This window comes from Lepus europaeus, chromosome 3, assembly GCF_033115175.1.
Source record: "Lepus europaeus isolate LE1 chromosome 3, mLepTim1.pri, whole genome shotgun sequence".
Classification (NCBI taxonomy): Eukaryota; Metazoa; Chordata; class Mammalia; order Lagomorpha; family Leporidae; genus Lepus; species Lepus europaeus.
In genome coordinates, this window is record NC_084829.1 from 114131495 (window position 1) to 114419852 (window position 288358).

The 288358-nt window shown below is 38.8% G+C and overlaps 3 protein-coding genes and 1 pseudogene across 3 annotated transcripts in view; 2 read left to right on the forward strand and 2 right to left on the reverse strand.

Moving 5' to 3' along the window:
• Positions 1–25217: 25217 nt before the first annotated feature.
• Positions 25218–163423, reverse strand: FRK (fyn related Src family tyrosine kinase). The gene is made up of 8 exons (XM_062186641.1): positions 162924–163423; positions 94882–95003; positions 53019–53182; positions 51672–51840; positions 48162–48320; positions 33987–34168; positions 28304–28469; positions 25218–27905 (listed from the first exon to the last, which is right to left on the reverse strand). Exons 1-8 carry the CDS (start codon positions 163292–163294, stop codon positions 27694–27696), a joined length of 1545 nt encoding a protein of 514 aa, XP_062042625.1. The 5' UTR covers positions 163295–163423; the 3' UTR covers positions 25218–27693.
• Positions 163424–164982: 1559 nt separating this feature from the next.
• Positions 164983–165308, forward strand: LOC133757056 (mitochondrial import inner membrane translocase subunit TIM14-like; annotated as a pseudogene).
• A 36924-nt stretch (positions 165309–202232) lies between these two features.
• NT5DC1 (5'-nucleotidase domain containing 1) overlaps positions 202233–288358 on the forward strand; it is a 145023-nt gene continuing 58897 nt past the window's right edge. Inside the window, exons 1-6 of the mRNA XM_062186642.1 lie at positions 202233–202407; positions 208483–208574; positions 210074–210145; positions 213548–213654; positions 219107–219186; positions 220566–220650. Of these exons, the coding sequence (XP_062042626.1) occupies positions 202315–202407; positions 208483–208574; positions 210074–210145; positions 213548–213654; positions 219107–219186; positions 220566–220650 (529 nt within the window). The 5' untranslated portion in view covers positions 202233–202314. The remainder of the gene's footprint in view (positions 202408–208482; positions 208575–210073; positions 210146–213547; positions 213655–219106; positions 219187–220565; positions 220651–288358) is intronic.
• COL10A1 (collagen type X alpha 1 chain) lies at positions 221708–262668 on the reverse strand. Its single transcript, XM_062187669.1, has 3 exons — positions 262443–262668; positions 228625–228793; positions 221708–224609 (listed from the first exon to the last, which is right to left on the reverse strand). The coding sequence occupies exons 2-3, from the start codon at positions 228776–228778 to the stop codon at positions 222721–222723; spliced, it is 2043 nt and encodes a 680-aa protein (XP_062043653.1). The 5' UTR covers positions 228779–228793; positions 262443–262668; the 3' UTR covers positions 221708–222720.

The window sequence follows — 288358 nt, forward strand, 5'->3', positions numbered from 1 at the left end:
GGTTACCAGATTTTTTCAAATGTGAGCTATCAGAATCCTTATCAAATAACTTTTTCAAGTTTACTCACTTCAAGATGCAGCTTCCCCCCAGCTGCTTAGGCCCACAGGTGAGGACCCATCTCTTCTCCCTGAATGCCACAATGCTTCTCTTCCCTTGCCAACCATGAGACAGTGGGAGAGGTAATCACCATGGAAAAAGAAAAGCTGTGATCTCTCTGTGTCAAGAAACTCAGGGGTCATGGTCTTCACTCTTCTTTTCTTCTTGCAATACAGTCCTTAAAAACGACACAGTGCTAGTTGAAATTCTGAAGCATGCTCTCTCTTATTTTCTACCGCACTGCCCAGGGTTCATGTAGCCCACTTGACCATGAACATACAAGCCTCTCTCTTTGCAATATAGAAACATCTTCCTTACCCTAGGCGCAAGGCTGCTGGTGTACCTTTCTTGTCATGTATCCTCCCACCCCTCTTCTAGCTTTGTGCCTTCCCAGAGACAAATCTTTTCATATTCCTCACAATACACTCTGCTCATCTCTTTGCTCTTGCCCTCCCTATCCTTGAATTATTATTTTGTTTCTCTGCTTCCCTTCCTTTAAGATTGAGTTCAGGGGCCAGCACTGTGTTGCAGCAGATTAACACCCTGGCCTGAAGTGCCGGCATCCCATATGGCTGCTTGTTCAAGACCCTGCTGCTCCACTTCTGATCTAGCTCTCTGCTATGGCCTGGAATAGCAGTAGAAGACAGCCCAAATCCTTGGGCTCCTGCACCATCACGGGAGACCTGGAAGAAGCTTCTGGCTCCTGGCTTCGGATCGGTGCAGCTCCCACCATTGTAGCCATCTGGGGAGTGAACCAACGGATGGAAGATTTCTCTCTCTCTCTCTCTCTCTACCTCTCCTTCTCTGTGTAACTCTGACTTTCAAATAAATAAATAAATCTTGAAAAAAAAGACCAAAGTCGTAGATATAGGGACCACAGTTTGAATAAGTGGGATTGATAGCCAAGGAGCCAGTAGGCATCAGGGGAAAACATTAGAGCGATACTGGTTAAAGTGACTTAAGATTCTTGCCATAGTAGAATATCACTGGGAGGATGGTGGAGGATTCACAACCGGCTAAGATATTGAGGATGATAAGATACCAAGCAAGAGGAGAGTTCTTTATAAAAACTGCATTTTATACGAAAGTAACAGGCCTTGGATACAGTTTAGATGCTAATTAAAGTTTGACCAAGCAGAGAATCAGTCACTCCAAAGTCACTAGTATAACCTCATCTGAGGTTTGTTCAGTACTCCCCAAACGTCCTATGTCATACCTAAAACTGTGATTACCTATGCCTCTCACCCTGATTCTAAAAGCTTAAGCTATGTCTTATTTCACATCAAAATCTCCCTGTCTGTTATAAATCTCTTACAAATACTTGTTGAAAGAGCAAACTTACATTATTTAATCCTGTAGCTGTTATTCATTTGTTCCAGTCTGATCGCTTAGAACTAGACCAAGATTCTTTTTGACATGACTCATTTATATATTTGAGGACACATATCATCACATGTCATGTCATTAACACATTCATTCATGTGTTCTTTGATCAGCAAAAATTTAATTAATATCTTCTACATCTTGATATGGTGGTTGATGCTATAGAAAAGGATAGATTAGATGTAAACCCTGTCACTGAGAAAAATATAATTTCAGAGAGGTTTTTTTTTTTCACTCTTATCTTCTCCATAGTAACTTTCAACCTCCCAACTCATGAGTCCATATTTAAAAATTTTTTAAACTAATTTGTTTATTTGAGAGATACAGAGAGCTCTCATCCTCTGTCTCACTCCCTAACGCCTGTGGTAGCCTGGGCTGGACTGAACCTAAGCTGGGGCGGAAGAAATTCAGTTGCTTGAGCCATCATAACTGCCTCCCGTGTCCACATTACCAGAAGCAAGAAGTAATCAGGGGGCCAGCGCTGTGGCGCAGCGAGTTAACGCCATGGCCTGAAGTGCCGACATCCCATATGGGCACCGGTTCTAGACTCAGTTGTTCCACTTTCTATCCAGCTCTCTGCTATGGCCTGGGAAAGCAGTAGAAAAAGGCCCAAGTCCTTGGGCCCCTGACCCACAGGGGAGACCCAGAAGAAGGTCCTGGCTCCTGGCTTCGGATTGGTGCAGTTCTGGCTATTGTGGTCAATTGGGGAGTGAACCATCAGATGGAAGAGCGCACTCTCTCTTTCTCTCTCTCTCTCTTCCTCTCCTCTTTCTGTGTAACTCTGACTTGCAAATATATAAACCTTAAAAAAAAAAATCAGTAATAAAACCAGGCACTCTGACATAGTACATGCATCTTAACTGCTCAGTCAAGCACCTATCTCTAAAAAAATGGTTTTTAATTTGTAATACTTTCACATGATGAAAACAAAATTAAATTAAATTAAGCATATTGGAAAATCTTGCTCCTGCTCCTTTCCCAGTCTACTCCATTCCAGCTCTGCCTGATATTGGTAACTACATTTTTTAAGTCATTTTTGTTATTTGGGGACTGCTTTATATAAATAAAAGCAAATACAATTACATTTTCTCTTTTCCCTCACTCCAAATGAGATGACATATTGCATGTGTTATTCTTTATCATCATTCTTTTACTTAACAATATATCTTGAAAACCTTTCCCAGTTAGTACACAGAGAGCTTTCTCAATTTTTCTTAATTGTAGAATATTTCATTATGAGAATGTGTCATGGTTTATTTGCTTAGTACTTCAATAATGGACTCTTGCCCCACCCCAGTTTTAGACATTTCACATATCAAGTAATAGGCTTTCTTGAACTGGAGGCCATCATCCCCAGATTCATTTAAACCTGGGTTGCACTAGCTTTAAAGTCACACTGTCACCCTGCTGGCATTTTTAAATATGTAAGCTCTATATAGGTAAAATGCTAACATTATCTGCATGAAATAGTACTAAGTTGGTCTTCATTCAGTATTTTAAATTATTTATTTTAGCATAAAGAGATAATTTTGCATTTATCATTATGAAACTTCATTTTGTTTGTTTCAATTCATCACTCTCACATTCCAACATGACCTCTTGAATCTTGGCTATTATCAATCACATTAGTTACTCCTCACAGACCGGCAGCATGCACAAATTTGATAAGTGTGTTTTCTATTTTTATCCAAGCAATCAATCTTCTTGCTCTAGCAAAATAAATGTCTTTCCCAGGGATGAGATCTTCTTCCTCATTCTTCCAACTTACCCTTCTTCCTGGACCTTGACTTCATCCCTTCCAAGTTTTCTGGTCCTGCTTATCACAACCAACTTCACTGTTTCCTTTCTATTCTTATTATTCATATCTCCCAGAATATTTTTCCTCCCTTCTCATTCTGAAGAAATTCCAGGAGTGGGCATTTGAAACAGCAGTTAAGATGCCATGGGGGGGGGGGCAGGGCTGTGTCATAGCTGGTGGGGCTGCCCCCTGCAGTGCCGGCATCCCATGTAGGTGCCAGCCGGTTCAAGTCCTGGCACAGATCCAGCCGTTGCAACCAATTGGGAAGTGAGCCACCGGATGGAGGACCTCTCTGTTTCTCTCTCTCTGGCTCTGCCTCTCTGTAGCTCAGCCTTTGAAATAAAATAATTAACCTTAAAAAAAAAAAAAGATGCCATGTGAGATACCCACCTTTTGTATTGGAGAGCCTGGCTCCTCAGGAGCACCTGGGAGGCAGCAGGTGATGGCTCAAGTACCTGTGTCCCTGCCACCTATGTGGGAGACCTGGATGGAGTTCTAGGCTCCTAACTTCAGCCCGGGGTTGGAGGCATTTCCGGAGTGAACCAGCAAATTGAAGATACTCTCTCTTTCTTTCTTTTTGTTTTTGTTTTTGACAGGCAGAGTGGACAGTGAGAGAGAGAGACAGAGAGAAAGGTCTTCCTTTGCCGTTGGTTCACCCTCCAATGGCCGCCGTGGCTGGCGCACTGTGGCCGGGGTACCGTGCTGATCCGAAGGCAGGAGCCAGGTGCTTCTCCTGGTCTCCCATGGGGTGCAGGGCCCAAGCACTTGGGCCATCCTCCACTGCACTCCCTGGCCACAGCAGAGAGCTAGCCTGGAAGAGGGGCAACCAGGATAGAATCCGGCGCCCTGACCGGGACTAGAACCTGGTGTGCCGGCGCCGCTAGGGGGAGGATTAGCCTGTTGAGCCACGGCACCGGCGTGATTCTCTCTCTTTCTTTCTCTCTCTCTCTCTCTCTGTCTCTCCCTCTTTTGAATAAAAAAAAAATTATAACTATTTTAAGGAGGTTATCTTGAGGGTAAACACTTCTTTTGATGTGCAAAGTTTATTTTGTTTACAAAAATGAACTTTTTTTTTTTTTTTGACAGGAAGAGTGGATAGTGAGAGAGAGAGACAGAGAGAAAGGTCTTCCTTTTTGCCGTTGGTTCACCCTGCAATGGCCGCTGCGGCCAGCGCATCGCGCTGATCCGAAGCCAGGAGCCAGGTGCTTCTCCTGGTCTCCCATAGGGTGCAGGGCCCAAAGACTTGGGCCATCCTCCACTGCACTCCTGGGGCCACAGCAGAGAGCTGGCCTGGAAGAGGGGCAACCGGGATAGAATCCGGCGCCCCAACCAGGACTAGAACCCGGTGTGCCGGCGCTGCAAGGCGGAGGATTAGCCTGTTAAGCCATGGTGCCGGCCAAAAATGAACTCTTGAGGCAGGCATCTGGCCTAGCAGTTTTCAGTTAAAATGTCCACATCCCACATGGGGTGCCTGTGTTCAATTCCTGCTCCAGTTCCTGATTCCCTTTTGCTGCTAATGAAGATCCTGGGAGGCAGTGATAGTGGCTCAAGTGATTGGGTTCCTGCTGCCCACTTTTGAGTTCTAGGCTCCTGACTTTGACCCCAGACAAGCCATTGCAAGCATTTCTTGAGTGAACCAATGAATGAGCACGTCCTCTCTTTCTGTCTGTCTCTGTCTTTCTCTCTCTGTGTCTCCCTCTCAAATAAATATTTTAAATGCAGTCTCTCTTTTTTTCCTTAAGATTTTGGAAACAGTTACAGAGAGAGAGAGAGAGAGAGAGAGAGAGAAAAGAGAGAGAGAGAGATCTTCCATCTGCTGGTTCACTCCCCAAATGGCCACAATGGCTGGGGCTGAGCCAGACCAAACTCAAGAACCAGGAGCTTCTTCTGGATCTTCCATGTGGGTGCAGAGGCCCAAGTATTTGGGCCATCTTCCACTGTTTTCCCAAGCCATTAGCAAGGAGCTGGATTGGAAGAGGAGCAGCTAGGACATGAACTGGTGCCCATACGGGATGCCAGCATCAAAGGCAGAGGCTTTACCAGCTATGTCACAATGCCAGCCCCAAATACAGTCTCTTTACTTACCTAACTGGAATAATGGAATAAATATCCTTGACTTCACTAAAATCTCCTTTAATTGAGGTTGGGGTTCCTTTGTCTAAGAATTTACCAGTTCCAGTAAGTTTTGCTGTGTTCTTTATGTCATTAAGGGAGAAAGCACTGACATGTATATGGCCCAGCCAGGAGGTGGTTCTTATTGTCAGAAGGCCCTAGAAAGACCACTAAAGCAGACATAGGAATGAAAAAAAGGCACTAACATTGTTCCATATATTAACATGAACTTTTGTTGTCATTGTGAGATAGGCAATCTTGAAAAGTAGAGAATGTCTGGGAAGAAGTTTATCTGTCTTCTTATTGATTTAATATAAAGTATTGAAATGACAGCGCTTACTTGCAAGCATGTTAAGGATAACCACATTTGTTTTGCTTTATTTTGTTTGAATTTCAGTTAACCATGAACATTTGTGTTAGGGCTCTCCAGAAAAATGAAACAATAGAAGATTGATAGATATACAGATAATATTAATTATATTATATGGAGTGAGTTCGTGGAATTATGAGGCTGAAATGTTCTAAGACCTGCAGTCAGTAGATCAAAGAGCCGGAGAGTCAATGTTATAGATGCAGCAGGTGTGTGAAACGAGAATGAGGACAACTGAGTACGGAACTCATGGTCTAAATATTGACAGGCTCTAGACCTAGGAAGAGTTGAATTTTCAGGTAAAGTCCAAGGGCAGGAAAAGATAAAGTAGTCAGGTGTGAGAAGTTCTCTTACTCAGCCTATTTGTTCTAGTCAAGTCTTCAGTTTATTGGATCAGGCCAACCCACATTAGGGAGGGTAATCTGCTTTCCCAATCTATCAGTTTAAAGGTTAATCTCATCCAAAACACCCTCACAGACTCACCCAGTATAACATTTGACCAAACATCTGGGCACTCTGTGGCCAAGTCAACAAACATTAATAATCACAGCTTTTAAACTGATTTTCATTTAAAAAATATGGATTTTTAAATGGCTCCTCTTGACATAATTTAAATTATATGACAACACTGAAGACTAATTCCAATGTAGTAACAAAAAGACGCCAGAGAATCACCCCCCGCCCTCATGTTGTCATAACCCTGCACTCACTAGGTTTTCCTGGCTTGCTTCTTCATGTACTTGAATTTGGGCTCTGCTGATTCAAACCATTTGTCTGTAAGAACTGATGTTGATTATCAAGAGGTATGGGGAGCAGAAGAGAAGGAGTGTGTGTGTTTCTACATTTATTACTTTAGACAATGAGGAAATCTAAGATGTATAAACACAACTTATATAATGGGGAGACCTCCAAGGAGAACTGACGTCAGGGAGCACGTATCCACCCCAGAGAGTTCTAAAGGACATGCAATACCAAGATCTTTTCTTGCTGTCCTTGACCATCCCAGGATCTGAGGAGTGACAAGAGTTTTCAGTTTTCCTGAAACTTCTGAGCTATTATTCCAGATTGAAGTAGCAGACTCAGAACATGTAATGTTGGAGAAAGGGGACTAGGTCTCGAGGCCACATCCTGGAGTTTAGGCATTGACTGAAGCAGAAGTGATTCTGAAAGTGACTAAATACCCTAGGAGATCCATTACTAATGCACTTTTTTAAAACATTGATTTCTCAATCCTTAATTTCAGACAAATATTGGCTATTTTGTACTGCTAGGAGGCGTAAGTGAAGGTGAAGCACTGAACCAGAGAAGAGCTTTAGGCCAAAGGGAAAGAAATTCAAACTCCATTACAAAAGTGGTGAGATCCAAGTACTGAATAAATCAATGAGTGGTTTCTATCTACCTAGATGCCTGGTTCCTCTAATACTTCCTCCCACTCACTAGTCACAGTAACTTCTCAGGAGAATTTATATAAGTCTCATTGTGAACTCTGGTAGACTCTAAACACTTTTGGGGAAAAAAAAAGCTAATCACATTCTTCTACTTCACATGCTTCTTAAAACATGATTTTCACATAATAATAGCTCAATAAATATATACTGGTGGAGAAAATTTTTTCTGTCAAAGGCAATTTGGATATTTATAGTGTCATCCATGGACCATACAAAATTATCAACTTAAAAATTAGCCTGGGAGCCAACACTCTGGTGGAGCAGGTAAAGCCACAGTCTGCAGTGCCTGCATTCTATATGGATGCCAGTTCAAGTCCCGGCTGCTCCACTCAAGATCTAGCTCTCTGCTACGGACTAGGAAAGCAGTGGAAGATGGCCCAAGTCCTTAGGCCCCTGAACCCATAGGGAAGACCCGGAAGAGGCTCCTGGCTCATGGCTCCAAGCTTCAGATTAGGACAGCTCCGGCCACTGCCAACATCTGGGGAGGGAAACAGAACATGGAAGACTTCTCTCTCAGCCAGCGCCGCGGCTCACTAGGCTAATCCTCCGCCTGCGGCACCGGCACCTGGGGTTCTAGTCCCAGTAGGGGCACCGGATTCTGTCCCGGTTGCCCCTCTTCCAGGCAAGCTCTCTGCTGTGGCCCAGGAAGGCAGTGGAGGATGGCTCAAGTGCTTGGGCCCTGCACCCCATGGGAGACCAGGATAAGCACCTGGCTCCTGCCATCGGATCAGCGTGGTGCATCGGCCATTGGAGGGTGAACCAATGGCAAAGGAAGACCTTTCTCTCTGTCTCTCTCTCTCACTGTCCACTCTGCCTGTTTAAAAAAAAAAAAAAAAAGACTTCTCTCTCTTTCTGCCTCTATCTCTCTGTAACTCTGCCTTTCAAATAAATAAATAGATCTAAAAAAAAAAAAATTTAACCTGTAGTAGCCAGCACTGTTGTGTAGTGGGTAAAGCCACTGCCTGCAGCACCAGCATTCCATTTGGGCATCTGTTGCTGTCCGTCTGCTCCAGTTCGGATCCAGCTCCCTGCTAACATGGGAAACCACCAAAAGATGGCCCAAGTGCTTAGGGCCCTGCACCAATTTGGGAGACCCAGAAGAAGCTCCAGGCTCCTGGCTTCGGACTGGCCCAGCTCCGAACCTTGGGGTCATTTGGGAAGTGAACCAGTGGATAGAAGATCTCTCTCTCTCTCAGCCTTTCAAATAAATAAATAAATCTTTAAAAAATTTGACTTGCTATAGATTTGTTGAATTTTGAGTTCCATCAGCAGTTGCCTTGGCAGGACCAGAACAAATGATTTTGTGACCCTTATATGTCCCATGGCCAGACATTCCCCACCCCTGTTAAAGCTTAAGTATATACTAAATTAATGCATTTAATTTCCTAAAATATCTTCCTCATAGTTAAATACAAAATTCAAGTTAGCTAGGGAGCTTCTGAATAAAGAAAATGAAATTGTGTTAGTAACATAAATTTTTAAAAAATGAAAACAACCTGCCCTGCTGTTATTTAGTCAGCATGATGAAGGTGGAAAGAGGAGGTCAATTCTCATATTTACAAATGTGCCCTCAGTCACAGGTGCATAATCCCTCTATAAACATATTGATCAAGTCTTTCAATATTAATGGACTCCTGAGTTAGTGTTTTTCCTCCACAATTAACATGTTCACCAAATTAATACTTAAAAGTAATGGTATACGTGATATTTCTAATTTTTCTATGTACAAAGGTGTGGAGAAATTAGAAATTAATGACAGAATACTCATATAATTAAAATTGATGATAAAAGACAAGATGAATAATCAGAAGGCAAAGCATCCTTAGGGTATTCCAATTTTTTGTCAAAGTTGTGACACTGGTGGTTTTTGAAAAGGAAAATAAGGTGATTAGGATCCGGCACTGTGGCTTAGTGGGCTAAGTCTCTGCCTGGGGTGTCAGCATCCCATTTGGGTGCTGGTTTGTGCCCCAGCTGCTCCTCTTTCGATCCAGCTCTCTGCTATGGCTTGGGAAAGCAACAGAAGTTGGCCCAAATGCTTGGGCTCCTGCATCCACATGGGAGATCCAGAAGATGCTCCTGGCTTCTGGCTTCAAATTGGCCCAGTTCCAGCTGTTGCAGCCATTTGGGGAGCCAACCAGTGGATGGAAGACCTTTCTCTCTGTCTCTCCCCCTCTCTGTCTATAACTCTCTCTCTCAAATAAATAAATAAAAATCTTAAAAACAAAACAAAACAAAAAAAACATGATGAACTGATTTGCTAGGAAGAACTAGTCTGGCAGCTTCTTCTGTTTTCCACTCTGAGGCAGGGGGACAACGAGAGAATGCTGCTGGAATCCAATGATCTTGGAGGCCAGCAATGGGTTTATATGACAGCATGGCTGGTGAGGATGAAGTCAATTGCACATATAAGGAGTGGGACAATTGACAAGAATTCATGCCTAACAGAGGGAATGAAAGGAAAAACAAACCTGAATGTAGTATCAAAGTTGCTGTCCAAATGACCCAGATAATGAGGGTTCCAATGATAGAAATAAAACTGATAGAATTAGAAATAAACTTGTTTCTGGATCTACTAAGTCATAGATGAACCATGACATAGCTCCTTTGTGTCACATAAGCTTTCTCCTTCATACATTGGAGAAAGTAACATTTGTTTTTAAGATTTGAATGAGGACCAACTAAGATAATACAAAACACTTAGAATAGTGACTGGCATGTTGTAAGCATTAAGTCTCTGGCAATATACATAAATGTAGTCATCCTTCAGCATCTGTCAGGGGGTTGGGTTCCAACACCCTCTCCTCTTCCCAATACCAAAATCTACAGATAATCATCAAGTCCCCATGTCTCCATGAAGAGAGACAGAGAAATATCCCAAAACCACTGTTTCATTCGCCAAATGACTGCAATGGCCAGGGCTAGGCCAAGGCCAAAGCCAGGAGCCAAGAGCTTCATCTATGTAACCCATGTGGTGGCAGGGCCCCAAAAATGCGACACATCTTCTGCTGCTTTTCTCAGGCCATTAAACAGGAAACTGGTTTGGAAGTGGAGCAGCTGGTACACAAACCAGCACTCATATGGGATGCCAGCATTGCAGGCTTCATCTGCTACACCACAATGCCTGCTCCACTAACGAATATTCTTAATGATCAATTTTTCTACCCCACATTTTGATTGAAAAAAATTTCTCTTTCCTTTTAAGGCTTACAGTATTCATTTCACTTTATTGGAACACAGTTTTACCTTTGAGTTTTTCTACTGGTAAAAAAAAATTAATGTAATAAAAGGAAGAAAAATCAATTTGATTGTAGTCACCATTTTGTAAAGATTTATTTATTTGAAACATGGAGTTACAGAGAGAGAGAGAGAGAGAGAGAGAGAGAGAGAGAGAGATCTTCCTCCTATTGGTTCACTCCCCAAATGTCAACAACAGCCTGAGCTAGGCTGGTCTGAAGCAGGAACCAGGAGCCTCTTCCAGGTCTCCCACGTGGGTGCAGGGACCCAAGTACTTGGGCCATCCTCCATTGCTTTCCAAGGTACATTAGCAGGGAGCTGGATCGGAAAGTGGGGAAGCTGAGACTTTAACTGATGCCCATATGGGATCCTGGTGTCACAGGCAGTGGCCTTATCTGCTATGCCACAGAGCCAGCCCCAGTCACCATGTTTTGAAGCAAATTACTCTCACTACCTTTAAAACAAACTAAGAAGAGGTGAAATGGATAGATATAAAACTGTACTGACTTCTCAGGGAAGTCAAAAAATCAGGAGAGTGCAAAATCACAAAAAAGCAGAACAAGGAAAAGAGTGAGGTCAATTTTAAACCTGTCAATTTCAAGGAGATAGTTCTCTTCTTGGAGACACTGTAGACTACCCACCAAATCATTTTAAAGCAATTGTTGCTATAAAGCAACATTCCTATACAGGGTATAACTCTGATACAGAGTTAATTAGAATGTTGCAAACTTTTGGAGATCCACAGTCCACAATAGGGTCCAAGTTTCCTGGCAACAGAAGGTCTCAGAAGGCACTTTTTAAGCTGTAACCTACTGATCTGATGCTTCAGAGGACAGAGATTTTAGTGGCAGTGGAGGTGGCCACTGGTAGCCACTGGTGGCTACAGAAATTCTGTAATTGACAAAATCCTCACATGGGAACTGAGTGAAATACTTGTTTAGGTATCAAGAGGATTTGCAGTTTCATACGATTGTCAACAGTAGCCTGTCATAGCTCTCCAAACACAAAAGATAATAACCCAAAGCTTGAAATACTACATTTTTTGCAAGCACATTTAAATCTAGTTCCTGAGATCATTTCATATATGCATTATATGAAACATCTCAGAAATTTGCTGGCATTAAAAAATCTTATAATTTTTCACAAAGATAGTTCTCTGTCTTCCAGATATGGGGAAATTGAGACTGATTTAAAATAATCATCCAACTCTTGGGATTTGCTTTAAGGAAGAGCTCAGCAACGCAGTAGTGAGAGTAGACAATTAGAGAATCTTTTAGAACTTTCAAGATTACATAACTAGAAGTCCTTTAGCTCCATTTTACCTTTATGTCCTCATTATATTGCCTTTTGTGCTATGGAAACCATAGGATTCAGGCAGCAATGCTTGGTCTGTATAAGGTTAAATTCTAAATCATCTTTAGAATGTGGGGCGTAGATTTGGCTTGCTTTTTTTGTCCCCTTCTCCCAAGGGCTCAGACAACACCTGGCACATAATAAACACTCAATAAATAGTGCCTGAATAAAAATGAACGAGTGGTCACTTTAGCTTGATCTATGACATTTATCTTCAGAATGGAGAGAAGAACTAACTAGTGAATCATCCTGGGACGTGGAATGAAAATTTAGCCTTAGGGTAATTGAATAAGATTATAACAATAAATTTGTTAGACTTGAAAATTTCCTTTATGGTCACAAAGTTCCTCTTACATAACCAACCTGTAATTTAGAATATTCTCAGTCTACTATTTGATAGAGCAATTCCTGTTCTGACATTCAAGTCTCCTCAAAATATTAACCCACAAGCTCTACAAAATATACTAAGCATAGATCATGAATTTTCATTCTTAGCATGGATGCAAACTATGACTAACCAAAGTTCTTCTTTCATCTAGTTTAGGTAAGTGAGATGTTCCATCTTCATCTTAAAGTCAGTCTGTAGTGATGCCAACCCCAGGTAATTTCTTCTTCGATTTCACATTAAGAGAGGGAATGGAGATAAAGCATCCTTGTAAAATTCAGCCCCAGGGGAGAATGGATTTAATACATTTGTTTTTCTTTATCCTGGAAGCAGGTAGTCTAATGAGTGATTCAGGGACTCTATTCCATGCTACTCTGTATAAAAGTTTTAAGGAAATATTCAGCAGAACTGGAGTTGCACATAGATGATGAATGGATAAGGTCTTCTGACCTGGCTTTCAGGCTGCATTCTTTATATTCATTCATGGCACTAGTCCCATGGATATCCAAACCAGAAGCAGAAAGTTATCCCACTTGGCCACTAGGCACCAGGTAACCTGAGTTTAAGCAAACCACATCACTTTAAGTAATTCCTTAGGAAAATATTTATATTGCTTTCTACTGAGAAAATTGAGAAGCTGTAATTTTAGTTGTAGAGGTTTGCCTCTCTCCCCTATTTTATTTATTAATGCAAATAACATGTACTGGTTGTCTACCTTGTGCCAGGAATTTAGCTAAGAGTTGCTCATATGTGAAGTGTGGTCCATTCCTTCAAGGTCAGGGCAACCATGTTAAATTGTAAGGGGCTTCTGTTTGTGAATATGAACTGGAGTCAACTGAGATCGTTTAGAACCTTTGTGTGCTAGGCATTTCCATATTCATTATTCCATGTGACAGCCATATTTTAGAAACTTTTTAAAATGAAACTCAAAGTGATTAACTAGTGGGAGCTCCCAGAGTAATGGAACAGGCCTCCTACCTCATACATCAAGTTCTCTCTACCAAATCTCACCCTATGTACATTTACTACCCTGGAACCAGTTCATCTACATTGATCTTTCCATTCCATAATATATACCAAACTTGAGGGAAAATGTGAGGCAAACAAACATACTTAATGAAGACAAAAAATCCAAAAATTCGCTAAAAATACTAAATTTTAAAAATAGAAATAAAGTACAGGGGCTGACGTTGTGGTGCAGCAGGTTAACGCCATGGCCTGAAGTGCCGGCATCCCATATGGGCGCTGGTTCGAGACCCAGCTGCTCCACTTCTAATCCAGACCTCTGCTATGGTCTGGGAAATCAGTAGAAGATGGCTGAAGTCCTTAGGCCCCTGCACCCATGGGGGAGAGCCAGAAGAAGCTCCTGGTTCCCAGCTTCGGATGGGCACACCTCCGGCCATTGCGGCTAATTGAAGAGTGAACCATTGGATGGAAGATCTCTCTCTCTCTCTCTCTCTCTCTCTCTCTCTCTCCCTCTCTGCCTCTCCTCTCTGTGTAACTCTGACTTTCAAATAAATAAATAATTTTTTTTAAAAAAAGGAAAGAAAGTACAGAGACCAAGTATAGTGATTTGAGAAATATGGCAAATTAAGGTAGGTACAAATAGATTAAACATAAAACTTTTAAAATTTTCGTAAGACAAAGCGATCCCTAAGAATTAATAAAATCTCTTGGCAGACTAAAGGGATCAAAGACTTAAGGTGAGGGGCCAGTGCTGTGGTGTAGTGGGTAAAGCTGCTGTCTGCAGTGCTGTCATCCCATATGGGCACTGGTTTGTAACTGGCTGCTCCTCTTCTGATCCAGCTCTCTGCTGTGGCCTGGGAAAGCAGAGGAGGATGGTCCAAGTCCCTGGACTCTGCACCCACATGGGAGACCCAGAAGAAGTTTTTGGCTTCAGATCAGCCCAGCTCTGGCTGTTGCAGCCATCTGGGGAGTGATCTAGTGGATGGAGGGTCTCTCTCTCTCTCTCTCTCTCTCTCTCTCTCTCTCTCTCTCTCTTTCTCTGCCTCTCTGTAACTCTGCCTTTCAAATAAATAAATAAATCTTTTTTAAAAAATGTATAAGATGTAAAAGATTATTTGATGTCCTTAGAGATAAGTCGCATGCTGAAAACTCTAAAAGGATTTTCATTAGGCAGAAGCATTCTGAACCTGAAACTCGGGCTACAAGCCTATATGTATGCACCAATATTTTCTCAAGCTAGAATCAGGTCCTTGACTTGGCATATAATTCCCTTCAAAATCTAGTGTCAATACTCTCTTCCAACTTGGATCAACACTCCAATATGATTTCAAAGTGTCCTGTACCTCATGTCTGGGTTGTAGTATTTTCTACACTACATTTTAGTCATTGGCTTCTTATCTGTATTCCTCACAGGTGACAGTCTTGGGAAACAGAGACTGAATGATTATAGCCGACATGTATGGAGTGCACAGCCCTGTGCCAGACACTTCTCAAAGAGGTTTTTTTTTTTTTTTTCATTTAATTCTCAAAACAAGTCTGTGACTTTGAAAAAAAAAAATATTCCTGATAAGAAAACAGGTAGATTAAGTAACAAACCTAAAGCTAAAAATTTTCAGTTGAAATTTAGAATTCAAATCCACTATGGATAATTCCAGACCCTTACTACTTAACCATACTGACATCCTCTATTATTCATATTTTTATTCTTAAATCCTAAACCCAGTCCCTAACACAGAGCAGATGCTCAATAAGGTTGGATTAGAGATTGAATGAATGCCCAAAGCAGTTCCACTACTTGCACTCAACCATTTCTTTGCACCTCAACTTTTACAGCAGATTTATTGCCCTAACATTAACTTAGATTGCTTTCCTTAACTACACCCTGACTAACTTGTGAAAGGAGATAGCTCAGAAATACTTCAGCAAGGGGCTATCAGTGCAGAACTATATTCTCCACATATAACCCACTGCAAAGTATTTGAGAGTTGACTATATTTGATAACGCATGCTTAGATCTAAATATCTCAAGATTGTCATGAAATATTCATGACTTTATACACATGAATCCCTCATTGTGATTTATAAATACTAACAATAGCATTTTACCAAGAGCCAAAAAAAAAAAAAAAAAGCTTATAAAATTAAGTGATTTTATTTGGCAAAGATTTGTCAGTAAATCTCTGGCTAAGACTAAAATAGATAAATTTTGTAGTCTCAAGTAAAGAACTGGTTTTCTCTCACTAGCATACCATCTCTCTACATGGCTACAGTTTTCCTTCTTCCTAGTTCCCATTCTTTTTCTTTTCTCTGTGATCTCATTCCTATTCTCCACTAAATATAGGAAGCATGAAGTAAGGCAAATAGGGCTCTAGTGAGAGTCAAAAAGCAGGATACTCCTAATTCCACAGAAAACATTCCCACTTTCCCTTTTTGCTCACCTCTTCTTTCTCCGCAACTGCTTAGCAGTGGTAAAAACGTTACTGAAAGCTTGCTCTAAAGGTAAATCAAGAGCTTGATCCAAAGGCAAAATTTTCTCTTAGTGGAGCAGTCTGAAACACTAACATATCATATATTCTCATACATTTTACTCCCAGAAAAAACAGCAACAAATATAAAGTCAAACAGCCATTGATATTTTTTCCAGCATTAACCAGGTAGTACTTTCCTTTTTTAAAATCTTCTCACTATGATGACAACTGGGCATGTCAATGTCAGAAAATGAAAGAGAAAATATAATTCCATCTCATATGCAGGAAAAGTACATGAGTCTCTCCAGGCCTTTTTATCATGAGAAATTTGTTTATCAGGATACAATGAACCTGAAGGACATAATTCTTCTTTATTCAGCAGTTTGATTCATAGTCATAATATTGAACAGCTAACAAACAGTAGATCAACTGGTTTTCAGATCCACCAAACAGTGCTAATGTGATTTAGATAGACTTAATCTGTTAGCACAAAATCAATATTTGACATTTAAAAATATTTAAATTTTACACTGAAAATACATTAATAATTTACTGAAGAAAATTTTAAAAATTATTCTAAGGCTTCAAGTTAAGTAGAGTTAACACCACAAGCAAAATATAATTTTCACTATTTCCTGAGCTAAAATTCTAAAGCACGGTGAGAAGAAAGCTGTATAATTTTTCAATGGTATAATAATAACTCCCTATGGTTAAAAAATTGAACTATGATTAATTGTCAGATTTGTGAGTTAGTATGGAAAATGTTTTACTTTTTCATTATAACAGTCCAAACACCTGTAATTTTTAAAAGTAATTTCATAGCGATCTATTCATAATTCTTTATTGAATGAGTGAATAAGCAAGGAAGGAGCAAAGATACACAAAAGGCTTTTTAGTGCATTTTAAATATAATTAGGCGTGCCAGCAGATAATCTGTATGCTTCGCAAGAACATATGTAAAAACAGGAGTGAAATATTAGAATCTATAAATCAAAACAGTAGCACTTATGAGAGCAATATGCTATTCACTCCATTTTGGTGAGCACTCAAAATTGTTTTGATTATTAAAGTTTGATGCGACATGAACTATGTAATTTTGCATTTCTCTAAACAGAAACCAGTATTGTAATCTGTAACCTATTTTTTCATTGCAGCCCTTCGTATAGGCACTTTCAGTATCTCTTTTCTACACAGACTGAATGTTGTATGAGCATGTTGGATTACTTTAATGTTGTTTCCTTTTTTCTGTGTATCATAAGCTCTTTGGCAGTAATCTGGGCCCCCATCTGCTGGTCAGCTTGAGAACTCCTGAAATTAATTTTTCTTCTTTGATTTTTGGCATTACTTTATGTTGGCAACCATTCTCATTTGCATAACATTGCACATCTCACATATTTTACAATATTTGTACACTCACAAAATGAAATATGGAATTTTATCTTTGTTATTCTCTAAATTAAGTATTACAGGTTTCTCTCTAAAAAAAAGGGAAAAGACAATGAACTTGAGAAGACATTATTTTCACCAACATCTATTCTTCAAGATCTGCAAATAATTCTGCAAAGATTTAAAGAAGCCATGCAGCAGTTTCATTTGATGGAAAATAAGTCTCAAATGACTAAATATCCTTTGTTTTTTTTTTTTGTTTGTTTGTTTGTTTGTTTTTGACAGGCAGAGTGGACAGTGAGAGAGACAGTGAGAAAGGTCTTCCTTTTCCGTTGGTTCTCCCCACAATGGCCTCTGCAGCTGGCGCGCGGCTGCCAGCGCACCACGCTGATCCGAAGCCAGGAGCCAGATGCTTCTCCTGGTCTCCTATGCGGGTGCAGGGCCCAAGCACTTGGGCCATCCTCCACTGCACTCCCGGGCCACAGCAGAGAGCTGGCCTGGAAGAGGGGCAACCAGGACAGAATCCGGCGCCCCGACCTGGACTAGAACCTGGGGTGCCGGCGCCACAAGGCGGAGGATTAGCCTATTGAGCCGCGGCACCGGCCGTTGCTTTTTACTTATTTATTTTTTGCTCCTGAGTTTAATTCCAAAAGTAAGGAAGCACTTCTCATAGTCTGACTAAATGATCTCCAAGGTCGCTATAACTACTAAAGTTCTCTGAAAATAGATTGGTATAGATAAGGCCCAAATAATATTTAACTGCAAAATTACTTTTGTCTGACTCAGGTCCTAAAACTTATGATTTGAACCAAGGATATTTTAAAGCCAAATAATAATATTACTGCATTATTCATAAGCTGATTTACTAAAGAAACCTTTCTCCAAAGACTGTGACCATATATTTTCTTAAAATAGCCATGCCTCTATTTGTTTTTATCTTCCTTTTTCCCCCCTTTTATTCTTTTTTATAATTATATTCTTTGCAGTGGCTCAAATGTCTTCCCAAGATTTTAAAACTCAAGTTTCTTATCACCTCCCTGACACTATTTTAGCATACTCTTAAATTGATTTCATAATTTATCTGCAATGAGTCAAACTGTTTCATTTTGCACAGTTAGATCTAACACTCATATTCAAGAAAAACAAATAGGTATTTTACTAGGAATTGCATGAACTTTTCTCTTTTTTTCTGCTTCTGTGATCTAGACAAAACATATATTTCTAAAGAACAGCAACCTACCTGCTCACAGAATATTAGCAAAGTATACCAATTTGGAGAAACAGGTTAAAAAATTCACTACAAAATTTCCCTAAAACAAAGAAAATGATTATTCCTGGAATAAGAGGTGTATCAGTTCAACATATAATTTTACTATATTCTAAGCTTAAATTCCCCTAAGGAAAAGACACTTAGTTTAAATAAGAACTATATTATGGAATCTATACAAATTCAATGAGAAAGACAGCAGATGGTTATTCTTTCAGATTTATTTGCCACAAAACATTCCTACATGATAGTATGTGCTTCATTCCAACTGAAATAACTTCTGACAAACATTCTTCAAGGATTCAAACAAAATCTAGTCCCTCCTATCTTTATCTTTGTAATATTTATTTGTTTTCACGTACCTGGAAGGCAGAATGACAAACACAGAGAGAGAGAGAGAGATCTACCATACACTGCTACACTCCCTAAATGTTCACAACAGCCAGGGCTGGACCACGTTAATACCAGGAGCCACAAACTCTATTATGGTCTTCCTCATAGGTGGCAAGGACCCACGTACTTGTACGATCATCCTCTGTCTCCAAGGATGCATTAATAGGAACCTGGGTCAGAAGCAAAGCAGCCGGGATTCAAACCCTCAGTGTGTATAGGATACAGGCAACCCAAGTATCAGCTTAATCTTTTGTGCCACAATACATGCCCCCTCCAATTTTAAGAAACACATACACACACACACCCCTCTGAATTCCATGTTTACAGTTAGTTGCTATATATGTCTCCACCCCCATTCACAGCAGCTTATTTAGAAAAACTGTCCACGCAGTAGGCATTGCTCCTAATCCCTTGTCTCTCATGTGTATCTCTCTGCACTGCAACTTGTCTTTTAAGCCCACTTCTCGGTTGAAAATGTTTTTCCCAAGGACCTCCATGTTACCAAAGGCTAATGGAAACTTTCCACCTCTCTTGATTTCTTCATTAACATGCAACACAATTGGCCACTGCTTAATGCTTTGTGTCTGTGATAAAAAAAAAAAAAGAAAAGAAAAGAAAAACAACAACAACAACAAAAAAAAAAAAAACACAACTCTCCTGATTCCTTTTTCTTGCTGCTTCTCTTAAACCCAATTGCCCAATCCTGAAGAACTGATGCTGGGCCCTCTTTGTTCCTCATTCTACACCCTCTCCATGAGTGGTCCTCTCCCTTCCATGTAAATTTGAACTCTCCTATTTGCCAGTGCCTCCTTATTTCTCAATTGGTTTCATACCTCACTTCTGTATTCCAGGTCCATATATTCAGCTCCTTAATCTTCATCACAGCTGGATATTTCACAACATCTTAAACTAATCACTTTTTGTTGTTCCATACAAGTTTTAGTCATGCTTGAAAGACACACAGGGTCATCCTTGATACCTAATTGCTCCCATCCTTCACAGCCAAACAGTTGTGTAGTGCTGTTGGCACCACCTCCAAATGTCTCACATGCTTTCATTGTTTTCTGTATCTCGTGTCATCCATTAATCTGACCAACTATAGTATGATCTCTTACCCAATTTATTCAAATTATTTCCCCATAGCCATTTTTGTCCTTATCTAAGCCATACATTAGTGGAAATAATTTTTAAGGATTTTGTTTATTTGAGAGACAGTTATAGACAGAGAAAGGGAGAAAGAGAGAGTGAGAGAGCGCACTTGCATATGTTGGTTCACTTCCCAAATGGCTGTATTGGCTACAGCTGGGCCAATCCAAAGCCAGGAGCCAGGAGATTCTTCCAGGTCTTCCTCATGGGTGTAGGGGCTCAAGCACTTGGACCATCTTCCACTGCTTTCCCAGGCCATAAGCAGAGAGCTGGATCAGAAGAGGAGCAGCCACCAGGAAACAAACTGGCACCCATAAGGAATGCTGCACCACAGGTGGAGGCTTAGCCTACTACACCATAGTGCTGTCCCTGAAAATAACATTTTTAAAATTCAAATTAGCTTGTGTTACCAATTTAAATGTTTTCAACATTTCAATGTTTCAACAGTGGAATTATTTATAATTATAACCACAACTATGCAACCCTCCATGACTGAATAAGACTTGCGTGGTCCGCCCTAACTCATGCCCTTTCCTCCTCACTCCTACACTCTTATCAAACTAGATTTCTTTCGTTTTTTCAACTGTATCACACCATTTGTCTTTGCAGGGTGTATGTCTTCACCATGACTACCTTTTCATTCTTCAGACTATAGATAAACATCACCTGCTTCATTTATCCCCAAGCCCCAGTTAGTAGTATTTGTTATTCACTCTTCTGGCAACCCCACCTTTCTCATCCATAATATTCAGTACATCCATAATTAAGTACTTCCTAATGTTAGTTTTCCTACGTAGTAGGATAGTGTTTTAAGGTATTCATTGATGTGTTTCTCAAGTATTTTCTGCTGTGCTTTGTCCTCCTACATCAGGCTAGTAAAGCATGAGGCATTCATTATCTAAAAGGAGGGTTATTACAGTCAAGAATAGGAAAACATGAGTCAAATTTTTGTCTTTAGAGTTTTAGGATCCAAAGCTTCTGAAATGCAGTCATCACTTTTTTGGTCTACTCCACTCAAACTCACACCCTAAAAGTCTAAAGAGTCCAAGGGCCCAGGGAGGAATGGAGTCAAGGTGACACACAGGTTGGTAGAGCCTGTTCTGAGACACAAGGAGGGACAATGAATGGACTCCCAGTCTGAAAGCAGGAGATTCCAGATCTTCCTTCTGAAGCAGTGCCTTCTGAAGGAGAACTCCCTTACACAAGGTCTGATGTAAGGGAGAACTGCTGCTGGCTGTGGGAGCATTTAGCATTATTTCATCTGGGAACATCTAGAAATACATGAGAAACAGCTGAGCACAAGATCTCAGCAGATGGTCACATAGACAGGAAATACATACCAGGGCCAATGTCTTAACACATCATAAGTTTGTAGGACTTGGTGAAAGAGCCCATAAACAACTGAGACTTCTTCCAATACATGGTAGGATGAAGTTCTTAAATAGACAATCTATCAATCAGTAACGGTGCATTTTGATCTCTAGATATAGACCGCAAGTAACAGATACTTCTGTAGCATAACACTTCTGCTTTCCTATAGTAGAGTCCCTGGGGTCTGCAGTCCAAGGCTGGCTTGGACGCTTTCCTCTCAGGGACCCAGGTCCTACTTGGAAGTGATTTCCATCTTTAAGTTTTCTTCTCAATCTGAGTGCTAGGTCTGACACATAACAAAGAGGGAAAGACAAAAAAATGACCATGCAGGCTCTCTGCCCCTTCCCATGGAATTCTCCTAGAAGTCCTGCTCACTTTCTTTCATGTTGCTTTGGCAATCTTGAGCTGCTAACCAGGCTGCTGGGAATGTGATCTTTCAGCTGGTTCTTCCACTGAGGAGGAGTGGGAAAATGGATACTGGGTAGCAGCTTACATATAATGTTAAGTCATAGGGGGAAATCAGTTGTAACTGCCAACATTAGATACATCAGAGATATCTTGCCTATTGCCAGAGCAACCAAGAGAAAAATGCTGGTATATTTTCCATCAGTCTCAGTCTCTCAGGAAGGTAACAGGATGCAGTTGACCTGCAGTGAGTATGTGGTATAGACAAGCTCATATTCCCTGGATTCACAGGCTTACCTCCTATATCATACAAGTGAAACTTTTTTATTGTAATCAGCAGAGAATTTTAGTTACTTTGAAATATATAAAAATTATGTTGTGGACCCTCAAGCACTTGACTTCTGAAATAGTCAACTTTTAAAAGGCATGTTAAAAATAATCAATTTGATGTAATTACTATAAATAAATGAATTCAATCAAAATAAAGATATAACAGTTCAGGTAAAATATATTTTCAAGAAAATCTTTGCCTTAATATTTTAAAGTATCCAAATTTAGAAATATTAAGTAATCCCTGTTAAATATAAGAGTGGGAATAAGAGAGGGGGGAGATGTACAGTCCAGAACATGCTCAATTGGACTTGCCCCAAATGGTAGACTTAGAAATGTGCCAGGGGATTCCAATTCGATCCCATCAAGGTGGCATGTATCAATGCCATCTCACTAGTCCAAGTGATCAATTTATGCTCACAATTGATCACACTGATAGGTCTAAGAGTCAAAGGGATCACATAAACAAGACTAGTGTCTGCTAATACTAACTGATAGAATTAAAAAGGAGAGAATGATCCAACATGGGAAGCAGGATACACAGCAGACTCATAGAATGGCAGATGTCCTAAACAGCATGCTGGCCTCAGAATCAGCCCTTAAGGCATTAGGATCTGGCTAAAAAGCCCATGAGAGTATTTCAGGCATAGAAAGCCAAAACACTGTGGCAAAAAAAAACAAAAAACAAAAAACAAAAAACAACAACAGCTAAATGAAAGATCTCTGTGAGTGAGATCCCAGTAGAAAGAACAGGCCATCAAAGAAGGAGGTACCTTTCTCTGAAGGGAGGAGAAAATTTCCACTTTGGCTATGACCTTTTCTAAATAAGATCAGAGTTGGTGAACTCAAGAGGCTTCCATAGCCATGGCAACTCATGACAAGAGCCTAGGATGATTACTGACACCATAAACAAGAGTGTCAATTGTTAAATCAACAACAGGAGTCACTGTGCACTGACTCCCCATGTAGGATATCTATCCTTAATGTGTTGTACTATGTGAATTAATGGTATAACTAGTACTCAAAGAGTACTTTACACTTTGTATTTCTGTGTAAACTGTTGAAATCTTTACTTAGTATATACTAAATTGATCTTCTGTATATAAAGATAATTGAAAATGAATCTTGATGTGAATGGGATGGGAGAGGGAGCGGGAGATGGGATGGTTGTGGGTGGGAGGGAGATTATGGGGGAAAAAGCCACTGTAATCCAGAAGCTGTACTTTGGAAATTTATATTTATTAAATAAAAGTTTTTAAAAAAAGAAATATTAAGAGAAAATTTAAAGAGTTTTTTTTTTTTTGAATCAAGGTAAGTAACAGCAATAACCTATGATACAATTAAAGGAAGTATTTTAATTCTCTGTCTCTCTCTCTCTCACTATCTCTATCTCTACCTGTCAAAAAAAATAAAAAATAAAAGAGCCCAGGCTCTATTTATAAAAAAAAGGAAGTATTTAAAAAGCTTTCTTGCTATCTATCTATCTATCTATCTATATGTATATATAGATATAATTAATCATATGTCATATACATTCAGATGTAGTTACACAATTACATATAAAAGATTTCAATATAGAAATATGTATGTTTTTAAAAAGACAAAAATTTGTAGTACCTGTAAATATAGTAATTTGGCTAATCAGTTTTATTTCCCATTTTCTGATTCCATAATTAAATGTAAATTTTGAAAACTGGTTGAAAGCTACAGTGTCATTTTACCCTGAAATTTTGTAGACCATATAAATGAAACAACTTGGTTGATACTGAGAAGTTTTGTCATTCACAAACATTATAATCAGAGCCTCTATTGTGATATATCAGAAAAATATTACAAAACAATATTTAACCTCTTGCAAGCAGTGCAGTGTTAGTTGTTTTCAACTGTTTTTTCCTAACATTTGGTTTCATGAATCTACCACATGATTATAAACCTAGGTAGACACTTAAGGCATGTTTGAGATTGGTTATATTTTTTGCAAGAGCTGATTATTTTCCAGGAGAAGAAAAAAGATGTTACTTTGAAGTCTGTTGTTTTAGGTAGCTAATGGATAAATTAACTAGATAGTCAAGAAGAGTAATGTAAATGATTGTTCATCTTTTTCCATATAGCTTAATCTTATAACCCCTATATAGATAATGTTATTTGAATTCAGACTGAATCTAAACTTGTTAAAGGCTCTGATATACATAGTTTACATACTATTTTTATTTTGTAGTTTCTTTATGAATTTAATAAATAATTTGAAACTCTACTAACATCATTTCCTTACTATAAAAAAGAAAAATCTGAAGAATTGTCAAGGTAGTCAGTGAAAAGATGATACTATAAAAATTAAAATATTGTTGGAGTCGTGGATTTAAAGTAGTTGTGGATTTTTTCACCAAAATCTTCAGCTTTTTTCTTTTATTGTGGGAGGGGGTAAATATAAGAACCTGAACATTTCTAGATGAGACCACTGGCAATTCCAATACTCAGCTGCATCAACTTTATTTAATTTTTTAAAAGTGACCTTTTCAATCAGAAATCATGATATTGTAATTTGAATAAAGTATCCAAATACTCACCATTCTAGCATATGTAACATGTTTTACAAAGGGACCTATATTGCCGCCACAAAAACACTACCAGCAAGGCCTTTTAGCTAGAAATCCGTGCTCAACTGGACCATGAAAAACGTGGTGGCAGGTATGGCATATGCTTGATAAGCCTTGGAACACCAGCTGGGCCCTGCTTCCTCCAGGAAGCGCCAGCTGAGTGAGAGTAAGGCATCCGTCCAAGGGCAATGGTTTACTTTAGGCCACCAGAGAGTTGAAAGAGTTTGGGACCCTCATGGTTCACTGGCTCCATGTGGTCACCACGCAGAACATGTTGGGAGTAGAAGTTGTAAGTGGACCCAGCTTGATATTTCCCCACAGAATTGTGCTCTGACATCTGTTGAGGCCGTACATTCCCACAGCCCAGCTTGCAGATTTCTGCTCACTTTGACTATACCTTCGTTTTTGAAGACAAAATATTCAGGATACACCACTATTAGGAATCCACCCTGTGCTATTTTGACCTTAGGTAATTTAAATCTGGTTCTTTCGTTCCCTTCTCAAAAGGGGCTTAATGGAATTTTGGCATTTTCCTATTACAAAAATTCTTAACAATTTTTGCAAAAGAGATTTGAAACAGCACATGAAATGATGTATTCACATCTTTCGCCACCACCTCCAAATAACTGAATTACATAAATAAAACATTACATAAAAAGTGCTTTGCCACAATTTATGGGAGGTAAATTTAACAAGAGCTGGCTCATATAAGGAAAATTCAACTTATCTTTTCTTGATCCTTTTATTCTATACAGAGAGAGAAATTTATGTCAGCTTTAAAAAAATCTATTACTGCTTCTTGTAACTGTATCCATTATTTTTCTCTATGATCCATCAGGTAAAAACAAGAATAATAAATGGCTTTGACAGAGCCTTGAACATAAATGTCCCCAAGAATCAAATGCAGTATGTTAAACAGGTTTCAAGTGGTATTAAAACAGAAAAAGATAACCTTCATTTTATATTTCAAAAATCAGCTCTTACTAAAAAATTTATTATTATTAGCTACTACAAAAGACAGACTAGACAGTAGTTGAATTTTCACAACGAAATGGAAATATTTCTATTCATTTCTATATATGCCTAAATAGGACTGAGCCTGAAGAAATGAACTCCAAAAAAGGAACAATTTTCTTTTAATTTTTACTAATTGGCTATTTATAACTTGATATTTGATTGCACTAGCCTAAATGACTTTAAATAAATAATTGAAGTTGGCTTATACTCAGTCATCTGATTAAAAACATTAGTATTAAGTTTATCTCACAAATATTTTCTACTTATAAAGGAATCAATTGTTCTATGAGTTCTATATCTTTAGCTTCATATGACCAATCTTAGTATAAGTTCACCCAAAAAGCCAGAATGTATATGCACGCACCTACATGTCACATATAAGTGACAAAGGAGAGATGAGATCATGCATGTGAATATACATGAATCCTAATAGTTAATTCATCAAGGGGGATTTTCTCCTTAATGGATACATATTCAGTGTTTAATCTCTAATTTTATTCAGATAAACTAAATCTCCTAACTTGTCTCTGAGGAAAGTGACCAGCATGGGTGGCAGACTTCCTAAGACAAAGAGTATATAGCATGCATATTAAATCTATTATTGGTCCTAGAATGACCCATGTTTGCCTGAGCAGAGAAATGAGAGTGATTTATATGCAAGCTAGCAAAAGAGATGTCCCACTTTCTCCTGCCAAATGTGGAACAGAGAACAAGGGTCCCCAGTTACCACTGAGAGCCATTTGTGAGGATAAGCATGAGACCAGTGCTGATGGCAGAGGTGAGAACTGGAAAGGACTTGGGTCTTCAATCATATCATCAAACTACTAATGGTATTGTACATGGACCCATTTCTATTTCCTGTCTCCCAGTTAAGAGTTCACAAATTTATGTATTGCTAAATCCAGTTGTTAGGGTTCCTATAATTTTTTAGATATGCTTTTCCCTTTTGAGGAAAATTGAGAGATAAACTCAAAATTTTCCTATTTTCTTATGTTTTTTTTCATATATGTTTCTGCAGATCAGAAAAGTGTTTGAATCTTTATTGATTTTGACATCACCTTGGAGAAGCCTTGCTGTTCACGTAGTGAAGCAGAGAATTTGAAGCACCCATTGCTTAAGAAGATGGCAATATTGCTACAAAGGTGATGCAGATTGAAGATATGAGAAACTCTCCTGTCCCACCAGACAAAAAGCTATAATTTCATAAACATATTCAGACATTATTTGCAGCCTCTAGACCTGAAATAGATCTTAACCTGAGTTTTATTCCATTTGTAAATCTAGCTTATGAACCAGAAGTATTTATTTTTTTAAAAAAAAAAGGTACTCAAAAGTTCTACACCATCATAATCCTACTTCTCTCCTCTCATTTTCCTAAACTACCTTGATACCTTACTGTGTGGGCTATAAATATTTCTCACTTACTTCTGTACCAAACAACTCATCAGCTTTGCAACCTAATTCTTAACATTAAGAGATTAAAGCTAATGTAGATGATTCTCAGATGACACATACTGAGGTATAGAAAAATTCCATCATTTCCTTCTACAAAATGAGAGAGATTTTAATTCTTTTTCTCAACAGCTGCTTCATTTTTTTACTCAAAGGAAAAATATGTGCAATTACTTCAAGTACAATCAAGTCATTTAACATGACTTTGCCATCATTGCAGTTACAGGATATTTTAAAAGAGAGAAAGAAAACCTCAAAGCACAGGTCCTGCTGTGCAGCAAAGCAATCAAATTCCTTCATAATAACAGCCTGATGGGATTCAGCAATCCGAGGAATAATGAATAACCACTCTAATCAGTAAACAGGAAAATGTAACAACAGTCACTGAGTAAAAATCGACTATCATCTGTTGATTCACTTGACCAGCATTTCAAACAATAAATAGAAGTGGAAGTAGCTCTTAAAAAGAAAAATAACTTTGTTTAGTGTGTTTGATTGATTGACTAGGCAGTGATAAAATCATATATTAGACTGTCCAGTAGTGTTGTTCACTCAATAAAATGCACACATAACCTTTTTTAGGTTACACAGCCAAAATTTACCCTATCACTTGAATATGTCAAGATAAATGATTGTGTATTTGGTTGATAAGATTGTATTCCTTGAATTGATTATTCCATTTTTTACTACTTCATTATTTGATGTTCTTCAATGTTCAACTTATGAAGTTATTTGTATCTGAATATGAAGAGTCTGTTTCAAAATAGTCCTCAAGCTTCCAATGCAATGTCTCAAATGTTGGTCGTTCCTTTGGCTCTGCATTCCAGCACTCCAACATGATGTTGTAGAATTGCTCTGGACAGTTAGATGGTTGTGGGAGTCTATAGTTTTGACTCAACAACTGGATTACCTGAGCACCTGTCATGCCTAAAAAAAATACAGAATTGAATCAAAAATAAGAAAAAAAGTTAAAGATCAAAGTCTTAAATTCATAGATTCCTATGAGTACTCTAGATTATAAAGCACATCAATTTCTTTGGCAGAGCTATGAGGTCTAATACCACCTTTCCAGGTTGCAGAGATTAAACTAAACCCTGAAGCAAGTAATGTCTATAAGACTGCAATTCAAGAGCAAAGGAGAAGGAAGCAATAAACCACCTCATTAATGCAAATTATCATCATCAAATTTTATCTTTCAGGTTCCCACAGGTACATGCTATGGTCAGCCTCATAACTCTGCCCTGTAAGTCTGGACAAAGCAGTTAAAGTCACACCTAAATAAGTGACCTGCAGCAGAAAGGCCCACTTCAGAATTAATTACTCACCACTATAAGGCATTTTGCCATAAGTAATGATTTCATAAAGAAGTATTCCAAATGACCACACATCGGACTTAATGCTGAATTTATTAGAACGAATCGCTTCAGGTGCAGTCCACTTCACCGGCAGCTTTATTTCATGTTTAGATTCATAGATATCTTCATTATCTACCTGTTAGTACATTAAGGAATCAAACCAAGATAATGTGATTTTTTTTTTTTTGCTATTCTCATTTATTCACAACTACTGCACATTAAAATTTAGTTCAATTGATAATTACAATAGTAAAATCTGAATCTGGCATACAATACCAAATTGATAAAATATTTGAGAGCCTACTGTGTGCTAAGAATAGCACTCACAGGGTCACTCTACAACATATGGCAGAGTTCTCACATGATAATCCTGGATTCATATCTAGTCTTTCCACAAATAAAAGAATGGAAGCAGAGTCTGCTTTTTGATTTACTGCTGGTATTGAAGAGCCTCTGACTTTGATAATTACCATGTAACCACTTGCTAATACTGAAAAGTAGAATCTAAATGATTTAAATTAATATATCAACTCACTGGGGTTCTAATTAATTTCAAAACGATGATGAATTCATGAAGATCAAAAGGGAATCATACTTGTGTTTCATGCCCCATATCCATATTTTTAGGGTATAATGTGGATTTCAAAATTAAATTCAGAGAAAAACCTCATATGTGTCTCTCTATCAGTATCTTTTGGAAAGATATTACAAAATGGGCTGGAGAGAATGAAACAGCCTATACTTGCTTTGAGATTCCATCAGCATGCATATCAGTTTGGCATAAAGTGAGCCAAGGTGGATAGGGTAACTATAAAAAGTGTAGTGCTTTTATAAAGAAAATAAAGGAAGACAAAGGATGGTACTAAGTGAAAACAGATCACTAATTCAACCATAAACAGTTACATTATAATACGGTTGTTTATGATTTCCTGTTTTCTTCTTTGTGGAAGAAATAAGAATTTTCTTAAAGAGATATGGGAGGAGACTATGGCAGCCCATGTCCTAGTGATGTTGCCTGAGAGAGGACCTTGTGGACCACAAGCATTTTGAGTCCACCCTGGAGCAATAGTGAGGGACAGGGTGCCTACCTAAACCTATTCTGTGAGAACACATTGCCTGCTTCTCATTCCTCTCCTCTCCTATAAGGGCTCCAGGCAAATAGCAGGGAGGAAGTGTCATTTTAAAAGATGAGTATATGTTGCCTTGGCTTACTTACAGGTGAATAGAGGACTTTATCTGAGGGATAAATCAGTGGTCCCCATTGACTTTGAGTCTGGCACGGAGGTTTGGCAGGGGGCAGGAAGCCCACTTAAGCCTGTAAGGCACTTACCTCCCTCCATATCACTGATACATGTACTAAAACTGCCAAAGCAGAACACTGAAGGCATCTGAACCTGAGAGAACAGCTCTCTCCGAGGACAGAGCAGCCTCATGGGGTTGAGAGTGGATTCCCTACTCCCTGTGACGGTAGGAGCCCTGTACTCTATGGCTTTAGGAGTTCTGCCGCTGCACAATTGGGTGTGGAGTGTAGCTGGGTCTCTGGGTGATCTCTGTCTGGGTCCAGAGGTTCAGAGTTCCCTAACTGCTGAGGTGGGTTGCTGCAGAGGATTCAGTGCTCACACTGAAAACCACACAAATATTTTAAGTGTTTCTTGTGAAGGTATGGGTGGGATGTGTAGCCACTGTGGGCTGGCCCTGGGCATCGATCACCTTGGCAAAGAGGAGGTGAGGCAATGATTCCAAATTTAGCATACCCTCCCCTTTACTGGCAATAAAGATTTACCATATACAACATAAATATCAACTCAAACTCTAGAACCACCCCGAGCACTGACCGGAGCTCCCTGGCCCCACCGGCACATGCCTCCGAAGATGCACCGAAGGAGCATTCTACTGATTCACAGAACCAAAGATAAAAGTCATCAGAGGAGAAAAACAAGTAGTTCCACAAATATCTAAAAATAACAGTACAAACATGAGAAACATGAACAAGGAAGACAATATGCCTATCCCAAAGGAACACAACAACTCTTCAATATTAGAATGTGAAGATGAAGAGACTGGTGACATGCATCAGGTCATTTCAGGGAATGCCTGAAAAGGAACTTGAAAAACCTATCAAAATATTACTCAAAACCAGTAAGAAGCAAATTCATGACTAAAATAAATTCCTACATGACATGGAAAAAAATTTTCCCATGAGATGGAGATATTGAAGAGAAATTGAATTGAAATATTAGAAATTAGGGATTCAATGTATCAAATAAAAAATACATTGGGAATCAACAAATTTGGTGAGGCAGAAAAAAGAATATCTGAGCTTGAAGATAAACCTTTGGAAATATCTCAGTGAGACAAAGGAAAAATTCAAAACAGCACTCAAGTTTTATGTGTTAATATCAAACAATCTAACATATATGTCTTAGGAGTCCTGAAAGGTTTAGAAAAAAAGAACATATTAGAAGACATATTCAGTGAAATAATATCAGAAAATATCCCTAATTTGAAGAAGAAAGGCACATCCAAATATGAAACTCACAGGACTCAGACTTGATTAGAAAAGATCTTCACCATGAAACAGTGTTGTCAAGCTTTTAACAGTAAGGCATAAAGAAAAGATTCTAAAATGTGCACAAGAGTAATGCCATATTACCTTCAGAGGATCTCCATTTAGATTGATAGCTAATTTCTCATCAGAAACCCTACAGGCTAGGAGAGAATGGCAAGATATATTCCAAATCTTAAGAGAAAAAACTGTCAACCCAGATACTATACCCTGAAAAGCTTTCATTTATGAATGAAGGTGAAATAAAGACCTCCAAAACAAATGGAAATTGAATTTGTCATGACTCATTCAGCCTTACAAATGATGCTTGAGGATGTGCTATATCCAGAAACACAGAAAGATAGTCATGAAAGAATGTGAAGGCAAAAAATCTACTAATAAAAATACAAAGGAAATCCAAAGTGAACAATAGCAATATTTATGGACAAATGGCAGGGCCAAGTTGTTACTTATCAATAGTAACCTTGAATGTAAATGGCCTAAATTCTCCAATTAAAATTTATGGTCTATAAATGAAAGATCTCTGTGAGTGAGATCCCAGTGGAAAGAACAGGCCATCAAAGAAGGAGATACCTTCCTCTGAAGAGAGGAGAGAACTTCCACTTTGACTATGACCTTGTTCTAAATAAGATCAGAGTCAGCAAACTCAAAAGGCTTCCATAGCCATGGCAACTCATGACAAGAGCCTAGGATGATTACTGACGCCATAAACAAGAGTGTCAATTTGTTAAGCCAACAACAGGAGTCACTGTGCATTGACTCCTCATATACAATCTCTGTCCTTAATGTGTTGTACATTGTGAATTAATGCTATAATTAGTACTCAAACAGTATTTTATACTTTGTGTTTCTGTGTGGGTGCAAACTGTTGAAATCTTTACTTAATATATGCTAAATTGATCTTCCGTATATAAAGATAATTGAAAATGAATCTTGATGTAAATGGAATGGGAAAGGGAGCAGGAGAGGGGAGGGTTGCAGGTGGGAAGGAAGTTATGGGGGGAAAAAGCCATTGTAATCCATAAGCTGTACTTTGGAAATTTATATTCATTAAATAAAAGTTAAAAATAATAAAATAAAATTTATGGTCTGGATGAATGGATTAATTTTTTTATTTGCTTCCTACAAAAAACATCCTCACAAACAAATATATACACAGACTGAAAGTACAAGGATAAAAAAACATATTCCATGCTAACAGAAAGCAAAAAAGAGCAGGAATGGTCATCCTAATACCAGACAAAATAGACTTTGACACAAAAACTGTTAAGAGAAAAAAGGGCTTTATGTAATGATTGAGGAATCAGTTTAACAGGACTATGTGAATAGTAAATGTATATGCACCCAATGCCTGCATTGGCACCTTTTTATTTAAAAGTAATGTTAATGGATCTAAAGGGAAATATAGATTCCAGTACAATAATAGTGGGTAATGTCAACACTCCACTTTCATCAATGGTCAGATTAACTAGACAGAAAATCAAAAAAGAAACAAAAGATCTAATCTACACCATGGACCATATGGACCTAACTGATATCTACAGAACATTTTATCCCACAGGTGCAGAATACACATTCTTTTCATCAGTGGGTGGAACTTTGTCTAAAATAGATCATCTTCTAGGCCAAAAAGCAAGTTTTAATAAATTCAAAAAAACTGAAATCATACCAGGTATCTTTTTTGACCATAGTGGATTAAAGCTGGAAATTAACAATTTAAGAAACTCCAGAAAATATACAAACACATGGAGACTGAACAACACACTACTGAACAAACAGTGGGTCACAGAATAAATCAAAAGAGAAATTTAAAAAATTCCAGGAAATGAATGAAGATGACAATACAAAATATCAAAAACAAAAAACAGTATTAAAAGGGGTAAGTTTATAGCAATTAGTGCCTACATTATTTAATTGAAAAGGTATCAAAAAAATGAGCTATCAGTGCATCTCATGGACCTAGAAAAACAATAATAAATCAAACTCAAAGTTAGTAGGAATAAAGAAGTCATTAAAATTAGAGAGGAAACAAAGAAAACCGAGACTAAAAAAAAAAAATACAAAAGGTCAGTGACATGAAGAGCTATTTTTTGAAAAAATAAACAAAATTTATACAGCATTGGTCCTACTAACCAAAACAAATGAAGAAGACCCAAATTAATAAAATCAGAATGAAGAAAGAGATGTAACAATGGACAACACAGAAATAAAAGGAACCATCAGGAATTACTATAGACAGCTATATGCCAACAAATTGGAGAATCTAGAAAAAATGGATAGATTACTGGACACATACAATCTACCAAAATCGAGTCATGAAAACCCATAAAACCTAAATAGACCAATAATCATCACAGAGATTTAATTAGTAATATAGACCCTCCCAACAAGGAAAAACTCAGAACTGAATGACTTAACTGCTGAATTCTACCAAACGTTTAAAGAAGAACTAATTCCAAATTCTTCTCAAGCTATTAAAAACATTTGAAAGGGTGGAAATCTTCCCAAGCTCCTTTTCTGAGGCCAGCATTACCTTAATTCCAAAGCCAGAAAAAGAAGCAACAAAGAAAGAGACCTATAGATCAATACCCCTGGTGAACACAGATTTTAAAATCCTCAACAAAATACTAGCCAATTGAATACAACATCAAAAAGACCATTCACCCTTACCAAGTGGGGATTTCCCCTGGTATCCAGGGATGGTTCAATACACGTTTATCAATAAATGTAATACATCACATTAACAAACTGAGAAATAAAAACCTTGTGATTATCTCCATAGATGCAAAAAAGCATTTGATAAAATACAACATTCTTTCATGATAAAAACCTTAAGCAAACTGGGTATAGAAGGAACATTACTCAACACAATCAATGCAATAAATGACAAACCATAGCCAGCCTCATATTGAATGGGGAAGAAATAAGGATAGCTGTTTGTCTGTAAGATCCTGGGCTACCAAACTAGTCTATACAACCCAGAACTTGAAGAAACATTGTTTTAAAAAGCAACAGTAAATCCATTGGTATACTAATTTTTTGGTTTCTTATCTATTATAAAACTAAGTAAAACAAAATTAAATCTACCTTAAAAACTCTTGCAAGTCCAAAATCTGCTACTTTGTAGATATTATGTTCACCAACAAGGACATTTCTGGCAGCCAGGTCTCGATGGATATAGTTCTGGGATTCCAGGTAGGCCATTCCAGAAGCAACCTGTGCTGCCATGTCTACCTGTTGATGCAGATGAATTTTTGACCCAGCATCATCTAAGCAATAAGAGAAAATAAGAGATTTGATTTGGAAAACATATGAACTATTCAAATGAACTCTAAGAATTTTGATATGAATAAGTTTTTAGTGAAACTAAGTGCCATGGCAATAACCTGCTGAGAAAAAAAATGTAATGAATACAACTTATTCACTTCCATGAACAAACATTACACAGAGAAAGAAGTGAGCATGAGCCAAACACAGCTACAATTATCTGAAAGAGTCTGAATATTCCCATATTTCAATAAATTACCTCTTCATGGAAATTGTTGCTTGGCTAATTCTGGATTTCTTGCAATAATTGAACAGTTTGTTTTAGACACTGAGCTTATAAAATAATCCTAATTTGCAAGGCTGAACCAAGTAAAATTCTTATTCTTTCAGTATATTGTTCTTTAAAACTAGCTCACCAACAAAAAAAATCTATTAATTGTTGTAAAATGTACACATTGAATTTATATCCTCAAACTTGATACATTCTTCTTTTGTTTTCTTAGTCTATTATGCTTAGAACAGACCACTCATCCATCCAGGCATACACATACCTTTACTAGACAGAGTTTTTTCTACTGCCAATCTACATAACTCAGTATAGGAAAGTTATGTGGTGGGATCAGTTTTACCATTAGTATAGGGTGTCAGGAACTATTTTGTTGGAATATAAGTTATCTCTGGATAGCACTTAGCATCCATACTATTAGCCCATGTCTTAAGATGGAGTACTGAAAACTCTCATATAAATCTAAATAATTATTACCTCAGTCTGAAAAAGCCATATATTATTATGCAAAGCCCATTGGACTTATGGTCAATACTCTTAGACACGAGTTTTGACTTGAGAGGTACATTAATTAAGAAGCCTTCTTTGAAACTAGATTGCCAGACATTAGATCACGGTTGTATATAATATTTCTTTGTGATCTTAGGCAAGTTGCTTTATATACTATGCCTCAGTTTTCTCATCTGACAGTGAAAATAGTTAAGTACTTTATGGTATTAGTGAATTAAATGAATTAATATATGTATTAATTAACAACAAATTAGAATGCTAGGAACTAACAGAATCATAACAAACCTCAACATGTAAGGTGGGCAGAGGAAGATAAATCTACAGCAAATCTGAGACAAATCAATCATAGAAAAAGAGAGGACCAGCAGAGTGTTATAAATAAGCCAAAGGTTTTAAGAAATAGGAAGTCACCATCATAATCAGATTCCACAAATAAGTTCAGTAACATGTGGACTACAGGGTACTTATTAAATATAATAATTAGCAGACTCGGCAGGGGGGAGGGGGACGGTGAAATAACAGGAATTTAGGACCTAGTGAATGTGTGGTGCTAAAGAACTGAGACTGTGAAAAAAAGAGATGGTGGGGGGAGAGAACTCACAGAATTCACATGAGTACTATCCAGAGACGCTACAATTCGATAACCTTGGCAACCCAGTGGGAGACTGCAGGAGAATTTGAGCCTACACTGAGGGCAGCACAGATTCCCTGTGTGGTCCTTGGGAAAGAGCTTCTGATCGATGGCCCCGGTGGGTATATCATTCACCTGCTAACTACTTCCAATTCCGCTCAGCTGTGAGGAATGACTTCCCTTTTGAATCAAAAAAAGAAAGAAAGAGAGATTTACCATGCCTAACCTGGGAGTGTCACCTTTGGCACACCCTTAACCCTGAGGAACCAAACAGAGCTCTCAGGCCACAACCATCTCAAGCCTCTAAGGCTCCATCAAAAGCAGGTAGTCCACTTAATACAGTCATAGTATAACAAGAAAAAACACCACAGTGAGGGAAGAAGAATCCAAAGATATCTCCCCAATTCCAAGCAACAAATGCAAAAACCGAGGAAACAAAACAAGGAAGACATTATGACACACCTAAATGAACAAGAAACCCCAAGCCAAGATTATGAAGATGATGAGATGGAAGAAATGCAAGACATGGATTTCAAAAAATTTATGATAAGAACAATTAGAAGTCTGCAAAAACAAATGCTTGAGGTGTGGAATTCCTTACTGGACAGGATAGAAAATCTCCTTCGAGAAAATGAAATCTTCAGGAGGAATCAAAATGAAACGCAGAAACTAGAAGAACAGGAAAGTGTGACAGTGAAATCAAAATGAAATGAAGAACTCAATAGATCAAATGACAAACACATTAGAGAACCTTAAAAACAGAGTCAGTGAAACAGAAGAGATAATATTGGACTTAGAAGACAGAGCACAGGAAAGTATACAGTCAAACCAAAGAAAAGAAGAAGAAATTAGAAATCTAAAAAATATTGTTGGGAATCTACAGGATACTATGGAAAAACCCAACATTCATATTCTAGAGGTTCCTGAAGGCATGGAGAGAGAGAAAGGATTAGAAGGCCTTTTTAGTGAGATACTTGCAGAGAACTTCCCAGGGTAGAGAAGGACAGCGACATCCTAGTACAGGAAGCTCATAGAACCCCTAGTAAACATGACCAAAAGAGATCCTCACCACGACACATAGTAATCAAACTCATCACAGTGAAACATAAAGAAAAGATTCTAAAATGTGCAAGAGAGAAACGTCAGATTACTCTCAGAGGATCTCTAATTAGACTCACAGCAGACTTCTCATCAGAAACACTACAAGCTAGGAGGGAATGGCGAGACATAGCTCAGGTACTGAGAGAGAAAAACTGCCAGCCCAGAATATTATATACTGCAAAGCTCTCATCTGTGAATGAAGGTGAAATAAAGACTTTTCATAGCAAACAGAAATTTAAAGAATTTGCCACCACTCGTCCAGCCCTGCAAAAGATGCGTAAAGATGTGTTACACACAGAAACACAGAAACACGGTCACCAATAGGAAAGAAGGTAAAGGAAGGAAACCTCACAGCAAAAGATCACAGGAAGCTCAAAGCATATATTAGAAAATATCTTTGGCAAATGGCAGGGCAAAGTTACTACTTATCGATAGTCACATTGAACGTTAACGGCCTGAACTGTCCAGTTAAAAGACACCAATTGGCTGATTGGGTTAAGGAACAAAACCCATCTATTTGCTGCTTACAAGAAACACATCTTTCCAACAAAGATGCACACAGACTGAAAGTAAAAGGCTGGAAAAAGATATACCATGCCAACAGAAATGAAAAAAGAGCAGGCGTGGCCATCTTAATATCGGACAACATAAACTTTACCACAAAAACTGTTAAGAGAGACAAAGAGGGGCACTATAAAATGATTAAGGGATCAATTCAGCAGGAAGATATAACAATTATCAATGTATATGAACCAAATTACAGGGCACCAGTTTATTTAAAAGATCTGTTAAGGGACTTAAGGGAGACTTAGACTCCATTACAATAGTACTGGGGGACTTCAATACTCCACTCTCAAAAATAGACAGATCAACAGGACAGAAGATCAACAAGGAGACAGTAGATTTAAATGACACTATAGCCCAAATGGATCACACAGATATCTAAAGAACTTTTCATCCTACACATAAAGCATTTACATTCTTCTCAGCAGTACATGGAACCTTCTCTAGGATTGACCACATACTAGGCCATAAAGCAAGTCTCAGCAAATTCAAAAGAATTAGAATCATACCATGCAGCTTCCCAGAACATAAAGGAAAGAAGTTGGAAATTAGCAACTCAGGAAGCCCTAGAGCATATGCAAACACGTGGAGATTGAACAACATGCTCCTGAATGCACAATGGGTCATAGAAGAAATTAAAAGAGAAATCAAAAATTTTCTGGAAGTAAATGAGGATAACAGCACAATATACCAAAACTTATGGGAGAGGGCAAAAGCAGTATTGAGAGGAAAGTTTATAGCAATAGGTGCCTACATCAAGAAATTGGAAAGGCACCAAATAGATGAGCTTTCAAGTCATCACAAGGATCTAGAAAATCTGCAGCAAACCAAACCCAAACCCAGTAGGAGAAGAGAAATAATTAAAATCAAAGAAGAAATCAACAGGATTGAATCCAAAAAAAATTACAAAAAAATCAGCCAAACGAGGAGCTGGTTTTTTGAAAAAATAAACAAAATTGACACCCCATTGGCCCAACTAACTAAAAAAAGAAGAGAAAAGACCCAAATCAATAGGATCAGAGATGAAAAGGGAAACGTAACAACAGACACCACAGAAATAAAAAGAATCATCAGAAATTACTACAAGGACTTGTATGCCAGCAAATAGGGAAATCTATCAGAAATGGACAGATTCGTGGACACATACAACCTACCTACATTGAGCCAGGAAGACATAGAAAACCTAAACAGACCAATAACTGACACAGAAATTGAAACAGTAATAAAGGCCCTCCCAACAAAGAAAAGCCCAGGGCCAGATGGATTCACTGCTGAGTTCTACCAGACATTTAAAGAAGAACTAACTCCAATTCTTCTCAAACTATTCAAAGCAATCGAAAAAGAGGGAATCCTCCCAAATTCTTTCTATGAAGCCAGCATCACCTTAATTCCTAAGCCGAAAAAAGATGCAGCATTGAAAGAGAATTACAGACCAATATCCCTGATGAACATAGATGCAAAAATCCTCAATAAAATTCTGGCCAATAGAATGCAACAACACATCAGAAAGATCATCCACCCAGACCAAGTGGGATTTATCCCTGGTATGCAGGGATGGTTCAATGTTTGCAAAACAATCAATGTGATACACCACATTTACAACTGCAGAAGAAAAACCATATGATTCTCTCAATAGACGCAGAGAAAGCATTTGATAAAATACAACACCCTTTCATGATGAAAACTCTAAGCAAGCTGGGTATGGAAGGAACATTCCTCAATACAATCAAAGCAATATATGAAAAACCCACGGCCAGAAACCTATTAAATGGGGAAAAGTTGGAAGCATTCCCACTGAGATCTGGTACCAGACAGGGATGCCCACTCTCACCACTGCTATTCAATATAGTTCTGGAAGTTTTGGCCAGAGCTATTAGGCAAGAAAAAGAAATTAAAGGGATACAAATTGGGAAGGAAGAACTCAAACCATCCCTCTTTGCAGATGATATGATTCTTTATTTAGGGGACCCAAAGAACTCTACTAAGAGACTTTTGGAACTCATCGAAGAGTTTGGCAAAGTAGCAGGATATAAAATCAATGCACAAAAATCAACAGCCTTTGTATACACAGGCAATGCCACAGCTGAGGAAGAACTTCTAAAATCAATCCCATTCACAATAGCTACAAAAACAATCAAATACCTTGGAATAAACTTAACCAAAGACGTTAAAGATCTCTACGATGAAAACTACAAAACCTTACAGAAAGAAATAGAAGAGGATATCAAAAAATGGAGAAATCTTCCATGCTCATGGATTGGAAGAATCAATATCATCAAAATGTCCATTCTCCCAAAAGCAATTTATACATTCAATGCAATACCAATCAAGATACCAAAGACATTCTTCTCAGATCTGGAAAAAAATGATGCTGAAATCATATGGAGAAACAGAAGACCTCGAATAGCCAAAGCAATCTTGTACAACAAAAACAAAGCTGGAGGCATCACAATACCAGATTTTAGGACATACTACAGGGCAGTTGTTATCAAAACAGCAAGGTACTGGTACAGAAACAGATGGATAGACCAATGGAACAGAATAGAAACACCAGAAATCAATCCAAACATCTACAGCCAACTTATATTTGACCAAAGATCCAAATCTAATCCCTGGAATAAGGACAGCCTATTCAATAAATGGTGCTGGGAAAATTGGATTTCCACGTGCAGAAGCTTGAAGCAAGACCCATACCTATCACCTTACACAAAAATTCACTCAACATGGATTAAAGACTTAAATCTACGACCTGAAACCATCAGATTATTAGAGAGCATTGGAGAAACCCTGCAAGATATAGGCACAAGCAAAGACTTCTTGGACAATACTCCAGCAGCACAGGCAGTCAAAACCAAAATTAACTATTGGGATTGCATCAAATTGAGAAGTTTCTGTACTTCAAAAGAAACAGTCAGGAAAGTGAAGAGGCAACCGAAAGAATGGGAAAAAATATTTGCAAACTATACTACAGATAAAGGGTTGATAACCAGAATATACAAAGAAATCAAGAAACTCCACAACAACAAAACAAACAACCCACTTAAGAGATGGGCCAAGGACCTCAATAGACATTTTTCGAAAGAGGAAATCCAAATGGCCAACAGGCACATGAAAAAATGTTCAAGATCACTAGCAATCAGAGAAATGCAAATCAAAACCACAATGAGGTTCCATCTCACCCCGGTGAGAATGGCTCACATTCAGAAATCTACCAACAGCAGATGCTGGTGAGGATGTGTGGAAAAAGGGACACTAACCCACTGTTGGTGGGAATGCAGACTGGTTAAGCCACTATGGAAGTCAGTCTGGAGATTCCTCAGAAACCTGAACATAACGCTACCATACAACCCAGCCATCCCACTCCTTGGAATTTACCCAAAGGAAATTAAATTGGCAAATAAAAAAGTCATCTGCACATTAATGTTTATTGCAGCTCAATTCACAGTAGCTAAGACCTGGAACCAACCCAAATGCCCATCAACAGTAGACTGGATAAAGAAATTATGGGACATGTACTCCATAGAATACTATACAGCAGTAAGAAACAACGAAACCCGGTCATTTGCAACAAGATGGAGCAATCTGGAAAACATCATGCTGAGTGAATTAAGCCAGTCCCAAAGAGACAAATATCATTTGTTTTCCCTGATTGGTGACAACTGAGCACCAAAGGGGAAACCTGTTAAGTGAAACGGACACTATAAGAAACAATGACCTGATCAGCTCTTGTCCTGACTCTAGATGTACAATGTAATACTTTATCCTTTTTAGTATTTGTTGTTGTTGATGTTGTTCTAGTACTATTGGTTGAACTCTGTAATTAACACAGAATTATTCTTAGGTGTTTACATTTTAACTGAAAAGTGATCCCTGTTAAATTTAAGAGTGGGAATAAGAGAGGGAGGAGATGTACAATTTGGGACATGCTCAATCGGACTTGCCGCAAATGGTGGAGTTAGAAATGTGCCAGGGGATTCCAATACAATCCCATCAAGGTGGCATGTACCAATGCCATCTCACTAGTCCAAGTGATCAATTTCAGTTCACAATCGATGGCCCTGATAAGTCAAAGAATCATAGGGATCACACAAACAGGACAAGTGTCTGCTAATACTGATAGAATCAAAAAGGGAGAGAAGGATCCAACATGGGAAGCGGGATACACAGCAGACTCATAGAATGGCAGATGTCCTAAACAACACTCTGGCCTCAGAATCAGCCCTTAAGGCATTCGGATCTGGCTGAAGAGCCCATGAGAGTATTGTAGGCATGGAAAGCCAAGATACCATGGGGAAAAAAAAAAAAAGACCTAAATGAAAGATCTCTGCGAGTGAGATCCCAGTGGAAAGAACGGGGCCATCAAAGGAGGAGGTACCTTTCTCCGAAGGGAGGAGAGAACTTCCACTTTGACTATGACCCTATCGGAATAAGATCAAAGTCAGCGAACTCTAAAGGCTTCCATAGTCCTGACAACCCATGACTAGAGTCTAGGGAGATTACTGACGCCATGAACAGGAGTGTCAAATTGTTAAGTCAGCAACAGGAGTCACTGTGTACTTACACCCCATGTGGGATCTGTCCTTAATGTGTTGTCTAATGTGCAGTGATGCTATAACTAGTACTGAAACAGTATTTTTGTACTTTGTGTTTCTGTGTGGGTACAAACTGATGAGGTCTTTACTAATTATATACTGAATTCCGGCACACCGGGTTCTAGTCCCGGTCGGGGCGCCGATCCTGTCCCGGTTGCCCCTCTTCCAGGCCAGCTCTCTGCTGTGGCCAGGGAGTGCAGTGGAGGATGGCCCAAGTGTTTGGGCCCTGCACCCCATGGGAGACCAGGATAAGCACCTGGCTCCTGCCATCGGAACAGTGCGGTGCGCCGGCCGCAGTGTGCTACCGCGGCGGCCATTGGAGGGTGAACCAACGGCAAAAGGAAGACCTTTCTCTCTGTCTCCCTCTACTGTCCACTCTGCCTGTCCAAAAAAAAAAAAAGATAATTGGAAATGAAAAAAAAACATGGTGTTAAATTGGAAATTGCATAGAAAATTAATTAATTTTTAAAAAATATTATGTAGGATCTCTGTCTTTAATGTGCTGTACACTCTTATTTAATGCTATAACTAGTACTCCAACAGTAGTTTTTTCATTTTGTGTTGCTATATGGGACAAACTGTTGAAATCTTTACCTAATATATACTTAACTGATCTTCTGTATATAAAGAGAATTGAAAATGAATCATGATGTGATTGGAAGGGGAGAGGGAGCGGGCAAGGGGAGGGTTGCGGGCGGGAGGGAAGTTATGGGAGGGGGGAAGCCATTGTAACCCATAAGCTGTACTTTGGAAATTTATATTCATTAAATAAAAATTTAATAAATAAAAAAAGGAAAAAAAAGAAACTAATACATGTTGATGTTAAGAAAATAGTATCAGTGTTCTGTGTACAACGTAAAAGCATGTACTATGGAGCCAAACTTTCTCAAAAAAGATGTTTAACTTCTCGATTCCTCAATTTCTTTTTCTACAAAATAGGTAGTACCTCATACACTGAACTAAGTAACATTGGTAAAGGAATTAGAGAAATGTCTTTCATATAGCAAGTCTAATAACAGTATTTTTTAATGAACAAAATTAAACATATATGTTCCTCTGCCACTACTATCCCATATGATTAATTTATATTAAATCACCTAATTGGACACCCAGAACAAATATTTAAAGGAATATTTATTATTCTCTCCATTTCTAAGAGGAACAAGTAATAACCTATAGTGTGAATACTCAAATCCAAATATACTTGAAGCTGAAATCTCATACTCCCACAAAGTATTCCATGCTGCCTCTTTAAAATATACCATATACATGACTCTTGAGCATTCAAAAGTTAAAGAATATTGGGGAAACTTCTATTCATGCAAACAGCAAATCATTATGTAGTTATATTCAGTTAAAAGTTATTCCAGTAAAAGTATTCTCATATATTTCAGTCAACCTAAGTAAAGTATCCATGAGAATGATAAACAACATGCTAATGCTTGATTTATAAAAGTAGAAAACGTCGGGGCCAGTGCTGTGGCTTAGCAGGTAAAGCCGCCACCTGCAGTGACGGCATCCTACATGGGCGCTGGTTCAATTCCCGGCTGTTCCACTTCCAATCCAGCCCTCTTCTGTGCCCTGGGAAAGCAGTAGAAGATGGCCCAGGTCCTTCGGCCTCTGCACCCATGTGGGAATACCTGGAGGAAACTCCTGGGACATGGCTTGTGAACCAGCAGATAGAAGACATCTCTCTCTCTCTCTCTCTCTCTCTCTCTCTGCTTCTCCTTCTCTCTCTGTAACTCTGACTTTCAAACAAATACATCTTTAAAAAAAGTAAAAAATGTTTGCTACACCTTAAAGAGTACCTAAATGCTTGACATTTGTTAGATGTTCAATAAGCATCTATAGGGGTAAGAGTGAAGCCCAACTAAACTGAAAGAAAATGCACATATTTATCTTCTGTAAATTTCAATAAGAAATATCTGTCATCATTTATTCTCAATGCTAAGGTTTTTTGACTGGCTTCTCTGATTTTGGAGAAAATTATAACAACAAAAAATAGAATCCAGTCAAACTTATGGAATACAAAGGTTGACATATAGTAAATTAGGTAGGTATTTCTAATATCAAATACAGCACCTAATCCTATTACAGTGGATATAAAAAGGTTTTCATGAGTCGACATGATACTGAAGAAATCAAGTAATGCATGTATCTTATTAGGAAGAGAATAGTGTCCTAAGAAACCTCAGCACATACTTCAAATACAACCTCTATATATCAAAACTGGTATAGAGATTCACAAACCTGTCAAAATTTATATTTGCAGCAAGAAAATATTTTTAATTACTTCCTATTACTCAAGTCTTTCAATTTAATAACATTTATCATGATTGGTTGTGTAAGAGTGGCAGATTCATTTTAAGGCCACTTTATTGAATTTACATCCTCTGGGAAGGGATTTTTGACAGGAAGCATTTCCTTGTTACATCATCTGGGCTGTTAAATATCCTTACAAATGAAGGCCTCGATGTACTTGACCCTGATAGCCTAACCCAGAAGATGATAAAATTTGTACTCAGTCCTGGGTAAACCTTATCAACAAGCCACAGGAATCCTCAATGCCTGAGGAATCTGTTGTGTACTAACTGGGTCTTTTCAAGCTGATGTCAAGAGTTAAAAAACATGTTTGACTCCAAGATTCAATCATATTAAGGTCAAGATGATCCCAGTTTATTTATTCAATCAGTCAACACATAATTAGTACACATCTTTAGTGCCACACACTATTCTAGCACTAAAATGAAGAAGAATCTCTGCCCTCATGGAGTTATATTTAGGAGATATTAGTAATAAGCTAAGTAAATAAGGAATGTACTATATTGGTTAACAGCTAAGGAGAGTAAACAAAAAGCAGAAAAGAGGAAAACAAAGATTCAGTAGAAGACTAAAATTTTATAATTAATGTAGTGAGGTGACCAGTGAAGGATTCACCAAGATGGAAACACCAAAGACTTTAAGGTAATGAAAAGTGAGCATGTGGATAAGAAACTAGAATAATCACAGTAGAGGAAATAGAAATGCAAAAACTTTAAGACAAAGCATTCCTAGAGGTAAGAAGAATAGCAAAGAAGTCCTGTGCAGCTGACAGAGTGACCTGGGGTAAGCTGTATGGGAGCTGAAGTCAGAGAGCTAATGGACAGGTAAATGATCATGGAGGACTGAGTTAAGAAGAGATAAGCAGTGACAAGCACAGAAGATTTTCATCTGAGGAAGGACAAACTCTGATTTGCATTTTAACTGGATCTCCCAGCCATCATGTTAAAAGGATGCTAAAGAGGACAATAAACAAAAGAGGTGGGCCAATGAGGAGCTTATTGCTGAATCCAAGACACAGATATAATGGCTTGGATGTAAGAACATTGGGAAGAGGCAAAAATCCTGGATATATTTTGAAGGCAAGTCATTAGATTTGCTGATTGGTGAGAATATGGGATATGAGAAGCAGAAATGACTACAAAATATTAGGCCTGAAAGTTGACACTGTCAAAGAAGGAGAGACTGCAAGAGTAGCAGTGCTGGGGAGAAGACAAGGAGATCAGTTTTCGATAAGTCATTTTGAGATTTTGAATGGACATGATTAGAATTTAGGACTGTTTACAAACATTTTTTTACAGAACCGTACTTCCTTAACCCTTTTACTTGATTTGGCCAAATGAAGAAGGCACACGAGTTACCCCTGTCATATCTTTTTTTTTTTTTTTTTTTAATTTTTGACAGGCAGAGTGGACAGTGAGAGAGGGACAGAGAGAAAGGTCTTCCTTTTGCCGTTGGTTCACCCTCCAATGGCCGCCGCAGTAGTGCGCTGCGGCCGGCACACCACGCTGATCCCATGGCAGGAGCCAGGTGCTTATCCTGGCCTCCCATGGGGTGCAGAGCCCAAGCACTTGGGCCATCCTCCACTGCACTCCCTGGCCACAGCAGAGAGCTGGCCTGGAAGACGGGCAACCGGGACAGGATCGGTGCCCTGACCGGGACTAGAACCCGGTGTGCCGGCGCCGCAAGGCGGAGGATTAGCCTGTTGAGCCACGGCGCCGGCCACCCCTGTCATATCTAATCAGAAGCTTTTTTTTTTTTTTTTTTTTACAGGCAGAGTGGACAGTGAGAGAGAGAGAGAGACAGAGAGAAAGGTCTTCCTTTACCGTTGGTTCACTCTCCAATGGCCGCTGCGGCTGGCGCGCTGTGGCCGGCGCACCACGCTGATCTGAAGGCAGGAGCCAGGTGCTTCTCCTGGTCTCCCATGGGGTGCAGGGCCCAAGCACTTGGGCCATCCTCCACTGCACTCCCAGGCCATAGCAGAGAGCTGGCCTGGAAGAGGGGCAACCGGGACAGAATCCGGCGCCCCGACCGGGACTAGAACCCAGTGTGTCAGTGCCGCTAGGCAGAGGATTAGCCTGTTGAGCCACGGCGCCGGCCTCAGAAGCTTTAAGAGCCAGAGTTGGATTAGTGTCATCCCCCTTCCCTGCAGGGTGATCAAAAGAATCAAGCCACCATCCAATGCATTTTGCACACATAACATGAGGAAGAATAAAATACATGTGTTAAGTCCCTGAGATTTGGGGAACATTTGCTATAGCATACCTTCATTATCTGAGACTGATACAACGTTCAAATGTAGACATTAAAAGGGCAGTTGGATATATTATTTTGAGGTAAAGGGGAGATAAAAGTCAAGGAATCATCAGTCATAAACAACTTTTTTAAAAAGAGACTGAACAAGATGAGTAAAGGAACTATCCAATATGGCTGCAAGACATCCCCGCTTCCTCAATACTTACCTGCAGGTCATCATAATGTCATCACAATGAAATTATCATGCAGTCACTTCTACTCCCATCATACATCTAACGCCATGACATTTCCAGTATTTCCAAAAACAGGCATGGAAATAGATGGTACTCAAGCCACACTCCAAATTCTACCTCCTTCTCAATATTCAAATAGGCTCCACTGCAGATATCACCCATTATGCCTCTGGGTGGTATCGACCTAAGCTTGTTGAGGGTGAGGGTTCCTTTGCTGAGGGCTTTTTCAATGTTGGAGGTTTTTACTAGGTAAGGGGCTTTTCTTTGGGAACTGTTTACACTTTGTTCATCTCTCTCTCTCTCTCTCTCTCTCTCTCTCTCTCTCTCACTGGCCTGACTTATTTATTGAGTTCGTACTTTTGTTTTGCTCTACATAAATCCAACTCCCCTGTATACCTTTATATCTCCACCTTTGAATTCCTTCATGCATGGAGGAAGCCTGTAATAAGCCCTGACAGGAGCCCCACACCCCACAACAAGATGGCCTAGGATCACTCTTGTATTTTGTCCTAGGAATAGGCAAAAGGGATCCGTGGTTGACATTTGCCTTCTTTTGGTGGGTAACATATTCAACTGCTATTAAATCAGAAGTCTTTATGCAAAAGAGTAAGAATATTTTTGTTTTTAACAGCATTTAACAGGCCTTATTGTGTTCTTTGTTCTTATCTTGCTTTGCAACTTATTATCAGCTTCACTAGTCACCCCAAAATCAGAGAATACTCTTATCTTTCTGAAATCTTTGTTCCATTATTCTTACCTCCTCTTACCTCTATACATTTTTTTTAATCTCACTCTAACACTTCAAGAAATTATAGAAAAAATCTCTTTCTCAAGCATGAATTATTCTCTCAGTACTTGATCTCAACTTCTTTGAACATCTCATTTTAATACTTATTATATTATTTATTAAATTATTCATTTGTAATAAACATCAAAATTTCACTATGCCCTTAAGACTTCTCTGACTACAGGAAGCTGATATAAGAATAATGCAATAGTCTATATCTGCTTTTTTAGTCTGAAAATTCTAATGTTGCCTGGCAGTGGAAGTATTTTAAACACAAATAAATACAATACTGTCAAACACTAGCCAAGAAAAAAGAAAAACAAAAGCCTAAGATGCTTCTAGCTCTCTTTCCCCAAAAGTATTCCATGTCCCCAAATTCTGTGAAACAGAAAATATTAGCCCATGACTGATAATGTTTAGTTAGTGTAGGAAAGAAAGCACAAAACATCAAATCTTCAATTTCCTACATTATATTTAAGTACTCTGATTCTACTGTGAACAATTTGCTCTTCCACTACATAAACATTTTTCCTGCCTTTGATGACACAGAATATATCCTGTTAAATAGTAGTTGAGCCACTCAGTGTTAAGACATTCATTCTCACAGTACACATAGTAAATGTCCTTTGGGTTATAGAAGATTTGCTAAATTGACATTTATAGACTAGTCAAACTAAATTCTTCTTTTTTTCCCTTTTATTAAGTATTTAGCTTACTTTGGAGATATTCTTGCAGACTTCCATGTCTCATCAACTCTGTAATAATATAAATTGGATCTTCTAAAGTGCAAACAGCATAAAGCTGAATAAGCTTTGGATGTCTTAGGCTCTTCATTATCTGTGCCTCCCTCAGGAAGTCATTTGGATCCATTGAACCTGAAACAAGAAGGGGAAATCACTTTATGTTATTGAGGCATTCCTACCCTCACAGCGGCCTGGTGGGAATCACCAAGATTGCTTCCTGCCTCTCAGTAAAGTAAAAGCACAAATCTTCAGAGTTATCAAAGAAGGGAATCAGTTCAACCAGGGCAACCTAATTACTAGATGTGCTGTTGTATCAGGGGTGTACGGTTTATGTGTTATGACCTATAGGTGAAGAAAGGTTGATTCAGGCCTATATGAAAAATGATGAAAAGAGGAGAGACTGACATCCTAATTGATTAAACAAGGCAAGGACCTTAAGAACACAAAGGGAAGACATTCTGTTAACATGAACATGGGAAGACACCAAATGTTTAATTACTGCAGCCAAAGTTTTTGTTCTAGGATTCCAGGAAGACTGACAGCTACCCTGTCCTTGGTGCCCACGGTGGGAACAGCTGGAAAACAACCCTAAAACAATGACATTCTATCATATTTATGTCCTTAATTCTATAGGAACATAGAATGCAAGCCAAGTAGAAAACATTCAAAAGCAGTTCCCAAAAGTTATTTGTCTACCAGTTTTATATGTTCAACTTGAAAGTGATATTCAATATTTTCTCCTGAATAATCTGTTTTTACCATCAGAGCATTAATAGCTTAGTCAAATGATAAGTGAGACAGTATTGGGGCCTACTTGGAGGACTCATCCACAGTTAAATTGTATTTAAGTAGCTCAACTCTGAATCAGTATGCAGAGTGCCAACTGGTAAATATCAAATGGAGTTTAAGGAATGGAAGAATACGTGACGTTTACATTTCATCAGTAACTTGAAAATCTCTTATTTCCTTTAGGATGTGATATTTCAGAAACAATATTTGAAATTATCATTTCACATCTTAGTATTCACTACAGATAATGCAAATATCATCCCCATCGATGCTCAGAGAGATCATCTCATCCATCATCCTCTCCATGTTGAACATCTCACAACTGATATTTGAACCTGGCATGGATAAGGTTTGACATTCTAAAGTCAGTGTGACTTGTTTATTAATGTGAAGTTAAAAAGAGTATATGTGACCTTCATATCATTGTATACAAAACATTCAAGCAGTGTAGTTCAGAATCCAGGACTGGTCAAACTCTGGATTCTGGACAAATCTCAGCTTTGCCACCAGTTCCCTGTGTGACCATGAGTAAGTTTCTAAATCTCTCTGAATTTTAGTTTCTTCATGTGTAAAATGTGACTAATAACCCTACTTACCTCATAACTTCATTATCAGGATAATAACAATACTTCACACATATGCATTCATTGTCTACTGACCATCATTTGTATTGTTATTAATATACATACTCAGTAAAAACAAATAGACCAATTAAATGTTTTTTGTTTTTTCCCCTAGAGGCCAAGGAGGGGAAGGGGCAGGGATTTAAAGAAGGCAAATAGGCCGTTCTTTCTTGCATCTCATTTATCTGAACTATCTCAACTCCATCTCTTCCACTGATTTACTCCACATAATCAAAGAGGACTAAAATTTTGAATCATAGTAGCAATATGGAGCTGATAAGACGCACCTAAACATAACAGATTTTGTTCTTGGTTATTACACAAAGTTTGGCCTAAGGTCAGATATGATATAGTGTGATTTCCACACACACTCCCACCCATCCACCTAAAGGAATCTGGTTCAGTATTGATTATGATCATCAGTCAGACAATTCATATATACTATGTATCTCTACATTAATGCTTTGGGTGTCCATCCCCTTCATAAAATGCAAGATACTCAGATCATTTCCAGATCAGACTATCCACAGAAGCTGAAATCTCTGTATGTCAGGAACCTCTGCAGATGAGAGCTGCTCGGAGCACTCTTTCACGGCTACACTGGTTACAGCTGACCAGCTGCAGAGCAAAGGGGACCCGATCTCAACTCAGCTAGTAATGCAATATTAAATATTAATTTTTGCCTGTCAAAACTACTGTGGGAGTTGATTTCAGGTTCATCTTTATTGCATAGTAGTCTGCGATGCAATAAATAGCTGCTAAGATTGATTAATGGCCCCAGTGAAGTGAAGACATTTAACCAATCACCAGAGCAGTTTGCTGCTATTACACTGTAAATCAATAATAATTATTCCTGTAAGAAAACTACTATGGCTTTTTTATATATAAGAAATCTGATTTTTTTGTTGTTGTTGCTCTCTGTTGACCTCAAGAAGGCATTCATTAGAGTGCAAGGCTAGGAAAAAAGATAACTGTCTCTTTTTGAAAAAGAATGATTAGATTGGACAATAAAGTCTAGTCTCGATTGTTGATAAGATTAATATTTAAAAGCATATACGCATGGTGATTGGGAAAATCGCAGGTGCTAGAATAGATTGTCCTCACCTGGAATACTCATATGGCACCCAGCCACTTAAAAGTCCATCTCTGTTGTTTCATCTGGCAGATATAAATGCCAGGACCCAACTCTTGAGCTAGCGAATTTGCACTTCAGTGGGCCATCTGTCAGCAGCCCCATGGAAGCTAGCATTTATTAAAAACTCACTTTATATACACTGATGCAATTTGTCCTCCTAAAATCCTATAAAGTAGGAACTATTATAATTTCCACTTCCAGATGAGGACATTCAGAAAGGTTAATAAGCTGACCAAAAATAAGGAGAACAGAGTCAAGATTGAATTTAGGTTTATCTTACACCAAACTTTATGTTCTTAAATGGTATACTAGATGATCCCAACATAATCTGTCCAATCTTTAGTGCTTCAGTAACTGATTTCAAAACCCCTCTGACCCAGAATGAATATCTAATTGTTTTATTGATTATTTGGTTAAATACAAACAAATTGAAAAGCACTTTTCCTAACAACTTCCTACCCATTTGAAAATATAATACAAGTAAATTGAAAGGAAAAAAATACAATTTTTAATTTCATACTTAACCACAGTTTTCAGTTTACTTCTTAACCATACACAATTGTATTTATGAAAACAGTTGTTCCCTGAATAGCACCAAGGTTCAATACAATTTTTAAAAAACTATTGCAAAAAAGTTTTTAAGTTAAGATGAGGCACAACAGGGGAGAAGGGCATTGGAAAATTGAATTTTTACTCTGGAGAAAAAATCTTCTGCCAGAATTTTATTGGGGACAATTTAAGGGAGAGTTGATCTGGGGCACATGCTCTTCACATTTTTAAGCATGTTCACAAGTTATGGTCACCTGTACTACTGAGAACCATGACAACACCTACTTGCCAGCACCATCAGCCATTCCCTGACCACTTGGGTATTAACAGTTGCAGTCTGAGCTCATAAAGATCAACATATGCCATTTAAACTTGCATACATCGCACCTGGTTTTAATGTTTTCACTGCTACTGGAGTGGTGTTGTTCCATAGGCCTTCCCACACTTCACCAAACTGACCGGATCCCAGTCGCTTCAGAAGCTGTATTGAGTTGCGGTCTATCTCCCATTGGTCCACAGTTTTATACGACAAATCAAAAGGAGTAGGAACTTGTACCTGTTTCATAGAAAAATGAAAATACTTGTAAGGAAAAGGTAGTTTTAACATTATTTTTGTTGAAAATAATAGTCTGGGTACTCTTTAAAGGAAATAATGTTTTCAAAAGCAAAATATAGTAAATTGCATTCTAATTACTTTAGATTGGAAAACAGTTACATGGGAATCTATACTGTTTTTTTTAAGATTTATTTATTTATTTGAAAGACAGAGTTACAGAGAGAGGCAGAGCCAGAGAGAGAGAGAGAGAGAGAGAGAGAGGTCTTCCATCCGATGGTTCACTCCCCAAATGACCGCATATCCAGAGCTGAGCTGATCTGAAGCCAGGAGCCAGGAGCGTCTTCCGGGTCTCCCACACAGGTGCAGGGACCCAAGGTTTTGGGCCATCTTGTACTGCTTTCCCAAGCCATAGCAGAGAGCTGGATCGGAGTGGAGCAGCCAGGACTAGAACCGGCAACCACATGGGATACTGGCACTGCAAGCCAGGGCTTTAACCTGCTGCGCCATAGCACCGGCCACTATACTGCTGACTCTTCAAGCTGATCTTCCCCTCCACATCATAAGTTAGGCACCTAAACATCCATCTGTCCTAACTGGCACCCAACACCATCCTCACACAGGTCTCAAATTATTTCTCTCTGTTCTGGTCTTGCTAATTTCTCCCAATTTCTCCCAAATTCAAAGTCTAACTGAAATTCCACCTGACTCACAAAACTCTCCAAAACCCTTTATTTATTTTGTATAATTTTATTGCCTTTTTGCAAACTCATTTCTTCCCAATTCTTTATCTGTTCACTCACTTAATAAATAAATATAATATTAAATATCAAATAGATGCCTTTCTCTAAACAAATCAGGCAAGGCCCCTACCTTCCTAGAGCTCATGGTCTACTCTACTATCTGTAGTACTGTCTGCAAAAATTACAAAACTCTGGCATTATAAAATCATCCAGAAATAATTAGTAAATGAATGAGTATGTCTGTTCCAACAAAACCTAATCACAAAAACAAGCATCAAACAGTATTGGCTCACGGGTGATATTTTGCTTATCCCTGCCTTATGTAATCAAATGACAATTTTTTTTTTCCTGAACTTACAACACATGAAAAATACGTGAACATCTGAAGGGGAAAGGTTAACTTCAAAGATAAATGGACACAGCTTGATGGCATCTCACCTTTAAGCATGGTTTTCCCAGCCTGACACAGAGGCCATCACTTGTCCTGGTATAATGGTTTACAAACTCATTCAGTGTTGAAAAGGTTACTCTCTTGCTAAGAAAAAAGCCTCCTTCATCCAGTCTTCTGATTCTGTAGTGTTTCACAACTCCTTCATCTAAAACTGGAAATCAAAATAAATTCCATTAATAACTTCTTGTCAAATCTAAGCAGACTGATTTATGTTGTGGTGATATTTTCAATACATGGAATCAAATCTTCACGAAATTCTGTGTATTTCTCAATTCTGTCTCATAAAAGACCTAAGAAAGTTTACAAGATATTTAGTAAAAACACACACTCATACACACAAAGAATTGGGAAATTATTCTGAAGAAAATATAAAGAAAGGCAAGGCCCCTCAATATCCACCCATTCCATCCTGCACCCAATATTGTCCTTGCACAGGTTTAGTGCTATCAGCACAGACACACACACACACACACAAAATCAATGCTCTGAGGCATAATCTACTTGCTTAAAATAAGCCAAAAATGACTCTATCATTCTAGCAATTCAAGCAATGAAACCATATCATTTTCCGGAACCACAGTGTCAATAGTATAGTGTCACAGAGAACTGGAGACATTTCTTCCATGGAATCCTATAATGGTGACACTGAAATAGAGTAAATAGTGTCTTCTTCCAATAATATGAGGAATTCCACAAGGCAGTTCCTGATAACCACCCTTCAGTGCAGGTGGTAACAGAACAAAGAACAGCAGTACCCTACTTAGCACAGCTCATTAGAAGCAGTTTCACAGGGCCCAAATGATGCAGTCCATGCATGCAATTTTCCAGTGACACTGCTTAATCCAAGGGTAAATCCTGTAGCTTCTGTAGGAATAAATATACTGCATCATTTTAGGTGGTCTGGCTTCCAGTGGATATTTTGTTACTATTGCCAACCACCAACCGCTGTTCCTTCTGTTAACAGTGCCTCATCTTCTTTGCTTCTCTAAAACAGGACACTGGCGTGCAATCTGAGCTGAGGAAGACACACTCAGAGCAATCAGGGCCAAAGAGCTTCAATTCCAGGACTTGTGGTAGGAAGGCAGGAGGAATTCTGCTGTTGTCCTTTTCATTTTCTTTTTACTGCTGGGAGTTTAAATGCAGGATCCTTGTGCCAGACAGTGTGCAAGCTTTCCTGAGAACAGCCCAGTGGAAAGCACTGTGATAAGATTAGCCCCTGGGGCCAGCCAAGCCTGATTTTTCATCTACAAGAGTCAATTAATTACCGTTTTGCTTAAACTAGTTTGAATCAGATTTTCTGCTCTTGAATTCAAAACATTGACTTATGCAATTCACACCTATTTTTCCACTTATTGGTAAGTATTGAGCAGCAATTACCACAAATACAGCTATTCTGAGTTCCTTTTAAATACAGAGTCTTATGTTTCAATACTCAGTCAAGCTCAGCAAAAATGTTCTCATGAAATGAGGGAAGACTGACTAGAAGACCTCCCCATCCCAGCACAGAGGCTTCCTGAGGGCCTGCCAAGGGTTAGGACAAGATTATCCTCATGAAGTAATTGGCATACACCAGGATAGCTAAAAGAAAGCAGACAGACAAATATCAAGTGTTGACAAGGAAGTAACTTCTCATGCACTATACAGATTTACAAATAACTCACAACCACAAATAACAACATGACTAAGTCTCACAAAAATATGGTTCCACTACTAAAAAAGTGTAAAAGTCAGATAGTAATGTGTATGTTAGTGATATTCTATTTCATTATGGGGTTCTGGCTGTGAGTACAGTCACTCTGTGTACATTCATCAAATTAAACTCATGTGAATTTTATACTTTTATTGTGTGTATCACACATCAATTTCAAAGAATATTTTTTAAAAATAGCTTCTGTCCTAATTCATGGACAAATGGAAGATCAAGTCCCCAGACTGCAACATAATGGTAAACGTTGAATTTTTCTGTCTAGAAAGTTGTTGAGGTAAAGTCTTCTTCATTTTTATCTTGGATATAAAATTGTCAATAATCATATAACATCAACTTAAAAATTAAATATTCTGGTATGCATTTGTGAGAATAACTGGGTGAGTTGACTTGTGTTGCAGAAGTATTTGTTACAAGCCAAAAAAATCCAGAGAAATATTAAACAAAAATGAAGACTTCAGTTGTAAAATGCTGAATTTCAAAATAATTCTAAACTGCATCAAAAACAATAATGTAACCAATATAGCAGACAAGTACAACTAAGAATTTAATCACACACCTTTCATTTTCTTCCCAATCCTTTTTAATTTATATTCAGTAAGGATAATGCTCCTCCACCCCTAGATGAAAGATTCAGCAAAGCTTTTCTGCTGACTTTTGGATACTAGACAGTCCTACTTTACAATCAATTCAAACTTAGAATTGAGACATTAACCAAAATGCTCTGCTACTTAATTAAATGTCAAATCTTCTCTCCTTCCACCACCCAGGTCTGCTTCCAGATGAAAGGCAGCAGTGGAAAAGGTGGTGAGAGGGCCTCCTCTGTGTTTCTCTGCCTAGAGCTACTCTGTCCCATTCCCCTTGCCATCTGGGTTCTGGGCATCCAGGGTAGGAGCAGAGATGGGTAAATGATGATGGGAAGGTCATACTTGGATGGCAACAGTATCAGGCTGCTTTGCATTCTCAGCCTGTTGGCCAGCATTCAAGCTAACTCCTCTCTTGGACATGCACGCAGATACCTTGGAGCTTTCCCATTGCTGCAGGACCTCTCACTGAAGTTCCTAAATACAGGTGTTTCCTAAACTGCCTGCACCCTGTCGCCTCTTAGCATCTGTTTTTTGGCAGTTCACGCTCCACACTTTACCTGGAGGTTTCCCCTTATCCTCTGGCAGAAGCGCCCAAGGGCAGAACCCAAAATCCCTCCTGGCCCTCCATCTACAGAACATTTGCTCACATAGTGGCCTACTTATGGTCCTGAGATAAAATTCACATATCCCCTACCCTGATAATGAATGACTGGGAGAAGTACCAAGCACCTCTATCCTATTCCACAAGCAACCTCAAACTTGTTCACCTGTTGGGCACCTCTGTCCTGTCCTCCCAACTGCAGAGGGGAGCTAGCAAGCTCTTGCACTGAATTTCCTAAGCTCTCAGTCACAAGGTTTGGGGTCCCACTCGTTACTCCAGGAAGAAAGAAAGGGCTCACTGTGTGCTAACAGCTTTCTCTAAAAGCATCATGTCCTCACCCAATCCTTCCTCCTTGCCATTCCCTGTATTTTTTACAGTCAGTAAGAAACTGAGAAATCCAAAAAAACCATAGTCCATGTTTCTTTGAGAACTCTGTGTATGAGAACCTGGCTTTGAAATTTCACTTCTATTGTACCTTGATATCCTGTCAAAAATTCTAGCATTCTACAACCATGTTCAGTGGCTCAAGCACTATGCTAAATATTATTCCATATTATATCATTTTATCCATATAACAGTAATATTTTTGTTACTTATAAAAGCAAGTTGTTGATTCTGTCAGTATGCAAACTTGGGGCTTTGTGACTGTAAGGTTCTCTATACCAGGCCGGCGCCGCGGCTCACTAGGCTAATCCTCCGCCTTGCGGCGCCGGCACACCGGGTTCTAGTCCCAGTCGGGGCACCGTTCCTGTCCCGGTTGCCCCTCTTCCAGGCCAGCTCTCTGCTGTGGCCAGGGAGTGCAGTGGAGGATGGCCCAAGTCCTTGGGCCCTGCACCCCATGGGAGACCAGGAGAAGCACCTGGCTCCTGCCATCGGATCAGCGCGGTGCGCCGGCCGCAGCGCGCCTACCTCGGCGGCCATTGGAGGGTAAACCAACGGCAAAGGAAGACCTTTCTCTCTGTCTCTTTCTCACTGTCCACTCTGCCTGTCAAAAAAAAAAAAAAAAAAAAAAGATTCTCTATACCAGCAGGCTTCAGATAGTAGATTTAGTTGTTCAATAAATCTAATTGTCCAGCTCATGATAATAAAATTGCATCACCTACTTATGGAAAAAGTTCTACTTTCAGCTCTTTATATTAAAGCAAAGATGATGAAATTATATTTAGCTCACCCAAAAAGAATATCAGTTTCTTCAATTACAATTTAAGTATCTGGAATGCATCCTTCTACTTGCATCTGTCAAATTGCCATTCCACTGACTATGGCTCTTGGGGCAATGTTAATTGCCCTGCATAATAATCACCAAATAGAAGACTTTTATTAGGATATAGAACTTAGCTCATAATAGATTCCTGTATATGGATTAAAAAGCTAATATAAAATCAAAGAAAGCTGTAAACAAAAATGTTAGCCTTAATTCATTTCTACATAAAGTAAAAAAAGAAATAATAGAAATAAAAGGGTGGCCAAATATGAAGTATAGCTGCAACTCATATAATTATTGGCCTCAAAATCCAAGCCTTGCCATTTATCAAAAAGAAAAGTGTATAAATTATAGCTGAGATGTCCAGGAAGTCAATAGGTCTATAATTAGAAATGATGAGAAGCAATAAAGAAATTCCCTTTTTAAAACAAGACAGACCAGCTCTGGTTCCAAATTGAAGTAGACTATGTGCAAATTAAGGGCAAAGTTATGAATTCCTTTTTAATGCAACACAAAAGACCTAATGATTTTGAAGCTAGGACTGAAGAATTAAAGTACTGTTTGTGATTTTTTAAATAAGGATGAAGAGCATAATGATTGATATGGCTTTAGAAATTGCTATTGATTATAAATAAAGCCTAAATAAATGTTTGCCACATCTTTGTAGATAGAGGTTTATACTCTAAGCAGTTTAAACCAATAGTTGGCAATATATCTACAGTTTTCAAGCACAATAAGAGTAATTTTGCTTAACAGAAAACACAATAGACTGGAAGTTGGGAGACCCAAGTTACAATTTAACTAATACAAGGAATTTCAAAAAGTTCATGGAAAATAGAATTTTTAAGAAACAAGTTTAGGGTGGGTACTGTGGCACACCACTTGTGACAGCAACATCCCACATCAGCAGGCCAGTTCAAATCCTAACTACTCCATTTCTAATCTGGCTTCCTGCCAATATGCCTGGAAACCAGCAATGATGACTCAAGTTCTTGGGTCCCTGCTACCACATGTGAGCTGGGCTCCTGGTGTCAGCCTGGTACAGCCTTGGCTGTTGAGGGTATTTGGTGAATGAACCAGTGGAAGGAAGATCTATTTCTAGCTCTGCATTTCAAGTAGATGAAAAATAAACAAATAATAAAAAAAGCTGTTTATTTTCATACAAAAATCTTTGAAATCCATACAGGGGTTTTTTTTTAATAATATACACTTTCCACAAATTCTTTGAAAACTCATCATGTAAAACCAAATATCAATCTTATTGGACCCTGATTTCTTTGTGATTAAAATAAAATAGCAGGTTTCAAAAAATCTCAAGGAGTAGGCTGCAGCGCTTAGCATGCCATTTGGTATGTCACATCCCATATTGAGTGCTGGGTTTGAATCCCTGCTCCACTTCTGATTACAGCTTTCTACTAATAATGAGCAACGTAGGAGGGAGCAGGTGATGGGTCAAGTACTTGGGTCCCTGCCACCCATATGAGAGACTCAGACGGAGCTCTAGCTTTGGTCTACCCCCAACTGAGCTGTTGCAGACATTTTAGGAGTGAACTATTAGATGGAAGATCTCTGTCTTTGTCTTTCTGCCTTTCAAATAAAATAAAATAAATTTAAGAGTACAAATTCTAAATGTTTCCACATTAGTGTTCAAACATGTCTGATGCCTGCTACATCCTTTTTTATTCTTTCTTTGAATCCTTATCTCTTTCTGTAGTCCTTGCACAAAACGTAATTCTCACTGCTGAACCTCACTTGAATCTTTGCCTACGGATCTTCTATTAGCTAGCCCTTACCTTCACATCTCATTTTAGCTCCTCACAGCCAGCCCTCTCTTCCCACTCCCACTCCTCCTTTCCATCCCACAACCTTGTTTCATTGTGATGATATTTATCACAGTAGAAGTGTTTCGGTGAAGGCAGGGGTTCAGCTGTCATAATCTAATACATAATCACAGCTTGGCACAGAATGAAAATCAACACATCGGCTAAACAAATGAACTATGGTACTAACTCCTGTGTTTGAAGTGAAATACAAGTTTCTGATATGTCTGCTTCAAAATTAAGTAGGTAATTACACAAATAACTTCAAGACGTCCTTGGAAACTTATTTTAAAAGGAAAGAAAACAGTCTCAGGATATAAACACTACTCAAGGATAGTCAGCCAAGTCAATATTTAACCTCTTTATTTTTGAAACATAATGCAGAAATAATTATTCCATCTCCAACTGGCATCATGGGCATTTATAATTGGTTCATTCAAGTTTTCAATCTGAACAAAACTGAAAGACACACGTAATTGAAAAGTTAGGCCACAGAAGCTACCTCAAGGAAACTCAATACATTACTGTCGGGAAGAAGGCATTTAAATATTAAATATATTTATAAATAATCAAATATACAATATCTATCTGCTTTTTAAGGAACCACAAACTTCTAAACTGTTATTTCTGATGAAGACTGAATTCACAGGTCTCAGAACTATTGAGAAATGAACTTTCTATTTCTTTTCTGATTTGTTGCAGTCTTTATTATTGAACCATACCTATTCCAAATTGTACAGACTACAAGTGAATGATAATATGTATGCCACTCTTACTGCAAATTACTGTAAGTTCAGACTTGTTAAACATTTTAAAAGTTCAACCACAAAAGAAAAAAAGTAAGTATAAAATATAATGGAATCATCTACCAACTAAGTCAGTAGCATCATGATTGAATTGGGCTAAAGAGTAGGGGTCCTGAGTTTACATATTTACTGTAATCTATGCTGTTTGATGGAGGGGAAAATTCTTCACCAATCAACCAACTAATCTAACAGAATTTGTCCAAGAATTAAGACATACTATAGAGAGTAAATAAGCATATACGAGTATGATAAAGGTTTATTAAATGTTGAAAGAATGTAGCTATTTCTGCACATTAACTTCTTTCTTTCTTTTTTACCTAGAAACATTTTATTTAAGGTATACAAACCCGCTGGCACACCGGGTTCTAGTCCCGGTCGGGGCGCCAGATTCTATTCTGGTTGCCCCTCTTCCAGGCCAGCTCTCTGCTATGGCCCGGGAAGGCAGTGGAGGATGGCCCAAGTGCTTGGGCCCTGCACCCCATGGGAGACCAGGAGAAGCACCTGGCTCCTGCCTTTGGATCAGCATGGTGCACCGGCCGCATCGGCCATTGGAGGGTGAACCAATGGCAAAAAGGAAGACCTTTCTCTCTCTCTCTCTCTCTCTCTCTCACTGTCCACTCTGCCTGTCAAAAAAAAAAAAAGGTATACAAACCACACACATTTTATAAATACAAATTGAGGGATATAGTAATTCTTGCCACCCTACCCTTCCTCCTGCCCACCCTCTCACCCTTCTTCCTCTTCCCTCTCCTGTTCCCATTCTTATTTTTACAAAGACCTATTTTCAGTTAACTTTATACTCATTAAATTAATCCTACACTAAGTAAAGAGTTCAACAAATAGTACAAAGTAAAAAAAAAAGAGAGAGAAAAAACAAACAGAAAAAAAAAAAAAAAAACATTCCTCAGCTTCTATATGCACTCTGCTACAGTCACCTGATTATTTAGTTTCACATCCAGAAAGACTGACTCTAGGGGCATACGCGTGATCTAGATAGGGTGTAATCATTTCAGTTCTATTTTCCAGGCCCAAAAGCACTTTTATGTAGTTGATGACAGATATAGAAGCCCAGCTTTTTTCTAATGGTGAGGTCTTATTTTACATCACCTCAGGGAGTAGAAGAAGGTTTGTCTGCCTCTATATAAAAGAGGAAGATTTTATCATATAAAGTACTTTCAAAGAACTCTGACCCAACTCTATCACAGCAGTTAACATATTATTCAGAGGATATTAAATAATTATGAAATATAAGATATTCTAAAATTAGATTTTTAAAAGACAGAGCCTCCAGAAACTAACTCTGGAATACAAGATAAAGTTCAAAGCTGTGTTTGCAAGACACTCAATCAGCTCAGTGAAAAATATCAGCATAATAAGTAGTTTGATATTTTATAGATGAACAAATGGTGGAGCAGGTTTTCATTTTTCAGCAGTTCTTCTGGCATCAGTTAGGCAAGCCTTACTCCTTATTGAGTAAAACAATACAACTTCTTTGATTGAGCAAAAGATTGAAAATCCAGAATGCACTGCCCTAATCTAATTCTACCAGTGATTTGTTCTTTGACCTTAGGCAAGGAATTTCATTTCAGTATCCTTATCTAGAAAATGAGAATAATGATCTTATCTATATATCCCCAGAGGGACAGTTTGAGTGTCATTGTTCAGAAGGGATAATAGATAAGGTGCAATGTGTGAGTACTGTATTAGGATATCAGTATTATCAAATAGCAGTGTCAACAAAAAGAGAGGCATTGGAAAGTAACATTTTCCACTCTAATAATAACAATAACCGCTAAAAAACAATGGCTTCCAAACATTAAGTGAAGAAAGTGCTATTAATTCCATGTGAGAAAGCTCCTGTACTTTTAAACTGTTGCTTATCTGAGGTTTGTTTGAACTTTTCAAAATTGCTACAAAGACAACCATAATGACCCTCCCTATACCATTGCCTCAACTATCACACAAAGAAGGGTTCTACATCAATAAGTAAATAACATTGAGTTTTCATGGTGTATCCCTTATTAAAATGGAATTCAAGACACACATTCATTTTATACAGAATTCTGTTCTACATCAAATACAGTAGCTTTGAAAGGAGAACGCCCATATGTATTAAAATATTAAGGTGGCATCATGTAGAAGAGTTGTTCTCTTTTTCAGGGAAAAAACAAATCCACTAAAACCAAAGAGAACAAATTGAACTCACTCTCTCTATATATATACAATTCAACTAGTGGGCCTTGAAAAGCACATAGCTCCCAGTAAGGAATATTCACTGTGCTGTTGGCATTGGTCAGTAATTTAAATGAATAGAAATTCATTATAAAAATGTCTACATTAGTGACCAAAAATAGATTATTGAAAATGCTTTTTAAGAATACATTTGATAACTGCCATTCATGTTTTTCTGGGGTCTTTCACAGTAGTCACCAGTCTAAGACCCTAGCTGAGGTTACTTTTTTTTTTATTTCTTTGTTTGACAGGCAGAGTGACAGACAGAGAAAGAGAATGAGAATGAGAATGAGAGAGAGAGAGAGAGAGAGAGAGAGAGAGGTCTTCATCACTGCTTCACTCCCCAAATGGCCATAACAGCCGGGGCTCATCCTAGTTGAAGTCAGAGCCCAGAGTTCCATTCAGGTCTCCCATAAAGGGGCAGGGACCAAGCACTTCGATTACCATCTGCTGCCCTCCCATGTACATTTGAAGGGAGCTGGATCAGAAGAGGAACAGTTAGGGCCCCAACCAGAGCTTTTATATGGGATGCAACATCCCAAGTAGCAGCTTAACCCACTGTACCACAATGTCAACACCCATGAGGTTACTTTATAACCAAAGGTAGCATAATCAGTAACCTTTACAGGTAAAATTTGACTATATTGGGGGCTAGCACTGTGGCATAGTGGGTAAATTGCACTAGCATCCCATGTGGGCACAGCTGGAGTCCTGGACACTCCATTTCCTATCCAACTCCCTGCTAAGGTGCCTGAGAAAGCACTGAAGGATGGCCCAAGCACTTGGACCCCTGCACCCATGTGGGAGACCTGGAAGAAGCTCCTGGTTCCAACCTGGCCCAGCCCTGGCCATTGCAGCCTTTTGGGGAGTCAACCAATGGATTGAACACCCCTTAATCTCTGTCTCTCCCTCTCTCTTTTTAACTCTGCCTTTCAAATAAATAAATCTTTTTTAAAAAAAAAAAAGTGACCATCTTTTCCATATTATGTAGCATAGAAATCATGAGACTGAATCATATACCTATTCAAATGCTTCTCACTTTTTTTAAGATTTATTTTTTATTTATTTGAACGGCAGAGTTATAGAGAGAGGAGAAGAGAGAGATCTTCTACCTGCTGGTTCACTCCTCAAATGGCCACAGCTGCCAGGGCTGGGCCATGACAAAGTCAAGAGCCTGGAGCTTCTTCTGGGTCTCTCATGTGGATGCAGGGACCCAAGCATTTGGGCCACCTTCCACCGCTTTCCCAGGTGCATTAGCAGGGAGCTGGATTGGAAGTGGCGCAGCTGCGTCTGGAACCGGTGCCCTAATGGGTGCTGGCATTGCAGGCAGAGACTTAACCAGCTACCCAACCTCCATCAATGATGGCTCCTAGATTTTCAGTACAGAATGTCAATTGTATTATTTATATATCTACTATCTAAAGCACATGAGTACTTCTTTTATTAAGGTATAATTATAACATTCAATATTTTGTTATTTAATTCAAATCTGCCTACCCAAACTGCATATGATGAAACTTTTTGTAGCATCTGATATTGCAGAGAAATGCCCCACAAAAGCAACTTGTCCCCAATCCTCTCAGGACTCTTAACTCCTCACTTGGTATTATAGCTGCAATAAATCACCAGGAATTACCATACTTGGATTATATTAACTCCATTTCCTAAAGAAAATCTTTTACTGGTTGCAATATAATGTGACATAAGAACCAGTGCTTCTACTTTTCAAAACCTACCCCAAGGTAATAATTCAAATATTTGCATGTATTTATTTAGTTAAATCCCTTCCTGGTTCCAGAAGGGTTCAAAGGCTTGCATAAATTACAAGATGCCTCAAAATGAAACAAAATTAAAATAAGTGGATGCAGGAAATGGGGCAAAAGGCAAAGGAAAGAATGATGACTACAGAAATGAGGCTTTCATAAGTAAACTTCACCAAGGTGTCTTCAAATGACAACACTCATTTGTGAAATGCGGGTCTGAGATTTGACTCTGCCTTTCTAGCACCTCATAGTAGAGAGGAAAACACACTAAGTTTCTGAATTTCCTGAAGAAAATGTCAGCAAATTAGTACTCACACACACACACACACACACCTATGCTGGTATTAAAATGAAAGAGAAATTTCTGCTATAGGTCCATAAAGAAAGCACAGAAAATATAATGAGCAATATCACCACTAGCACTGGCATCATTCTGAATAGCAAATACACCAATGCACTGCAAAGGCCTCATTCAAATAATGCCCATTATTGTAGGCCAATTTTCAACATGAAATTCAATAAAAGCATCTATATGGAAAATGAAAATAACAATGTTAACCACCCAAAAGTGGGAAAGCAATACACATTAGGATGTTCACTGCAGCCTTTTAATATGATTAAATGAAAAAGTGCAGTAAATCTGAAAATTGAAAGTTAATTGTAAAAATTCTATACTTGTCAAAATTATCTAGCAACAATAAAAATATATAATGTATTAAGTGAAATAAATGAGAAACACAATTAAGGGAATGTCATAATTGCAAACATGAGGATATATCTGGCAGCTCACATCTCCTCAAGTCCCTTACTGAACTAATCCTGCTGATGTCCTTGTGGAATCCATAATCACATATGGGAAAAGATGATTAAATTTGCCAACATGAAAATAAATTCAGTCAATTGGAAAATTTGTGGATGTTTTGCTCCCTCTGCATTATAAGCCAATCATAATACATACTTCCTTTAAAATAAGAACATATACTTAATGCTTCCAGCTTTTTAAGAGAAGTAATACAAAAATTAACCACCTAAAGACAAGGTCTACACATTTTGCTCAAGACAGGCTAATGTGATACTTGATATTCTTTGTATAAAGAACTCATGAACTCATTTCTCTGAACGTAATACTTAAAATCATAATGCACCTCCCCTTTTGTAAGCAAGTGAGAAGCACAGTGTGCTTCCCTTTTTGCTTTATCTGTCAGAGAACCCCTGGCTAAACTGATTTCTAAACTGTGATAATTATCTCCCATTAGAAGCTAATTGAGATATATTTCTCTTTTTTCCCATTGATTTTGTCTTTTGTTATGATTAACTAGAGTTTATGCTATGTTCAGCATTATAAAGCAACTTAAAGCAATTCTGCAGAGTAAGTAAATGCATGCCCAGATGAAATGATAAATCCCAGCTCATATCTATTAAATACAGAAAAGAATTATTAATGAAGTGAACTGCCCAACAGTGCAACTGGCGCACCCTCAGGATTTCTGTTCATGAGACTTTAGAGCCACGATGATGAAAGATTCCTCAGAACGGACAGTATGAGGCGAGACACGCTCTGTAATTTCTGCTATTCTATTAATGAGAAGACATGGAGAAAAGAGATTATATGTAAACTGTACAAACTGTTTAAAATTATTTATATATTTATTTTGTTTTTTAAAAAGATTTATTTATTTGAAAGGCAAAGTTACAAAGAGAGAAAGAGAGATCTTCCATCCACTGATTCATTCCCCAAATGGCAGCCAAAACCAGGGCTGGGCTAGGCCAAAGCCAGGAGCCAGAACTTCTTCTGGGTCTCCTACGTGGGTGCAGGGGCCCAAGCACCTGGGTCATCTTCTACTGCTTTCCCAGGCTCATTAGCAGGGAGCTGGATCAGAAGTGGAGCAGCCCAGTTTTAAGCCAGTGTCCATGCGATGCCGGTGCTGCAGGCAGTGGCTTTACCCACTTCACCACAACATAGGCCCTCCTGTTTTGCTCTTACTGATAAGATAAACAAAGCCTAGGTGTTCAATGTAAACAGTTGTTTCCAGGACTGAACTCCCACTCTAGCCATCTAGAGTATCCTGTGAGAGCAAGAACAACAGCAACCTTTAAACACATATTTCCTGTTTCCTGCTTGAGGAGAAATGGTAATGATTTATTCACTTCTCTGTAAGATGTTATATGTCTCAAAGCTTTCTGACTGCCATCCTCCCCATAAAACTCCCCCAAAGCTCCCAGAAAGCCTTCTCCATGCTGAAGGAGAAACTGGGCCTGGATTCGTCTTCTTTCCCACACAGTTTCAGTAATTAGTAAACATGTTAAATAAAGTGAATGGGAAGTCATGGAGAAATGTAACAGACAGTAACTAAAATAACTTGAAAGCAATTTTTATCTCTTTCAAAGATCAAAAGGAGTGTTTGGGGGGATTGCTAATTTATTTTCACAGGAGAATAATGTCTCTCAATTTTTTCACCTTGTTTTTACAAAACAACTATTGGTAATTTGCTGATTATTAATTCTCATTTCCAAAAGCAGACAGTTCTCAGTCTTGAATGAGACTCACGATATAAGATGTTCCTGCTGTTCATTTCAGACACATACTAGATGAAGATTATTATAGTGATTAACTTTATGTATCAATTTGAGTGGGCTAGAGGAAGCCCACATGACAAGTAAAAATATTAGTTCTGGTTGTGTCTGTGAAGGCTACCGACAGAGACTAGCGCTGGAATCAATAACCTGATAAAGAAGATCTGCCCTCATCAATGTGTGCCGGCATCATAAAATACATTGAGGGCCTCAATCGAACACACAGGCAGGGGCAGGGTGAAATCACGCTCTCCCCTTGAGCTGGGACATCTATACTCTCCTGCCCTGGGACACCGGAGCACCTGGTTCTCAGGTCTTCACTGCCAGCGATCATATTACTGGCTCCCCTGGTTCTCTTGCCTTCAGATTCAGATTCTGGCTGAAGAATTCTAGCAACATCCATTTTCCCGCATCTCTGTCTTGCAGACGATGTGTGACTTCTCAGCTCAAAATTATGTGAGCAAGACAATTCCCATAACAAATGTCTTTACACACACACACACACACACAGCATACGGTTTTGTCTCTGTGGAGAATCCTGACTAATTCAATTATATGGGGTAAGCTCTGTCCATTTAGATATAGTTTCGATTGTCATAGTGTTTGTGCATAGTTGACATCATAACAAGGTAAGCATTTCACATAAAGAAAAACTATTCCTTAGTGACAGTCTGCACTTCTCAGCTTGGCCTGCCATCTTGCCCATTCAGGGTGAACCAGGTAACAACTGTGAATTACTCCGCACAATCCATCTCTAGTCAGAAAAACAGTTCAGAGAACACACTGCCGTACAAGGAGGGCAAACACAGCTCCACCTTTCTGTGTAAACGGTAACACTCTTTAGGCATAATAGTAAAGTGTATTGGATTTTTTTATTGAGCACTTACGTTAAGCAAGCACTTTGCTAAGTGCTTTTTTACATAATATTTCATGTAGTCCTCATAACAACCCTGTCAGTTATGACTACTACATTTTGCAGAGGGTGAAACTGAAGTTTATGGAGAGATTAAGTAATTTGCCAGCACGCAGCACAGGTAAATGTTAGTTTTATGGTTCAAAACCACGCAGTGAGACTCTGAAGCATACACTCTTAATCTCTACATTATCTCCCTCTTTTGACAACCAGCAAGTATTTGTAGGCAGCTATCATAAGGCATTGATCACAGCTCCAAGAGCAAGTAAACTTAGAAGGAGTTTTTAATGATGTGATGACGACAATTCTGTGGGTATGATCTAGTTCTGCACACCTGTTAAAGGTAAATAACAAGCATTCCATCCTTGAAGCTTTTATTCCATCTAATACCATGATTCCCACTTGGTCCTATTACTGCTCAGGCTTCTCCCATCCACTTGTACCTTCATGTTGGTTCTAACCTGGGACATTATAATTTCTCGCAATACAGTCTTGGTATAACTGCAACTTTCTTTTTCCAATACTTTAGAGTATAGGTAATAATTCTTCAGTCTCTCTCTGCAATGCCACTCTCATTTATCTGCCTGTACCTCAAATGAAACTAGTCAAAAATTGTTAAACTAATTTTTCTTATTTTAATGTTTATTTTTTCATCTACTTGAAAGGCAGTGAGAAAGAGAGAGAGAGAGAGAGAGAGAGAGAGAGAGAGAGAGAGAGAGAGAGAGGTCTTCCATCCATCTGCTGGATCACTTCCCAAATACCCGCAACAGCAAGGGTTGAGCCAGGTCAAAGCCAGAAGTCCAGAAGGGCATTCATGTTTCCCACATGAGTGGCAGGACCCCAGGTACTTAAGCCATCATCTGCTGGCTTCCAGGATCCATTAGCAGGAAGTTGGACCAAAAGTGGAGTAGCCCGTACTCGACCCTGGCACTCTGATATGGCATGTGGGAGTCCCAAGCAGCAGCTTAACCCACTGTGCCACAATGCCCACTCTCTCAGTCAAAAATTGAATTCACATTATCTTACTCCCCAGGTTTCCACCAAGCTTGAATTCTCTTGCAGTAAATGGCACTGCCATCCTGAAACCCAGACATTGAAGCTAGAGATTTGGAGGCCGCCCTTGACTCCTCTTTCTCCTGACTTCTTACCTCTGATTAGGCACTCTGTTTTATCAATCTGTCCTTCCCGCTGTCACTGCATTGCTGAATGCCCCCACAATTTCTCTGTCTTTTGTTGTTTCGGGAAGCACATGTGTTGCCTTTCCTGCCTCCAACATCACTATTCATCCTCCATCAATCTAGAACATAAATCTGAACTTGTTACGCTCGTTAAAACTCTTCCATGGGCCAGCACCGCGGCTCACTAGGCTAATCCTCCGCCTGCGGCACCGGCACCTGGGGTTCTAGTCCTGGTCGGGGCGCTGGATTCTGTCCCAGTTGCTCCTCTTCCAGGCCAGCTCTCTGCTGTGGCCCGGGAGTGCAGTGGAGGATGGCCCAAGTCCTTGGGCCCTGCACCCGCATGGGAGACCAGGAGAAGCACCTGGCTCCTGGCTTCGGATCAGCGCGGTGCACCGGCTGCAGTGGCCATTGGAGGGTGAACCAACAGCAAAAAGGAAGACCTTTCTCTCTGTCTCTCTCTCTCACTGTCCACTCTGCCTGTCAAAAAAAATAAAAAAACAACCTCTTGCAGTGTAGCCTGGTTGCCTACAATTCAGATCCACTGAGTTTCTGCTGTACCCTATCCTCAAGGTTTAAATGCTTATTTGTTTAAATGCTATTCTGTTTCCTATATCTGTGTATTTGCACAAATTGTTAATGCCAGCCAGATTGCCTTCATATATTACAAACAAACTCATTTTTCCAGGTCCGCCTCAAGTATCTCCTCCTTTTTCAGCCTCCTAGCCAAAGCAAGCAGAGCAGCTCCCCTTTTTCTTAGTAATTCACTTTATGTCTATTTCTACTACTGAACTCACATGACAGTACTATTCCTGTACCTCTGTACAGTATTCCTATACAATGTACCTCTCCTATAACTTTGAGTCCTTTGATTGTGAAGACGGCATCATAATTTTACAATTATCCTAGTATCCAGCACAAAACTGTCTTGTCATTGTCATTCTCATCATCACTAATATTATTGAGTTCTTATTGCATATCAAACACAATGCCAAGAACTTGACACATATTATCTCAGTGAATTCTACATCAGCCCTGATGTGGGAAAATGAAGTTAATATGGCTAAAATAATTTGTTCAAGGTCACTCCACTATTAAATGACAGAGCTGACTGAAATCCAGATAATCTGATGTCTCAAGATCTGTTACTCACTGACTCAATAAGAGCTTTCATCTCATGTTTGATGAATAAGTAGATGCAGAAATGAATGCATGAATAATGATCCAAACAGGACATGGCCTAACATATGAGCTTTGATGTTTATTCCTCCTATGTTTCCCTATAATGCCAATTAAATGATTTTATACTACTTTCCTTGCTTTCATCCAAAGAGTCAGGGGGATAACAAATCTCAGCTAGCTACTGAATTAGACTTCAAATCACGTGACACTCCCAATCTTCCTCTGAAGTTTCTAAAGTCCAATAAACACATTGGCCTACTTTTTGAAATTTATTTGTTCTGATATATTAATTCAGTGATAATTTAAAGGTCTTCCTTGGAAGTTCACAGAGCATTTTTCTATCACAGTTCAAGAAAGCTTAGATAATACACCCTTAAGGACATGTAGATGGAATGCCCTTTAATGGCTGTAATGAGTTCATTCCCAGCTGTTTCTTTGAGAAGCAGCGTGGTGCAGAAAAGCATTGCCTTCACTCACAAAAGCCTTAACAGGGCTCATGCCATGAGTCTAGCTTGGTGCCCATGTCATAAAAAGGACCATGAAGCTATGATAATTGCTCTGTGGGATGGAAGGGAGATAATATTGAGTTTGTTTGTTTGTTTTTTCTCTCTGAAATTTGTGGTGCAGTTTCAGCATTAGGTTTCATTTGTTTCAGTAATTTAGGTCACACAAAAAAATGAGAATTTGGCAAATGACTGGAGCTACTCTGAGGGATAGGAGGAGGATCCAGTAGGATCTCTGTCCTTAATGTGCTGTACATTGTGATTTAATGCTATGACTAGTACTCCAACAGTATTTTTCACTTTGTGCTGCTATGTGGGTGCAAACTGTTGAAATCTTTACTTAATATATATTAAACTGATCTTCTGTATATAAAGAGAATTGAAAATGAATCTTGATGTGAATGGAAGGGGAGAGGGAGTGGGAAAGGGGAGGGTTGCGGGTGGGAGGGAAGTTATGGGGGGGGAAGCCATTGCAATTCATAAGCTGTACTTTGAAAATTTATATTCATTAAATAAAAGTTTTTAAAAAAACCTCAATGTCAATGCACACTACTGGATGTGTAACATCTGCATTTATCTGGATGCACCTTTGTCACAATAATGACTCTCTAGAACTTGCAGGTTTCCTCTAAATGTTTACATTTTTGTCTCAGCTTTTTTCTGTCATAAAATGGAGAACATAATTTCTCTCTACCACTTTGGAATGTTATGATTATTCTCATTTATTTCTGTAAAAGTCTCTGCTAGAATATCAGAATCAGAGAACTTACAACGGAGAAATCTCCTATTCAAAACACTGTTCATAAGTGAAGGAGCTGAAAACCACATAAGGTAAGTTACTCGCTCATCTAAGAGAGCAACCAAGATAATCTTAGCTGAAAATTCTTTTAGATCTCTTTCAAATTCCCAATGGAAGGAATCAATCCTTATTTCTACTCCAACAGATGATTATTATATATAGAAAAAGAATGTTTTTTCCTTGATTTTTGGTGATTTCCTTTATTTTTGTAAAAATCAGAGTAATACAAAAATAAATAGGCATGTTTCCTAAGTGAGGGTGTCTTTTCTCTGTAGCTGGCATCTCTCCTTCATTCCCAAATAGATATATGTTTTGTGAGGCAGAGACTGCCTTGTTTGCCATTGTAACCCAGCCCTCTAATTACCTACTGGCACATAATAGGTATTAAGAACATAATTGAGGTAGCCAGTGCTGTGGCATAGTGGGTAAAGCCACTGCCTGCAGTACTAGCATCCCATTTGGGCATCGGTTCAAGTCCCGACTGCTCCACTTCTGATTCAGCTCCCTGATAATGGCCTGGGCAAGCAGGTAAGGATGGCCCAAGTCCTTGGGCCCCTGCCCCCAAGTGGGAGACCTGGAAGAAGCTCCTGCCTCGGGCTTTGGATTGACACAGCTCCGGCCATTGTGGCCATCTGGGGAGTGTATAAGCAGAAAGAAGACTTCTCTCTCTCTCTCTCTCTCTCTCTTTCTCTGCCTCTGCTTCTCTGTAACTCTGCCTTTCAAATAAATTAAAAAATCTTTTTAAAAAGAATATAATTGATAAATCAAGGAATGTATGAATCACAAGAAAGATTTTTTTAACTTTTATTTAATGAATGTAAATTTCGCATGTACAGCTTATGGATTACAGTGGCTTCCCCCTCCCATAATTTCCCTCTCACCCACAACCCTCCCCTCTCCTGCTCCCTCTCCCCTTCCATTCACATCAAGATTCATTTGCAATTCTCTTTATATACAGAAGATCAATTTAGTATAAAGATTTCAACAGTTTGCACCCACATAGAAACACAAAGTGAAAAATACTGTTTGAGTACTAGTTATAGCATTAAATCACAATGTACAGCACATTAAGGACAGAGATCCCACATGAGGAGCAAGTGCACAGTGACTCCTGTTGTTGACCCAACAAATTGACACTCTAGTTTATGGTGCCAGTAACCACCCTAGGCTGTCGTCATGAGTTGCCAAGGCTATGGAAGCCTTCCAAGTTCGCCGACTCTGATCATATTTAGACAAGGTCATAAAAGACAGGGTGAGGATAGTAACCAATGATCCTAAGAGTGGCCTTAACCAGGTCTGAACAATTATACAGCATTAAGTGGGGAAGAGGACCATCAGTACACACAGGTTGGGAGTAGAGCCATTGGTGGTAGAGTAGAGGTTATGATTACAAAGGAATGAGGCCCAAGTGCACTAGACAGGGTCTAGAACAAAGGACAGAGTCATTATTAGAGGAGCTAAGAAAGGTGCTGTCTAAGCTACAATTAAGTTTTCTGATTGAGAGGTAAATAGAACCTGACAGAAGGGGCTTGATAATAATCTGGTGGGCTTTAGGCCTTGTAAGTTAAGAGGCCCAGACCTATCTATCTCTTCACATGGGGTACATCCTAAGGGAGGTGTGAACCTCCTAGGGGAAGGCACTCTGTTGACTTTCATTACTTGGCTGGCCTGGGAGGAGAGCTGGCCAGGTCAAGGCAGGGGGCATCTCTAACAAGAAATTTACAGTTCTGCCTGCAATGTTGCTGACCCTACTTGGCCATACCCTCAGCTGCAGTGGTCACTTTGGAAGTTGGGCTGAGTGAAGGGCTTTTCAGCTTAGAGCCAATAAGATCTGTGGCTCTGACCTGGGCATCCTTCGACTCCAGGGCAGGTCCATTTCCAGTGATCCAACTCTTGGCAGAGCTGCCAGGGCTCTTCACAAGTTGACTTCTGCTGAAGTCCAGGCTTACCACATTGAAAGCCACTGCAGTGGACTAGCCTGTTGGGTCTCCTTGAGGGCAGATCACTGTACGGAACAGCCCTTAATAGGCCTGCCACCCATTGCTTCTGATGCCTAGCTTTCTTTTCCTCCTGGTTTTTGTTAAAGCAGACCAGAGGATGCAAGTCAAGGGAGTGCCCAAGTCCCATCTCTAATCTTTGGTGGCCTGAACTACAAGTCTATAGTCACAGGCATGTTCTGTAGTAGTTTTTCTAAGGTAGACAATGCCCATGAGGAAAATTATATTCTCACTTAAAAACTTTCTTTCCTTTTGGTCTGAAAGGGAGGTTTTTTCTACTTACTGTTTACTTCACTGATGGTGAAGTAAATCTAGCTATGAGATTATTATTTAAGCTCTTATTTTGGCTATGCTATTACAGAAAAATGTTAGCCATCTACAAGAAAGATTTTCAAGGACTAGATACTCTATTCAGAATTTTATATAATGTATGTATTTATATATACGTATATATTGTACACATACAGAAGATGCTGTTTACTATAGTTAACATTAAAAAGTATGATTCTTGGTTTTCCTTCTTTTATACCTTTGCTTCTTTTTATTTTGCTTTCCACAAAACGTTTTTAGAAAAATCTGCAGATGGTAAGAAGACAACTCTGCCAAGAAAAGGATACTATTGAAACAATAGGGAAATAAATTTAGTCTCTATCATGCATAGACTTTTAAGACAACAGAATACTTTCTCAGATTGTAGCCCCAGTGCCAAAACTTCTAATAAATTAATGCAAAGCATGTTTCTAAAATGCATTACAAATGACTTCATGATTGATGGGACACTGATAAATAGTTATAAATTAGCTCCTATGCATATATCAATTTAAATACATAGTTTAAATTTATAGCCACTAACTTATTAAATTCGTTTGTATTCATTTGATTAATTTTTTGCATCATTAACACATTTTTGTATAAGTAGCATCAAACAGAAACTAGATGCTTAAATCATTAAGAAAATTTAAATCTTGGTAAAATTTTTGACATTAACAAAGTAAAACCCTGTCAGTTGGATGGGTTTTAATTTTTAGAAGAAGTTACCAGAATATTTTTTAATTATATGCTTTCAACTAAAGTCAAATATTCTTCCTCTTCCTATAAATTAATAGATCATGAAAACTAAAAACAAAAGAAAAACATCCTATATTTTGTTTACATAATGGCATGTAATTCCCTAACATGACACAAGAGGGCAAACATGTTTGAATGAAAGCTGTCAAATGATTCACACTTTAAAGAGCAGGAAGCAGAAAGTAGATGCAGAGGTGGTAACTTGGTTTTATAATAAAGGGCACATTTAGTATTCGCTTTGTAGACGATATCCTTGTTAGCACAAACTCCATATGAAATACATTATTTAGGCTTAATTTAACAGTGCTTTTTCAATAACACATTTTTGTCACTTAGAGAAACAAAAACAAATCTCTTACATACCTTGCTTGATTGAGATTCAGGAAGTTTGTGGCACAAACATTTATTTAGTTGTTATTCCTGAAATTTAAACTGAGTTGCTTAAGGCCAACAGAAAGAAAGTGGAAGGTCCGTAGGTCATTGGATTTCATTTCCAGAGCCAAAATATCTTATTTTTCTATTCAATCCAAAGCTCTGCATCACACCTTCAGGAATGTTCTTTCTATTTCTCTTTGCCTCCCTCTTTCTTCCACAGCTCAAAACTGTTAATCTTTCTCCCTTTTGCTAGCCTAAGATACATTAACTATTATATGTCAGTTGGACCCGAAAACCAGATGAACATATTGATCTCAGTTCTGACACTGTCTTGTTATCTAAACATATAACCCATATTGAATTTATTATGACCACATTTATAATATAAGCAGAAAAGTGTTTTATGAAAAAAACATGCATGAATTTAAAAAAAGTTTGCACCAAAATAAACTTACATTTTAATTCCATTTTCCCCACTTTTTAACGTACCCTCATACAAGTGGTAAAGAATGAACAATTTACAGACCACCAGTTTATTTGTTACAGGGTTCAAAAGTGCATCACAGAAAATAATTCTCCATTTTCAATCTAAGGAACATCATCTTATTTTTCAAAGTAAGTAATGTTCTTCAAAATGTACATTTTCTGAGCAGAAAGATAAATTTGGTACGCATTATTTTACATTTACTTTCACTCACTACTAGGTATAGTATTGATTGCTGTCTCATCTATCCTGTAACAACCAGTCTGACCAATACTTCCAGAAAGTTAGCTCTTCTCTTTTATAGGTTCTTTTTTTTTATTTTCTCTTTTTTTTAACTTGTATTTAATGAATGTAAATTTCCAAAGTACAGCTTATGGATCACAATGGCTTTCCCCCCACACAATTTCCCACCCACCCGCAACCCTCCCCTTTCCCACTCCCTCTCCCCTTCCATTCACATCAAGATTCATTTTCAATTCTCTTTATATACAAAAGATCAGTTTAGTATATATCAAGTAAAGATTTCAACAGTTTGCACCCACATAGCAGCACAAAGTGAAAAATACTGTTGGAGTACAAGTCATAGTATTAAATCACAATGCACAGCACATTAAGGACAGATCCCACATGAGGAGTAAGTGCACAGTGACTCCTGTTGTTGACTTTACAAATTGACACTCTTGTTTATGGCATCAGCAATCTCCCTATGCTCAAGTCATGAGTTTCCAAGGCTATGGAAACCTTTTGATTTCACCAACTCTGATCATATTTAGACAAGGTCATAGTCAAAGTGGAAATTCTCTCCTCCCTTCAGAGAAAGGTACCTCCTTCCTTGATGACCTGTTCTTTCCACTGGGATCTCACTCACAGCGATCGTTCATTTAGGTCATTTTTTTTTTTTTTTTTGACAGAGTGTCTTGGCTTTCCATGCCTGAAATACTCTCATGGGCTTTTTAGCCAGATCCTAATGCCTTAAGGGCTGATTCTGAGGCCAGCATGCTGTTTAGGACATCCACCATTCTAAGAGTCTGCTGTGTATCCCACTTCCCATGTTGGATCATTCTCTACCTTTTTTGTTCTATCAGTTAGTATTTTCAGACACTTGTCTTGATTATGTGATCTCTTTGATACTTAGTCATATCATTATGATCAATTGTGAACAGAAATTGATCACTTGGACTAGTGAGATGGCATTGGTACATGCCACCTTGATGGAATTGAATTGGAATCCCCTGGTATGTTTCCAACTCTGCCGTTTAGGGCAAGTCAGCTTGAGCATGTCCCAAATTGTACATCCCTTCCCTCTCTCATTCCCACTCTTAGATTTAACAGGGATCACTTTTCAATTAAGGTTCAACACTTAAGAATAACTGTGTATTAATTACAGAATTAAACCCATAGTATTAAATAGAACAGACAAAAAAATTACTAAGAGGGATAACGTATTAAGTTGTTCATCAACAGTCAGGGCAATGCCCAAATGGTGGAGTTAGAAATGTGCCAGGGGATTCCAATACAATCCCATCAAGGTGGCATGTACCAATGCCATCTTACTAGTCCAAGTGATCATTTTCAGTTCACAATTGATCACACTGATAGGTCTAAGAGTCAAAGGGATCACATAAACAAGACGAGTGTCTGCTAATACTAACTGATAGAACCAGTCAAGTCACTGTTTCTCATAGTGCCCATTTCACTTCAACAGGTTTCCCCTTTGGTGCTCAGTTAGTTGTTGTCGATCAGGGAAAACATATATTTGTCCCTTTGGGACTGGCTTATTTACACAGCATGATGTGTTCCAGATTTCTCCATTTTGTTGCAAATGAGCAGATTTCATTGTTTTTGACTGCTGTTTAGTATTCTATAGAGTACATGTCCCATAATTTCTTTATCCAGTCTATTGTTGATGGGCATTTGGGTTGATTCCAGGTCTTAGCTATTGTGAATTGAGCTGCAATAAACATTAAGGTGCAGACAGCTTTTTTATTTGCCAATTTAATTTCCTTTGGGTAAATTCCAAGGAGTGCTATGGCTGGGTTGTATGGTAGGGTTATATTCAGGTTTCTGAGGAATCTCCAGACAGACTTCCATAGTGGCTTAACCAGCTTGCATTCCCACCAACAGTGGGTTAGTGTCCCTTTTTCCCCACATCCTCACCAGCATCTGTTGTTGGTAGATTTCTGAATGTGAGCCATTCTCACTGGGGTGAGGTGAAACCTCATTGTGGTTTTGATTTGCATTTCCCTGATGGCTAGTTGTCTTGAACATTTTTTCATGTGTCTGTTGGCCATTTGGATTTCCTCTTTTGAAAAGTGTCTATTGAGGTCCTTGGACCATCTCTTAAGTGGGTTGTTTGTTTTGTTGTTGTGGAGTTTCTTGATCTCTTTGTAGATTCTGGTTATTAACGCTTTATCTGTTGCATAGTTTGCAAATATTTTTCCCATTCTGTCGGTTGTCTCTTCACTCTCTTGACTGTTTCTTTTGCAGTACAGAAACTTCTCAATTTGATGCAATCCCAATAGTTAATTTTGGCTTTGACTGCCTGCGCCTCCAGGGTCTTTTCCAAGAAGTCTTTGCCGGGGCCAATATCTTGCAGGGTTTCTCCAATGTTCTCTAATAATTTGATGGTGTCAGGTCGTAGATTTAGGTGTTTAATCCACGTTGAGTGAATTTTTGTGTAAGGTGTAAGGTAGGGGTCTTGCTTCATGCTTCGGCACGTGGAAATCCAGTTTTCCCAGCACCATTTATTGAATAAACTGTCCTTTCTCCAGGAATTGGTTTTAGATCCTTGATCAAACATAAGCTGGCTGTAGATGTTTGGGTTGATTTCTGGTGTTTCTATTCTGTTCCATTGGTCTATCCATCTGTTTCTGTACCAGTACCATGCAGTTTTGATTACAACTGCCCTGTAGTATGTCCTAAAATCTGGTATTGTGCTGCTTCCGGCTTTGTTTTTGTTGTACAAGATTGCTTTAGCTATTCGAGGTCTCGTGCATCTCCATATGAATTTCAGCATCATTTTTTCCAGATCTGAGAAGAATGTCTTTGATATCTTGATTGGTATCACATTGAATCTATAAATTGCTTTTGGGAGAATAGACATTTTGATGATGTTGATTCTTCCAATCCATGAGCATGGAAGATTTCTCCATTTTTTGGTATCCTCTTCTTCTTTCTGTAAGGTTTTGTAATTCTCATTTTAGAGATGTTTAACATCCTTGGTTAAGTTTATTCCAAGGTATTTGATTGTTTTTGTAGCTATTGTGAATGGGATTGATCTTAGCAATTCTTTCTCAGCTGTGGCATTGCCTGTGTATACAAAGGCTGTTGATTTTTGTGCATTGATTTTATATCCTGCCACTTTTACAAACTCTTCTATGAGTTCCAAAAGTCTCTTAGTAGAGTTCTTTGGATCCCCTAAATAAAGAATCATATCATCTGCAAAGAGGGATAGTTTGAGTTCTTCCTTCCTGATTTGTATCCCTTTAATTTCTTTTTCTTGCCTAATAGCTCTGGCAAACCTTCCAGAACTATATTAAATAGCAGTGGTGAGAGTGGGCATCCCTGTCTGGTACCAGATCTCAGTGGAAATGCTTCCAACTTTTCCCCATTCAATAGGATGTTGGCTGTGGGTTTTTCATAAATTGCTTTGATTGTATTGAGGAATGTTCCTTCTATACCCAGTTTGCTTAGAGTTTTCATCATGAAAGGGTGTTGAATTTTATCGAATGCTTTCTCTGCATTGCATCTATTGAGATAATCATATGGTTTTTCTTCAGCAGTCTGTTAATGTGGTGTATCACATTGATTGTTTTACAAACATTGAACCATCCCTGCATACCAGGGATAAATCCCACTTGGTCTGGGTGGATGATCTTTCTGATGTGTTGTTGCATTCTATTGGCCAGAATTTTATTGAGGATTTTTGCATCTATGTTCATCAGGGATATTGGTCTGTAATTCTCTTTCAATGCTGCATCTTTCTCTGGCTTAGGGATTAAGGTGATGCTGGCTTCATAGAAAGAATTTGGGAGGATTCCCTCTTTTTCGATTGTTCTGAATAGTTTGAGAAGAAATGGAGTTAGTTCTTCTTTAAATGTCTGGTAGAATTCAGCAGTGAATCCATCTGGCCCTGGGCTTTTCTTTGTTGGGAGGGCCTTTATTACTGTTTCAATTTCTGTCTCCGTTATGGGTCTATTTAGATTTTTTATGTCTTCATGGTTCAATTTAGGTAGATTGCATGTGTCCAGGAATCTATCCATTTCTGATAGAGTTCCCTGTTTGCTAGCATGCAAGTCCTTGTAGTAATTTCTGATGATTCTTTTTATTTCTGTGGTGTCTGTTGTTACACTTTTTTTTCATCTCTGATTTTATTGATTTGGGTCTTTTCTCTTCTTTTTTTAGTTAGTTGGGCCAATGGGGTGTCAATTTTGTTTATTTTTTCAAAAAACCAGCTCCTCGTTTGGCTTATTTTTTGTAATGTTTTTTTGGATTCAATCCTGTTGATTTCTTCCCCTATTTTTAATTATTTATCTTCTCCTACTAGATTTGGGTCTGGTTTGCTGCAGTTTTTCTAGGTCCTTGAGATGTGCTGAAAGCTCATTTATTTGGTGCCTTTCCGATTTCTTGATGTAGGCACCTATTGCTATAAACTTTCCTCTCAATACTGCTTTTGCCCTCTCCCATAAGTTTTGATATGTTATGTTGTTATCCTTGTTTACTTCCAGAAAGTTTTTGATTTCTCCTTTGATTTCTTCTATGACCCAGTGTTCATTCAGGAGCATGTTGTTCAGTCTCCATGCGTTTGCATACTCTCTAGGGTTTCCTGAGTTGCTGATATCCACCTTCATTCCACTGTGGTCTGAGAAGCTGCATGGTATGATTCTAATTCTTTTCAATTTGCTGAGACTTGCTTTATGGCCTAGTATATGGTCAATCCTAGAGAAGGTTCTATGCACTGCTGAGAAGAATGTACAGTCTTTAGATGTAGGATTGAAAGTTCTGTAGATATCTCTTAGATCCATTTGGGCAATAGTGTTGATTAAATCTGCTGTTTCCTTGTTGATCTTCTGTCTGGATGATCTATTTCTGAGAGTGGAGTATTGAAGTCCCCCAGTACTATTGTATTGGAATCTAAGTCTCCCTTTAAGTCCCTTAACAGATCTTTTAAATAAACGGGTGCCCTGTAATTAGGTGCATATTCATTTATAATAGCTACATCTTCCTGTTAAATTGAACCCTTAGTCATTATATAGTGCCCCTCTTTGTCTCTCCTAACAGTTTTTGTGGTAAAGTTTATTTTGTCTAATATTAATATGGCTGCACCAGCTTTTTTTTTTTCATTTCCGTTGGCATGGAATATCTTTTACCAACCTTTCACTTTCAGTCTGCATGCATCTTTGTTAGAAAGATATGTTTCTTGTAGGCAGCAAATAGATTGGTTTTGTTCCTTAATCCATTCAGCCAGTCTGTACCTTTTAACTGGAGAGTTAAGTCCATTAATGTTCAATGTGACTATTGATAAGTAGTGACTTTGCCCTGCCATTTTCCCAAAGATATTTTCTAGTATATGCTTTGAGCTTCCCATGCTCTTTTACTGGTAGATTTTCTTCCTTTACCTTCTTTCATATTGATGGCCGTGTTTCTGTGTTTCTGTGTGTAACACATCTTTAAGCAACTTTTGCAGGGCCAGGCGAGTGGCGGCAAACTTTTTCAATTTCTGTTTGCTATGAAAGGTCTTTATTTCACCTTCTGTCACAAATGAGAGCTTTGCAGGATATAATATTCTGGGCTGGCAATTTTTCTCTTAGCACCGGGACTATGTCTCGCCATTCCCTCCTAACTTGTAGGGTTTCTGATGAGAAGTCTGCTGTGAGTCTAATTGGAGATCCTCTGAGAGTAATCTGACATTTCTCGCTTGCACATTTTAGGATTTTTTCTTTATGTTTCACTGTGATGAGTTTAATTACGATGTGTCGTGGTAAGGATCTCTTTTGGTCATATTTTACTAGGGGTTCTATGAGCTTCCACTAGTATGTCTCTGTCCTTCTCCAAACCCGGAAAGTTCTTTGCTAGTATCTCACTAAAAAGGCCTTCTAATCCTTTCTCTCTCTCCATGTCTTCAGGAACTCCTATAACTCGAATGTTGGGTTTTTTAATAGTATCCTGTAGATTCCCAACAATATTTTTTAGATTTCTAATTTCCTCTTCTTTTCTTTGGTTTGACTGTATACTTTCCTGTGCTCTGTCTACTAAGTCCAATATTCTCTCTTCTGTTTCACTGACTCTGTTTTTTAGACTCTCTAATGTGTTTGTCATTTGATCTATTGAGTTATTGATTTCATTTTGATTTCGCTTCACTATCACACTTTCCTGTTCTACCAGTTTCTGCGTTTCATTTTGATTCCTCCTTAAGATTTCATTTTCATGGAGAGATTTTCTATCCTGTCCAATAAGGATTTCTGTAGTTCAAGAATTTGCTTTAGAAAACTTCTAAATGTTCTTATCATTAATTTTTTGAAATCCATATCTTGCATTTCTTCTATCTCATCATCTTCACAGTCTTGGCTTGGGGTGTTTTGTTTATTTGGAGGCGTCATAGTGTCTTCGTTGATCTTGTTCCCTTGGTTTTTGTATTTGTTGCTTGGCATTGTAAATTCTTCTTCCCTCACTGTGGTATTTTCTTTTTTTTTTTTTTAATACTATGTCTGTGTGAAGTGGACTGTCTGCTGTTGGAGGAGCCTTGGAGACTTGAGATGGGTGTGGCCAGAGAGCTCTGCTTAGTTCTTCAGGGTTAAGGATGTGCCAAAGGTGACACTCCCCGGTTAGGTGTGGTAAATCTCTTTTTATTTATTTTTTTATTTTTTATTCAGGAGGGAAGTAATACCGCACAGCTGAGCAGAATTGATGGTATTTAGCTTCTGATCTCTGGCTTCTATGTGTATATCATTCATCTGTTTTTTCCCACAGACCACCCAAAGTATCTGTGCTACCCTCAGCGTGGGCTCAATTTCTCCTGCAGTCTCCCACCGGGTTGCCTAGGTTATTGAATTGTAGTCTCTGGAGAGTACTCACGTGACTTCCTTGAGTTCTCTCACCCACCATCTCTCCCCCCCCCCCCCACCTCAGTTCATTAGCTCTACCCTTTCACTAAATCCTAACCTCCTGGTATTTCACCCACCCAGAGTCAGGTTTTTCTGTTTGACTGAGGGCAGGCGCAGGTCTGTTACGCTCAGCTCTGAGTTCGTGCACAGCCCTGAGGTCACGCACATCTCTGACGTAATGCACAGCTCTGAGGTCGCACAGAGTCCTGAAGTCATGCACAGAGCTGAGGTCGCACACCTTTTACATATATCCAGAATGGCGCCTGCTCTTTGTCTCTTGCTCACCTTTGCAAGGTTGGCGGAGAGAGAAACTCGTCTGTACCAGTCCCCCCCCTCCTTTTTTTCCCCTTCTCTTCTCTCCTGTAGTCAGTCTGGTGAACTTTCCCCACTGGGGCCTCAAGGCCAGTTCACTCTAGGCTCTGTCCGCCATTTCCCCTGGCAATGCCTCAGGTTACTGAGCTCACCTCCCCTTCCAGCGCCGATGTGTGGACTCGGAGCTGTGGGTGTCCCTGCTCTCCCCGCTGGTCGTCTGTGCCACATCCACTAGATCCAGAAGAGTTTCCTCTGCATTTTTTCCCCCGAGCCTTTCCCTGTAATTACTGTAATTCCTCTTTTATCAACCTATCTTTTCCCGGACTATTAGTGTGCGTCCTCACTATTCCGCCATCTTGGCTCCGCCCCTCTTTTCTAGGTTCTTAAAGTACTTTGCATGTAACTTGATTACTACATAAGTTACAGGGTAAACTGTTCGGTTGCTTTCACAATTATCCATCTAGTAAAAAAATGAAAGTTCTATGATGAAAGAGTGAATGGATGAATAAAGAAATGGCTAAAAATAGTTCAGACTGTTCTTCCCAATATTTTTGAAAATTCTTTTTCAAGACAAGTTGAGGCAATGAGAAAAAAATCAGTAGCATCATATTAATACAATTCAACCATCATAAATTAACATTTATCAAAAATAAAGAAATTTCTACATGCAAGATATCTTGTAGTCTTGAGTACCTTGCTCAAAGAAATAACAGCAAAGATCAGAAAGAGAGAAGTGCAAGGCTTAATCATGAAATAGCTGATGCACATCTTGAAGGAAGCACAGTACTATTTAAGGTAATATGTAAGAATAAGCTGGAATGGATGTTAGTGAGGCTACGAGAGGCTGAAATATCAAGGTAAATAAGAATATGTATAGTTTGTATGGGAGAGCTCTAGAAGGCTTTTGACTCTTCTAAATACAAAACAATGAGATACAATAACGAAATACAACACATAATCACCTACTCTATCAAAAAGCAAAGAGCTAGAAAAGACATTTGGAGAAATTTGAATACATACACTATAATAGATACTATTGTTGTTTGGGTATGAAATTCCTGGGTTTAACAATGGTATTGTGAAGGACCATTGCTGTGGCATGGCAGGTAAAGCTGCCGCCTACAACGTAGACATCCCATATAAGTGCCAGTTCAAGTCCCAGCTGTTCTACTTCTGATCCAGCTCTCTTCTAATGGCCTGGGGAAAACAGTGGGAAGATGGCACAAGTACTTGGGTCTCTGCAACCCACGTGGGAGTCCCAGATGAAGCTCCTTGTTCCTGACTTTGGCTTGGCTCAGCACGATCATTGCAGCCATGTGGGGACTGAACTAGAGGTTTGATCATCTCTCTCTGTCCCTCTCTCTGTGTAATTCTGATTTTAAAACAAATATTTAAGCAAAAATAATGGTATTATGGCACTGTAGGCAACTGCTCTTTTCATAGACATATATATTAATAGTAAAGTTTTTAGACTTGAAGTGAACATGGTATCTGCAACTTGTTCATAGATTCATACATAATACACGAATGCTGGAGGCATAGAGAAAGTAAATGTCAAAAACTGGTAACAGTGAATTTAGGTGAAAGTATGAAGTTATCAACTGTATCAATAAAGTTAGGCAAACAATGTATACCTTTCAACTTTAGCAATAAATTAGGGGAAAAGAAATCCCTCATTTATATGAGTTATGCTATTTAATGGTGTGGCTGAAGTGAATCGTCAGCAAGGTTGACAGTACCTGTGCCAAAGGTGCAGCCGTCTGAAGACCTGGAAAGAAACCAGCTCCTTTAGGGGTCCTGCCTCTTCTTGCCTCCAGGGCAAGGAACTACTGAGGGGCTGGCCATTTGGAATTAATGTTTCTCCAAATCCAATCAACACGAATCCCCAGAAACCATTTAAACAAGGAAAACACACACAATTAATTTTCTTAGCATAGAGCTGTGAAAATAAATACAAGAAACTGTATTCTAAAATAATTTTTGCATGTCATGGCAAAACCTTTGCTAATATTTATTTAATTTCCTACTTAAAATTACTCTTTCATTGGATCTTCTCCGAAGGGCGTGAATACACTTGTTATCTAAATACAGATAATAATAATAATAATAGTGTGAAGGATTCTAGAGCCAACTCAGTTTTCACTCTTTTATGATTAGTTTATTTATTTTCCTAGATACAGAGATTTTATTTATCTTTAATACAAAGTATTTGAAAACATATTCTATGTATGAACCTTTTCATTTACTTTGCTTGGGACACTGAGTCTTTTCAATCTATAACCATTTTTTAAAATCTCAGAAAATTTTTTCTTCTACATATTTAACTATAGTTTGCATGTAATACCTTTTTTAAAGGATTATTTATTTATTTGAAAATCAGAGTTATATATATAGATAGAGAGGTCTTGCATCTTCTGATTTACTCCCCAGATGGCCCCAGTGGCCAGTGCTGGGCCAGGCCAAAGCCAGGACCCAGAAGCTTCATCTGAGTCTCCCATGTGGGTGGCAGGGGCCCAAGGATTTGGGCCATCTTCCACTGCTTTCTGAGGTGCATTAACAGGGAGCTGGATTGGAATTGGAGTGGCTGGGACATGCACTGGCACCCATATGAGATGCCAGCTTCACAGACAGCAGCTTTACCTACTACGCCACAACGCTGGCCCCAAGATTTGTTATTTTTAATCTCCCAGTCTGTGATATTTTACTATAGCAACCAAACTAAGACAGTAAAACCCAGTGGTTAGTGTTTGCTTAACCAGAAGGATGCATAAAAACTCAATTGCTAGAGAGCAGTGCTCTTGTTTTTTCTTTCTTGTTAGATCAACGTTACTTGCCAGTTTGCAGCACACTGTCATCACCTATCATCTTCTACTCTTACCACATTTGCTGTGCTGGACACTGCTATCCCATCTGGATGTGAAAAAGGGAGGGTTACACACAGCTATCTAAGGAAGGCCCAGATTACTAAATCAGTTCCACTTAAGAGGGACAGAGGTTGCCAGGTCTCCTGGTAACTGTAGGTCTCACCTCGCTGTGGCAAGGGCACACACTGAGCACAGCAGGAAGCTTTGTCCCCTCTTCTTGACTAGCAGAGATCTGATGTGAAGATCAAAGTCTGCTCCAGCCACTTACAATATCTCAGTTCACTGACATTCTCAGGGAAGCTAAGAAAATGTCTTTCAAGATTCTAACAAACCATTGATTAGGAGGTTCAGTTTATAGAGCTGTTATGATTCCATTTCTCTCGTTATGTTTTTGAACTGAATAGAAACTAGAGGACACTGACTTCTGTGATCGCAGCCTGGACAATATCTTAATCTGAAAATAAAACTTGAGGCAAAATGTAAATGATCAATTTAGTTTGGCAGCAAACAAAATGAAAAAACAAAGGAGTGAAATATACTATGAATTACAAAAAGATAGCAAGTTTACAGACTCCCACATGACTTATCAACTTTCTACTTATTTATTTAACATCTGAAATTGATTATTATAAATTGATATGCAAAAGGCAATGATATGTATCATTTTGTTGTGCTTTCCTTCACATAGCTCAAAATAAAAGAAAAATGTTTTAAATAAGCAAAAGAAGACAGATGAGTTGATATCAGAGGTTCACATGTAAGTGAAAAGGAAAAAAAAAATCAGAAGATAAACCCAATAAAGACTACTATGGAAGTGGGAGCTTAATCTAGCAGTTAAGATACTGATTAAGATGCCCGTGTTCCACATTAAAGTGTCTGGGTTCAATACCCAGCTCCAGCTCCTTACTCTAGCTTAAACTTCCTGTTAATGTAGACCCTGGGAGGCAGCAGTGATGGCCAAGTAATTGGGACTCTCCCAACAACGTGGGACCACAATTCTATTTCTGTATGGGATATTAAGGACAATGAGGAGTGACTCAGCAGATGGGAGCTCACTCTTTCTATTTCTCAAATAAGTAATATAAAATAAACTAAAAATAGCAAACTTTTTAAAAAGAAGACAGCGCTCTGTCTTCTAGAAATGCTAATCATGGAATTTCAAAAATATAATTTTCATGAACCAGTGCCCTAGAAAAAAAGGTGCCTTGACTATACATCCGGGTATATATACATACACAAACTCAGATATACATACTATATAATACAATGTTAATTTAATGTCACAGAGTATTTAAAACATCTGAAATAGAACTCCTTAGTAGCAATGTTAAGAAAAGGCATCAAGTACAATAATTCACAAAAAGTCACTCGCTATTATAGGCAATGATATTTGCAATTAAGCTGAACACAACTAAATTATGACTTTAATTAAAAGGCATTTTCTAAGATGGCACCAACGTGTTTAAAATTTAATACATTTTATATGAGATATTGGAGTTATTAACATAAAATTTTCTTTCTGCAGCATGTGCACTTTTTAAAAAGCAAAACATCTTTAACCAATATCAAAATGCTCCTAGAATCTACAGAAGTTTCATTACATAATAAATTCAAGGAGCAGTTTCTTCCAGTCATTTAATAAATGCCCCTCCTTGAGATATATAATTGTATTTACATTCTTGGTTAATAGTAATAGAATTACTGACAAACTTTAGTGGCCACAACGTCCATATTAATTTTAAATGAAATACTGACGGATCAGGGACTGATAATGAAACACAGAGCCTTTCACCATTGAGCCAGAGTCCCATCAGAACGAATCAGTAGATATTGAAAGTTTGGAAGCACTAATGGTAGCTGAGTGGTCTGTGTGAAGAGAGTTTGGGTATGCACCCTGTGCCCAGCAGAGACATAGTAGCACGCCAACAGGAGAGCTCCTTTTCCAATTTTGTCTCTATTCCACAAAAGTCCTACTACCTGGGGGGAATAAAAACCTGACCTGCCAACGTGTGAAACTGTCTCCCTAAAGTAAGTCTGAAAAACAGCAAAGAGGAGGCTTATTTGTGATCTTAGGGGCCTCAGTGTCAGAGATTTCAGAAAGCAACAACGGCTCGCTTATCACTGCTTCATATAGACCACAGTATAAAGAGGTGAGTACTTGAGTGCCTACTGTCTACAAAATTAGAAATGATGTATGGAACAAAAGCAATAAAATGCTTCTGCTCAGGAAGTTTGTAATCTAATATAAAAAGCACATTTTACCTACATGAAAGTATTGTACACAAATAAATGATTCTTTGAATACTAAAGTTCAACATGAAGTATACATACAAGGTCAACATGAGAGGATAAGGCCAACAAGAGGATACTCCCCTCCCCTGAGGAAGCTGCTATTGTTTTCATTACTTTAAATTGCCTTCAGGATAAATTTATAAGGTATGCAGAAATATTTACAGTTATGTCTGTGGTATTATTAGGTTAATCGCCCATATCATTCAGAAAGTTGCTTTAGATAATTATGACCACTTCCAAGTATCAAAGCTGCCACGAACAAACATAATTTCTCCAACTAAGCGATATCACATAAATATGACACGAAGTAACAGTCTTTCTATAGACAAAGTTCTACCAATGATGCCATACTTTGAACAATGGTAACCAATTATTTTGAAGGGTAAGACATTTATTGGGTTGTAAAACTTATAGTACATTTATTTTAAAATTAAATTTTATCACTAAGGAGGCATATCTTATATTCTCAACAAAGAACCTCACAGTAATCACAAATTATTATTATAAAAGTCACGTATGGGGCCTGCGTTGTGGCACAGTGGATTGATACCCTGGCCTGAAGCGCCAGCATCCCATATGGGCACTGGTTTGAGCCCTGGCTGCGCCATTTACAATCCAGCTCTCTGTTGTGGCCTGGGAAAGCAGTGGAAGATGGCTCAAGTCCTTGGGCCCCTGCACCCATATGGGAGACCCAGAGGAAGCTCCTAGCTTCAGATTGGCCCAGCTCTGGCCGTTGTGGCCAGTTGGGGAGTGAACCATCGGATGGAAGAACTCTCTCTCTCTCTCTCTCTCTCTCTCTCTCTCTGTGTGTGTGTGTGTGTGTAACTCTGACTTTCAAATAAATAAATAAATCTTTTTTTAAAAAAAGTCATGTATACCCCCATGGGATCTACATGTTCACTGTAAATGAAATTTTAATTTTTTATTTATTTTATTTGAAAAGCAAAGAAAGAGAAAGACAGAGATCTCCCATCTACTGGCTCACCTCTCAAAAGTTGGCAACAGCCAGGAAGAGCTAGGCTAAGGCCAGGAGACTGGAACCCAATCCAAGTTGGGTTCCACATGGATAGAAGGGACCCAAGTACTTGAGCCATCATCTACTGCCTCCTAGTATCATTAGTAGGAAACTGGAATCGGAATCAGAGCTGGGATTCAAACACAGGCACTCCAACATGGGATGTAGGCTTCCCAAGAATCAACTTAACTGTTGCACCAAATGCCCACCCTCACTGTAAAGAAATTTTATCATAGAAAGTACTCTGCTAAAAATCAATAGAAACAATCATAAAAGAAACCACAGCTACCTGTGTGCCTACCTACAGACATTCCTGAGGTTATTTCTCCTTATACCCTTTTCTCTCTCTTTGTAAATCATTTCCTCCTATGTATCTCCTTTGACTAAAGCCACCACTGTGTCCTAATCACTCAAGTCAGAGATCTGATAGCCATCCTAAATTCTTCATTCTCCCTTACTTTACCTCATTTCTAATCAGCCACTAATTCCTGTAGATTCTGTCATCTAAATATTTCTCATCTCCAGCCCCTTCTATTTCACTGTAACTCTTCCTTACCTGGGCTATCACCTGTGACAACAGGCAGGGCTGTGCATAAAACAACCCAGAAGCACTTTCTAGACTGCATGGTCTGTCCCAGCCTCATCCTCCATCCTCAGCAAGGGCAGTACCTGAACTCCACTTCCTCTTCTGAGCAGCAGGACCTGTAATTTCCCACAGCACCTGCTGCTCATAGGTTCTGAGCTATCCCAAAAAACCCTGCAAATAGTTGGTATCTAAAATAAGACTTCTAACACAAAGGCCATCTTTATGCGTAATCCTAAAGCCACTCCCACACTTGCCCCATTAAAAAAGAAATGAGAGCAACAGAGGGGCCCTGTGATTTCTGGGGACTCCCTACGCTGGGGTGGAGACCTTGTACAGCCAGCTGAGCTCTCTTTGAAAAACGGTAAGAACTCTGCTTACCTTGCATTCATAATTTCTGGCAACAGCAAGGAAGCTACATCATTTGCTCCTCTCATTTCTCCCCCAATTGTCACCTAAAATGTCTCACCCATTTGTAAGGCATGCTAAATGTCAACCACTTTTGCCTAAATCTTTCTTCTGTAGCATAAGGTCTAAATTCCTCAGTATTATATACATACAAGGTCCTGAATATTCCAGCTCCAACTTCCCACACTCATTCTCAGTCAATCCTCCCCACTTCCATCTCTGCACATACATAGACTACATACACACATACTTTCATTATTACCCACCTTTCCCACCACTCCACAAAACACCACATATATCCAGATCTCATTGCACTTGGCTTTTCCCACACCACCACTTTGTAACACAAATTCATGGGCAACACAAATCCTTCCTCATTGGTGAAGACTTCCTGGACTTCCCCTTGGAAATTTGGCCTGTACCCATTTTTGTCTCACAATGGGACACTTATATTCAAATCCCCTGACTAGCCTGAGTTCAGGCACTTGGCCTTACTGGGTTGTCTGCCTTTTACCTTGCAGAGGACCTGGAACACAGTTGCCTTTCCAAGTGTTTGTTGAAGAAATAAACAAATACATAAGTGATGACAACTCCTAGGTGAATCCTGAATAAGCTACTCTGCCTTATGTGTTTCATGTAGTCATTGTTCAACTATCTTCAATCTATTATTACTTACTCTTAACAATTTTTGCTGGGACTTGTGTTGTAGTGAAGTGGGTTAAACCACCACCTGGGACACCAGCATCCCACATTGGCACCAATTCGTGTCCTGGCTGTTCCACTTCCAATCCAGCTCCCTGCTAATGCAGCTGGGAAAGCAGTGGAAAGTGGCCCAAGTTCTTGGGCTTCTGCACCCATGTCGGAACACAGATAGAGTTCCAAGCTCCTGGTGTTGGTCTGACCCAGCCCTGGCTCTTACAGCCATCTCAGGAGTGAATCAGCAGATGGAAGATTTCTCTGTCTCTCCCTCTCACTTTAATTCTGCCTTACAAACAAATACATAAATCTTTTTTTAAAAAAAGCTTTGTTGAGGATAAATTGGGAAGTCCCCTATTACCCTATAGGTTTTTATATGTAGAGTGACCTAAAGTAAAATTACAATATGTGATGCAAAATCTCCTCTGAAAAATTAACCTGAAGTTCAGTTTTACTTCCAAAGTACATTTTCATTAAAGTGTACTTTATACAATAAAATATACTAACAGAACATCCAATACCAAATGAATGCTAATAAAAATAGTAATTTCCTTTAAAGTAATTGATGAGGTAAAGAAATAGAGGACAACATTGTAGTGCACTGGTTTAAGCCACTGCCTGCAATGCTGGCACCCCAGTTGGAATGCCAGCTGCTCTGCTTCTGATCTAGCTCCCTCTAACATGCCAGGGAAGGCAGCAGATTATGGTTCAGAAACTTGGGCCTCTGCCATCCATGTGGTGACCCGGATGGAACTCCTGGTTCCTGGTTTTCGGTTGGCTCAGCCCCCAACCATTGCTGTCATTTGGGAATGAACCAGCAGATGGAAAATCTCCCTCTCTAACTTTCAAATAAATAAATAAATCTTTAAAAAAAAGTAGTCAAACCATTTGACAGACAGTCAGAATTTCACAGTTTTCATCAGAAAAATTCACTATCAATGACAGATAACAGTAGGGCAACTAAAACTACCTGTCATGCATCTAATGAAGACAGATTCTCTGGTTACCACATGTAATATGTAATATCCAAAAGTGCCACTGTAATTCACAACTAATTAGTGTCTTGCCATTATGAGACATGTCAGGGCCCTAACTCTCTTTTCTGATCCACTCAGACCTCGCCAGAGCCAAAAGCAACCCAAGGATCACAACAACCCAATTAGTGGCCGCTGCAACCTTGGGCTACTCCCCCTCAGATCCCTCCCCAGCACAAATAAATCATGCTTTGTCATGATGTTCTTCTCCAACAGCTGCAGCCATGGTTGCCAAAGGAATAAAGACAATATTTCTAAGGAGACTTCTCATGGGAAAGACAGAGATAGAAAAGGATAGTATTTGCTTTCCTTTTACAGCACAGCAGTCAGCAAAATTGAAGACCATCAATTCTGACTGATTAGGGAGACAACTGCACTAAGACATAAATCCATGAGTGGTATATCTGAAGATCCTTAATGACAATCAAGTCAGCAATTGGATTGTTTGTTTGTTTTAATGTAGATAAATCAAGGACCTTTTTCTTTCCATTTTTCTTCTGTATAGCCTTCTCTCTGGCTAATAAGAAAATTCTCCTTTCAGTAGCATATAATGGGATGCATTTGCTTTGTCCCCCAGTGAATATACAGCAATCAGATAATTTGTTTGAAAGACTCTAAATTGTTCGACTTCATTGAAAAAGAGTCTATAATGATATGCTGTTCTCCAAGCAAGATCTACAAAGCTTCCTAAATCCATAAGCAAGCTCTAGAGTATTCACAGCACATAGCAGCCAATATCCTGGTGATTTTGTTTTAAGCCTGTAAAGCTGTTTTGTTCCATAATATTCTACTTAGAGAGTGTTTTGAGCAGTCACTGTAGCCTGAGCATTATTCAAAGATATGACTCAGGTAATTTTACTTTTAGTTTGCTTTCATCACAGAAATATTGCTCTTCTATATTTTTAAAATTAATATAAAACACTTAATCCAGCTTTTGGCTAAATAACTACCACCTAATTCATTATATAAATATTGGCTGAGGCAAATAAACAAATATGGATGCATTTAAACAAGAAATTCTCTCAGAGCTCTTATTATTAAGCATAGAAATTTCGAAAAGATTCAATTTTCTTCCTCTGAAAATAATATTCTTATGAAAATCTTTAAATATTTATTTATAAGGCTATCCACTGTATAACACTTTATTACAGCAAAATAACTGACAATAATGAAAATGTATAAAATACAAAATAAGTCAACTGTATGATGACACACCCATTCAGCGGAAAGTTATGTGGCTTTTAAAAATAACAGTGTAGAAGAACATTCAAAGAGATGCAAAAAGTTCACAGGATACTGCAAGACAAAATTTTTTTTTAAAAAAAAGCTGGTATCCATATTACACATATAGGCACACACACACACCACATATAACACATATTGGTATATACATAGCTGAATACATATTTCATTATTTATAAGATTATCTCAATTTTTTAATGTGTTTGGTGTGACTATGTGCATATTTTTAATAAATATACTTACAGGTGAAACAAAGAAATCCTGACAGGAAATGTATTTCAATATTTAAAATCACATTTTTAGGGGCTGGCATTGTAGTGTAGTGTGTAAAGCTGCCGCCTGAATGCTGGCAACCCATATGGGCCCTGGCTGTTCCACTTCTGATCCAGCTCCCTGCTAATGTGCCAGGGAGAGCAGCAGAGGACAGCCCAAGTGCTTGGATCCCTGCCCAAAGATGGGAGACCTGGAGGAAGCTCCTGGATCCAGCCTGGCCCAACACCAGCCATTGAGGTCATTTGGGGAGTGAACCAGCAGATAGAGGAGTTCTCTTTGTCTCTATCTGTCCCTTTCTCAAAAATAATACCACATTTCAAATAAAAATAAAATAAACCTTAAAAAAAGCATTTTCAGAAAGTGATATCCTAGACACCATTGCCCTTAATTCTTTTCAACTCCAATCCAACCTTCCTGATATTTCAGACCACCAAGTATGCAAAAGAAAAATGTATGTTAAATCCACACAGCATGGCTAGAATTCAGGTTAGGTCAAATTTCCCATTATGGATTATGCATTTCACATAGTGGTTAAGACACTGACACTTGGGACACCCTCTTGGGACTCCATATCCCATATCAGATGCCTGGGTTCAGGTCTCGGCTCTGCATCCAATTCCAACTTCCTGGCAATATATACCCTGCAAGGCAGCAAGTGATGGCTCAAGTACTTGAGTCCCTGCCACCCTGTAGATGATCAAGATAGAGTTCCAGGCTCTTGCCTTTGGCCTGGTCTATCCCTGGCCATTGTGGGACTCTAAGATGTGAAGCAGCATATGGAAGATCTCTCATCTGTCTCTCTCTCTCTCTCTCTCTCTCTCTCTCTCTCTCTCTCTGCGTCTCTATGCTCGTCAAATAAATAAATAAACTGTAAAAAGCTCTCAGTCCAGGTGGGCTCAGGACCTGCTTCAGTGTGATACCATACAAGCTGCCCAGACATCTGGCTTAGTTAGCCAGGCAGTTATAAAGAGGTACACAGGCATCATGTTAAGTAAACATTTATTGCAGGACAACAGGAACAAAGAGAAGTAGTCTCTTCCCCCATAGGGTTCACAACCAGTTGGAAAAACAGAATACATGCTCAAAGGGGATGGAATCACAAATGACAGGTGTAGACAATACAGAGACCAGAATAGGGCAAGAAGAGAGTCTCACACTTATAGATGGACTTCCCTAGTGTTTAAGAAAGACTGTTTTGTAATGCTGCAATATATACTCCTAATATCAGAGATTTCTGAAAGCAAAGGCATACATGTGAGCACCTGTAACTCTTTCTTTTTATTGTTACTTTTTAATTTATTAATATATAAAGAACAGATTTTATGAATTTCATAGAATTTCCAAGAATACAATGATACTTCCCCCCACCGCCTTCCTTTCCTTTCTTCTAATATTTTTGCAATAACATACTTTCAATTTATTTTATAATCAGAGGCTCAACACTCATCTAAACAAAGAGCTTTACAAGTAAAAGGTAGATCGACACTGTTCCACAGGGATATAGACAAGGGTAACAGACAACAATCAAATTACAAGATATCAGTTTAGTTCAACATACATTAAGAATTTTTTGTACTCTATCTGTTGGCTACAACCTATCATAGGAAACATATGATATTTGTCTTTGGGGGTCTGGCTTATTCACTCAGCATATTGGTCTCCAGTTGCATCCAATTTGTTGTAAAAGACAGCACCTGTAACTCTTAAAGATGTTTCTCAGGTCCCCTGTGCTTCTTTTTTTCTAGGACAATGTACATATGTACTTGACCTTTAGCTGAAAAAACATTTGACCAAAGTGTACAAGTCACAGGGTTAACTAAATGCACTAGCATGTTGTATTTCAACAAACTTCCTATTTACCAAAGACAAGTGAAATGCAAAAGAAAAAATAATTGTATTGTTGCAAGATCAATCCTGACAAAAGCATAGTTTTGTTTCGTGCTTCTAATTGCCCTACAAAGATCCTAGATAATACAAAAGTAAGAAAATATAGCCATATCCATATGTTTTTCATTTCATACCTAGAATGCATATAATTTAAACTGTTTATAGAGATTGCTAGTCAGAGATAGACAATTTTTGGCTAATTTTTATATTACTTCTGAGTAGTTCATTACATCTAATTTCAGTGCTATTGTCAAGAAATAAGGCAAATTTAAAATTAGCATACCCATGTTCACCTAGCAAGTTCATGACTACAAACTCTCAGCCACTTGAAACACATGAAACAATGGCCATACCTGAAAGGGAGAATTCTCCTTTCTGACTTTCACTTTCTCTGATTAGAAAGGCACCCGTCTTATTTTCTGAATATTTTAGTTGTTTCTCTGCATCTGCTCTTTTGATTGCTCCAAAAAACCACCTAAAAAGAAAGATATGTAAACTTTAATTAACCAATCAACAGTCATTTTTTAAGAAGAAAGGAGCTTGGCAAGAAAGTATTCTAACATCAGAGAGTTTTAATAACTTTTAATGAAACATCTTAAGATGCAAATAAGCTTTTGACATTAGAGATGATTTGTCAGGAGTCTGAAACCCACACCAGGATTCATAAAAGTAAGGTACAAGGCAGGAATCTGGCTGTTGCCCACTATCCATCCCTGCTCACCTCTGCATTCTATTTCAGAGATCTGTCCCTTCTTCATCAAAATCAAAGCCCAGGACAAGCCTGCTATATTCCAGTCTCTAAAACTTCTCATCATTACCATCACATTGTCTGCTGCCTCACCTAATACTTTCTAGGCATTAGCAAGCAAATATTCCAATCAAATAATTCATGCATTCCATATTAAAGTGTGAATTCTTAAAATCTAGTTCTCCAGACATTAATTTCTTCTGCTGCCTCCAACACTGAGCAAGCACCATACTATGCTATGACTTTGCTTGTTTGGAAGGGATTTTTTTTTCTTTATCTTTTGGACAGGCAGTTAGACAGTGAGAGAGAGAGACAGAGAGAAAGGTTTTCCTTCTGTTGGTTCACCCCCCAAATGGCTGCTACAGCCAGCGCGCTGCACCAATCCAAAGCCAGGAGCCAGGTGCTTCCTCCTGGTCTCCCATGCGGGTGCAGGGCTCAAAGACTTGGGCCATCCTCCACTGCCTTCCCGGGCCACAGCAGAGAGCTGGACTGGAAGAGGAGCAACTGGGACAGAATCCAGTGCCCCAACCAGGACTAGAATTTGGGGTGCAGGCGCCACAGGCAGAGGATTAGCCTAGTGAGCCACGGTGCCAGCCAGAAGGGATTTATTCATATAAAAAAACTATAACCCATAAAGAGATTACATCAAAATAATAGTTTTGCCCAGGAAATATTTTTATAGTACCACCTCTACCTCTTGTCTTCATCCTACTAACCTTACCATTCCAGAAATGAACACACATTTTGTGAACGTGATCAACATCAACCTAGAATTACGAATTATCAATATCACAGCTAGTTTAAAATATGTATCAAGCAGGAACCAATGTGATCTAATAAGCAACAGCTTAGAACTTCTTTTCACAAGTGATCCCTCACTCTAAGGCCATAAAAATAATCATTATCATTACAGGACTTAGGTGAAACATTGAGTTTTCAAGTATCATCTTTAAAACTATAAACATCTTGGGGTTGGCACTGTAGTATATTGGGTTAAGCCACCAACTAAAGCACCAGCATCCCATAAGGATGCCAGTTTGAGTCCTGGCTGGTTCAGTTCTGATCCAGCTCCCTGCTAATGTGTGTGGGAAAGCAGCAGAATATGGTCCAAGTATTTGGGCCCCTGCATTCACATGGGAGACCTGGAAGAAACTCCTGGTTTCAGCCTGGCCAGCCCAGCCATTGAAGTCATTTGCAGATGGAAGACCTCTCTTTCTCTGTCTGTCCCTGTCTCTCTTTCTCCATAATTCTGCCTTTCAAATAAATAAAATAAATCATATATATATATATATGTATATATAAACACCTCAAGAGAGAAAAATATGGGCTTGAGGGAAGAAATACAGTCTAGGAGAGGAAATACACGTTATCAAAAGTTAGCCTAGGCCAGCACCGTGGCTTAACAGGCTAATCCTCCGCCTTGCGGCGCTGGCACACCAGATTCTAGTCCCGGTTGGGGTGCCGGATTCTATCCTGGTTGCCTCTATCCTCGCTGCCATTGCTGAAAGCCATGTGGCCACATGGCCCCAGCACTGTTGTCAAGCTCCACCCCCATCCTAATGGGATTTGCTGCTCCTGCTTCCCTACCCACCCTCAGGCAAAGTTTTAAAAAGGGCCTGTTCCTGAACACGTGGCTCTCTTGGCTCTTCTCTCCTGCTCTCTTGGCTCCTCTTGTCTCTCTTCTCTCTGCTCTATCTTCTCTCCTCACTAGCTCCTGTCCTCTGTCTCTCTCTCTCTCTTATACTCTCTTTCTCTCTCTTATCCTTCTTCATCCCTCCCCTCCAGTCTGCTGGCTTTTCCTCGAATAAACTCTTTCCCTTACTCCGGTGTTCGATGTGCTTTGTGACAGCTAACAGAAATATATAACACCAGCCCCTATAGTTTTTTTTTTTTACACTGTTGCAATGGTTTTTCCAGGCAAATCACACCAGTCCTGAATCTATTCTAATGATGAAATGGATATAAATATTTAAAGGAATATATCACCTCACTGAGTACCTGGAATTTTAGTTGGCTGAGCTCCTACCAGGAAGTGAAAATATAAAGAAAAAATTGTTTTCTGAACATAGAAGCATTAAAATGCCATCCTTCATACTCAAAGATGATGCAACTGCTATAGATTGCAATCTCCAGAGCAGGTGCTGCTGTAGACACTAATGGGTAAACAACAGCTCATTCCACCCTTTGCACATGTGAAAACTGTTCCTTAATGTGAAATCTGAGTTCTTGGCAATACTGTCATTGTCACCAGTTCTGCCTTTTAAGTATCCCTACTGCTCCCATTCTGGAACAGCATCGACAACCCAGGCCTATTTGTCCACCACAGCCATTTCCTTTCTCTTTCTCTCTCTCTCTCTCTCTCTCTCTTTTTTAAAGATTTCATTTACTTATTTGAGAGGTAGAGCTACAGAGAGGGAGAGACAGAGAGAGAGATGGTCTTCCATCCCCTGATTCACTCCCCAATGTTTGCAAAAGCCAGGAGCCAGGAGCTTCTACTGGGTCTCCTATGTGGGGTCAGGTGCCCAAGCACTTAGGCCATTCTTCCACTGCTTTCCCAGGCCACAAGCAGAGAGGATTGGAAGTAGAACAGCCAGGACACCAATCGGAGCCCATATGGGATGCCGGTTCCGCAGGGCAGAGACTTAGCCTACCACACCAACGTGCCAACATCGACCACAGCCATTTTCAAACCTGTCTTCGAATTCTTGTGTGTAGTACTGTGAATGCCAAGAAGGGACCCAGACATTCAGCTGGTATAAAGCTTCATGTGAGTAACATACTGCTCAGAGATCCTCAAAGTACAGTCCCTAGAGCAGCAGCATCAAAAAAACTTCATAGAAACAGAAATTCTTGGGTCTCTCTTGATTCCTGAAGTAGAATCTCTGGAGGGGGTGGCCCAGCAATCTGAATTGTGATAAGCCCTGAGGTGAATCTGATGCACGCTGAAGTTTCAGAAATTAGAAATTTATATAAGAGAGCTGAGAATAAGTTAGCATTAACCAGTAAAATGATCCCAACACAAAGCACACACACATTTTATTATATTTAGAGAGGGGAGGGTTGCGGGTGGGGGGGAAGTTATGGGAGGGGGAAGCCATTGTAATCCATAAGCTGTACACTGGAAATTTATATTCATTAAATAAATGTTAAAAAAAAAGATAAATTTATTTTGTTCCAAAAAATTTTAAATCCACACAATGTTTTTCATAATGTACATGTTCTTGGAATTTTCTGAAAATCGTCAAATGCATAGATTTTAAAACATTTTTTGCCTCAAAATAGACTTACCTTTTGATAACTCTATTTTTCCATGAACCTTCTGAAGTACCCTGGTGTCTATGCTGTGATCTAGCAAATCTAGTGCTAGGTATTTATCCAAGGGAAACAAAAACCTATGCCCATAAGAAATTTGAGTGACTATTCATGAAAGCACCATTCACAATAGCCAAAAACTAGATGTAAATGTCCATTAACAGGAAAAGGATAAAATAATCCATGCTATATTCATACAAGGGGTTACTACTGAGGAGAAAATTTCTGATACACTCAAAACATGAATGAAGTTCACAAACATTATGAGTGAAAGAAGCCAGAGACAAAAGTCTGCATGCAGGACTGCACTTATATGAAGATCTAGAACAGGCAAAACAACTGTTCAGTAGTGACGGCAACCAGGGCATGTTTCTGGGAGGAAGCATGGGAGTGGGCTGGGAAGGTTCACAAGAGAGCTGCCTAGGGGGCTGGACATGCTCCACACCTTGATGGGTGTGGGGTACTCAGGTATACCCACTTGTCAGCACTCACTGAATCTTGGGCTAAAAACTATATACCTTACTACATAGAAATTTATGTTTCAATAAAAAAAATTCAAGTCACGAAAGACATGTCCATTCTTTTTGTGTTACTATTGGAAGAACTTCACAGGAACAGAAGTCAACACACTCCATCTTTATTTTTTAAATATTTATTTACTGAAAAGTCAGAGTTAGAGGGAAGGAGAGACAGAGGCAGATAGAGAGGGGCGAGAAGAAAGAAAGAGAGAGATAAAAAAAAAAAAAAAAAACGTTTATTGCTTTGTCATACCATGCTACAAAAGACATCTTGGTTTAAAGTAACCTTGGTTAAAAGTAACCAAGAAGAAGAAGAAACCAACCCAGGGTAATCTGAGAAAAGAAATGCTTCAATTAGATGAAAACAGAACAAAAAAATCTAATGCCTGTTTGGGATGAAAGAATATGTGACAAGTCTAAAATCTGCTTTGCAAATATTTATCATGTGTCTACTGTGTACAAATCCTCTGGTACTAGCACAGAACATTCAGGTGAAAAAAGGTAAATTTGAGACGAATAAGAATATTATAGTTCTACTTATATTTTAATTAAAAGCCAACAAGCCAAAAATTCTATGTGCTCACTTCTCTAGAGGTTAGTGAGAGATGATCAGACTGATGACAAAGCTTTTTTCCTTTTTACTCTGAATTTTTCTCTATAATTTGGATGTTTACAATAATATATGGTTGTAAATCACTTTAAAATTTAAGTATGAAACAAAAAAAACAAACAAGAAATATGCTATAAAAATGTACATGTTGTTTGGAAACTTTTTAAGTTAGAATTACCAGACATGAGAAAAATCCCAAAGCAATAGAAGACAAGTTATTATGGGTGAGCAGTGAAACAGATGGAACAAGACCCAAGGCTTTCAAATCCGTGTGACTGAAGGGCTATGGGCCCCACAGTACATTAGCAGGTAGAGTAGAAAAAGTTAAGAGCTATAGCACCTCCTTGGGGTTTATTTAACCTCTCTGTGCCTCAATTTCCTCATTTGCTTTTTGGTTTCCTCACTTGTGAGAATAATAATAACTAGTCTGCAGCTTTGTTTCAAGTTTAAGGAAAATAACATTTGTAAAGAGCTTGATGTTTGGGTACATTCATGCTCAATAAACAGTGTCTATTTTAAGAGAACGAACTGAAGGAAAAAAATAAATTTGATTTTAGACATGATGGATTAGAAGTCACAATGAGTGAAGATCTGTACATGATCTTATTTCTCTTTATTTGGATTGAAAATTTTGTCTCAAGTGACTTTCTGTTCTCCCTGCCATTCTTGATTAGGATGTGCTGCCACCAGGTGGCAGTAGGCCATTCTTCTAATCCAAAAGGCTAACAAAAGCTGTCGTATGTTTAACTGGAGGGCAAAGTGTGCCTTTTACAAAAACAACAGAATTAATGCAATGTTACTGGATTTCAACATTTCAGTACTTTAAATATCAATAAGCTTTAGAGAAATCATTATGTAAATACATGTGGTACCTCCATTAACATTTTGTCTCTTCATCTTACTAGAGCTGTATTTTCCCTCAATAACTGGCACAAAGAACAACCCTAGGTCATTCATAATTCCAGTATGATGCAGATAATTTCCTCCTACACTTTTTAAATGGGCTTGATTTATTGTACAACCATTTCTTTAAGTTATTTTTATTTATTTGAAAGGCATGCAGCTTCCCTATCTTGTTAGGTAGGAAGTTAGAAATTAGCCCAGTACACCTGCCAAAGCCTAGCATTTTGCATTTCAAAGTCAGCCCAGACCCTGATAACCTTCCTGATGGCCCTGGCCTTTCCCCCCAAGGAAAGTTCCTAAGAGAATCTCTCCTCAGGACAAATGAGTTACTTGACCTGACAACATGGGGCAATAAAACCCTCACAGTCACCCTAGGAGAAACCCTTCTGCCCAGCTCTGCCAGGTGCCAGAAAACCTGGGGAGGAATTTGCTAATTTACTCTCCACAAACCCTTTTTTCCTGGAAGAGAAGGGGGAGGGAGTAAAGAGACTCCTTTAAAAACTGGGAGTCTAAACAAAGACTGCATGCTTAGCTCTCTGCTGAGCTGCCCACCTGGCCTGCCCAGGTGTATTCTATCCATTCAGCTAAGTAACCTTGCCTTTCCCCAGTCGGAGTGACTGGACATTCTGAGTCTTCTGTTCTGACAGATGCCCTATCCCCAGTAAAACCTTATTTGTTCTTTGTTTCACACCTGAATTCTTTTTTTTGTTTGTTTGTTTGTTTTTGACAAGGCAGAGTGGACAGTGAGAAAGAGAGACAGAGAGAAAGGTCTTCCTTTGCCGTTGGTTCACCCCCCAGTGGCTGCTGAGGCCAGCGTGCTGCAGCCGGTGCACTGCGCTGATCTGAAGCCAGGAGCCAGGTGCTTCTCCTGGTCTCCCTTGCGGGTGCAGGGCCCAAGGACTTGGGCCATCCTCCACTGCCTTCCCGGGCCACAGCAGAGAGCTGGCCTGGAAGAGGGGCAACCGGGATAGAATCCGGCACCCCAACCAGGACTAGAACCTGGGGTGCCAGCGCCGCAGGCGGAGGATTAGCCTATTGAGCCGCGGTGCCGGCCCTGAATTCTTTCTTGCATGAAGAACCCCACGGCTTTTCTCCAGTGACATCATCTTCTTGCTGGTTCACCACCCAAATGCCTGCAACAGCAGGTTGTCGCCAAACTGAACCCAGGACCTGAGAACTCAAACCTGCTCTCCCATGTGGGTGTCGGGGACCCAAGTATTTGACATCACCTACTGCCTCCCAGGATATGCACTGGTAGAAAGCTGGAAAGAGGAGCTGAGTTCAAGCCCAGACTCCACTGGAACACAGGCACTCTTACACGGTATGCAGGAATTCCCAGAAAGTTCTTAAACTCTATGGCTCTCCTTCTATACCTTTTAAAGCGAAGGGCCCATGCCTAGTAACCGCAGGCTAGGGCTTACAAAAGTCAATATATTTTTTAGTGTCTCCCTAAAAACGAAAGCAGTTGGCCTTCAACTATTGTAGACAGATTATGAAAAAAAGAAGCTCTAAAAATCAGTTCTCCAAATAAACTTGGATCCTCCCAGAAAGTGCAGAAAGAGCATGGATCGATTAACTTGGCATAATTACCTGAGGAGGAAGCAACATGAGAAGGCTCTCCCACGAGAGAGCTAGACTGGGGATGTCATTACTGTTGTCATCATACTTACACGTGCTACAATGGAAAACCAAATACCACCCTTGCCAGTGCGGCTTGAGAGGCATCAGAGGCATTCACATTTGCAAAATACCTCTAGTTTTCAGGGGACACTCATAACTACATTTAGACATTTATTCTGTCTAAATGAAAGGCTTGGACTCCTGGCTGCCTTGTCTATTGTTGTCCTTTATTGTTGTCCTATATGGCTTACCTACATCCATCCATTGCCAGGAAACCCTCTGGGAAGTTCCTTTCTGCTCAGGTAATCGGGTCTCTCCCCTTCTACACATTCTTCTCAGGCTCAGTAGCTCCGTGGCTCATAGTGAGTTAGCCCTGCCTCTCTTTTGCCACTTACTTGCCACGATAATGAGGACAGAGGGGAAACGATGCTCACCTGTGGTTTGTTACTCTTTCCTTCCTTTCCATTTCACCCACCATTGCCTTTGTCTAACTCATCACCACCACTTGGATAATGTGGGTATTGTACTATCTCTTCTCTTTAATATTGTTATCTTATGTTGATTGATCATGTATATGGAGCCAGACACTGTTGCCACAAGTTTTGCATGCATTTTCTCAGCCTCTCTCCTTCATTCCCATCACCCTAAATTTATTATCTAGAAATATGAAATGGTGTATCTCACCAATACATATTCATAAATATGTTATTGGTTTGGTTTTGCTTATGGCATAAAACTCTTATTATTTTGGAATTTCAGACCCTCTACTATCTAGTCATTAGACATTTCTTCAACATTTACTCCTTCAGATCAACTTTGTGTTCCAACTAAACTCACACTCCTATTGTTACCTGCAGTGCATTACTTAAACTTGTCTACTCAGAATTCCTACAGTACTCATTGAATACCCTCTGCTTTGACATGTACCATACTAAAGCTGGTGCCACAATTTAAATTTTTGCATTGATTTTAGATTATTTTTGTGTTCATGTTTTGTGTTTATGCATACTTCCTCAGCACAAGGGCTGACTTTGATAACTCCATGTATCTCAGGTACAAAGCACCAGCTGTGCGCCCTTTGGAGCCATTAAATAAATACCTGTTGGTGAAAAAAATTAATACATTGTATTTTGATGTAGGCATTTTTTTATGGCCTTTGTTTTATAAGGAACACCGGAACCTTAGATAATGCCTGTATTTTCATGTAAGCTTTTATTTGTGCTTGCCACAAACTTGCAGTGTAAAGTGCTTAGGGGAGAGGCCTTATCTGCTATGGACCAGTTACAGCAAGTTTCCAATGTTAATTAGCCTTAGAAGACAGATTTCAATCTGACCTGCCTCTCTCTCCCCCAATGAACATTTGCATATGAATGTAAGGATAAAAAAAATGAGACTGACTCTTCTGTCCTTCAAAATACAAGCATGTCAGAACCCCACACGTGTAAAAATCATGTGATAAAGTGACAATATCACTTTACCATCTGAGGTAGGACTTGTAGTCACTTAGGAATCAGGAAGCGCCTTGCATGGGTCATTTGATAAAGCTTTTCTGTTGCTGTTGTTCACCTTTATACTCCTCATAAAGGGGGAATTTTGAAGGAACTTCTTTAGAGAGGAAGTAAGGTGAATGAAACTTGTGCTTCCTCACTGGGCAAGGTGTCAGTTTGTTAAAGAATCTGGTTACAACCTGAACCTAAAAGAATCTCATTATAAGCTAAACTCATTTCTCTGAGTCTAGTAATCAAAAGTATACAAGTCCTCACACAAAAGTTTACAAAAAATACCACAGAGTTCAGATAGACATTTAATCTCAAGGCACTGTTTCATTTTCACACTATTCCAATTTGTGTAAAAGTAAGTGGAAGCTAATATTGCTTTCTCTTTTAAAATAGAAACAAAAAAGTAGACATATAAAATCACACTTCCAATCATCAAACATGAAATAAAAATGCAGAATTTAAACCACCTGCTGTGTTTTTGTATAATATTTGTAATAAATAAGAATATGATTTATAGTTGATAGCATTAATCATTAAATAGTTTCTATCTTTTTTACATTTCAATAAAGTAAATGAAATTGATCTTATAATGCCTGGGAAAATACCTTACCTCACAAAAAAACACAGATGTTCATTCATATTGTTTATATAAATAAGCTTTGGGTGACAGTATTAGTAAGGAGTCTATGGGGCATTAATTTTTGAAATGACAATTCTACCTAGTTTCCTACCCAAACTTCCAAAATATACTTATCTTCTCTCATGAACTATTTCCTTACTCAACAAAGAAAGAAAAACTAAAGGAATTTCTTAATTCACTTAATTTTTAAAAATATTAATTCCCTGTGTCATGAATGATATTATCTCTTTTTTTAATAAAGATTCATTTATTTGAAAGTCAGAGTTACACAGAGAGAGGAGAGGCAGAGAGAGAGAGAGGTCTTCCGTCCAATGGTTCACTCCCCAGATGGCCTCAATGGCCAGAGCTGCGCCAATCCGAAGTCAGGAGCCAGGAGCTTCTTCCAGGTCTTTCATGCGGGTGCAGGGGCCAAGGAGTTGGACCATCTTCCACTGCTTTCCCAGGCCATAGCAGAGAGCTGGACTGGAAGAGGAGCAGCCGGGACTAGAACCGGCGCCCATATGCGATGTTGGCACTTCAGGCCAGGGCATTAACCTGCTGCGCCACAGCGCCGGCCCCATGAACGATATTATCTCATCCCATACTAATTAAAGCACTGAAGGTGTCTTTTAATTTGACAAAATAATTTATTCTTTATTTTTGGAATGTTATGGAATAAACAAGACCAAGTGTTGAGTTTAGTCAGCTAGCATTCATTCCATGTGCCCACTAGAAATGAGTTAATAATGTCACACTTTGGACTTGGAGACACCCTTTACATTGCCTGGATCCAGATTTCTCTTACAAATTCAAAAAGGCAGCATCAGTCCTCTTTTTCACCTATTCCAAAGGTGATATTCAAAACATTTTATGACTAATATGATGTATGTAAGCACTGTTAGAATATACACCAACAAAAGCAAGGGCTGGGTCTAAGTTTCAGCTGCAGTACCTATCATTTCGACACTCAGCAATGAGCTATGTCATCACTTAGCATCATTAAATGTTTTATCCCAAATAAAATATGGTAAACATCTTGAAGGCATCCTAGAAAGTAATCATTATATAGCTTTTTACATCCTTTATGGGCTGAAAAGTGTCAGTAACATTATTTTTATACTAACTATATGGACAAAAGATGATAAAACAAAAGTATATTATTTTTGTTTGAAAATATTGAATATCAAAAGAGATAAAAGACCACTTTCATTGAGTAATAAATCAAAAAGAAAGTGATGAAACAACCAAACAAAAGATCATTGAATTGCCAAAGGTATATAGTTACATAAATAAACCATAAGCTATAGAAAAGATAGAAGACTTTTTTTAAAAAAAGAAAATATTTACGGGACCGGCACTGTGGTATAGCAGGTAAAGCCGCCACGTGCAGTGCCAGCATCCCATATGGGTGCCGGTACTAGTCCTGGCTTCTCCACTTCCTATCTAGCTCTCTGCTATGGTCTGGGAAAGCAGTGGAAGATGGCCAAGTCCTTGGGCCCCTGCACCTGCATGGGAAACCCGGAGGAAGCTCCTGGCTCCTGGCTTCAGATCGATGCAGCTCTGGCCATTGCGGCCATCTAGGAAGTGAACCAGCAGTTGGAAGACCTCTCTCTCTCTCTCTCTCTCTCTCTTTCTCTCTCTCTCCCTCTCCCTCTCCTTCTCTCTCTGTGTAACTCTTTCAAGTAAAATAAATAAATCTTTTAAAAAAAGAAAATATTTTTACACTTTGAATAGGACTCAAAAGAGTCCCTCCTCCCTAAAAAATAAAAAGGACAAGGGCATGTGTATTGCAGGTGAAGAAGTCAACAAAGTATCTGTGAAAAAACTGTTCTGGTGGACAACACTGGGCAGAAAGGGGATTAAATACAAGACTTTGATGTCACAGGTAATCTCAAATGAGAATTACTAACTTCATGAAAAATTTAGGTCATCAGCAAAATTTGAAAAATATGTTAGGAGGAGAAGATTGTCCAGATAATATTTAAGAGAATAGCAAATTTGAAGTTTGAGCTTACCAGTTAAATGGCATGAAAATGTGTCTTTTACTTTAAAAATTTATATAATGTACAAGTTCAAAAGATGGAGATATTAAAGGTGGAAACAAAGAATTCTTCTATAGGGAAAGACAAGGGAAATTGATCAGAACTTTACACCCAGAAAGAAACTTTCATGATGCCATATGGGCAAATTAATGAGTATATGTACTTTTCTGGGAAAACAATCTTTTTTTCATTAAATTCTTAAACAGGCCTGTGACAGAGTTAACTATCTCTCTTTTTTTAAGATTTTATTTATTTATTTGAGAGTAGAGTTACAGACAGTGAGAGGGAGAGATGGAGAGAAACATCTTCTTTCTGTTGATTCATTCCCCAAATAGCCAGAAAGGCTGGAGCTCCGCCGATTCGAAGCCAGGAGCCGGTGCTTCTTCCTGGTCTCCAATGTAGGTGCAGGGGCCCAAGCACTTGGGCCATCTTCTACTGCTTTCTCAGGCCACAGCAGAGAGCTGGACTGGAAGAGGAGCAACCGGGACTAGAACTTGTGCCCATCTGGGAAGCCAGCTCTGCAGGTGGAAGATTAACTTCTGGCGCTGGCCCCAGAAGTTACTATCTCTTTTCACAAAGCTAAGTGTTTTTTGTTTTTTTTTTTTTCCAGATTCACACAAATGTTGGTGACAAAACCATCACTACAATCTACCACATCAATCATTCATTCAACAATTAGTTATTGAACATTTACTACGTGCCATTCACAATTCTAGACTCCAGACCATCTAGAAAGCAGTACTGTAAATGGAACAAGTAAAAGGTTCTGCCTTTTGGTGCTCGCACCACTAATGGAGAAAGATATGATAAAGTAAAAGAATAAATTATACAGTATATTCAAAGTAGTAAGAATAAAGAAGGAAACAAAGCAAGGAGGAGGGAAGAGAGCATTTTAAAAATTACTCTTAGTAGCCAGCAGTACACTGCAGGTGAAAGTGTTTTCTGTGTGTTCCACAGCAAAGAGAATAAACAGAATAGAATCTTTGAGAGGATTAGAAGAATAAGGATCATAATCCATTCTATGATTGAAGCCAACATCTAGATTTCCAGGCTGCAGTTGGCCAAGATCTATTAATGTTGGTCTCTAATTAAGAAATAAATAGGGGCCAGCACTGTGGCATAGTGGGTAAAGCCACCGCCTGCAGTGCCAGCATCCCATATGGGCACCGGTTAAAGTCTTGACTTTCCACTTCCAATCCAGCTCTCTGCTATGGCCTGGGAAAGCAGTGGAAGATGGCCCAAATACTTGGGCCCTTGCACCCACATGGGAGACCCGGAGGAGGCTCCTGGCTCCTGGCTTCAGATTGGTGCAGCTCCAGCTGTTTCAGCCAATTAGGGAGTGAACCAGTGGATGGAAGAGCTCTCTCTCTCTCTCTCTCTCTGCCTGTCCTTCTCTCTCTGTGTAACTCTGACTTTCAAACAAATAAATAAATCTTTAAAAAAAAAAAAAAAAGAAAGAAATAATGCCCTTCAGCCTCAGTGGTTTCTATCACTGATGTGTACAGAAATGCAAAGCACCAGAAGCTACAAGTATTTTCCAGGGAGCATCATGGGAGCTATGGCTCTTTTACAAAAAAAAAAAAAAAAAAGGAAGCACTGGGCCAGCCCTGTGGTGTACTGGGCTAAGTCTAAGCCTGTGACACTGGCAGCCCACAGAGGTACCAGTTAGTGTCCTGGCTGCTCCTCTTCCAATACAGCTCTGTGCTGTGGCCTAGAAAGCAGCAGAAGATGGCCCAAGTGCTTGGACCCCTGTACCCGCATGGGAGACTCCAAACAAGCTCCTGGCTTGTGACTTCGAATAGGCTCAGCTCCTGCTGTTGCACCCATTTGGGGAGTGAACCAGCAGATAGAAGATCTCTCTCTCTGTCCCTCCCTCTCTCTTGTCTATACTTCAGCCTCTCAAATAAATAAATCTTTTTTTTAAAGGGCGGCATCTGCTTAATGATAAGAATAACATTTTATGAAAAACAATTACATACACAATAGAAATAATATTTTCTATTATAATGAGATATAAGTAAAGACTTTTCATAATTTCTTAAATTCATATAAAAATCAAAATGTTTAAATGAAATTATCTTTCTCTGTCAAACATCGAATGCAAAGCAAAAATCTCTATCATCTACACTTAATCCATAAATAACATAGAGATTCACACATATATGCAGGTGTGGGTATGGATGTAGCTGTAGCCATCACAGGTTTACAGATGTTCTTGGGTTCTACTATTCTTTGGTTATTTCAATTAAGCAGGTGCCCCCAAGGTAGCCAGAGAGCAAAACATAGAGTCCATTAAAGGTCCGAATGGTAAACAGAGTCTCTCTTTCTTTCTCTAAATAATTTGTACCTGAGTGCCAGATACTCATTAAACGTGACTATTATTAATACTTACAAATAATAATGTCAGCATTAATAATTGAAAGTTGTTTATAACTAACCCATGTAAGTGCCACCCACTAGACTTTGAAATGGTAAAAACTGAACATATCCACAAAGCATCTTACTCTTGTCAAAAGGAAAGTTGGAAGCAGTGCCAAAAAGCACACCTTTTGTTTTTGGTATCAACAAGCTATTTGTCAGGAAACAAAAGGAAGGCCCTACCAGTGCTGTAGGACTTCTCTAAAATCTAAAAATTAGTTTTCTGCTTGTTTTTGCTTAGACTAAGAGGAAGTGGCAGTTGCACAGTCTATTACACCCTCATTCCTCAGCTGGTATGGGGAAAGGCAATCAGAGTAGTGGTCCCACTTCCCCATCCCTCAATACTTCTACCTAATGAGTAACTCCTTCTAGGGACTCAGGTTTCAAATTCCAGCTTGTTGGAGTGGGCATTTGGCAAAGAAATTAAGTCTTCACTGGGAATGCTGACATCCCATATCTTTTGGAGGGGCAAGAATCGAGTCTTAGCTCCTCTCCTGGCTACAGCTTCCTGTTGATGCACACCCTTGGAGGCAGCCAATAATGGCTCAAGTACTTGGGTCCCTGTCAACCACATGGGAGACCCACATGAGAGACCTGGCCCAGTCCATGATATTGACAGCATGTGGGAAATAAAGCAACAGATAGAAGATCTCTTTTGTATCTGTCTCTGTCTCCGTATGCCTTTAAAATAAATAAAAATTTAAACAACAACAAAAATCAGTTTCTGAACACTGTCCCAGGAAGTGTGTGTTTAAGGCATACAGGAGGAAAGGAGCTCAGGAGGCTGTAGGTTCCCAAGAGCAGCAGGGACTTCTGCCACATTTTCAAAAGCACAGTCATGTTTTTGAAAGGAAGAAACTCTGTCTCAGTTCTGCTTCTGGGTCCTGAATCATTCTGCTATAACGCAACCCAAACCTTTGTTCTCTCTGGTCTACTTTGCTCCATATTCTCCCACACTGGACTCCACTCCCTTATATTCAACCCATCCAAAACATTATAAATTCAATTCAAATATCATACAAGGTTTGTGAAGAACAAAGCCTTAAGTATAATTCAGAGTAGAAAGCAAGTTTAAATTTGTATCAGAAATCTCTGTTCATAGAAATTTAATATCCTTTCCCTTGAAGAGGGAATTTCCCAAAACCTTTTCCTCTTAGGTTCTGCCAGGTTGCTAAGGCACCTCACCTCTTCCTCTTCCTTGTCAAGCTTTTACAACAAAATTTCTCCATGCTCTTGTATGCATAGGCATAAGGTTCTATATCCAATCTTCACTCCAAACTTGATTCTATGTCTCCCTCTATTTACTCTAACACTCATTAAAATGGTCTGCTCAGTAAAGGCCTATCTACTCCAGGACGTGATTCGAGAGCTTTGAAAATGGGATATTTTTTTAGCACATCAACTCCTTAAGCAAAACACTTCTCACACCATTATCCATAGCATGGGATAGCAACAGAATTATGCACATTCTTGGTGTCTAGAACAATCCCACGTCCTGGGCTAAAGGTAAAGGGCTGAGTTACTTCTAGCTGTATTCTTTTATCACTCCACTTCATTACTATGACTAAGTACCTAAGACAAGCCACTTATGAAGTAAGTTTACTTTGGTCCACAGTTTTAGAGGTTCACAGTCTAAGATCCGGCAGCCCCATTGGTTGGCATCTATCTGGTGAGGTTGGAGGTGGCAATTGCAGAATGCATGCAGAGAAAGGATCATATAGTGAACCAGGAAGCAGACAGACAGGAGGCACAATTTGTCATCTAAGTCTAAGTAATCACTTCTTATAAAACCATCATAGTTGCCTCATGGGACCCCATACCAACAACTTTACCCAAAAAAATTTTCTTCTCAAAGGCCCCACCTTCAGACACCATAACTGGATTAGATTTCTACGATCCCATTAACCATTAGCAAAATTCCTAGAGGATCAAGACTTTAACACAAGGGCCTTTTGGAGACTTCCAAACTAATACCCAAATCATAGCAATTTTAAATAATGCAGTTTGTTAAATTTATGAGTGTCTTTAACTAGGCTAAAATGTTTACTGTTTTACAGAATTCTGCATAAATGGATATACTGTAATGACCCATTACGCAAATATTATTTTCAAACAGTATATATACTATTTACATACAAATATGAGTTTTGAAGAACTGAAATATGCCCTGTGTCAATGATTGCCTCACTATTTAGCAAATTTCTATTGAATAAGAATTCATTCCATAAAAACTTTCCCAGGTGCTAGAACTCCATGCTAACTTCTTTGGGACTAACTGGAAACAAACAAACAAAAAAAAACACTCAATGAAAAATATAGAGTATAGTAAACTCTTGACTTCTGAGTTGTGACACAGAAAAGAAATTTTAGAATATTGATTTGAAAAGACCTGATCTTGGTCACAGTACATAAACATCCTAGAACAGGGAGCTAAGGTAGGCCCAAAGAGCAGACTTCTGAAAATGTGAGTGATGATAGATTTATCATACAACAGTTTCCCTCTCATCTAACTCATCATTTAGAATTATAGCTCAAAGGGTATGAGGTAGGAAAATCTTTCTTTTTAGACCAACTGAGTCTCTGATTCTTTCCTTCTTCCTATTATATTTATTAAGATCCATGAGAGTAGAAACTCTATCTTTTAGCTTATTTCTGCAATTCCCAGAGCTTAGCATAACACCTCATATTAAGTGCAGGAAAACTATAAAAAGTTTATAGAAAAATGGAATTAAAACACAAACTTATTCTGGTACCAAAAATATTGAAATACATGCATTGTTTTTCCACAATGCACATTTTTCATGATCTTTTTGAAGATTCTTTTTTCCAGCTTTTTTATGTTAATGTGATATTAATACAATAAGAACAGATTCAGTGTAGGTCATAGATACAATTTTAAGAATACAATAGTCCCACTTAAAACTATTGGTTGAACTCTGTAATTAATACACAATTATTCTTAGGTGTTTAATTAATGCTATAACTAGTACTCAAATAGTATTTTACACTTTGTGTTTCTGTGTGGGTGCAAACTGTTGAAATCTTTACTTAATAAATGCTAAATTGATCTTCTGTATATAAAGATAATTGAAAATTAATTTTGATGTGAATGGAAGAGGAGAGGGGGTGGGAGAGGGGAGTGTTGTGGGTGGGAGGGAAGTTATGGGGGGGGGAAGCTATTGTAATCCATAAGCTGTACTTTGGAAATTTATGTTCATTAAATAAAATTTTAAAAAAAAGAATACAATAGTCCCTTCCTCCCTCCCTCACCTTCTTTCTTTAATCTTTCTTTTTTAGTTTTTGAGATAACATATTTTTAATTTACATTATAGTCAAAGGTTTAATGCTCCGACAAAAAGTTCAACATGTAAACAGCAAAAAGACCCTAATTCATAGGAAATATAGGAAAGGGCTTTATGCCCTCAACACTGTAGAATGAATACATGAGTGAATGAACAAATGATTATTTGAGGATATGAGTTACACAGTTAAAAGTTAAAGATGGGCAAATAATTTTTAAAAGTAGGACAAGAATATATAGAGAAACACCTGAAGTTTTGTTAAGAACAGCAAAAGAATAAGCACCAGCCATGAGTAACTTCACAGCCAATCAAAGGATCACAGTCTTACATGGGAGGTGATAATAATGACAATCATTAAAAGAATAATATTCAGGCCAGCGCCGCGGCTCACTAGGCTAATCCTCCACCTGTGGCGCTGGCATCCCGAGGTCTAGTCCCGGTTGTTCCTCTTCCAGTCCAGCTCTCTGCTGTGGCCCAGGAGTGCAGTGGAGGATGGCCCATGTCCTTGGGCCCTGCACCCTCATGGGTGACCAGGAGGAAGCACCTGGCTCCTGGCTTTGGATGGGTGCAGAGAGCCGGCTGCAACCCACCGGCCGTACAGGCCACTTGGGGGGTGAACCAATGGAAAAAGGAAGACCTTTCTCTCTCTCTCTCTCTCTCTCTCTCTCTCTCTCTCTCTCTCTCTCTCATTGTCTAACTCTGCCTGTCAAAAAAAAAAAAAGATGAATAATATTCAGATCTCATTTTATAATTCATAATGCACTCGCCTATATTATGGCCTTCATTCTCGTGGCAAATGTTGGGGTATAAATAAATCTTTAAAAAAACTAAGAAAATGATATTACAAAATCATTGTCATATAGTCAAAGAAAATGAAGTAAAAGAATATAGGAAAAAATGGACAGTTTATAAATATTGTATTATAATGTTTGTTAGCTTCTCTAAATAATTTGAACTGATTTTTATTCTAGATAAATATCTTTTTCTAATAATACTTTTTAAGATACATTTATTTATTTGTAAGGCAGAGTTACAGAGAAGGGGAGGCAGAAGGAAAGAAACCTTCTATCTGCTGGTTCACCCAGCAAATGGCTGCAACAGCTGGGGTTGGGCCAGACCGAAGCCAGAAGCCTGGAATTTCTTCCAGGTCTCCCACGAAAGTGGCAGGGACTCAAGCACTTGGACCATCTTCCACTGCTTTCCAGGCACATTAGCATGGAGCTGGATTGGAAGTGGAGTAGCAGGGACTTAAACTGGTGCCTGTATGGGATGCTGGTATTGCTGGTATTGCCACCGTGCCACAAAGCCAGCCTCTCTAACAACATTTTTTAGACATGGCTTTGCATTCTTTTGTTAGAGTCCTTAAAGAGAACTATTCTACATTTCATATGCTGTAGACCCACTACCTCTACCTGTTTCAAGAAATATTTTTATAAACACAAAATCTCATTGACAAGACATAACTTTCCCATCTCCTTAAGATTCCATACATAACCACTCATAATAACCACTTTTAAACTCTCATGATAGAAAATTTTAAACACATTTCAAAGTTAAGAGAATAATATGCTATCCAATTTGAATCAATACTAAGCTTCAGCAATTATCATTTTCCTAATCTTATCTCATACTTTATTTTTAATAGACTGAGTATAAATGGTTTCCAAAACTTGGTTGGAAAATTGGAGTTAAAAAAAAAGAAACCCTAATAAAACTTAAGTGGCTTCATACTATTTAAAAAAAATGTTTATGATCAATTAGGTTTTAAAATCAGATCCTTTGTGTTCTTTAGAAATTAAGAAGAATTATAAATGTTTTAATTAATGAGAGATATTTAAAGGAAAAATACATAAATAGATAAATGTTATTGAGGCCTACTATGGATTGGAGAAATTAAAAAGAAGACAGATCCTTTCTGTCTTACAGGTTAACATCGTATTTATAAAAACACACAAATAGACTAGTATAAAAAGAATAAAAGCATCACCAAATACAACTACAAGCTATCTAACTATGCCATACATCATTCTGATGTCAGATAATTGGAGAAATATATTTTAAGAGAAATGTATCATGTAAAAAGGCTTTATAATTGACATGTATGATCAATATGTCAATGGTGCAGATAAAAATTTCACATATAATGACTGATAAGGCAGAGACTTATGAGAAAAAAGGGTCTCTGTCGTACAATTACCTAAAGTATATAACTATACTCCCATCTTCAACTTCAAGTTCTATTTTTAGAATTTTCACAGGTAAGGAACAAGGATTTTCTGCCTTATGAGTCCTTTGTTCTGCATGTAGTCTTCCATCCTGTTGTATGAAATTAATTGAGAGTAAATTTACAGTAATGGTGATATCATTTTTTAAAAAATCTCTCTATAAAAGAAATGATCATAAAATCTAACAAAATATTTTCTGAGCATTCCCTATTATAAATCTTGCTACTGCTTTTTCAAAACTGTACCAGATACTACTCTTAAAATGATAGAAAAAGGGAACAAATCAAACCTGGAAGACATGGAAGGAAAGAGCTAATAAAGACAATGATGGAAAATAAATGAAAACAAACAATAGAAAGAATACACAGGGAAAAAATTGATTCAAACCCAAGAAATACACACACACCACACACACATACACACATAACAACCATAGGGATTTATTTCAGGTTGATTTACATTTACATTTGAAAATCATCAGTATAGTTGACCATATTAATAAACTAAAAAGAAACACTATAAAAGCATCTCACTGTAGAAATTGAAAAACTCAATTTCTATTCATAGTTAAAAACAAAAACACGAAGCCAAGTTGAGACAGAAGAAAACTGCCTCCATCTGAAAGACAGCAACAGCAAAAATCTCTCACATATCCTCATACTTGGTTGTGAACTCAGGACAAAACAGAAACACATGTAGCTATGTACCTTAAAGGAGACAAAGTTTGCACTTAGACTCTGTAGAACCAGGAGAAGCTAGAACAACATACTATATTCAACCAAAAGTGTGCAGCGTGGCAAAAAACTGGAAAGTGAGACCCACATTCATGAACAAAAGCAGTCAGTGGAAAGTAACTCCCAGTAGGCCCAGATGTTGAATTTAAGAATGGACAAAAGACTTGAGCAAAGACTTCAAAAAGATGGTCCACAAGCACAGGGAAAAAGGCTCAACACAATTAGTTATCAAGGACATGCAAATTAAATGACATATCATACCCAGTAGAATGTTTAAAATAATTTTTAAAAACTAACAATACCAAATATTAGAAGAATGTGTGGCACATGGTCACTCGGACTTACCTCCAATGGTGGAACTAGAAATGTGCCGGGGGATTTCAAATCAATCTTACCAAGGAGGCAGGTACCAATGCCAGCGCACTTGGTAAAGTGATAAGTATAAATACACAACCGATCAAAAAGATAGGGTATGTGTCAAAGAGATTTCACAAATAAGACCAGTGTAAGCAAATAATGAAGGATAGAATTAAAAGGGAGAGAATGATCCTGCGGGGGAAGCAGGACACACAGCAGACTCATAGAATGGCAAATACCCAAAACAGTACTGCTGCCTCAGAATCAACCCTTGGGACATTCGGATCTGGCTAAAAGGTCCATGAGAGTCTCACAGGCATGGAAAGCCATGACACGGTGGCAAAAAAACAATCTAAATGAAAGATCCTGGTGAACAAGACCCCAGCAGAAGGAACAGGCCATCAAGGAGAGAGGCGCCTTTCTCTGAAGGGAGGAAGGAACCTCCACTGTGACACGGCCTTGACTAAACAAGTTCAGAGTCGGTGAACTCAAGGGGCTTCCATAGCCTAGACAGCTTATAGCAAGAGTCTCGGGTGATTGCTGATGTCATAAATAAGAGTGCCAATTGTTAAATCAACAACGGGAGTCACTAGGGACATGCTCCCCACGTAGGATCTCTGTCCTTGTATGTGTTTTACTATGAAACTTAAAAACACTACTAGTCAGGCCGGTGCCGTGGCTCAATAGGCTAATCCACCGCCTTGCGGCACCAGCACACGGGGTTCTAGTCCTGGTTGGGGCACCGATCCTGTCCCGGTTGCCCCTCTTCCAGGCCAGCTCTCTGCTGTGGCCAGGGAGTGCAGTGGAGGATGGCCCAAGTCCTTGGGCCCTGCACCCCATGGGAGACCAGGAGAAGCACCTGGCTCCTGCCATCGGATCAGCGCAGTGTGCCGGCCGCAACACGCCTACCGCGGCAGCCATTGGAGGGTGAACCAATGGCAAAAGGAAAACCTTTCTCTCTGTCTCTCTCTCTCACTGTCCACTCTGCCTGTCAACGGCAAAAGGAAGACCTTTCTCTCTGTCTCTCTCTCTCACTGTCCACTCTGCCTGTCAAAAAAAAAAAAAAAAAAAAAAAAAAAAAAAAAAAACCTAGAACCAAAAAAAAAAAAAAAAAACAAAAAAAAAACAAAAACACTACTAGTTGAACAATACCCTATACCTTGTGCGGTTGTGTGAGTGCAGCCTGTTGAAATCCTTGCTTAGTATATACTAAGTTGATCTTCAGTATATGAAGGTAATTGAAAATGAAACTTGATGAAGGGCGGGATGGGAGAGGGTGTGGGAGAGGGGAGGGCCACGGGAGGGAGGGAGGTTGGGTGGGAAGCCACAACAATACAAAAATTGCACTTTGTAAATTCACATTTATTAAATAAAAAAATAATAACTATATAACAAACAAAAAAAGAAAAAAAAAGAACTTAATACTTTACCCTTTTAGTATTTTTTATGTTCTACTTAAAACTATTGGTTGAACTCTGTAATTAATACACAATTATTCTTAGGTGTTTAATTAATGCTATAACTAGTACTCAAATAGTATTTTACACTTTGTGTTTCTGTGTGGATGCAAACTATTGAAATCTTTACTTAATATATGCTAAATTGATCTTCTGTATATAAAGATAATTGAAAATTAATTTTGATGTGAATGGAAGAGGAGAGGGGGTGGGAGAGGGGAGTGTTGTGGGTGGGAGGGAAGTTATGGGGGGGGGGAAGCTATTGTAATCCATAAGCTGTACTTTGGAAATTTATGTTCATTAAATAAAATTTTTTTTAAAATTTAAAAAAAAGAAAAAGAATGTGAAGCACCTCTCATGCATGGTTGTAAACTGTTAAGGACTACAAATCCTTTGCAGAAATATCTGGCAATATCTCATAAAGTGAAACATACATTCACCCTATGACAACAATTCCATTCTTAGGTATTTACTTAAGAAAAATGAAAAAAATATGTGTTTTTATAGACTTGACAAAAATGCTGATAGCTAACTGCTTATAACTGACAAAAATGTCAAAGGGCCCACATGTTCATTAACAAGAAAGTAAAAAAACAAATTGTGATAGTCATATGATAAACTAGTACTCAGTACTAAAAATCAAGAACCAATTATGGTTACAACAATATGGTTAACTCTCAAACTATATATGGAGATGACATAAGAAGTGAATATATACTTGTATTTATATTAAATGCCATGACAGGCAAAGCTAAGCCATGGCGACAGAAATCACAACTGTGTTTGTACAGGAGTAGGGGGTAGTGGGTGTGCCTGGAAAGATATGCCACAATTTTCTAAGGTCATGGAAATGTTCTACATCTTAGTTGTTGTATTGTTTATATGGGTGTACATATTTATCCAACTTTGCTGAAATGTAAGCTTGTGATCTGTGTATTTTACTGTGTGTAAACTATACTTCACAAAATCAATTTTTATAAACTATGTTATATAGTTTTTGTTAAAATGAGTCATTTATTTATTTGAAAGTAATAGTTACAGAGCCACAGAGAGAGACATCTTCCACTAGCTGGTTCACTCCCCAGATAGCCACAACAGCCAGGAGCTGGGCTGTGCCAAAGTTAGGAGCCAGGAGCTTCATCTGGGTCTCCCATGTGCTTGACAGGGGCCTAAGGACTTGGGCCATATTCCGCTATTTTTCCCATGCCATTAGCAGGGAGCTGGATTGGAAATAGAGCAGCCAAGACTCAAACCAGCACCCAAAGTAATGGCTTTACCCTCTATACCACAACAATGGCCCCATGTTACTGTTTTTATAAACCTAACTGTTTATCTTGAAGTTAGACTTCTAAATAACCAGATTGGCTTTTTTCAAAAAAAAAAAAAAATGTTGAAAAGTTTGACCTCTGAAATCTTTTCAGAAAGTTTATACCTCTGTTGAAGTGGGCTCCTGAGAATGCCTACCGTCTACCCTATTGGACTGACCTATGTGAATATACCTGCTCTGGCTCCTGCTTCCTTAAGGTCCTGTTCTCAGCTGAAGGGAGAGTATATGGAAAGCAGAGTCGCCTAAGGATTGTATTTGTTTCACTAGTAAGATATTTACCTCTTTTTTTTTTTTTAAAGGCTAGAGGGGTCTTTATATCCAAGAGCAGCAATAATTTCATACTCCACAAGGAAAAGAAAAATTGGACATACTGAGGTCCCAGAACATTTGTCAAATAATGCCACATAGGATGCCTCTGTTTCTTCTGCTTCTTTGCTTACAGAGGTGTAGACATAGTCACAATTTTCAGAGGACTAGCTGGGACTCAAAACTTGGAGTCAAGAAAGGGTCTAATCTGGAATATATGTTATGAAAAACTCTAATTGCTGGGGAATTTAGAAAAGTAATCTAAAGACCAAGGAGTAATTGAAAATGTACTGTTTAGTTTTCCTTTTATTAGAAAAATCACTTGCTGGCGCTGTGGCTCACTTGGCTAATCCTCCACCTGCAGCACCGGCATCCTATATGGGCACCGGGTTCTAGTCCTAGTTGCTCATCTTCCAGTCTAGCTCTCTGCTGTGGCTCGGGAAGGCAGTGGAGGATGGCCCAAGTGCTTGGGCCCCTGCAACCGCATGGGAGACCAGGAGAGAGCACCTGGCTCCTGGCTTCGGATCGGTATAGCACCCACCATAGCGGCCATTTGGGGGGTTAACCAACGGAATGAAGACCCGTCTCTCTCTCTCACTGTCTGTGTCAAATAAATTTTTTTGAAAAATCACTAAAACTTTACCTTAAAATCCATATGTGGAACTTATTCTGTAACTGTAAAATAGTCTATTGAATTTCAGTTCTAAAAAGAAATTCTTATCATTAATGTTGAGGTTAACATAAACTAGGTGCCTGGATCATATATATATTTTCAAAGTATACAAGTCCTTTCTAGAAACAATAAGGCTTGAGGCCACATAATTATAATTTTTATCTTTTAAAAGACTGGACTTAGTAGAATACCCAAACCCCTAATGTATGTGGTTTTATCTTTCCTCGTTGTAGTGTATTTTCTTACAATACCCTTATCTACTACTAATCTTTGTGCGTTATAATCCTCTGTAATAACATGAGTCATCTACTATTGGTTCCACAATAAAGGATGATAAATAGTGTTAAGAGAACAAGCTGCAATTTTCTGTTTATAATTGAATCCAAAGTTCACCATTTATTTCCTATAAATGGGTTTCAAATGTTAGCTAACCTCTGGCCTCAGTTTCCTCATCTGTAAAATGTGGGCTAAACATTAGAACATTCCTCACAGGTATACTGCAAATAATATAGAATTAAATGAGAAAATACACAATACTTTTATCTCTTCATTCTGGTTATCGACCAGTAACTAAAAAGCACAGAGAATAGGGGACCTACCTTGCCATGCTCTTCCTTCCTTTATGACAGTACCAAAAAAGAGGCACATTGTGTTTTTTTATAAAGAGCCATCAAAAATAGTTTTTAAAAGAATGACTTCGCTAAACAGACTGTGCATAATTCTCTCATCTATTTATTCATTTACATAATTTTCAACTGTGGAATCAAAATAATTGATTTTGGGGCCAGCTCTGTGGTGCAGCAGGTTAAAGCCCTGGCCTGAAGCGCCAGCATCCCATATGGGCACTGGTTCTAGTCCCAGCTGCTCCTCTTCTGATCCAGCTCTCTGCTGTGTCCTGGGATAGCAGTGGAAAATGGCCCAAGTCTTTGGGCCCCTGCATCCAGAAGAAGCTCCTGGCTTGCATCTCCTGGCTTTGGATCGGCGCAGCTCCAGCCGTTGTGGCCATCTGGGGAGTGAACCAGCAGATGGAAGACCTCTCTCTCTGTCTCTACCTCTCTCTCTGTAACTGTCTTTCAAATAAATAAAATAAATCTTAAAAAAATTAATTTCAGTTGATACCCATGCAACAAATAATTCTTTAATAAAATTGCACCAATGTAAAAAAAAAGAAAAGGAGAAATCTGCAGGAGATAGGGCTAGATAAAGGTTTCTTAGACTTGATTACAAATGTATGATTCAAAATTAGTAAAACATGATAAACTAAACCTCAACAAAATTAAAAAATTTTTGATGCTCTTTGAAAGATTCTAAGAGGATAAAAAAGACAATGTACAGATTTGCAAACTGAGTACCTTACAAAGGACTAAGAATTCTCAACATTCAACAGCAGAAAAAAACTGAAAGAAAATGGGCAAAAGACATAAAGATACATTTCACAGAGCAAGATATACAGAGGGCAAGTACATATATGAAAAGATGTTCTAAAGTATTAATGAATCATTAGGAAAAAGCAAATCATATCAAAACAATCATTATCACTTATGAGGAAAGCTAAAATAAAAAATAACATAATATTAAATGTTGGTGAATATGTTGAGAAACTGGATTACTCATATATGGCTAGTAAAATATAAAATGATACAGCCAGTCTGAATAACAGATTGGCATAATTTTTATTTAAACATATACTTAGGCCCAACAATTGTACTCTTGGACATTCATCATAGAGAGATGCAAACTTATGTTCACACTAAAACCTATATAAGAATGTGCATGGCAAAGACGCATGTGTATTGAAAATGAAAGGATAGGAAAAGATAGTCCATGCTAACAGAAACCAAAAAAGAGCTGGTGTAGCCATCCTAATGTCAGGCAAAATAAACTTTAACACAAAAACAGTTAAAAGAGGCAAATAAGGGCACTATGTAATGATTAATGGATAAATTCAACAGGAAAATGTGATAAACATATATGCACCTAATCACAGGGCACCTGGCTATATAAAACAAATATAAAGGGAGACATAGTCTCAAACATAATAGTAACGAAGGACTTCAATACCCCACTTTCAGCAATGGACAGATCAACCAGAAAGAAACTCAGCAAGGAAACAGCAAAGTTAATTGACACTGTAGACCAAATGGACTTAATGGATATCTACAGAACTTTTCATCCTACAGTTTCAGAATATACATTCTTCTCTCTGGTGCATGGAACTTTCTCTAGGATAGGCCACATGCTAGGCCATACAGCAAGTCTCAGCAAATTCAAAAACATCAGGAAATGGAAGAGGCACCAAATAAATGAGCTGTCAATGCATCTCAAGGATCCAGAAAAACATCAAGCCAAACCCAAAATTAGTAGAAGAAAAGAAATAATTAAAATTGAAGAGGAAATAAACAAAATTGAAACAAAAAAAAAGATAAATAAAATGAAAGGCTGGCTTTTTGAAAAAAATAAACAAAATTGAAACACCATTGGCCCAACTAACCAAAAAAAAAAAAAAAAAAAAGAGGAAAAAGATCCAAATCAATAAAATTAGAAATTAAAAAGGAAATGTAATACTAGATACCACAGAAATTAAAAAGAATTATCAGAAATTACTATAAAGAGCTGTATGCCAATAAACTGGGAAACTTAGAAGAAATGGATAGATTCCTGGACACATACAACATACCTAAATTGAGCCATGAAGACACAGAAAATCTAAAAGAACCAATAACTAAGATGGAAATTAAATCAGTAATACTTTCCAAAGAAAGAAAAGCCCAGGAATAGACAGCTTCACTGCTGAATTCTACCAGACATTTAAAGAACTTACTCAATTCTTCTCAAGCTATTCAAAGAGAGAATCTCTCTAAACTCCTTCTATGAAGCCAGCGTCATCTTCATTCCTAAACCTGAAACAGATACAACCAAGAAAGAGAACTACAGACCAATTTCTCTAAAATGAACATAGATGCAAAATTCTCAACAAAATAGAGCCAACTGAATCCAATAACACATCAGAAAGATCATTTACCCAGACCAAGTGGGATTTACCCCTCGTATTCAGGGATGGCTCAACATTCACTAATCAATCAATGTGATACATTACATTAACAACCTGAAGAACAAAATCTATATGATTATCTCAATAGATGCAAAGAAAACCTTTGATAAAATACAACACCCTTTCATGATGAAAACCTTAAGCAAATTAGGTATAGAAGGAACATTCCTCAACACAATCAAGGCAATTTATGACAAATCCATGGGCAGCATTTTATTGAATGAGAAAAAGTTGAAAGCACTCCCACTGAGTTCTGGTACCAGAGTGAGATGCTCACTCTCACCAATGCTATTTATTATAGCCCTGGAAGTTTTAGCCAGATCCATTAGGCAAGAAAAAGAAATCAAGGGTATACAAATTGGAAAAGAAGAAGTCTAACAATGCCTATTTGCAAATAACATGATTCTATATATAGGGGATCCAAAAGACCCCACTAAGATGGTATTAGAACTCATAAGAATTTGGTAAAGTGGCAAGATATAAAATCAATACACAAAAATCTACAGCCTTTGTATACACAGAAAATGCCATGGCTGAAAAAGAACTTTTAAGATCAATCCCATTCACAATAGCTGGAAAAAAAATTAAATATCTTGGAGTAAATTTAACCAAGGATATCAAAGATTTCTATTATGAGAATTATAAAACTTTAAAGACAGAGATAGAAGAAGGCACAAAAAAATGAAAAAATCTTCATTTTCATGGATTGGAAGAATCAATATCATCAACAAAATGTCCATACTATCATAAGCAATTTACAGATTATATGTGATACCAATCAAAATCCAAGGATATTCTTCTTAGATATAGAAAAAACAATGCTGAAATTTATATGGAAATACAGGAGACCCGAATAGCTAAAGCAATCTTATACAACAAAAACAAAGCCTGAGGCATCACAATACCAGATCTCAAGACATATTACAGGGAAGTTATAAACAAAATAGCCTGGTCCTGATACACACACACAAAAAAAACAGATGGATAGACCAATGGAACAGAATAGAAACTACAGGAATCTACTCATGCATCTACAAACAACCAATCTTTAACAAAGGAGATAAAATCAATCCCTGGAGCAATGACAAATGGTGCTGGGAAAACTGGATCTCTGCATGCAGAAGTATGAACAAGACCCCTACATTACACCTTACACAAAAATCCATTCAAAATGGATTAAAGATCTAAACATACAACCTGACATCATGAAATTATTAGAAAACATTGGGGAAACCCTGCAAGACATTGGCATAGGCAAAGACTTCTTGGAAAAGACCCAGAGGCACAGGTAATCAAAGCCAAAATAGACAAATGGGGTTACATCAAATTTAAAAGCTTATGCACTGCAAAAGAAACATTCAGCAAAGTGAAGAGGCAACCAACAGAATGGGAGAAATTATTTACAAACTATGCAACTGATAAAGGGTTATAACCACAATATATAAAGAGATCAAGAAACTCAACAACAAAACAAACAACCCAGTTAAGAAATAGGCAAAGATTTAAAAAGCCATTTTTCAAGAGAGGAAAGTAAAATAGCCAACAGACATATGAAAAAATGTTCAGGATCACTAGCCATCAGGGAAATGCGAATCAAAACCACAATGAGTTTTCACCTTACCCCTGTTAGAATAGCTATCATACAGCAATCAACAAGCAACAAATGCTGGTGAGGATGTGGATAAAAAGGTACCCTTATTCACTGTTGGTGGGAATGCAAATTGGTACAGCCATTGTGGAAGACAGTATGGCAATACCTCAAAAATCTGAATATAGACCTACCATATGACCCAACCATCCACTCCTGGGAATTTACCCAAGGAAATGAAATCAGGATATGAAAGAGTTATCTGTACTCCCATGTATATTGCAGCTCAATTTATAATATCTAAAATATGGAATCAACCCAAATGTCTGTCAATTTTAGACTAGCTGAAATTATGGGATACATACACCATAGAACACAACATAATGGTAAAAAAAAAAATGAAAAATCCTGTCATTTGTAACAAAATGGATGTAACTGGAAAACATTATACTTAGTCAAATAAGCCAGTTCCAAAAGGACAAATACCGTTTATTCTCCCATATCTATGGTAACTAACAGAGTCTCTAAAACGTAATCTATGGAAGTGAAATTGACACTTTGAGATGCGATGACTTTGAACAGCCTTGTCTCAACTGTTGAGGAACAGGTTTTTTTTTTCCACACTATTTCTTGAACTCTTCACTTAGTAAAGAGTTAATCCTATGTACATAAAGTTCATCAAAAATATATCTAAGGAAAAAATAAGAATGCGAATAGGAGAGGGAGGAGGAAGGAGGATGGGAGTGCAGGTGGGAGGGCAGCTAGTGTGGAAAGAATCACTATGTTCCTAAGGTTGTATTTATGAAACATGAAATTCATATACCTTAAATAAAATATTTCCAGGATTTTTTTTAGAAAAAAAAAGGTCAAAACAATGTTCATATTATCTTCTTTCTTGATATCAAAACTGGAAACAATTCAGATGTACTTCAATAAGTATGGTTAAATGACCTGTGTCAACCCATACCACAGAATACTATGCAACAATAAAAAAAGAACAAAACTATTGATACATGCAAAAACCTGGATGAATTATACAAACTGAAATTATACTGTGTTAAAAAACTAGTCCCCAAACATATGATTCCATTTATGTAATATTCTTGAGATAAAATTGAAGGAATAGTTATCAGAGGTTGACAGAGGTCAGGGCTGGGGGCTAGAGGTAGGGAAAGAGGAGGGAGACATAAGAACCAGAAGCTGGGCAGTGATGGTTATAATGTGCAAGATGAGGATCTATGTGCTAAGTAAACAGTCTGAATCTTGATCGTAACACTATTAGTACCCTGGTTGTGATGCTGTGGGATAATTTTGAAAGATATCACCATGAAGAAAAACAAGATAAAGGTACAGCAAATCTTTCATTTATTTCTATCATCTGTACATGAATTTACAATTATCTCCAAATAGAAAGTTTAATTAAATAAAACCACTGTGGGGCCAGCATGAGGTACAGTAAGTTAACTCAGGGCTTAAGATGTTGGCATCCCACATTGGAGTGCCAATTTGAGTCCTAGCTGCTCCACTTCTAATCCAGTCTGCTGTTAATGTGCCTGAGAAAGTAAGAGGTGGTGGCCAAAGTAGTTGAGCCTCTGCCACCCATGTGGGAAACTCAGATGGAGTTTCTGATACCTGGCTTCATACCGTCCCAGCTCTGTCTGTAGCAGATATTTGGGGAATGAATCAGTGGATAGACTACTTCTCTCTCTCTCTCTCTCTCTCTCTCTCTCTCTCTCTCTCTCTCTCCATGTGTGTGTGTATGTCTCCTCTCTCTGTAACTCAAATAAATAAATAAATCTTTTTTTAAAAATGTCTTAAAACCCACTGTGTACAAATTACACTTCTTAAAAATCAGCAGGGAAGCACTTTTGTAACTTGTTTACATTTTAATGTGCTTGCTTGCTTGAGAAATTAAAGTGCTAGAAGAAGCTGAGGTTTATCTTATCTACACTATATGTAGTAACAGCAATTTCAAATTACTACTGCAAAAAAAAAATCCAAAATGTTGATAGTATCATGTATTCAAAAGTATGAAAACATGAGCAGTTATTGAGTTCCTGCTGCCCTCAAGGAATAGAATCCGAATAGCAAGCAAAAATAACATATATTGATAAAGTAGAAAAAGAAAGAGAAGAACAAAGAAGAGATAAACACTTAGTTCCAAAGAGATGGTAGAAAAAAATCCCCAGTGCACCAATCCCTGTAGTCCAGTTTTCCAGTACAATGTTTAATTGCAATGATATAGTGAATAAGACAGGCTGATTAGTAAAGGATTCTAAGTGACTGAAGAAGACATGAGCCCAGAGTAATTCTTGTGCTCAGAAATTTTTGTTGTTGCTGCTGTTGTTAGCCCCCACATCCATGGCCAGAGCATAATGGGGATGATCAGAGGCCAAAGTAGATTAAACAACAACTACATGTATATATATGAGAAATCTACTCATAAGCACAACTCTGCAAACAGGCTAAAAAACAATTGGATAGTACATTTGAAGTAGTTGAACTTTATGTAAAGTGAATTATAGCCCAACAAATTTATTTTTACAAAACAAAAACAAAATACAAACATCCCTGTATAAGCACATGTGTACAAACATGCACACAAACAAATACACATGTACAGACTATTCTGTTGTTTTTACTGATGAAAAAAAGTCAGGAAACTGGAAAGGCATTCCCTCAAAGAACCAAGTTATTTGGATTTCAAGTTAGATAGACCCATCTGCTTTGACCATAAGCATGATCAAGAAAGAAAAGATCTGAGAAGCCAGTAAGTGACTTATTAGAGGGATAATCCTATAAATGATTTAAGAAAGGAAGTGCAACTATCAGTGAGTGATGATGTGACTTAGGACCCAGACAAATGGTCAACTGAATATCAAAACTAGACAGACTAAAGATTAGAGAAAGAATGTGTCAAAATGCACAAGAAATAGAATATAGCATAGGAAAGAAATGCTAAGAAGGTCATAATAACATCACATTTGAGTTCCACAAAAGTTAATACACTCCTCTAGAACTGGGCCTTAAGAAGGATCAGAGGACCATCTTGTTACATGGGATATAAAAGACACGTTAGATGTGTTGGAAAACTCTTAGATGCACTGAAGATAATAATTATCTACTTTACAAAGTGATTCCAATAATATACCTAAATCATCTGGCCATGGTCAAACACTGCTATTTTTAAAAAATGAAACAATTTTTTCATAACATACTAGAAAAACAAAACAAAAAACAGTCCCAAGCAAAGTGCCTCCACAGAAAGGAGATAAGGGCATAATTTTCTTAATGTGTCACATAGAATAACAGATGATAAAACTTATGATAATGAATATAAATGGCCCACATGCCCCCATGGAGTCACAGAAATTAAGTGGCTGAAAAAAATCCAATCTAAAACCATATTTCTTATCAGAGTACCAAAGGTAGTAAGATACAGTATTGATCAAAAAAATGTTAAATATTTACCAATTTAACAACAACAAACTGGAAAGAACAATATAATTTTAGAAAAAGTGGCTGGTTTGGAGATTTTCAAAAAAGCATCCAAGTAAAAAAGGTCATTATATTGAAAACAGCCATAATTAATCACTAAAATATTATTATGTATAAAATAAAGTAGGACTCTATTTATTGAAATTAAAATGAAAAACAGGAGATTTTAATTCAGCAATCAGGTCTACAACAAATTCAATAAACACATTTTTAAAGGACTCAAAGAGGAAAATGAATATGATTTTTAAAATTAGCATAAAAGACAGTAGAAAACTTCAAAATGAAACAAAAGTATCCTGAATTGTCTTTTTGTTTTGTTTTTGCTTTACTGTGATGTACAGGAGTGGGTAGGGCAGTTAGAGATGCTGATCCAAATGGAAGTGAGAACTTGTTCAGGTAAGATCAGCATTCTAGCCAGAATCTACAGAAATTCACCAAAATATTCATAAGTGTCTGTATGGTAGGTAAAGACAAACATTATTTTCTCCTACTACACAGTTAACACTCAACACTTCATCTCTAACATCAGATGTCTGTGGAGTATTTCCACATACCAAGAATTTCTCTAACAGACTCCAACTGGATGTCCTAAAATTTAACTCAGTTGTAACACTCACCAGAGATAGCACAGACTCTGCATTTCAAGACCTTAGTCCCTCATGACAGCCTCACACTTCAGATGTCAATTCTAATTCTAAGTCTAAGTCTAATTATAATTCAGATGTCAATTCCAAGATAGGTCATGACCTATCTTTCTGACCAACTAACTATAACTTCAAGAGATCCGTGATTCTCTCATCAGGTTCAATTAATTTGCTAGAGCAGTGCACAGAACTCAGGAAAACACTTTCTTATGTTTACCAGTTTATTACAAAGGATATGACAAAGGATGTGGATGAACATCCACATGGAAGAGATGCATAGGTAAGGTATGGAGGAGGGGGAGGAGAGCTTCCATGCCTCTCTGAAGATGCTACCTGCCAGACACATCCATGGATTTGGGGTTTTTGTGGAGGCTTCATCACACAGTCATGGTCAACTATTAACTCAGTCTCTAGCTCCTCTCTCCTCCCCAGAGAATCAGAGTACGGCTGCCAGTTGCTAGCTTCTGTTCATGGCTTTGTCTTTCGAGTAACCAGCCCTGATCCAAGAGTTCACCAAGAGTCACCTCATTAGAATAAAAGATGTTTTTATCGCCCAGAGAATTCCAAGGGATTAGAGGTTCTGTGTCAGAAACCCGGATCAATGACCCAATATTAGGAAAAAAAATTATGCACCGAGCCCTTCTATCACTCATGAAATTATAACAGTTTTAGGAGCTCTGTGCCAGGAACCACATATAGAAGCTAAATATATATTTCCTATCATATGACAGTATCACAGCATTCAAGGCAGAGGTTATGTAAACATACTATGAGATAATCATCTGCTATGGTACAATGCTTTCTAGCCACCACAAGTTGCCTGAATAAAAATTATGTACAGAGGAGAAGGTATTTGTCTAGTGGTTAAGGCGCCAATTTGGATGCCCATGAACCACATCAGATTACCTGGGTTACTTTCCCAACTGTGGCTCCAGATTCCAGATTCTTGCTAATGCAGACCCTGGGAGGCAGCAGTGATGGTTCAGAATAGTTGGGTTCCTGTCAACCATGTGGGAGACCAGGATTGACTTCCTGGCTACTGGCTTTGGTCTATCCCAATCTCAGCCATTGTGGGAATTCAGAGTGAACCAATAAACAGAAGAGGTGTTTTTTTTTTCCTCTTTCTCTAATTTTTTTTATTATTTTTTATTTTTGACAGGCAGAGTGGACAGTGAGAGAGAGACAGAGAGAAAGGTCTTCCTTTTTGCCGTTGGTTCACCCTCCAATGGCCGCCGCGGTAGGCACGCTGCGGCCGGTGCACCGCGCTGATCCAATGGCAGGAGCCAGGTGCTTCTCCTGGTCTCCCATGGGGTGCAGGGCCCAAGGACTTGGGCCATCCTCCACTGCACTCCCTGGCCACAGCAGAGAGCTGGCCTGGAAGAGGGGCAACCGGGACAGGATCGGTGCCCTGACCGGGACTAGAACCCGGTGTGCCGGCGCCACAAGGTGGAGGATTAGCCTGTTGAGGCACGGCGCCGGCCTGTCTTTCTCTAATTTTAAAAAAACCAATGGTATAGTTACTGCAAATGAACATAATCTACAAATAACTCCACCTGGGAAAAGATTCTGGCTCAGTTCTTGGTTTCTTTGGAAATAAGTTGACAATCCCATACAGCTATCGGTGAAAGACCACTACAAAACACACCAAACACCAGAGTTAAATGAAAGGTTTGTTGTCCAGTGGGGTAAAACCTGACAGGCTGGAGGGAGAGGGTGACAGAGGGTGAAAAAAGAGAGGAGTCAAGAGAGAGCACATGTGTGTGGGAAAGCAAGTCCTGTTATAGCCTTGCAGTGGGTAGGGAAGTGGGAGCAATGAATTCCATTAGGGTGGAGGTGGAGCTGACGCTTGTGGTTGCGCCATTTGGTCACCTGACTTTTAGCAGGCCAGGCTGGGCTTAGGAGAGAAACTTACTATGCAAGATACTGATGGGGCCAGAGCCTAAGATGGCGCCTCAGATAAGACAGCACCACTTCACTGAGTCAGGCATACCAGACCATGAGAAACAGCTTCATGCTTAAACTGCTTTGTGTGGATCATCCTCTCTGCTTCACTCTCCTCTCTCATGCTAGGACCAAAGAAAAATTCTTTGAGAGGGGTTAAACTGCAGGGTGACTTAGCTCACTATCTCAAATTCTGTACTACTAAGAGGGCCAAGAAAACACCCATTTCAGATACCAACTCTATACCATGCAAAGTTGGGTTACATCCTCTTTTTTAAAGATTTATTTTATTTATTTGACAGGCAGAGGAAGAAGGAGATGGAGACAGGGAGAGGGGTGGGGGGGAAGAGAGAGAGAGAGAGAGAGAGATCTTACATCTGCTTGCTGTCTCAACTGGTTCACTCCCCAAATAGTCACAAATAGCCGGGGTTAGGACAGGCCAAAGCCAGGAGCCCAGAACTCTATCTGGGTCTCCAACATGGGTGGCAGGGACCTAAGCACTTGGGCCATCTTCTGCTGCTTTCCCAGGTGCTTTTGCTGGGAACTGGGTCAGAAGTGGAGGCACTGAGACTAGAACCAGTGCTCACATGGGATCCCGGTGTTGCAGGCAGCCCATTGGATTACACCCTCTTATCAAACGTCCATAGCTTATAAATAAACATTGACCATCATAGTCCACTAAGAAATTCAGTCAATTTACATTAAGAATTTACACAATATTTGTTAAGACAACCTAAAAACAAAGCTTAGAATTAACAAAATTAAACCAAAACAAGCAATGAAATTACAAAATAATTAGAAAATAAAAGGTTGTCCTAAGAGAATTCAAGTTAAAAAGTACTTAGGATATAGTATTTTGATTTCTAAATAGATGACAGCAAAGGAAAGAACCCTCAGAGACCTGAAGAGCAACTAAGGGATCTGGAGTTGCATCCAGCCCCACAGCTTGCTGCCTGAGCGCTCTGAGAAAAAGCTCTAACTTCTGTGTCTTTGTCTAAAAAGTGGAGATAACGGTGCTTTTCTCTGGGCCACAGCACGTAGCAGGTTAAGTCAAAACCATATGGACACAGGTTCAAGTTCCAGCTACTCCACTTCCAATCCAGCTCCCTGCTAATGGCCTAGAAGAGCTGTGGAAGATGGTCAAGTGCTTGGGCTCCTGCACCAGTGTGGGAAATGAAGCTCCTGACTTTGGCCTGGCCCAACCCTGGCCTTTACAGCCATTTGGGGAATGAACCAAAGGATGGAAGATTCTCTCTCTCTCTCCTGCCCTCCTTCCCCTGGCTCCGTAACTCTGCCTTTCAAATAAATAAAAAAATCTCTTTAAAAAAGTACTCTTCTCGCAGGGTTATTCTGTAGAACAGATGAATAATGAATATAAATAACTAACACAGTACCTGGCTTTACCTTATGCAACAGAACCCTAAAAGTGATACTAGACCCATGAAAGCGATACTCAGAAGTAATCCCTTGACTTTGGAGGCTTTTATTCTAAAAAGCAGAAGACAGAATAAATAAATAAAAGTGAGCTTGGTATGAGTCATTGCTGTGTGTACATACAGTACCTAAATAAATATTTATAAAACAAATAAGAGAACACTGAACTTAAACTTTAACACTATAGTATCTCATAGCACTTAGTTCACTGCATCATAACTCTTTCTTTGTTTATTCATTATATATTTACTGAGCATGGTTTTGGGCCATGGGATACAACAAAGAACAAAACAGACAAAAACACCTGTTCTCAAGTAGTTTGTATTCTAGATAAGAGGCAAACAGTAAATAAAATAAGTGGCAAACTATATTAGAAGGTAAGAAGAAATTTTGAGAAAATTAAAGCACAAGAGATGAATAGTATCCCCATTTTAAGTGATATGGTCAGAGAAGGGCTGGTGACATTGAGTAGAAAACTGAAGAAAGGGAGGGAGCAAGCCTCAGACATCTAATGAAAGGAAAAAGTGCCTGCTATACCCAGGAATCCAGAGGACACTGGCACAGACGGAACCAAGTGAGTGAAACAGAATGAGTAAGGTTCCATATCTAATCTTCCTGCTCTGGGAGGGCAGGAATAGGATCTTCCATCTCTGTTCCCAATGATTAGTATGAGGCTTAGCAGGGTAGAAGTCATTACATAAATGTCCTCTGACTAAGCACATTGATAAGGGAATTATTGAAAGTTCTGAGTTGAATTATGTCCCTCTCTAAATCTGTGAAAGTCATTACTGCCATCCCTCAGAAGGTGACTTAATTGGAAATAGGATCATTGCAGATATAAGGAGTTAAGATGAGGTCATACTGGCGCAGCATGGGCCAGTAATGCAATATGACTTAGGTACTTATAAAAACAGGAAATTTGGTCACTCAGATACACACAGATGGAGGATGCCTGTGAACATGAAGGCAGAGATTAGGGTAACACATCTGCAAGCCATGGGATGCCAAAGACTGAGAGAAACTATCAGAAGCTAGGAGAGGGGCAACGAACACATCTCCCTTACAAATCTCAGAAGGAACCAACCTGCCAACATGTTGACTGCAAACTGATATCCTTGGCTGCTGTCAAGACAGTAAATTTTAGTGAAGCTATCACTTTTGTATCTTTTGCTACCTCAAACCTAGTCAAATAATACATTGAATAAGTGTTTTCTTTTGACAATGTCATTTAAGGGAAAAATATACAATTTCTAAATGGACAAAAGACTAAATTTTAATAGGGAAACATGCATTTGTAAAGAAGACATGGGGAAAATTCAAACTTATTAGTATAGAAAAAAATTGAAAAAGAAATCATGATTTCCTATTAGAAAAAATAATGACACTGAGTAGTATTTTTTGGAAATATCCCCTCTATTGTTTCAGCAGAATGCTTTTGTTTCAAAAAATGGCATTAAGAATTAATAACCTTAAATTGTTCAAACCTTCAGCTCAGTAATTCAGATTCTGGGAATCTGTGATAAAGAAAAGTCTTACAAAAAAGATGAGCATTTGGCACAGCAGTTAAGATGTTAACTGGTGCCCACATCCCATATCAGGTTGCAGAGGTTCAAGTCCTGTATCCACTTAGGATTCCATTTTCCTCTTAATGCACTCCTTGGGAAGCAACATGTGATGATGGTCAAGTGCTTGGGTCCCTGCCACCAATGTAGGAGACCCAGACTATTTCTGGCTCTGTTGTGGGCATTTGGTGAGTGGATTAGCAGATGGAAGTTCTCTCTCAATCTGCCTCTCTGTCTCTGCCATTGAAAGAAAGGAAAGAAAGGAAAGGAAGGGAAGAAGGGAAAGGGGGAAGGGAAGGGAAGGCAAGGGAAGGCAAGGGAATCATATAAACCTGGAAAAATACAGAAAGATAATTTTCTAATGCTATTCAAAACACATGAGATGAGAGCATTTCAGGCATGGAAAGCCAAGACACCGTGGCAAAAACGGTTCTGCATGAAAGATCTCTGTGCGTGAGATCCCAGTGAAAGAAGGGGCTATCAAAGAAGGATGTACTTTTCTCTGAAGGAAGGAGAGAACTTCCACTTTGCATATGGCCCTGTCTAAAAACTTACAGAGTTTGTGGACTTAAAAGGCTTCCATAGCCTTGGCAGCTCATGTCAAGAACTTTGGGTGGTCACTGACATCAAAAATTAGAGTGTCAATTGTTAAACTGACAACAGGAGTCACTGTACACTTATTCCGCATGTTGGACCTCTTTCCTTAATGAGGTGTACTATGAGAATTCATGGTAAAACTTGTCTTCAGACTGTTCTTTATACCTCGTATGTCTGTGTGGGTGAAAATAGTTGAAATCTTTACTTAGTATAGAGTTGGTCTTCTGTATATAAAGTCAATTAAAAACAAATCTTAATGGAAAATGGAATTGGAGAGAAGTAGGAGGTGAGATGGAAGTGGAGGTGGGAAGGCGGGAATGGGGGGAAGAAACACTGTATTCCTAAAAGCTGTATATATGAGATTTGTATTCATTAAATAAAAACCTTCAAAAAAAAAAAAAAAAGAAAACCACTTGAGAAATAGAAAGTGCCAGAAAACCCAAGTGCTGGCTATTCAAAAAATGATTAAATAAAGATTCATTCACTTACAGGAATATTATAGAAATTATAAAAATTAAAATTAAGACCATGCGTATATGAAATGCATAAAATTAAGAATATACATATATGAAATGCATAAAATTAATACCATGCATATATGAAATGCATAATGTTTGCATACATTAAATAAAAGCTTCTAAGAAAAAAATAAGATCATGCAGTATCTGAAAATGTTTAGAAGAACTCTTATTTAATGCTATAACTAGTACTCCAACAGTATTTTTTTTTTCACTTTTTGACTTTCATGTAGAAGATATGCACATGGAGGGGCCACGCTATGGCCTAGTGGGTAAAGCTGCCACCTTCAGTGCCGGCATCCATATGGACACTGGTTCAAGTCCTTTCTGCTCCACTTCTAATCCAGCCTCTGCTATAGACTGGGAAAGTAGTAGAAGATGGTCCAAGTCCTTGGGCCCCTGCACCCACATGGGAGACCCAGAAGTTCCTGGCTCCTGGCTTTGGATTGGCGCAGCTCTGGCCATTGCGGCCATTTGGGGAGTGATCCAGGGGATGGAAGACTTCACTCTCTGCCTCTGCCTCTGCCTCTCTGTGACTCTTCGTTTCAAATAAATAAATTAATCGTTTCTTAAAAAAGATATGTACATGGAAACGAAGATATTTTGATTGATATTTGTCCATGGGGATCTTCAAAAAATTTCATGGAAATGGATACTATAAAAAAAACTAAACATGGATTTCAAACTCTTGCACCAACATAAACTTGTCTTTTAATTCCATTTTCCATAAACTTTTTGAGGTGTCTTGTATTTGGTATATGTTCACATATATCACTTTGAAAATGCTTTAAGTAACATTCAAAAATGTTATCATAAGACAACATGTGATTAAGCGCCAAGTATACTTAAGTGAATTTAAGAGAAGAGGAAAGTCACATCTAACACTAGTGGTTAAGGGGGAGACAAAACGTAGCAAGTTGAATTTAAACTGTACTTCTATTTTTTTTAACTATTTTTTTTCATTTTTTTTATTAAACTTTTATTTAATGAATATAAATTTCCAAAGTATAGCTTATGGGTTACAATGGCTTCCCCCCTCCCAAAACTTCCCTCCCACCCACAACCCTCCCCTTTCCCGCTCCCTCTCCCCTTCCAATCACATCATGATTCATTTTCAATTCTCTTTGTATACAGAAGATCAGTTTAGTATATATTAGGTAAAGATTTCAACATTTTGCCCATATAGCAACATAAAGTGAAAAAACTACCATTGGATTACTAATTATAGCATTAAATAGCAATGTACAGCACATTAAAGACAGAGATCCTACATAATTTTTTTTAAATTAATTAATTTTCTATGCCATTTCCATTTTAACACCAGGTTGTTTTTTTTTTTTTTTCATTTCCAATTCTCTTTATATACAGAAGATCACTTCAGTATATAATTAGTAAAGATCTCATCAGTTTGTACCCACACAGAAACGCAAAGTATAAAAATACTGTTTCAGTACTAGTTATAGCATCACTTGGCTTTAGACAACACATTAGGGACAGATCCCACATGGGATGTAAGTACACAGTGACTCCTGTTGCTGACTTAACAATTTGACACTCCTGTTCATGGCGTCAGTAATCTCCCTAGGCTCTAGTCATGAGTTGCCAGGGCTATGGAAGCCTTTAGAGTTCGCTGACTTTGATCTTATTCCGATAGGGTCATAGTCAAAGTGGAAGTTCTCTCCTCCCTTCGGAGGAGGGTACCTCCTTCTTTGATGGCCCCGTTCTTTCCACTGGGATCTCACTCACCGAGATCATTCATTTAGGTCTTTTTTTTTTTTCCATGATATCTTGGCTTTCCATGCCTGCTATACTCTCATGGGCTCTTCCGCCAGATCTGAATGCCTTGAGGGCTAATTCTGAGGCCAGAGTGTTGTTTAGGACATCTGCCATCCTATGAGTCTGCTGTGTATCCCACTTCCCATGTTGGATCTTTCTCTCCCTTTTTGATTCTATCAGTTAGTATTAGCAGATACTTGTCTTGTTTGTGTGATCTCTTTGACTCTTAGACCTATCAGAGCTATCAATTGTGAGCTGAAATTGATCACTTGGACTAGTACTTCTATTTTTTAAAAAGGTCTCTCTCTCAATCTTTCTCTTTCTCACTCTGCCTCTTCCACCTTCTCTAACACTCTGCCAAATAACGTCCAAACTCAGATATTTTAAATTACTGAATGATGATTACTGGTGCTTCTAATACACTAATACATCAGTCTAACCAAGTAGAAAACTGAGCTCCCTCAAATTTACCAATCTTTGCCATTCTTTCCATATTCACAAACAACAATGTATCATTACTGATTTTAATAAAGTTTCAGAATAATTCTGAAATTATAAGAGATTAAAATATAAGATATGCACAAGAGAAATTAATAAATTCAAAAATAAGGTTCATTCCTAGTAAAAGGAATCCCTCAATACATTCTAAGGTTTATGGGGCCAGCGCTGTGGCTCAACAGGCACACCGAGTTCTAGTCCCGGTCAGGGCTCCGGATTCTGTCCCGGTTGCCCTTCTTCCAGGCCAGCCCTCTGCTATGGCCCGGGAGTGCAGTGGAGGATGGCCCAAGTGCTTGGGCCCTGCACCCCATGGGAGACCAGGAGAAGCACCTGGCTCCTGCCATCGGATCAGCGCGGTGCGCCGGCCGCAGCGCACGGGCCCCGGCGGCCATTGGAGGGTGAACCAATGGCAAAGGAAGACCTTTCTCTCTCTCTCTCTCTCTCTCACTGTCCACTCTGCCTGTCACAAAAAAAAAAAGAAACATTAAGTCTATTATACATGCCATATGAAACTTCCTTTGCCGTTGGTTCACCCCCCAATGGCTGTTGCATCCGGCATGCTGTGGCTGGCGCACCGTGTGCACCAGGTGCTTCTCCTGGTCTCCCATGCAGGCGCAGGGCCCAAAAACCTGGGCCATCCTCCACTGCACTCTCAGGCCACAGCAGAGAGCTGGACTGGAAGAGGAGCAACCAGGACAGAATCCGGTGCCCCGACCAGGACTAGAACCTGGGGTGCCGGCACCACAGGCAGAGGATTAGCCTAGTGAGCTGCGACACCAGCCAATTTAATGTTTCTTCAAAAAAGTGTACACACACCAACGCATACATATATAAAATTTCCACATAATATATATAATTCCTACACAATATATATGGACACAAATGTCTAAAAGAATGCTAAGTAAAAAACAAGAATTCCTAAAAGACATACATTAAAAATGTAAATAGCTGTTATCTCTGATGTTCAATTGAAAGGGAAATTTTTTCCGTATTTTTCTGCATTATCTGAAACATTTTATAGTGAATACTTATTAGTTTCATAATAATAAAAAACTAAACATATAATCAAAAAATACAATATTAGCATAACCAAACTCAAAAACAGAAGACAACTTTACTTCTGCTGGAACCACATCTGCAATCAACCTCTTGTTCTGAGGTGGCACCTGCCAACTTGGACAATTTTGGGTACCTGTGCCCTACACCATACTGTGGAAGGGAAGGAGAGATAACTACTGTAAGACTACAGCAGAAACATACAGATTCATGGCATAGACTTAATAATACAGCATTCAAAGAGAAATCTTCAATAAACATGAGTCCTATTGATGAATGTGCATAATCTATTCAGCATTGTTACTATACTCCATGATTAAGCAACTTTACACTGTTCATCAATGTTGGCTAATATTAAAGTCCTGTTCATTACAATTGAATGTCAAGTAGCATTACAGAAAACACAGTTTCATTTATATTTCATTGCTGTGTTTAATTTCTCAGGGGAGGGAGCAACACCTGAAAATACTGTTTTTTATGCTTGGGAATTGTTTTAAATTTTCCATAGTAAAATTAAGGATGAGACAGAGAAGAAAGAAATATGGTTCCAAATACAATTTTTTCATAGTTTGCTAAATGGGAGAAAAGATTAATGTGCAATAGCCAAAGGGGAAGTAGAGTTGAGTTGTTTTTAAGAGTTAAAATATTGATTTTATTTGCTTGCTGCTGTGTGGCCTTGCAAAAAGAAATTAGTTCTGAAAAATAATTTAATTTTTTACTAACTATAGTTTAAATTATAGTGGTGAACTTAAGAGAGGCCAAGAATTTTATAAGAAATCAATACTCGCATTTCATTTCAGTTCAGACCACCAGATGCTTAAGAATCATGTACGTCCTACACCCGTTAACATTCTCATTCCTTTCTAATATAACCACAACCGTGATTCATGTCTGTCCATTCATCAAACTTCCAGAAATCTCCCTCATAACATTGGTTGACATTTCTGTTTCAAAGTCATAATCTGCTAATATACTGGACTAGCAAAGTATTGTGCATGATTTCTAGCAGATCTGGATTAAATATGACAAATGCCTGAAACTAAATAACAAGCAGGGAAAGTTGTCATAGTTACTCCTTAAAATCAAACTTTACAACACACTGTCCTCTTAATAGTTATTATTAAAATATTTCTTTAAATCATTCCCAAAACAGAGTTTTTTTCAGGATTGATGACTAACAGGTACAGGGTTTTTTGTGTTGCTACAACTACCCACAAATAAATAGTGAGCAGGTGAATGTCTGTTTCTATGGTTTCTGTTTACAGTAGAGAAGAACATTCACAGAGATTGTTTGACACTTGCTGTTTTCCATTATAATAGAAATTTAAATGTTGTTTTTCTACCATATTCCTTTTTTTATTCTTCTCCATCTTGTCCATCTATTTTATTTGTCTTTATCAGATATTCTTTCTAAATCACCATTCCCTCTAACTTCCATTAAATGTGATTACATTTCACTTTTCCATTGTAGGAAAAGTGGACAGAAAAGGAACAGACAGGAACAGAGCTATCTGTTGTAAAAAAAAACAACTGAGTTTGAGCAAATATTTTGTTTCTGAAAATAGATAAGCAATTTAAAAAGAAACAAAAATGTTCCCTTCTTCAATTGGACAAACCTCTCTCCATGACAAATCTCAGAGTCATAGAGATGGTTTGTTCCATTCTTTCAGCAGTGGCTGAGATCCATTAGATAAAGTAAGCTCCTAGAATGCATTGAGCCAATTACTCACTACCCTCAGCAAAGACAGTTTCTGCTAGATCACACTATAACATTCATTATGTATACTATTTCTTTATAGTAATTCAAAATTACCTCAACCAAAAGTTGCCAAAGGGTATCAAATAGTTAACTAAAAATATATATTTGAAAAATCATAAAGGATCATTTTTCTTATAATGAAGCGTATACAAAACTAAATCACTAAGTGCATTTAACAATCTATCAGTAAAAAACAATGTAGTCAGAAATGTTAAAACAAAACGCTTTTTGAAATATCTTCTCAGAACTGTAAGATTCCTAAGATATTCTTCCTTTGCATATGAGAAAAATTGGCTTCTATGAAGTTTCTTTCAAAGTAAAAAACTTGATAGTATTTCTTTAAAAAGGAAAAAATATATTTTTATTTAATAATTGAGAAAAATTTTATAAGATAAATGTCAGCCTAGTAAACTGTAAATATAAATGTACAAATAGGTTAAATGGAGTAAGTGAGCTTTGTCCTAAAAGTCAACATTGGAATGATGCAGAATCTTCTAGAAATTTCTCTGATCCATGTTAAACTATCTATTTCTTTACTCAAAAAGCAATTTCACATTCTACATGTGACCACGCTAGCAGAATTAAAGTTGCTCTGGTTATTATTGACATAGTATTTTTGTTGACCAATAAATCAGTGAGTAACATACACTGCAGGTTTGCCCTAATACAGAGTGTCAGACTCACTGGAATGTATCAGTGCTTTCTTTGTGAGACTCTCAATCAGTAGGAGCCAAGTAAACCTATTAACTTACACTGATTCCCTACAGAAGTCTTTTATTTTACCATCTTGCCTAAACAGCCAATTTTCCATTAGCAGAAAGACTTCTTATATCACCATTAAGTTGCTTTAACCTGATTTGTCCATGATAATATGAGGTCAATGCATTTTTAGGTCCCTGAAGTCTCTTACTTGATTCTATTTTCTGTATACCGGGTATATATATTTTTATGGATTGTTTTCTTTTTACATTGTGAAAGCTAGCCAACATCAGAGTATAAGAGATGATTTGGATGATATAATTAATGTAGAATGAGAGAAGAAATGGGTTTAGCTCAATGTCAGTGACAGTATTTACCGTTATATTTTCTTTACTATGAACCTAGCAGTAAAGCATAAATTGCAAGCTGCATTAGGTGATAGTCTCTTTATATAAATGCTTACATAATACAAATACAGAAGATCAAGGAATGTGTTTTTGAGTATAGTTAAAATAATATAAGCATTGCATCGTGAACCTCCCTGCATGCCTAAATTGGCCTGACTTATTTCCACACCTAGTACAGTATCCTCATCTGTTATCCTCAATTACAAACAAATGCATGCTATTATCTGTTGGCTCATCAATCCCTTTACTCATTCTCTTATTTCTTACACTCTGACTTCATTTGCCTTAAACATTAGCTTATTTTCTTTTATTTGTGCTTATGATATCATCTTATTTTCTTTTTTTCTGATGTTTATGGACATTTTATTTGCCTTTTTTAACCTACACCCTACACCATTATGTCCCTTCCTGCCCTTTGTCTCTATCATTTTCTCCATACCTGTGCTTCTACTCGAATGTATCTGGGTCTCATTCTGGGTCAAATGCTCTAATAAGGGCATCTTCCTGCCTCACTGTAGGGATGAAGAGATGACCAGAATAAATCCTACAAATACACAAGCACACAAACAAGGATAACAGATAGATGGGGCGTTTGTATCACATTTGCCAGCAGACAAATATGTGCCCAGTTGAAATTGTAAAGGAATGAAATAATCAAGAGGCAGAGGAAACAGCACAAACCAGCATGACGGACAAGTGAGGATGTAGCAGTTTTTGGCCAGTAGTCATTAATTGTGATTCTACAAAACAACCAGTAATGTATGCTTTAGAATTAGGCTCCCAACAAAGCTCAGAAAGACCATGTTTAAAAATTCATTAATTAGTATATAGATTAAGATATAAAATTCTTGTTTGCAATTTAAAGTAATAAAATGTGAAACATATTTGAGCTGGCACTGTGGCATAGTAAGCCAAGACTCTGCCTGCAGTGCAAGAATCCCATATGTCCCGGCTGCTCCTCTTCTGATTCAGCTCTCTGCTATGTCCTGGGAAAACAATGGAAGATGGCCCAAGTGCTTGGCGCTCCAACCCATGTGGGAAACCAGTAGAAGCTCCTGGCTCTTGGATTCAGTTCAGCTCAGCTCCAGCCATTGCAACCCTTTGGGGAGTGAACCAGCAAGATGCAAGACCTTTCTCTCTCTCTCTCTCTCTCTCTCTCTCTCTCTCTCTCTGTAACTCTACCTCTCAAAATAAATAAAAAATTTTTTAAAAAATGAAACATGTTTATATAAGTAATTTTTCATATATTAAAGTAGATTACAATAGCAGACCCCTATAAAATTTGGTCTATGTTATATGTAATAAGAATAAAGAAAGAATTTTTAAAAAGAAAGTATATTAAAGAAGGAAGAAAATAAGCTAGACTTAAGGTCAAATATGGTTACTATGAGTCAGGCATTTAACTGGACTGTGAGCTTCCTGGCAACCAAGAACAAAGAAAACTGTGATGTGTAATAAATTCTTGCTATGTGCCATAAGGAAGCAAATCAATTTCTCAAGAGGAACAACCTTAAACTTTTCTCTGTTATAATCAAAACAGCCTGGTACTGGTATAAAAACATAATATAAATTCCAGAAATCAATCCCTGCATCTACAACCAACTTATCCTTGACAAAGGAGTTAAAATCAATCCTTGGAGCAAGGACAGTCTCTTCAACAAATGGTTCTGGCAAAACTGGATGCCCACATGCAGATGTATGAAACAAGACCCCCACCTTACACCTTACACAAAAATCCACTCAAAATGGATCAAATCTATGATCACCTTAATCTAAAACCTGATACCCTCAAATTATTAGAGAACATTGGGGAAACTCTGACAGTCATTAGCATAGGTAAAGACTGCTTGGAAAACCCCCCAGAAGCACAGGCAAACAAAGCCAAAATGAACAAATGGATTAAATCAAATTGAGAAGCTTCTGCACTGCAAAACAAACACTTAGCTAAGTGAAGAGGCAACCAACAGAATGGGAGAAAATATTTGCAAACTATAAATGAACAATGGGTTAGTATCTAGAATCTATAAAGAGCTCAAGAAGTTAAAAAACAAAACAATCCAATAACAAAATGCACAAAGGACATGAACAGGCATTTTTTAAGAGAGGAAATTCAAATGGCCAACAGAAACTTGAAAAAAACACTCAGTATCACTAGTCATCAGGGAAATGCAAACCAAAACCACAATGAGTTTTCATCCCACCCCAGTTAGAATGGCTCTCATAGAGAAGTCAACAAATGACAAATGCTGGTGAGAATGCAGGGGAAAAGGCACCCTAATCCACTGTTGATGGGAATGTAAATTGGTCTAATCTCTGTGGAAGACAGTATGGAGATGCCTCAGAAACCTGAATACAGACCTATAATATGATCCAATCATCCCACTCCTGGGAATTTATCCAAACCAAAGGATATCAGCATATGAAAATTAACTTTATTCCCATGTTCATTGCAGCACAATTCACAACAGCTAAGTTATGGAATAAACCCAGATGTCCATCAACAGCTGACTGGCTAAAGAAATTATGTTATAAATGCACTGTGGAGTACTACCCAGCAGTAAAAAATAAAATGAAAACTTGTCTTTTGCAACAAAATGGATGCAACTTGAAACAATTATATTTACTGAAATATGCCAGTCCCAAAAAGACAAATACCATATGTTCTCTCTAATCTGTGGCAACTACTAGAGTAACTAAAATGTAATATATAGGAATGAAAAGGATATTTTGAGATAAAATTATTATTTACAGCCCTTTTCTCTTCTGGGGAATAGTGTTATTTCCTTCATACTATTTGTTGAACTTTTTACTTAGTGTAGGATTATCTTATAAGTATTAAATAAACTGAAAATATATTTTTGCCAAAATTAAGAGTGGGAATAACAGAGGGTACAGGAGGGAGGATTGGAGCAAGGGTTGGAGGGAGGCTAGGATGGGAAGTATCACTATGTTCCTGATTCTATATATATATAATAGATGAAATTTCTATAACTTAAATAAAATTTTAAAAATACTTTTGCCTATAATAATTTGAGAACACAGATACTTATACCTTTTAAACATAATTTCTTTTAAATCATTATAAATCCTATAATTCCTTATCCTAAAGACATCACATGAATTTTATATTTGATTGCAGAGGGCTCATGGACTATTTTAATTCTATCTCTGGAACTTAAGAAAGTCTATAACATACAGGCTGTCATTTGTCATTGGAATGGGAATAGGGAGGTCTTAAAAGCCATAGTGGATAATGACAACAACAATTGCAAAAGTGATAATTAAGTGGTAATTCACTGAAAACAATTTTGTGAGGAATGCAGAGTCATGAACTTTGTACATTGTATCATGGTATCTGTATGTGACTTTACGACCAGGATACTTATTATCTTTTACTTTTTCATTACATAAGTGATTTCTAATAATGTCTTTAAATTATCTACAAAAATATAAACTTTTCAATTATCAAAAGAGTAGGTCAGACAGGAATTTACTTATCATTTTCTTTTTATAATTTATTAACATACATGCTCAAGCAACTTATTTGGTTTTCCTCATGGATTTAAAAAAAATAGAATTATATGTAGTAACTTGAAAATTTTTTTCATTCAATATTATGCTCTCCAAATTCATCCATGGTATTATTACATGTCATTCAATCCATTATTTTCACTATTCTATAATGTTCATTGAATAAATAAACTGCAAATTAAAGTTCTCCCAGTAGTGCACATTAGGATTGATTCCAATCCATTGCTACTAGAATTTGAGTTGCTATCAACATTTTCTGGAAGAAAAGTTTTATTTGAGAATACTTTCAAGAAAGGAATTTGCAGGTCCATTATAAGTAATAATAGCCTGAGTCTTAAGTTAGCTGGTTATATGAATATTATTTAATCATGATGCCGTAAAACTTATTCAACAATTAAAACTAATCTTTTGGGGTTTTTTATCAAGTAGTTTTTAAAGCATAAAATGTAAAACTGTCAATGGTAAAATAGAATATTTAATAATACTAACTATCTTGGAAAATGGTGGGTAAGGTAAGATATCAGTTGGAATGCCCATATCTCATATCATATCACCTGTGTTCAAGACCTGGTTCCCCTCTTGATTCTAGCTAGCTTCCTATAATGTTTACCATGGAAGGCAACAGCAATGGCTCAAGAAGTTGGGTCTTTGCAACTTAACTGGGAGACATAGATTAAGTACCCAGCTCCCAGCTTCAGCCTGGCCTGATACCAGCCATTGTAACATTTAAGGAGTGAACCACTGGATGGGAGTTCTCTGTGTCCATCTGTCTCTCTGCCTCTCAAATAAATATTATTTTCAAACATAGTAGGAATTTCATTAAGCACAAAAATTTCCAAAAGTGAAAAATCATAAAGTGGGAATCTTTGATATCCATTAAATTATCATACAACTATTTTGCTTTTGATCATTGTACAAAGACTTACTAAGTCAATAGCCTGACTTTCCATCTTCTTAAACTGCTTCCCTAAGTGAGACATTTGATAAGAGAGAGCTCAGAGTTCACAGTGATTTAGCATCAAAACCAGAATCTGCCAATGTTACCATAAACTAGTACATAGCACAAATTACTGAGTCTTTTTTGTATTATTTTATCAAAAACATCACTGTCTTTGCTGTGTTAGACTAGTCTGAAACTAAACAAAGGAATTCCCTATAACTATTGAACACCAGGCTTATTTAACCCACTCCTTATCTATCTTCCAGGAGAATATAGATCATACATTGCTTCTATAAGCATAAGATTCCTAAAAAAAGCAGACCTGAGTGGCTTCATTTTTATTTCATGAATGTCACTACAGAATGTCATAGAAAAGAAGTACTGGCCAGCGCCGCAGCTCAATAGGCTAATCCTCTGCCTTCGGCGCCAGCAACCCGGGTTCTAGCCCCAGTCGGGCTGCCGGATTCTGTCCCAGTTGCCCCTCTTCCAGGCCAGCTCTCTGCTGTGGCCAGGGAGTGCAGTGGAGGATGGCCCAGGTTCTTGGGCCCTGCACCCGCATGGGAGACCAGGAGAAGCACCTGGCTCCTGCCTTCGGATCAGCATGGTGCACCGGCCGCAGCGCGCCTGCCGCGGCGGCCATTGGAGGGTGAACCAACAGCAAAGGAAGACCTTTCTCTCTGTCTCTCTCTCTCTCACTGTCCACTCTGCCTGTCAAAAAAGAAGAAAAAGACAAAGAAAAGAAAAAGTATCAAAAATGTAGTTTAGGGGCTGCCACTACAGTGTAGCAGTAAAGCCACTGCCTGTAGGGCCGGCATCCAATATGGGCGCTGTTTTGAGTCTCAGCTGTTCCACTTCCAATCCAGCCCTCTGATGTGGCCTGGGAAAGCAGTAGAAGATGGCTCAAGTTCCTGCAGCTACATAGGAGACCAGAATAAGCTCCTGGCTACTGGCTTCAGATGGGTACACCTCTGGCCATTGTAGTCATCTAGGGAGTGAACCAGTGGATGGAAGACCTCTTTCTCTCTCTCTGCCTCTCTGTAACTCTGCCTTTCAAATAAAATAAATAAATATTTTTTTAAAATGTAGTTTAATGAACAGCACTCTGGCCTCAGAATCAGCCCTTAAAGCATTCGGATCTGGCTAAAAAGCCCATGAGAGTTTCGCAGGCATGGAAAGCCAAGACACTGTGGCAAAAAAAAAAAAAAATGACCTAAATGAAAGATCTCTGTGAGTGAGATCCCAGTGGAAAGAATGGGCCATCAAAGAAGGAGGTACCTTTCTCTGAAGGGAGGTGAGAACTTCCACTTTGACTGTGGCCTTGTCTAAATAAGATCAGAGCTGGCGAACTCAAGAGGCTTCCATAGCCTTGGCAACTCATGACAAGAGCCTCGGGAATTACTGACACCATAAACAAGAGTGTCAATTGTTAAATCAACAACAGGAGTCACTGTGCACTTACCATGTAGGATCTCTGTCCTTAATGTGTTGGACTATGTGAATTAACAGTATAACTAGTACTCAAACAGTACTCTATACTTTGTGTTTGTGTGTGGGTGCAAACTGTTGAAATCTTTACTTAGTATATACTAAATTGATCTTCTATATATAAAGATAATTTAAAATGAATCTTGATGTGAATGGGATGGGAGAGGGAGCAGGAGATGGGATGGTTGTGGGTAGGAGGGAGGTTATGGGGGAAAAAGATGCTATAATCTACAAGTTGCAATTTGGAAATTTATATTTATTGTTTTTTAATTTTTTTTTGACAGGCAGAGTGGACAGTGAGAGAGAGAGAGACAGAGAGAAAGGTCTTCCTTTTTGCCATTGGTTCACCCTCCAATGGCCGCCATGGCCAGCAAACTGCGGCCAGCGCACCGTGCTGATCCGATGGCAGGAGCCAGGTGCTTCTCCTGGTCTCCCATGGGGTGCAGGGCCCAAGCACTTGGGCCATCCTCCACTGCACTCCTGGGCCATAGCAGAGGGCTGGCCTGGAAGAGGGGCAACCGGGATAGAATCTGGTGCCCCGACCGGGACTAGAACATGGTGTGCCGGTGCCGCAAGGCGGAAGATTAGCCTGTTGAGCCATGGCGCCGGCCTGGAAATTTATATTTATTAAATAAAAGTTTTTAAAAATGTAGTTTAATGATACATAATTAAATACTCAAGTATTTTCAAGTACATGTTGATCTTGATACTTCCTTAGTCTACTGTCCTACATCTGTACTGTGAAATTTCCTTCACAAACTTCTTTTAAATTTACACATATTTGCTGCCTCTCCTTTAACATCCAGAATTTTTACTTCAAATGTCCCACAACATGGTCTCAGAATCTAGCAGCACTGCACCCAAGAGAAAAACTGAAGGATTTTTCTAACAGCTTAGGGAACGTCATTTTGATGGAGCTAAAGATGATCTATTTTCACTCTACTCCAACTGCCAAATGCCAAATAATCAACCTATCAGAAGAAGCTGAATACCTACTAACTTTGATACCCTGGAGAGAGTGAGACATTTTGTAAACCCCAGACAGACACAATTCTTTAGGACCCCATAGACTCTGCTCAGAGAAGGAAGCAGCTGAGCTATCCTGGCTCTTTTCCTTGTGCTTTCCCTTGGGTCTGATTGCCAGGATAAAACCTGAGACCTGGCATGGTTCCCTACCAAACAGTGTTTTTTCTGTGGCTTAACCCACCCCAAACCTTAGAGGGGAAAGTCCTAGACAGAGCAGGCAGTTCCCCTGTAAAACTCTGTCTCCGGCTGGCACAGTGGCTTAACAGGCTAATCCTCCGCCTTGTAGCGCCGGCACACCAGGTTCTAGTCCCGGTTGGGGCGCCAGATTCTGTCCTGGTTGCCCCTTTTCCAGGCCAGCTCTCTGCTATGGCCCGGGAAGGCAGTGGAGGATGGCCCAAGTCCTTGGGCCCTGCACCTGCATGGGAGACCAGGAGAAGCACCTGGCTCCTGCCTTCGGATCAGCGAGATACACCGGCCATGGTGGCCATTGGAGGGTGAACCAATGGCAAAAAGGAAGACCTTTCTCTCTCTGTCTCTCTCTCTCTCACTATCCACTCTGCCTGTCAAAAAGAAACAAACAAACAAAAAAACTCTGTCTCCTCCTTACAAGTAGGTGATCTACTTCACAAAACTGTCATCAAAATCCTCCAGGAAATCTGATCCTTAACTCTGATCCTTACCTTGACCTCTTTCTACCATTTGATACAACACCTCCATCTTGACATTGTACTTCTTTGCTTTAAAAATGATGGTCTTCGGAGTCAGCAATGTGGCACAGTGGGTTAAGCCACTACCTGTGATACCTGCATCTCATATGAGCACTGGTAGAGTTCCAGCAGCTCCTCCTCTGATCTTGTTCCCCACTAATGCACCAGGGAAAGCAGCAAATATGGCCCAAGTACTTGGGCCCCTGTCACCCATGTAGGAGACCCGGTGGGTTTCTAAGTTCCTGGCTTCAGCCTTGCCCAGCCATGGGTATCGTGGCTATTTGGGGAGTGAAGCAGTGGATAGATTTCTCAATATCTTTCTCTCTCTCTCTCTCTCTTTATCTCTCTCTCACACACACACACTGCCTTTCAGATGAATAAAATAAATCTATTTTAAAAAAATATGGTTTTTGCTTTTCTTTTATGTTTATGAATTACTCATTGTTTTCTTCAGTGGTTCTTCTTCCCTGTATGAGTTAGGTTTTGCTTCATAGTAACTACTCATTGGGCATATTAATCTAAAGGTTAGCAAGTTGAGGTGGGGTCCCCTGATCTCAGCTGTGTTGACCATGGGTCTCCAGGTAGCTGATGAGCCAGTCAGAACCACTTGCATCACTCTTCACATGGTCTCTTATCCTTCTGGAAGTTACCTTGGGATTTTCATAGTGGTTTTTTCATGCTGAATCCTGGGAGCACTAAGAAAGCAAGCCCCATTATGCAAGTACTTTTCAAGTCACTGCTTTTTTAATGTTTGATACTGTCCCATTGGTAAACACAAGTCATGTGACCAAGCTGTGAGTCAGTGTGGGAGTAGCCTATCCTAGAGGGTAGATATGAAGGAGGCATGGCCACACAGGGCACTTACTAATGCACACACACCAATACTCTCCTAAACTATAGATATATTTCCAAAGATCTGATCTTTTCTCTCCTTCTCTTATTTCTTAGACTCTCATTCTGTCATTGTTATAACCCTTATGAAGTCTACAATACTCTATGGTTCTTATATTCCTGTGATATCTATAACTAACCTCTGTGTGACTGACTTCACAAAATTCATCTTTCTAGAATAGACTTGTCTCTTTATCTTGACTTTTTTGTTCCTAGTATTGAGATGCCCTAATAGCATCTCAAGTTTGACATGTCTAAAATTGAATATATTATCTTCTTTTCTGCTTCAACTGTCCTTCTACCATAAAAATTACAGTATAAAATATATATACCCATTAATGTTTCACATGGTCCCAAATCATATTTTAAATTCTAGTCTCTTTCCCTTTTCCTACATCTAATTTGTATTTTTTCTTTGATTATGATTTATGATTTATTTTAGTTTCAATGTATAATCCTAAAAGTAATAAGAAAACTTGCATTATAGAGATATAATAAGCATTAAATTAGTTTTGTGTGTCTTGCACACAAAGGTACTGAGAAATGTTAAGCTATTTTCCTTCCCCCTCAGTCTTCTTAGCCTTCATTTGTGAAATTGTTCACCTCCCTACTCTTCTTTTTTATTAGGGCTGCAAATGGAAATTAAGCCTTTACAGCTTTGTGCTGAGCATTTGTAACAACTTCTCTACCCCTTCCAATGCTCAGCTTGTCCCTTCTCTAATCCACACCACATCATCATCTTCTTTTTAAAGTCTACTCTCCATCTATTTCCTATCAGATACAATCCAAACTTGTAACCTGGAATATAAGCTGTTTTCCAAAAGGTTTGTCTTAGCATATCTTTCCAGATTTCGGTTCTTCCCTATAAATGTGTCACCTAAACGACACAAATTCTAATTCCCTGAATATACTTCTATTTTGCTTCTATTGTGGTTCCACAACTTGTATTGAGCTGTCCCATCACTTTAGACCTTTAGAAATTTGACGCTGTAAATACTGTGTAAAGCTGATTAAGACAGTGTTTCTGTTCCAGGGAATTTACAATCTTGGGTGGAAACAGACAGGCTTAGCTCCTGAGATTTTAAGTTCTCTGGAACAAAAACAGTATTACACAGTTATCCAGGCACTACAACAGAAGGACAAGTGTCCTGCCCTCACAGACTTTACAATCTCATGCAAGAAACAGAAGTTTTATAACTAGCTACTATATGATACAAATACAGGTTCTGGAGACAGGCTGGAGGCAAGCAAATTTCAGTTCCATCATTTATTAGCACTGGGTGACTTGAGTAGTTTACTCATCTGCAAATGGGGTAATAAAAGCATAAGATATAAAACAATGCAAGTGAAGTTATTTGTGTAGTGGGTAACACAATGGTAAGTCTTCAATGAATGTCAATTATCACTAAATATTGCTCTACCAACAATAAATTCAAAACTATAGGAAGAACAAATTATAAATTCTTTACATGAAAGTTAAAAGCACTTCTAGAAAGAACAGCATCTGTCTTGAACCTTGAAAGAAAGCAAAGATTTTCCCCAAATCAGTATTGATGTCTTCTACTTCCAGGCCCATTAATCTATGTATTCACTTCTTCATTCATGCATTATACAACTGTTTTTTTAAGTATATCCTAAATGAAGGACTGTTTGTACTACTCTCAAGCTATTTATCAACATTGTTCTATGCTAACAGAGGAAGTGAAAATCCAACTCCTGATACCTCAGAGCTGACCTGGCACTTATAACTAGATTTTGGTGTTCCCCTGTTGAACATTGAACAATTTCATGGAACATAAACATCATACAAGGCTACTCTGTCACCGTGAGGTACCAAAACAACAACAAGAGCAAATCATTCTGTAATCCTGTCTGAACATCCACAAAAACATGGACACTGTCCAATCACAAAACTGGCTGAACATTTGCCTATCTTGGCTAACCTGAGTTACTGCTGTTTCTTTATCAATCACAGTTTTAGTCTCCAACTTACCTGCCTTCCTTCTCAACACCACTTATGAAGCGACCCATGCATGCATTTACTTCCACTTCCTGGCAACATTCAATCCAGAAAAAAACTCTGCTTCCCTAAACTCTTCCAAAAACTGGGCCTGGCATTGTGACGTAGCAGGTTAAGTCTCTGCCTGTGATGCCGGCATCCCAAATGAGTGCCGGTTCGAGACCTGGCTGCTCTGCTTCTGACCCAACTCCCTGCTAATGTGCCTGGGAAAGCAGCAGAGGATGGTCCAAATGTTTGGGCCTCTGTACCCACATGGGAGACCAGGAAGAAGCTCCAGGCTGCTAGTTCTTTTTAATACCTTCTTACTGAGATGATCTACTTTGCCCCCATGGTCTGTGTACTCCTTCCTTACAACAAATCAAACACTACAGATGTATTCCTAGTGGTCTTTTGCTGAAGAGTCTTGATATAACATTCTTATCCCGTAAGACTGTAAAATTCTCTAAAGAAGAAACATCATCCTATTAAATGATGCTTTTAAAAGAATAAGCACACATACACAAAAATTGTTGAGTGGATTCATAAATCTTATAGAAAGTATTTTCTTCAATGACTAGAAATGCTGAAAATACTTTAGAGAATATGTCCTGAATCAAGCTTCACAGAAGTTTAACAAGCACCCTCCAGAAATGACTCTCAGGCAGTGACTTTACAGGCAGCAAAATGACAAGGTCTGCAGGATGGTGTCTTGGCCGTAACGATTAGTATGCAGAAATGACAAATTTTTAAGTGTGAGATCAGAATAGCGTTACAGTGACCTTGAATCCACCAACAGTACTGTCCTTTCAGAAGAATCATATGGGATCCTTCTGAAGCATCAAAATCAAACTGCCATTGTGGTATGCAACATCTGCGTTAATGAAAATACTTGTTTTACTATAAGATTCCAAGCACCTTTCTAATTAGACACATACTTCAAAAGATCCTATTATGGTTCGGTATTGTCGCACAGTATGTTAAGCTGCACTTGGGGATGCCCACATCCCATATCAGAGTGCCTGGTTTGAGTTCCAGCTAACCTGCTCCCGATCTAACTTTCTGCTAAGGTGATCCTTGGAGGCAGCAGGTGATTTCTCAAGTATCTGAGTCCCTGCCACCCACATGGGGGACCTGGCTGTTGTTCCAGCCCTGGACTTTATAAGCATGTAAGGAGTCAGTCAGCAGATGGAAGATCGATCTCTCTCTTTTTCACTCTCACTCTCTCTCTCTCTCTCTGTCTCTCCATCATTCTGACTTTCAAATAATTAAAATTTCTAAAAAGTTAAAAAGTGAAATGTGGATATTTAAATAAAGCTTCTAGCAAGCACATTTGTTGATTGGATTTTTCATTTAACTATTAAAAAGGCACAGGAATCATGAAAAGAAAGTCTTAAATTTGTTTACTTAATTATTTTCATTTTATCTGAAAGGCAGAGACAAAAGAGAGAAAGAGAGAAAAAGAGAGAGGGAGAAAAAGAGAAATATCTTCCATCTGCTGGTTGACTTGCCAAAAGGCCTCAATAGCCAGGTCTGGGTCAGGCTGAAACCAGGAGCTGGAAACTTAATCTGGGTCTTTGATGTGGGTGGCAGGGACCCAAGTACTTGAATCATCACTTGCTATCTCCCAGCGTTATACATTAGAAGGAATGCTGGAATTGGAAGTGGAACAGGTACTCTTCCATGGAGGATACAAGTGTCTTAAAAAGCCAAACACCCACTTCCCCCTAAAAAAAATCTTTAATTGAGAAATTCAGTCTAAATTTGAAGGTATTATAAAATATGCAATATTAATTTCAAAAGACATAAATAAAAACATTAAAGAATCTGACATGCAAATTAATTCAATTTTTAAAAACAGAAACATCTAACTAAAAAACTGTAGAAAAAACTGACATCATGACAGAAGAGTCTTACACAAGGGATAATCTATTAAAGCATCTGAATTTAGTGAAATAAGCAAGAAGGAGAGTAATATAGATCACATGACCTATATTTGCATCTATGCAGTTTAGCAAAATTCTTCTGTTACATTAATCTTCAAAGAAACAGCCACATAAACTAATTCTAAAGTTGCAGACTTTAAGAAAATACCTGTAAGGAGGCCTGAAATACCATTAAAGCTGTTATTAATCTGCATAACTACTTTCCCTGGAGACACTGGTCCAACCTGTTCAGTGCTAAGGACTCATAGAATGCTGCAGAGAAATTAGCAGTTAATTAATAAAAAGAAGATGAAATTATCTTGCTTGGCAATGTTTTAGAATGCAACAATGAAAATCTATTAACATTCAGTAAAGAGTCAAACTTTGAGCATACATCAGCTGAAATATCTTATATACATAATAATTTGAAATTATGTATGTTGATCATAAAACCTGAAATTACAAGTCTGTCCCCACCCTATTAATTTTGTAAATTAGGTTTTGGTTTGCTGTCCATGTAAAAGCTCTGGCCAGTAATTCTTTTACTTTAAATGTAACCATGGTAGAGGGTAACATGTGTATATGTGATTTTTAGATGCCATTTCAATGAGCTTCACAGTTGTTTCTGGCTTTATATTCATTCCACATGACAAAAATATTCAGATCAGTCCATGACCCCCTAATTATTTTCTCTCCAGGGGTAGATTAGGGCAGCTAATTTCTGGGAGCCTAGAAATTATACTGCTATGACTATGAGTGTAACCAAAAATTAAAGTATGAATAATACATTGAGAAAAGAATGCAAAACAGCTTATGCCTTCTAATTTAAGTTTTTCTGGTTGGTAAAGAAGTAAATCAGGAACAGTTGAGGAAAATAGGTGGCCCTCTCAGTTGCTTGTTAAAATATCTGAGAATATATATTACATATAATATACCCTATATGTAATATATAATCTAATATAATTATATATTACAATATACAGTATCACACTAAGCTCTGGCTGAGGCACTGAGTCCTCTTCCCACCACCCCACATCCACAGCTTATAGTCTTGCAAAAAGATAAATCTGCAATAATGATTAAAAAGGCTCTGTGCAGGAAAACCTAATGTAATCTAGAATGTCAGGAAAGGCTTGGGGAGGGAGGAACAGGCCTGAAGGATGAGTTAGAGTTGGTCTGTAAGAAGAGAGGAAGGAGAGGGTTGCAGGCAGATGAAAGAGCCCCTGGGAAGACAGAACCTGCAGGTGAGGAAGAGGATGAAACTGTCCAAGACTGAAGGATACTCCATGTGGGGGAAATCTGTTACAGCAGAAGATTATTGTGATCTTGGACTACTTGAGGGGTGTACAAAGTACACTGCATTTAGACAGAAGTAAAGGAGGAGCTGTCAACTAAATAACACATAGTAATAAGAGTAATAAAAACTGTTATTAAGACTTTACACTGTGACAGGATCTCTTCAGAGCACACTTTCTGTACAGAGTCTCATGGGCTGACAGGCAGACACTGAGGTAAAGGGTCAATAATTTGCTCAAGGCCACCCAGCTAAGTCATGAAAGAGCTGATTCATCAAGATCATTTGAGCCCATATCCCGTATCCGTAAGCACACCACAACCAGTATAGCATTTACCTTAATTAAAACCCTCTGGCACTAATGGTGGGACCTAGCAAAAATACCTATGGGAATAGTAGCTCTGATTTTTACTTGCCATACAGATTCTCACTATGGTATTGGTAGCTGGAAAATCTGAAGTAAATTTTCTGTGCTAACAACTAGACACAGTTAATGAAGGGGAAGTATTTTTTATTCGTTCTTTGCTTATTTTTCCTGTCCTGGGAACCTCAAGGCCAATTAAAATGCACACTACTTAGTAGTACCTAACAAAAGTTCATCAGCTTTATAGAAAGCTGCACCTACTTTGGCAGTGTCAGTTTGCTGAGATGTTTAACTTCATTTTAAGATTTATTTTTATTTATTTGAAAGGCACTGTTACAGAGAAAGAGATGGAGAGACAGAGAGAGAAATTTCATCCACTGGTTCACTCTTTCAATGCTGCAACAGCTAGGGCTGGGCCAAGCCAAAGTCAGGAACCAAGAGCTTCTTCCAGGTCTCCTGGAAGAAAGGAAGAACTTGGGCCATCTTCCTCTGCTTTCCCAAGCCATTAGCAAGGAGCTGGATCAGAAGTAGAACAGCTGGGACTCTTAACCAGAGCCCCACGGGATGCCAGCATCACAGGCTTGGTTTCACCTGCTATGCCACAATGCCAATCCCAAGACGCTTAACTGGTATTTATCGAAAAAGAACACAATATTGTATCTTCAGAGACAAATCAAGTATTTAAATGAATTCACTTTAACAAAAACAAACTAATTTGAACCCAATAGAACCTTTTTTTTTTTTTTTCCAAAGAATGAATTCAAATCAAGTAGGAATTTAGGTTCTAACCTTTATGACTGAGTTTGGAAGTTTAAGATTTATTTCACTCACATAAAATTCTTTCCATTGTTACCAATTTGCTGAAAGCTTGGAAAGAAAAAAAAATGATCAAGACGTTTACTAAAGAAAGGGTGGTTCTGGACGACATTGCAATTGAAATTTTCCAAAGTATTCTCCACTTCATTACTTTGCCTGAAAAGATGACTCCTGACTCATGTTAATGATTCCAGATTACTTTTTATTGCTTCTCAAAAGTATTTTGACATCCATGCAATCAAGTTTTACTACTATTAGTTATTTTAAACCACTACAAATGAAATTTTATCTGTGATTCCAATATAGTTCGATCGGTTTCTCTTCTCTCCACATCTATCTTTTTCTGTTTTTCTTATAAAATCTATTTTAACTTACTAGTGAATTATCATTTTCCTAAATGCAGAGACATTTTCAGTGGGCATTTAGCCTAGTGAGTTAAGATGTCATCATCCTACATCAGATGTCTAGGTTTGATTCCCAGGCTGGCTCCTAACTCCAGCTTCCTGCTAATGCAGACCCTGGGAGGGAACAGTGATGGCTTAAGTAATTTGCATTCTCATCACCCACATGAAGACCTGGATTGTGTTCCTGGCTCCCAATTTTGGCCATGCACAGCCCCATGCTTTGAAGTCATTTGGGGAGGGAACCTGGGCTGAGAGTACTCTCACTCCCTCCCTCTCTCTCCTTCTACCTCTTAAATTTAAATAAGGGGGTGGGGGACAATTTATATAAAAATTCATTGTATAAAAATTGATTATATATATAGATTTATATAAACATAGTATAGTTACATTAACAAAACTTCTAATGTTATACCTAACATGAAAGTTTTTGACAAATTATTTTATCAACTTATTTGTCATACTGTTACTTAACCTCATGATAAATAGTATATAACGACAAATAATTCAAAGAACAAGGAGAGTAAAATACATCATAATCCCATTGGTAATACATGAAAATCATTTGATAATAGATTTTTCTAATCTCAAGGCATCTAAATGTGCTTTTGGTTGATTCAGATTATTTGTCATAAAATTCTTATCTTGGATTTATCCAAAACATTTGACTTGATAGACAACCATAAGTAAATTTACAATGTATTTTACTTATATATATAAATCTCATTTCAGTTAACTTTTATAACTAAAGTATACAAATACACTTTGTCTTAGTGGAGAGAAACTAAAAAGGCATTATTTTAATTCTGTGAATTTAGTCTTCTTTAAAAAACTAACATAAAGTGGGGCTGCTGCTGTGGCACAGAGGGTTAAGCCACTTCTTGCAGCACAGACATCCCATATGGGCACCAGCTCAAGTCCCAGCTGCTCCACTTCAATCCAGCTCCCTGCTAACCTGCCTGGGAAAGCAGTGGAGGATGTCCCAAATAGTTGGGCTCCTGCACCCACATGGAAGACCCAGATGAAGCTCCTGGCTTCTGTCTTCAGCCTGGCCCAGCTCTGGCTAATGCAGCCATTTGCAGAATGACAGAAGATAGAAGATCTCTCTCTCTCTCTCTTTGCCTCCCCCTCTCTATACATAACTCTGCCTTTCAAATAAATAGTAAATACATTTAAAAGAAGAAAGAAAGAAATACATAATTTGGATAAAGAATTGTACAGATCATCCATAAGTGACTTTGTAGTGATTTAAACAACACAAAAGGGACAAAATCTATCATGTCATATTGATTTATTCCTTTGTCTTTATTTATTAACATCAATTTTCACTTTCAACTGCATTATTTATCTTTCTTAAATAATTTAAGATTAAAAAGCTGACTTCCTCTTCCAGCTGACAAAGAAATCTACTGACATCTAGGTGGAAAATAACAAAGATCATTGTGTATACTTTAAATTTAATAATTATTTTTAAGAAAGAACAAGAAAAAAAAAAAGTGGCTAGCTAGCACTGGTTCAAGTCCGGGTTGCTCCATTTCTGATCCAGTTACCTTCCAATGTGCCTGGGAAAGCAGCAAAAGATGGTCCAAGTGCTTGGGCCCTGCCACCCACATGGGAGACCTGGATGCATTTCCTGGCTTCTGAGTTCCGCCTGACCTAGCCATGACTGGTACAGCCATCTGGGAAGTGAACCAGTGGATGGAAGATATCTGCCCCCCTCCCCTGCTTTCTTCCCCTCTCTCCTGCTCTCTTGCTCTCTATTTCTAGCTGCCTTTCAAATAAAATAAATAAATCTTTTTAAAAAAATATAATCATCAATTTTAGCAGTATTCAAATCACCAAATAGTAGAACCTCACTCTGTTCTTTTTAAAATCAATTTAACATTTACTGCTTTTTTAAAAAAATAGGTAAATGTTTGTCTTTTTAATTTATTAATTTTAATTTCAATTTTTGAAAGATTTATTTATTTGAAAGAATGACAGAGAGAGAGAAAGAGAGAGATCTTCCATCTGCTGGTTCATTCCCTAAATGCTCCCACATCTAGTGCTGGGCTAGACGCAAGTCAGGAGTCAAGAACTCCTTCTGGTTCTCCCTCATTGATTGCAGGAAACCAAGGACTTGAGTCATCACCTGCTGCCTCCCAGGCACATCAGCAGGGAGCTGGATCAGAAGCAGAGTACCCCGGATTCAAACTGGCATTCCTATATGGGATGCAGACAACACAAATGGCACTTAACCCACTATATCACAACACCTGCCCCTCAAACATTTAAAAATTTTTTCTCTCACTCTGTCCTAAAATGGTGATGTAAGAATCTTTCCTAGAATATGCCACTTGAAATAAACAATATGACTTTCTTTAAATTAGACAATGAGGTACAATTAGAAAAAATCTTATAAGAATTCTAGTCTGACATATTAAAGTGGAAAACAAGCAGGAAAATGTGCCCTAAATAGATGGAAAGAAGCTGCATTACTTTTATACTTTATAACATTCTAACATTTTTATCCCACAAACATAAACTAACAACAAAATTACAAGTTTCAAATATTTATTCCTGTATTCTGTTTTCTAAACAAGCCCTAAAATGGTGAGGAGTTAGAAATAATTTACCTTTACAAGGTAATAAGAGTACTTAAAGCTCTCCACAAAATACTTTTCTTTCTCTCCTGTTTAACATGCCAACAAGAGATGGAAACATTTCATTGTAGATCAGTATAGTGACTCCTCCAGCCCTCCTATACATAAAGTGTGCCATGTTTAAGTTTAAAAAACAAAAAACAAAACAAAAAAAAAACCACTTTATGGAAATGTTTCTCAACATAAAGCCAAATTATACATGCAGTGAAGCAGATACTATCTCCTCTGGCTTTGCTGAGTCATCCACCTAACACCACACCAGGCTTGCAGAATGGACTCCAAACAAAATTACTGATTCTCACGCAAGAACACACACAAGGATACAACACAGAAAAATGTAGTGCTTAATAAAAAAGGAAAATCCAGAGATCATTCTAGTGATCTAAGTTTTCTTCTGCTTTTAGTTATTTTTTGTTTATTTAAGAGGCAGAGAGATAGAAAGAAATTTCCTTTTCTGTTGGTTCATTCCCTATATCCCTGCAAAAGCTGGGGCTGAGTCAGGGCCACAGCAAAAAGCCAGGAACACAATCCAGGCCTCCCATGAAATGAGACAGGAACCCAATTTCTTGAGCCATCACTGCTGCCTTCTAGAATATACACTGCTGGGAAGCTGGAGTCTGGAGTTGCAGCTTTGGAGTTAAAACCAGGCTCTCCAATGTGGGGTTCAGGCATCCTAACGGTTAGTCTATATGCCTGTTCCCTGACTTTTCTTGATAGAACCTTAATTTATACCTTTGAGAAGTTAATGGAGTCAGAATTTCAGCAATGTATTTCATTTTTGTTACCATAACTTAAGAATCTTTACATGGGATGAACATTTGGCACACTTGGGACTCCAGTACCCCACATCAGAGTAGCTGGGTTCAAGTTCCAGCTCCACTTCTGATTCCTGTTTCCTGGTAATGTGCACACTGAGAGGCAGCGAGTAATTGCTCAAGTACTTAGGTCTCTGGCACCCATGTGGGAGACCCAAATTGAGTTCCTGGCTCCTGGTGCTGATCTGGCCCAGTCACAGCTGTTGCAGGCCTATGGGGAGTGAACCAATGATGAAGATCTCTGTTTCTATCTCTATCTCTATCTCTACCTCTACCTCTATATCTCATCTCTATCTGTTTTTGTCTACCTTTCAAATAAGGAAGGAAGGGAGAAAGAAAGGGAAGGAAGGAAGAAGGGAAGAAGGAAAGGAAGAAGCTCAAATAAAAAAAAGGTGAGGACTATAAAAAATAATAATAATACTGTTCTACATGCAAAGGGAAATCAAAAGTCAACTAGGTTGTCCTAACTGCTACTTCTGGCTTGCACAGTCAGGTTTTAGAAAGAAATCATCAGTTGCTGGCTTACATGGTTATAGTCACCCTACTCCCCTCCCACCAATCTCCTCTCCCAGAGACTGAACTGATCCCATTTCTGACCATACTTCAGTTTAACATAAAAATGCATGGACAACACCTAGGGCACACTTAAACAGTTATGCAGACAACTTATTATAAATTCTTTGTAGATAAATGATGTAGCTAAATTACGCAACTACTAGTTATTTTACTTTTCACAATATTTTAAAATACTTTCATCTTTTAATAATAAAAGAAAGATATAAAGCCAGTATTGTTGACTATAACAGTCATATGTAATTTCCATGTCATTTCTGGATGAACTTTTACCGTATCTTGAAAAAACGGCAAATAAAACATAAGGGTACTTTAAAAACTTTATGGGAAATCTGTATTATTATAAAACTATGCATGGATCTCACAGTATTTAAAAGAGAATTCTGAGTAATAAGACTAAAAACACAAGGTTTTTGAGGGATTTCATACTGAAAATGTGAACAAAATTGCAATCATATAACCACATAGGACATAGGAATAGAATAAAATTGAAGATAAATGGAATGTCTTCATAAGACAGATCTTTAAGGCTACTACATATCATTTAATGTAACCTACTCAGAAAAATAAGACATTTCTAAGTGAAATAATAATCAATCAGTAAACTGGTTTCTTTAAACAAAATTCTGGTTCTTTTCCAACATCTTCACTCCCAAATATTAAAAAAGCAAACAAACAAATCAAAATCTAAAACCTTCTCCTGAGTTGTACTGATACTATTAATTCCAATATTTTTTTTATTAATGCAAGTCAAGAACAAAGACATAACCAGATGAATATTAAGATATATTGCTTCAAATTGGTCTAATTAGGAAATAGATGATTAACTTTCATCAGTTTCCCATCATCTACCCACCTCACAAATGTGAATATAAACAATAACCTTTCTTTAATTCTGTTTACTGAGGTCATTGTAAAATAAGCCATATTAACTTTCATGGTATTGATAAGGAAAAACGTGTTGAGAAAACCCACTGAAGGAAAAGAGTAAAAGACACTGCTTTGTATAATTCCTTGGGTATTAAGGCACCTATGACCTGCTCAGACACCCTCTTTCAGAAGTCTAGTAAGTCAAAATCATTTGCGTTTGAAGTGGAGTATAATTCTAGAGACTGTAACTACTTGTACTGAAAGAATTGCAGCAAATTAACTGAACAGTGGCAATAACATTCAGAAGTCACCTGGGTTCACAGGTAAAGCCCACAGTGTATACTTAAAAGGAAACAAGTAGGCTGTCTGGACCAGGAGGCTGAGTGGCTGCATCTTCTGGGCATCGTTTACTCCAGTGTATATGAAGATCCCAAGGGAACCTCACTCAGCGATCTAGGATGGTAGTGACAGATGGGAACACTGCCGAGAACCAAGTCCAGCAGGAAAGGTCAGGAATTATATGAAGAAGAAAAAGTATTCTTGGCTACAGATGGCCCCTGAGAATCAAAAAATAACCACAATACTTTAGAAGCGTTATTTTGTGTTTGCAGGCAAAGAAAATCTAAATTAGTAAGGACACTACAGTCAAGTCTCCATCCAAAAAGTGATCATCTTTGGGCTGCTTATCTTGTTTCAGCACACTGTTTTCTTCAGCATTTATAATTCTATGCACTATGATTGTAGCGGAACCATTGCATATGAAACATGAGAGCGTGTATTCCCAGATAACCAAAAAATCCAGGGCTTCAGCAACCCTGGAGACCTTATAGATGAGGAAACAGAGCCCCTAAGCAGGATACAATTAAAACTAGTAGATTACGAAGTCGAGGCATCAAAAGTTAATATTATAGTATTTAGTCTAATAATATACCTGTTACATTGCATATACAACATACATATTACTATATATTTCACAGAAATCATGCAACAATGAAAACATGTAGATGCACATATGAAATCAGTGAATAAGTAAAGCTAGATTATCACACAAAACAAATATTCACATAGGTGATTTCCTCATTTGAGAATGAATTCATCCCATTCATCAAAAGTGAAAATTACTATTTCTATCTACTCATAAATTAAGACCCTGCTTAATACTTCTAGGCTCTTGGCATTGGAAAGAATCTCAGAAATCACCATGTGAGTCTGGAAACCAGAAGCAATCTTTATTTTATTCCTTAGGAGCATAAGGAATGTCAAAGCTCACCAAAAAAAAGATGAAGAAGAAACACTTATATGAGGACATGAGTGAGTTCCCAATGACTCCTCCATTAAGGAAACATTCTATTAAATGACTACATTTCCTAAGAGATATTTCCAGTCCTGTGTTTCATTGAGTTCAGGAGGCAACAAGGTTGGGGCCAAAAACAGTCTCCACCTGCTTCCCAACTCACCAGACAGCAAGTATCCATTGAAAAGACCACATTTTTCCATATTTCAACCCATTATCATGAACTTGCTCCCTCCCCCAGTCGCCAGGCCTATTACTGTGCCTGGCACTAAGATGGATGAATGGTGAGAGGGCAGAAAAGAGGGTGAAAGCGAAAGAAGGAGGAATGGTTGTAGGGATGCAATATGTCAGCGCATAAAACTCTCCTCTTTTGTTCTACTATAATTCACAGGATTATTTAAATACCAAGATAAAGTCTTTATTTCCTCTTCTGGGAAATTATTGTATCATTTTAGTTGTTAAACTTTCTAAATGTCCGTAGCTGGCCAGTTTCTAATCATAATAGGGGGTAAAAAGCGTAATTTGGAGAACATACCTCAAGATTTATGAATTCAAAGAAAAATGTCCAAGATGATTCCACTGGAAAATCAGCATTGTCTAAATGCCATTGTATATGTCAGTTAGCCATGTGTGTGCCTTTCAGATTGAAAGGGATTAGGTTTAGCAGTAGGGGTAGAGTTGATGTATTACCCTGGAATTCTTCAAAAGTTACAAAAAAAAAAAAAAACTATAAAGCTGGACTTTAGATTTCAAAGTGTGGTTTACAGAATTCCTATGATTTATCTACAAATTAAATGCAGTTGTGTTGTGAAACTGAGGCGTGAGTTATTTTACAGCCAAACAAGAGGCAGAGTACTAAAAGCGCCTTTTGTTTACCTTGATTAAAATCACCCAGAGCCTGCGGGTATGAATACTATAATTGAAGTCATTTCAACAACAATTACCTGCCGGTTGCAAGCATTTATCCTGGGAGTTGTGTTTGAATTAGTAAATTCTCACAAATACCTCCTCATACTTTCTAAGTAATTCACTTTAAATAAGAGGACTGTAGATAGGTGGGAAGAAAAAATCATTGCCCATCACCATTTAAGAGTTGAGAAACAAAGTGTGGGTTTGTATTACTCACGGCTCTGCCTGCAGGCTCCTGTCCTCTGCCACATAGTTAGAAGGAATATATCCCTGCAGTTGCTGACCGAAGCCATCTCCCCGTTTTTCCAAATGTCTGGCCAACCACCAGCCCTCATGAGAAGTGTCCAAGACTTGGAGCTTGTCGCCCACACGAAAGCTGAGGTCTTCTGCAGTTCGAGCTTGGTAATCAAACAAAGCCACAAAGTATTGGCCCTGGCTTCTCTCAGGCTCCTGCCTCTGTGACCGAGGGACTTCAGGGGAGCAACGGGCTCCTGGATTCTCAATCACCACAGGTTTGTCTGCTTCCTGGGACAAGCAAGGGAGACATGGCTCCAAATATGCCCAGAGCCTTAGAAGCACGTTGCCCATTGTGCCCTCGTGGAGAGAAGGGGAGAGGGTCTTCTCCCCCTCCTCAGTCTAGGCAATTCTACTTTCTGTCCTTCCACCAGGCAACTTTGACATCAGCACCACCTTACCATACTTTGAGAGTGTGCAAAGTTCTTTTTCAACAAAGTCCAGCAGACCTGGCTGCCTGAAGCCTTGCCTGGAGAGACTCACCGGCCAGCCAACGCTTGGTTTCTGAGGCAGTGGCCGCTGCCCCCTAGCAAAACAGTGGGAGCTGGGCAGCTGCTCTGTGGGAAGATGCCTTTACTTCTTGTCTGCTTAGAAATCCCACAACAAAAATAAAGTAAAATCAAGAAGGCTTTGTCTAGGAAAACATCTGAGAACAGAAAAGAGCCATCTTGCCTTTCTTCCCAATGAAAAGTTAACAAGACACTAACAGATAAAATCTCCACACCTTGTCTTTGCTGGGTGCTCTCTCTCTGCTTCCAGTCTGCTCCTGTTGTTTGACCGGTCCTAATCCTCACTGCTCCTTCCTTTTTGCTAATGAATAACCAACCAGCACAGGCTATTGCCTTTAACATGCTGAACTATGTGCAGGCTGTAATAATCGCCCTTTACTTCCTGGTTTCTTTTTGTCTGTGATCTAAATGGGATTCCAGTTCTCTCTACCCCTCCCTTTTCCCACACCCAAGATAGACCAGCCCCCTTAAAGGGAAGCCAAACTATTAAAGTTGCTTCCAAAACCCATAACCCTTTCACTTCATGCTGGAGAAACAGGCCAGCCCAGGTAGCTGTCTCACAAATGTTCCCAACACCAAAATTCAGGGCCGAGATATGTCCACTTCCTCCCAACACACACAAATATGCGTAGGATTGCTTTGCCACCACTACAGGAAATGCAAAGGACAAATACAAGTATTTAGGTATTTGTTGCTAGACACAGGGCAATTGAGAAGGCACCACTGTATCCCTGCTTTTTTTTTTTTTTTCACTATTCACTAAAATCTATTCACTAGGAATAGATTTTAATAGTCTCAAAGTATATCCTGAAAAAGTAAGAGAGCAGCTGATGAAAATGCTGAGAACCTAAAACACTGCCTTTTCCCACAGATGCTTATTTCCCATCTTTCAATTACTATCTCTCTCTCTCTCTCTCTCTCTCTCTCTCTCTCACACACACACACACACACACACTCACTCTCTTTCACACACACACACACAACCAATAGAAAAAAAAAAAAAAGAGTAGAAGAAGGGGTCTTTGTGCGCTGCTGTAGAGGCTCTTTCTGTTAAACTGCGACCTCCAGGTCTATGCTAGTTCTTACTTGTCGTTGGCAGCAGTTCTGGAATTAATGAGGTTGGGATCAGGACAGTCATCCAGAGACAAAATGGGGATTTTGCTCTCCTGTGCCTAATTTGGGACTGCTGTCTCACAAGCCTGGGCCCTGGATCACAAGAGCAACAGCACAGTAAGTCTGAAGAGATGATCACACTGCCATTTGGAGTAGTAGAGAGCATTGCAAAATTCTTTCTGATTTGCCACTTGTTTTTTGTATAAGGCATTATTTTAAAATTTCTGTCTTGGAAAGGTGCCTGTGCTTGGGTGTTTTGTGCTTCTTGATAGCTGTGTTGCTCTCTGGTAAAGTTGTGGAGTTGGTGACCAAGACCTCTGGTCTGGGATAAACCATTCTTGGTGGGAGCGGAGCCAGTCAATGGCCTGCCTGGTGCTAGCAGTTGGACTGACCGTGGCTGATGCCAGATTTGCAGGCTGTAAGGTTTTGCAAGAGAAGAAGTATATAGAGTCTCCAGTAAAACAAGTTTTTCCAAGTCTACCAAAGTTTGCTTTCAGTGGTGACTACTACAGAGCAAGATGACAAAAGAGAAGCAGTATCAATACCAGATGTAAACCCTACTGCTCAAAAAGGAAAAACAAGAGATGCTTATTATGCCCTTAAATCACCCAGACCAAGGAGGATCTTACAGAGCAATCAAAATCAGTGAATTTAAAGACTTACTAGATGGTTTAGCTAAAAAATGAAGTAAACGAATTGACATTTGGGGATCTGATTATTGTTTATAGCTCTTGTCTATACTCCTGAGAAAGTGATTTTTCTATTTGTTGCATTCTTTAATTAGTGGAGTATTAAGCTTGTAATTATAAAGTAAACTGAAACTATGTCATTGCAAAAATGAAAAGAAAAATAAGAAAGGAAGGAGAAGGAAGGGTGATAGCAAGGGAAGGAGGGAGGGTAGGGTGGGAAGTATCATTTGCTCTTAAAACTGTATATATGAAATTTGTCGCTTTTAGATAAATTTTAAAAGTGGAAAAATAAAACGTATTATGTCTTTTCAGTTCATATTAGTTTATGTGAATACCAGCTTTCTATAATAAAATGCCTCAGAGCTACACAACAAAACTAAACAAAAGCTTCTCTTATAATCTAAGTGTTTTCAGAACCTTGAACCTAGTTAATCTAGCCTTAGTACAATCTAAAACCCCTGTTTTTGTCAAATAAAAGGCATTTTTAGTAACCAGAAGAACCAAACTCAAGAAAAAGAAAGAAAACAGAGCAGCATGGTCTCAGCCCCACTTGCTGTTTGTTACCTTTTGTTAGAAGCAAGTACAATTGGTGGACAGATTATTTGGGTAGAATCAGCTTTGTGTCACCCTCCCAGGTTTATCCAATTGTAGTCAGAGCAAAACTAACAACATGGCAGCATTATGAACCCCAAAATTTAGCTTTTTTGTTGTTTTATAGTGGCATGGGACCTAAAACACAATGTGTATATAATTAGGCAAAAGTAAATAGTAATTGCATAATATTGTCAGATCATACAGAATATGTTGTTCCAAATGCACTATTAATTGTAAAGGCCTGGCATGGAAAGCCAAGATACCATGGAAAAGAAAAAAAAGAAGACCTAAATGAAAGATCTCTGTTAGTGAGATCCCAGTGGAAAGAACGGGGCCATCAAAGAAGGAGGTACCTTTCTCTGAAGGGAGGAGAGAACTTCCACTTTGACTATGACCCTATCGGAATAAGATCAAAGTCAGCGAACTCTAAAGGCTTCCACAGCCCTGGCAACTCATGACTAGAGCCTAGGGAGATTACTGACGCCATGAACAGGAGTGTCAAATTGTTAAGTCAGCAACAAAAGTCACTGTGTACTTACATCCCATGTGGGATCTGTCCTTAATGTGTTGTCTAATGTGCAGTGATGCTATAACTAGTACTGAAACAGTATTTTTACACTTTGTGTTTCTCTGTGGGTACAAACTGATGAGATCTTTACTAATTATATACTGAATCGATCTTCTGTATATAAAGATAATTGGAAATGGAAAAAAAAAAACCTGGTGTTAAGTTGGAAATGGCATAGAAAATTAATTAATTTTAAAAAAAAATATTATGTAGGATCTCTGTCTTTAATGTGCTGTACACTGTTATTTAATGCTATAACTAGTACTCCAACAGTATTTTTTTCACTTTGTGTTGCTATATGGGGGCAAACTGTTGAAATCTTTACCTAATATATACTAAACTGATCTTCTGTATATAAAGAGAATTGAAAATGAATCTTGATGTGAATGGAAGGGGAGAGGGAGCGGGAAAGGGGAGGGTTGCGGGTGGGAGGGAAGTTATGGGAGGGGGGAAGCCATTGTAACCCATAAGCTGTACTTTGGAAATTTATATTCATTAAATAAAAGTTTAATAAATGAAAAAAAAAATTGTAAAGGCCTGGGCTTCTACCAGTGCCCCTAAATAGAGGCACAAAGTCTTTCTGAAACATCTACAAGATGTAAGCTCCAAATTTGTGGGGCTGGCACTGTGGTGTAATGGGTAAAGCTGCCACCCATGATGCCAGCATCCCATACTGGCACCAATTTATGTCTTGGCTATTCCACTTCTGATCCAGCTCTCTGCTACTGTGTCTGGGAAAGGAGTAGAGGACAGCTGAAGTCCTTGGACCCCTGCACCCATGTGGGAGACCCAGATTAAACTCCTGGTTCCTGGCTTCAGCAGAGCCCAGCCTAGGTCATTGTGGCCATTTGGGGAGTAAATCAGTAGATGGAGGATCTCTGTATATATATATATATATATATATATATATCCCTCTCTCTTTGTAACTTGCTTTCAAAATAAATACATAAATCTTTTTTTAAAGAATCTAAAATATTTAAAAACAAAAAATATCCACATTTGTAACCAACCAGAGAGATGTATTCAAACCCAATTTGTGAGTAGGGTTTGAGACTTCAAAATTCTGAAGGTTGCAACTTCAAATATGCCTTCACTATGGTTGTGACAAGGGACTCTGGAAAAAGACAAAGCAGCAAACCTGCACGGTACAGTCACTGAGCAAGCGAATGAAATTGAAAAAGCGGCCAACCATCCAAAGATGTCAGGAGAGCAATGGCCTAAGAAACAAAGCCAAGGGGTGGGGAAGGTGAGGGATTCCTGGGGTCGATAGTTCCAGAATTTTCAGTCACCCAAGCTTGAAGCCTTGCAGTCGTCTTTTCCTCGCTCCCGGGTTTCTTTGAGCTAATCAATCACTAAATTCCGCTCAGCCTTCCTTTTCATTTGTTCCACAAACTATTTTTTAATCCCTTCTGAATGACAGCTGTGCTTTATAGAGAAAATAGAATATTCCTCCCTGGATTCTTCCAGAGACTTCCTAACTGGTCTCCCGTCCTCAACCTTATAGCCATTATGACTCATCTTGCACATCAAGATGAATGAGTTTATAATAGTTTATAAAGTGGCTTTTATAATAGCAGCCATGATGGAGGTGATATTGCTATTCATAACAGTATCTATCAGTACTGGAGGACACTGAGCTAAGAACGCTAAAAGTGATACATCATTCAATTCACACAAAATAAAAAATAATACCTATGAAAAACATATTTTTAAATTTAGAAAAGAAGAAACTAAGGCTAGAGAGGTTACACAACTCACTCAAGTTTACATAGCCAAGCAAGCAGCTGAATTATGAATAATACCGTGGATTCAATGTGACTCCAGAGTCTTGAGACTACAAATCCTCAATTTTGCTGACTATAAAAAAAAATCTAATATGATCTGCCTATGTAAAATCCTTCAGGAACCTCCAGTGCATCCGGAATAAAATCTAAACTCTTTAGCATGATACACAAAGCTTGGTTAATTCCTCCAACCTCACAGTTTCTCAGTTCTGCTCCTTTGCCATGGAACACAGCTTGCCAGACAAACAACAGCTACCTGAGGACCAAGGCCTCTGCCCATTGCATCTGTTCATCCTCCTCTCCCCTAATGACCCTACTGTCATTTTTCCAGGTTGGGTTCAAGTCTCACCTCTGCTGCAACACATTAGAGATCGCTACTCAGTGCTTCTCAATGCCTTCCTTTCCTCCCTTACTGTTCCCTGAATGTTGGGTTCCTTTGCCAGCCTCCTAAACCAGTTTTCTTGCTTGAAGTCACTCTCCTTCTCATCCACATAGAAAACTGCCACCACATTAATCTTCTTAATCACTCTCTTGCAAAATAGCCTTCAACAGATCCTCATTGCCTAGAAGATACTGCAGCTTGGAATTCAAGGCTAAAGAATTTGTACTTTATCCAGTGCTTATCAGATATGCCCTTTCAACATCCCCCTCTACAGACTTACTTTGCCCCTTCCACTGAGCCAAATTGGTATGCTGGGTCTTCCAATAGGCCTTATTTGTCTCCGTATCTGACTTTGTCTCCTTTGACATTCTTTGGCTTAGTAGTTCTTCCCCTCCTAGCAGACTCCTGCCTACATTTCAAAATCTCAACAAAAATCCCATACCTCCTCCAGGTCCTCTATCATTCCCGCTAAAAATAATTTCTGTCTTCCTGAAACTTTTCTAGCTCCCACAATCCCTGACCTCAATGTACACAACACTGAAAGAATTTAACCCTGCTCCTCTCTCTGGTTTGCTGAACACTGATACAGAAAATCCCACAGCTACTCAGTTTCATAGCAAAACAAATTAGTGACCTCCTACTCCTAGTGGCCCTCAGCATTGCTCAGCGTTCTTTTATACGCCAGTCTGGCCAGCTGCAGTTCTCTTCAATTTCTCATAACATTATTCCAAATCGTCTACCATTTTTCTCAGGGTCTCTGTGGATACCCCTTGTCTCCAATGACCTTGTCACTGACATTCACAGGAATTTCAGAACTATTTGACTTTAATTCAATTTCCTTTTCTTGAATCAAAAAATGTATCTACATCTGCAAATACTTTCTTTCCTCCTAGAAAAGACATGCGTGCTCAATGCCCATTTTTTTTTCTTCCTTATGATAGAAACTTATTTTTACAAATCTAAGAAGTCACTGGGCAAGGTTTCAGGAAAATCCACAAGGGAGGCAGACTCAGCTGGGAGACCTACTCTTTTTATTCATTTCTGATTTTCTCTTTCCTCTTTCCTAGAATTCAGTTGAAATGACTAGACCCAGCTGGAACAGATGTCTTGGACCATAAGATGACCTTAAAAATGGAAAAAATGAAAACATAAAAGCAACTTGTATCCCTAAGGCCCAGGAATACCTTCCTTCATAATTGTTTGTTGTTTGGAAGACAAATTGTTTTCTGTCTAATTAAGATATGATTATTTTGGTTTTTTGTTACATTTAGCTAAAACTAGTCATAACCAATATGCTTTCAATAACAGACGACAATGAAATCGCATGCCTAAACTCTAGTATTGACCCCTTGTGGGGTCTGATTACATCAATTAGCTCTATTGTTTCCTTTCTTTGTAAGTGCCTTTCTCAAAGTGCTTTCCTCAAAAGGCTGTGGTCATGTTCAAATCTCTCAAGCATTAAAAAGAAAACAATAAAATATAAAAAGGAAGGAAAGAAAACAGAAAAAAAACCTTTTAAATATTCTTTCCCACTGTAGCCACCAACCTGTCTCTCTCCTTCTTTCTTTAGTCATAATTCTCAGAGAAATAATGATTATTTCCTTTTTAAGTTTTTCTCTTTCATAAACTACTATCTAACTTCATCCCATGCCACTGAGGCTGGTCCACCAGAGGTCATCAATTGACCTTTTGCCCTTTTGTCAACTTAAATCATTCTTTTTCCAGTCTATTCCACTTGACCTCTTTCCTATATGACAAAGATAGGTAGATATTCTATGTCACAATACTGTCCTCTTAGTTTATTCCATTACTCGATAATCCTCAGCATTCTGAAGACTGGTTTTCCTCTACCAACATCATACCTCAGAGTTGACGCTGATTATGAATTCTAGCTGGAATTCTTGGGTGGATTCTTTTATTCCTCTGCTCATACTACTTGGTGGCCAGACCCTCTGCATCCACAGCTTCAACTGTTAATAATTTCCAGTCTTACATATCCCAGCCCATGTAGTATGGCATCTTGGACATATCTTCCAGAAAATCCCAAGCCATCTCAACTTCAAATTCAACAGGTCCCAAAACATTCATATGATTCTCTCAAAAACTCTCATTTTTATATATTCTCTGCCTAGGTGAAAATCATGTCAGGGGCTAGGGTTGTGGCACAGTGAGTAAAGTCACTGCCTGAGATGCTGCCTTCCCATATGAGCACCAGTTTGAGTCACAGTTGCTATACTCCTCATTCAGTTCCCAAGTAATGTACTGGGAAATCATTGGAAGACTGCCCAAATGCTTGGGATCCTGTCACCCACATAGAAGACCTGGAGAGAGTTCCTGGCTCCTGGCTTCTGCCTGGCCCAGCCTCAGCTGTTGTGGCCATCTGGGGAGTGAATCAGTGGATAGAAAATCTCTCTCTCTTTTCTCTCAATCTTTCTCCCTGTTTCTTCTGCAACGCTCTTTCAAATAAACAAATATCTCCTCTAAAAGATCATGCCAAACTAGAAAATTGGAAGCAACCTAAAATCCTATTTTTTCTTTACCCCCCTATAACTGGTCAATAACTAAATTTTATGATTTTTGAATTGTTTAACATCTATTTTCTTAATTTGCTTTCTACCCTATTGATGCTGTCTGTATTAGACTGATTTTTTTTTCCGGTTACTATATATGAAGTGCCTGGTAACTTCAAAAGGAAAGGAGGCTTATTGTGGCTCTTAGTCCTGGAGATCCGAGGTCAAGAAGACACATCTGGTGGATGGCTGTCTTGAAGACAGTCCTGAGGCTGCACAAAGCATCACATGCAAGAGACACGGAGTGCTCTCAAAAAAGTATGCCTTTTCTGGTCTCTCTTCCTCTCCTTATAAAACCACTGGGGTTCAATCATAGCCTTATCACTCCTAAATATCTTCAAAAGACCCCACCTCTCAAAAAATCAGTTCAGTTTCTATTGTCTTATTACTTCACAATGGGGATTACATTTCAGTACATGAAACCTTGGGTACACACTAAATCACATCCCAACCACAGAGTCTGGGCCTTAATTCTCAGCCTCTTTGGCTCTTTCCTCAACTTTTTAATAATTTCCAACTTGATAATTATTTCTCTCCAGTCCCACACCCCTCGCACCAACCTCTATTTCATAGGTAAAGTGATTTTTTAAAAAGATTTTTACTTATTTATTTGAGAGGCAGAGTTACAGAGAGAGGGAGGGAAAAAGAGAGAAAGGTCTTCCATCTGCTGGTTCACTCCCCAGATGGCCTCAAAGGCTGGAGCTGTGCCAATCCAAAACCAGGAGCCAGGAGCTTCTCCTGGGTCTGCCATACGGGTATAGGGACCCAAGCACTTGGGCCCTCTTCCACTGTTGTCCCAGGCCATAGCAGAGAGATGGATCAGAAGAAGAACAGCCAGTACTGGAACCAGTACCCATATGGAATAACCACGCCACCACAGGCAGAGTCTTAGCCTACTGTACCACAGTGCCACACCTGGTGAAATGATCTTAAAAGAATATACAACTGCCCATATTATATCCTTTTAGAGTGCTTTAATGAAAAGAAGAAAATGTAAGCAATCAGTCCACCTAATATTAAACACGCAGCTATAATAGTAAATACTAATCCTATAATTAATAGGCACATATAGATCAGTGGACTCAAATATAGAACCCAGAAATAGATCAACAAAAATACACCTAACTGAATGATTCTTGACAAAGGCGGAAACAAATTCAATCAAGGAAAGATCGCCTTTTCAGCAAATGATGCTGGATATCCAGAGACTAAAAATGAAATGCCACAGAACAAAACAATAAACTTCAACTTCAACCTAAGACTCATATTTTATACAAAATTGAACTCAAACAGATCATAGACTTGAATATAAAAGGTATAACAATAAAAATTTTTAGAAAAAATTTAAGAGAAATCTTCAAGATCTAAGACTAAGCTAAATTGATAAATAAGACTTCATCAAAATAAAACTCTATTCTGCAAGAGGCCCTGTTTGGAGTATGAAAGGGCAATGGGAGAAATATATAAAATATTTACAAACCTCATGTCTAAAACATACAAATCTGAAGAATCCTCAAAAGTCAACAATAAAAACCCAAATAATCCAGTCTGAAAATGAGCAAAAGAGATGGATATAGATCTCACTAAAGAAAAAATGCATATGACAAACAAGCACACAAAAAGATGTTTAACCTCATTAATCATCAGGAAAAAAATAAAGACATCAAATATCACTACATACCTATCAAAAACACTGAAATTAGGATGGTAATGATGCTGAGAAACTGGATCTACTGTCAGTGCATAGTGCTATCTTCCCATTCATACATTGCTATTAGGAATGTAAAATGGTACAGTCACTCTAGATAACAGTACACAGTTTTTAAAGTAAAACTAAATTTTATAAGTAAAACATATAAAGTAAATCTAAATATGTAGCCACTATATATAACAGTAATTACACTACTGGACACTTATTCCTGAGAAATCAAAAGTTATATTCATACAGAACCTTGTACACAAATGTTTATAGCAGTTTTATTTATAATATATCAAGCTATGACCAACCCAGCAATGGATTATAATTGAACAAACTGCAGTACAAACTAAAGTATACTGTTCAGTAATAAAAGGGATGACTGATATAAACAACAAACTGGATAAATCTACTGGAAATCACATTGAATAAAAAAAGATGATCCACAGATATTAAATATTGTATTATTCCATTTATATAACAATATCCTTACTTGTTTATCTTTTAAGACCCAGAACAGGCCGGGGCTGCAGCTCACTTGGCTAATCCTCTGCCTGAGGCACCGGCACCCCAGGTTCTAGTCCCGGTTGGGGCGCCGAATTCTGTCCCAGTTGCTCCTCTTCCAGTCCAGCTCTCTACTGTGGCCCAGGAGTGCAGTGGAGGATGGCCCAAGTGCTTGGGCCCTGCACCCACATGGGAGACCAGGAGGAAGCACCTGGCTCCTGGCTTCGGATTGGCGCAGCACGCTGGCCATAGTGGCCATTTGGGGGGTGAACCAATGGAAAAAGGAAGACCTTTCTCTCTGTCTCTCTCTCTCTCTCTCTCTCTAACTCTGCCTGTCAAAAAAAAAAAAAAAAAAAAAAAAAAAAGACCCAGAGCAAGTATTTCCATCTTTATCATTTTTTTCCTAACCTCTGTATTGGATAGAATACATTTGTGCTGCCCCACACCCTATACCAATTTCTGTCATTTATTTCATGTCTGTGTCACTATAACTCCTTTACATACTTATTATTGTCTTATTTTGTTTTCAATATTGACACAGTGCCGAATACTTAACTGAGGACTCAATAAATAAATGTCAAACGAAAACTAATTATTCATCTCCTAGAATATAATATGTAATACTCATATATCATGTAGTCTGTATAATTGTGTTGTTTCCAAAGCATACATCTATATCCTTAAAGTTAAGTCTATATTTTATATTTCTTGTATCCTCAGAAGAACTCAGGGTGCAGCTCCATTCATGCATAACATGTCTCCATGTTTACACACTTGCTCTACCTCAATCTATTCTCCAAACAGCAGCCAAGCCAATCTTTGTAAAATATCAGTAAGATCTGTGTTTTTCAATACCCTTCCTGTATACTTAAAATAAATTCCAAATTCTACATCTTTGGCAACAAAGCCCTACTCAAGCTAGTTCCAGCCTAGTCTTCCCTCTGGCTCTCCATGGTCCAGCCAGCGTGATGCCCCTTCCAAGGCATCAGTCATAGTCTTCTTCTGACCACAGATTTTTACTCACTATTCTCCCAGACAATAACATTCTTGTTCAGACCTTTTATGAGGGTGGCTCCTTCAGTCCTCAGCCTAGTAATATGTCATTAAAGAGGTTTTCCCTAAGCACCTTGTCTAAAGTAGCAAAACTATCCAACTTAACTTTACTCTTGTATATCTTATAAATTGATTGTATCCTCTGAAAAACATACACTGAATTCCTAACCCTTATTTAAAACCAGGTCCTTAGGGTAGACCCTAATTCAATACAACAGGTGTCCTCATAAAGAGGGGAAATTTGGCCACAAGCATGCACAGAAACAAAGTCATGTGAAGATACACAGGAATAAGATAGCCATTGACTGGAATGATGCAGAAACAAGCCAAAGAATTTCAAGAATTTCCAGCAAATACAAAATCTAGAAGAGGGGCCTGCACTGTGGCATACCAGGTAAAGCCACCATCTGCAGTGCCGGCATTCCATATCAGCACCAGTTCAAGTCCCGGCTGCTCCACTTCCAATATAGCTCTCTGCTATGGCCTGGGAAAGCAGTGGAAGATGGCCCAACTCCCTGGGCCTCTATACCTAAATGGGAGACCTGGAGGAAACTCTTGGCTCCTGGCTTTGGATCAGCACAGCTCCAGCTGTTGTGGCCATCTGGGGAATGAACCAGCAGATGGAAGACCCCTCTCTCTCTGCCTCTCTTTCTCTCTGTATAACTCTTACAAACAAACAAACAAACAAAGAGAGGTTAGCAAGAGAGAGAGGATGGTACTATGACACCTTGATTTCAGACTTCTAGCCTCTGGAATTGTGAAACATACAATTCTGTTATTTTAGGCCATCCAGTTTTTGGTATTTTATTACAGCAGCCCCAGGGAACTAATACACCATACACTGTATTTGTGATTTTTGCCAGCACTCATCACAATCTGAGTTTGTGTTATTTCTTTGTTTGCCTATTTAGTATGTCTCTCCTACAGAAAAATATTTCCAGTGACTTGAGGGCCTCATTTACCCTCTTCACTTTCCATGCCTCCAGAGCTTAGCTTGTAATTGATGATCTTTCAATAATTGTTATTTAATACCTGTTATCAGAATAGAATTTATTGATAAAATTGTACAAATGCAATAGATACAAGGATGAAGACAATTTGAGATCACTTATCTTAATTTTAAGATCAGTTGTGTTTCACTATTGTAGAAAAAAATGAAAATATTCCTTTTCTTATACTTTTTATTTTAATTTTTAATTAGTTTTTAACAGATACAATTCTAAGAACATAATGATATTCCCTTCCTCCCCCTGGAAATATTCCTTTTTGAAGATTATTTTATACCAAAGGCTGAATGAGATGTCTGGTTATTACTGTGGAGAAGCTGATAACTGGATTTACAACATTCTTAAGTTCAATGGAAATTTATTTAGGCTTCAGCTGTCCTGCCCAATGACATTAAATAAACTGACCAAAAATATTTCATCCTAATCTTTGGACTTGGGTCTTGATATCAATCACCAAATTACTCTCTAATTTCTCCTCAAGACAAAATTCAGCTACTTTCTTTGGCTATTATACAGACTAATACCTTGGAATCCTTCATATGTTTCATCTTAGCCTCCTTTAATTCCTCATTTAGTCACCTCTTATGGGCCCAGACACTAGCTTGACACTAGAAAAAATGACAAGAAGCCGTTAGATTGAGTCAAAGAATATCAAATATGTTCTGGAAAGCTTAAGTTATATTCAGAGCAGAATTATAATAATAATGATTGTGATGATAATGATGATGATGAAAGAATAACCTCAGTATTTGAGCAGATGGTAACAACATAGTTCTAAATTTATCTCAGTTTTCTTGGCCGTAGAGTATAATCTCCAGACTGAAAATAGAAGACCAGATGTATCTGCGTGAGATTTGGAACTTAAGGGAAAGCAATGATTATTGGGAGCCAATGTTGGCTCAAAAATGAAAAAAAAAAAGCCAAATTAAACTCAATTTCATTTTTCATATAGAATTTCTATTATGCAGGAAAGCATTCCTACTTAGGAAATATGAAAGCCAAATGCTATGTTTTACTACAAATGGTTTTATCGAATCTGCTGAAATTGTTGGAGGACTTAATGTTTCAGAAGCCTTGGCATGCCAGATCCCTACTGTCCACAGCTGTAACATCTTTCCTGACCAAGGACCACAGACTACATCAAACATCAGCAAACACTGAATACTGCACTCAATCCATCCTATGCAGAAGATATGTTTCCAGTGCTTAAGGAGCAGAACTATGAAACTTCAATTCTAACCTATGAGAACCCATGACTTCTCCCCATGGGAAGTACTCAGTGAACTTCTTTACAGATGTGATTTCCATTGCTTGCAAATAAAATAGTTCAGTTTAAAAATATTTATTAGAGCTTTGGTTTTTTCTTTAACATTGTCCAAAACATGAATTAGGCAGAGTATATCTTGATTTTAGTAAGATAATGAAAAAGTGTTCTAAAGATATCTGCAAGTAAGCTTACACAGAGAATTTGCTTTCCCAAGGGACTGAAAATTCTTGTATGTACAATCTCCTAGAAGCAGGTGATAAAGCTTTCCTAAAACGGAGAGGTGTTCATGGTTCACCCAGGTGATTTTTTTTCTTGTCCATTAAACAAATACTTCATCAGTCAAGGTTCACAACTACTAAGCCACAAAGTTATTTCAGTATACCAAGGAGTCATTCCGGTCCTTATGTTCCTCTCTAGAACCATCACAGATCCCCTGAATCAGAGAAAATGGAAGAACCTGGAAATCTCTGGTCTCTTTATTTTAAGCTTTCCTCTTCTGATATTTTAACAAGCTTGAGATAGAAAATTGTGACTGGGCAAAGTGCATGTGAGCATAAGTAGGATGACAGTGTGTTTCTTGCTATTAATCATTCATGTTTCTTGGCTCATTCCAAGTGCTATGTGCAAAGTAAGATTAGCAGAGCTGTGCCTCTTTTCAGGGTTTAACTCCTGTCAAAGGATTCATTCTTAACCAGTGTTGTCTGTGGAAAAGATTTTTAAATGTATATTAGAGAACAGTAAAATCATAATCACAACTGCATAAAGAAATGGATGCAATAGCATGGCCCTGAAATTGGTGTTCCTGGAAGGGGATTTCCCAGGCACTGCCACAGGGAGGTAGGATGACTTGTGGATAAGAACGCCTGTTTGGAGAAGTTATTGACTGCTCAGTCTCAGATTCTTATCTGTAAAATGCTAACAACTCCTTGATGATAGCATGGACCTCATAAAACAATTGTGAGACTTAAATGAGAAAATGCAGTAAAATATCTCTCTCCTTGTCTACAGTCTGGTAGTGCCCAATAATATTAGCTATTATTGGAAAAATATGTAACTGGTCTGCCTGGGTACTCCTGACCTCTTCTTTTACCACTGAGTACAGTTTTAGAAAATAACCTCATTCCCAGCTCATTTCCTCCCCCCTCCAAACAAAAGCAAAATGTACACCACATATTTAGCTCAAAAATTATTTTAGTAATACAGTATATAGCTAAAACTATGGTTCCATGCATACGTGAAAGAGACTGTACATTGCAATCTGAACAGGAAAACATCTTGACAAAAGCCTTTTACACATTTCTTTTTCGAAGGGTTTCTTGCCATATGATAACTATTTCATCTATCATTTCACAGTCCTCAGCCTCCCCAGCTACATCCCTCTACCCATCCATCCTCTTATATATTTTCTCAGCAAATTATCAATTTAAAATTTCACATGAGGGACTGGCTTTATGGTGTAATGGGTTAAACCTCCACCTTCAATGCTAGCATCCCACATAAGCACCAGTTTGAGTCACAGATGCCTACTTCTGATCTAGCTCCTTGGTAATGCACCTGGGAAAGCAGCAGAGGATGGACCAAGTCCTTGGGCCCCTGCACTCATATGGAAAACCAGGATGAAGTTACTGGGTCCTGGCTATGGCCTGGCAAAGCCCTGGCTGTTGCAGCCATTTGGAGAGTGAACCAAAGGATGGGAGATCTCTATCTGTCTCTCCCTCTCTATCTCTTTAACTCTGCTGTTCAAATAAGTAAAACAAATCTTTAAAACAAAAATCCATATGAAAAAAGTAAAAATTATACCTGTACCACTACCAGTAGATCAATAATGAATGTTTTAAACCTATGATACTTAATGTTGAGATTTGGTGTCAAAATAGTCCAAAACTACAAAATGCATTAAAAATTTCTAATAGATAAAATAATTTTATATAATGTTAGAATACTTCCATTCATATCTATGAGAATACCAAAGTAGATGGGTATTTGAGAAGCTCATCTAACATCAAGTTATCATAAGGACCATAACAAATTTTGACCAGTTATTGTTCTCTGAGGGACCATCACCTCATCTCAAACAAGAATGGATTCAGTCTAGTGAGACCTACAGATGGCCAACAAAAATTAGGCTTCCTCTCATCTTTGACAAAAAACATCACAGGTGGGCAAGAATGTTTAGAAGCTGTATCTAACCCACTTGCTTCTCAAACTTTATTTTTTAAAAAAATTCATGTTTTAATCCGATCTCAGTTTCACAATTTTTTCAAAATTTTTAAAATTTATTTTCATTTTTTTTGAGAGAGAGATCATCCACTGATTCCTTCCCCAAAATGCCTATAATAGCCAGGGTCAGTTTGAAGCCAGTAGCCAGGAATTCAATTTAGGTCTCCCAGGCAGGTGGCAGAGAGATTTAACACTTGAGCCATCATCTGCTGCCTCCCGGAATGTGCATTAGCAAGAATCTGGAATCAGAAGCTGAGCTGGAACTCAAACCCAGGTACATCAAGATAAGATGAGGGTGTCCCAAGCTGTCTTAAACGCTGTGCCAAATGCCTGCCTTCCATTCTGAAACTTGAATATGCATACAAACCAGCTGCAGATCTAGTGAAAAACGTAGATTCTGATTCAGTAGATCAGGGGTGAAGCCTGCATTTCTAACAGGCTCCCACATGTTGATCATGCTGCTGATCTGAGGACCACAGTTCCTGTAGCAAGAATTCAGTGACTTGACTTACAGCCTAGTTCTCTGAATGAGATCCCTGCACATCCTCATGACAATTGCTTACCTTTGAAAGCACTGTTATGGGGCCGGCACTGTGGCATAGTGGATATCGCCTGCAGTGCCGGCATCCCTTATGGGCGCTGGTTCAAGTCTCGGCTGCCCTATTTCCAATCCAGCTCTCTTTCATAGCCTGGGAAAGCAGTAGAAGATGGCCCAAGTCCTTGGGTCCCTGCACCCGCATGGGAGACCCGGAAGAAGTTCCTGGCTCCTGGCTTCCGATCGACACAGCTCTGGCTTTTGCAGCCAATTGGGGAGTGAACCAGGAGATGGAAGACCTCTCTCTCTCTGCCTCTCATTCTCTCTCTGTGTAACTCTGACTTTCAAACAAATAAATAAATCTTAAAAAAAAGAAGGAAAAGAAAGCACTGTTATAACCTGATTCCTTAGACTTTTTTTTTTTTTTACACTGGAAGAGATTTAAAAGACCAACTAGTCCAATTAACTCATTTTAGAATGAAGAAATGAGAAGTGACTTGCTTCAAGACACAATGCTACTCACTGCCAACAAAGTCAGGAATACCCTGCCTAATACAGGAGGATTCCTCTTCTCCACCCTGTAGCTGCACCTTCTCAAGAAGTCCAACCCAAAGAGGATTCTGGACAATTCTTAACTGGTAGAGAGGGGATACATTAAATAGCTACTTTAAATAATAGCAATGTATGAGAATTATGAAATTTTTTAAAGTAAAAGTGAAAAGAAATGATTAAAAACATGAAAACAATTAAACAATAACCAATAACCTCAAGGCATGAAGGAAGAAAACGATGTGGCTAGGGAGCATTTTGGTATGGAACATAAACCTGTCTAGGGTGTCAGAACTAGGACCCCTAACTTTTGATTCTCAGTCTAGGATTATATTATATTAATGACTGTTTATTTGCATCCTTCTAGTTATGGTGTCCACAAGTCATATAACCTAAACCACAGGTTTCCCTTTCTTATAATGCTATATTTATGAAGCATCTTGCAAATTCCAGTAGTTTTAGCAAAATCCTAACCCCAGAGGAAAGAACATTGCCCATAAAATTGGTATTTTCCAACTAAATGAAATATTTCATCATCTTCAATTCCATTTTTTATCCAAGTTGTAAAATTTATGGGGCAGATGTTGGTGCAGTGGTTAAGATTCTGCCTGTGATACCCAATTTCAGTATTGGTATGCCTGTGATAGAGTCTTGCTTAAGCTTCCAGTCCCAGCTTCCAGCTAATGAAACAGATTATGGTTCAAGTACTTGGGTTCGTACTGCTCTCATGGGAGAATCAGTTTGAGTTCCCTGATCCTGGCTTTGGCCTGGCCCAGTCCCAGCTGTTGCTGTAGTTTGAAATGTCAACTAGTGGATAGGAGATTTTTATCTCTGGCTGTCTCTTGTCTTTCTGCCTTTCACATAAAGAAGGGATCTTGTTATTAGCAACAACAATAGCAAAAATAAATGTACTGTTTCTTACTTATACATATAAGATTTTACATAGAAAGAGAAAAAATTTTATGCTAAATTTCTCACATTTAGAATTTTCCAATGTCCATGCCAAGTAATTGGGCAGGGCTTCAAGAATTTCCTGTGCAGCTAGTCCTTTTTTTTGTTTCTTGATAAACAAGTAGTCTACTTGGCATCCTTTATTTCAATATTGGGCCATCTCTAAGTAAACATATTCAGATTTACATTGCTCAAATTATTGGTTATTGTTTAATTGTTTTCATGTTTTTAATCATTTCTTTTCACTTTTACTTTAAAAAATTTCATAATTCTCATACATTGCTATTATTTAAAGTCAAGGTCAAAAACTATTTTGGATAAATTCAGATAAATGCCTCTAGTAAAATTTCAAAACTCATAAATGTTCCTTTGGATGGTTAGATATTTTTAAGTGGCTTCCATTTTAACAACTAAGTTGATAACAATGATTATTTTCCTTTTCAAGTACATAGCAGAATTGTACTTTCCTAGTCTCTTGGAAATAACATAGCCACACAATTTGCTTTGACCAAGGAAATGTTTTTAGGATTGATGACTATCACTTCCAGGTAAATGACTTTAAATATGAAGTATGCATTTACATGTGTCCACTTCCTCTGCTGTAACAATAATGTTCCAATGAGGGGGTCATTGATTAGTATACAACCCAGGCTAGGCAAAACATGAGATCCTTCACTGACCAGATAAGAACATATAACCTAACCAAGAAACAACCAATGTTGTTTTCTGTCTCAGAGATTTAGGGGTTGTTTCTGTAAATTTAATCTAACCCACATAGACTGATAATCTAGATAAAGATAGATATTTGTAGAAAGTACAATGGGGGGGGAGAATCTGAGAAAAATATTCAATTACTGGTAGGATTATGTATTTCCTAAATATTAGCAAAACACTTGGGGTGTTCCCTGAAAAAGGCCATATCCCTTGAAATAGATTCCAGAAAACATGCTTGTTATGGGGACATTCATTGTGTAATTATAAAAGGATTTTGTGTGTATGTGACTGATAAAAATTATTGAAAAATGGCAAAGAAGAGAATGTATCAATGTAACACTACTGTATTCTGATTTAAATGCTCTTTTGATTTTTAAAAAATGTTTATTATTTATTTGAGAAATAGAGCTCCTATCTACTGGTTCTCTCCCCAAATGCACAGGGTTGAGGTGAGGTACAGCAAAGTCAGAAGCTGGGAACTCAGTCACTCCAGATTTTCCACGTGGGAGGTAGGAACCCAATCTCTTGAGCCATCGTGGCTTCCTCCCTGAGTCTGCATTAGCAGGAGGCTGGAGTCAGGAACCAGAGCTCCATATCAAATCCAGGTACTCCAATATAGGACACAAATACCTTAACTACTAGACTAAACATTCATCCCTTTATAAACTTTTAGAAGGCCCCTCATACTAGAGTGAGATTGCTTTCTTCTTGGTAAAAACAAATTTCCTTTTACAGATTCTGTATTTACTAAGGAACTTTTTGCTCTCTGTTTTGGATTTCTAAATGTATCTTACTAATTCTGCCAAGTATACTTGTTAATAGGAACTAATAATTTGACATTGTACTTGATAAATCATTCTCTTATGAATTTAATTAGAATATATATATATATATATTTTTTTTTTTTTTGACAGGCAGAGTGGAAAGTGAGAGAGAGAGACAGAGAGGAAGGTCTTCCTTTTCTGTTGGTTCACCCCCCAGTGGCCGCTATGGCAGCTCACTGCGGCCGGTGCACCGCGCTGATCCGAAGGCAGGAGCCAGGTGCTTCTCCTGGTCTCCCATGAGGGTGCAGGGCCCAAGCACTTGGGCCATCCTCCACTGCACTCCTGGGCCACAGCAGAGAGCTGGACAGGAAGAGGAGCAACCGGGACAGAATCCGGCGCCTCGACCGGGACTAGAACCCAGGGTACCAGCGCCGCAGGCGGAGGATTAGCCTAGTGAGCTGCGGCGCCGGCCTAATTAGAATATATTTATAATTTTGATAATTTATGGATAATCTGATTTTACAAAGAAAACCAGATCCTGCATCAGTGTTGATTGTACTAAGGTACCCAAGATACCCAATCTGAAATGACTGTCAAGTCTTTTGTGGCACAACATTTAGTGATGGCAGGCAACATTCTATACCTTGTCAGTGTCTTAACTAAAATAGCAGTTCTGGCTGCCAAGACTTATGTAGGTTATTATTATAATAATCTTGAGTTTAAAAATAGACATGATACAAAAGGTAAACTGTTAAATATTAAATTGTTAAAATGATTGACACCTCTTTACTATAAAAAAATCTTTCTGAACAGTACTATTTTTTGAATTTTCACATATTTATTTCTTACTCTTTAAAAAATTATTGTTATGACTATTTTGAGGATTATCACTAATAGGTTCCATGTTTTATTATTAAAAGGATATCATTCCTCTGTTTTGTAAACTTAACCAATACTTAGATATAATTTTATTATATTTTAAATCCAATTTTCTTTCAATCAAATGTTCAAATTTTAGTTGTATTCAAAAGTGGTGCAAAATTCATGTTTCAAAAATTTTATTTACAATGAACTTGACTAAAGAAGTATCTATTCTTTTAAGCAATAGGTCTCAATACTTGTTCTTAAGTAATGACAAATGTCCCTAGTGTACTGGACAAATTTCAATGGAGGAAAATCATAGTCAATAATTTACAAATTTTAACTGGAAACAGATACATTGAACTTGAACTTAACAAGAAACAAAATGCATCAGTACATAACAATAAAAAATAAATTTAGCAGAAATCATTGTTGAAAACATTAAATAACAAAAGCACTAAACTTGTTAAAGATAAAAGAGAAAGCATCAGATAACTGATCACCATTTAAAATTGTTCCAAGAAGACTACAGTGCTTTGCTTATTTTCCTTGTGCATAATATTGTGTAGGAAACAATTTTTCAGTTCATGCAATAATATTTATACTGCACTTTTCCACTTAAATGTGTTCATAAATATTAATCAATTCCCACAACAGCAGTGCAAGATAGCTAAGAATTATCCAGAGTTGACAGACTGAGAGCTTAAAATGATGTTTAGCTACGATGCCAAGGACTGCTGAGGGAATTAATAAGAGCGCTGACACCGGAGTCCAGAATCCTGGCTGCTGGCTGACGCTGGGGCAAAAGAAGCTATCAGAAAGTGTACTGCACTGTCCACTGTCCTCCACGCTGTCATAAAGGATCCAAGAGCACTTGCTCCTCCTTTACCTCTGCTTGGTCAGCCAAGCTATTTCAGATACTTCTTCTTTTATATATATATATATATATATATATATATATATATATATATATATACATATATTTAGTAAATATAAATTTCCAAAGTACAGTTTATGGATTACAATGGCTCCCCCCCCCATAATTTCCCTCCCACTCGCACCCCTCCCATCTCCCGCCCCCTCTCCCATTCCATTCACATCGATTCATTTTCAATTATCTTTATATTCAGAAGATTGATTTAGTATATATTAAGTAAAGATTTCATCAGTTTGCACCCACACAGAAACACAAAGTGTAAAATACTGTTTGAGTACTAGTTATAGCATTAAATCACAATGTACAGCACATTAAGGATAGAGATCCTACATACAACCCAGCCATCCCACTCTTTGGAATTTACTCAAAGGAAATTAAATGGGCAAACAAAAAAGCTGTCTGCACATTAATGTTTATTGCAGCTCAATTCACAATAGCTAAGACCTGGAACCAACCTAAATGCCCATCAACAGTAGACTGGATAAAGAAATTATGGGACATGTACTCTATAGAATACTATACAGCAGTCAAAAACAATGAAACCCGGTCATTTGCAACAAAATGGAGGAATCTGGAAAACATTATGCTGAGTGAATTAAGCCAGTCCCAAAGGGACAAATATCATATGTTCTCCCTGATCGGCAACAACTAACTGAGCACCAAAGGGGAAACCTGTTGAAGTGAAATGGACACTATGAGAAAGTGACGTGATCAGCTCTTGTGCTGACTGTTGATGTACAATGTAATACTTTATCCATTTTAGTATTTTTTCTTTGTCTTGTTCTAGTACTATTGGTTGAACTCTGTAATTAACACACAATTATTCTTAGGTTTTAAATTTTAACTGAAAAGTGATCCCTGCAGATACTTCCTCTATCCTGGTTCTTGATGTTTCATACATTTAGATAATCTCACTCCTCCTTAAAAATGATTAATTTCCAAACCCATACTTTAGTTCAAGCATTTTTCCATAGGTCAAATTGAAAGAAGTCTAGGCTCCGGCGCTATGGCGTAGCGGGTAAAGCCGCAGCCTGCAGTGCCAGCATCCCATATGGGCACTGGGTTGCTCCACTTGCTATCTAGCTCTCTGCTATGGCCTGGGAAAGCAGTAGAAGATGGCCTAAGTCCCTGGGCAGCTGCACCCAGGTGGGAGACCCGGAGGAAGCTCCTGGCTCCTGGCTCCTGGCTCTGGATCGGCGCAGCTTCAGCTGTTGCGGCCATCTGGGGAGTGAACCAGCGAATGGAAGAACTCTGTCTCTCTCTGCCTCTGCTTCTCTCTCTGTGTAACTCTGACACAGAGAAATTTTAAAGATTTTAAAGATTAAATAAATCTTTAAAAAAATGAAAGAAGGAAACAAAGAAGTCTAGGTAGACTTTAAGAAATAACAACCTTGCATTCTGTAAAGTGAACACCAGAGACAAGAGCTCACTTATCTTGCTCTCTGATCTCTGGAGGGGTTTTTTTTTGTTTGTTTGTTTGTTTTTAGTATAATTCTCATTTTATTTTATTCCAGAGGATAGTTTTTCCTCAATTATTAAGGAGTCAGTTTTTTTTTAACTTTTATTTAATGAATATAAATTTCCAAAGTACAACTTATGGATTACAATGGCTTTCCCCTCCCCATAACTTCCCTCCCACCCGCAACCCTCCCCTTTCCCGCTCCCTCTCCCCTTCCATTCACATCAAGATTCATTTTCAATTCTCTTTATATACAGAAGATCAGTTTAGTATATATTAAGTAAAGATTTCAACAGTTTGCCCCCACATAGCAACACAAAGTAAAAAAATACTGTTGGAGTACTAGTTATAGCATTAAATAACAGTGTACAGCATATTAAGGACAGAGATCCTACATGAGGAGTGATTGCACAGTGACTCCTGTTGCTGACTTAACAAATTGACACTCTTGTTTATGGCATCAGTAATCACCCTAGGCTCTTGTCATGAGTTGTCAAAGCTATGGAAGCCTTTTGAGTTCACCAACTCTTAAAGGAGTCAGTTTCTTACATGGGTTTTGGTGGAGATTGTAGGGTAGCACAAGCAGTTCTAAATCCATTGGGGCTTGGGACTGTCCAGGCATCCCCTGATGATTCCTGACTACCTGACTGAATGGCAGAGCTCACTCAGTACCATGCTTCACATCCAGCTTGGGAAGTAGAGAGGCATCTATGGCACTCATTTTAGAAAAGTTCCTGAAGCCTGCAGTCTCTGCTATGATCTGAATGACCAACGTTTTGTCCTTGGGTATGTATCAGCTCAGTTTATGCAGGAAGTAGGCTATCCTTTTTGGCATGGCTCTGTTCTTCCTTTTCTTTGCCATCTTTGTCACTCACCTTTATTATAAAATAGAAAACTGATGATAAGAAACAGTAAGTAATTTATCTGAAGTCACATAGTAAGGGCCAAGCAATAATTAGTTCTCATGGCTGTAATGCCAAAAGCCTTCATTACTTGAAGGTACTGTTGGAGGAGTATCTCCCAAAGGACTCACTGTGCAGTGAAAATGCACCCTAGGGCTCCATCCCTTCCACACCCTGCAGTGCCCAGTAATATTTTTCTTTACACAAAGATTACTACACTTCAGTCAGCTCTTCAGTTGTGGTCTTTAGGTCCCACCAGTTCCCGCCCAACTCATTAAAATTCATAAATTGATCCGTATATCCTCCTATGTTCACAGTGCTGAGTCAGTATGACTTGAAATTATAGCCTCTCTTTCCTCTCATATATTTAAACTGTAATTACCCCTAACTTGTTTACTGGTCCTTATCAAACAGTTCCAGAGAAGATGAGGAATCTTCCATGTTTGGTTACAGATCTTGATGCAACCACTGCCTATGACCAGATGCCTTCATTTGTTCCAACCCTGCCATATGCACTGCAGTTACATTCAGCTAGACGTTGGTATGTCTTTTATTTAAAAAATTTACTTTTTGAAAGCACGGTTACAGAGAGAGAGAGAGAGAGAGAGAGAGAGAGAGAGAGAGAGAGAGAGAGAATCGGATCTTCTATCAGCTGATTCACTCTCCAAACGGCCACAATGACTACGGCTGGGCTGGACTGAAACCAGGAGCTTGTTCACAGTCTCTCGTGTGGGTGCAGGGGCCTAACAACTTAGGCCAACTTCCACTGCTTTCCCAAGTGCATTAGCAGAGATCTGGATTAGAAATGGAATAGCCAGGACTCTGAAATGGGATGCTGGCATTGCAGGCAGCAGCTTTACCCTCTGCACATACCACTGTCCCCAGACTTTGGTATGTCTTATAAAACCATGCACATTGGACAATGAAACTTCAGCAAAATGGCTTTTTGAAGCATGAATGGAGTGCTCCATCTTCTAGAAAACAATTATGAACATGGCATCCAAGGATTTATTAAAGACATTTAACTTATTGTGTAATACTGTTATCTATTCCTAGGACCAAAGAAAATATAACTTTCTTAGGAACCATGTCATCTTGATTCTAACACCCATCAACCAAATTGCAAAGTTAAGTTTAACTAGTCTGGACTAAGGAGTCCAGTTATTAGACATATGTGGTCCTAAAATGTTTGGAACAGACACAGATTCCTAACAAGTAAAGTTTGTTGAGGGAGCTTTATGGTGCCAGGTTGTATGACGGTTGTTTTAATCTCCATTTTTTTTTAAGATTTTATTTATTTATTTGAGAGGCAGAGTTACAGACAGAGAGAGGAAGAAACAGAAAGGACTTTCAGCCACTGGTTCACTCTCCAAATGGCAGCAACAGCTGGAGCTGAGCTGATCCAAAGCCAGGAGCCAGGAGCCAGGAGCCAGGAGCTTCTTCTGGGTCTTCCACTTGGGTGCAGGGTCCTAAGTGCTTGGGCCATCTTCTACTGCTTTCCCAGGCCATAGCAGAGAGCTGGATCAGAAGAGGAGCAGCCAGGACTCGAACTGGCACCCACATGGGATGCTGGCACCACGGGCAGAGAATTAACCCACTGCACCACAGCGCCAGCCCCAGTTGTTTTAATCTTACAGCACCCATGTGACAAATACATTATTTTGTAAGCTTGCAAAGTTTTGAAATATAAAAACATGTAGGAATATGCATAAAATCTAAGTGTACAGCTTTACCAAAGTTGTAAAATGAACATTCATGCAATGTCCACCCATATAAAGAAACAGAAAGTTATCAATGTACTAACAGTCCCCTCTAGGACTTTTCTGGATCATGGCCCTTTCAACCCCCCGAGTGCCAAATATTTTCCTGACTTCTACAGAATTCAATTTCCGTATCGTTTCATAACAAAATTAGCTATCCCTAAAAATATGGTTTGATTTTGCATATTTTCTGGTTCATCCAATAAGTATTTTGTTGTGCTTAGCCTCTTTTGCTTAACATTATGTCATTAAGATTATTCTAGTTTGTAACAGTCTCCTATCAAAAGTCCATAACATTGTGTGATCTATAATAACCATGCATTCTAATGGGATTTCCCAGTTTGGGGTAATTTAGAATAATGCTATGAACTTACATGTCTCCTGTTACACAAGTGTTCATATTTCTTTCTCTCGTAGTGAAATCCCTAGGTTTTAGATTCTGGGTATCCTTATCTGCACTAGATATTACCAAAGAAGTTGTACTAGTTATACTTCCACTATTGATTCAAGAGTTTCTTTTTTCCACATCCTCACTTCACTTGTATTATTGCCAATCTGAGAAGAGTGGTAATATCATACAGAGGTTTTAATCGTTACTTTTCTAGTATCTGATGTTATTGCACATTTTTATTTATATTCCATTTAAATGTCCTCTTTTATGAAGTGTCTACATAGGCCCTTTGTCAATTTTTGCACTGAGTTTTTCTATTGTTCCCCTTGATTTATAGCTCCTTCTAGATGAAAGTTCTTTATTATTTATGCATATTGAAAATACATCTTCCTTCTCTGAAGCTTGCTTATTCATTATCTTAATGGTGTCTGTTGATAAACAGTAACTTAATTTCACCATATATATAAATTTTAAAATTATTTATTTTATAGATAATATTTTTTCCATATTGTCTAATAAATTTTTTCTTATCCTGACATTATGAAAATTATATCCTATGCTATTTTTACTCTGTCTCAGCTCAGATTTAATTGAGAGAAAGTAAAGTCTACTAAATAAAGGATATTGGCACAATTAGCTATTGGTTAAAAATAATAATAAATGTAGACATGTGACATGTGATTTTTATAATAAATAAAAATATTTAAACTACATTAAAAGAATAATGCAAAGATACCATAACATATTAGAATTAAATATAAGATAATTTTTTTAAATATAGGTTTGGAAAATATCTTTCTAAGCATGAAACCCAGAAGCCTTGAAATAAATGTTTGACAGCTTCATCTATATAAAAAAAATGTAAGCTTCTGTAACACAGAAGATACCACAAGAAAGGTTACAACACAAAAGAGAAAGTAACTGCCACCTGGAAAACAAATAATAGATATGTATTTATACTACTTAAAGACCTCCTACACATTAAAGGAAAAATAATACAAAATAAAACTGGCAAGAGATGTGAACAGATAATTCATAGGCAAAGAAATACAGAAGGTGCAGTAGGTTAACGCCCTGGCCTGAGGCACCAGCATCTCATATGGGCACCTTTTCGAGACCCGGCTGCTCCACTTTCAATCCAGCTCTCTGCTGAGGCCTGGGAAAGCAGTGGAGGATGGCTCAAGTCCTTGGGACCCTGCACTCACGTGGGAGACCTGGAGGAAGCTCCTGGCTCCTGGCTTCAGATGGGCCCAGCTCCAGCCATTGCGGCCAATTGGGGAATGAACCATCAGATGGAAGACCTCTCTCTCTCTCTCTCTCTCTCTGCCTCTCCTCTCTCTGCATAACTTTGACTTTTGAATAAATAAATAAATCTTTATATAAAAAAAGAAATACAGAAGGCCTTCTAAGCATATAACATATACCCAAAGTTATTGAGAAAATATGCAAATTAAAACAATAATAAGGGGGCAGGCATTTGGCCTAGCAGTTAAGTGCTATTTAAGATGTATACTCAGGGCCAGCATCATGGCACAGCAGGTTAAATTCCTGGTCTGCAGTGCTGGCATCCCACATGGGCAATGGTTTGAGTCCCGGCTACTCCACTTATGATTCAGCTCCCTACTAATGTGCTTGGGAAAGCAGCAGAGGATGGCCCAGCCCTTGGGCCCCTCACCCATGTGGGAGACTGCTCCTGGCTCCTGGCTTTGGATGGACTCAGCTCCAGCTGTTGCAGCCATTTGGGGAGTGAACCAGCGGATGGAAGACCTCTCTGTCTGTCTCTCTCTTTCTCTCCTTTTCAATGTCTCCACCTCTCTCTGTAACTCTCTCTCAAATAAATAAGTAACTGCTGATATCATTTGAATGAATTTTTTTTTTAAGATTTATTTATTTGAGAGGCATAGTTACAGACAGAGAGAGGTCTTCCATCCGTTGGTTCACTCCCCAAATGGCTGCAACAACCAGAGCTGGGTCATTCAAATGATATCAGCAGTTACTTCAGGAAAGAAGAATGATAAATGTGTGAAGGTGATTTTCATTTTGATTTCATCACTTCCTTTTTTGTTGTTTTACAAAATACATGCATATTTTGTGTTATGGGTTAAGTATGATTTGTCTCCCTAAAACTCATACAGCTGTTTAAACTCCGATGATGAATTAAGGGTGGAGACTTGATCTAGCAATGGTGTCTGAGAATTGAGGCTGGCGGGAGGTCTTTGGGTCATGGTGGTTCTTGCAAGAGGTTTTGATTACTGAATTCAAGTTTGACTAGGTTCTTTCTCTCTGCTTCCTTCCTCACAATGTGATTCTGCCTTTACATCCACTATTAAGCAGCCTCCACCAGAAGCCAGGCTGCGAGGCTGCCCAATCTGTAACTTCAAATTGTAAGTTGAATTAAACCTTTTCTTTTTCAAAGGCTCTTCTCAGGAATTCTTGATAAAGTAATGAACAGTGTACTAATAAATAATGCATAAAAACTTTAAAGTTCAAATAGGTGAAATTTAGAACTTTTAAGAAAACAAAAATGGACTTCTTGCCACACAGGTCAGAATTTGAATGTCATCTGTGAATTGAGTATGCTTTTAGCTACTTCCAATTGTGGTAACAACCGAGGTCATTATCAAATGTGCTTATGAAGTTTATTTATTATCTGAAAGGTATAGCAACAAAGAGAAAAATTTTCAATCTGCTGGTCCATTCTCCTGGGCTGGGCCAGGCCAAAACCAGAAGCCAGGAGCTCCAGCTGGGCCTCCCACATGGGTCCCTGGGACCCATGTACATTATCCATCATCTATTCTCTCCTGCAGTGCACATTAGCAGGAAAATAGATCAAAAGTGGAGGCAGGACTCAATCCTAGGCACACTAATATGGGATCCAGGTAACCCAAGTGGCTGCTAAACCACCATGCCCCACAAATGTTCTTAATATGAGAGTACCTCAAAAAGCTTATGGAAAAATGGAATTAAAAGAAAAGTTTACTTTGGTGCAAAAAAAAAAAAATTTGAAGTCCAGACATAGTATTTTCAAAAATGCCCACTGTCCATGAACTTTTTGAAGATCCTTCAAACAATGCCTGGTACAGAGAAGGAGCTCAGTAATGTTTGTTCATTCTCCACTCCCTGGCAAGCTCTCCCTCCACTCACATGCAGTGTATGTGTGTGTGTAAGTGTGTGTGTGTGCGGAGAGAGAGACAAAGACAGAAATGAAAAAAAGAGGACACAGATAATCACAGAGATTCTATAGCACTTGTGTATTCTCCTTGGAGTACTTTCATTTTGGGAGATGAAAAGTAATAAAGAAAAAAAGGAGACAATGGCCATGTTGTTGTTTATATTCTTACCTGGCTAGATTCCAGAAGACACTAATAATAATTATAAATTATGCATATGTTGACATTTCCACTATAAGCTAAAAGCAGCATTTATTCAGTCACATTCATTAAGAAATGTTTGCATGTCCAAATGACACTTTTAAGACATAGCTTTAAGAACACTAATAAATTGCACAGGATAAAGAATACCATTTTCTAAGAGTCAACAGTCACAAGGAAGAGAATTTACTAGACAGTATAGGCAATATACTGTCAATATAGGCAAAACCTATTCATAGAAACTAGAACTCTGTTAGACTCATGATAAACAACATACACTGAAGTTCCTAAAATAAGTATTTTCCCATGTGATGTACCACTTAGTAAGTGTTGCTGGGTAAGTTCTTCTTAGGTTCCTATAGTATTAGCTTAGGCCATCTTACCCTGTAATTATTTATATAGCCTGCATGTTAGCTCTTGGTGTGGACAGTGTAGAGTCTGCCACAGGTCAAATTAATAGCTAGTAGCTAATGCACTTATACTACTGCTTGACAACTAAAAATTAATGGTTGTCAGAATACTGCCAAAAATTGTGACTCCAAGCATGAAAATCTTTATTATAATTCGGTGGAATGTGCCTCCTGATTAATTGATCACTGAGAACATGGGATTCAGAGTTTCAGTGAAATAGTGCCTTCTCTGTCTAACAGCTTCCTTATAGCCATTCAAAACTTCACAATGGTTAAGATGGAAATTAAGAAGTGGAAATTCATCCATTCATTCATTCAATGGACATTATGTGTCAGGTTATATCTAGGTACTGAGATACAAAAATGAAAAAGACAAGGTTCCCAGTCTGTAATGACTTAGAGCCAGTGGAAAAGGCTGACACAACAACAGATGATAATGCAACAACAGGGGAGTAAACCTTCAGGTATCTGCAGTTTGGTAAAATCCTTTAATGTTATTTCCAACAGTGATATGGGAGAAAGCCTGCATGAGAATGGAAGTCAGGGAACAAAGCAGGGCAGAATGCTTTCGGCAGACAATGCGATACAAACAGAAGACGTTTTGCCTGACCAGCTTACCCTCCTCTCCATTTTATGTAGTTTGTTTTTTATTGTAGTTCTCAGATCACGCACCATGGCTTTCTCTAAACCAACTTCAGGCTCCTCCAGGGAAAGCACCATTTTGCCTGCTTCTGCATTCTGGCAGTTATCATACTTCCCAGCACACAGTAAATTCTTACCAAACACTTGCTAAACTGAACTCAGAAGGGAAAGGCCAGGAATGAATTACCATTTAAACTTTTTTTCTTATAAAGCTGATTCAATAGAGTATTTCAACCAATAGTGCCAAGAACATACTCAGCTATTTTTATGGCAAAGTATTGGCCAGTTCTTATACTGTGGGCCTTAGAGAAAGCCCAGAGCTAAATGAACCTAAGGCTGCCACACCTGGGTGGGCCAGCCTTTTCTGTTAGATTGCCCCCAGTATGCTAAATACACATTACCATTTTCTATGTGAGCCAGGACATGAACACAGTTGGAAAGCACTTTCCTAAAACATCTGTGGTCGTTTCAAGGTTTATTACTTTGCAGTAGGGCAGAGAAAGCAGAGAGTAGATCACAGATGGAACAGAAAGAGAAGATGCAGGATGAACAGTGGGTTGGGGGCAGACAGACCAACAGAAATGTCAAGCCCAGATAAATTCTCAAAGTAGGATACATTTTACAGAAGTGAATACGCTTTTACAAGAATGCCTGCTGCAGTGGATGTCACTCGTGTCCTATATTACATTCCCTTACCCACCTCTGATCTCAGCCCTAACTCACACATAGTCATTTTCATGTGAGTGCAGATTCTCAGCACTGCCCCACCTCAGATAAAGAGCTCTGTGAGGTCTCTCTCCCTTGTGCCTGAGAGCCTTCGGTGAGTTCACAGAATCTCAACATCAGGCACAGCAGGAAACTCGGTAGATGAGTAGCCCTCTACCACTTGGCCTCTTCTGGTGGACAGTTCTAGGAGGGACAACCTAGTGGAAATGAACCACCACTGTTTACAACAGTGACCTTGATGCTGCCCTTTTGTATTGTTATTCTCTCTCTCCCCCCCTAATATACTGCAGATTTCTGGGATCAACTCCAAGTACACCACCTTTGCTCAAGTCTTATCTCAGGCTCCAGTTTAAGGACAACCCATTCATGAGAAAAGTATGGTATGGTATTTAAAGTAACTTTTGAGTAATTACAAATTTCTGCAAAGAGTAAAAAGTAAACAGATATGAGAAGGGAACACCTCAGTGCACAATAATAATCATAAAACTATACAACCAACTAAGTGTGGAAGAAGAGAATGACTAATCCAAAAGCAGTCGCTTACGATAACAAAACTTTCTAGTAATTCCTAAGGACAAATAAGTTGGAAATAAATATAATATCATAATAACATTTCTATTCTGCCACTTGTGTTCATGACTATAATAGTACACCACATAGTGGGTGATAGGGATTATGTCATCTTCAGTTAAAATGTTTGACAGTTTTTTTTTTTTTTTTTGACAGGCAGAGTGGACAGTGAGAGAGAGAGACAGAGAGAAAGGTCTTCCTTTTGCCGTTGGTTCACCCTCCAATGGCCGCCATGGCTGGCGCACTGTGGCCAACACACCACGCTGATCCAAAGGCAGGAGCCAGGTGCTTCTCCTGGTCTCCCATGCAGGTGCAGGGCCCAAGGACTTGGACCATCCTCCACTGCACTCCCGAGCCATAGCAGAGAGCTGGCCTGGAAGAGGGGCAACCGGGACAGAATCCGGCGCCCCAACCAGGACTAGAACCCAGTGTGCCGGCGCCACAAGGCGGAGGATTAACCTGTTGAGCCACGGCGCCAGCTGACAGTTTCTTAAAGTCCCTAGTTCAAGGTTTTCTCTTAAGTATTGTCAAAGTTCAGTTTCCCTACTCTAGCTAATATTGCAGATGGAATTCTACAGCTCAGAGTAAGCAAAGCCTGGGACAATATCCCAAATTCAATAAAAATTTTTAAACAAGTAATTAATTGGTTCTTTAGTATGATTAGCTCTCCTGAGGTGCCTTCAATCACTGAAGTCATGGAAGTATGCTAACCAAGAGGTCTGAAGACAGAAATTATAAATGTTAAACCTGAACCATAGGGAACTGCACCTTGAAGGGACCATACTTTGTAATGGGTTCCTGAAGTATGTCCATATTTGGATGCGCTTGAAGAACCAAAATTTTACCTCACCTAAATATGTGAAAATTTGAAATCAAGACATAAATGAGAAAAGAGGAAAGGGTGGCCAGGGCTTAAGAACAATTTCAATCTGTTCACATACTGTTTGCTTCTGTTAGCCACCAAATGCTAGCCAGACTCCAAAACCATCCGACAAATTTCTCATAATCCTCAGCTTGAATGTTTCTTTTTTTTTTTTTTTAAGATTTTATTTATCTATTTGAAAGGTAGATTTACAGACAGGGAGAGGGAGAGACAGAGAGAGAGGTCTTCCATCCGATGGTTCACTCCCCAAATGGCCGCAACAGCCAGAGCTACGCCAATCTGAAGCCAGGAGCCAGGAACTTCTTCCCGGTCTCCCATGTGGGTGCAGGGACCCAAGCACTTGGGCCATCTTCTACTGCTTTCCCAGGCTATAGCAGAGAGTGGGATTGGAAGAGGGGCAGCTGGGACTTGAACCGGTGCCCATATGGCATGCTGGTGCCGCAAGCAGAAGATTAACTTACTGTGCCATGACACCAGCCCTGAATGTTTCTATTATATCTTTGTTTATACATTTTGTCCATATCAGTTTAATAAAATATTCACCAAGGTTTCTAGACTTCATATTTTCATCATCATTCAGAAGACAGGATTTTTTTTTTCCTTCAGTCCAGCCCTCAAGGGCAGAAAAGAGAGACAGTCCTAGGATTTGTATTCTAGAATGGACTGCAGGACCTTGTAGTAGAGAAATAGCCATGAAAGCTATGTTAGTTTGCTCTTTGCTCAGACTACCATAAAAAATACCAGACTGGGAGGCTTAAAGAACAGAAATTATTACTCACAGTTCTGGAGGTTGGTGTCAGCAGGAGTGGTTTCTTTATGAGTCCAAATTTCCTCTTCTTAAAAGGACCAGTCATATAGGATTTGGGCCCACCTTAAAATCTTGTTTCAACTTTATCAACTCTTCAAAACCCTACTTCCAAGCACAAATTGTTTATAAGTTCTGGGCTTTCTGAAAGAAAAAAAAAAATTACAAAAACTTTCCCAAAATCTTCATCCTGAAATTAATGCACAGCACATGTCTCAGACTGTGTTGTTAAATTTGGCAAGGAGAGACAGAAGAAGTCCATTTAAATCTGAACTTCAGATATACACAGGTAACTTTTGGTATTGGTGTGTCCCATGGAATATTTAGTTTACTTGGACAATTTGTATTCTGTCTGGCAGTATGAGTCTCAGGGAAACAGGATAGAGAACATGTATAATAAACCATTTTTTATGGATCCTATGCTTTGTCCCATTTTAAGATTGAATCCTCTTTCTGAAAAACCACAACCTTCCAGGTAAGTTTGAGGATCCAAAACAGAGAGAACTGGGTCCTGACTTTACACCTGGAATTCTGAGAGAAAATAACTTTGCACAGTGTCCTGCGACACGTGGGACAGTGACTAACATAGGAACAATGGTGGGTCACATCTAGACAGTAAGGCAGCTACTCCTTTCTCCCCTCCACAACTTACACCTTCTTCTGTGAGGCCAAAGCCAAACGTGTGCAATGGCTGTGCAAAAGGGGCCCCAGCTGGCCAAGTGTGCACTGGGAAGCCTGAAATGATTTCATGCTTTATGTCAAAACTAAGCATTTTTGTGAAAGCAGTGTGTCAGACTTCTATAACAGCAGTAATGGTTACTGACAGTGTAGCCAAGTGGCAACCACAGGCGGCCAGAGGTAGTTAATTCAGGAAAACACATGTACAAGGATGCCATTAACCAAGGACCAAAATCCTATCCGCAACAGTATGCTATCCTTTTTGAAGTTTAGAAGCCCCACACCCCAAAAAGGACAGCCCAAGGCAAAAGAAAGTATTGTGAAGTGACTGTCAATCAAAGACATATTCAGTTAAATACAACCACCAGAGCTTACCTTGAATTTATCCACATTTCTAATTTAATTGCAGGTAAAATAAGATTCTTCATTATGTACTTAAAAAGTTGCTATTTGAACTTAAAAGAAAAGTTAACATCTATGTAAGTTAAATTTCAATCCATTCCTCCATCATCTGAGATCTTTTTGAACATCAACTATACAATTTAATATTTTAGCTCCCTCTCCGTAAAAAGCTCATCTTACACTTTAAGTGTTAGGTTCTTTACCCATATGCAAGATTTAAAAGTGTCCTACCCAAGAACTTTGTCCTACCACACCCTCCTTTTTTCCACCATCAAAATTACATATGCAGGCCGGCGCTGTGGTGTAGCTGGTAAAGCTACCACCTGCAGTGCCAGCATCCCATATGGGCGCCGGTTCAAGTCCCGGCTGCTCCACTTCTTATCCAGTTCTCTGCTATGCCCTGGGAAAGCAGTAGAAGATGGCTCAAGTGGTTGGGCCCCTGCACCCAAGTAGGATACCTGGCTCCTGGCTTCGGCCATCTGGGGAATCAACCAGCAGATGGAAGACCTCTCTCTCTCCCTCTTTCTCTCTCTCTGCTTCTGCCCTCTCTGTAACTCTGCCTCTCAAATAAAATAAATCCTTTTTAAAAATTACATATGTATAAAAACAGAGTAATTTCTAAGTAAGTTTATCCTCATGTCAAGAGTAGATATTAAAAACAGAAAGTAAGGTATTTTTTAATTAAGAAATTTAAAGTTCTTATGATTAATATTGAAATGAAAATATTCCTTATGTGGAACTACTGCCATCTGATGGCCTTATGCAGTACTACAAATCACTTAGCTAAAAGGCAATTAAAGTGCTGTAGAGATGAATTTTTAAACATTTGAATATTTAGCCATGCTTTTAAAAAATTACTAAATAAACTTTTTTGTTACACCTTAAACAAATTATATGGACCAGAGAATACATGTACAGTGGCTTAGGTTATATAACAAGCTGAAAATTCCAATGTTTACTTTGGGGGTACTTAGAAAAGTACATTTCAGAGGCCAGGTTTGTGCACAGCAGATAAAGCCGCCAGTTGCAATGCCAGCATCCCATATGGGTGCCAGTCCCAACTACTCCACTTCTAATCTAGCTCCCTGTTAATGGCCTAGGAAGGCAGTGGAAGACGGCCCAAGTACTTGGCCCCTGCCACCCCTATCGATATCGACTGATATGAAACTTCTGCCTTGTGGCTTCAGCCTGGTCCACCTCTGGCCATTGTAGCCACCCGGGGAGTGAATCAGCAGATGGGAGATCTTTTTATCTTTCTCTCTTTCTCTGTAACTCTGCCTTTCACATAAGTAAATAAATCTTTTTTTTAAAAAAAAAAGGAAAAAAGAAAGAAAAGCACATTTCAGATTAATGAAAAAACAAACGGGCCACTCCTTTCCCTCTCCATAAAAATAGTTTGGCAAATAATATTTCCAATGTAAATGCTAAAATATACTATTATAAATCTACAAACAATCATTCAGTGACTGATTCTGGAGTCTAAAGCTTAAGCTAACTGGTCACAAAGTTGTTATTTAGGTAAATAATGAATAACAGACTAAGTAAAAGTCACAAATAAGATTAATGTTGCTAAACTATTGTATTATATTTAAAGATCAATTATAACAATAAAATTCAATTCTAGAAAATTAGCAATATCAAAACTTCTTATTTCTGAGTTTTTCTAAATTATTACATAACTCTCTAGTTATAACAAAACAACTTTCCAGTACATGGAATATTTTTAAAATATGGTAAAATTTCACACCATGGCATTTGGCATAGTAGTTATAAGATATCCACATCATTTACCAGAGTGCCCAAGTTCATCTCCCAGCTCAGCTGCTTGCTAATGTATATTCTAGGAGGCAGCAAGTGGTGGCTCAGGTGGTGGGTCCCTGCCAACTAGGTGTGTGACCTGAACTGGGTTTCTGACTCCAGGTGGTAAACTGGCCTAGCCCTCTCTCCCTATCAAAACAGGGGCAAAGAACTGTGGTACAGTGGGTTAAGCCACCCTCTTAGGATACCAGCATGTGATATCAGAGTGCTTCAGATCAAGTCCACTTTTGATCCAATTTCCTGCTAATGTACACCTTGTGAGGCAACAGATGATGGCTCAAGTACTACCCTGTGGGAAGCCTGGATGGCATCCTTGACTCCTGGCTTTGGCCAGGCCCAGTTCCAACTGTCGTAGGCCTTTGAGGGAATAAACCAGTTGATGGGAGATCCTCTCTCTCTCTGTCTCTGTGTGTGTGTGTGTGTGTGTATGTTGCTCTGCCTTTCAAAGAAGCAAAAATTACTAACTAAGCTTTTAAAATTAATGAATTTGTTTTAAAAACTTCACATCATGGTGTTGACATTCTGCATAAGTAAAAGAATCTAAAAAGCCAACAAATAACCAAAGTAAGCCAAAGTCCACGCCCTTTATAGATCTTTCAAATAACAAGTATTATTTGTTACATTTAACACAATACCTACTATTCTTAGAGTCAAATTTCATTATTGATCACCTTAGTAGGCTCAGGTTGCCTTAAAATAATTCCACAGATGGGTGACTTAAGTAACAGAACATTTTCTCACAGATTTGTAGATTGGAAGTCCAAGCTCAAAGTTATCTTGGAAACCCAAGCTCAGGGTTAGTTTCTGGTGAGGCTTCTGTCCTTAGCTTGCCAACAGCTGTCTTTGTGTTGTGGTCTCACATGGCCCTTCTTCTGAACTTGCAAACTGGTGTCTCTTCCTCTTTGTATAGGACATCAATTCTATCAGGGATTAGAGTTTCAACATATGAAGCAATGGGGAGGCACAATTCACTTCATACTATTGATATATTTATCAGAGATATTGATATCTGAGTAAAAGATTGAACTTTAGCATTTTATCAAAGTGTGATGAAAGTTTACTTTGCAGGGGAAATGAAATATCTGCATTTGAAAATAAGCCTTATAAAACAACTAAAGTGAATGCATTTAAACTCAAGATTTTACAGGGAATGGGGAAGAAGGGTCCCTCTGGGAGGGAACCACCTGATATGCAATTGGAGGAGTCAGACTGAGAGTTGAGTTAGTGGACAGGAAAGGAATGGGACTCCAGGATGACAGGACTGGATAATTTGCAGAATTCTCGGACTCTCTGGCACAAGGACTCTAGGTGGACATGAGCAATGTAAGCCTCGTGGTTGTTATTCTGCGAGTAGATAGGACTATTGATGGGCATGTCTGGACACCAGCTCCAGCCCCAGGGCCACCTGGTTACAGACTGGCCAAGGGAATCTTCCCTCTTTCTTAAAGAGGGTCCCACCCTCTCCCTCAAGGGTACACTGTGCTCTGATCCTCAGACTCAGAGGAGATTATAAGAGGGAAGTCCTCAAGAAACTGTCCTTGTAGATTCTTCCCTCTGGCAATGGGTATACTAGTACACTTTTCTAAGGGAATTCCTGAGGTGCTTCCCACAGTAAACCAATTTATCTTCCAAGGAGACTTTGGCCTTTAATGGTAGTCTCCCGAACTTTGTGCTAGTACTGTATTGCTGGGGGCAATAAAGAATGCTCCCTGTTCTCTGGCCAACAAACTCAGGAAAGTGAAAGAGGGGCAAGCTGGAAACCAATCCAGCTTTTTCTCATTCAGTTCCTAAACATTAAAGATGGGGTTATTGGGTTGTTATTGGTGAACTGCTCAGCCTTCTTGAGGATTCCTTCCTGTTCCCATTCCAGGGAGATTTGTTCAGGGCTTTTATGGTTCACAATGACAAGTCAAGTTATTCTAATGGATCCATTAGGTATAAGTGTCCTGCGCAACCAAACTACTACACTAAATTAATCCCCTGGTTGGTCTATAACCCTCATAAGGCTTAGTATTTGTAAGGGTTAAATTGTTCTCAATCAATTACATTTTCATTATGTCATGACTATTGATTTTTTTCATGGAGCAACATGGTCCTATAAATTTAAAACAAAAGCAGCATAAATATATTTGTATTTTCCTTTTGAAATGAGAAATTACATTAAAGATTTCAACGTGTTAGTTCCCCATACTCAGGTGCTCTGGGAGGGAATGTAATGCCCTAGGCATTTACTGTATGTAATGAATTTTCTCCGCTGCATCTAAAATGATGTTAGCTATACAGTCTTGAGAGAACTGAGCCAACTGTCACTCAACTCATTTTGTGCTCATAAACATTAACACTTTGTTTACAAAAGCTCTCTACTTCTGTGGTGTGCTCTATAGCGGAGTTTCTGATGTTCCTTCAGAGAAAAAATCACAATAAAAAAATAGGACCATTGCCTAACAACCAGCCACTTTGCAAAATGGCTGTTCACCGTATTTAATAAATTTGTTTGATGAAATGGTGAAAGGTGTCCCTTCCATTTTACTACTTCGGAAAGTCAAAGTACAGGCAGACTACAGCTGAAGGCCAAAGTCCCCTTGGAGTATATGTTGTTTTACTCTGGGAACAGGCACTTCAAGGATTCCCTTACATACTAACACATTCACCAAGTGGGCAAAGGGATCTTAGCAGATAAATTTTTCTCCAGAATCTTACAGCATTTCACACAGAAGACTGAAAGAGTCAGCCTTAACTTTACACTCCTGGTTTCCGCGGTGCCTGGAAAACGAAGGGGAGCCCCGGTTAATTTTGTGGTAACCCTTCATAAGCGCCACTTGCCCACAGGGTCGGGTCTTGGCTGCACCTCCTGCCGCCCTCCCCACCCCCCCACCCCCCAATTCTGCAGTAGTAGCACCGTTCCTGGTCGTCTCCTGCCCTGGTGACGCCGGGGCTGGACGCACGGAACACGGGGGCAGTGCGCGCAGGTGTCTGGGGCGCTCGCGGCCGCCGGCCGGGCAGACGACCTGACAGGGCGGGGCGCGGGACGCCGGCCGCGCGGGGGGCGGGGGAAGCGTGCCCAGGGGCGGTGCTGCCGGGCGCGGGACGCGCAGGGGCGGCCGCAGCCCCGCCTCGCCCCGCCCCGGCCAGTCCCGCTGCCGCCCGCCAGGCCCAGTCCGGCAACCTCCCGCCCGTGCGCTCCTCGCACCCTCCGCGCTGAGGCGCCCGCCAGTGCTCCGCGCGCAGCTATGGCTCAGCACTTCTCCCTGGCCGCCTGCGACGTGGTCGGCTTCGACCTGGACCACACTCTCTGTCGCTACAACCTGCCCGAGAGCGCCGCGGTGAGTGGCGCGGGCTGCCCGGAGCGCACGGCGCGCAGCCTCCATGGCGGCTGCGGCTCGGATTTCCTCTGCGCTTAGGCGGCCGCCGTAGCACCGGAGGCCTGCAGCGCCTCGCTTTTGCGCAGAGCTCCGCCCACGGCGAGGCGGGCGCGGTAGTGTGCATCCCCGCCCCCGCCCGAGCCGAGGGGCTGGCTAATGTAGTCCGACCATTAGTCAAGGTTGGAAGGGGTAGGGAAGAAAATCGGCGACGAGGGGCGAATTGTGCAAGATCGGGTTGGGGAATCGGTTTTTAGGGGAGAGGAGGGGCAGGGCCAGGGGACTGGAAGTGTCCTTGCAGACCCTCCGGGCTTTGGAACTTACCTGCAAGTCATTGTAGGCACCCGCCGAGCGTGGGTGCAGCCACCCAGTTTGAGACTGTGGCTTTCTTTGGCTGCACTTTTCCAGCCTAGCCTGTCAGTGTTAAAGCTGTGCAGGCTAGCGGAGATTGTAGCCCTGGTTTTGCCTTTTAACAAACAAGAGAAGAACATAAATATTTATTGCGCACTCAATATGGGCTGTGTGCACTTTGAGTAAATTCTAATCCTGGTAACAGCCAGTCAAGTTTGGGTTCTCACTGCCCTCTGTAGGCATGGGGAGTGTGTATGCTGCAGTATGCATAGATCTGTACCCACACCTTAAAATTATTTGTGCTCCCCCCTAACTGAACTTTTATAGTCAAAGATCTGAGCATCCAAACAGAAAAAGAGCTGGTTATGAGCACAGTGGTGAGGGCTTGGCCACAGTGCCTATTTTAGTAGACCACTTCCCCTTGTGCTAACCCTGTAGCAACTAAACTAAATCTGTATCAGTTCTGTTTCCTGGTCTGTAAAATGGGGCTAATAATTGGATTTATCTCAAAAGACTGTTGCAAGGATTAAGTGAATAATACATGTATGATGCTTAGAGCAGCAAGAACAAGTGTTTGCTTTTATGGTTACCATTGAAACCATTTTGGAAACCTCACTACTCCTGGGTAGAACTCCAGGTCACTGGCACAGCCAAAAGCCAGGGCTATCCCTGTTTGTGAAGATGTGGGTGCACTCAGTCATTTCAGGTGCTTGTCAAAGCTAAAAATGAATGGCTGCCTAAACTACTCGTGTGTGTTTTCTGTGTACAGCCACTGAAGAAAAAGAAAAAGCCTACTTTCCTGCTTTTCTACTGTGCAGGTCTGATTTTTTTAGTTATACCTAGAGTTAAGAAGTCTTCTTGATTCTTTGCTCACAACTTCCCTTAGGTCTTTAATTCATATTTTCCTTCCCTGTGCAAAGTTCTCCTGGTTATATTTTTGTGCGCCTGCTCTCCAGTCACCTTCATTTGGAGGGAATATTGTTAAACCACTGCCGTGTTAGAGCCAATTTTGTGCATGTGTGAGCATAAAATTTCAGAATATAATATTCTCTTTACTTCAAGGATTCTTTACTACATGCCTTGAATGTACGTGGATGTTTAAAGTTGAAAACAGTAACCTAATGAGTTTGGAATGATGTTTGGTATAGAGATCTTTTATTAAATGCTGGCAGCGTGCTGAGCACTGTAACAGAATTGGCATACAGAGATAACACAGCGCTGTTGCAGCAGCCTTGGTGGTGAGCGAAAGATGAATATCTGTGTCTTGCTGCTCACTGCTGCTGTGATGGGTGGGCCTCTTTCCTCACAGTAACTTCATTCTATTAGGTCTCATGTTTAAGGCCATTCCCTTTGGGAACCTTTCCCATTCCCCCCAAAATTCCTTCCACCCCAGTCCTACCTCCAGTTACCCATGAAATCCTTGATTTCTGTTAGCACTTAACCATATGGCTTTAACATTCCTGTTTGTGAGAATCATATACTGAGGCTAGAGCAATGGCTCCTTGACAGTGTCTGTGGCAGCTTATTGTGTGTTCTATGTGCTAGGCTTAGTTCTGGGCTCATACTGGGCTCAGTAACTAATTGTGGAATTATTACATAGGTATTTTAAGAGCTAAAATGACAAAACCACTATTTTAATAATGATTCTGCTCTGTGAACTGATTTATTCCTTATGGCATCCCATGAGGTATCACAGTGTCTATTTAGAGATGAGAATAAGGCACACAAATGTTTAGTTGGTCCAAGGTCACAAAGGAGGGTAGATTGGCTATGAGCTTTTCCCCTTGGCCACCATGCTGTCTGTGCAGGTGTGTCCTATGCTATTGCCTGTCCTGTGTTTCATAAGGCATGGAGGAGAGACTTAGAGCTGAATCCCCATAGAGGAGTTGGAGGTGGCAGGTGGAGATATGGGGAGGGGCCCCTGAGGCTGAGGACATAAACAAGATCAGGATGAGCAATAGCCCTGTGAACTGTGGGGCTGTTCACATGATGGAGTTCCAGGAGAAGATGCCTGAGAAGTCAAGTAGGGGTGCACCATCGTGGAGAGCCGTATGTCCCAGTCTCCTGGGTATTTCTGGGTATTTAACATGTGGAGTTTCTGCAAACACAGAAGTGGGTGTGTCACCTCACCTGGGACCTCAGGGAAGGCATCCTCAAAGTGGATGACACCTGTGTTCTCTTGGTACCAGGCAGTTCTTCTAAAAGTGAGTAGGAGAGAGGTTTCTCCTTCCTGCCGGTATTCACCATGAAGAAATCAGAGCTCAGTGTTGCCAGATTTAATTCAATTTTTAAAGACTTATTTATTTACTTGAAAGGCAGAGTTACAGAGAGAGAGGAGGGAGGAGAGAGGAAACAGAGATCTGCCATCTACTGGTTTCCTCCTCAAATTGCCACAATGGCCAGGGCTGGGCCAGGCCAAAGCCAGAAGCCAGGAGCTTCTTCAGGTTCTCCCACATGAGAGAACCTGGGCCGTTTCTGCTTTTCCCAGGCCATTAGCAGGGACTTGGATCAGAAGTAGAGCAGCCAGGACTTGAACTGGCACCCATATGAAATGCCAGCACTGCAGGTGGTTGGTTTGCTCGCTGTGCCACAGTGCCAGCCCATCTTAATTCATTTTTGCCAAGCTAGAGATCTGAAACTGAATGAGAAGTCTCTAAATTTTTAATTATTACCTACTTCTACCATGTAGCAGGATTATAGGGTTGGCAAGTTTATCCAAGAAAAATTCACAACACCCAGATAAAATTGAATTTCAAATCACAAAAACCTTCTCAGTATACGTATGTTCCCATATTCCCTGGGATATGCTCATACTGGAAAGTTATTTGCTGCATGTCTGAAAATCAAATTTACCTAGTAATCTTTATTTTAATTTGGCAGACTTCAGTGGGAGCCAAACATAATTTGTGGACTACATTGGCCCACATGGCTGCAATTGGTAACCACTGTGGAGAGTGCATTATTAGTAGTCATGGGAGACGATGAGGGAGTAAGTGGCAGCTAAGGCTGGGCGAGCAAGGTCTTGAGGGCCCTGTGCCCTGAAGGCTACTGGGGAGGCTCACACAATCTAAGACCAGCTGCAAGAGCCAAGGCTTGGGAACTGGAGTAGGTGCTGCAAAGCACAGTCTCTTCAGCACCACTTTTCTCTGCTTATCATTGCACGTTGGCTCCATTCTCATACATTCACAGAAAATGCATTGTATGAAAAAACTGCATTGATTTCAAAACTTTTGTCATGAAACAACTTCTGTTTTCATTCCATGGTCCACAAACTTTTTCAAATGCACTTAAAATACACAATTGTTTCTTCTGTGCAGAAAGGAATGCAACTGGGAAGGCCCCTGCTGGAATACAGCCTTGATGGAAAGAGCTCCTTTCTTGTAGGAAGGAATGGGACCTTGTTTGAATCGTAGGCCTGTATCTTAGACTAATTATTGTGGCCAAAGAGTGAGAAACTCCAGTTGTCCAAGCTGAATAAATTATCTTGACCAGAGGCAAGTTTAATTATGCAAAATAGCTGGCTCTTAGAGGCCTGTGAGCTGATTGTTAAATATTTAGAAATGTGTGCAAGCAGATGGACTGTTGTTAGCTTGAAATGGGCCATGATGGGAGTATTTATACCATGGAAATGGGCAAATGCTACATGTGAGGGCTGTATTTTTGTTTTTTAATCAGCACATGATTGATAATAATAGCAAATACTTAAATTGGATTTACTTGTATGCCAGGGACTGCTCTAAGCGCTTTATATCCATTAACCCTTTGGAACTGGTTCCTTGTAGGCAACATCATGTGTCTAAGAGTAAATGAATATATTTTTAATTTTTAATGTCTCAATGGAAGCCAATAAAACATGTAGCCCAGTGGATTTCAGTTTCAGAATTCTGTGGGTGCTCTATCTGGGCCCCTTTCTACCTTGTAGACTTGGGATATTGGGATGGCTTTTTGCTTTTGTTTAAAGATTTCTTTATTTGTTTGAAAGGCAGAGTTACAGAGAGAGAGAGAGAGATATATATATATCTCCCACCCATTGGTTCACTCACCAAATGTTCACCACAGCCAAGGCTGGGCCAGGTCAATGCAGGGGGCCCTGGAACCCCATCTGGGTCTCCCATGTGGATGACAGGACCCCAAGCACTTGGGCCATCTCTCGCTGCTTTCCCAGGCACATTAGCAGGGATCTGAATTGAAAATGGAGCAGCCAAGACTTGAACCGGTGACTATATTAGATGCTGGTGTCACAGGCAGTGGCTTGATCCACTATGCCACAAAGCTGGCCCCAACCAGTGGTTCTGACTCACCTGCAGGGTTGAGAACTCTAGATAAATAGACTTAACATTATGTGGGTCTGTTAACAGTTGACCTGGCTTAGGATCATGGTGCTCTGGATGGGAGTATATGTATAGTGATTACAGGCCCCTCAATTTCTGGATCTGCCTGAGTTGCCTACCTCCAACTCCTCTGTATTCACTCCACCAACTGCTGCATCTTCCAGGTATCAATGCTGCCCTAGTGAGGCCTCCCCAGTCCTCTGATGCCTTATATCCCTTCCCCCTGTGGGGGTTGACGCCCTGGCCTGAAGCGCCAGCATCCCATATGGGCGCTGGTTCTAGTCCCAGCTGCTCCTCTTCGGATCCAACTCTCTGCTATGGCCTGGAAAAGCAGTGGAAGATGGCCCAAGTGCCTAGGCCCCTGTACCCACGTGGGAGACCTGGAAGAAGCTCCTGGCTTCGGATCGGCGCAGCTCCAGCCATTGCGGCCACCTGGGGAGTGAACCAGCAGATGGAAGACCTCTCTCTCTGTCTCTACCTCTCTCTGAAACTCTGCCTGTCAAAAACAAAAACAAAAAAAAAAGAGAGAGAAAAGAAAACCTGACATGGGTTAATTAACATTTGCACAAGAAAAGTCCAGTTGTTCAGTATGTTCTTTTTGATGTTGTTGATTCCAATCCCAGAGTGCCCTCCTGCCTCAGGTTCAAGTGTATCTAATACTGGCCTAAAAACACTCTCTTTGGGTACTGAGGGCTGATGTCCATCTGTTAGGGTAAATTGAGCCACCTCTTTTTAAAAAAATTAGGTTTTGCGCAAAAACCTAGCATTTTTTGTTGTTGAGAAATCAGAAGATCTGTTACTGATCAGTAGAGCATTCATCATTGTGCTCCCTTCCAACAGCTCCCTTTGTCCTCTTTCTTCAATTTGTTGTTTTTCTTCTGCTGGAAAAATAAGAGAGATCTCTTATGGCTGTTGGAGCCTGGATGGTCCTTCCTGTAAATCACCTGCCTGGTCCCCATTTGTATTTCACCTTGAGGATCCCCTTAGATGGGGGTCTCTTCTAGCAAGGAGGGACCAAGAATGGATGTAAATAGAATAGAGTGGTCACCATGCTAAGCATCTTGGTGATGTAGTAAGTTTAGAAAGCTTTGATGGGTCTTCGTTACGGTCTCAACGATGCATAGTTCTCTTTGGTTGTGAAACTGAGTATTGATGGTGTAGCTTTGAACGGGACAGCTGTGTGGAGCCTGCAGTTCGTAACTTGCTTGTGGAAGCCCTGAATGCAGAGCTCACACTTAGACACACTCTCTCCACCAGCCCTCATCACGGAATGCTTGGGTTTTCAGGTCTTTGAAATTGAGAATGAGGAGTGAATTTTATATTTAATGTCTCTTCTCTTCCTTCCCCCTTTTTACAGCTCATCTATAACAGCTTTGCAGAGTTCCTAGTCAAGGAGAGAGGCTATCATAAGGAATTGCTCACCGTGACCCCTGAGGACTGGGATTTCTGGTGAGTTCTTTTTTAAGATCTGCGTGTTCCCTGTAGTTCATAATTGTTGCTGATAAAAATTTTCATATTTCCCCTTCTATGAAGGTAGAGAGTGAAATGTGAAAGGACAAAGTGTCAAAGGACAAAATACGTTTTGTACTAGAAGTTTGTGTTTAATGGATTAAGGTCTTTTCTGCTTTAAGCAAGTTTAAACATGCTTAATTAAACATGAAAGTAAACTAAGAGCTTATATGAGGCATTTGAATATTTTTGTAGGTTTAAGTTTGTCATAATTAAGAGTTTCAGTTTTAATCATAACTGTCAGAAATTTCCATTTTTTTATGAAAAAGAAAAGTTTGATCTTTTTTACTCTTCTAATTAAGAACTGTAAGAGAAGAGAAACCTGTGTTTTGAGTAAGTGTCTGAGTTAGGACATTTTGTATTTTGGACAGCAGTACTGAGTTTCATACTGTTCATCCCCTTCCTGGTTTAGAATTCTCAACATCCCAAAACTACCTTTGTCTTCCTAATTTGTTAAACAATAAAAACAAATGAAAATCTTAAATCACTTCAAATTTTTCAATCTAAAATTAAAAATAATCCTGAAGCACATGAAAAATACATGTATAGTATTTATCAAATATCATTTACTGTATTTTTAAAAATGTATTTTTATTGTAAAAGAGAAATATTTTATTATATGAAACTACTATCTCTGGAAATTTTACTTTAGATAAATAAAAAACGCCTCTCAGGTCCCTGTCATTTTTAGTGAGTTCTTTTGGCATTTAGTGTCTATTACACTTCCTTGCTTTTATTATTCATGATAATGAATCTGCACTTACTTCCTCCCCAAATAGTGCAGTCTTTTTTTTACAGACAAGAATCTAAAACTTAGTGCTCAACTTTCTTTTAGTGGTTTCAATAATATTCTTTGCTCAGAGGGAAACTTCTTTTTTTTATTTATTTATTTTTGACAGACAGAGTGGATAGTGAGAGAGACAGAGAGAAAGGTCTTCCTTTTTGCTGTTGGTTCACCCTCCAATGGCTGCTGCGGCCAGCACATCGTGCTGATCCGAAGCCAGGAGCCAGGTGCTTCTCCTGGTCTCCCATGCGGGTGCAGGGCCCAAGGACTTGGGCCATCCTCCACTGCCTTCCCAGGCCATAGCAGAGAGCTGGCCTGGAAGAGGGGCAACCGGGATAGAATCCGGTGCCCCAACCGGGACTAGAACCCTGTGTCGGCGCTGTGAGGCAGAGGATTAGCCTGTTAAGCCACGGTGCTGGCTGAGGGAAACTTCTTAAAAACTGCCCTACACTGAGGTGAATTCTGAGCAATCAGGAGGGGAGCCAGGGATTGAACCCAGGCATTCCAGTGTGGGACGCAAGCATTCAAAGTCCCATCTTAACTGTGCCCAACACTAGCCTAGGAATTCTTTTCACACAGTGACTTTAAAAAAAAAAAAAGATTATTATTTGTTAGGTTAGACAAATATAAGAAATGATTGATAATTCTTTTGCAGTTGCAAGGGCTTGGCATTGGATCTGGAAGATGGAACCTTCATTAAACTTGCAGATGATGGTACTGTGCTCAGGTAATGAAATTTAGTTGTGAAATCAAAGCTTTACTTTCTTGGGACACTTTATTATGCGTAGCTTATGACTTTTAAGTTATCAGTTAAATAAAATTATTATTTCAGTTCAATCAGATGAAAGATTATCTCTCCAGCTGCATGTCTTTGTGACTTATGTGATCCATTTAAATGCACATATGGCAGCATTAGATTTAAAGATCTAGTTCCTTTAAGTTTAACTCATTGCTTCATCTCATTGACCACTGCTTACTGCAAGAGAGTCTGGGAGTTTATTATGCATGTTTTAGCTGAGTGTGCAGGTGTCTTGAATAAATGTGGGGAAAGAAGAAAAGAAAGGCTATAGGATAGGGGTTGCTGCTCTATGCATTCCTCTTTTCTGCCTTCATTGACCCAGATTTCCTCCCATTATAGAGGCATCGTGTTGTCTCAGTTCCTTCTGGAAATTTTTCTGAACCATTCCAACTGCTTCAACCCTTTCCACACTCCACACCTAGCGCTGGCTTCCTTTATTTCCCTCTTCTCTGTGGGCCCAACCCTCTCCAGTATTGTTAAGGGTGTGGCATGCAGTTCAGAAGCTGCTGCTATTGCTATTCTGACTCTTTCATTGGGCACCTAGGGGCACCTATTCCACAACCCCCCGCTAGTACTAATAGTACAGGCAAGTCAACAGACCAGGAAGTTGTGCCTTTTATTATGTATGCCAACAAAATCAGAGTTGGAAGAGAAGATTGTAGAACAGGTTACTCTGTCATCATTTAACCTCTCCTGTTTGATAAGTCATTCTTTTTACGTAAGAATTTTTTTCATGCTCTCAACTAGGGCATGCCTAACTAGATTTTTTAAATGTATTTTTAAATGTATTTTTAATGTATTTTTAATGATTTATTATTTTTTAATGTATTCACATGTTTTTCTAGAGTATGTATGTGTATGTGTGTGTATATATATACATATATATATATACTTACACAGTACAGCTGTCATCATAAGCTTAACTCCATCAGGTTCTTTTTTTATTTATTTATTTGAAAGGCAGAGTTACAGAGAGAGAAGGAGACAGAGAGAAAGAGATCTTCCATCTGCTGGTATATTCCCCAAATTGTTGCAATGGCCTAGGGCCAGGCTAGGCCAAACCCAGGAGCCAGGAGCTTCTTCCAGGTGTCCCACAAGGTTGCAGGGTCCCAAGGACTTGGACTGTCTTCTTCTGCTTTCCCAGGTGTATTAGCAGGGAGCTGGATCAGAAGTGGAATAGCTGGGACTCGAACTGGCACCCATATGGGATACATACACAGCAGACGGTGGCTTAACCCACCGTGCCACAGTGCCAGCTCCTGTCTGTCAGGTTCTTACAGTGTTCTCAGCTGCCTTCATTTGTGTTTGAAAGAATGAAAGGCATTTCACAATGTTGCTTTCTCACCTTGTTATGTCTTTCTGTCTGGTCCCTTTGCAAAACTCTACTCTGAATGTCTGTGTCTCTCCATTCAAGTTCTGACTAATGTGCAGTCTCTCCTGAATTTGTTAACTTCTCTCTTTGATGACTTCTTTTATCCAGTAAAGCAGATTCCTTGTCTGATGATATTTCCCATTTCAGATTGTTTCATTGTTATATAGAGCTTTTTAAAATGTTAACATCTTTATAAAAATGAGCCCCACTTGTGATTTTCTTCCATTTTCTCTTCTTTCTTTCTTTTTTCTTCATACCATTTTGTTGCCACAATATTAAACCATGAAAATAATAGTGAGGCTGGCATTGTGGTACATGGGTTAAGGCATAGCTTGCATTACTGGCCTCTGATATGGCAGTGCCAATTCAAATCCCAGCTATTCTGCTTCCAATCCAGCTTCCTGCTAATGTGCCTGGGAAGGCAGCAGCAGATTGCCCAAGTACTTGGGTTCCTGCCACCCATATGGGAGACCAGGGTGGAGTTCCTGGCTCCTAGTTTCAGCCTGGCTCAGCCTTGGCTGTTGTGGCTATTTGGGGAGTAAACCAGCAGATAGAAGATTTCTCTCTCTGTCTCTGTATGTGTGTGTGTGTGTGTGTGTCAGTCAGCCTTCAAATAAATAAATCTTTTTTAAAAAAATAGTGTTTGGTATTTAATACAACAAATGTTGAATGTTTACCTGGGGCCCAATGGGCCTGGGGAGGTAATATATTCCTAGTTGGTACATAAGCTGCATCAGCTTCACACAGTTAGGGAAAAGAGTATGCAGAACTTGAACCAAGGAGATCTGTCCAGATACTGCTTATACTGCTATACCTAGGTGCCACAATTCTTTAAATAAGGCCAAAAAGATCTATTTATCAATTTGAAAGTCAGAGTTACTGCTGGAGAAGGAAAGAGAGAGAGAGAGAGAGTGAGAGAGAGAGAGAGAGAGAGAAAGCTTTCATTCACTGGTTCACTCCCCACCCAGATGGTTGCCAGCACAAGGGCCTGGCGGAAACCAGCAGCTAGGAGGTTCTTCCAGGTATCCCAAGAGGATATCAGGGGCCCACGCACTTGAACCATCTTCTGATGCTTTCCCAGGTCACTAGCAGGGAGATTCATCAGAAGTGGAACAGCCAGAACAGAAACCAGTGCCCACATGAGATGCTGGGATTGCAAGAGGAGGCTTCACCTGCTGCACCATACCATTTGCCCAAGATTTTGAATTCTGTCTCATCACGGTTGCGCAATCACAGATATTTTGATCTCTCGAATGTGTAAATTTCCATTGCCAATAAGTTATTGTTAAGAAAACTAATGTATAAATATATAATCAAATAAATTATTTACTATAAAAAAAGTGTTCCTCCCTACCATTAAATTTCTTATAATGCATTACATTGTCAACTATTTCTTTCTCTAAGGGGTAAGACTTCTTAACCAGTTGCACACGTTAAGCACAGACAGTAGCTACTTTCTGGTCTTGTCTTGTTCTGCAGTACTCCTATTGGAGCTTCCCTGTGCACTTTTAGCAGTGTTGCCGTGCTGTGTCCCTAAGTGTGCAGGTCGTTCCCTGTCATGTCTCCACAGTGCCATGCACTCACAGCCATCTGCCTTTGGGTGCCAGCTGGGTGTGATGTAACACATGCTTGCTTTATCATTGGTGCCTGCTGCTCCTCTATGGCTGCCAGACCACTTTGCCATCCAGTCCACAGAATTGATTTCTGATGGTTCCAGTTACACAACTTCTCCAGGGAAAGATGATTTCTTAGAAAGTGCTGACCTCAGAGCGAGCATCTCTAACTACTTGCTAGTTAGGTAACGGAGGACGAGCTAGAGCTAACAGAAATGCTTTATAGAATCCTAAACAGGAAAGTTACCCAGTGGAAAGTAGCATTTGGTGGCAGTGGGTATCAGTAGTTCCAATACCAGAGGAAGGGCCTGTTAACAAGCGGTGTCCATCATCTCCCCAAACCAGGGCAAGCCACGGCACCAAGATGATGACTCCAGAGGCACTGGCAGAAGCGTATGGCAAGAAGGAGTGGAAGCACTTCGTGTCGGACAACGGCATGCCTTCCCGCTCAGGTGCAACTCACCGGGAGCCATTCTACCATCCGCTCCCTGTTTTGTTTTGGGTTCTCTACACACAAGCAGAACCCCTTCTAGCCCCCTGCTGGGAAGGGTGCACAAGGGAACAGCTTTGGTTTGATAGAAATATGACATATTTTTTTCCAGATGCTTTTAGTTTGTCAGCTGGTTCAAAGTGGTGCTAGCAACATTGCCACCCTGTTTGATTTATAGTTTTGTGGATACTCCTTTTACTCCCACTTGTTCAGGAATAAAGATGACTAACACATTGGAGCCAGCATTGTAACACGGCATGTTGAGTCCCGTCCTGTTAGAGTGCCACTTCCCATCCAACTCCTTGTTAATGCACCTGGGAAAGCAGAATAAAATGAGGCTTGGGCCTCAGACACCCACATGGGAGACCTAGATGGAGTTTTGGATCCTGGGCTTTGATCTGGCCTGGCCCCAGCCTTTGTGGCCATTTGGAGAATAAACTAGTGGATGGAAGATCAATCTCTCTGTCTCTCCCTCTCTATAACTCTGCCTTTCAAATCAATAAATAAATCATTAAAAAAGAACACTAGCACATTCATTAGCTGTCCTTTATTCTTTATAGATTTGCTGTGTAGTCAGTCTTTACTTTCCCATATCCATCTCCCAGTTCTGTCCACATTTACGTGTCACACCACCCTTGTTTCCCAGAATTCTCTTCCTTACTGCCAGTACTAGTATATTCTGCTTTTATATTTTATTTATTAATGAAATTTATTTGAGAGGCAGACAGTATATTCTTTTTTTAAAAAATATTTATTTATTTATTTGAAAGTCAGAGTTACACAGAGAGAGGAGAGGCAGAGAGAGAGGGAGGTCTTCGTCCGATGGTTCACTCCCCAGATGGCCTCTCCGGCCAGAGCTGCACCAATCTGAAGCCAGGAGCCAGGAGCTTCTTCTAGGTCTCCCACGCGGGTGCAGTGGCCCAAGGACCCGGGCCATCTTCTACTGCTTCCTAGGCCATAGCAGAGAGCTGGATTGGAAGAAGAGCAGCCAAGACTAGAACTGGCACCCATATGGGAGGCCGGTGCTTCAGGCTAGGGTGTTAACCCACTGCGCCACAGCGCCGGCCCCCAGACAGGATATTCTTCCACTGGTTCATTCCCCAAATGCCTACAATGAGGAAAGCCATCTGGGTCTCCCACATGGCTGGCAGGAACTCGGTGCCTCCCAGAGTCTGCATTAGTAAGAAGCTGACGTCAGGAACTGAGGCTGGACATTGAACCCAGGCCCTCCAGTGTATGAGGCAGACTTCTTAAGTGGCCTCTAACACCTAGCCTAAATGCCTGATTTCCCTGTGTTTTAAATAATTTTACACATTTTTATTTTCCCCATTTGAAGTAGTTTCAGCATGGGTTAACATAAAATAGTTCAAAATTATTTACAGGCTGAGATGTATAAAAGTTAATAGGAAATGTTTAAGATGTTTTAGAAACATAGACCTTATTAAAATTTCTGACTGCTAGTTTTCTTTGTTCTAAATTTTTTTTTTGCCTCTGATTGCCATTTTGCTGTTGTCTCCCATGTTCCAGTATTGAAATGTATCTTTCCTCCTTCAGAAAATGCAGTAACCTGAAAATAGTTCGGTTGTTCCTTGTTACTATTGTGTTGGCTTTATTGTATTTGCTATCTTTTGAGAGTTTTGTTTTGTATGTTTTTTTTACTGAGCTTGAAGTGTCAGAAAATATGAATGCTCTTGTTAAAATAAGTTGATAGGAAAAATAGACTTCATATTGGGGTTGCACATAGAATGCTTTCATACATATGAAATCAAATGGGAAGATAGCCTCTTACAAAGTGATGATAGAGAACTGCTGTTGTCTCCACAGATGTTAGCACATTCTCTCTTCCCCCAGAAACGTTTGGCAGATAGCTTGTTGCTTCACTTGAATTTGTTCAGAATCAAGAGTGTTTTAAAGTATTTCCCAGCTACAAAAAAGGATTCGCCTCTTAGAATACACCTGTTTGTTTACTCACCATTTTGTCCACTAGAGAGCGCTGTCTCTTTGAGTCTAGAGCTTTCCTCCAGGGCTAACACAGCCGGTGCAGGAATGGTCTTGCAATTTATCTATTCTTTGTTGGGTTGGTTGGGGAAATGTGTCTAATCGAGGTGTACAGTGGTCAGACACTGACACAAATCGAGGCCTGTTATTTCTTCAAAATAATAAGAGAAAGTTAGAGCCTTGATAAATAATTTTTAAAAACGCAGAAATGTATTGAAGAAGGAAAACCAATATCCTGCAGGTCCACAGCACAGTTAGATGTTGTTTACATTAAAAGAAATAATCTGAGCATGTGGTTAGAAGATTCCAGTGTTACAGGAAAAAATAAAAGGAAGCGCAGTTGTCCCCAAGTCCTGTTCCCCAGAACCTCCTTTCTCCAAGGGTTATTTTCTTAAGGTATATAAAGGGAACATTTTTTTCCTCTGCTATAGCTCTTTTAAGATTGCATCTTGGAGATCCTATGGCACCAACACACACTCAAGGGTGTGCCTCATTCTTTTACCTGCTGGTGTGCACAGCCATCCAGTGGTCGTTTAAGTTGTATTGGTATTTCACCATTACAGACCAGCTTGTGGTAATGTTTTCAGAAATGTCTATTTTGCACTTTTATAAATATATCCAGGATAACTTTCTGAAAGTACAATTGCTGTAAAGATATGCAAATGTAAATTTTTGGTAAATAAAATAATGGGCAAATAAGGTCTTTATTTTCAGGAACTCTAGTTGATTCTATCCATGTAACTTCCTTTCCACTAAGTGTGTTAATCCTCAGAGTTAAGTACAGAGCTGTAAAGTATATTGCCTTCCAGAATATTTAGGAAATGTAAAGCATTTAAATGATGGATATAGAAATTTTATTGACAGTTTGATAATTTCCACTTAGGTTGTTTCCCTTAGCAAATCATCTCCACAGAGTAGTTCCTTTCAGACTTTCCATCCAGAATAGGTAGATCATGCAGAAACAGGTTGGGGTAGAAATCACAAGGAGCTTAGAGCTACATGGTCCTGGATTATATCAACTCTGCTACTTGCTAAAGAGTGACACTGGTCAATTACATTTCGTGCACTGCATCTGTGGATTCTAACAACCAGGGATGGAAAATGTTGTGTTGTTGCTGATGTGAACTCTGTAATTATGCCTATGATGGTTGCAGCTGTAATGACATGTACAGGTTTTTTTTTTCTTGTGACTGTTCCCTAAACAATATAATGTAACAACTATTTCAAGAGTATTTACATTGTGTTAGGTATTTATTTAAAGATTTCATTTATTTATTTGAGAGGTAGAGTTACAGAGAAAGGGAGAGACAGAGAGAAAGGTCTTCCATCTGCTGATTCACTTCCCAAATGGCTGCTATGGCTAGAGCTGGGCTGATCTGAAGCCAGGAGTCAGGAGCTTCTTCCAGGTTCTCATGTGGGTACAGGGGCCCAAGCACTTGGGCCATCCTCTCCTGCTTTCCCAGGCTATAAGCAGTGAGCTGGATAGGAAGAGGAGCATCCAGGACACAAACCAGCACCTTTATGGGATGCTGGCACCACAGGTAGAGGCTTAGCCTACTATGCTACATTGCTGCTCCTGTGTTAGTTATTATAAGTAACCTAGAGATGATTAAATATATAGAGGATGTGCATGGATTATATGCAAAAACTATACCTCTTTATATCAGGTACTTAAATGTCCTTAGGTTTTGGTGTCTGCCGTGGGTAGTGAAATGTGTTTCCCTCAGGTACTGAGGGATAACCACACTAAACCACTATTAGCATCCATGTCCTCAGCTTTAAATGGAGGTAATATCACTCAGCTGAGGAAGAAATGAGACCTTCTCTAACATAAATTATTCTCTTCTACCCCCCTCCCCCGTTATTCATGTGCCTTTGTTATGTTGTCAACTAAGACAAAGGAGAAATTATTGGCAGTGAGTCCTCTGGGAACATTGTGTGTGTGTGTGTGTGTGTGTAAAGCATGGTGATTGTAGGATGTGGTCTTGATTCAGAGACTTGGTTTATTGATTAGAGTCCAGCAGCCACTTCCTCAGACTGAGTTGTCTGCTCTGCAAGGAGGTGAAGGTGGATGCTTTCTTGTACTACAGTCTCAGTTTGGGTGTTGTGGGAGGAATTGACAGCAGCCTGGCCCAGTTACCAGTTCCAGGCTGAACAAGCCTCCTTGTGTCCACACAGTGGACATTCGGCCCATAGCTGGCAGTCAAGTGACATCTACCTCTTGCCTTATTCGCAGGAGCCAGTGAGTCCATCTCATTAAATCCCTGACTTATTTGATTAGACCCCAACCAAGATTCATTCAACTCTTGGACTGACTTTCATCTATTGATTTCCAAAAAGGTGGGACAAGGGGAAGGGAAAGTGCATGGGTACATACTTGGCAGTGGTGAAATGACTGCTATTCTCACAGTGCCCAGGTAGACCACGTGGAATAACTCAAATCCTCCTCTTCATGAGATCCTGGAATGCACTCCTAAGTCTTTCTGAGACAGGCATGTCATCACATTGCATGGTTTTTATCTCCTTGATCACCCTGATTGTTCTCACATTGTGCTGACAACACTTGTCATCTCAACATAAAAATTGATGTGGTACTCCAGGTGCACCAGCCAGCACAGAAATGAAAAGTCCGTCTTGTGTGGAGCATTTCATGGTGCTCCAGTGTTACATTATTTGATTGTCTTAAAATTCAGTGTTGTTGATAACACCAGACTCTACTTCTTCATATTTCATTTTATATTTGAGGTATGTTTGGTGTATTAGTGAGCTTTTCATTACTGTATGCAAATAGCCAAAAGGATCTACTTAGGTAGGAAGAAGGTTTAGTTTTAAAGGTTCATGGTTCAAGTTTGGGCAGCCCCATTAAACTAGATGGTGCTACAGGATGGTGGATGGTGGAAACAGTACAGAGAAAGGATCACATGGCAAACCAGGAGCTGAAAGAAAACCTAGGCCAACCCAGCTTTACACCCAACCCTCTCTGAACTACCTTCTGAAGCCACACCCCCCCAGTGACCCAAACAGTGGGCCCACCTCCTACTAGATGTCATAATTAGATCACTTCTTATCCTTTAATGCATTGACATTAATCCATTAACCTTTAACATAGACTTTGGGGACCAAACCAACAAAACATGGTTCTTTGGCAGACACCCAGAATATTATGCAAACCACAATAATCTGTTCTTAGTTTTTACTTTTTAAAAGACAACACAAATGTTTTTGAGTAAAATGTTTGACTTACAGAGACTATTTTAACCCTCCTGTGGTGCTCAAAGAGGTAAAACCTTCCTTTTGAATTGAAACACGACTCCTTTAAATAATTAAAATTGAAATCTCTTCAGCCAGGTTTTTTTGTCTTCCACATGCATGAAGAATGGATTTGTCCCCAATTTTAAAATTTTGTTCTTTTTTAGGAAAGTATTATTTTTATGATAACTATTTTGACCTGCCAGGAGCCCTTCTTTGTGCCAGAGTGGTGGACTCTTTAACAAAGGTGAGTGGGGATTAATTTTTTAAAAAACTTTGATATGCATTTAGACACATCAGAGGACTTCACTGAGTTGAGATCTTACATAGTTTCCTCTTTGTGGTTTTGGTAGTGACTGAGGAAGAAAAACATGGCAAATTTGGTCAAAATATTTTTGGAACATTAAATAATGGTTACAGCCCCCTCCCCTCCAGGGAAAATAAACTTATTTTCCAGCAGGGGGTGCAAAAGTCTGGAAAAAAATATGGAACTTATTCTTGGTTTTATTAACAGACTTTAAAAACTAAAGGAAATTAATATAAAACTAGAAAAATGGTGAAATGTTTAATTTGTCATTTTGAGCATGTTTGAATGCATGTAGACTTTTGCTTTGTACTGTGAATGGAGATGAACAAGATCTCTGCTAAAGTCAGCTTATACTTGGAACTTAAGACCTACCTATGTCAGTGGGCTTACGTGTCAGAATCACTTTCCTTTTTGCCTGTTGTCTTTTAAAGTCACAGGTGAATCAGTAGCTTATTTTTGAATCAGAATTACAGTCAGATGTTTATAAAAGTTTCTGTTTACCTGTAATTTTCCTAAGTTTGAGAATGTATTTATTAACATATGAGATCAATTTTCTATTTCATAGTTGCCACAAGCAAAATGTGTCTATCTCTAAATATTCTGAAGTTTGCATATGTAGATACAAATATCTAAAAGTCTGTCTTTGTTTAGAAAGAAGGACACTGGTTAATGTTCCCAAGCAAACAAAAGGTTGTAAGATTGTGTGTTTTAATGAGATGCCTATTTGCTTTAAAAAAAAAAAAAATACTGGTTTAAAAAAAAACAATAAAAATGCTTTACATTTTGGATTTGAAACTACATTCATCTCTTCTATGGAGACCTACTCCTCTTTTATATTGAAATTCAATTGAAGGTGCCCTGAATTCTGAAGTCGCCAGCTTTTGGGCTCTAGAGTTTCAGGCTTTTTGGCCTCACTGAAGCCAGACATCATAAGTCATTATCATAAGCCATACATCATGCATCATTAAGTCACACATTCTGGTGGCTCAGAAACTGTGTAACATTGTAAATTTGCTCATATGTTTACCATATTCTATAATTTTTAGACTTTTTAACGAGTAGAAATTTGTATTTCATTTGAGCTATATTAATGCTTAGGATTGTGTATGTGTATATATGTAGCAATGATTTTCATGGAAGATACCTCTTTCTAAAATCACATTTTGTTGAATGAAAACTTTATTAATCTGCTGTTTCCTATATCATAAATTCCTATCTTGGAATACAGTACTATTTAATTGTTTGCCAGCATTTCCCACTAACTGCTTGAGCATAGAATTGTTGCATTTGTCACACTGGGATTTTTTTGTTTATTTTAGCACAACAGTGGTCAAAAAACATTTGATTTCTGGAAGGATATAGTTGCTGGTATACAACACAATTTTAAAATGTCAGCCTTTAAGGGTGAGTAACATGAAGAGAAGCTTCCTAATGGATGTTTTTTAAACACTGTGTGTCTCGTGAATTAGTTAGAAGTTACTTTGCTGTGCTTAGTTTGATGTTAAATATTGCTGTGAAGTTGATTCTGCTTTCGTTTTTTGAGGGTCATTTTAATACGTGTCTGCTTTGTGGATATAATTGCCAGTGTTCCCAGCTTTGCTATTCAACTGTCTTTTATATTTCTACCAAGAGGGTTTTTTCTGTGGGTGCCCTAGAACGGAAGTTGCAGCCTTGCTGTTGCTGACTTGGGAATGAGGGTTGGGGACCCCTGTAAGCGTTGGTGTAGTGAAGAGTCAGATGGGAATAGTGCCTGCTAGGGGAAACTCCTTTCTTTCTGGTTAAGGAACAGAAACAGCTGATCCAGAATGGGGGCACAGATACTGCCAGCCTCGAGCCTCTGCTTTTATGTTTCCATTCACAGCTTCGCTTAGTTCTAAGGAATAATAAATAGATGCTTTTGTAGTGTGTTACCCCAGAGACTTGAGCCAGATTGGTTTAATTCAAATAGTGGATGGATGGATGCTCAAAAGCAGTATATTTCAGCTTAGAAAAATGTTGCCTTTTGATTGACGCTGAAAATTACTTGCTTTCCTTTTTGAAGTGAATCAGCCGTTCAAAGTAACTTTAAATATTATGACTACAAACATACCAAGGCACTAAATAGTAATTGCAGAATATCTGTTTAAATTGCATACTTTTCTGTCACCTGCTTCTTTCCCTCCTCAGAGAAAATCACTGCTTTGGGGTGATCTTCTCATTTCTCTGTGCCCACTTATCAGCTCTTTACCATCAAAAGAAACATGTGGCTTTGTAGATACTTTTTCACAGTCTCCACTGTGAGCCTGGGTACATGGGAATGCCCGGCCCCAACACAGGGTCATATCCACTACAACTGTAAAAACCACCCACCACTTTCTTGTTTTACTTTTCATTAGCTTTATAAAATGCAAAGCCCTACATACCATGGTTGAGAATAACAGTATGCTTTTTTCAAATGAATACAGCATAAAAATCTGTTGATGTTATTTTATTGGATCGTAAATAAGGAACAGGTTAAACATTTCATGCTTTAATAAGTGAGGCACAGCTTAAAAGTTTTAAGCAGCAATATAAAAATACAGTACAGCGCATAAATAAATAATGTCCTTTCAGATTTCTAGTCAGGTTTTGAAACCCTTGCTGTTAATTATAATTTCACTGGCATAGGAGACACAAGGTACATACACTAACATTGGGTAAACCCACAAATCGTATTATATAAGATTCAATTAGGAATTAAAAGAATCAAATTAATCACACTTGTGTTAAGTAAATAAGACTAGAGCAGACACCTGTTTCCAGGTCATGCCGGGAATCCAGAAGGCTTCTCTGCAGTCACAGACATGACAAAAGCACCTTGCATTTCAGATTAATTTTAGCACAACATTTTGGCTTCTTATGAGAGATTCAAAACGTATGTATGCACCTATGTATTTGACTAGATCTTGATGAATCTTGGAGTAATGCACCATCAGAAATATCATAGGGTAGACAGTGTCTTAAATTTGAATATTCAAGTATTTATGTTCTGTAAAGTTACAGGATACCTTCTGAATGTTTCCCATAATTGCTTATATTATCAGAAACAGGCTTATTTTAAAAGGAAATGCTGACTTTCTAAAATGAAATTTAACTTATTTTAGTGTCCTCTTCTGATTTTTTTTTTTTGTGTGTGTGTGTATGATAATTTCATTTTTGAACTTGGCAGGATGTTTTGGATGAAATCTCACATACTGAGCTCACAGATAATCATAGAAGGCTTTGGGTCCCTGACTAGAAATTGAAGAGAGTCTCTACATGTTCTTTACCCTTGCTGCTTACTTTTTCAGGATGAAATATGTTGGTCTGAAACCTCAAACCTGTATCTTGGAAAATCAAAATTAGTCACATTTTTTTTTTCAGCCTACCTCCATACATATCTGGGAGGTGGAATGGAATTGGGGAATGCCTCTTCAAGCAGATTTAGGTTAGCTTGGTGGAAACCCCTAGGGAGGCTCACATGGGAGCCACTAGGAATCCTGAGAAGGAGGAGTGGACGTACTCAGAGGAGTACAGCCCATTGGACTCAGCGTTAGGCAGCTGCAGCCACACCTGGTCATTTTCTGTGAGATCCATGATGGCGCTCCCTGAAGCCTGATCCAGGTAGCCCTTAGCATATTCATCATAGGTGTACATTACAGGCGTGCCATTCTTATACAGGCCTACCCAAACATGAGTCCCTTTCACGTGCACATGGTAAGAGAAATAGTATGTTCCTGGTATCCTACAGGTGAAGATTCCAGTTCTTGGATCATAATGCTGTTGCTTGTTATACAAAATCTTATCAAATGGAATGGGAGTACCTACCGCTGGGTAAGCTTTGGAGAGAATAACAGTAAATGCAGACACAGGCATTCCTGTTACTCCCTGGTTGGCACTAACAAGAGGCATCCCAGAAAGACTGGGCCTTTGGCCTGCCTTTGTAAAGTCATCGGGCATGACTGCTTGTCCTGGTGGGCCTGGGGGCCCAGGAGGCCCTGGGAGACCAGGCTCCCCTGTGTGGCCTTTTGGACCAGGAGGCCCTGGTGGCCCAGTGGGTCCATTGAGGCCTTTAGTTGCTATTCCAGCTGGGCCAGGAGGACCTGGATTTCCTGGATCCCCTTTAGCTCCAGGAATTCCTGGAACGCCCGGTGGCCCAATGGGGCCTCTGGTACCTGGTATTCCAGGGGCACCTCTAGGACCAGCCTCCCCATTATGTCCAGGTACTCCCTTGGCTCCTGTTGGGCCCACAGGGCCTGGGAGACCAGGAGATCCTCTAACTCCAGAGTCGCCTTTTGGACCTGGTAACCCTGGGTTTCCCTTAGGACCATTGAGACCAGGTTCTCCTGGGTACCCTGGTTTTCCATCTAACCCAGGGGGACCCCTTGCTCCTCTAGCCCCAGGGTTTCCTGCAGGCCCAACTGGCCCGATCTCGCCTTTAGGGCCTGGGAGACCATGGTTGCCTGGGATACCTTTGGGTCCCTGAGGTCCCATGTTTCCAGGGGGTCCAGTCAGACCTGGCTCCCCAGGATGGCCTGCTGGCCCCTGTTCCCCTTTGGCACCTGGAGCTCCAGGAAGCCCAGTAGGTCCCATTTGTCCCTTCAGGCCTGGCAAGCCTGGTTTCCCAAAGCCAGGAGTCCCAGGGGGTCCAGCTATTCCTGGAGCCCCAGGATGGCCTTTGGTTCCTGGAATCCCTGGTTCACCTGGAGCTCCAACAGCTCCTGGCTTCCCAATACCTTCTGGTCCTTGTTCCCCAGGAGGCCCTTGGGGACCTGGTGGGCCACTTGGTCCCCTCTCTCCTGGAGAACCACGATCACCTTTGATGCCCGGCTGTCCTGGAAACCCATTTTCACCTCTTTTCCCCACTCCAGGAGGGCCAGGTGGTCCCATGGGACCCTGAGGGCCTGGAAGGCCCCTCTCGCCTGGGCGGCCAGGAGCACCATATCCTGTTTCCCCTTTCTGTCCACTCACACCAGGGGCTCCTGGTGCACCCTTTTCTCCAGGAAAGCCACGGGGGCCTGGGGCTCCTGTAAGTCCCTGTTGTCCAGGTTTTCCTGGCACAGAAATGCCAGCTGGTCCTGGGATTCCAGGCGGCCCTGGTGGGCCCCTGGGTCCTGGTAGACCAGCTGGCCCAATGTCTCCTTTTGGTCCATATGGTCCTCTCTCCCCTTGTTTTCCTGGGAGTCCTGGCAAACCTGGCTTCCCAGTGGCTGATAGTCCCGGTGGTCCTGGCAACCCTGGCTCTCCTTGCAGTCCCGGGCTTCCGTGGCCTGGTTTTCCTGGTGGTCCAGAAGGACCTGGGTGCCCTCGGGGTCCGGCAGGGCCTGGCGGTCCAGGAATACCTTGTTCTCCTCTCACTGGTATACCTAAAAGATAGTCAATACGCCACCCAGAGAGAGCAAAAGTTAGTAACATTACAGATTATTGGAAGATTGTTGCCTCTCATTGTAAGCACATCAGTCTGAGATCATTTTGGGTGAGTAGTTTATATTGTTCTAAAAACACTGCTAGAAAAGGTGGTTTCACAAAACCATGGCTACCATAATACTCTCATCATGTCCTAATGATCCATGGAAAGAAGCTTAGATGAAAGAATGCCTTCAGAATAAGAGTGCGGTGAGGTAAATGTTTCACATTTTGGGGGGAAGATGATCTACCTAGAAAGGTAAGGGGAAAAAAGGCATTTGACAGAAAAGAAAGAGACAGGTGCAGAATAACTGAGATAGTCTTTTAGGAACTCTTAACAGTTTTCCCTACAAAAGCTATCCTAAAAAATGTAAATGAGAAGTGGAATTAATTCTTTGTTTTCCACGGACCTGTGCACACAGTTTAAAGTTGATTTTATTTCTAACCTTTCCCTATTGACTGAAAGTTGAGGCAAAGAATTAGAGAATTGAATGTAATATGTGAGGTACATAAAATAATATTATAGTACTCATGTAATTGCAAATAAATACTTTGATTCATTTAACTTAAATACTTCTCCTGAAATACTAAGCTAAAACTCAGAAAACATCCAGCAACTATGATATGAAAAGTGTTGTTGGACCACAATTGTGGCAAAGCACAGGCTGTGTCCTTGTAGGATCTGCAAGTGAGCACGTGCTAAGAGGCTGCTAACAGTTCAGGGACTGTTTCAGTCATTCGGAAAGGCAGGAAGTAATAAGCATTGAAGGTATCAGGATACACCATTATGAAAGTATTACCCTATCAGTCTTTTGGTAACGATCATCATAAACCTCTACATATGATATTCTTTATTTCTCAGAGAAATTCTCAAATAATTAGCAGAGATGAAAAAATCACATAATTTTTAATATCTACTTGCAGAATTTCTAACAAAAATCACAATTTTCTGAAGCCTAGAATACCTGCTTGTACTATTTAGAGTTTTTACTGTTGGAAATGGTTCATAATAGAACAGATTTAATAGTTGTCACAATAATTAACAGTATGTTCAAAACTCTGAAAATGACTTTTATCTCTGACTTTTGAACTCAGTTTTTAAGATTAAAAAGATGAATTAGTAAGTATACTTAAATTCTGAGTCTAATGGTTTAAAAAATCGACTAAAAATAAATCAGTATTAAATGCCTATAAATGAGTTGTAAGTTGCTTTTGAATACATTTTTAGGGTATAGTTCCCTTGAATTATTCATTCTTGATACCCAGGTGAATTAAAATAAAAAATCTCTTCTGTTAATCAACTGGCAAGTAAGAAGTAGTCAGCAACAGTAGTGCTAGTATTTTTTTAGGTATAGATGCTCCTGAGAGTTACTGGGTATGTAAAATAAAGAGCAATTTTGTAAAATTGGTATTCTGAACTAAGTAATCATTTTAATTTAAGTGTTCCTTTTTGTACAAAGAGAGTTATATTTCAATTTGTAAACATCTAAGCATAGGAAGAATCTTCAAAAAGTTCACAGAAAATGCATATTATGGAAAAACTGTGCATAGATTTAAAAAAATCCTCTGTGCCAAAGTAAATTTACCTTTTAATTCTACTTTTCCATAAGTTTGTTGAAGTTCCTTCCCTACTATAGAGTTTTTCCCATGGATTTTTCAGAAAATGACATCAGGAAAAAGACTTAAAGAAAACTAATACCTCATGGGTTGACTTCAGTGTGCATACTTTGTGTGTATAAATGACCATTGATACATTGCAGGTAGAATAGATGAATAAAAATGGGGAGTTCTTAATGGTTTAGAATCAAGTAACATGGTTTTAAAATGCAGTCTATGTTAGATTGAAATTTGCTTCAGAATCTGATTATAAAGATTGTATCCATAGTAAAAATAATTGTGTTATCCTGATAGGAAAACTGTTTTACCATTAAAACAATGAGGAAAAACAAATCTTATTGAAAATGATTGCACTGGGCACCATTTGAGGCTAGAACTCTAGGGACACAGAGTGGTCTTTGTCACTTGGAATGTTATCCTAATGTATCCTCAGTCTCTCAGGGTAAGAAAGAATTTGACCTCTGTTGAATGAGGGGGTGGGTGGGTGGGTAGAGGGGACAGTTCCTGTTTGTAGCTTGCCATCTGAAAAAAATTCATTCCGTTAAGGTTAGGGCTGCACTATTCTCAAGTAAAAAAGCCTGCCTGCTATTAAGCGTTTCAATTGCTCACAAACTGGAATAGTAGCTATTTATGTCAGAATGTGGCACCTGGGTCTTCCCATCATCTGAGGAATCCCTTGCAGCATAAGTTGGCATGTTTTGCCCTGTGATGAACAGATATGCCTAGGAATATTATAGGAACTCTGAATTTGTTACCAACTTAATTTTTACTTCTATAAAGTGTGGACTTTTGTGTTCATTACAGTACACGAATGCCTCCAGTGGATAATAATATATATGAGTTTCTACCTTGTGTTAGCAAACTGATACTAAGATGGATTTAGCAGTTAAATTAAACTTCCGAATGTTTCATTGGTTAACAAGGTATTTTCTTTTGTCTTCCTGCAAAAATAGCCAGGGTGATGCAGTACATTTAGGTGGAAAGATAGAAACATTTTTAACTTTTAAAGTACTGTGTGTTTTATTTTTCATTCAAAACTGTTTATTACAATCTTGGTAAGGAATAAGTCTGAATTTGTGATCCTAGAGAGTAGTGAATCCACTGTTGTTTTTCATTACATTTGCTGCTTTAAGCAGATTTCTTTTATTATTTCTTTCTTAGCTTTTATCTTATTTATATTTTGAGTCATTCTGGAATATTCATTGTGCACCTGTACTTTTATTTTTAACTATTAACCTGCTTTTCATGAAATATTTTAAATTTCATATTGTTAAGATAGTCTAATAAAAAAGGCAGTCTAATAAATTTCATTTCCTTGAAATGGTTACTCTCAAAAATACATTATTTAAAGTTTATGACAAGTAGCCTTAGCTTTACTTATAGGATAAAATATGTAACCAAAGTGAAAAATATTATGGAACAGAGATTTGAAACCTGCAGTTTTTGAGTTGGAGTTTTAGAGGCAGTTTGTTTCAGATGCCATTGAGTAGAATTAATGAGTATGAGACCTAATGGTTGCCCTTGTCTGAGAATCTCTTCATACTTTACATGTGTTATCTCAATACTCTTCCCAGAAACCCAGAAAGCTGGACAGGTGAGGAATAGCTCAAGAAGAAAGTTAAAGCTGTCTAAGGCTCTACAAATAGAGTAGCAATAGGAGAAGTAGTACTGAAAACAATAGATTAGTAGCATCACTTAAAGCACTTATAGGTAATTAATTCATGTAACTTTCACAACAGCTCTTTGAGATAGTTGCTTCTTGCTTTACAAATGAGAAAACTGAGGCACAGAGAGGATAAATAACTTACCCATGGTCACAGCCAATGGTTAAGTCTGTGCATTTAACCACTACTCTTTATAGGAATGTATAAGAAATTGTGGAAATTGCTACTTAATTTGCCTGCTAAATTTATTTGATGGGGAGAGGAACATCAGATTTTATTTAATAAGACCCAGTTATGTGTTTATCTGTGGACTAGTTGAATGAATTTTAAAAGTAAATGCGTAAGTATTTAGATAGATAAATCACTACTCTTTGTACAACTGAAACTTATTTTTAATTTTAAAATGTTTAACTTGATTAATTTCTATTGGGTTAGTATTTCTGGATTATGGGTAATTATTTCCACAACAACATTATTTGAGGTTAAAAAACCCCTCCATATGTCCTCTATATTCTTCAAGTCTATACTTTCTGCTGCATTTATTGTACAAAGAATATTAATGTTCTTGAATAGACCTACTTTTCCTCAAATCACTCTGTTGTAATAATTTAGGCTAAGTCAGGAATTTGAAAACAATTTAACACCAAACAGAGTTACAACTAATTAGCAGAGAAAAATATACAGTTCAGTTTACCTTTACTCTTTATGGCATAGGGAATGAAGAACTGTGTCTTGGTGTTGGGTTGTGGGCCTTTTATGCCTGTCGGGGTTTGGTATCGCTCAGCATAGAACACGCCATGAACCAGATTGAAAGACACTAGCAGCAGAAGGGCTGCTTGTGGCAACATTTTCTCAGATGGATTCTGAAAAATAGAAAACAATAATTTCATAAAAATTTGTTATTAACATTTATTTTGCTAATGATGCACAGATGAATGCTTTATATAATTATGTACTTTGGGACCTGTCCATAATAGCCTTATTTAAATATATATTTCATAAACTAATGAAATAATTTTTTAGTTATGCAAATATATATCTTAGTTGTTTCAGGAATCCATTTAGAAGTAACCAAGTAAAAAGTGATTTTTTTAAAAAAAACAAGGAACAGTTTTTAGATGCTTAGATGAAATAATTGAGAATCTTTAACATAGCCTGACATGTCTAGTAGGTTCAAAATACACTGAAATTCCAAGTAGAGCAGGTTTGTACTACATGGTTGTATTAGGATTCTCTAGTATAGGTTGATAGAAATAAAACTTATGAGTGTATTTTAGTACAAAGAAATTTCTTGAAATCATAAGAAAAAACACTAAATAATTAACTCATTGAAGCTTGTTTCCAAGCAAGCTAACATGGAAGTCTACTAGTAAGCATCAGTTCATGGACTTACCTGGGTTCTGGAAGTTCCTGGAGAAGTTATCTTCGGAGCTTTCTGATTTTCCTCTGCCCAGGTGAGCAGTGCAGAAGGTGCCCTCTCCAGAATTGCCCTGTGGTATTTATACTGTTTTGCCCTTACTACATGAGGTTACTGAGTTTAAGCTCCTCCTCTCAGAGGTGGTAAGCACTAATTATGGTGGAAAGTTCTATTGGGCAAGCATACAAGATCAGGTTGGGCTGTCGTTTTCCTTGCCTTGTTTTCTTATTGAAAAATAAACTCTTTGTCTTAAATATATATTAATAGTTTTAGCCATGTACCATCTTTTTGTGATTTTATTTTAGAAGTTATTATTCCAGTGTTGGTTCATGATGGGATGATAATACCTACTTTTTATTTTTGAAAAGCACATTCTTGGGTTATTTGGTTGAAAATAATTGGCAGTATGTAAAAATAGAAGAAGAATTCTTTGGAAGAGAGGTGTGAATTTAAACTGTCATCTCAGTTCTTCAGAATTATTACATAAAGCCATCAGTGTGCCCATTCCTGTTCTTAAATTTTTATGAAAAAAGGTTACTCTTAATTCTCACTTATTTTTTGGTTTAAGAGAAAGTAAGTGGTAAAAAAAATGTAGGTGTGCTGTGTTGTATTTCAGGATTTTATATAAGTCCTCAAAGTTAATAAAACAAATTTAAAGTGATAGTACACACACACACACACACAATTTTTGCATATTAAATATTTCTTAATTTCCAAACAGAGGCAAAGCATCTGTGAGTTTGATGGTAGAGTTAACAGTATGATTACCCTGACATATTTAGATACTTATTCACAATACTATGCTGTGTTCATAAATGACATTAGATTTTCTTGCCTAAATTCAGATTTTACTTTAGAGTATCAGCAGAGTTTGCAAAAACCCTTACCTTGGTAATCTCATGTCTATTCATACATAAAGTTGCTTTATTCAGAACATAAAAAGTTCTTGAGTCTTTGCTTCTAACTTTTTAAAGGTTTGACTTACCTTACAAATTCCTTCAGGGGTTTTGATGCATCCCAATTAGAAACAGTTTCCCAAAAGGTGGAAGGAAGTAAATGTTATCATTGTCAATTTCAGTAGTGAGTACACTTTTTAACAATATTAGGAAACTCTTTAAATGAGTTTTCAGGATCCTAAAAATCTAATGAAGACAGGGAATTGATGGCCCAAATTTTGCATCTTATTTAATTTCATTATTTTGGATTTAAATCAGATTGTCTATACAGGTGACCTAGATGAGAATTCCATTTAAGGGTACAAATACGTCATTTTTTTTTATCTATTTGAGAATCAATGTGTATTCAGGACTGACCGATATGGGAGTAAGGTTTAACCAGTAGGTGAAATACAAGTCTGTCTTTTTTCCTTACCACTCCCCTCAGGCAATTTTCTGTGTAGGTTATTTTAAACAAAATCTTGTAGAAATGGATAACTACCTCAGTGCTTCTCTTTCTCCCCTCACTTTTATTATTTCTTTATTTTAAAAATATTTTTAAAGATTTATTTATCTATTTATTTGAAAGAGTTACACGCAGAGAGGAGAGGCAGAGAGAGAGAGAGAGGTCTTCCATCTCCTAGTTCACTCCCCAGTTGGCCTCAATGGCCAGAGCTGTGCCAATCTGAAGCCAGGAGCCAGGAGCTTCTTCTGGGTCTCCCACCTGGGTGCAAGGGCCCAAGGACGTGGGCCATCTTCTACTGCTTTCCCAGGCCATAGCAGAGATCTAGATCAGAAGTGGAGAAGCCAGGACTTGAACTGGTGCTCGTATGGGATGCTGGCACTGCAGGCGGCTTTATCTTGTGTGCCACAGTGCCAGTCCCAATTTTAAAAATATTTACATATTTACTTGAAAGACTAAGCGACAAAAAAGAAGAAGAGGCAGAGAAAGATATCTTCCATCCCCTGGTTTACTCCCCATGTGGCCCTAGGAGCCAGATCTGGGCCAACCCAAACCCAAAAACCAGGTACTCCATCCTGGTCTCTCACATGGGTGGCAGGGACCCAAGTTCTTGGGTTATTCTTCACTGCCTTCCCAGGTACACTAGCAGGAAACTGGATGGGAAGCAGAGTACCCCGGACTTGAACCCTCTGTCAACTCTCACTTTTAAACCTTTCATTGACTGCCGTATTTAAAAAAATCAGCATTGTCTTATATGTCTCAATATAGTCATATCTATAGCTTTTATATTAGTTCAGAGTAACAAGATAAGTATAAAATTTATATTGTGGTATTTCACAATTTTGAAATTATACATGAATATGGCTTTTGTAATTATAATTTTGTAATTATAATATGTACTCTATATGAGACAGCAAAAGATAGATTTATTTTATTTATTTGAAAGGCAGAGTTATAGAGAGAGAAGGAAAGACAGAGAGAGGTCTTCCGTCCACTGGTTCACTCCCCAAATGGCCACAACATCTAGGTCTGAGCCAGGCCAAAGCCAGGAGCCAGGAGCCAGGAGCTTCATCCAGATCTCCAACATGGGTTGGGCCATCTTCCAGTGCTTTCCTAGGCACATTAGCAGAGAGCTGGATCGGAAGTGAAGCAACCAGAATGAACTGATGCCCCTATAGGATGCCAGCATTGTAGCTGGCACCTGAACCTGCTATGCCACAATGCTGGCCCCAGAGACAACAAAAGATAAATGAGATAAAACAGTTGTCTTTCATTTGCTTACAGTTCATTTAGACAAAGATTTTAAAAGAGTAGGTGTGGTGAGCATTGTAAATGCTTATAATTGCTAGGCTCAAGAATTTGTCTTGAAAGGAATTATTAGAAATACACACTTTAGTATTTTTTGTGTATATATGGTTACATACATACACACATGTATAATTGAGACAATGAAAAGTTTGAACAAGGTGGCTTCCAAGCTCTCCCCAGCTTTGGAATTAGATTGTGCTTGTGTCTGAGGTACTCTGCTATTCCCCTTCATCAGAGCAGTGGACTTGCTCCCTGCAGTACTTAATAGAGAACACACATGAAAAAATCCATATCAGGTAGTTGGGTGCCTTCTTTTTGGGATATGTCAATATATATGGGTGTTTGTCATTCTATATTTCCCTTTAGCTTTGGAAAATGTGGATAAGGCTTGGACATTCAACCTGTTTTGTAAATAGGGTATTTACTTCATCACAAGGAATCTGACTACTGTTTGCTTTGTTAGTCACATAAGAAGTACTGTCTTGTGCAAAACAGATTGTAGAATCAGAATGTTTGCTAGCCACACCCTACCCAATTGTGTATTTAAAACTATTTTTATTCTGTGTGTTTACTTGTAGCTGTTTGAAGTGACTGTCTGTGGCTTTAGGAAGGAAACCCATTCCACTTAGCTCTGTGCTTCGAACTGAGTAACCTGAGTGATTTTTTTTTTTTTTTTAAATAACAAGTATGAATGATATTCCTTGCACATCCAGCAGTTAGGTGTTGTTTAGCTGGCCTATTCATTTGCACATCCCTGTGCCATCCATTAATTCATCCAATAGTTCCAGAGTACCTCTTAAGCATCAGGCATTAAGGTAAATGCTAGGTGAATAATGTACATTTCTTGCCATTAAAGTACTTACAAACTAGTTCTCAATCACATTTCCCCACTCTCACAGTCAGGGGATGTGATTCAGTCATCCAGGTTTGTTAAGATGGTGATGGTTCAGAGACTGTATTTTGAGAAACTTCAAGGTGATTGTGATGAACTCCCGAAGTTGCAATGTTTAGCCTGATAGCATTGTTCTGTACCAGCTTGTAAATATTAGTTAGATAATTTTCTGCTGCATTCGTAGAGGTTTTGTTGTTGTTGCTCACGTTTTTTTAAACTTTATTTTGGAATCTATGTAGAAGTAGGGTGAACTGTTATATATACCTATCATCCACTCTGTTCCTATCATCTGCTTAAACTGATGTCAAGTCATTGTCACTCACTCCTCCTTCTATTTCTTCCCCCACCAAGTTTTGAAGCAAAGTCCCATATATTATACAGATTTACCTATAAGTATTTCCATATATTTCTCCTGAAGATAAGGAGTCTTTTTTCTTCAAAGTGATATATTCAGCTTATCTAAAATTATTAACCATTTTTAATATCATCAGATGTTCACATTTCCCATCATCTATTTTATATGTGATACATCCATATATAGACATATAGACACACCTGTATATGTTACTTAAATACATACATAACTGTATATTTTTATTGATTAGTTTATTCAAATTAGATTCAGGGAGTGCTATTGATTGATACATCCCTGTTAATCTGTGTTTCTTATCCATCTCTCTTTTTACCCCGTGCAGTTTATAACTGTTAAAAGACTAAGCTGTCTGTCCTGTGTGATTTCCTACAATCTGAATTTTATTGTCACTATCTTGCTTCTATGCAGATTGGCAATTAGATCTAAGTTCTGATTTCACTCAAATTTGAAAGAAAAATATGCTCATGCATATACACACATACATGTAGAATGGGTTTTTGGTGAGAATACTTTATAGAGGTTGGTATTATATATTTCTATCAAGAGGTGCTTCAGTGCTTGTTGTCTTTCTGATGTTACTAGGAGTTAATTACTTAATAGGTTATAAAATAGTGATATTCAGATTTTATCATTTCTCCTATGTTAGTTAAGATATTTCTTTATAAAAAACACTCACTTGTCAACTGTTTGGTTATTCTGAGATACAGTTTATATAGAAAAAAGGACAAACATCTTTCCACATGTTTAAAATACTAAGCTTCCTTCCTAGAAACATCCTTCAGAGATGGCCCAGTGAGGGTGTGTGTGTTTGTGTGTGTGTGAGAGAGAGAGCGAGCGAGAGAGAAAGAAAGAGTGAGAGAGCATTATAACCCATGGATTCACTTGTATTTTATTCTTACTGTAGCTCATATTTTTTTTCTCCATCCTTGGCCAATGAGAGCCTTTTCAGGTTAACTCCTGAGTCCTTCTGACATGACCCCAGGAGTCTTATGTTTTCTTTCCTTCCAGTATTTTGTATTTTTCCTGGCCCACTATCTGTAATATGTCATCTCTTTGGTCTTGGTTATTTTTTGTTTTTGACTGTGAGAAATACTGGTAGATGTGAGATACAACAATCTAGGTTTATGGATGTCTGAGTTCTAGAGATGTGCCTTGCTCCTGGCTTGGTTGTTGTTTCTAGGTTTTTCTAATGGACAGAGATAAGAAATTTATATGTTTGATATTAATTAAAAATAAAAGATACCATACTTCTTACTGATACATGCAGTTTACACTTAGGACAATAGAGTATTTACTTAAGGACTTCAGACTTGTATCTGTAGCTCCTTTTTTTTTTTTTTTTTTTTTTTTTTTTTTTGACAGGCAGAGTTAGACAGTGAGAGAGAGACAAAGGTCTTACTTTTTCCATTGGTTCACCCTCCAAATGGCCGTTATGGCCACCGTGCTGCGCCTATCCGAAGCCAGGAGCCAGGTGCTTCCTCCTGATCTCCCATGTGGGTGCAGGGCCCAAGCACTTGGGCCATCCTCCACTGCCTTCCTGGGCCACAGCAGAGAGCTGGACTGGAAGAGAAGCAACCGGGATAGAACTGGCGCCCCGACTGGGACTAGAACCCGGGGTGCTGGCGCCACAGGCAGAGGATTAGCCAAGTGAGCCATGGCGCCGGCCTGTAGATCCTTATTTTAGTGCTGAAAATCCCAATAATTGTGTCAGTAATGTAATATAATTACCCATTTGCTTTATTCCATAATACACTTTTTTTTTTTTTTTTTTGACAGGCAGAGTTAGACTGTGAGAGAGAGAGAGAGACAGAGAGAAAGGTCTTCCTTTCCGTTTGTTCACCCCCTAAATGGCCGCAACAGCCAGTGCACTGCTCCTATCCAAAGCCAGGAGCCAGGTGCTTCCTCCTTGTCTTCCATGCGGGTGCAGGGCCCAAGTACTTGGGCCATCCTCCACTGCCTTCCCAGGCCACAGCAGAGAGCTGGACTGGAAGAGGAGTAACCGGTACAGAATCCAGCGCCCCAACCGGGACTAGAACCCGGGGTGCCTGTGCCGCAGGGGAGGATTAGCCAAGTGAGCTGCAGCGCTGGCCCCATAATACACTTTCTAAGGATGAAAGTACCAACATTCACACCAGAATATTGAAAACAATGAAACTATTAAACTGATATTTTTGCACATTTTTTCTACAAGAACTGTGCAGTCAGATCACCATGCTTTTAAAGCCATTTAAAATGGCCCATTTCAGTGTCATAATTGCTACCCATTCAATTCACTGTTATTTTTTCTTTTCTTTAGTGTTTAGGAATGCTGTTTCAAAATTTAATTTTGTTTTATACTTTATAAAAATATTTACATTTCCTGTGATAGTATGATAAATGTTTAACATTCAACTTAGGGTTAGTGGAGATATATGTGCTGAGGTATTACATGATACAAGTATTACTACAATGATCAATTCAGGGTATAAACATAAAGCAGCTGGCTCACAAAACACCAAAGTATTTTCCAAGAGCCAATACAAGCCAGTCCAGCATACATTGCATATTTTCCAAGTCACAGTTACAAAATAAGCACTAGTCTGAGAAATCTAGCTTCTGTTACAAACTATCTACCCTGTTTTACTTCCTTCTATATATAAATGTTTAAAAAAATGTTTTACTTCATCCTTGTGTTCTCTATATATAGACACAGTCACACACATGCGTGTGCACACAGACATATGTTTTCATTCATTTCCCCTCCCAATTTCTTAGATAAAAGGCATGATAATACATGTACTTTATTTTGCCTCTTTTTTATGTAACACTTTATCTTGAATATCATTTCATAACATTATAAAGATGGTCTGCATTCCTTTCAACAACTTCATTATATGGATGCACCATCGTTTTTTCAACCATTGTCCAGTTGATGGTCATCTGTTTTATTTCCTGTCTTTTGCTAATGCAGAAAAATTTGTGCGTATGTATTTTTGCATGAATATCTTTGGGAGAAATTCTTGGTGTTGGGATTGGGATCCGAAGGTATTAGACATGCTGTTTTTTAAGAGAGTAAATTCCCCTCCTTAGGTGTGTCATTTTGCATTAACTCAGGCAGTTTGTTTCCCTACAGCCTTATAGATGGGAAATATTGTTTTGATGTTTTTGTCCATATTAGAGGTAAACATTACAATCCTAGTCCAGTTGTAATTTTCATTTCTGCTAAGATTTGTCCGAGCATTTTTTCAAGAGTCAATTGAGTTAATTCTGTATCACTAACCCACTTTTCCTACAAGTGTTCCATAGGTTAGGAAGATAAATCTTTGTTCTGTGATGTAGGTTGCACATTTCTCCCAATTTGTCAATTGTCTTTTTAGTTTGCTTGTGACTTTTCTTTAACATGCAGAATTTTCTTTCCAGGTACATAAATTTTCTATTCAGAATATTACAGTTCTTTTAAAAACTCAGAGCTATAAGGGACTATAAAAATCATCTGGATCAATAATTTTATTCATCAGATGAGGAAAGTAGTTTCTCCATTATACATGTTGTCTTCCCTAATGTTTAATTAAGTTAAATTTTGGGGTGAGGAGGCCTTGGCAAGACAGCCCACTGAAAGAAAATACCAAGGGCTAAGTTAATATGTCCATCCGGTTACTCAGCAGCATCCTGATTTTCCTGTTTCTCTCATTCTTTTCACCTTTTACAGTGGAAATGGGAAGAGTGCCCACAAGTTCAAGTAGGGCACCTTGAGACCCACAGCTTCTACCGCCACCTTGCTGTACCTCATTCCTCTTGAAAAAAAATTTAAAAGAACATTTGTAGGTGCAGTTACAGAGCCCAAAAACTAAAAATGGTCTGTTTGTATAATAGTCTAATGTGGTTTAGTGGTTAGATACCTGCTGAGGGCTTGGAAATAGAAATTCATGCATAAAAACAGGTGTTTATGAAAACCCCTGAAACTTCAGGTCAGGTCAAGGAAAACTGAGAGTCATTTAAAAAGTTTGAACAAGGGTTTTATATTCTATTTTCTTTCACCATAAATTGCTACATTACTTAAAGAGCTCATAGTTGTGTGCCTGGAACTTAATGACATCACCTTCTTTCCATAGTAACCTGGCCTAGTTAAAAATATAGACTCTTGGTGCCTTGACCTAAGATCCTTAGAGATGTTGACCAACCAGTGGATTCTGGGCTATTCAGGTATATGCTTCCTCTGTGTACAAGTTTGCCTTCCAGATGTAGTATCTAAACTGGAAGAAGAAATTAGAGTTACCATATTAATTACAGAAATCACAAGGTAACATTTTTTATTTGAATCTTTATGCTCCTTTGTTTATTATCATGCTTCAGAACAACTCTATAATCACTACTGTAAGGTATAAGGTAGCTATAGGTTGCATGAGTACTTGTAGAGCACCTGAATACAAGGATTGATTGGCAACAGAGGCTACCCAGAAATCTACTCTTGAGAGTGATGCTTAGGCAGCTAGCTATTTAACTTACTAACCATCTTAACAGTTAAAATACATCCTATAGTTTTTATTTTTAAAGATATTCTTAGACCTACAATATTTAGTGCCCAAATATGTGCTGCTTTTTTTTTTTTAAGATTTATTTTATTTATTTTAAAGGCAGAGAGAGTGAGAGAGAGAGAGAGAGATCTTCCAACTGCTGGTTTTCTCCCCAGATGGCCACTGTGGCCAGGGCTGGGCCAGGCCAAAGCCAAGAGCCAGGAAGCTTCTTCCAGGTCTCCTGCGAGGACTTGGGCCATCTTCTGCTGTTTTTCCCAGGCCTAACTTTCTTCCACATTTTAAAGACAATTACTATTTAGAGAGAAATAAAAAATAAAATAGAGATATAATGGCTATGAATAGTGGTTTGCTTTTATTCCCCAATAACCATTTTTTAAACTTAATTCATTTATTTGGGAGAAAGAGTGAGTGAGCTCTCCAACTCCTGGTGTCCACTGACTCACTCCTTAAATGTTCACATTTGGATCTGGGTCTGGGTAGGAACCAAAAGCTAGAGTACAACCCAAATCTCACACATGGGTGGCTGAAACCCAATTAATTGAGTAGTCTCTACCCTCTACCAACTTTTGCACTAGGGGGAAGTAGGAATCAGAAGCTACAGTTGGGACTTGAACCCAGGTACTCCTTTTGTGGGAGTTGGGCATCTTAACCGCTGGACTAAATGCCTGCTCCCTCAGTGACCTTAGTCACTCCGGCTATTATCTTTACTCATTTATGAGAAAGAGTAACTTCTGCCACTTCTAATACCAATAAGGCTTTTCTCTTTTTCTTTTTTATTTACTTACCTTTTTTTGGTAAAATAAGATCTAGATAAACTGGTAGAACAGTGCCTGGGAATGCTTAGTTGATACAAATGATGACAAAGATCATGCTGATGTTAAGCACTAAATATTCTTGACATTGTACTTGAATGCCTTATGGTCCCAAACTTGAATGGAAGAAGAGCAGCCAGGACATGAACTTGCGCCCATAGGAATGCGAGCATTCAGGCGGATGCTTAGCTTACTTCGCCACAGCACTGGCCCCACCAAACTTGAATGACAAGTGTTTACCACACTTTTTTTGACCTTCTACTGTGTGCCATTCACTAGGTTGGATATTGAGAACACAGAAATCTGCTGCCTCCTACTACTGATGATCATAGAGTCAGGGAGAAGGCAGACTCCAAACAGAACCTCTTACAGCCTTTGCTCTGGCTGATTTAGTGTCTACGTGAATCTGCATTTCAAATGATGAAATGGTGGCTTCTGATCACATTTTACTTACTGTCCTCAACATAACCTAGATTCTGTCAGTATTTATCATTGAAAATCCTTTCCCCATAGGTAATGCCTGGTGCAAAGTGTAGCATAAATATTGCTGAAGAAAAGAACTCAGAGCTTTAGGAAACTAGATTTCAATATTTATGGAGTATGGGTGGTTTGCCTTACACCGTGGGTACCTAGGGGTGGGGTATTTTGCACAATACTGGTTTGAATCTAAGTCTTTTCAATGTGTTGTACCTTAAAATAATACTGAATTATTATAGAGGTCCCTGTCTCAACAATTGCTCTCTAAAGCAGTTTTCACAAAATAAATACCTGGCTGCTGTTCATGACTTTGTGCCTTAAATTGTTCTACTGGATGACAAATTAGAATTTCAGAGTTAGATTTTTCCAAAGAAAATGTATTAGTCTGCTTTCTGCTATTATAATAAAATAGCTAAAGTTGAGTACTTAATAAAGAAAAGCAGCTTATTTAGCTCACAGTTTTGGAGGCTGGAAATCCAGGATCAGATAGCCCCATCAGTTCAGACTCTGAGGAGGGCCTCATGATGGATAACACCCCTGTGGCAGAATCATGTTCAGAAGGACTTATGCGGTGAGACAGAAAGCCACAGAGACTGAGGGCCCAGGCTTAGTCTTTATAATTCACTTTATTTTTATTTTGTATTTATTTATTTATATTATTTATTTATTTTGACAGGCAGAGTGGACAGTGAGAGAGAGAGACAGAGAGAAAGGTCTTCCTTTGCCATTGGTTCACCCTCCAATGGCTGCAGCGGCACCGCGCTGATCCGAAGGCAGGAGCCAGGTGCTTCTCCTGGTCTCCCATGGGGTACAGGGCCCAAGCACTTGGGCATCCTCCAGTGCACTCCCAGGCCACAGCAGAGAGCTGGCCTGGAAGAGGGGCAACCGGGACAGAATCCGGTGCCCTGACCGGGACTAGAACCCGGTGTGCCGGCGCTGCAAGGCAGAGGATTAGCCTATTGAGTCGCGGCGCCGGCCTATAATTCACTTTAACGCGCACTAACTAGTTCTCTCAGAAAACTACACCCATCTCTTTAAAAAAAAAAAATTATTTCTATATCTATGTGAAAGAGTTACAGAGAGAGAGAGAGAGCGCTTCCATCTGTTGGTTTACTCCCCCCCCCCCCCCCCCCAGTGGCTGCAATGGCCAGGGCTGGGCCAGGCTGAAGCCAAGGACCAGGAACTTCTTCCTGGCCTCCCACTTGGGTGCAGAGGCTTAAGTACTTGATGTATCTTCCTTTCCTTTCTCAGGCCATTAGCAGAGAGCTGGGTCAGAATTGGAGCAGCTGGGACATGAACCGGCACCCATATGGGATGCCAACACTGGGTGCTAGCACTGCAGATTGGTGGCTTTACTTGCTACACCACAGCATCAGACCCCATTCATCTTTTTTGAGGCAGCACCAACTAATGATCTAACCACCTTCTACTAGGATCCTCCATTTGTGTGTGTGTGAATAGTAAGAATACCTAATTAGCAAATTTTTAAGTATACAGTACCTGCAGTATTAATAACAGTAGTCACCATGCTGTATATTAGATACTAGATCTCTTGAACTTACTCATTCTGCGTAACTGAAACTTTATGTTCTCTGTGGAACATCTGTCTTTTCTTCACTTTCCAGTCTCAGGTAGTAGCATTCTGTTCTCTGCTTCTGTGAGTTCAGCTTCTTTAGATAATACATATAGTGATGCCTGGCTTTGCAGTGGGAGGAGGATGCCCTGAGAATTGTGTTGTTAAGCAAGTTTGTCGTGGTACAGACATCACAGGGTGTACTTAATCAAACCTAGGTAGTGTAGCTCAGTCACCTGATGTGGCCTCTTTTTTTTTTTTTTTTTTGGACAGGCAGAGTGGACAGTGAGAGAGAGAGATAGAAAGGTCTTCCTTTGCCGTTGGTTCACCCTCCAATGGCTGCCGCGGCCGGCGTGCTGCGGCTGGTGCAGCACGCTGATCCAAAGGCAGGAGCCAGGTGCCTATCCTGGTCTCCCATGGGGTACAGGGCCCGTGCACTTGAGCCATCCTCCACTGCACCCCCTGGCCACAGCAGAGAGCTGGCCTGGAAGAAGGGCAACTGGGACAGAATCCGGAGCCCCAACCAGGACTAGAACCCGGTGTGCTGGCGCCGCAAGGCAGAGGATTAGCCTATTGAGCCGCGGCGCCTGATGTGGCCTCTTGATACAATCAAGAAACATACCAAACATGGGATGTATAAGGATGCTGCAGCACCAGCAGGGCTTCCTGTTCTACAGTCAACTTTTTCTTTCATAAATAGAATTAGTACACTGTAAAATCATGATGAAAGTTATAGTGGATACATAAACCAGTAATATGAAGCTTTACTATTATCATCAGTTATAAGCTATAATAATTGTACTTGCTCTACTTTTATATGACTTCCAGCACAGTAGGTTTATTTACACCAGCATCATCACAAATGAGAATAATGCATTGCTATATGACATTTCAGTGGCTACAGTGTCACTAAATGACGTGCATTTTTCAACTACATTATAATCTTAGGGGTTACTGTTGTACATGGGGTCCTTTGGTCCATCGTTGACCTGAATGTTGTTCCATGGCACACGATTGTATAAGTCAGATCATGCACATTCTGTGAGTGACTTATTTCACTTAGCATATTATGGCAACCGATAGAATTTCCTCTTTTTAAAGCCTGAATAATATTTCCTTGCATATACAGATGCTGTTCATCTTACAATGGTGTTAAATTCTGATAAACCCATCATAAATTAAAAATATTTTAAGGTCAAAGATTCATTTAATCCACATAAGCTACCCTTGTAGCCTAGCAATACAGTACAGTGTAGAGCATCTGTTGTTTACCATTCTGATTGCGTGGCTGGATGGGAGCTGCAGCTGCTGCTGTTGCTAGCATTGCAAGAGGGTTTTATATAGCATTTCACTAGCCCAGGAAGAAATCAAAATTCAAAATACAGTTTTTATCCAGTGCGTGTTACTTTTGTACCATTGTAAAGTCAAAAAGAAATCATAAGTCAGGGACCATATTTATATTTTTATTGCTTTTGTTTCATTAATTTGCTACATATTTGGTTATTTCAGATATATTTTTAGGACACTGAACATTTTACAAGTCAGCCTAGGAAACAAATCATTCCTTCAACAAAATAAACTATTGTAATAATCCAATCAAGAAATGTTATTACTAAATGTCATTAATTGCAATGTAGCTGAATTTGTAGCATTGGATTCAGTGTGTTTTCATTATTAGATTTTAACCTACAACAATTAGCAAGATATTTGTAACCCTTTGTAAAAGTGCAGATGTGTATGGAATGTCTTAAGCCTTTTTATGATTTGAGAGAAACCTTTCAGGGATGAGGAGCTTTTTATTATGATTTTTCACACTTGTTGCCTAATAAATATAGTCATTTGTAATTTCATAGTAAGGATCTCTGGAGCTCATTTACTAGTGATATTGGTCATTCTGCATCTAGATATTTGGATTTCCTGAGCTTCTGTATAATTTGGATCCTTTTAATAACAAAAGGCTATGAAGAGGCTGCCATTGTGTCCCAGTGTTAAGCTGCAGCTTGCTATGCCAGCATCCTGTATCAGAGTGCAGGTTTCACTCCCTGCTGTTCCCTTTCTGATTCAGCTTCCTACAATGCTCCTGGGAGGGTAGCAGATGATGGACCAAGTGCTTGGGGTCCTTCCACCCACATGCAAGAGCCAGATGGAGTTCCTGGCTCCTGGTTTTGGCCTGGCCTAACCCTGGCTGTTGTGGCCATTTGGGGAGTGAACCAGTGGATGGACTCTCTGTGTCTCTTTCTTTCTCTTCTCCCCCTCTCCCTGTACTACACTGCCTTTCAAATAAACAGCCTTTTAAAAAAGTTATGAAAATGTATATATTGTTACAGTATTAAATGGAAACATAAAGAGAATACCAACTTCTGTTCACACACAAAGAGCTACTAAATATGCTTATTGAACTTGTTTTCCTGGTTTTATATATTACTTTAAATATATGACTCTAAGTTTAGAGCTCAAATATTGGATGTATTTAGATTAACCTTGATTTCCAATAAGCTAGTAAATGGACTCTTAGAGTTTATTTGTGATCCACACCAGACTTTGGGATGACTGTTTCTTAGATTCATGCCAATAATGTGACTGGGTGTGATAGCAGGAAGTAAACCAGGAGGGTTGAGCCCATGCTGTTTGTCCCTGGTGACTCTGAGCTAGTTCATCATATCCCAGCCACAAATATGCATGATAGTAGAATGAGACCTCTGTTTTAATGGGACTTTTTCAAACAAGCCATCTTAGACTGATGACATTGACTCTCCTCGGTACAACTGTTTTTGACAGTTATTAGATTTGTTTTAAAGTATGCTGTTTGCCAGCAGAGGAGAAGAATTCTGAGGGAAAAGGATTCAGCCGGTGTGTGATGTTGCAATATTTTCAGGAAGGATGAACACACTAACCGTGTGTTTGATTCTCATATCAGATTGATGTGCAAGAGATGGAATGCCTTTTAAATCTAATACATGAGCAAAGTGACAAGATATAAAAGCACTCCTTGGGTTCTGTCTTGAAGCATTATGTAGTTTTATTAAAAGATTTATTTGTTATTTATTTGAAAGGCAAAATTAAAAAGAGAGGAGGAAAGATGGAGAAAGAGAGAGAGAAAGGGATCATCCATCCACGAGAGAGAGAGAGAGAGAAAGAGATCATCCATCCACTAGTTCTCTCCCCAAATGGTTGCAAAAGCTGGAGCTGGGCCAGGCTGAAGCCAGGAGCCTAGAGCTTCATCCAGGTCTCCCATGTGGGAGCAGGGTCCCAAGCACTTGCGTCATCTTCCACTGTTTTCCCAGGCACATTAACAGGGAGCTAGATCAGAATTGGAGCACCCAGGAAATGAACTGGCACCCATAAGGGATGCTAGCGACACAGGTACAGGCTTAACCTGTAGACTATGCCTCAATGCCAGCTCCAAGCATTATATAGTTTGAAAGATTCTTTAAAGTCTTCATCTCACTCAGCAGGGTGTTGTGTTACAGGCAATAGTTGATTACTCTTTCAGTGTTTTCAAGCGAATTTGCTTATAAAGATAAGTTTTACTGAACAGGCAGCAAAATATTTGACTTACTAGCATCGTCAGATCTGAGTTCAATAACTCTTCACATTGAAATTCTAAAAAAATTAATAACAGTAAATTTATGATGAAAAAGAAATACTGATTTCAAAATGCAAATTTTCTTGTTCTTTAATATCCTTCATTAAGGAGACTGGTTACATCATTGCTTCAAGACAAATCCATGGGCAACACATTCATTTAAGAAATTAAAATGGATCCTATACAACTGTTTATCAGAAATCTTATTGTCAAGTTACTGTTCTTGAGACTATTCTCTTTGACTTTTACCTAATATTTGCTTGTTTACTGTTCTGTAATCTTCTGCTTTTAATATTTCAGAGCTTAATTCTTTACTGTATTTCCAGTGACCTAAAAATCAAATTTCTATCTTCCACCCAGTAAAGTATGAAAATTATTTCTGATTTCTTGAATTGTAGATAATTTTTAGCAGTTCATTCCTTTAGTTAGAATGCAGTTTCATTTTTAACAGAATTGTGTGATGAGCTGGGAATTATATTTGTAAACTAATCAAATGGGATTTTTGGTGCCTTCTCAACTTGTTTTAACATTCTGTGTGATGATATTTAAGAGTACTGAAAACCTAATTTGAGTTTTGTCTTTGGTAATTATTTTAATTTGCCCTGCAGTCTAGCTTTTTCACAGATCACAGCACCAAACAAGTCTTCCTTTTCTTATATCTGGAGAGCAGCACAGAAGTATAAGGATGAAAAGATGTACTGTTTCATGTGTAAAAGATTATAAATACAAGCTGCTGTAGAAAGTTCAAGCTAATATGAACTTGTAAAAATTTAAATACGTATACCTCCTACCCAAGAATTCCCTCTGTAGGAATTCATCTTAAGGTATAATCACACCTGCACAAATGATATAACATATATTACATATATATGTACACAGATATAAATATGCACAGTAAGATTATTCAGTACACCATTGTTTGTAATAGCAGAGGAAAGTCCTCAATTATTCATTAATAAGGACTAGCTGCATTTTTATACATCTGTGCAGTGAAACAAACAGTCGTTGAAAAGATGGAGGCACCTTGTTATGGACTATGGAAGGATTTCCAGGATACATTTAGTGCCCCAAAAAAGTTATATAAAATATAATTTGTAGCATATAGCACTTATATAAAATATACATATCTCATTAATGTACATATATCAGACTATCTCATATACTTTGTTTAAGGATAAACAAGAAACTAGTGAGAATGGTTGCCCTTTTGGGAGTAGAATAGGATGAGTTGGGTACAAAAATGGAGAGATACTTTTTGTATGGCAGTATTTACCTTTGTATAATCTATTTCAAAAATGTATATTTCAAAATCCTAGTAAATAGCTAAAAAGCAAAGAAGAAAAGAATGTAGCATTTGTTTCCATTGCAATTTACCATACACACACACCTTCCAAAGACTGTCTACTTTTTAGAGCATGTGAATAGTGTTAAACAGCTATAATTCCAAAAACTTTTTGCTAGTACTAATCAATTTTGCATTGTTTTAGGAACACCATTGTGAATATTGATTTTCATTGTACTCTCAAAATGTGCAATATTAATTATTAAAAATATTAACGTAACAGCTTATTATTTGTATTTTTTAGTACGTCAATTTTTGGATAGGAAAAAATACTTAAAAATGTATGGTTTATATAACAAAATCATTAATAACAAATTATTTTTTGAGAAAGTTTTTGTTTTTCTCAATAGCAAGAAAACAATTGAGCAAAACACTATTTAATATTTAGGTATACTTAAGTGTGCTTTTTTTTAACAACATTTTGAGTGGTTTACTTTACAGATAGTCATTTCTATAAGTAAATCAAGATGAAAGCATAACAGAAAATGTTTTCAATAGACACATATTATGTTATATTAATTAAGTTATACATTATTCTAAGGAAATAATCTTTTATTTTTGTCACTAGAACAATAAATATTTAAGTGATGGGGATTGACTATATTCTTTTCAGATTTACCTGAACATTTGGATTTTTAGCTTGTTTCATGTTTCTGCTACATTTTTTTTCTTTATTATAAGACAGGTACATAGTTCATGTATAAACACAGGTGGACAGTAAGTCAACAAAATTCTCAAAATATTTTGCCTGGCAGGGTGTTTTAGAGTAATTATACATTTGGTTCAGAATTTGTAGATGATATTTTTAGCAAATTCAACACAATTTAGTCAGTAACTTCCAAAATTTAAAATTAAGAACTTTTCATAATTAATGGCTTCAGTTTCCCTCACTGCAAAATTTCAGAACATTATGAGCCATTTCTATATACTAAACACACGTGTCTTCCCACTGTATGTGACAGGAAGTCAAATAGACAGTGTGTCTTTACTGGGCTGACTCTGCACTTCTAGTATTATAGTCTTCTAAATTATTTTCGTGCCAGTATTAACAGAAAACTGACGTGTTCCAAGGCTGCTTTAGCAGGATAAATAAGTTGAAGTGCAAAATAGTGGTATTTGAATAGTGATACACAACTATTGGTTTCAGAAAAGGTGAACCAAAGGATAACTGTCTGAAACGTTATGTAGATTTTAAATTGCAGAATTTTTCTCCTCAAAAGAACCCAAATGCCTAGTGCTGACACTGAACTAAAACACAAGTAGTTGAATATAATGCGCCAAATTAACATAGAGATTTAGCTGCAGTCTTTGAATGTGGAGTCTCCCTGAAAAGTAAGTGGTGAAAGAGTTAATGGGATCAGAGAGCTTGAAGAGTGAGATGTGTTGGATCCCTCTCCTCCTTCCTCTAGAGATGAGGAAATTGAGATAAGGAATTTGTTTTATATGAAGAACCAGGATTAGGACTCACAACAGCTTTTAATCTACAAGTCAGCATTGCTCTGTCACAGGAAGGAACATTGAATGTTAGTACATTTTTTTTTAAAGATTTATCTATTCATTTATTTCAAAGGCAGATTATTTGAAAAGCAGAATTACACAGAGAGAAAAGGAGAGGCAGAGAGAGAGAGAGAGAGAGAGGTCTTCCATCCACTGGTTTACTCCCCAAGTGGCCACCATGGCCAGAGCTGGGCCCATCCGAAGCCAGGAGCCAGGAGCTTCTTCCAGATCTCCCATGTGGGTACAGAGGCCCATGGACTTGGGCCATCTTCCACTGCTTTCCCAGGCCATAGCAGAGAACTGGATAGGAAGTAGAGCAGCTGGGTCACAAATTGATGCCCATACGGGATGCCGGCACTGCAGGTGGTAGCTTTACTGGTAATACTACCCCATGGCTCTGGTCCCAGTACATTGTTATACTTTTATGCCTTGCCATCTCTCTTTGATAATTGCCCCCAAACTATTGTCAAGGAGCTCAGAGAAGGCTTGCGAGTCATAGGGCATTGAAGGTCAGAGAGTATGAGTTAGATAATGTTGTTTTGTGGAGCCTGTTAAAGTTTGGTAAAAAGGACAGTGAGAGGTCAAGGCTGGAAAGATGTTCACAGAAGAGTGATTTGGTTAGATAATTTGTTTTCAAGATTACTCTGGCTGCAATATGGAAAACATGCTGATAGTCCTTAGTCACTAAGAGGTCAGATAAGAAAATGGTGAGATATTCCATCTGCTGGTTGACTCCCTAAATTCCATTCACTGGTGCACTTCTGAAGCCAGGAACTCCATCTAGTTCTTCTGTGTGGGTGTCAGAAACCCAAGTACTTAAGTTATCACTACTGTCTCCCTGGCATTTTAGCAGGAAGTTGGATCAGAAACACAGTTGGAAATTGATCCCAGGTACTTGGATTTGGAATGCAGGCACAATTTTGTAATGTTTGTTGAGTGAGTGAATAAGATGGCATTTGAAAACTCTTTGTGACCTTCTAAAATGTTATCTTGTAGATTGAAATCTTAACATTTTTGTATTTATCTTTGTGAATTTGTGCAGGGACTAGAATTTATAGCTCCTAGTTGTATTTTTATTGCTTACTCAGCCTTTTTCCCCTGGATAGTTCCCCAACCCACCTTCCTGCCACCTGCAGTACCTGTACTGTCACTTTTTTTTTTTTTTAAGATTTATTTATTTATTTGAAAGTCAAAGTTACACAGAGAAAGAAAGAGAGGCAGAGAGAAAGAGAGTTCTTCCCTTTGCTGGTTCACTCCCCAGATGGCGGCAACTGCCGGATCTGCGCCGATCCAAAGCCAGGAGCCAGGAACTTCTTCCAGGTCTCCCACATGGGTGCAGGGGCACAAGGACTTGGGTCATCTTTTATTGCTTTCCCAGGCCATAACAGAGAGCTGGATCAGAAGTGGAGCAGCTGGGTCTCAAACCAGTGCCCACATGGGATGCCGGCACTGCAGGCGGCGGCCCTACCCACTATACCACAGTGCCGGCCCCACTGTGCTATCACTTGTAAGCCAAGCACCCTGCCCCTTCATATTTTTTAAAGAGCTTCTGTGTCACCTTTTGATGAGCATATCAGCCATCTTGAATCAAATTCATACATGTAAATACATTTCCACTGTACTTATTTTTCTGGGCTTTTTCTCAAAATGAATTACATAGGAAGAAAAGTCCTATAAGCTTCAAGTTAAACTGTTTTTAACTTATAACCTTGAAATGATTATATGATTAAATGTCATTTGTAAAGCAAAGTTTCATTCCACTCATTGTTTATCCATTTGAAATATATTGGCACTTACATGCTGTTCCTTATTTAGATTTGTGAATATAAGGTTATTAAATTTAAGGACTGCATATATGCTCTGTTGGTATGCTGTTAAAATTCACAGTGTTAACAAGAAAAGGCAGTATTTATAAATATTGAAAAATGAGATATTGTATTTTTAAATTTAGAGTTACGTTTATAGATGCCTGTAGTATTTAGAAAGCATTGTTTTGCATTCTTATCATTTATAATGTGAATAATTTTAGTTTCTCTACGATAAATATCAGTTTTAGTCTGCCACAGAAAATAAGCCTAAAAAATGCAGCAACAACAAAATAGTTCACTATAACCAGTGAGTAATAACATTTCTTTTCCTGATTGTTAAGATATTTATAAAACGATAGTTTTGTCTCATCAAGTATTAGTTTCTTTCTGGAACACCAAGGCGTTTATCTTGGCTTCTAAAGCTTTATAAGGGCATGTTATTTGAAGAGTAGTTGATGCCAATTTTATTGAAAACACTTATTTTATTTTACTAAACTACTTCTCTTGACTAAGATGCAGGATTACAGTAACCTGGTTGATTCTGGTACGCCCTTCCTTCCAACGGAGAGGGTACATGGAAATTTTGGAGAGGTAGGGAGTGGTTTATATCTCACAGTATGCTTTAGAACAGCATCTTTCTTCATTTTTATTTATATTTTCATTACAGTTGACTTCTGATATGCAAGTGTTAAACTGGTTTGAAGATTCAGACTTTGAAATGGGAAGATGTGATTGGCAAATACAGGAGCTAATTATAAGATTTTTTTTCAATATCTAGTAATGGTTGGGATTTAACATCTTAAAAATAGACACAATAGTTGACTGTTCATTTTCTTTCACTACTTAACTTTCATCCCTTCCTTTCTGGCCTTTGCTATTCTTATCAAAAGATATCTGCCCTCTGCCTCTTTTTTCAAAAATAAGGAAAAAATACTAACAGTTTTTTTTCAGTTCCTCTCTCCTTCACCTTTAAACTCATGTATTATGGTGATTATCCTACCACATTGTCAGAATGAGGGGCCCAGCTCTTTCTTCAGGGCAGTCTGTCCCCTGTGTCCTAGATCCATGCCCCTCTTTCTCATGGAATTTGGATTCTTTTTTTGAAAGAGTTACAGACAGGAAGAGGCAGAGGTAGAGAGAGATCTTCCATCCACTGATTCACTCCCCAGATGGTCACAATGGCCAGGGCTGGGCCATGTGGAAGCCTGTCTCCCATGTGGGTGGCAGAGGCCCAAGACTTGGGCCATCCTCTGAAATCTTTCCCAGACCATTAACAGGGAGCTGGATTGGAAGTGAAGAGGCTGGGACTAGAACCGGCGCCCATATGGGATGCCAGCATCACAAGTGGCAGCTTAAGCCACTACCCCACAGTGCAGCCCTGGGACTTGGTTTCTGTATCCTGTCTTTATTTATGTAGCTTAGTATATTCACGGTGTTGAGTGTATAAAACAAAAAGGGAACCCTCCCTCCAATGCTGCATGTAGTTCCTTCCCTCCTCCCCTCTCCTCCCCCTCCTCCCCTCTCTTCCCCTCCTCTTCCCTCCCCTCCCCTCCCCTCCCCTCCTCTCCTCTTCCTCCATTCATAGCCATACTTCTTGGTTAGATCATTCTATACTTTTCTGTTTCCTTTTACAGCTCCGATACAGTTCTTGGCACTGTTTCCTTTTTCATGATAAGCTCCACCACACTCAAAATTAGGTCCAGTGATCTATTTTCAGAAGTCAATTTGCCATTTTTCTAAATTTCTAACTACAAATCATCATTTCTCAAGCCCTATCTCAAGTGACGTTCTTACTGCTTCTGTCTCCTCTGTGCCCATTAACTCTTGACTTCATTCTTTTTCTTATTTCCTGATTTCTTATTTACTCGCCTTATAAATATTAGGATCCCTGAAGGTCTTATATTTGATCCTCCTCCTTCTTTGTTTTCTAGACATACTCAGACTCATTGTCTTAACTTCATCTGCCAGTTTACATGCTTATTTCTCCCTAATCTGGTCTCCACCTGAGATTACTTGCCATTTCTCCAGACTCATATTTTCTTTTTTTATTAGAAAACTTTTATTTAATAAATATAAATTTCAAAAATACAACTTTTGGATTATAGTGGTTCTTCCCCCCCATAACCACCTTCCCACCTGCAAACCATCCTATCTCCTGTTCCCTCTCCCATCCCATTCTTCATTAAGATTCATTTTTAATTATCTTTATATACAGAAGATCCACTCCATACTGAGTAAAGATTTCAACAGTTTGCACCCACACAGACACACAAAGTATAAAGAACTGTTTGAAGATTTTACTGTTAATTCTCATAGTACAACACATCAAACACAGATGTCCTATATGGGGAACAAGTACACAGTGACTCCTGTTGATTTAACAACTGACACTCCTATTTATGATGTCACTGATCACCCGAGGCTCTTGTCATGAGCTGCCAAGGCTATGGAAGCCTCTTGAGTTCACAAACTCCAACCTTATTTAGACAAGGCCATAATCAAAGTGGAAATTATCTCCTCCCTTCAGAGAAAGTTACCTCCTTCTTTGATGGCCCCTTTTTCCACCAAGTTCTCACTCAGAGAGATCTTTCATTTAGGTCATTTTTTGCCACAATGTCTTGGCTTTCCATGCCTGAGATACTCTCATGGGCTTTTTAACCAGATCCGAATGCCTTAAGGGCTGATTCTGAGGCCAGAGTGCTGTTTAGGACATTTCAGATCCTTATTTTCCATCATCCTACTGGAAACTCACTAGACACGAGAAATTAGGAGTTAGGAGACTATGGCAGTTATCCTGATAAAAGTTTGGGAGTTCCAGAGGGGAAGAGAAACTACGAAATAGATTATGTTGATAGAATGTACAAGATCTCATATTCTTTTTTTTTTTTCTGGGGTATACCACTTTAATTAACAAATCTTAATACAGCCTTTAATACAAGATATTTCAGATTTTTTCCTTTTTTTTCTTTCTTTCTTTTTTTTTTTTTTTTTTTTTTGGAGAGGCAGAGTGGACAGTGAGAGAGAGAGACAGAGAGAAAAGGACTTCCTTTTCCGTTGATTCACCCTCCAATGGCCACTGCAGCCGGCGCACTGCAGCCAGCACACCGCGCTGATCCGAAGCCAGGAGCCAGGTGCTTCTCCTGGTCTCCCATGAGGGTGCAGGGCCCAAGGACTTGGGCCATCCTCCACTGCACTCCTGGGCCACAGCAGAGAGCTGGACTGGAAGAGGAGCAACCGGGACAGAATCCGGCGCCCAGACTGGGACTAGAACCCGGGGTTCCGGTGCCACAGGCGGAGGATAAGCTTATTGAGCTGCGGCGCCGGCCAGACTTTTTCTAATTATAATAGTAGTTACTGATTTTAATAATTACAGGAAATCATTAAACAGAAAGCCCCTTGTAACTTCCCTATGCTGGAAAATTATTACCAATAATTTTAGGTCTAATTCCTTTCCCTAAAATTTCTTATTTATACTGATATCAAAAAATGTATATACCTAATAAAACCATAATATTATGTATACTAATTTATAATCCATTTCCATACTTCCATACACTCTCTTACCATGTTGAGATATACTTCTTTTTTTGAGATATACTTTTTTTTCCTGTTCAAGCCTTTCTCTTTTTTTTTCAACTTTTATTTAATAAATATAAACTTCTAAATTACAACTTTTGAATTATAGTAGCTTTTCCCCCCATAACCTCCCTCCCACCTGTAACCATCCCATCTCCCACTCCCTCTCCCATCCCATTCTTCATTAAGATTCATTTTTTAATTAACTTTATATACAGAAGATCAACTTGGTATATACTAAGTAAAGATTTCAACAGTTTGCACCCACAGAGAAACACAAAGTATAAAGTACTGTTTGAGTACTAGTTATACCATTAATTTGCATAGTACAACACATTAAGGACAGATTAGTGACTCCTGTTGATTTAACAATTGACACTCTTTATTTATGACGTCAGTAATCACCCGAGGCTCTGTCATGAGTTGCCAAGGCTATGGAAGCCTCTTGAGTTCACAAACTCCCATCTTATTTAGACAAGGCCATAGTCAAAGTGGAAGTTCTCTCCTCCCTTCAGAGAAAGTTACCTCCTTCTTTGATAGCCCGTTCTTCCTGCTAGGATCTCACTCACAGAGAACTTTCATTTAGGTCATTTTTTTTTTTTTTTGTCACAATGTCTTGGCTTTCCAAGCCTGCGAAACTCTCATGGGCTTTTTAGCCGGAAGCGAATGCCTTAAGGGCTGATGCTGAGAAGATCTCATATTCTATTTGAGTAGAGGAGTGGAAGTGAGAGAATGACCTTGAGGTTTTAGGCTTGGTTATTGGAAAACTTGAGATAACATTCCGGAGTACCAGAAAATGAGCAGAACTTCCAAAGATGATGATTATGTTTTTGAACATGTGGAGTTGGAAGTATCTGTTAGACCCCAGATATTTGTTTGACTTTTATGGGTATAGAGTTCTGAAGAGAGGGAGTATAGACTTATAATGGACTTGGAAGGAGCCCCTCTATGGATAGACATGAAAGCAGGGATGTGACACAGAACATACAAAGGGAAGAGCTGATATCAATTTGTCAAAAATGACGTACATTTTCCACCCCTTCTCGGACTGGTGGTATTCCATATTCCCATATATAAAGTTGGTTGCAACCATGGCAGATTAATTAAAGATCTTCTAATGTGCTGTGCTCTTTATCCATTGTTTTTATATACATTTATATACATTTGATCACTGCCCATATGGTGAATTCCCTTTTTTGTCCTCCAAAGTTTAGTTTAAAAACATCTCAAAAAGATGTAGTCAGGTTTAAGCATCCTACAGTCTGTTTCCATAGCACCTTAGGATAGCACCTAATACATTTTTCTGTGACTTTTCTATGCCTGTTCCCATTACCATTTAGATACTGTACCCTATAGTCTTTAAGACTTGTGTTGTCAAAGTTAGGGCCAAATATACTTATTTGTAAAGGTAATTGAATTTTTGGTGGGATTTTTAAAATGTATATGGTCCATTAATATATAATAAAAAAATAAAAATCAGTGCTTGTGGCACAGCAGGTTAAGCCACCTCTTGGAGTGACATCGACATCCCATATCAGATTGCCATTTCAAGTCCTAGCTTCTCTGATGCCTACCCATCTCCCTACTAATACACCTGAGAAGGTGGCAAATGATGGCACAAGTTGTTGGGCCTCTGCCATTCATGTGGGAGACCAATGGAATTCCAGGCTCCTGGCTTCTGCCTGGCTCTGCTTGGCTGTTGTGGTTATTTGGGGCGTGAACCAGCATATGGAAGGTCTCTCTCTCTCTCTCTCTCTCTCTCTCTCTCTGTCTCTCCACCTATCTCTCTCTGTCTCTCTTTACCTTTCAGATAAATTTTAAAAATCTTTTTAAAAAATCGGAGCTTGGCCATATTAATATTTAAACAAGACTTTTTACAGGTTTCGTGAAAACTGCTTCTGAGTTGTTGATTCAGGTCAAGCTTAAAGAGGACAGAAACAGTATATTTAAATAACTATAATTCTTCTCCATGATATTAGTCTTATTTTTATAACATAATAAAGTATAGAGATATTATTGCTTCACAGTTTATCACTAGGTGGCTGAATGACATTGCTTTTGGAAAAGAAGTACAATCTTAATCACTTGAGATATTCTAATGTGTAATATCTAACAATGTATTTTATTCATAAATATATATTATAAATATACACATACAAATATGCATACACACATACGCACACATATGCAAACATACACATGAATAAATAATTCATGAGCAGTCGGGTTAATTAGAATTAATAATTTATTAAAATTCATAGAATTATAAACTTGGATGGTTTTAGCTCTGTCTATAGGATATATCATATAAGATACAGTGAAAAATCAATATATTTAAAAATCATGTTTTTGCACAGAATATCTGTCAATTCTAACAGTTTTGCATATGCCTTGAGGGTGAATTTAATTGTTGTGGACCTAATATGTTGTCAGATGAATACATTCTCTTTATCTTTAAACATGGTGTTTTTTAGTTAATGTACAACTGAAGTACAATATGATCAAAAGAGACAAAAAATACTATTTAGTCATTATATTTTGTTATAAACATTTTGTTTCAGTTTTTTCACTCCCTTAAATAAGCCTTAGTCATGATGCCTCTATTTTTGTTCAGACTTCAGGAATATATAGTTACACCAGATGAGATTACCATTTTCATTTGTCACAGAGTCAAAATATTGAGGATTTCATGTGGTTCAGCCTAAAAACTTTATTGTTTCAATAATTTCATTTCTATGTTTTATGCATATGTAGAAGTATCCATTTCCATATTTTATGACTGGAATAGTTCCTGTAAGGCTAAGTCTTGGTAAACTAAAGATTTGTCTTTGAAAATATTGTTTCCTTACATTCCTCATTGGATTTGGATGGAAGATACATGTATAGCAATGCAATTTGGCAAAATAACCTTATAGAGGAAAAACAGGTCTTGTGACAAAAAGATTTTCAGATTACCATTGCCGTGTAGATTTTTATGCATGCATTTGGAAATGCAGGATACATCTTTGAAAATAGAATGTACGATATATGTCTAAAGGGAGTATTCTTAGACTTGGTGATGTGTCAGTTGAAGTGAGTGACTAAAGAAATGTTAAAACATGGATCTTAAGTCAACATTGACTTTCCTTCCCTCAGAATAGCAGTCATGTAATATTGATTTTTATTTTTGTTACTTACTAATGATGCTAAGAATTAAGTTGTATGACATTTAAAATAGGTGGTAGATCTGTTTAATATTTTAACAAAATAGCAAAAATATGTGAGGTGATTTTTTACTAAATTAAAAGAAGCTGTCACTGAGCCCTTCATCACTCTCCATTCCTGCATCGTCCTCACGCCATCCCTGGCAGTTCATTTCCCTCTGGGGAGGAGACACAGTTACAACTTGTTTTCTTTCCTGAACTCTGACAACAGATTCTCCCCAACATGTACTCCTTGCCACAAGTGATCAAGATCATGTTTTGGAATTTTTGTGTTAGCCTTAAGTCTTCAGCAAAGCTTTGTATTTGTTTCTGTTTTGATTTTTTTTTTTTTTTAATTCTGTAACAGTGAGTTAGTGTTAAAACAGTCTGAAAGCACACTGTTCATGTTGTTTATTTGGTAAACATACAGGTTAATTTAATTATGAAAGGGAGAGGTTCTCCCTGGGAAATCTTTGGATTTTTCTAAATGATAGAATTAAATAATTCATTCTTTATTCTATTTCAACCATCAAATTAAAAACAAAGCAGTACTTGACTTGTTTATGCCTCAGGATTAATAATCAGCAACCACTCTTAACAGAGGCATCTTGTCACATCCCTCAACCTGGCTGAAATCTTTATATGAGGAAAAACAATGAATTGTTTTGAGTGTAAAATACCATTTTCTTCATAAGTCAAAAAAACCATCATTCAGAATTTATTTTAAAAATCACACACACAAAAAAAAAACCAACTCTTTATAATGATGTTTTCCTTTTTGCTTAGACTTTATTCCCTGTGCTGATTTGGAGTGACTTGACATACAAACTTCATTTTGACTGGACATATACAGGCTTTACCTGTGAATACAAAACTGAGTATGATATTTCTCCATTTGGATAAAGATTTCAATAATGTACCTGCCTTTGGTGGCTATAGGCTTTGACAGAAGAGATACAGTGACGATATTTATATGTTACATAGTTTTATAATTTCTCAAAACTGGCCTGAATCTGGGATAATCTGGGAAAGATAATAATAAATCATTTTTATTTAATAAATCATTATAGAAGTGGCCTTTATTTTTTAGTTCTTGTCACTCACCAACTCAAGTGCCTCTTCTGGAATTTAGTAGCCTCTTTGCAGTCCCCTATAGAACCTTGAGAAACAACATTTGCCTGAAACCGTATTTTAGAGTAAGTAATAAAATACATATGAAATCCAGTTTGATTATGTCCTTTTGAGTTTAAAAAGACTGCATCCACTTAAAATCACAAATATAATTACCCATTAGTATTCTGCATATCAATGGGATGACATATGAATGAAATTATCCATTACAGCATAGGTTATGAAAGCAACAGCTTAGAGACAAGGCATGTTTCCATCTAGAAGGCACTGGCTGAATGAACCACACACAAAGAAATAATAGGTTGTCCTTAAAAAAAAAAAAAAAGGAAATTGTATTTGTACTAAAATGAAAAGATTTCCAGGATATTTGTTTTTTAAAGTAGGATACAGAGCTGTATACATTTTATGCTGTCTTTCAAATAAACAGGGTTGGAGATGGGTAAGTATATAAGAAGAAATCCTGGAAGAGAGAATTCTGGTTACCAAATACAAACCATGATAGCACGACTAACAAAAGAGCAATGTTGGAGCTGTGAACGTAGAGTGTGGAAACTTCAGTAGGGTTAAAAATAGGTGATGTTTGAGTGGACATTGTGGTACAATGGGTTAAGCCACTACTAGGGCTACTTACCCACATTGCCTATCAGAGAGCCTGGTTTGAGTCCTAGCTATTCTGCTATCTACTTGGCTTGAGATCCAGCTTGCTACTAATATGCGCCCTGGAAGGCAACAGATGATGGACCAAGTACAGGGAACCCTGCTATGCACATGGGAAACCTGATAGAGTTCCTGGCTTCTTCTGTAGGCATATGGAGAGTGAACCAGTGGATGGAAGATATTCTCTCTCCCTCTCCCTGTCCCCCAACTCCTACTCCTTTCTCCTCCCTGTCTTCCTCCTGCTCTCCCTCCCTTACTTGCTGTCGTTCCCTTTCAAATAAATAAATACTTCTTAAAATGGGTGATGATGAGGCTCATGTTGTGCAGCAGTGAGTTAAAGCCACCAGCTGTGATGCTGGGATCCTGTATTGGAGTGCTGTTTGAGTCCTGGCTGCTCCAGTTCCAATCAAGCTCCCTACTAATGTGCCTGGGAAAGCATCGGAAGATGGCCCAAGTGCTTGGGCCCCTGCTACCCATATGGGGGACCCAGATGAAGTGTTGGGCTGCTAGCTTCAACCTGGTTCAGACTTGGCTGTGGTGATCATTTGGGGTGTAAACCAGTAGATGGAAGAGATCTCTCTCGATCACTTGCTCGCCCTCCCTCTCTCCCTCCCTCCTCCTCCCTCCCTCTCTCCCTCTCCCTCTCTCCCTCTGTTCCTCTTCCTCTTCTCTGTGTCAGTCTGCCCTTTAAATAAATCATCTTTTTAAAAATGATCAATTGTTGTTCAATAGTGCAGTACCACACTGCACAAAGTGGGGCAAGCACAAGCCTGGGCTAAATCTCTGTGATGTGTTTAGACAGGAGACAGGCCAGGCCCTTGGGTTCTCTCAAACAGACATCAAGAAGAACAAAGATATCACCTAAGCACCTCTAGGTCACCCAGGCAGAGCTGCAGTCATCCAGGCAGACCGTTACCATATGTCGATGGAGAATCGCCTGCTTACAAATTAAACTGGCAATAAGACTCCCAGATGCCTGAGGACCTTCTGCTGTGGAGGCGCAGAGCTTTCTTGAAAGAGAAGCAAATGCTGACAGAGTGTCCAGTAGGAAGGGAAGCCCCCCAGTGCTCTCTAGATGAACTCCAGAACCCGGTCACTGTTGGAGAGGGGAAAGATGGGCAGTGACAAGTCCCAACGAGGGTGTCAGTACCTCTCGCTATGGAGGGGCTTCTGCTCCTGGAATACTCCTCTTTACCATTGAGGAAGCTGTGCTCCAGAGCCTAAGTGCAGGCCAGGCTGTCACTGCCTGGCACACTCCGCTATGTTCCTGCACAGATGACAGAGGTCAGCCATCTCCTTACCGAGCAATGCCAGCGCAGAATCCAGGCTGGAGGGCTTGCTGAGCAGCACTGCCACCTGGTGTCTTACAGACACCTGGGGCCCCGACCCCTGCCTGGGCCCTAGTGCCGACTGTTTGAAACACTGGGGAAATCTCGTCACTGTCTCAGTGAGTCAGACTCAACTGTGTTCCAGTTTGTGTTCATTAGCCTGTTAAAGGCAGGGGCTGAAGACAGATAGCAATGTCTGCTTTACTTTGTACTTTAGGTCTTACTTAGCCAGTCTCATCAGAATTAGTCCTATATCTAAAATGCTGCCTTTATTTTTTGAAAGGCACTTTAGTGTTAACACATATCATATTTTATAGATTATCTAGAGTGTCAGATGCTTTGAACAAGAGCAGGCAAGATAAAGTTAAATTTCACTTTTGAATACTGTCTTAGACTAAGTTATAATTAAAGATTATCTACAAATAGCTATTAGGAAACAGATAATATTGGGGCACTGTTGTATATTTATGATTGGTAATAGTGCTTTGCCAACTCATTAGAAGAAGTAAAGTAGATACACCATCAGCATAAATTTTTTAATTATGTGATCATAAGACAAGATAATTAAAAACAAATTAACAGATCATGGGAAGGATAAGAAATCCTGGAAAAATATACATGAAATTAAGATAATTAAAAACAAATTAATAGGTCATGGGAAAGAAAAGAAATTCTAGAAGAATATACAGTACCATTTCTGCCATTACATACAGGCATTTGGGATTGAAAATTGGCTAGAAAAAATTACATTGACTTGAATAAAGTTCAAAGTAGCTTTTCTGTCCTGTAATGAAATATCATAATAGTGGACAGTATACTTCCCTGGTTATGCCGTTGCTTAAAAATCTTGAAGTTAGGTTTAGATAAGTAACATTTACTTTGAAAAAAATCACAGGCTTCCTGTTCTTGGGCATCTTTTCTTTTGGAAAGAATAAGTAAAATATTTTCTGTCTTCCTCTTGTGTTCTTGATTTTGTATTTGTTCTTTACATTCTCTATCCCATGCCATCCCCCAACCATGTTCTCATTTTTTGACAAAAGTAACAAGCTTTGTTTTTAGGGTTTTTTTTTTTTTCCTTTTTTCTACTTAAGTTGCAGATCTCATCCAACCTACTGGTGTGTACTCCATAGGTGCTTTGGAATAGAAAAGATACATGAGTATTATGAGTATTACATGACCTGTGTTTCCTGTTAGCTTATTATAGGCTGTCTATTAAGGGATTACCATGCTCTGTGTAGTATACAGTAGAAAGGAACGTGTCTTAAAGAAGGCATAGACAGGGGCTAATGTACCTGGGAAAGCAGTAGAGGATGGCCCAAGTGCTTGGGCCCTGCATCCACATGGGAGACCCAAGGAAGCTCCTGGCTCCTGGATTTGGATCTGCCCAGCTCCTATCATTGGTGGCCATTTGGAGAGTGAACCAGTGGTTGGAAGGTCTCTCTCTCTCTCTCTCTCTCTCTGTGTGTGTGTGTGTCTCTGTCTCTCTTTCTCTCTGTAACTCTGCCTTTTGATTAAATAAATAAAACTTTAAAAAATAATAAAAAAGAAAGCATGGGTAAAGTAGTGAAGGAAGGGATTATAAGTACTTGGAGATTATAAATAATTGGAAGAAATTATAAGTAATTGGAGATGGAGTCACCTTTGTGGAGGCAATGGTATTTTAGAATTGCCTCAAAAGATGAATTTGGTCATGTAGAGATAAGGGAAAGGAGCCAGAGGGAATGACTCTGAAGATATTCTTACCACATTTTTAAAACAATTTTTAAATTTCAGGATATCTTGAATAAGAATTATATTTGAGAGTATTAGCAAAGATACGTATAGATACAAAGAAAGTAGAGAAAAGATGACAATAACTTTGTGCTTCAGGTTCTCTCCCAACTTGACCGCACCACAACATAGCTCTTGCCACAGTTTCTGTTCTCTGGGCCCCAGTTTGTGTGAGTAGTCCTGGTGCATTGACAAAGCACGCACTCCCTGGCAAGAAGACCTGTGTCTTTTCCCATTGCAGTTTGTTATTCTGGTATTTTTTCCTCTTTGCCTAACTGTACTCACCTCATAAAACTGCCTCCCTTCTACCAAATAGACAGGGAGGGCAGGAGACTCAGTCTTGCACTGCAATTATCCAGATTACTTGAGGGTGACAACATGGAAAACAGAACAAAACTAACCTTTGCTTACTTGTATCCCAGATAGTTGCCCTTTTTCCCTCCACCCCATGTTTTTAGATTATTTACTCAAAGAATGAGAATTTCTCCCATATCTCTTTAATTCCTTGCAGTATTCTATCTTTCCTTAAAAATGTCAAGTTGTGTGGAACCAGACAGTTGTTAGTGTAATTTGGTTAGTGAAACCCTAAACAAATAACTTTTGTGGGCTATCACGCTCATTTTGATCTTTTGGCTGCTGCTATCTTGGAAGCCTAGGCAGTGGGAAAAGAACTATGGAGCCAGGTTCAAAGAGTCGAAACTATATTGAAAAAGCTGTCTGCCAAAAACCAGTGTTGAAGTCTTAGAACTAAATCGTTTGTTAAATTCAAAAGATATTAACATGAATTGTTGAAGAGATTTGAGTCCAATGGGGATCAACTGTATGTGAAACTGCATTTTTTTAAGTTACTCTTTTTGGGGGAGACCACTTAGAAAAAAGAAAAAAAAGAACCTGAAATCACAAGAGAGAGTATCTCTTGGTCCTTCTTAAATTTGGGCACAGTTTATTTTATCAACACAAAATAAAAGAGTTGAATTAAGTTAGAACATTGAAATGGTAAAAATGGGTGGGAAGATGAAAAGCATATTAGTTCCAAGAGACATTAAGGAGGAAATCAGAAGCTGACAGATCAGTAGCTGACCTGACCTACCTGTTAAGGCTCCTTCTGAAAGCCTTTTCGGTCTTTGAGTTGTACATGTTTTAAACAACTCATAGTATTTTTTAGAATACAAGAACTCAATGCCTTATATATGTTGTAAGAAAATGCAGAAAAATCAAAAGTATATTTTTCAATGAATTAGTTTTATACTTCTCTTTCAAGTCTTTTTACATTTTCTGTTTGGTATTTCCCCTTTTTAAAAAGAAAAAGTATCTCAAGTTGGCAGCCTGAGCTCTCCAAACAAAGAAATTCCTCTAGACTTGAAAGAACTTTCTGGTTTCCATTGCTATAGTGAGTTCAAATTACATTGCAGTTTTATTACATAATAACTATATTAATGACAGTGATTGTGTCTCCTTGTTGGGAGGTTTAGTGAGACAAAATGAGTGCAGATCTAGGAGTACTTTGGAGTGATACCTCCTTGAAGATACATGACTTTTCAAAGAATAGCACTCATGTTAATTCTGTGTGTCTTCTTGATGCATTTCTTCCTCCTGTATAAATTGCCTACTCGAATTTGTCTTCCAATCCAGAAAAAAAGTATTATTTGCAAGTGATTTGCTTTTCATTTAACCATTGCTTAGTGAAGACAAGAAAATACAAACATAGCAATCTTATGAGACACAGAAAAAAAAAATAACCTTTTCTTTAAAAATACATCTTATCCCTTCTGAGAAATTGTTTGAATAGTCATAGCCAGTGTTCATGCCCTGTTTTTCATCTATCACATTGGTCATATAAATCTGTTATTACACATTTGAATTTCTCCTACCTGTATTTGATGACAGCCCCTAAGTGCTTGATGTTGGCTGCGCTTTAGGTCACAACTTTGTCATCCTGGTGTTCCTCTGATAGTCAGAAGTTCATAGGTGTTGTTGATTATGATTCCAGCAAGGGTGAAAACAGTCAACTACTTCCAGAGCCCTTTTGTGTCGTTTTGAACTTTATATTTTTCATACAAAGCTCTGCTGAATCACATGCTGACTACTGAATGATGGTCTGCCTTCTGATTCATTTCCAGGAGAGAATAAATTTCTGTTGTTTTCCAGCAGTCAGTGACTTTTTTGAGACGTGGATGGGGATTGGGGAATTTCATTTTTTTGATCCCACGTGTTAATGCAAGAATAGAATGACACTTTGGCATGACCAGTTGAATTGGGATGGCTCAACAACAGATTTCTCAGTAGTTTTAATTACAAATCTAAATAAATGTTTATTTTAGAAAAGAAAATGACTTCCTGTTTACCTGCAGTCATCAGTGTTAGATAGTTTCCCCAGGAGACTGGCTTCTTATCCCATTACCTGTGGTCAGCAGTAATTTTGATGTATCCAATCATATATGACCTTTTTTTGTATCTTTACCGGTTTTTTTTATTCTGCATTACTTTTCTCTAAAATTGATAGATGTGTGTTTAATCATATCAAAAAACAAGAGAAATATAACTTTCCTTTTCTATACAGAGGGAGGAAAAAACACTTCTTACAAAATCATCAATCCTGTTTTTTTTTTCCTTGCATGCTTTTTCCTAATTTTTTGGCAGTGTGTACATACTTGATGATTCATTTTCTGCTCATTCTTTTGTTCTTTATTGCCCCCAGGTCAAAATGTGTAATGTTTATATGGGAGACTTCTCTTCATATATCATGACCATCAGATTTTCTTGACATATAAATTGTTAATTTACCAGTTCACTGAATCGTTATGCTATAGATTTAGCTTATATTTTCTTTATGGTCCTTGGAGCACACCTCACATTGACCTTCTTCTCTGTATACCGATCAATGGAAAACACTCTTAAAACCCAATATATTAGTAATACTCATTGATTTGGAAAATAGTTCAGGTATAATCTAAATCCATGGAAAACTTTTGCTAGATTTTCAAAGGTACCTCATTTCATCTTCCACCTAGTAGTTTCTTGAATCACATAAAGGATGAAAATGATTCCCTGAAGTCAATTTCTTTACAGTGGTTTCTATTTAAAGATAAAAGGATGGAAATTCTTAAATGTGCTGGTTCTGGTATTAAAATGAAAATAGGTGGCTTTTTTTTCCTTACTTAGAATTGAATTGGGAAAGTATCTTGCCTTTCTCATTTATCTGAACTTTGTTTATTAAGTTGTTTTTGCCAACCTATTCTGAAAATTGTATATTAGACATACTGTAGGACTTATAAAGATGTTTGAAAAATTTCTTGCCTTCAGTGAGAGCATTCAATTGCCTCAGAATCTTCTTTGTCACCTTTTATCCTGAAATATTTATTTGTGCAACAAAATAAGTCAGATATAAAATGGTATACTTTGTAGTTTAAACTCATTTGTAAAATTAGTTCAAGTAGAACTTTCTAAGACAATGAAAAATTGCAGTTTTGACACCAGTTGTACTGATTCCATTCAATGAAATTCAGATATTTTATGAATTGATAGGTATTTGTTCTTTTCTTAGCTCTTCTATTTCACATCAATTTTGAAGTTAATTTGAATTATTTAGAAATGATTTTTTTGCTAAATGGCTTGAAAAACAGAGCTTTCTTAAAAAAGGCAATATATGTGGCTATTGAATAATTTGCATAGTCCCCAAGCTGTGATGAATGGATCTGACTGATTAGTTCAACTGAAATGTAAAAAAGAAAAAAAAATTACCCTCTGTGTTTGCATTTGCTTTCTAAAAACAAATTTTAACTTAACCTTCGATTGTGAAGAATATCTTGTGTAGGGATACAAGTATAAGTTGTGATTAATTTCTGTGCTGTCTTCTAGTTTCTGTTGTTCATCTTTGAAAGTCAGTTGTTAGTGTAGTTGTTCTTTAAAGGGTAATCTGTTTTTGCCTAGACTACTTTCTGATTTTTCTTTGTCTTTGCTTTTTAGCCTTTGTAATATGATGTACTTGGTGGTTTTGGTTTTGTTTTCTTTATCCTCCTTGAAGGTTGCAGGACTTCTCAACTGTGCACATAACACCATGATTGAAGGTTAAGTTAAAATTTTATTTATTTGAAAGGTAGAGTTACAGAGAGAGGGAGAGACAGCGAGAAAGGTGTTCCATTCACTCATTCACTCCCCAAATGACATTAATGGCTGGAGCTGGGCCGATCATGAGCCAAGAGCTTCCTCCCAGTCTCCCACATGGGTGCAGGGGTCAAAGCACTTGGGCCATCTTCTACTGCTTTCCCAGACCATAGCAGAGAGCTAGATCTGAAGTGAAGCAGCCAAGATGCTGGCACCATGCTTAGCCTATTATGCCACAGTGCCAGCCCCTATGAATAGTTTTTTTAAAGTCTATGTCTTTATATCATGGGAGCATCCAAGGATCTGGTTCTTCTTTTTTTTAAAGATTTATTTATGTATGTGAAAGGCAGAGTGACAGAGAGGCAGAGGCAGAGAGAAATCCTCCATCCTCTGGCTCACCCCCAGATGGCCTCAAGGGCCAGAACTGGGCCAGTCCAAACACAGGAGCCAGGAACCTTCTCCAGGTCTCCCACGCTGGTGCAGGGGCCCAAGCACATGGGCCAAGCACATCTTCCACTGCCCTCCAAGGCCATAGCAGAGATCTAGATCAGAAGCAGCAAGTGGGCCTTGAGTTTGTGCCCACGTGGGATGCCAGCCCTGTAGGCAGTGGCTCCACCCACTATGCCACAGCACCAGCTTTGGACTTGGTTCTATCATGTTTTCCCCCCTCTTAGTTTTTTTGTTTCATTTTCATGTTGTATGTCTATTTGGGTATTTGATATCTACTATTGTATTCTTTTTAATTTATAGAAAAATTTTGAGGCCTAGGATGATGTTAATTTTCTATAGAGATGATTTTTGTCTGCTCTGGGAAGCATCTAGGACACTCACAATCCCGAATCACCTTTGAAGTGATTTGAAGTTACGCCTCAGGACATTCAGAACTGTATGATTTCTAGTTCATACTTACTCCTACAGCTAAGCTCTTTAAGTTGCTCTGCATGTCACTGAGAATTTGTTAACCTATACCATAACTTGGCAGGCACTGGCCATTTTTTGTCCTTCAAGCTTCTGGAGCCTTCTTGGACTCTTAACTGTTTTTTATGGAATTAGCATTACGCTTAATTCCAAGTTGATGTCCTAGATTTCACCTTTCTGGCTTTCTGACTTCCTCACCTTGTTCCCTTAAATCTCCAGTATCTTTAAGTCAGTATTTTTAAAATTTTGTCACATCTCTTTGGTTATCCTCAGTGCGATGGTTGGTTCAAATTGCATCTTCCTTTGTTATCAGAATCAGCAGATCAATTTATTCAACATTGTAAAAATGAAAACATTATAATTTCTAGTTTAAGATCATTATATTTTATTATGGCTATTGCTTATTAAATTTATAATAAGCAAAGTAATTATCCAAAATATCTTATGATAGGCATCATAAGTCCTATGTGAAAGGCTGTGTGGTAGGAAAATGTATCTTTTTAAAAAAGATTTATTTATTTATTTGAAAGGCAGAGTTAGAGAGAGAGATGTTCCACTCACTGGTTCACTCCCCAAAAGGCCTCAACAGCTAGGGCTGGGCCAGATGGAATCCAGGAGCTAGGACCTTTATCCGTGTCTCCCACATGGGTAGCAGGGGCCCAATCACTTGAACCATCTTCCACTGCTTTCCCAGACACAGTAGGGAGCAGCTGGATTGGAAGCCAAGCAACTGGAACTCAAACTGGCACCCATATGGGATGCTGGCGCTGCAAAAAGTGGCTTAACCCACTGGCACCAGAAAATATGTATCTAAATAAGATTTCTGAGGATTGTAGGTATTCATATTACATACTAATAAAATAACTTGCAGTAGTGCATGACCTGCTTAACTTTGAGGAAGTATGTAACACCTGCTGTTTATTAAGTTTGATTTTTTTTTTCTTTGGTGAACTTTTAAAAATGGATCAAACATGAGGTATGACAAATTGTATTTTGAGATACCAATGTGATATACTAAATGAGATGCTAAGTGGACGGTTGGACAAATGGCTGGAATTTAGGATTAGAAATAAAACTTTGTTAATTATGCGGATAGATAATATTTAAGTCTTCACGGAAAAGAAAACCACAGGCTTAACAAGGACAATCTGACAGTAAGAATTACATGGGGCAGAGGATAAGCTGAGAGAAGAGCTGATAAGGAAGAAAGAAAAACAACACTTGTTGAAATATTGGCTAATAAGCCGGCGCCGCAGCTCACTAGGCTAATCCTCCGCCTTGCGGCGCCGGCACACTGGGTTCTAGTCCCGGTCGGGGCACCGATCCTGTCCCGGTTGCCCCTCTTCCAGGCCAGCTCTCTGCTGTGGCCAGGGAGTGCAGTGGAGGATGGCCCAAGTGCTTGGGCCCTGCACCCCATGGGAGACCAGGAGAAGCACCTGGCTCCTGGCTTCGGATCAGCGCGGTGCGCCGGCCGCAGCGCGCCTACCACAGCGGCCATTGGAGGGTGAACCAACGGCAAAAGGAAGACCTTTCTCTCTGTCTCTCTCACCGTCCACTCTGCCTGTCAAAAAAAAAAAAAAAAGAAATATTGGCTAATAGGAGGACAGGTAATTGGCCATTGGATTAGCAATACAGAGCCATCTATGCCATATGTGACATTGTCAATAGGAGATTCCTATTTTCTTCCATGAAAAGACTAGTTTGGAAAGAGAATGGGAAGTGAGACAGTGGGTATAAGCAATGTCGTACATGAACACTTTATTGGTTTTGCTGTGATGTGAAAAGAGGAAGGGAGTGGTAGCTAGAAGATAATGTGTAATCAAAGGAAATTGTCTCATGCCCCCACCGGCGACTGGGAGCATGTTATCTGACAAGAAAGTGATGTGGTATATGTATGACTTTTTTTTTTTAATTCAAAGAAAGGGTCTGTGTAATGCAGCTTACATTAAATAGAATTTGAAGGCCATCATGACACTTAATTGGTCTGATCGTGGGCAGATTATCTAATGACTATTTACTGATAACAGATAATTCCTAGTCTAGGGTGATTGTGAATATAGAATTAAATTAGAAATGTATGTAAATTACTGGACTTGCGGTAAGTAATCAGTTCAGGCAGTTACTGGCTTTGTTTCCTTTGAATTCTGAGAAGAGTATGCTCAGAAACAATCATTCCTATTTCTAGGACTTATGAGAATATTAAATGAGAAACATTTATAAGGTACCCGACGCTTAATAAATGATCAATACACTTTAACTATTTTAAGTCACCTTTTAATTCTGAAAAGCATCTATATTAAGAAGTGTTTGTGGATAAAATCATATTTCTCAGCAAGGCATACATAGTCCTGCCTGTGGCTGAACTTCACACCACAAACTGTAGCCTTGGCGTTGCGTGCTGCATTATGTACCTCACAGTACACGTTGATCATCCCTAATCTGACACTTTTCTGGGCATTGACATGAAGCCAAATGTTGAAAATTCCTTACTGTTAAACTTTAATATGTAAATTTATTTAAAATATAATATAAATTAGCTTCAGGCTATATATATAAGGTATAACATTAATTTTGTATCTGTGCTTGGACTTGAGCCCCATTCCCAAGATACCTCATTATGCATGGGCTAAAATTACAAAATTAAAAAAAAAAAATGTAAAGGGACTGGCGCTGTTGCATTGTGGGTAAAGCCATCGCCTGCGGTGCTGGCATCCTCTATGGGCACCAGTTCGAGTCCCAGGTGCTCCTCTTTGATCCAGCTCTCTCTTACTTGCCTGGGAAAGCAGTAGAAGAGGGCCCAAATCCTTGGGCCCCTGCACCCAAGTGGGAGATGCAGGCTCCTGGCTTTGGAAAGGCTCAGCTCCAATCATTGCAACCGTTTGTGGAGTGAACCACTGATTGGAAGACCTCTCTCTGTCTTCCTCTGCCTCTCTGTAACTCTGCCTTTCAAAGAAATAAATATTTTTTAAAAATAAAATAAAACACATCATGTCCAAGAAATTTCAGATAAGAGATTTTCAACCTTTCTATCATCTCTATTGATTAGTTTAGATGATCATGCATTTCTCACTTCTATCTGCTATGTGTCCCTATTGTCTTTCAGGCCCAATTTATCTTTCAGACTCTAGTTCAAAGTCACCACTCCCAAAAGTCTTTTCCTGGTACCTAGCCTGCCCTGTGTAATTCTGTAATTGACCCTCCTCTGGCCACTGCCTTCTCATTTTAGCCTGTTAACCACCTCATTGGACTTGTTGATTCATGTATCTGTCACTTTAATAGTCTTCAGGACTTAAAGATGGAATCATCTTTTTCTTTTATCCATAGCATAGTATTTGACCCATAGTAGATGTTCAATAAGTGATAAGAAAATTTAAATATGAATAATGTATGAATATAATTGTTACCACTGAATGATTTTGTATATTTTAATGTTTGCCACTTATTATTTATTTGCAAGAGTATTGTTTTACAAGAATATAAATCATAAAATCAAATAAACAGAATTTGTGCTCTGGCTTAGCGTAACATTTTGTGTAAGAATTTTAAAATCAGGATTACAAAAGGACACTGTTCTAAAAGGTCATTTATAATCTAGTTAGGAGAAATTTGGAATATACTTTCTAAAACAAGTCAAGATGTGCAAGTGTTAGTGTTGTCATAATACTAATCAGATTTCATACCTGTTTTTATAAAACATTTAAGCCGTAATGACATGTAACTTGAGAGCTTTTGGGAGAGGACCTGGCTGAGGGCAATGATGTGGTTCAGGAAGGAAAAAAGACAGGAAGATGGTTTACTACACATTTGACATTGCTGAATTCTCTCACTTTGGTTTCCCCGTACCTCTCTATTTTTCTTTGCTTCTGTCTGTATTCTACTTCTGAGTTTAAAGATTACTCCAGAACCCTAAATTTTTAAGGCTTCTCCCATGGTATCAACATGAGGCTGTGTTGCGAAGTTAAGGTGCAGAGACCCTCTGGGGCTGCCATTTGTATGAATGTGCAATTTCTAAGTCTGGTGTTTTGTTGATGAAGAGGTATTTTGAAGAGTTGCAGTTCCTACATACAGGGAAGCTCCGTTCCAAGGGTGGGAGAGTTGTCTGACCTACTTTGTGGCAGGTGTAGAAGAAAGCTACATGTTACGGGTTGTGTTGTAGAGAGATCATGAGGACCAAAGAGAGCCAGGTTCTCTTCCCTTGACAGCATGCCTTTTATCCACAAATCTTTCACTACTGTTTTTTGTGTCTGAAAATAAAATTGACTGAGCTAGTTGAGTATTTAACCCGTGTAAATCTGTGAACCCTTTTCTAAGTAATATGATTCCATGATTTCCTCATGGAAATTTTGAAAATTATTTTTAATTAGTATAAAGGTAGTTTTAAGTTAAAAATATGTATTATACCATATTATTATCAGATTGTAACATTATACACACACATACACCTGCAGGCACTTGCTGCTTGGCATGTCTGCATCTAATATCAGAGTACCTGTTTGAAGTCCTGGCTCAGCTTCCAATCCAGGTTTCTGTTGATGCACATTCCAGGAGGCAGCACATGATGGCTGAAAGACGTGGGTCCCGGCCACCCACGTGGGAGACCTGGGTTGAATTCTGGGCCCCTGACTTATGCCTGATCCATCCCTGGATGGAGCAGACATCTGGGGAGTGAGTCAGAGCATGAAAGATTTCTCTCTCTGCCTCTCTACCTTTCAGATAAGATGAAAATATATTTAAAAATAAAATTATTTTAGATCAGTATGTTATTAAGGATTATATTGTAAAAGTTATTTAGTTAATCCATAGTATCATTTATATTTTATAAAGGAAATGTTTCTATACATTTTAAAGTATATAATTGTTAAGAAGCTTAAATGCATTTGTTCCTTTTCTTTATGTGTTAAGGCATCAAAAATAGTTGAAAACTATTTTCATGTCTAGATGCTTAGAATTCTTAAGCTTTTACCTTTAGGAAAATCATTTGCCTTGTTCCTGTTTGGTTTCTGACTGAAGAGATTGGATAGAATGTTTCAGGATTCCATTTGCAGTCACTTTCCCACAATGTCACATTGCAGATGTGGATAACCAGTTATAATAAACTCATTTTTATATCTGGAGATAACTTTTTAACTTTATTTTTATATAAGAAATTTGATCAGATGAATTTAATTTACAGATATAATTATTTGGGGGTAAAGCTATAGAATTAATCACTTTATTTTCCTCTATAATTTTTTAAAGTTCAATATTTATGGTCCTTATGTTTCACCAGTTACCCATTATGGGAATAAATTAAATACAGTATACTAAGAGTATAGCAAGAAAGCACTATATAAGCATGTCTCAACTCTTAGCAATGTTCTGAGTCTAAACTGACTACGTAACTGTGCTGGCAGGTACCAAATAATATTCACTTGAATTACACATAAGTACTCTTAAAATTTTATTTTAACTGGCCACAAAATTTGAAACTTAAAAAAGTAAGATTGAAAATTAAGAAGGAATTAGAACATTAGCCATTAACAATCTGCAACTGAAATACCTTCACCCATCTGGAATGGGAAAACACTGAAGGTTGCTTGCAGCTGTGTGATTGTTGGACAATGGAACAGACTGTCCCAGTGATGTGGTGTGCTGGGGTAGTGATGTGTCAGTCACCTTCATAGCAGTGAGCTCTCTTCACACGGCCTGTTCCCGCTGAGCAGCTGCAGCAGAAAAGCTGTGTGAGAGTGGGTGTGCTTCCCAGGGTGTGAGGAGCTGGGGCTATGGAAAAACCAGGCAGCTCAGAAAACCCCCTCGGTCTTCTCTTTTCCTACACATATTTTTATATGCATTTATTTATTATCGTTTTATCACCTTTTTAAAAATAGTTCCTGGATTTATAGAAAAGTTGTAAAGGTAAACGGAAAGATATTATATATCCATCACCCAGTTTCCTCTAATGTAACATCTGGCAGTATCATAGTACATTGGTCAAAACTAGTAATCAACATTACTGTTAACCTCCAGACTTCATTTGGATTTCACCAGTTTTTCCACCGAAGTCTTTTTTGTTACAGGACCCCATCCAGGATATCACATTACATTTGGTCATCACATCTTATTAGTCTCTGCTGGTCTGTGACAGTTTCCATTTCTTTTTTTAAACTTCCAATGGCCTTGACAGTTTTGGAGAACGAGGCAAATGCTTTGTCAAATATCCCTCTGTAGTTGTCTTTTATTTTTCCCATGACTTGGCTAGGAGTGTGTGTTTGAGGAAAACAAAGGTAAAAAAGCTGTTTTCATCACATTGCAAGGATTCATGCTGTCAACATGACAAAACTGGTAATGTTAACTTTGATTACCTAAGCAACATGGAACTTACCAGATTTCTTTTCTATATGGTTGCTGTTTTTCCCCTTCCATACTCTTCTTTTTTTTTTTTTTTTTAATTTATTTGAAAGAGTTACAGAGAGGCAGAGAGAGAGAGGTCTTCCATCTGCTGGTTCACTCCCCGTTTGGCTGCAAGGGTTGGAGCTGTGCTGATCCGAAGCCAGGAGCCACGAGCTTCTTCCAGGTCTCCCATGCGAGTGCAGTGGCCCAAGGACTTGGGCCATCTTCTACTGCTTTCCCAGGCCATAGCAGAGAGCTGGATCAGAAGTGGAGCAGCCGGGGACTTGAACCAGCCACCTTATGGGATGCCGATACTCCAGGCAGTGGCTTTACCCACTATGCCAGAGTACTGGCCCCTCCATACTCTTCTTTGGAAGCAGGTCACTAAGTCCAGCTCATACTTAGGGTTGAAGGAAAGGAATTAAACTCCCCTACCTGGAATGAAGGAAGTATTCTTACTTGGAATTCTTCTGTGAGAAACATTGTGGACCTACTGTTTTGACTCTATTAATAGGACCTTCACCAGTGTTAATCCTTTCCCTTTGTTCTGAGGTAAAACATGATGTGCGTGTTAAATGAAATAACCTGCTTAAATGATGCTATGATAAGACTGAATGTACTTTTCACCATTGATTGTAAAATTCAGAATGTTAATGATAAATGAATAAAATATTCTTTATTCTGCCTTTTTTATGCTCAAAGTAATGAAAAAGAAAAACATGAAAACTAGTCAAACCTTAGAATTTAGGCATCTGTACTTTAGTGTGTTCAATAGATTTTTTTAAGTCACCTTGAATTTTTTTTTAAAGATTTATTTATTTATTTGAAAGGCAGAGTTAGAGAGAGAGAGAGAGAGAGAGAGAGAGGTTTTCCATCTGCTGGTTCACTCCCTAAATGGCCACAACTCCCTAAATGGCCAGGGCTGAGCCAGCCAAGAATCAGGAGCTTCTTCCGGATCTCCGACATGGGTGCAGGGGCCCAAAGACTTGGAGTATCCCCTGCTGCTTTCCCAGACACATTAGCAGAGAGCTGAATCAGGAGTGGAGCAGCAGGGACTCAGACCAGCGCCCACATGGGATGCTTGTGCTGCAGATGGCAGCTTTACCCACTACACCACAGTGCTGGCCCCTGTACTCTGTTTTGAAGGGTTTAGTCTCCAAACCTACCACTTGTTTTTCAGCTTGTTTGGTAGCATAAAGCATAGCTAGTTCCATCTAATTAGATTATTAATAATTTTGCATTCCACCATTACATAGGCCATATGAGGACAGGGTTTCTTGTAGTTTTAAAGATACATCTAAAAGTTTTGTATTTTACTAAACTAGTTTGGTCTCTTTTTCCTAATGACCATGTTATTAAATAACTGTGATAATAGTTTGTAAAGGATATGTAATATTTCCACAAGTAGAATTATCAATTTGTTTGAAAAATTAAAATCAATTTAGTGTATAGACTTAAGAAGGTCTATTTTTGTATTATCTATAAACAATAAATGCACATGTTTTGTGTAAAGTTTGATGAGTTCTAATACATTCATCTACTAGTATAATTACCATCCTTTTTAGGAAATACAACTTTTCTAGAAATTTTTCTCATTTTTCTCTTGGAGTCCGTTTCTCCCCACCTCTCCCTTCCACCAAGGAAATGTATGATCTGATTTCTGCCACTATTTTGACTCTGTATGTTAGCTTTACAGAAGCACTTATTTTATATGGCATATTTTTTCTGTGACTGCCTTCATACTTTTCTCTTTATAAATATATACACATATATATATTTGTTTATTTGAAAGTCACACACAGAGAGGGGGGGAGTGGAAGAGAGATTGATTGGTTGATTCCCATTTGCTAGTTAACTCCCCAGGTAGCTACAGTGGCCAGAGCTCAGCCAGGCTGAAGCCAGGAGCTTCATCCATCTAGTAATTACTATGATGTATTAGAAATTGAGGTGGATTGAACATTTATCTCATTTGGGAGTTCTGTAAACTTCTCAAATCTGTATTTGGTATCTTTTATAATGACTATGATGTATTAGACATTGAGGTGGAGTGAATATCTCACTTGGGAGTTCTCTAAACTTCTCAGATCTATATTTGACATCTTTTCTGATTCATGTTCTATCTTTAAATATTTTTCTGCCCCACTGTCTCTCTTTCCTTTTTTTCTGAGACTCCAGTTATATGTATGCTAGACCTGATAATGTCCTACAGCTTTAGAATGCTCTGTACCCTCTTCTCTCCACCTAAACAGTATTTTTTTTTTCTCTTTTTGTTTCAGGTTAGGTAAAATGCTATAGACTTTTCTTCAAGTTCACTGATATTTCCTTAGTTACATTAGAAACTGATGGATCCATTAAAGGAATCTTATTCATCTCTGATCCTGTCTTAAATTTTAGTATTTCCATAGGTTCCATTTCTATTTATTCATCCGTGTTCATCTTTTTCACTAAATCCTATAACACTTTAATCCTACTTGTTTTTTAAGTCCCTGTCCAGTAGTTCCAACATGAGGATTATCTCTGAGTCTGTTTCTGGTGATTACTTTGTCTCTTATGAATGGGTTGCTGGAGGTGGGGAGAGTGGTTTGTTTTGTGTCTTACTATTTTATGCTTATGTAATCATGCTTCTGGCCCTGAAATAGACAAAGCAAATTGAAAAATTGTGAAATTGGATGCTAATCTTTTTTAAAATTTATGTAGCACATGTGGAGAAATAACTTGTGATAGTGTTGCTAAGAAGATAGAGATAACCATTTATTTCAGTGTAGCTTATTGATATTCTCCTAGTGTGTGTGTTTCACTGTGTCAGAAAACCCCTCATCTTATTAAGGTTAGGTTAAAATAAAGAATTCTGAATACTACATGATAGCAGAAGGATTTATATTCTTATTTTGATCAGACATTAATACTTTCTTCAGAGAACTGTGGTTTTAGCTTGCCTTGAATATCAGCACTCACAAAGATTTTTTTTAATTGATGTACTGATATTAAAATGTTTTAATCTTTCCTAGGGTTATGAAAGGTAACAGATCTTATGTAACCATTTGGAAGTTTGATGATAGGAATCTAAAACAGCTTCAGTGGTGAATGCAGTAAATGTCAAGTTTCTGGTTTGAAATACTCCCATCTTTGATGCTCTGTTTCGTTTCAAGCACACTCAAGGTTACTGAATGTGATTTTTTTCTCACTTCTGGAAATGTACAAGAATATACACAAATTTTAGCAAGATTCTTGAGGTGATGAAAATCACTCTTAGCCTAAAAAAATTGTTATTCAGGAGTTCTCTACAAAGGAAAGAATTCAGGCAATTATGTTATTTCTTTTTTACAAATTCTAAAGCCAGGTAACCAGTTGATGAAGCAAATTTTCTTTTTATACAATTCCAGCATTTAAAAAAATGAAAATGGAATGATACATTTAATATGTCACATTTTTAGAAACTAATGAAATAATGGATCTAGGCAATGACATCCGTGGTTGCTAAAACTTACATGAAATGCTGATGCAGAATTTAATCATGAATGGAGAAGGTTGTTAACACCTGAACTAACTACCCAATCTTAAAATCACACACACAGACACATACACACACATACACAAAACCAGGTGTTATGTGCTGCATGATATGATGCACTCAGAAATATAGAAATATTCATGAAACTTTCTTGACAGAATATCAAACCTCCCCTATTACCAGTTGATAACCATTGTAATAATTGGAGTACCAAGTTGATTGGCATTGTAGAAATGCAAGAAGCAGCATTTAGAATGAAGAATCCTGTGAGAAAAATGAGCTGATAACATCAGTGGATAAATTATACCATATTCATTGATTTGAAGACTCAGTATTTTAAAGAGCTTGTATCTTCAAATTAAGTTTACAAGTTCAGTGCAATTCCATTCAAAATTTTTACAGGTTTCCTTATAGAATTAAAACTAATGCTGGTTGGCGCTGCGGCTCAATAGGCTAATCCTCTGGCTGTGGCGCCAGCACACCGGGTTCTAGTCCCAGTCAGGGCGCCGGATTCTGTCCCGGTTGCCCCTCTTCCAGGCCAGCTCTCTGCTGTGGCCCAGGAGTGCAGTGGAGGATGGCCCAAGTCCTTGGGCCCTGCACCTCATGGGAGACCAGGAGAAGCACCTGGCTCCTGCCTTTGGATCAGCGCGGTGCGCCGGCCACAGCGCGCCGGCTGCGGTGGCCATTGGAGGGTGAACCAACCGCAAAAAGGAAGACCTTTCTCTCTGTCTCTCTCTCTCACTGTCCACTCTGCCTATCAAAAAAAACCCAAAAAACAAAAAACAAAAAAACTAATGCTAAAGTTTATCTGAAAATACAAACAGCCATGGAAAGCCAGGACACTTTTGAAGAACAATGCAAAAAGGACTCATCTACAAGATATCAAGACTTACTTTAAAGTTATAGTAATTACAGTAGATGGTTTTGGTACAAAGACAGGTATATCAGTGGACTAGAGATGTCAGAAAAGACTCGTGCAGGTGTAGATACAGGCATACTAGTGGGAAAAGGACTGTCATACATGGTACCTGGAGAGTCACATGTCTAAATGCAAACTGTAAAACTTAATCATTCTACATCATACACAGAAACCAGTTCTGCATGGATTACAGACATAAGTGCAAAAGGCAAACCAGTAGAGCTTCCAGAAGAATATTTGAGAAAACATCTTCCTTTCTAATGGTAATGAAAGATTCTTAAATGGGATAGAAAAAATACTAATATAAAAGAAAAAATGGACAATTCTGACAAATAGTACATATCTCAACTCATCAAAGAATCAGTAAGATTGTGAAGAGGCAAGGTAAGGAATAGGAGAAGATATTTGGAACACATTTAATCATAAAATGATTTAGACTCAAAGCAGTGAAGTTCTGTACAGCAGTAACACGAAGACAGCAACCCTTTAGCAAAAGACTTGACAGGTAGTTCACAAACAGTGAAATATAAATGGTCAATAAACCTTGAAAATGTGCCTGGTGTTTATGAATACTCAGGAAATGGTAATTAAAATGTCAGTGAGATACCACTAGATAGCCATCAGTGATTGGAATTAAAGAAGCAGTAACAGAATGATTAGTGAGGATGTGGAGCAAAGGGAGCCCTCAGACTGCTGGTGGGAATGTAAGTTCATTGGATCCATTCTGAAAAATTGTTGAGTATTATCCTCTGAAGTTACACAGAATCATCTTAATAATGTTACAAAACAGCACGAAGTTAGAGACAACCTAAATGTAAGTTAAAGGTGCAGTTCACAGATAAGCTGCATATCGTACAACAGCCAAGTTACAACTATACCAACAAAATGAATGAATCTTAAAACCATATTGAGAAAGGAAAAGCCAGATACAAGAAATATATATTCTGTGATTCCATTTATATGGTGGATTTTACAATCAGATGAACTAGAATCTGATTAGGTAATGAAACCAAAAAAGCAAGGATGTGAATGCCTTAAATATGAGGATAGTAGTTATCTTTGTGTGTGATGTCGGAGAACATCTGGAAACCTCTAAAAATTGTTTCTTGTCTTGGTCACACAGGTGGATACTCTAATATTTCACAATAATATATATTTGTGGTTTTTGTACTTTTCTGTATTGTGTATTTTTACAATAGTGTTTTAAAACAATTATGTATACTATTTTAACAGACAGATCTGGAATAGGCTGAAGCCATGAGTCTGGAATATAGTTCTCCTACATGAGTGGCAGGGACAGAAGGCATTTGGGTACAGGAAGTTGGAAATCAGAAATGGAGTTGGGACTCTAATCTGTGGGCTCTGACACTCTGTATGACCATCCCAAGCAGCATCTTAACCACTGAACCAAACACCTGCCCCCATGTATAATTTTCTAAAGTTTTTTTTAATTTATTTGAAAGACTAAGTTATACACACACAAACAGAAGGAGAGAGAGAGAGAGAGAAGAAGAGAGTGAGAGAGTTCTTCCATCCGCTGGTTCACTCCCCAAATGGCCACAACAGCCAGGGCTGTGCTGGGTTGAAGCCAGGAGCCAGGAACTTCACTCAGGTCTCCCACATGAGTGACAGGGGTCCAAGTAGTTGAGCCATCTTCCACTGCTTTGTCAAACACATTAGCAGAGAGCTGGATCGGAAGCAGAGGAGCAGGGACTCAAACCAGCACCCATGTGGGATGCTGATATTGCAGGCAGTTTTACCTACTATACCACAATGCCATCCCCCACGATGTATAATTTCTGATTTAAGGATATGAGACCCTCCATCATTTTAAAATATGAAGTCTAAGTTTATAATTGGAATGGATAAACCATTGACACTGACCATCACATGAGAACTTTACTGGATTTAAAATAGACCAATTTATAACCTAGATCATTCTAGATTATAGCAGAGTCTTTACCTGTTGTTTTACTCATTGTAATAGTTGATTTTTTTCAAAGGATTTATTGATCAGATGAAAATGGAATACTCGGGAATACCTTTCCTACTTTCATTTGGCTCCTCTTTTTTTGGCTTATCACACTTGAGAAATTACTTTTACACATACATTCTGGTAAATTATTTACTATGTTTAGTAAGGAACTTTTTTCTCTTATAGACCATTAAAATTGTGTGATTGTATATGTATATATTTTCTCCAGTTTTGAGTGCTAATAAGCTCAGAGCTTCATTTTTGACTCTTCTGTATGTTTGTGTCTTTACTTTTTATCTTCCTAGTCTTGACACTTTACTCTGATTTTCTGTTTGTGATATTTTTTCTTTATATATCTCTGTCTTATTTCTGATCATGTTGTACGACTAATGCAGATCCTTTTTGCTTTGAAGAGAAAACCAGTGAACATGCAAACATATGAATGTTGGATGATGTTTAGTTGTGTTTTTGAAACTCCTGGTTCTCTATCCTTTTTATGGATGAAACAAAGTTCAGAAGTTTAAACCAGTTATGCAGGCTGTTTTCCTCTCCTTTAAAAAACACTGTTGCTTGTCAAATAAGAGTAAATATTTATGGTTGGCTATGGCAGTGTGTTCTGAGGGTGAAGAAAATGACTTTAATAGAACTGTATCCTTAATAGGAGATGGATACAAAAGTCCATTCATACTCAGAAGGTGGGGAAAATTAAGTAATGATAGACAGTAGTTAGTTAAGTGCTTATTCCATTCTTTCAAAGGAAGTACATAATTCTTTTACTGTGCTCTATCCTGTATGAATGCATTTGCCTTTTAGAAAGATTTTTAAGCAGATGCATGTTGTTTTAATAGCTTTCAGTTAGTGGAGAGTGATGATATAATGGAAACTGCTCTGGTTTTGTTTAAATATGAGCGAATTATTTCCTCCCTTTCAATCAGCCGTAGGGCTCTTTTCAGCTGTGACGTTGCTATGGCAGTGTCTATCACTAAGATGGTAGTGGATATTAGATGAGATGTGTTCTATTAGCTAGTATCTGGTCAATATATATTCATTATCTTTCCTTCCCATCCCCACATTTTTAAACAATGGAAAAGAAATATGTTTCTGGAAACCAAACAGTGTTTTCTTTAAAGTTACTTCCCTATATGTTCTCTTATTATTATACAAACTACTGTCTTTTTTCCTTGAGAAATGAGATTATTACCATGTGATAAAAAGAAATAATGTCTGATAGTTCTTATCCTGAAAGAAGAGGTCAATTTTAGTGGATTTAGAAACAAAGGTGGGATGTGTGAAGTTACTTGTAAAGGCCTGATAGGTGTTTGTGACATTAGGCAGGCCAAAGGAGTGAGTGGCATTGGTATCTTGAGAAGACAAAACAAACACACCTCCATCAAATGTATTTGCACTTTTCACAGCTGCAGTTAAGAGGAATAAAAATGACAGTAGTTGTAGGAGTAAACACCCTATACAGGAAGCCTCCACTTTGACACGGCTCTTTCCTTTATTGGGTCTTGCATAAAAATCAAACAGGAAAGACTTTAGACCTGTGAAGCTGCCAAAAATGTAGTGGTCTCTGGATTCTTGACAGCTGAACTGCCAGAATCGTGTGGTATGTGCAACAGCTGGAAAGAATCATTTTGCTGAGGAGCAGTGACGGGTCTGCTGGATTCCAGTGATCCGAGAGGGTGCCAGGGACAAGCGCTCAGTTTCATGGAGATAGGTTCTGTGTGGTGCTTCTGCAGGATCGTCAGGACCAGTGGCCCCTCATTATAAATCCAGGAAACTCCTAGGATTCCAGATCGGGGGGGGGGGGGGGGGGGGGACTTGAGCAATTACCTAAGTCTACAGTGACTTCCCCAAAGGCGCACAGGGACTTCCTGTTAGCACAAGGGCCAAGACCTGAGTCTCTACCCACTTAACATTATTCAGCTCTTGAAAGTCAATATCCCAAATAAAGAAAGAGAAATAAAGACCAGCTCCTACCTTTCCTTCTATATTTTAACAGGAATTTATACCTCTGACCCAGACTCCAGGACAAGTTGCTTAAGATACAAACCAAGAGCATTTGAGGTCTTTAAAAAATGTTAACCATATGTAAACAAAAAATCCTGCTGTACTTACTGTGTGGCAGCTTCCATTTCTCTCTACAAGGGGAAGGTGAGAGAAGAGTCAAAGCAAAGTCAAAGAAGGAAAAAACTCTTATAATGCAAGATTTCTATTTAGTAGGTGCTGATTTTCTTGGCAGGATGAAATAGACTTTAGTAATCCATAACTCAGAAAGATTTTCTATATTTCATTAATTATACATAAGAATAAATATTTTGGGGCCAACGTTGTGAAACAGCAGGTTGAGCCCCACTTGTTTTTGGTTTTGTTTTTTAAAGATTTATTTATTTATCTGAAAATCAGAGTTACACAGAGAGAGGAGAGGCAGAGAGAGAGAGAGAGGTCTTCTATCCGCTGGTTCACTCCCCAGTTGGCTGCAACGGTTGGAGCTGTGCCAATCCGAAGCCAGGAGCCAGGAGCTTTCTCCGGGTCTCCCACGTGGGTGCAAGGGCCCAAGGACCTGGGCCATCTTCTACTGCTTCCTAGGCCATAGCAGAGAGCTAGATTGGAAGTGGAGCAGCTGGGTCTCGAACCAGAGCTCATATGGGATCTGGCACTTCAGGCCTGGGCGTTAACCCTCTGTGCCACAACGCTGTCCCTGAGCCACCACTTGTGACACTGGCATCTCACATAGCAGTGGGGCAGGAGGGTGGAGGACACATAGTGACTTCTCAATAAAGATCAGCTGATTTACTGAAAAGACATGATTACCTTTTCGTGTATAGTCACATACTCTTATGAAAAACTGGTGGTACTTTAGAAAGTTACACATATCATTTTAAGTTCCCCATCATTTTAAAAAGAGAAAACTGGTACCAGGGTTAACTATATACAAATGAAAGACTAGAAATGAATCCTCTTTCTCAAATTGGACTTCATGTTTCTGTTTTTTGAAGTAGATTATTGTTTGAAAAAAACAGATTTTTTTTCTGAATTCTTTCCTTTCAATGTAAAGTCAAAATTCCATTTTAAAGTATACCAAAAAATATTTATTCTGTGTATCATAAAAGGTAAATATGAAATTCAAAATTCTGAAATTGAATTTTCAGGTTTTGCCTTATACATATATTGAGAGTATAAAACTTCAACTAACCAGAATTTACCTGGTCCAAATACTAATAGTTTGTCTCTTTTTCTGAGGGTACGTTTCCTCTGTTAGCAATTCTTCCTAATGATAAACTGAAACCTTGTTTGCACTCACACCATTGGAAAGTGTGTCTTCTCTAAGCTCAGCTTCCCTTGGTTCTTCACATGCATCTTCAGCAGACCCTGGTTCTCCTCCTGAGTGGTCTCTGGTTGCCCTGACCTTAACTGTCAACTGGAGTTGTTCCTAAGAAGCTGACACTTTGTTGGGTGTCATGGAATCACTTGCCTCTTTTATAGAATTGCTACATTATTGAAGCTATGCATAATAGTTCCTGGGTTTTATAGGAAGTATTTATGAATTTTTTCCCTTTTTTGACTAGTTTATTATTATAGCAGCTGTTGGTGTATTGGCTTTTTAGCTTATGTTTTTCTCCCAGTTCCAACAACTTTTCAATTTTTTATTTACAAAAACTGCACTCCATAACAACTAATAATAAATAAGAAAAGTACTGTGTTGCTATCCAGGGGGGTGCTATAAGTGATAACAAAACCTATAAATCAAAGAATAATAGTGTTTTACTTTGAAACAAAAGGCAGAAAGAGCTCTTGTGTTAGGCATCTGTGGAAGAAGCAAAGAACACTGGCCTTTGAAAACAAAAATGTGATATCATATCTGAAATTTGCATATTATTTACTGCAGAATAGCAGCTAATCACTTAGTAACTCTAATCTTAAATTGCTTCATCTGTGAAATGGGGAAAATACTAACTTCTTTTGGGATTAAGAGCATAAAATAGGCCGGTGCCGTGGCTTAACAGGCTAATCCTCCGCCTTGCGGCGCCGGCACCCGGATTCTAGTCCCGGTTGGGGCGCCGGATTCTATCCCGGTTGCCCCTCTTCCAGGCCAGCTCTCTGCTGTGGCCAGGGAGTGCAGTGGAGGATGGCCCAAGTCCTTGGGCCCTGCACCTGCATGGGAGACCAGGAGAAGCACCTGGCTCCTGGCTTCGGATCAGCGAGATGCGCCGGCCGCAGTGGCCATTGGAGGGTGAACCAACGGCAAAAAGGAAGACCTTTCTCTCTGTCTCTCTCTCTCTCACTATCCACTCTGCTTGTCAAAAAAAAACAAAAAACAAAAAACATAAAATAATATGTGGAAGTAGTTTGTAATAAACTGGAAATAGCAAATAGAAACAGAGTACAAATACACAGTATACATCTCATCTCTGTGCTATAAGATACATGAACAAACCATTGTCCTTGCTTAGACATCTCAAAACAAAATAAGATTTTTAAAAGTTTAATTTCAGTTTAGCACTGCTCTACCTCTTAATTCCACGCTGTCAGGAGTCCTGGCTCAGAGTTTCTGCCTTTGCCTTGTGCACTCGTGCAGCCTTGCTGCTGTTTGTAGCTTACGTAGCGCTTAACTCTGAGCCAGGCACCATGCTTCAGGGACGGGGAGAGGAGATGCTGTCTTTGCCACCCTTCTTCTGCCCAGGGCTGAAGGGATCCTCAAATGGAAGAGCACCTTTTCTCCAGTCCTGCCTGGTGACAGCTGGCCAGCTCCTTCCCCTTGGGTGTCTGGCAGACCTGGTCTCTGGTGGTTCCTCATTCTCCCACAGCAGCGTGTGCTTGTCACAGCCGCAGCCCACGGTCAGAGAGGCGTGGGAAGCAGGATCTCTTCTTCTTCATAGAACGGGGCACTCCCTGGTCTCCTGTCTGCCTCCTGCCTCCTTTCTTCATTTTTGGTGCAGTTACCCTCCTCACCTCCACTGTCTTCTGGACAGGCCTGAGCTATTGTGAGCATCTGCCCAGTGACTGCTTACCCTGTTAATGGTATGACATCAGCTACATTCTGAACAACACAGCACCCACAGTTTGTGGCAACCGTCCCCTTGGGGGGGAGGGGTGGCATGTGAGACTTATAACTGAAGCTTTTACAGAATCCACAAAAAGGCCTTGGTTCCCTAGGTCTCTGGATGCCATCTTGTCTGATTCGAAGAGCCAAGCAGAATTGAGTCACTGGAAAATACTGAGTAGAATAACTCTTCACAATATTGACTTTCATCACTTCCTGCCTCTGACCACCCAGTTTTTAAGAATGAACAGCTTGGGGCTGGTGCTGTGGCATTGCTGGTAAAGCTCCTACCTGCAGTGCCAGCATCCTATATGGAGGCTGGTTCAAGTTCTGGCTGCCCCACTTCCAATCCAGGTTCTGCTAGTGTGCCTGGGAAAGAGGATGGCCCAACATGGGAGACTAGAAGAGGCTCCTGGCTGCTGACTTCGGAATGGCCCAGCTGCAGCCCTTGCGCCCATTTGGGGAGTGAACTAGCAGATGGAATATCTTTCTGTCTCTCTCTCTCTCTCTCTCTCTCTCTCTCTCTCTCTTTGTAACTCTGCATTTCAAATGGATAAATAAATTATAAAAAAGAAAAGAAAAAGAAAAACAAACTTGGGGTTAGCATTTGGCATAGCAGATCAAGCTACCTGATTGCCATGTCAAGTACTGGCTGCTCCGCTTCCAATCCAACTCCCTATCAAAGGCCTGAGAAAACAGAGGGTATCCCAAGTGCTTGAGCCCCTGCCACCCACAGGGGAGACCTGGATGGAGTTTCTGGCTCTTTCAGCCTGGCCCAACCCCGGCCATTGTGGCCATTTGGGGAGTAAACAAGCAGATAGAAAACTATCTCTCTCTCTCTCTCTCTCTCTCTCTCTCTCTCTCTCTCTCATCACTCTGCCTTCCAAATGAATAATATATCCTGTAAGAAAAGAACAGCTTTAGGAATGGATGACAGTAGCTATGGTGGGGTTAGAGGACAGTGTAATACAGAAATAAAGGTATTTGACTTTTGAAGTTAGACTGCTGGATATTGAGTTACCAGCTCTGCTGCTTTTTTTGTTTTCTTCTTTTTTTAAGGTTTATTTATTTGTTTAGAAAGCAGAGTTAGACAGAGAGATCATCCATCTGCTGATTAACTCCTGCACATGGCTAGGCTTGGAGCAGGCTAAAGCCAGGAGCCTGGAACTCCATCCAGGTCTCCCATGTGGGTGGCAGGGGCCTGAGCACTTGGCCATCTTCCACCACTTTCCCAGGAACATCAGCAGGAAGTTGTATCAGAAGTGGAGTAGTCAAGACTCAAACCCAGGCCCGTATGGAATGCCAGTGTCACAGGCAGCTTAACCTGCTGCACCACAATGTCAGCCCCTCTCCTGCTTTCTGATTGTATAGCACTGGCCATTTGACATAATTCTTTTAAATTTTATATAGGGAAATAAACCTCATACTGCTATTTACCTTAGGCTAGATATAAGAAGCCAGTGAGATAATGTTTAGAGCATATAGCACAGAGCCTGCCGACAGAGTAAACAGTAAAAAAACATTTGTTCTTGTTTTTTTTTTTTTTGAAAGATTTTTATTTATTTATTTATTTGACAGATAGAGTTACAGACAGTGAGAGAGAGAGACAGAGAGAAAGGTCTTCCTTCTGTTGGTTCACTCTCCAAATGGCCGCAATGGCCGGAGCTGTGCTGATCTGAAGCCAGGAGCCAGGTGCCTGGCCCAAGCACTTGGGCCATCCTCCACTGCTATCCCACGCCATAGCAGAGAGCTGGACTGGAAGAGGAGCAACTGGGACTAGAACTGGTGACCATATGGGATGCCAGCACCGCAGGCGGAGGATTAACCTAGTGCGCCATGGCTCCAGCCCCAACATTTGTTCTTGATTGTTGCTATTATTGACCAGAAGTTCTTATGCACTGGATTGTAGTGCTGCGTGCTTTAAATGTACACACTTACTATATCAGGAGCTCCATAATACGTTCATCTCATATAATACTGCTGCCATAGGCACTCTGAAAGTTTCTTGTAGGGGGAAATAGCATTTTGTGACCCCAGGGCCCCTAACTTTGCACAGAAAATATCTTTCAGTGATTTGTTAGTATCATGAATGAGCGAGCCTTTTCTGAAATTTTCAAGAGAGATCCTGGTAAATAAAGGGGTTATTTCTCCTGTCAAACTACTGTGTGGTCACTGACTGCATCAACAAACAGGGATTCAGTAACTCACTTCCTGTCCAAATTGAGGTCTCTGAGTAGTGAACAGTTCCTGGGTAGCAGCCATCTAGTTAGTAAGGCTGACCCATTCAATGCCAGACGTTCAAGCCACCTCTCTGCTCCTATACAAGCCACTGCTCCTAAACCAGAAGATGTCAGAGACCGTGGTCAGCAGATGACACCTTAGATGGGGATGCCTTCCCTTTCCAGGGCCATTATCTGTAACTGTGCTAATACTTGGGACAGATGATTGCCGTACTTTTGTCATGCTTGACTCAAACTTTTTTAAAATACTGTGCTGTCTTTTATTTTTCCATTCTTAAGAACTAGGGGAGTCTCTTATCTGATTAAGATCCACATTCCAAACCCAAGAGGTCACAGAATCAGACAGAATCTTCCTGGTTGTCCCTCATAACCACCAACAGAAAAATAATTAGCGAAAAATAGAAGCTATGAAACTCTTCTGTCAGTCACTCCTTTGGCTAACTTAGCCCTATTTGTTATTTTGAACTAGAAAGTTCTTTGCTAGGGGAGCTGTTGTGTACATGAGATGATTTTGGCAGCATTCCTGATGTCTGATGACATCAGAAGTCCAACGTTTATCCCCAAGGTGCCATTATTTGCCATCATATAAAGCAAATCCCATAACTACTGAGAACCTTAGTTTACCCATCTGTTAACATGATCGTGGAAAATAAAGATGTGTGTGTGTGTGTGTGTAAACACATTTAAAAACCAAAGTGGGAAGGGGGTCAAGCATGTGGTTTAGTTATTATGATGCCGGTTAAGACACCACTCACCCACATCAGAGTGTTTAGATTCGATCCTTTGTTCTGAATGTGCCTCTGGCTCCTGATTCCAGCTTCCTGCTAATGAAAGCTCTGGGAGACAGCAGTGTTGGCTCAGGCACTTCAGTTCCTGCCACCCACATGGGAGACCTGGATTGCATTCCCAGAACTGTGCTTCCAGCTTCAGCCCCTTGGATGTTACAGGCATTTGGAGAGTGAATTAGCAGATGGAAGTGTTTTCTCTCTCTCCCTCTCACTCGCTCCTTCTTCCCTTTCTCTCTCTCTCTCTCTCTCTCTCTCTCTCTCTCTCTCTCCACCTAGCAAGTCTTGATTTCTAATGCCATCTTACAGTAACTGGAACCAGGCCTCCTTGGAGACATGTCTGACTCTAGGCTGGAGGACAGGAGGTACACAACATGATCTGGAACATCTTGTAATGCCAGAAAGTAAAAAGAACTTAAAAAAAAAAAAAAGAGCATAGTAATAGAAGTGTGATAGGTTTCTCAATGGCCAAAGCTGCAACAAATTGAGAACAGTAAGGAGTATTGGATTGTAACTCAAAGTATAAAATGAATATCAGTGATGGGGCCAGTGCTGTGGTGTAGCGGGTAAAGCTGCCACCAGCAGTGCCGGCATCCCATATGGGTGCTGGTTTGAGTCCCGGCTGCTCCACTTCCGATCCAGCTCTCTGCTAATGGCCTAGGAAAGCAGAAGATGGCCCAAATCCTTGGGCCCCTGCAGCCACATGGGAGACCTGGAAGAAGCTCCTGGCTCCTGGCTTTGGATCGGCGCAACTCCAGCCATTATAGCTAATTGGGGAGTGAACCATCGGATTGAAAACCTTTCTCTCTCTCTCTCTCTCTCTCTCTTTCTCTCTCTCTCTCTCTGCCTCTTCTCCTCTTCTCTCCCTGTGTAACTCTGACTTTTGGATAAATAAATAAATCTTTAAAAAAATTAATACAGTGAATCTGATATCAACAAATGATTGTGCAGATAGAAAGAAGTAACTAATTTCCTGTGCCAAAAAATTCCAGATAATTTATGCAGACATTTCACCTTCAAGGGAATGGAACAAACTCCCTACTCAAGTATGGGATCCATACAGTGTAAAAAGAAGGAATAGGGAATGGCACTGTGGCACAGTGGGTTAAACCACTACCTGCAGTGCTGCATAATGCTAACCCTAACCCTAACCCTAACCTGTATGGGTGCCATTCCATGTCCTAGCTTCTTCACTTCTGATCCAGCTCCCTAATGCACCTGGGAAAGCACCAGAAGATGGGCCAAGTCCTTGGGTTCTTGCATCTACATGGGAGACCTAAAAGAAGTTCCTGACTCCTGTCTTTGGCCTGGCCCAGTCCCAGCCATTGCAGCTATTTGGGGAGTAAGCCAGCAGATGGAAGGTCTCTGTTTCCTCTGTCTCTCTCCCCCCACTACCCCACTTTGCCTTTCAAATAAAATAAATAAATCTAAAAAAAGAAAAAAAGAAAAAAGAAAAAGAAAAAGAAAAGAAAGTAAATTTACAGTGGAGAAACCTGGCAGATGCTGCCCCAGCCAAATGTTCAAGGTCAACATCAGTAGTGATGGTGATTGTGTGCTCCCTTGTTATGCTGTGATGAGAACAGCACTTCACCTTTATGGTCTTCCTCACAAAAACCCATAACCCCAACATAATCATGAGAACATGAGACAGATCCCAATTGAAGGACATTCTACCAGTACACCTCAAGTGTTTTGATCCATGCCACCTGCGTGGGAGACCTGTCTTCTGTCTTTGGCCTGACCCAGGCCTAACTGTTTTGGGCATTTGGAGAGTGAACTAGGAAATAAAATCTGTGTCTTAGTCTCTCAAATAAATTTAAAACAAAAATTTCTCTGCATGCAGAATTATGAAGCAAGACCCCAACCTTATACCTTACCCCAAAATCCACTCAAAGTGGATCAAAGACCTAAATCTGTGA

Excerpts from the sequence above, each read along its gene's own strand:
- FRK (XM_062186641.1), bottom strand. The coding sequence starts at position 163,294 with ATGGGCAACGTGCTTCTAAGGCTCTGGGCATATTTGGAGCCATGTCTC. Across the intron at positions 95,004-162,923 it reads AGGAGCCTGCAGGCAGAGCC|GTGGTTTTTTGGAGCAATCA; the intron begins GTGAGTAATACA and ends CTTTCTTTTTAG. Across the intron at positions 27,906-28,303 it reads TGGCAAAATGCCTTATAGTG|GCATGACAGGTGCTCAGGTA; the intron begins GTGAGTAATTAA and ends TATTTTTTTTAG.
- COL10A1 (XM_062187669.1), bottom strand. The coding sequence starts at position 228,778 with ATGTTGCCACAAGCAGCCCTTCTGCTGCTAGTGTCTTTCAATCTGGTT. Across the intron at positions 224,610-228,624 it reads CTATGCCATAAAGAGTAAAG|GTATACCAGTGAGAGGAGAA; the intron begins GTAAACTGAACT and ends ACTATCTTTTAG.